Source organism: Eumetopias jubatus, unplaced genomic scaffold, assembly GCF_037043125.1.
Source record: "Eumetopias jubatus isolate StellerSeaLion01/CBP00866 unplaced genomic scaffold, mEumJub1_p1.0 scaffold_3, whole genome shotgun sequence".
Taxonomy (NCBI): Eukaryota; Metazoa; Chordata; class Mammalia; order Carnivora; family Otariidae; genus Eumetopias; species Eumetopias jubatus.
Window position 1 is genome coordinate 54,117,299 of NW_028274809.1, and position 288,358 is coordinate 54,405,656.

Below are 288,358 nucleotides of genomic sequence, written 5' to 3' on the forward strand. Positions count from 1 at the left end.
TTGTGATTCTTCATTTCGGTTTTCATAATGGTGCTAACCACATGCTACAATTGTTTATTGATGTCTCTGCCTGCTACATTATAATCTCTGTTGAGGGAAGGGATCTTGTGGGACTCTCCTGTTCCCAGCCTTTTGCTCATAGTTGCTTACTTCCTCTGTATGTGAATGGTCTGTTGTAGGCATTAGTAATAATTCCCTGTTTTTTAGTCTGAAGTGTGTTTTAAATATATTTCCTAAAATTATGACTGACTCATCAATTAGGAAGTCATTTGGTATTTTAGATACTTACATATTAGGTAATATAGATATTTAGCTACACTCAATATCTATTTTGAATTTCAGAATAGTAAGAATGTTTTTATTAAGACTTTGCTAGAAAGGAACTGCACTGTAAGTAATGGGACTCTTAGTTTTATCATCAGCTTGACTACTTATTGTCCAGTGAGTTAATTTTTAATATGCCTTAAGCTATCCAGCCTACAGCAAGAGTAAAATAAGGCATCATCTGGAAATGTTATTTGTAATTTGAGGATTTCAGATGAAACTGAATATGCTTTTGACAGAATACTGTTGCTCTTCATTTGTAAATTCGCTGCTACTTTTAAATATATATATCTGTATGTATACATACAGTGATGACTGAAAACCCAACAATGCCCTAATGTGTTTTTTTTTCATAGCATTAGAGTTTACTTAGAGTACATGTGAAGGAAGTGACTGCAGTCTGTTTGAAAGCATGAGTTCTTTGTACATCATGAATTAATGTTGGCCCACAAATGGAAAAAGAACCATCATTTCTATCTGCCATTATTGGTATATGCCACAACTTTCTACATTACTTTAGCTCATCTCAGGGAATTCTTGAAGTGTTAATTGGGCTAGTTTTATTTTGTTTTTTATTTCGTTCTTGTTTGGGGGATTTTTTTTCCTCTTGCCTTCTTACTGTATATTTGTTCCTTTTTAAGCTCAGTATATAACAGTTTTGACGTCTGTTCTTCACACGTCTGGCCCAGCAGAGTTAAGATGCAAAGATGGTAACTTTATTTCAGATAAAATTAACTTCATTCCAATCCTCATTGTTGTCCACCTTATTCTGCTAGGATGACTCATTGATAATGGTGATGAAACTGCTCAGTCCGCCAGCCAGGATGTTGATGGCAGGTCTAGGCTTCATTACTGTGTAGAAGTTTGGATACTACTCTCACTCTGTAGGCATTTAAATTGGCTAGCGCTCCTGAGTGTTAACTAGTATTAATGTGTTGTTTCATTACCTGTCAGTTGAAATATGGGGTGTGCTGTTTAGTTTGTTGTTATTGTTGGTGGCATACTCTTTAAAGTGAACATGATGATTACATTCTGATAGTGCTGAGCAAACCATACTCTCTGTTGTAAACCTGTTGTAACCAATGGCATTATTGTGAGATTAGCTGAACATAACTCACTGTAGGGCCTACAGTTGGAGGAAGAACTCAGAATTCTCTACTACATTTAAGTTCCTTGCCAGAGAGATTGGATATTGCTGTGTACTCTTCCCATCCTCACAGGACCATAGTAAAAAACTGTGGTTCCTAAGAACTAAACATGCTGTGGTTGCTGAAGTCCTCCACATCTTGAACTTATTGAAAATGGTATGGGAAACTAACATCAGTAAATATCATCAGTGACAAGAGTTACGTGGTTGAGATATCTTTGGTTAAACCCCCAAAGGAAAAATTCCCTAGAATTAAGAAGATAGGCTAGAACATACCTGACCAGTTACCTAATTAGTAAACTTATCAGTGTTAACTTTCAGTTCTGAAAATAAACAGCTTCAGTTGGAAGTGGAAAATATACTTCTGGTATGGAGGGCAACAAATACCTCGATGAGGCAAAATTAAGTATTGATTTAACATCTAACATTATGTGTCTTCAGTGTATGCTATAGAAATGTCTAGGTTTAGCTAAGAAGCATAAATAATGGCAAGCATAATAAAGATCATAAAAAAGCCAAAGTAAGAACTGTAGTGAATATAATGGAAAGAGTTTGGAGTTTGAATATCTGACTCAAAATCTGGCTTTGCCATTTACTGACCTTTGTAAAAAATGACTAAACTTCTCTGGGTTTGTAAATACAATCATATTTAAGAACGTGTTGAAAACTACAATATTATCCAAAGTGGAAGGAATTATTATAATTATCTTTTCAGAATAGAAAATAGAACATTCTTTAATGTCACTCTTGTCTCAGATGACGAGCATAGGGTCATGGGGGAAATGGCACTGTGCTCACCTCTCTGAGCTCCATTTCCCGTACATTCAGAATTACATACTGGAAATACTAAGGGTGGAGTCGGTGAGCTCATTAGTAAATAAGACTTTTAAATCTGACAGATTAACTCTTTTATGGCAGGATGATAGACCAGCGAGATGGAAGACAAGTGAGGAGTATCTTCTACTTTGAGGGTGACAGGACATGACACAGTGCCATTAATAAATAAGTAAGTAAAAGTCATACTTAGAGTGGATCTCAGAGAGTCAGCACCAGCTGGTGGAAACAACAAAAGCACAAAGCTGTTAAAAGTATCCTAATAATTAACAAGCATGACTTGAGACTACCATTAGTACTGTTACGGTTAGAGAAGAGCAATCTTGATAAACTTGAGCAGTGATAATAACAAAGACTGTTCCTGTAATAGACGGCTAGAACTAGGGATGCTCTGTGAAATAGCATAAATACAGGGGAATGTTTTAAGACTGAAAAAGGTTTGTAGATATGATCCTAAATGACTGCAGTGTTTTAAAGCAAACTTGAAAACTTTACAACACTAATCTATGTGCTTCAAGAAAAGCAGAGCCTGTACTAGAACATGAAGCACTTAGAGATCAAAGGAAAGCCAGAACTGTGACTAAATATTTTGAAAGCAATGAGTAAAATTTTTAAAGATTATTTTTTAGAGAACCCTTATGAGGTGCTATATATATATATATATATATATATATATATATATATAATCCCTATATAGTTATATAGAAATTCTTAGCAAATAACTGAAGATAGTTACCAGCCACTAAATAATAAGCACAGTGTTGTTAATGGATTTTAAGTCAGCCATGTGGAAAACTGACAAAGGACGATTGAAGTCTGAAGCCAGTCTTAGTGAATCTCAAGGAGTCACCTTAGAAGTATTTACAAGTAACATGCCATCACTTTAGGTTGCCCCCAAATGAGTCCCTCCTTGGAGAGACAGGATAATTCAGATGTCCTTCCACTCAGAACATAGGGGTCTGTGCAGTATGATCAAACCTCACCTCGTGTTTTGGGTCTACACATCTTTTATTATAGTTGCCGTAGTTCTTTAGAAGTCAGGTAAAAATTTCTGTGCTTGATGTTTCTCTTAAGAATGTTTCTTCATCTTAGCTCTTACATTAGTCTACACAGCCAACAAATTTGTTGAAAATATATGATCAATCTGTGTATTTTTTAAAGGTGTGAGGGGATCAAAATGTAACTGACAGTTTTGAGCCAGTATAGATTTGAGAGCTGATTGGTCACCTCACACTCAGGAATATCTTCTCACAAGCTCTTAAGTTTCTAAATTGATACTAATCAGAAGAATTTGATAATTATCTTGCCATGAGATCAATAATGTAATTCTCAGTGGCATTATTTGGTAAGTGTTGCACCCTGGAATTTTTCTTCCAACATTTTATAAAAATTTTAAAACATATTAAAAAAGTTAAAATTTGACAGTGTATCAATCACCTGGATGCTAGTTAGCATTAACTCTGCTTGCATTATCACATATCCATCCATCAATTCATCCAGTTGCAGGCATCTTCACTTTTCCTACTAATAACTGCAGCATACATACCATTGAAACTCAGTATGTGCTTACCACATTTTTTATGTAAAATTAGCATACAATGAAGTGCATAAATCTTAAGTGTGCATCTCGTCGTGTTGCAAAATGCATACAGTGCTATCAAAATATAAAATGTTATCAGAAAATTCCCCTTTGGCCCTTTCTAGTCAATCCTTGACCCCACTCCACCCTCCCAAAGGCAACCACTGTTCTTTTGTCTACCAGAATCAAATTTATCTGTTCAAATTACTAGATCTTTATGTAAATAGAGCCACACAGCATGTACTCTTTCTAGAAGCTTCTTCACTTATCATGGTTTGGAAATATATCCATGTTGTTAGGTGTTTTAGTAGTTCATTCCTTTTTATTGCTGAGTGGTATTCCATTATATGACTATATTGCAGTTTATCCATTTTCCTATTTATGAATACCTGGGCTGTGTCCAGCATTAGTAGTTATAAATAAAGCTGCTATGGTTATTCTTAATGAAAGTCTTGTGTGAAAATAGGCTTTTATTTCTCTTGGGTGAATACCTAGGATTAGAATTTCTGTGTCATAAGGTAGTTTTAAAAGAAACTGCTATACCTTTTCCAATGTGGTTATACTGTGTCCTGGATTTTCGCTATATTTTGGATGTGTAGAAAGGTGTAAACTATTTTTATGATTGCTATTTGAAATATTAGAAGTGGGTTTGTGATAGAAATGGCATTGTTAATGGTTGGCAGTTGGTGTTCTTTGAGGAAAGAAATACCTGTCTGCCCAAAACAGCTCCCCAACAGGTTCCTATGCCTGAAATTTTAGCATTCGTTTCACTTCTTGAAGGATTAAAGCATTTTCCAAGCATGGTGATGTGTTAGCTAGAAGAAACAGCACTGGTTTGTTTATTTTACTAACTTTTGCCACCCGTTTTCAGTAGGTGAAATAAGACCAATTAAACAGAAAAGATTATTTCTGTTCAGTTGGGGTAGAAGGGGTAATCAAAAATGTGTACTACTAGTCTGTTCTGAGTACAGCAACGTGAGAGAGAACCATCTGGATGGGAAAGCCCCCCAATTGGTGGTCAAGAAACCAGAAAACAGGGTGGGAAGAATTCTACCTCACAGTTGTGATAGGGGATAGCTATGTTTTTGCAGGACATTTTAGGCTTTACAAATCATATTTTCTGTGTTGTCTTTTTGTTTAGTACCACCTAGCTATAGTTATTTCACACTCTAGTGACTTTCTTATTTGCTGTGTTTTACCCTTCCTGCCTGTTATATTACATATAGCAGTTACTTGTATAAGCCTGTAAAATTATAATCATATGTATGTTTCTAATGCTTGTGTTCAGAGATATTTATGTATGGTTCATCCAATCTTTCTTATTCAATTTTTAAGGGCTGGGATATTTGGCCTCTACTGTAAATCCCTATAATGTTCCACACATTGTAAATGCAATAAAGATGTTAAGAACTATTAATAATGGCAGCATATTTTGATATGTATTTCTTTGATATGTTATCACTTTGGACAGTAAGTTTGGTTTCTCTTAATAAAGATCATTCGTAAAATCTAGGGAGAATTAAGTCATACTGGTTCCTATAACATAATCTGATGAATTCTGCATCTTTGAATCTATTTGAATTATGTTCTCTAAAGCTTTAAATTTTTTCTAATATTTTCTAAAATGTTTGATTAAAACAAAATGTGACTTCTTTATTCTGAAATCTGGAGTCCTGGAAGACAGAGGCTAAATACCCTTTCCCTTGTGCTTCTCATTCTCTGTCAGTAGCCCCCCATCCCACCCACAGGTTTGGAACAGAAATTCAGGGTTTCCTTTAAATCCTGCATTGCCTGAAACTGTTAGGTTCTTACCACAATAGGTAGTGGTTAAATACCCTTTTGATCCTACCAAGTCCATTTTTAAGACTTAAAAGGTGAAATGTATTTGGAGTGGGGGAAAGCATATTAGAACAAATTTAGCTAAATTTAAAATAACAAAATTAATCATACTATGCTATAAATAATAGCAGCTCCAGAATGGCTACCAGGAATTTAGAATTGCCAAAATTGGAAATCGGCAAGCCTTATACTTGTCCAATGAAGTTAAGTGCATTTGGGTGACAGTTCAACATACAAGCAAAATATGTGTATAAAAAAGAATGTACCTTTATTTTCAATAGACATTTTTCATTTTACTGGTTGCAGTATTCACCCACATCTTTTAGATTTCCCATTAGACACTTAGTGTATCCACAAGGCTGTTCCACCTAATGTGTAAAATCAACCCAAAAAGTATTCTGATAATCATAAACTCTTTTTTAAAAAAATATTTATTTGACACACAGAGAGCAAGCAGGGGGAGCAGCAGAGGGAGAGGGAGAAGCAGGCTCTCTGGTCTGCAGGGAGCCCAATGTGGGGCTTGATCCGAAAACCCAGGGATCATGACCCGAGCCGAAGGCAGACGCTTAACTGACTAAGCCACCCAGATGCCCCAATAATCATAAACTCTTAGGTGAAAATCAGAATGAGCACAAGAAATACCCAGTTTTTGCCACGTCCGGAAGGAAGAGAATTACCGTGATACAGAAGTCAAAAAGTATCTAATGAAAAATAAATGGAAAAACTGGAAAAGAAGTGAACAATAAGCATAAAAGCTCATTTGTGACCGTGATTAAATAAAATGTAATGGTTAACAAACCATACCCCCTTATTAAATAGTCTTGTACTACAACAGATCATAACTTAGCTATCTTTGGAAGTTTATCTTCCACTTTGATTATTTAATGAAAAGGGTCTAGTCTTGAAAAGATTTAGTTATAAATGTTTATAAGAAAAAACTGAAAACACAAATGTTTTAATGTATCCTGTAAGAATATTATACCATTGAAAATGTTATAGAACTTTATAGAAGTAGGTAGAAGTCTATTAAAAAGATATTCATGATACATTGTTGAGTGAAAAGCAGTTTCCCAAACTAGGAGTATTATGATCCATTTTTAAAGAAAAAAAGCTATTTTTAGAACTTTAGTAATTACCTTTGGGATATGGAATTAATAGAGCATTATAATTTTCTTACATTTTATTTTCTAATTTTTCTATTAAAATAGGTGTTTTAAAAGTACTTCTAATATAAAATGCCTACCAAGTATATTCTTATCCCGAAATAACTGTTGCAACAAGAATTCTCAAGATGAAATAAGAATATATAAGAAAATCTGGGGGAGTATAATTTAAAAAGTATAAATCAATGTAACTTTTTATTTTCAAAATGTTACAGAAAGTGAATCTCAATGAAGTCATAAATGTGAAATACGGAGAATATAACATGGTTTAAATACCTCATGAAAACAATGTGCACTGAAATTTGTTTACATCTCTCTCTTCAGGTCTATTTCAAACATTTTGTGTAAGACAAAACTACATTTTAAGAGTGGACAAGCAAAGAAAATACTCTTAATGAGAGTTCAGTTACAACTCTTTCGTTATAGATTGATACTAATGAAGCCATACCAGTTTTGGAAAGGTTAAATCCCTCAATCCCAGGATGAGGGTTCCTCCAAACCCCTAAAGATAAGTAATCTTGCCAATGTCTATTCTTAGTAAAAATGAAGAGTGGGAGACAACATGAATGAGTCAATAGCAACACTTAGCACTTAGCATTCCTGTCTTTCTATCCATTTTATTCTTGTATCGACAACACTCTCAGAATTAGACTATTAGCTCTACCAGTTGTCTACACGGTTGAATCTATGGGGAAGTGCTGTATTGATGGCAGGATCAGGCTTTCCTAGACTCTTCTGTTAGGAAATTTTCCCATCAAAAACAATGATTAAAATGCAATTTGGCCCACTTTAGCTACATTGTGGATTAACCAAGCTACTCTGTAGGGTGACCTAGACGTTTAGTTAGTATTGGCACCTGGGTGGCTCAGTTGGTTAAGCTACTGCCTTCAGCTCAGGTCATGATCCTGGAGTCCCGGGATTGAGTCCCACATCGGGCTCCCTGCTCAGCGGGGAGTCTGCTTCTCCCTCTGACCCTCTTCCCTCTCGTGCTCTCTATCTCTCATTCTCTCTCTCAAATAAATAAATAAAATCTTTAAAAAAAAATTACTGTATGTTGCAAGTTGTGAACAATTGACTTGCCTACCAATAGATTTTTAGAACATGTCCCATTCAGTTGTTGGAGACTGCTTTTGTTCTTTTTTTTCTTAAGATTTTATTTATTAATTTGAGAGAGAGAGAGTGAGCAAGGGGAGGAGCAGAGAGAGAGAGGGACAAGCAGACTCCACACCAAGCACAGAGCCCCACAATGGGGCTCAATCTCACGACCCTGAGATCATGACCTGAGCTTTAATCAAGAGTCCAGTGCTTAACCGACTGAGCCACCCAGGCACCCCGAGACTGCTTTTGTTCTAAGAAAATATTTGGAGCTCATAGACCACAAAGATATTTCTTTGGTACTTAGGACATGAACATAGATTTAGCTTCAAGGGAAGAACATAGTTACATTGTAGACATGTAGTTTGAACTAGAATATGTGTTCTAGATCAGTAATTATAAAATCTGACTGTGCCTATAAATTAAATGGAGATGTTACTAAAATGCAGATTCTGATTCAATAAGTTGGGTAGGACCTGAGGTTCTGCATTTCCAACAAGTTTCCCGATGCTGATGATAACACCAGTCTACAGACCACTTGGGATTGCAAGATTCTAGAATATATTTTATAAAAATTTAATATATGAACTTTTCAAAGTCGTTGATCATCTTTCAAATTATCTGATTTCTGTAATTTAAATCAAAGAATGCAGAGGTGGCATTTTGGGGAAGTATGTTACATCCAGAGGCCACGGAAATCAAATATATTTATTAAATCAACAGGTTCAGGAAAATAAGCACATTCCATATGTGGTAAATTTTAGTAAACTCAAAACAGTGAAGCCTGAACTGAAATTTCTACTATCTCATGACTGAGTGATGATTATGGTCCACTGTGCCTTTTTGCTTTATTATTTAAAATTCTGTTTCTGGGAGGCTCAGTGAGTTAAGTGTCTGATTCTTGATTATGGCTCAGGTCATGATCTCAGGGTTGTGAGATTGAGCCCCACATCCAGCTCCATACTGGACATGGAGCCTGCTTAAGATTCTCTCCCTCTCCCTCTGCCTAATCTCTCTTTCTCTCCCACTCTCAAAAAAAAAAAAAATTCTGTTTAAAGTTAAGAAAGAAGTATAGCTATTGTTTTTAAAAAGTACCCTAGAAAATAGAGAAAAATATAGAAAGCAAAAACTGTCCATAATTCATCAACATAGAAAATACAGTTAATATTTGATGCATTTCATTTATATTTTACCTAACAAGATTATACTAGCATTCAACTTTATTTCCTGATTTTTATGGTCACTGTATCATAAATTTTTTCCTTTATTTAATCTCTTTTTTTTCTTTAATGCAAGCCAATGGCTGTGTTAATAGTCAACAAATAGATAAGCATGATTTAACCCTTACACTATTAGGCAAAACATTTCATTCTCTTTCTTTTTGGTCTTTCTTAATGCTGTGATAAGCAATGCTAATATGAACATCTTTCTACTTAATTGTGACAGCATCTGTCCTCAAGATTGATTCCTGAAATAGGAAATATTGTATTGGAATTTATCCATATTTTAATAGTTGAATTACTTTCCAGAAGGTTAGGCAAAGTTATGTTTCCATCAAAAGCTGGAGTGCTCATTTCATGACAGTCTTTCCAGCTTGAAGTGTTATTTATAAAAAGTTTTTGCAAATTTTAAACAAAAGCAGTTTATTTTATATTTCTTAACTGCCAGGGAGGCTGAAAATAATTTAGTAATTTAGTATTATTCATTGTGTTTCCACTTGGTAAACTTATCTGCTATTATTTTTGTGTACTTCTCCCTTGGAATCTTAGCATTTTTTCTTATTTGTCTGTAGAAGTTCTTTATATAATAAGCATGATAATCCTTTATCACACTTATAGCAGTACTGTTCCTAGTTTATTATTTAAAATCAATTTAACATAGTGTATTATTATTTCATAGGTAGAATTTAGTGATTCATTAGTTGCATATTTTTATTTTTATGTGAATTTTGGTCATGTTAATATGTTCATTTTTATGATGAAATCTATTAACCAGTCCTCTTTTTTATTTCTTTCATTGCCTTAATGCTTAGAAAAACCCTCCTTTAGCTTAAGTTTTGTTCCTCTTGTGCAGTTTTATTTTTACTTTTAATTCTTAAATCCAGAAGCCGTTTTAGTGTGTAATGTGAGGTGATCTGATAGGTTTTTTTCAAATATCAAAATGTTCTCAACATTACTTAATGAATAATCTGTCCCTCCCATTGATTTTTTATACTTCTTTGAAAATATATTGAATTCCTGGGCCTCCTAGGCCTGCTTCTGGGCCAGCTATTCTGTTCTGTTAATTGGTGTATCTATTCTTTTGCCACTACCACACTACTTTTAGTAGTGCTTTTAAAATAAAGCAAAAAAAAAAATAGCATTGTGTAGAAGCAGCTCTTTCCTACTGAAATAATTTTTTTTTGGTTGCATAAGTGAATAAAGAAAACTCCATGGATAAACATGGAATCCAGCAGTTTTAGGGGAGTAAAGAAAAAAGGTTACATGCTTACAGATGGTTAAAACAAAGGAAAGGGGAAGTGAAGAAGCAGTAGCTGTGGAGTGTATTACTTGAATGGGCACAGTAGCCAACATGGAGAGCCAGAACAAGACTATGCAGAATGCAGAAAATGAAAAGTACAAGAGAAAAGAACAAAACAGGAAAACAAAAAAATGGAGAGGAAGGGGACAATGGAGGAACAACATGAGGATTTACTATAAGAGAATAATGATATGAATAGTATTACATTCACAGAGCTTTTTACAATAGTATTTCTGCAAATATATAAAGTATATAGTGTATTTACATATAAAATACAAGTACACAAGGCTCAACCCATGGAATCAACAAAGACATACAACAAAATAATATATCAACATTAATAACAGATGAAATAGACAGAGACAGGAACCTAGTTCCTCAGAGTAGCAGACCACAACCAATTCTCTCTTAGAGTCGGCCTGATGATCAAGAGAATTCACAAGTATAGAGCTTACTTAGACATACCTGAAATTTTTTTTTTTTAAGATTTTGTTTATTTATTTGACAGAGAGACACAGAGAGAGAGGGAACACAAGCAAGGGCAGAGGGAGAGGGAGAAACAGGCTTCCTGCCGAGCAGGGAGCCCGACGCGGGGCTTGATCCCAGTACCCAGGGATCATGACCTGAGCTGAAGGCAGACGCTTAATGACTGAGCCACCCACGCACCCCGACATACCTGAAATTGTTAATAAATGTTTAATTTTTCAGTTTGGTAAATTTGTTTATAATTCTACATCTATTCAGAATTGAATTTACTTTAGGCAGTGTGACACAGACAGCAAAATACAGGCTTCAGAGTTACACAAGCTTTGGCTCTACATTCTAGATCAGTGGTTAAGAGTCCTGTTTTTGGTTTCGGGTTGGCATGGATGAGCCATATTAACTTTGTAATTCTGGATAAGTTATTTACTGTATCTAGGTCAATTTCCTCAGTAAAATGAAATTAATAGTAAATACCTCAGTGTTTTTCCAGTCATTATATGAGATTATCAAATCTTTGGGAGGATAGCTGGCACATGATCAGTGTTGTATATTGCATTTTTTTCTGTGAGCTTCCTAGACTGCAAGGTCCTTGAGGGCAAAGACCCTGTGTGTCTTCCCTGATGTTTCCCTGGTACCTAAATCAATACCCAGAACATCAGAAATGCTCAGTAAGTATCTGTTGACAAAAAATATTCACATGGAATCTAATATACCATCAAATTTCTGTTCTGTTTTGTTTTTAACCCATTTGATCCTTTTTGGGCTTTTCCTTAAGAGTTACAAGTATGATAGGAGAGGAAAGAGTAGACAAGACCACAAGTTTGCTTTTTGAAGTTTCACTCTCCAAATGTAAAAACATCCGTTCTTGTCAAGAGTCCTAAATGCAGTGTCATCTAGAAGAGACCACACTTCAAGTCATTATCAACTAAAACATTAGGTAAGAGACAGCTCCCTGGTGGGGACTGGTTAACAACCAGGTAAGGAAAAGAGTGGATGGCACTGAGGCAGGGGGCTCATGGCAGGTGGTGTGCACCCTGGCAGAGAAGACCAAGAGGAAACAGAGTGTGAGGATACAAAAACAGACTTCTATCTTGTAATTCTCCATAAGCTCGTCTGTCTGTTTTATTCTGCAAATTTTGCAAATCCAAATGTAGTTAGAAGATAGAATTCTGTGGAGAGATTCTAAATAAAATGCATACTACTCTTTATCCTGGAGCATACATTCTAAACCAAAGAGCTTCCTTGCAGTTCCTTGGTCTCAAGGTTTTGTTTTTGAAGAAATGAATTTGAATTTATCCTTGGGTTTGACAGAAATGTACCTTGGCTTCAGCCACATTACTTATCCAAGCCTCCTGATAGCCATGAAGAAGAAAATTAAGAAAACTAACCAAATATTACACATCCCAGATGTCCTCAAGGCTTACCAGTCTGTAGATGCCAATTATGGGGAGGGGTATCACATAGCAGTAGTAACTCAGATTTTCTCTTTAGCTGTATTATTTGTTTACATGTTCTACTACCTGTTTGACTTGGCCTGTTTGGACCCTCAGCCAAATCGACGCACGATCCATTGGTTACTGGTGATATGGCCAAATCACCCTCCCATTCTGTCCAGGTACCTATCAGTCAAGGTAGACAAAAGTGATTTTAAAAGTAAAAAGAAGAATCTCCTGAACAACCAATGAGTCAAAGAAGAAATCAAAAGGGAAATGAAAAAAATATCCTGAAACAAATGAAAGTAGAAACACAACATATCAAAATCTATAGAATGCTGCAAAAGCAGTCCAAGACGACATTTATAGCAATAAATGCACAGATTAAGAGAAAGGAAAGATCTCAGATCTTGAACAACCTAGTTTTATATCTTAAGGAACTAAAAAAAGAAACCCAAAGTTAAGAGAAAGAAGAAAATAGCAAAGATCAGAACAGAAATAAATAAGAGGCCAGAAAACAATAGAAAAGATCAACAAAACTAAGAGCTCTTTTTAAAAAAAGATAAACAAAACTGACAAATCTTTGGCTAGATTAAGGAAAAAAGAAGACTCGAAATCAAGTGAGAGAAGAGACATTACTACTGATACCACAGGTATACAAAAGATCGTAAAGACTACTCTGAGCAACTATATACCAACAAACTGGATAATCTAGAAGAAATGGATACATTTCTGGAAACAGAATGTACCAAGACTGAATCATGAAGAAATAAAAAATCTGAACAGTCAATAACAAGTAAACAGATTGAATCAGTAATCAAAAACCTCCAACAAGGAAAATTCTAGGAGCAAATGGCTTCACTGGTAAATTCTACCAAACTTTTAAGGAGGAATTAACACCAATCCTTTTTAAACTCTTCCAAAATGTCGAGGGTGAGGGAATAGTTTCAAACTCATTCTATAAGGCTAGCATCACTCTAATACCACAGACAGATATATAAGATTATAAGACTATAGGCCAACATTCCCGATGAATACCGATGCAAAAATTCTTAACAGAGTATTAGCAAACTGAATTCAACAGCACATTAGAAGGATCATATATCATGATCAAGTGAGATTTATCTCTTGGGAATCAAGGATGGTTCAACATATCAAATCAATACATGTGATACATTGCTTTACTAGAATGAAAGGTAAAAATGATATGATCATCTCAGTAGATGCAGAAAAGGCATTTGGAAAACCACAACATCCTTTCATGATAAAAAGTCTCAACTAATTGGGTATAGAAGGAAAATACCTTAATATAATAAAGACCATATATGGCAAACCCACAGCTAACATCATATGCAACAGTGAAGGGTTGAAAACTTTTCCTTTAATATCAGAAACAAGACAAAGGTTCCCACTCTCACCACTCTCATTCAACATAGTACTAGAGCATTGAGTCAAGAAAAAGAAATAAAAGGTATCCAAATCAGAAAGAAAGAAGTAAAATTGTCTTTGTTTGTAGATGATATGATCTTATATATATATAAAAAAGAAACCCCTAAAGACTACCAAAAAAAAAACCTGTTAGAACTGATCAATGAGGGTGCCTGGGTGGCTCAGACTGTTAAGCGTCTGCCTTTGGCTCAGGTCATAATCCCATGGTCCTGGGATCGAGGCCTGCATCAGGCTCCCTTCTCAACAGGGAGTCTGCTTCTCTCTCTGTCCCTACTGCCCCCCACTTGTGCTCTCTCTCTCTCTCAAAAATAAATAAAATCTTAAAAAAAAAGAACTAATCAATGAATTCAGTAAAGTTGCAGTGTATAAGCTCAACATACAGAAATCAGTTGTGTTTCTAAACACTAACGACAAAATACCTAAAAAAGAAAATTCCATTTATAATAGCATCAAAAACAATAAAACAGGAACAATTTTAACCAAGGAAGTGAAAGATCTATACTCTCAAAACTACAAGACTTTGATGAAAGACATTGAAGAAGACACAAACAAGTAGAGAGATATCCCATATTCATGGATTGGAAGAATATTATTAAAATGTTCATACTACCCAAAGTCATCTATAGATGTAATACAATCCCTATCAAAATTCCAATGGCATTTTTCACAAAAATACAAAATCTTAAAATTCATATAACCCCCAAAATTCCAAATAGTCAAAACAATCCTGAGGAAGAAAAGCATCACACTTCCTGATTTCAAATTATCATACAAAGCTATAGTAATTAAAAGAGTATGGCACTATCATAAGACACATAGACCAATGGAACAGATTTGAGACCCAGAAGTAAACCACCATCTATGTGGTCAACTAATACTTAACAAGGAAACTAAAAAGACTCAACAGGGAAAGAACAGTCTTTTCAATAAATGGTGTTGGGAAAAATGGATAACCACATGCAGAAAAATGAAATTGGACCTTATCTTACCCCATGCACAAAAATTAACTCATAGTTGGCTGTAGACTTAAACATAAGACCTGAGACGATAAAACTCCTAGAAGAAAGCATAGGGAAAAAGCTCCTTGACATTTGTCTTAGCAATGATTTTTGGATATAACAGCAAAAGCACAAGCAACAGAAGAAAAAATAAATAAGTGGGACTACATCAAACTTTTAGCTTTTTATTTTTATTTTTTTGTGTTTTTTTATTATGTTAATCACCATACATCATTAGTTTTTTATGTAGTGTGGGACTACATCAAACTTTTAAAAAGCTTCTGCACAGCAAAACAACAACAACAACAACAATCAACAAAATGAAAAGACAACATACGGAATGGGAGAAAATATTAGTAAAGCATATATCTATCTGAAAAGTGGTTAATATTCAAATATATAGCCAAAACAAACAAACTAAAAACAACCCACAATCATACAACTCAATAGCAAAAAAAATAATCCACTTAAAAAATAGGTAGAGGAACTGAATAGACATTTTTACAAAGAAGGCATACAGATAAATAATCGGTACATGAAGAGATGTTCACCACTACTAATTGTAAGAGAAATGCAAATCAAAGCAATGAGATATCACCTCACACCTATTAGAATGGCTGTCATCAAAAAGACAATAGATAACAAGAGCTGGCAAGGATGTTGAGAAAAGAGAATCCTTGTGCACTGTTGGTGGGAATGCAAATTGGTGCAGCCAATATGGAGGTTTCTTTAAAAATTAAAAATAGAGGCACCATATAATCCAGCAATCCCACTTCTGGATATATATCCAAAGGAAATGAAAACAGAATCTTGAAGAGATGTCTGTACTCCCATGTTTATTGCAGCATTATTCACAATTGCCAAGCTATGAAAACAAAGTGTCTGTCAATGGAAGAATGGATAAAGAAATGATATAAATATAATGGAATATTATTTAGCCATAAAAAAGAAGGAAATCCTGCCATTTGTGAGAACATGTTTGGACCTCAAGGGCATTATGCTAAATGAAATAAGTCAGAGCAAGATAAATACTGTATGATCTCACATGTGGAATCTAAAAAAAGCCAAACTCATAGGAACAGAATAGAACGGTGTTTACCAGGGGCTGGGAGATCAGAGTAATAGGGAGATGTTGGTCAAACTTCCAAACTAATTTGGAGTACAACTTCCAATTAGAAGATAAGTTCTCAGGATTTAATGCACAGCATGGTAATTACAGTTAATACTGTATTACATAAGTGAAAGTTGCTAAGGGTGTACATCTTAAATAATCTCACTGTAGGGGTGCCTGGTTGGCTCAGTTGGTTAAGCGTCCAATTCTTGATATTGGTTCAGGTCATGAAGGTTGTGAGATCAAGCCCCACCTCAGGCTCTGCATGTGGAGCCTACTTGGGATTCTCTCTCTCCCTCTCCCTCTGCCCCTCACCCCCAATCTCCCACTCTAAAAAATATATATATATATTTATTAAAATGTTAATATAATATATATTATATATGTGTGATGGAGATGCTAGCTAATGCTACAGTGGTAATTGTTCTGCAGTCAACACATTGTACAGCTTAAACTTACACAATGTCCTATGTCAATTATATCTCAATAAAGCTGAAAAATAAATAATTGGAACACTAATATTTCTAAGTCTAAAGTTTGTGATGCCTCAAAGTATCTTCAATTATCTCCATGAGAATTTAAACGTTTTTTTAAACACCTTTAAAAACCCGATTAATATTACAACACAGTTTAGTATATGATATACCATGGGCAAAAAGGGGGAAGTAATGGATTAGTAATTTCACAGATTAAACCAGAGTGTAGTAACTTAAAGAAAGTTGGAAATCATTACATTAAAATATGAATTGAAAAAGTGGAAAGGTGAAGATTAGTGGATTCAGATATTCAGGGAGTCACTCAATGTTTAAACATAGTCCTATATGCCTCTACACTTTATATATATTAAATATATGTATATTGAAATATATATCAATTAATATAAATAAATATAAAATATAAGTGAAATAGATATAAAATGTAATATATAAATTATAAATATATATTATATATAAGTATTTATAAAAATAATATATAAATAATAGTAATCTGATAAAATGGCAAAATAAATAAATATAGATTGAATATTCAACATAGCAGCAAATTTCAAAATGAATGCTAGATATAGCTATTTCCTTTCTCCATGGATTTTTTTTCTTAAATACCAGTGAAGTACATGGAAAAAATGAAAATCCACGGAACCCATATATCTTATTTTGAATATTTATATTTAAACATACCTCTGTATAGTATGGAGAAACTAGGAATCTGAGAAGTTAAAAGTCCATGAAATAAATTTTAAGCAGACATTTGTACAGCAGTTGCTTTTTTTTTTTTTAAGTTTTATTTATTTGACAGAGAGAAAGAGAGAGACAGCCTAAGCAGGGGGAGCGGCAGGCAGGGGAAGAAGCAGGTTCCCGGCTGAGCAGGGAGCCCAGTGTGGGACTCGATCCCAGGACATTGGGGTCATGACCTGAGCCAAAGGCAGACGCTTAACTGATTGAGCCACCCAGGCACCCCCAGCAGATGTTTTTATTTCATGTTTGAAGTATAGGAAAAATGAACATCAATGCATAATTTATACAAATGCTTATAAAATTACTAAACAATCCTATAGTGAATGTTACTAGAAGAATTGACTTCCATTCTTCTATGTATAAATTCCTTAATAATGTAATTTCATTTTAACAACCAAAAAAAAAAAAAAAATAGAACGATGACATAAATCCAAAGCAGCTTTATTATGATGCTGTTAATTTACATCCATGTATAAAACTATTCTGCATTGTGATTGCTCGCATTGATTTGGGAAATTCTTATTTTTTCTTCTTTTTTTAGAGATGGGGGAGAGGGGCAGAGTGAGAGGGAGAGAGAGAATCCCAAGCAGGCTTGCTAGGCTTGATCTCACAACCCCCAGATCATGACTTGAGCCAAAATCAAGAGTCGGATTCTTAACTGACTGAACGACCTAGGCGCCTCTGAATTGGGAAGTTCTTTAAGAGGGTTTTTGTCATTTCCAAGGCATTAGGCTTGGTATATTTTCTATGTTATAAAAGATTTGTCAAAGTGCTTCATGTGTGTATTTTATCTCTAATGGGGAAAACTGGGAACAGAAATGGAGTTTTGTACGTCCATTGTTGACTTCTAAGAGGGCTTGCTGTAAGGTTCTGACTCAGGGCTCTGTCCAGGAAGTGCTCAACTGTGTGAACTAGCTGAGTGAAGGGAGTGTGCGGACATCTGAATAATTTTTGACTTCACATTAGGATAGAAGAACTTACTCTCTGTGGTATTGGAGCAAGAGACTAAGAGGGAAGTGGCTGGGCTGTAGACTCACTTGGTTCATAAACTTGAATAAGCCACTGATCTTTTGCCTCGGTTCTCCAACTCCTATGACAGAAGTGCAAGGTTCCTGAGGGGCCCAGCCAGATTCAGTGGTTACAAGTTTTACAAATCTAAAGGAATTTGATGAGGATGGTCCTAATTAAGGACATCAGGGTCTATGCACAGCAGGTGCTCAGCAAACATTTGTGGTGAGGCCATCGGCTCATCCTGATAGCAGGAGCTTAAGGCAGGGACAAGCCAGAGGCAGAATCTAAACTCTACATAAAGTAAATTGACTTTGCTTTTGAAATCCTTCCTTTATGAGTGTGGAATTTGTGATAGGAAACTGGTTTGCTTAGGGTGGTGTGAGTTGTGTGGGGTGTGGCACAAATGAGCTGCTACTTTTGTTTCCATTTTTGACTTCCAGGTTTCTGTGAGTTTCTCTCATCTTGTTTCCTGTTTTTCCTAAAAGCTGAAGTATATGAATATCTTTTTTCCTGCAGGTGTTAGTAACTTTATCCTTCCGGACATTCTCAGCAATCATTGCCTTTCATGTTGGATTCGATGACTTGGGTGAGTGATGTATTAACAAAAATGGAGATTCTCATAGCAAGGGACTTCTGTCTGAACACTGGTATGAGGCATTCTCACTTGGAGTGAGGATGCAGATCTTAAAGTCCATACAATAAAGTTTTAGAAACTCAGTTAAGTTTTTAAAAAAATAATCTACAGTAGAATTTTGTTAAAACTGGGTTTGTCATTAACTGATGCCAACAAATTGTCGGTAAATTATGAAACATCACCCCATATAACTGAGAAAGCCCATTGTAACACTACTTAAAAGTCTTATTGTACATAATATACATATCTGCATACATATGTATATTATTATATATGTAATATATATATTTACATTCATTTCTTAATGTTTTCATGTTTCTTACTAAATCCTCATATTTTAAAAATAAACTTTTTTTCTTTTTAACTCTTTACATACTTCCTGCTTAGAATCCATGGATAATACCATCCTTTGTTGGGTATTTGATTTTCATGTCCTTGGGTTTTACATTATATTATTTTTCCTTCCTTGGCAAAAATTCTTACTGCTTGGAGAAGTGACAGCTCACCCTCAGTGTCACTGCTGGCTTCCCAGCATCTGGAAGGACTTCTGCTCTTCAGGCCTCCCTGGGGATTACTCTGGGCTGGAAATTCTCAGCCTCAAGTAGAGTTTAGCAACAGTTAGGAAAAACAAAAGAAATTGTATTTTCCAAAATCAAGTTGACTAAGACTCCTATCTTTTCATATAACCACCCACTGTTCTGAAGGGTAACTCTTAGGACACTTGATTGTGTTAAAAGGAATTGTATCAGAGAAAGAACCCTGCTACATTGGGAGCCTAAGAACACAGCTCAACATGGGTAGGAAGTCTTGTGACTTAAAATTTAAAAAATAAACATTGCACATGAAAACTTTTCAGTGATTTTTTTTTTAACATTTTCTGGCTTGAAATGTTATATACAGCTCTCTTTTTCAAAAAAAGGTTTTCCCAAATCAGTAATAGCCACATGTTTACTGTTCATTTTAACTAAAGCCTACATATATATTGGACAGTTTTCCAGGTCATACATTGCTCTATATAGAGAATTTTCAAGAAAAGATGTACATAAGTATTGATATTTTGCACATCATTTTTGGTATACTATGCTTAATAATAATAATAATACAGTCACCTTTGATCTTTGACCAAGTTTTCTTTGGACTTGCCTAAGTTTTGTTTTATTTTCCATACCATTTGTAGAAAGGGCATTTGCTGGATATAGAAGTTGCTTGTTTATAATTCTTCCAGGTCTTACAGAGAAACTAGGGATTTATGTCATTAAACTTGTTTAATTGTAAGGAAATCTATGGAAGTTCATGTATAGATAAACTGTCAAAAGGAGCATGATATTTTGGATATGCTATTCTTCTGAAGTGAAACTTAGATAACCATAAAGAATCATCTCAAAGGAGCATTGTGTTGTTATTTGTGGGTTGGGTACTATGGAGTTCCTCCTACTTCCTGCTTTCACTTTGACTCCTATGGCCTCTTCTCCATGAAGAGGTTTTTTGTTGTTGTTTTTGGTTTTTTTTTTATTTTGTTTTTGTTTTTTAACAATGTTAAGTCAAACAATGTCATTCCTTCTTTGAAACCTGCAATAATATCCCATCTCACTCAGTAGGAAATCCAGTCCTTACTTTGGCTTAACAGCAAGGTAGTCACAAAATTTATTGTCCAAATGGGATTCTTGAGAGTGAAAGGACCCTTAAGAGAAATTATGCTGGGGCAGCAGATGAAAACCATGAATGCCCCAAGCAAACCAGGATACAGAAGCACCTCCCTAGAAAGTCCTATATGAACTAGCCACCACTACCTCTCAGGGCTCATGTTCCATCAGAGTCCTTTTCTCTCAAGCCTTACTAAGCTCCAGCTATACTGACCTACTGGATGCTTTTCAAATATAACATAAGCATGCCCTGCCCCAGATGCCTGGAATGTTCTTCCCTGAGATATCTGTCTTGCTCTTTTCAATTTAATTCTGGTCTGTAACCATATCTCATCTACTTTTAGAGACAACTTTTCTGATTCCCTTCTGAAATAGTATGCCTCTTCCCTGTTCACTCTCTCCTCCTTACCTTGCCTTATTTTTTTTTCATAGCACTTATTATATTCTGACATAATCATATATGTGCTTTTTACTTCCTGTTTGGTGTTGTCCCCTCCACCAGGAGGCAAGCTCCATCAGTGCATGAACTTTGTGTATTGTTTTGTGCCTGGTATCTAGAGTAGTGTCTGACACTTAGTAGGTATTTAATCATACTCGATGAATGAACAAGTGAATACATGCATGAAAGAATGAGCTGATGGCTAGAATGGAGGCTGTTTTAGGGGGAAAGAACAATTTCCATCTACTTATAGATGGAAATTAAGTGAGAATGCTTATAATCTAAAATAAACTAGAAGTACCAGGAGGAGTATTAAAGAATATAAAGAATGACGTAGGAAAAATTTTGGCTAAAGTCAGTGTTAAAGATGGTATTCTAGACATGATGACTCACTGAAATGCTTTTACCATCTGATTATAATAAAATAATTTCTTCCCTGGTAATGCATATTATATGTCTTTCCAATATATTTAATCCATTTGGGTTGCTGAGCATGTGTTTTAATTCACCTTAATTTTAAAAATTTATTTCAAAATTTTTGGCACTTACTAGATTTAGGAAATCCCTTAACAGATATTGTTGTCATCTTAGAAACAATAATATATGACTATCAGAATACCACCTATGTACCATTGTTTTAAGTGTTTTACAAATATTATCTTATTTAATCCTCCCGCAAAACATATATGATGTAGGTATTCCCATTATCCCCAATTTGCAATGAGGAAACTGAGGCACAGAGAGACTAAGGCAGTGGGACTTCAGAACCCATGCTCCTACCCCATTGCCTTTGTCATATTGTGTGATTTATTTTGTTGTTGTTTTGTGATCATAATCAAGTTTATTATTCCTGTTAATCTCTGTATTCCATAGAAATACCCTGAAAATATCCCCTGATTTCTCTGGCAAATGCTAAATATGTGATTCAATCTACTAAACTACTACTGGTTGTTATTCCCCTAGCTTTAATCATAGTGTATTTTTAGGTTGGTTGATTATTTTATTGCTTATAATCTGTCTTTTCTCATTGGAATATTACCTTTTCAAGGGTAGAGACCTCTGTTTCATTCACTGCTATATTTCTAATGCATAAGTGCCTGGTATATAGCAAATGCTCAATAACTATTGGTTGCATGAATAAATACTGACTGAATGAATTGTATTAAAAGTGTATTTTTTCTATATGTAATGTGATTTAATCAGTCAGCCAATATTTATAAGCATCAATTCTGTGCCTAGTGTGGTGTTCTGTCTATGGCACTTGTAAATAGCAGGTCCTCTTCCAAGCACTTTACATAAGCAACTCTTTTAATCTCTCCAATAACCCTACAAGGTGGTCTGAAAAGATCCCCCAAAATGGTAAGACATGACTCCTTTCCATATGGAGCTACAAATCTAGTTGAGAAATAATACTAATGGAAATGAAATAGTTAGAAAACAAAGCAAGTTTGTAATATAAACATATAATTATTAAATTTTGACAATAGTCAAATTTTAGAAAAAAGGAATATAGGCAGGTGTTTCAACTTTTAAAAGGAGTTGGTCATTCATCTTGGTCAAAGATGAAGGGAGGAATTCGGATAGATGAAGGGAGGAAGGGGATGATACTTCTGCAAAGAACAACTAAATTAAGGTAGAGACCAAGGATGATCCTTGGGGCCCGGTAATAATGGTGTATGTCACTGAGCAGGTAGGAGGGGCAGGCCGTAGATAGCTTTGAAACCTAGGCAGAAAGGTTTGGACAGGAGGTGGTGGGCATCAGTAAATCACTGCTTTTGTGTAATTTATATAGTCAGGAAAATAAGTCTTCTAGCCATATGTGGATTAAATGGAATAGAGTATAAAGCACTTGTCCCAGTTCTTGGCATGTAATAACTATCACTAAATGGTAGCTATTATTATTACTGCTAATAATAATAATAGCAGAGAAAGTTTTGCCTTGAATTTTTAACCTGGATAAATAGACTCATTCTGGTTTGTTTGTTTGTTTGTTTTAAGTCAGGTCTACCTAATTTGTCTTTCTAAAGCTTAACTAATGATAGTATATTGATTAAGACAAACAACTGGGATTCCCTATGAAGAAATGGGCAGATCCCACATATACTCCAGTAAAGAAAATATGTTGTTTTAATGTCATACCCATAGACAGAGCTAAAAAATAATCACACAAGGGTGCCTGGGTGGCTCAGTAGGTTAAGAGTGTGACTTGATTTTGGTTTGAAGTCTTGATCTTGGGATCCAGGGATCAAGCCCTTCCTCGGGATCCACACTCAGTGGGGAGTTTGCTTGTCCCTCTCCCTCTACTCCTCCCCCTGCTCGTGCTCTCTCTCAAATAGATAAATAAAATCTTAAAAAAAAAAAGCACATGATAAAGTTTCCAAACTACTAGCTACCTATACTTTATTAAAATGTGCCATTGCCACAATGAAAAACAGTGTGATGTTTCCTCAAAAAATTAAAAATAAAATTACTATATGACACAGTGATTCCATTTCTGGGTATATACACAAAAGAATTAAAAGCAGGATCCCAGATAATTTGCACACCTGTGTTCATAGCAGCATTATTCACAATAGCTAAAATATGGAAGCAGTACAAGTGTCCATAGATGGATGAATGGATATGCAAAATGTGGTGTGTACACACACACACACACACACACACACACACACACACAATGGAATATTAGTCAACCTTAAAAAGGGAAGAAATTCTGACAGATGCTGCAACATGGATGAACCTCAAAGACATTATGTTAAGTTCAATGAGCCAGTCACAGAAAGATAAATACTGTATGATCCCATTTATATGAAATACTTAGAATAGTCAAAATCATAGAGACAGAAAGCAGAATGGTGGTTGCCAGGGGTTTGGGGGAGGAGGGATAGGAGAACTATGGTTTAATGGGTATAGATTTTCAGTTTTACAAGATTAAAAGAGTTATGAAGATAGGTGGGTATAATGGTTGCACAACATAATTAATGTGTTTAATATCTTTGAACTGTACGCTTAAGAATAGTTAAGATGGTAAATTTCATGTTATATGTATTTTACCATAATAAAAAAAATTGGGGCAAAGAGGTGCTATTTGCAACTCTACAGAATCCAGTTATAGCTTTTTGATATATCCCCATGGAAGATACTTCACTAAAATTCAGCTCGTATAAAAACAGGCATTTCCCAGAGGGATAAACAAAGAAGGCATAATAACCTTTGCAAGATCCTCCATAAACTTCAAAGGATAGGAGAATGCCTGTAAGGTTTTTTGTTTTGTTTTGTTGTTTTGGGTTTTTTGTTTGTTTGGTTGGTTTTTTGTTTTGTTTTGTGATGATAGGGGAGGTGGAGTATAAGCAAACTGTATCTCAAAAAACTTTAAAAAAAATCCATCTAATTATAGTGTACCAATTTTCTTAGTACAATATATTTCATACTAACTATTCTCCAAATTGTTTTCCAGAGTTAACAGTGCAACTTATAATTAAATATTATGCTAGATGAAGAAACATAGGCCAAAGTTCAAAATGAGCTATATGTGGATAGAGAGATCTGAACAACAGAGCTTCTGTAGGGGAAAGGACTAAAAAGTTGAAAAGACAGCAAGGGACGGGGAGAAAAAAAGTGATTCAAGCCTTTTAAAGGTTTCAAAGCCAAGAATTTAAATTCAAAAGTATTAGTCCGAAATCACTTAAATTCATGTATGCAGTTTGCATTATTGTCCATGTCTCCCAAAGTAGAAAACAGTTTCTTTACGCAACACCCCAGGCCTGCTCCATCTAATTAACAGAGAAAGGTCATCTGCACACAGGAAGGCACTACCTTTGCTGCTGAAGAGCTGGATTAATCTTTTAACAAAGTCTTAAATATTTCTAATTGCCTTTGCCCTTAAATCTTGGTATTCATCAGACTTTCAGCCATATTTTCTGTCCTCTTCCTTGGTGTGGACCTGCAGTGCCACACATTCCAGCCTGCCCTCCACACCCTTTGCACAATCATCCATCCTAAGTGGGGCTTTATGGACAGAACAAATTTTTTCCTAGCCATCGTCTTTGCAGCCTTGTGACAGAGGTCCCTTTGCCTCTTGAAGGTTTATATACCACTATGACACTATGACACTATGGCACACACTTCCTTTTTTTTTCTTTTTTAGACACACACTCAGTTTCTAACAGTAAGATTAACTTGGAGTAAAAAATGCACTGTGTATTTTGGGTGCAGGTCACTGTTTGCTGTTCTGGTTGGCAATGTACACAATGATTTAAGCAATACTCCTTTGGGCATTTTAGTTTAGGGTGTGGCTATTATGTGACACAGCTGTCAACTCTTGGTTTGTTCTTGAGGGCAATTAGCAGAAAACTGGTTTTTCTGTTTTGGTTTGTTTGGACTAACTACTTGCTCAAGCAGAAGGAGCTTGCCTTCAACACTGAGGCAAACTCAACAAGGAGGCCAGGTTGGTTCTCCATCTCTGCCATGAAATGAAACCATTTATGATATTTTCTACATCCTGGTATCTCTTGATATCTACTCTTCTGAGCTTGCTCCAACCTCTCCCTTCATGGCATCAGATAAAGTTTGTGGGTCCCAGGAACTGGGATCCAGGCATGGTTTCCATCTTGCTGGCCAGAGGGCAGATGCTGAGACCAGAGACCTGGGTAGTAGCTATATAGCTGCGGAGCAGCCATGACATATTCTGGGAAACAAAAATAATTGCTGAACATCAAAGTGTATGTGAAAGCACTTTTCCCTCTTTGACTCAAGAATATTATCATGAACCTTAGCAAAACAAAGCAATGGTGCTAATTCAGTCTTCTGAACATTAGGCTTGAACCTGAACATGCTTTTGAAATGAGTTAAGGGTTTAAACAGTGAGTGGACTGTTTAACTCTTGTTTATTGCTTTATCCTCCATTCTGGCTTTGTCCCAGAGGTTTCCATTGGCTCTAGCAGTTTTAGAGTCAGTCTCTCTGATGTATTTGCATCTGACCTCTGACCTAAACTGCAGTGTTATTTTCAGCTGTTCTTTGACAGGGAATCCAACAGCTGCTGTTTAATACCACAGACAACTTGTGACACGTGCTGGGTTTCTAGCAAGAGGATTAATCTGATGATCTTGGGCTCTGATTTGAAGCTGTCTGTAATTTTCCTGCATAATGGGTGGAGAAGAATAAAAATGAAACCTGAAGTACATTGTTATCCTTTTTAAAAAATTCAGTAAAATATACAATGTTAACCCTTAATTAAACAAACAAACAAAAAAACCATTTTGTTGCTGCAATTAAAAGGTAATAACAAGGTAATTACTTCCTGGTAGTTGTGATAATTGAATTTGAAAATGCTAGTGAGTGGAGTAAGTAATCACAAAGAAATCCTGAAATGGTAGATATCGATAATTGCTCATTGAAATATTTTTTAAATGTCCCTAAGAAATCTGAAGCTCTGAGAAAATGTGACCATGCCACATAAACTTAACAAAAGGCAATAAGTTTTAGAAAAGGGAATTAATCTAAAATTATAAGCAACTTTGTGGCTTAATTCCAAAATACATACTAGAACTTATTATTTTTTTTAAAGATTTTATTTATTTATTTGACAGAGAGAGACACAGCGAGAGACGGAACACAAGCAGAGGGAGTGGGGGAGGGAGAAGCAGGCTTCCCGCTAAGCAGGGAGCCCAATGTGGGGCTGGATCCCAGGACCCTGGGATCATGACCTGAGCCGAAGGCAGACGCTTAATGATTGAGCCACCCAGACGCCCCTAGAACTTATTTTTAAAGTACATTTTGTGGGGTTTTCTTTGCATAAGGGAGACTTGAAAATCTTGAAAAGATTGATATCCAGGTCCCTGATTGGCTGGTTTCAAAGTCCACCCTAGCTATAATAGATTCAATGGCAAAATTAATTTGGGTTGTCAGGATGTAATTTTTTTTCCCTTTGCTATTAAACATCAACTGATAGGCAGAGAGCTAGAAACTGCCCTCCCCATTTAAGATAATGGCAAAAATATCAGGCACTTAGTGTTACCATACCAGGGGTGTGGCTATTCTTTCCCATTCTCTTCTCTCTCTCTCCCCTCTCGTGATAAACTCAATGGGGTTGTCTATTTTTAACCTCCTGTTCTTTCCTTTTGGCAGAGTAATCAGTGCGAGCTGAGCTCTTTCCCTGAATGAATCCAAGTAGCCCCAGTGATTGCCTTCTGAAATGACCAGCAGACACACATCTGTCCAGAGGCTGTCCAGAGTATAAATTCTGGTTCTAAAGTACCATGTCTAGCCAAGGAAGTCCTGGTGTGGAGTTTTCTACGACGACAGTTAGTTCAGTAGCTGTTCAGGCTGGGGACTCCAAAGTCGTGATAGCTGTCATAAAGGTAAGACAACTTTCTTTTTTCTCTGTGGCTCTTGGCTTTTTGCAGGGTGTTAATAATCCTAAAGAACATTCCACATATTCAGCAGCACTCAGCATATAGAAATAGCATAGCAAGTACATCTTACTTCTAAGTTTAAGAAACCAAACATGGTTTCTCTTTCAGTTAGTCAGAAAACATCTACAGCAGCTTAATTAAAACAAAAACAAAAAACTCTACCGTATACTTTCAATTTGGTTTTTAAATGCAAGGTACTCATGACTGCAAGTTCACAGGCTGGAGAATCAAGGGGACCTGTAAAATGTTTGTGATTTTTGAGAGTGGATGTGATGGAGGACTGAAGAGGACGGTCCCAGTAGATACATGATGGAGGGCAGGGAACACCTAATAGGAGGCTCTGATATGTGCCCTCTGCAGCACTGCTTTTGACATGGTAAAGGCACTAGTAAATCCTTATCACATTTTGGGGGAATGAAGACCCTGCCAGGGAAGGTGCAAAGGGCAGATGTCAAATTTGCCCTTATCAGCAGGAAGTTTAAGCCACTTGAGGCTTAGGGCTATTGCATATTTTATGTCCAAGTAATTTGCTGATTTGCAAAGATGGCCACATACCTTTAGGCTGAAGAAGACATCCATGATTTTATTTCCTATGAAACGTCTTGCAAAAACCCTTGAAGCATTATGCTTGGATTTAGACAAGTCACTACTTCAGGAATTCAGTGTTTAATGAAGTGAACAAGGCAAACAAGCTGGTGCCCACCAGCCAGTTACTTTCAGGACCGCACAAACCTGAGCTGAATGACTTCTCTGGCCTTTGTTAGAAGCGTGGACTGAGGCCTGTTTAATTTAACTTAATTGCTGCGAATTTTATGTTAATATGAAAAGTTATAACAGGAAAGCCGCACTTGATACTCTGCAAAACGATTCACTCTAGAAGAGCTGAATATAAAGTGTTCCTACTGATGTGATTCCCAGTGCTCTTGAGACTTGGCCCCATGCAAATAGCACCTCTGATGATTCCCTGGCCCTCAAGTCCTTTCAAAGGCAGTAGGTGGACATGGAAAGAAGCCTGAAGCAGAAGTAGCAAAAATTGATAATTTGCATGTGATTTTATGATGCTTTGAGTAACTACAAATTTCAGCAGTGAGGGAAGAGAGGCAAACTCATTGTTTTAAAAAAGTTAACTTTTCTTTCCCTCAAATAGGAAACATTTCTTAGAGCAGGAAGAGGAATAATGTGTATGGGATAAATTATAGGAGAATCAGAGGTCAATTGACAGTGCAGGGGAAAAAAAAAAGTCCTAAAATTATGCTGGAAATACTTATTTTAACTTGATCGTGTTTCTAAGAATGTTCCCTCTGACCACCCTCCACAGCTTCTTTAACTTACTGCTGTCCCAAATAAAATAAACCTCAAGCTATTTTATTTTAGAGTAGAAAGTCCATCTTAAAGGAATAGAAGTGTCTGTGTCAGATCTGTATGGGTTTGTTTCCAAATGGTCTTAGGGCACTCATGATCTGGACTAGCCACACATATTTTTCGTTTCTCTTCAACAATTTGCTTATCCATGTGCACTTGCCTTTTAGTAGTTCCTCTTGCTTAATCAGTTGTTGCGTCTTAGAAAAGCAATTCCTCAGGAAATGCAATGGTGAATTATATCTTGGAGCAGTGAAAGTGTCCTACGTGTGGAAAACAAATTGGCTGCATTCATACAGCTGTTGTCACATGCATCTAAATTTATTGACATTTTCATACATACTTTATAGATTACTCAACAACAAAAGTTGGAAAATGTTATGTTTTTAACTTTACTGTAAGATAAAAATCTGTTGCTTCATCTGCTGTTTATTCTTCCCAGTTGAACCAGTGAGGTCAATGTAAAGACACTGATCAGCCTAAATAGCATTTATAAAACCTTTCCCTTTTGATGAAGTTTGCATCCCATTTGCCCCTATATGCAATTTCACTATTTTTATGGAATTAAGTTTTGTGAGAGAGAGAATGTACAATTGTGTAACATGTGCTGTAATTTTATAATATTCAATAATACACAATCTATTGTATGTGTTCTTCATTTGAGAATTTTTAATTTAAATACAGTATGCCAAGAGAAAAGAATTTACCCTAAGAGTGAAAAAAAAGACAGGGTGTGGATTTATATTAAACCTGTTATATTTCAATTTCAGGAAGGCCTATCTCTATAGAAAGAATAAATTTGTTCACAGTAAAACTAAAACAGAAAAAAAGAAAGAAAGAAGAAAAAGGAGAAGGGTAAAGGGGAAGAAACAAGAGGAACTAAAAGTGCATTTTATTTCGTTTTTATTTATAGTGTGGCAAGTGGGTGCAACTTCAGTTGGCTGAATCACAGCCCAATCTTCTAGAAATTGGTAGCAGTCAAGATGAGACCAAAAAACTTCTTCATGATCATGAACTTCTTTTGGCCAAGCTCAAGGTAAGCTATTAAAATGTGAAGCAGATACAAAATTAAAAAGAAAGTAAAAAGCTATTTCTTATACTTCCTCTTGATTTCTCTGACATCACTGGCCTATTGCCCTATTGATAATGGAAAATCTCTATAGTTATTTATGAGCAAATACCAGCATTCGAGAGAGGTAACAAGATTTTTTAAAAACTTTCCCTAATGTGATAGAAAATATGGAGTGATAATATTTCCACTGTGTAGAAATAACTAATTTTTTTTCCTGGCTGCCTCAGTGAAAAAAAAATTCCATCATTTTTCCATTTCATACATTATACTGTTAAGTCACAACAACAGATCCAAACTTTCTGTTGTTAATGATACCTGCTGGCAAGAATAATATAGAAGCTTATTTTCCCTCTGTTGAACTGTTGAAAACATCTGATTTTGTATTTAATATTAAGAGTTCTTGAAACCAAATAATAATTTTAGGAAAATCAGAGTTATTATTCCATATATGTGTGGTTATTTAGTTCAGAATCTAAAAATAACATTAGCTTGAGATTCCCAGATAAGGTATCAAGTCAGGGCCAGCTACATAACTTGTGGGGCTTAGTGCAAAATAAAAAGGTGGGCTTCCTGTTTAAAAAGCAAGAAAAAGCTTTTTCTTGACCTGTCACATTGTATTTTATCTGCTATTTAATGTCTAGTTCCTTCAGGCCTGGGATACATTCTGGCCAAGTGCACACCCTCACAGGCTCTGGGCCCCGGCCATGGCTCAGTCACAGGGTGTGGGCCTGACCCCAGGCTTTCCCTAGCTGTGCCTTGATCCCAGCAGGGCAGATGGCAGAGATCATTGAACAAGGGTAGGGGAGCAGACAGGATAGCAGAGACTCTCTGGGAGGCAGGGCTCTATGTGAGATAAAGCACCGATCCCCCAGCACTTCCTCTGTTGTCCCATTGGACTTACAAAACACAAATTCAGAAATCAAATTATTAAAAAGTTCAAAACAGTGACAGGCAGAGTCACTTTAAATCCCAAGTTTAAACCCTTCTAAGAACAGAGCCCAGGGATGCAGCCAGCCATGTGAGTAAGAACGCTTGTAGGTAAATGAATGTCTTCACTAAGATCAAAGAGGTTTGATTAGGCAGCCAGCAATGACTCTGTTTTTAGTGCTTTAATATTACTGTCTTCTTTGAACATCCTAGGCTGGATTGTATACTTGCTTCCTAGATTTAGAAGCAGCTCTAAACTGCATCTGATATATACAGACAGTGGTTTTCTGATTGGACAGTAATAAAAGTAATTGGGTATATGAGACTGGAAAGTTGAAGAAAGAATTAGTACTGAAGGAGGGAGCCATTAGAATCCAGAATTTATTCTCCTGTTTAGGCAGCTCCTTGCTCTGGGCTCTGGGCTGTCTTTCAAAGTAGAAATCCCTGGCCACCAGGAAGTTCTTTGTATGTAAGAAAAGAACACATTATGATGTGAAAGAGCATTGAACCAGGAATCAAAAGATCTATGTTTTAGCACTAATTATACCGTTAACTAGTGTAATTCAGCTAAAAATTTAAAGTCTGACTGCGGCTGCTACACAAATAAACTGAATTCCATGAATTGTGGAAACCCAATACTTCCTCAAAATTCCTGCTCATCCCTAGAGGTTTACTTTCTCATGGTCTCCTGTGTCCCCAGCTCCTTCTTCTATACCTGCCAACTGTTTGTGCTGTAGTTAACTTGGACTTGAAACTACATCCCTTCCCCTGTTTCCACTAACTCTTCATGCCCAGCCAGCATTTGCAGGTATACTAATGAAATGTGAGTGGTGGGGAAGCTCACGGAAGTGTGGGTCTTTCACGCTCCCTCTTTCTCCCAACCCTATGCCTCTCCAGGGCCACACAACTCCAGGGGGAATGCTGTCTCAGGCGAAGCAGTTTGGCTCCACAGCAACTATGCTTAAATGCTTAAATTTGCTTACCTAAATCAATCCAGGAGCTCAGTGGGGTGGGGGTGGGGGTGGGGAAGGAAAAGGGCTTTCCATTTAACAGGATCCATTCTCAGAAGATGCTTGTGGTTCAGAATGTAAAGTCCTGTTGTCCTTTTACGCTAGGCTTCTGGCTATGGACTACCTTCTGGACTTCAGGCTTTTTAACGGTAAAATGAAGGGAGAAGATTGATCAAAGCTCCATATCTATTGTGGATCTTACCATAAGGTGCCATGGGATCATGGAGCCATTCTCCTTCTCTGTACATGGATCTAAGAACATGAGGTCTCAGGTAAAAAGGCCTTTTGGCTTCACGTAGGCCTCTAGCCATGACCTCTCTATGTCCATCTCCCATACCCTCCTCGACCCCACCTATCACTAGCAACTTAGCCACCCACCCCCCAAAGAAATTTTAAGTAGTAGCATCCTCCTCCAATGTTATTGATTAAAAAAAAGAAATCAAGGAGTCTGAAGTCTGTTCCAGATTTGCTGACAAAAGACTTCTTAAAATAAAAAAGTGGGGTGCCTGGTTGGCCCAGTCGGTCAAGCAGTCACCTTCAGCTCAGGTCATGGTGGCTGGGGTGTGGAGTGGGGGGGGGTCCCCTGCTCAGCAGGGAGCCTGCATTTCCCTCTCCCTCTCCTCTTCCCTCTGCTTGTGCTCTCTTGCTCTCTCTGTCAAATAAATAAATAAAATCTTAAAAAAAGATTAAAAAATAATAAAAAGGTAAATTCCATATTGCAGATGTATAGATCATGAATTTAACCAATTTATTAGCTATTACACTGTCTTGTAGGGACAACTTAACCTGTAGCACAAAGTTGTTGGATCCAAGTTAGTTTTTTATTTTAAATATTTTATTTATTTATTCATTTGAGAGCAAGAATGAGATAGAGAGAGCATGAGAGGAGGGAGGGTCAGAGGGAGAAGCAGACTCCCTGCTCATCAGGGAGCCTGATGCAGGACTCGATCCCGGGACTCCAGGATCATGACCTGAGCCGAAGGCAGTCGCTTAACCAACTGAGCCACCCAGGCACCCGGATCCAAGTTAATTTTAATATGAGCTTTTTTAAGATTTTATTTATTTATTTGACAGAGAGAGACACAGCGAGAGAGGGAACACAAGCAGGGGGAGAAGCAGACTCCCGCTGAGCAGGAAGCCCAATGTGGGACTCGATCCCAGGACTCTGGGATCATGACCTGAGCCAAAGGCAGATGCTTAACGACTGAGCCACCCAGGTGCCCAATATGAGCTTTTTGAATGATAACAACATTAGCAGTTCAAAAAGCCAATAATATTTAATATTTAATGTTCATTCCAGTCCTTTTCCTATGCACAGGGCCCTGCAATTTATTCTGATTATAAAGATAAATGCTGTGTAAGGGTGTTTGAGAGGGTGTAGGATTCAGCGCTGAGTCTACTCTAATTTGGGCATAGCAGTTAGCCTCTCTGGTTTCAGGTTCTTCATTTGAAAAATTATGATAAAAGCAGTTACCCTCAAACACCTAAAAATGGAAATTTTGGGGGAAAATGCAATGATATATGTATATACCTGCTGCTTTTAAAACAAAAAGTGGTATAAATGTTCTGTTAATTAATATGTCAGAGGAATTTGGATATTTAATTTGATAGAAAAGCAATGTTCTGCCTCCATTGAAAATTATCTCAAACCCTTTTAATTTAGATTAAAAGGGAAATTTCTGGAAACAGAATTTTTGTGAGATTTTCCTAATGTTGGTAATGTCTATACCCTGAAGATATTATTTTCCTTTCAGCAGTATAGTACTTAATTCCAGTGGAATGTCCAGAGAAAAAATAATTTCCCTATTTTCAGTGGTGAAAACATAATCATGTGGAAAAAGCATTAACTCCCAAAAGGCATCTAGATTCTCAAACCATACTCAAATTATTTCTAATGAGAAAGAAGAAATTTGGGAAAGGGGAGAGAGATTTAAGTCAGGTAAAGATTTGCCTATGGCTGCTTTTGACATTGCATTCCTAAGTGGTTCTCAGAGGAAAGAGGAATTGGAAGGACGTTAAGGATGTTGCTGAGAATATTCTCCTCAGCATCTGCCTTGTAACTAACGACATTGCAATTGTCCAAAGGAATTTACAAACCAAACGAACTTCCGGCCACTGGCTCCTGTATTGGTACATATACAATATTAGCATCCAGGGAAGAATGACCCTTTTGAGTATAGAATACTAAATTTCACCTCTGATTTGACTTATAAATCTATTGGTTCCCTGATTCCGACTAAATTTCTGACTCAGGGAATACTTATTTTTCTTCTATTTCCATTTACTCAGCTAAAAATGAATGCATGAGAGTCAAAATATATTACTAGTAAAACTAAAAGTCTTATTAAAACTTGCCTTACATAAGAAATAGCATGATTTTCTACTATAAACTTGAGTATTCACTAAGAGTGTAGTATTTAAAATTTTTTTATTGTGGTAAAATATATATAACATAAAATTTGCAATTTCAACCCGTTTTTAAGTGTACATTTTATGGCATTAATTACACTCACAGTGTTGTACAGCTATCACCACTATTTCCCAAGCTTTTTCTTCACTTCAAATATAAACTCTGCACCTAGTAAGCAATGACTCTTATTCCTGCCTTCTCTGGTAACCTCAAATCTACTTTCTGCCTCTACAAATGTGTCCATTTTAGGTGCTTCATATAAATGGACTCACTCATATACTTGTCCTTTATGGTGGGCTTTATTTCACTTAGCATATAATGTTTTCAAGGTTCCTCCATGTTGTAGTATGTATCAGAACTTCATTCCTTTTTATGAATGACTAATACTTTATTGTATGGATATACCACATTTTATTTATCCATTCATACTTTGATGGACCCTTGAGTTGTTTCTGCTTTTCAACTATTATGAATAATTCTGCAATGAACATTGGCATACAAGTATCAGAGTACCTATTTTCAGTCATGTTGGGTATATTTAATTTTTTGAAGACACACCAAAAGGTTTTCACAGCAGCTGCATCATATTACATTCCTACCAGCAACATACATGTGTTCTAGTTTCTCTACATCCTTGCCCAAACTTGCTATTTTCTGTGTTTTTGATTATAGCCATCCTACTGTGTGTGAAGTGGTATCTCATGGAGGTTTTGATTTATATTTCCCTAATGACTAATGATGTTAACCCCCTTTTCATGTGTTTAGACAATTGTGTATCTTCTTTGAAGAAATGTCTATTCAAGTATTTTGCCCACTTTTTAATCAGGTTGTTTTTTGTTGTGGAGTTGTAAGAGTTCTTTATATATTCTGGATATTAATCCCTTATCAAATCTAGGATTTGCTAACATTTTCTCCCATTCTGTGGGTTGTCTTTTCACTTTCCTGATAAGGTCCTTTAAGAATGAAGAATAAAGGGTGCCTGGGTGGCTCAGTTGTTAAGCGTCTGCCTTTGGCTCAGATCATGATCCCAGGGTTCTGGGATCGAGCCCCCTATCAGGCTCCCTGCTCAGTGGGAAGCCTGCTTCTCCCTCCCCTGCTCCCCCTGCTTGTGTTCCCTCTCTCGCTGTGTCTCTCCCTGTCAAATAAATAAGTAAAATCTTTTAAAAAAGAATGAAGAATAAAGGAAATCTGTGTGACTTAATTGTATATATTTCCACACTAGAGAAAATTTTATAGCATGTATGTTGAGAATGTGATGGAACCCTTTAGGACAGTATTGGAAGAGGACTGACCTGTATTACCTTATCTGCATCGTAGCAGTGTTTTACCCTGAATGTTTACTTCATATAGGAAATCCATTTTCTCTCTTTCCCTATTTTCCTATAGACCCATAAGTTAGAAAATTTGACTCTCTTGAGTTAGAAATGCTACTCTCTCAGATGCCTTCACCCATCTCTCCTGCTTCCCTACAGGAGTGAGGGGCGCTGTGTTCCCTGATTGGTGAGACTAGGGAAAGAAGTCGCTGCCATGGGGAAGCCAACCTCAAGGTTTCTCACTGCAGACCCTGTCTACCCATGGGCTACATGTTCTTTACTCTCTCTGCTGCTGCTGACCCGGTTGGAAATCCCTGCCTGCCAGAGGCAGGCTACAATCTCACCCTCTAGGGCAGCTGAATGTGTGTCTGTGCCTCAGACCCAACTCTCTCCACAAGCAGGTCCCAATGACTAGAAGTAGAAAACTAAATCAGCCCATCCTCTGGTCCAGTTTTATGGTAATGAGAGCAGCTATTTTGATCCATATCTGACCTTTATGTCAATTTTTCAATTGATTTGTAATCTTGAGGGGAGAGGGGTAAGATTAATTTGTACCTTCCAAATTCCAATATTAAAAAAAATTTTTTTTAATTTAATTCTAGTGTAGTTATATTAGTTTCTGGTATACAATATAGTGATTCAACAATTCCATATATTACCCAGTGCCCATCAAGATAAGTGTATTCCCAATCCCCATTACCTATTTCACCCATCCCCCCCACCAACCTTTCCTCTGGTAACCATCTGTTTGTTCTCTATAGTTAAGAGTCTGGTTTTAGTTTGTCTTTTTGTTTTTCTTTGTTCAATTGTTTTGTTTCTTAACTTCCACATAAGAGTGAAATCATATGGCATTTGTCTTTCTCTGATTGGCTTATTTTGCTTAGCATTGTACTCTCTAGCTCCATCTATGTTGTGGCAAATGGCAAGATTTCATTCTTTTAATGGCTGAATAATATTCCATTGAATATATATATATATATACACCACATCTTCTTTATCCATTCATCAGTTGATGGACATTTGGGCTCTTTCCATAAGTTGGCTATTTTTTTTAACTTACTAATTTGTTTAAAGTAGGCTCCACACCCAGCATGGAGCCCAATGTGGGGCTTAAACTCATGACCCTGAAATCAAGACCTGAGCTGAGCTCAAGAGTCAGACATTTGACTGAATCACCCAAGCACTCCCATAAATTGGCTATTGTAAATAATGCTTCAGTAAACATAGGGGTGCATATATCCCTTTGAATTAGTTTTTTTGTATTCTTTGGGTAAATACCTAGTTGTGTGATTACTGGATTATAGGGTAGTTCTGTTTTTAACTTTTTGAGGAAACTCCATACTGTTTTCCACAGTGGCTGCACCAGTTTGCATTCCCACCAAGAGTACAAAAGAATTGCTTTTTCTTGGTGGTTCAAAGGGATCTGTGTCTTAGTGTTCTAACATATAAAGGACCTGTCATATTTTCACTGATTATTTTGAAGAGAATCACTGAAATAAGGTAGGAGCTACTAGGAGCTATAGTAGGCAGTTTAATTTTCTTTTATACTTTTGAAGATGGAGAACTTTTTCCATTAAAAAACAAAAAAGTATTTTTACAATTATGAAACAGTAAAACTTCGGGGTGATTTTTCCCTACCTTGCTTGGCACTTTTCTAGGCTATGGGGTATTTCTTTTCTGAAATGTTCAGCTCCAGTGAGTACTGTGGAAGTGTGGAGTGAAATAAAATTCAAATTCTTTAGATTGGAGAGTGCCATGAACAATCTGATAAAATATTATTTTTATAAGATAAGTTGGTTTAAGAGAGAGTCTATGACAATAGTCTTCCCAGACATGGAGTTAAGGCATATTAATATTGTAAATATCACAAATAATTTGTTAGCAGTTCAGGTTAAGCAGCAGTTCAGAGTGTGATTATACTTAATGAAGTGTTGATGGGAGTTGATTTATTAGAGGGGAAGGAATTCTGTAAGTGGAACATTTTGTATGCACAGAGACTGTACAGTAAAAAATTGGGGGAGGACACTATATTATCCCCGGTCTTGGCTCAGTAGTTAAGGTTGGACTTGACTCCTTGGCAGAAGCTCAAGGGCCTATGGGAAAGATGAGACACTCACCATATTACTCTGGCCTGGGACACCAAGTGACAAAGAGTTGGCAAGAAAGAGAGGCATCTTCCATATTTCTGAAGGGAATAGAGCATGCCTTGGTTATAGCAAATACTGACAACTTTTTTGACAACTTTAGAAGAACCCAGTATATAGGAAAATTGTGGTAGATTAAAGATGGCCATAAATTCTTTGGCACTCCTCCCATTGCGAAGTGAGGTCTGTGTCCATTCTCTTAAAACTGGATAGACTCTTGGACTGCTTTGCCCCAAATATTACAACATAGGTAATGCTGTCACAGTTTCCAGACCCAATGTCAAAAGACCGGCTGCTTTTACTTTCTGTAATTTCAGATAGTCACTCTTGGAACCTAACCAACTTGTGAGGAAGTCAAGTAGCACAGTCGAGGCCCATGTGGAGAAGAACTGAGGCTCCTAGCAACAGCTCTGGCTGAGGTCTTGGGTAACAGCCAAACAACTTGCGAGTTATGTGAGTGAGCCATCTGAGCCATCTTAGAAGTAGATTCTCCAGGCTGGGTTCAGCTTAACTGTGTGGAGCAAAGACAAATCTTCCCCACCGAGCCCTGCCCAAGTTGACAATTGTGAGCAAAGTAAATAAGTATTTTAGGCCACTAAAATTTGCAGTGGTTTGTCACACAGCAATAAATTTTGAAGGGATTTTGAAGTCAGAACTCATGAACAAAAGATACAGAAAGAAGAAAACAAGAGTTTTCATGGGGAGAAAGTTGAGAAGTGGAACTAAGATTCTCTAAAATGAAAGATGATGTGATTGTTCTAATGATAAGCAACAAGAAAATTCTGAAGTTTGTGAATGATTTACTTTTAGAAAATTGAAAGCAGGTTCTAAAATATATCTGTTATAATGTTAGTCTGTTTGACTTTCATTTTGGTATACTTTTTTGAACAGGAAGTAAAGGTTTGTAGTTATAATTCAGCACACAGGGATATGCACAAAATATTACAGGTAGAGTGTGGAAAGAATGACTACCTGCCAGGGAATTCAGGGGAAGCTTGATAAGGAAAATGATATTTGGCTGTCCTGGAGATGAATATGAGTTTTCCAGATACCACAGACCAAATTTAAAGGACAAACAATGGACTGGGAGAAATATATTTGCAGTTTATATGAAAGTTAAAGAGTTACAATCCTTCGTATTGATAAGACAAAAAAACAAATAAAATCAATAAAAAACATGATTCACAGAAGAGAGGCAAATCACCAATAAACATACAAAAGGGATGCTCAACATCAGTAATAGCCCGAGAAGCAAAACTAAATAATAATAAAAAAAACCATGATTTGCCTAATGTAACATTAAAAATTCAAGATATTTATAATATCCAATGACAGAATACAAGGAAAGGTACATTCTACCCTACTGTTGGTGAGAATTTGGACTGACACAATCATTTTGGAAACTAGCAAGCATTAAAATGTAAAATGCTTACATGCTATGACTCAGCAACCTCACTTCCCAGAATCTCTCCTTAGAAATGAGAGCACTACTAAGGATATAGATACAAAAATGCTTTTGCTATGATGCTGAGCATCTTTCCACATGTTTTTAATGGAATAATTTAATTGGAAACAAAACAATGTCCAACAATAGGGAAATATTTATAAATTGACCATTTATGCTTCTTTCATACTTTGGAAGATTAAGCTGAGTCCCAGGCTTCTTGTTGTGACATAGGTAAACTCTTAGATGTTTAACCCAATGTTGGTTGGGCTTTATGGTATTTGTCACTAAATGCATTCTTATTTGAAATCTGGGTCAAAAGTCAGGATTACAACTAGCATTTTTTTTTTTAGATCATAGGCCTGTAGTCTCCAAGCTATTAGTTAGAAAACGGTGCTTCTTTAAAATATAAATCTACAAACAAAAGTTTTCATTGAAAGTAGAACCCAGAGTCCTTATTAGTTATCACAAAAAGGGTCCCCCTGGTGTGAGATCGGGACTGACAGGACAAAACTTGGATAGCTTAAGAAATACAAATGAGGGCTAAGAGAGATAAAAATGGTAGCAGAGGACTCACTGACCTCTACTCTCAGTCTTCAATACTGCTGAGTTAGCTTAAATGTTAGGATAGAAATATCCCTTTTACATTCTATCCAGATGGCAACAGATCCTTCTGCTCTAGAAAAGACCCAAGTATGTATCGTACTTGACCGAGAATGTATCTTTTCTAAATATAGATTTTGTCTTAGATATAATATATAAATGTGTAAAACTCAAGAGTTTTTCAAATGGCATAGCTATATCATTCTCATGACAAGTTCAGTAAGCTGTCAGTCCTCAGGAAAATAAGACAAACTTCTGATTCTTTGGTCAGCCCAGTCTTCCAAATCACCTGTATCCTCTCTCTCCTACCACATATTTGAGGTTCAGGGACTTAAGTGAGTTTAGAATTTTTGTCTTAAAAAGTTGTCTGAAAATGGAATACTGGTTCCAGGTCCAGGCAAGATGGAATAAACACACTTCACCCTATCTCCATTACAGGCAGCTATAAACCCTGGCAGAATGTGTGTATGCAGAGTACGCTGACAGTTAAAGGCTAGCAGGTAGATGAGGGAAAGATCAGAATTCCCAAACCACCAAACAGCAGTGTTGTTGTTTTTCTCCCTCCAGTGTTGCCCAGCTTAGATTTAAAAGCAAGTTGACACCCTGAAGTATACCCTGAGGTAGACAGAAACAGCTCCAGAAGAGTGAAGACTCTTTCATATCTAAGCAGTAAAAAGAGAGCTTCCATGGGTCAGACAGAAAGGGAGGAAATACCCTGCTTTTGTTTTTGCTTTTTGCTTTTTTATTCTGTCTTCCCCAGCGCAGGCAGTCCCCTAGAGGCAGCTGTGATGGAGAAGGTGGAGGCAACCAGGTAGGTTCCTGAACCTCTGAGAAGGGAGAAACCCATCTCTGAACAGAGGAATTATGGTATCAGAACTTGCAGTGAATTTACGTCACCTTTTTTTTTTTTTACATCACTTTTTTCCTCCTTCTGTTCTCCCCACTGTTTGGTCCTGCAGACATAGTGCTGGGAACTACATGGCAGAGTGAGTAAACCAAAGCTTCAGGTTTTGGGCCAGAGGACCAGTAAGGGGGTTTCCATGGTACAGATTTCAGGCCCTGAGTCAAGTCAGTGAAATTAGAAGAAGCAATCTCACCTTTCAACTCTGTAACTCTTACTTATATAGATGGCTTTCCGATTTTCTTTTTAAAAAGCTCAATTACTCTGTCGGTAAACAGGGAACTCTGAAGAACCACAAGCTCTCAGATTCAGTTTAATAGGACACTTTTCTAAACTTTAATTTTCAACTCAAAACATATCCAAAGTTTTTACATAATTGAATTTGGAGAAACCCAAACCACCCAACGCTATTGCTCACTGCTTTCTGAGAGCCTGAGATTCTTTGGTTCAGTGATCCCATAGGCTATTAAACTTTTATTGATGTAGTGGGAAAAAAAAACCCACTTTACTAGTGTGTTACACTTATTAGAGGAGCAATAAATACAAATATATAACGCTAACCACACATGGAAGTCAACATATGTAATTTTAAATACATATCCATATAAATTTTAGAGCATAAAATACTTACAGTAAAAAAGGATAAATGTATCAAATCAACAATCTAAGTTTCCACCTTATGAAATTAGAAAAATAAGACCAAATTAAAACCAAAGCAAGCAGAATGAAGGAAAAAATAAAGAGCAGAAATCAATAAAATTGTAAGCAGGAAAACAATAGGGAAACGAATGGCTCTTTGAAAAGGTCAGTGAAATCGATAAGCCTCTAGCCTGACTGAGAAAGGAAAAAAGAGAGAAAACAAAATGACCAGTGTTAGACAGGAGGGATGAGGCGTCACTGTAAATCCCACAGACATGAAAAGTATAAGATGGGAATGCTATGAACAACTCTATGCACATAAATTCAGTTAAAACTTAGATGAAATAAACCAATTATTTGAAGACCATAAATTGCCAAAACTCATCAATAAGCTAAGTAAAAAGTGAAAAGAAACAAATGAAATTAATTTAATAATATGCTTAATTCAACCCAGTATATCAAAAATATTATCAAATAACATGTGATCATTATAAAAATTATTAATGAGATATTTTAATTTTTTGTATTAAATCTTCAAAATCCAGTATGTATTTCATACATATTACAATCTGAAGTAGCCACATTTCAAATAGTTAGTGGATATCATATTGTACAAGGTGGATTTAGAGAATAAAGAAGAATAATCCTTCTGGGAACAAAAATATTTTACTCTTTTTAGCTCAGGAGAAGTCTGCTTATAACCAAGCCAATATATGTAGGGCCTGAAAAGGAAAATTATGAGATGAGATTTCTTTCAGGGACAAGAAATGAAAGAAAACCAGCCCAATTTATTTCTAGTAGCAAGTTTTTGAAAGCAATTAATAAAGCAGTTATTAGACACTGTCATAGGAAGGAGTAGAAATATTTTTCCTAGTGTAACATTTATAAAAATATATATGTGTGGGGCGCCTGGGTGGCTCAGATGGTTAAGCGTCTGCCTTCAGCTTGGGTCATGATCCCAGGGTCCTGGGATCGAGCCCCGCATCAGGCTCCCTGCTTGGCGGGGAGCCTGCTTCTCCCTCTCCCTCTACTGTTCCCCCTGCTTGTGCTCTCCTGCTCTCTCTGTCAAATAAATAAATAAAATCTTTTATATATATATATATATATATATATATATATATACATATATATGTATGTGTGTGTGTGTGTGTGTGTGTGTAAATATATTTGTGCATATGTTTGGTAGCTATTGCAACTGATTTTATTTGAGAAAGTAATTTTTTTCAAACAAATGAATTACATAGGCATTTTGAAACAATGAAAAGAAAACCTTGTATTAATCCAGTTTGAAAGGCTGACAGTGGAAGGCAGTAATTAAACTGTGAATTGTTTGGTTGTGAGTTCTGGAAGCATTATTGCATATTTCATTAATAATTTTATATGTAATTAATTTGCTGTTCATTGTTTTTTCATTGCTCAAATATTGCTCAGTGAACTTCTTATGGTTATGTTGCTTAATGGTGATAATAATGTGGGAGACCAAATGCAATCCAGATTCTAAAATTAGCCGAAAGGATTCTGTTACTATGCCTTGGTTAATTTTGCTTAATGTTGGTTAGCAAATCATTAAAGAATGTATATTTTGTATTTGAGTGATGAATATATAGCACAAAGCAGGAATGTGCTTCCATTAGGATGTTAGTAAAACTTGGACTAACTTAAGAATTTTTCTTTATACTGCTTAATTCATTTGTAAATATTTCACTTGTGACTAGCTTTCTTTTATGTTTGTAGATGATGGCCTTTTTAGACTTTAGAGAAGTGAAATTGCTGGATCATATGATAGTTCTATTTTATTTTATTTTATTTATTTTTAAGGATTTTATTTATTTATTTATTTGAGAGAGAGAGAGAGCATGTGGCCTGGGGGAAGAGCAGAGGGGGAAGAGTGGAGAGGGGGAGAGGGACAAGCAGACTCCACGCTGAGCATGGAGTCCGACTTGGGGATCAATCTCACAACCCTGAGGTCATGACCCTGAAATCATGACCTGAGCTGGAACGGAGAGTCAGATGCTTAACCAACTGAACCATCCAGGCTGCCTGGTAGTTCTTTTTTTTTATGTTATGTTAATCACCATACATTACATCATTAGTTTTTGCTGTAGTGTTCCATGATTCCTTGTTTGTGTATAACACCCAGTGCTCCATGCAGTATGTGCCCTCTTTAATACCCATCACCAGGCTGACCCATACCCCCACCCGCCTCCCCTCTAGAACCCTCAGTTTGTTTCTCAGAGTCCATAGTCTCTCATGGTTCGTCTCCCCCTCCAATTTCCCCCCCTTCATTCTTTCCTTCCTGCTATCTTCTTTTTTTTTTTTAACGTATAATGTATTATTTGTTTCAGAGGTACAGGTCTGTGATTCAACAGTCTTACACAATTCACAGTGCTCACCATAGCACATACCCTCCCCAATGTCTATCACCCTGCCACCCCACCCCTCCCACCCCCCACCACTCCAGCAACCCTCAGTTTGTTTCCTGAGATTAAGAATTCCTCATATCAGTGAGGTCATATGATACTTGTCTTTCTCTGATTGGCTTATTTCGCTCAGCATAATACCCTCTAGTTCCATCCACGTCGTTGCAAATGGCAAGATATCATTCCTTTTGATGGCTGCATAATATTCCATTGTATATCTATACCACATCTTCTTTATCCATTCATCTGTCGATGGACATCTTGGCTCTTTCCACAGTTTGGCTATTGTGGACACTGCTGCTATAAACATTGGGGTGCACGTACCCCTTCGGATCCCTATGTTTGTATCTTTGGGGTAAATACCCAGTAGTGCAATTGCTGGATCGTATGGTAGCTCTATTTTCAACTTTTTGAGGAAACTCCATGCTGTTTTCCATAGGGGCTATATCAATATACATGCTCACCAACAGTGCACAAAGGTTCCCTTTTTTCCTCATCTGTGTCAACTCTTTTTATTTCTTGTCTTTAATAATAGCCATTCTAACAGGTGTGAGGTGGTATCTCATGATATCTCATTGGTTTTGATTTGCATTTCCCTGATGATTAATGATATTGATCATCTTTTCATGAACCTATTTCATAACTGATTTGTGGGTGTTGAACCAGTCTTGTAGCCCTGGAATAGATTCCACTTGATCATGGTGTATGATCCATTAAATGTATTATTGAATTCAGTTTGTTAATATTTTGTTGAGACTTTTTTGCATCTATGTCCATCAAAGCTATCCCTGATTTTATTTTAAGATTTTATTTATTTATTTGACAGAGAGAGAGCACAAGCAGGGGGAGTAGCAGACAGAGGGAGAGGGAGAAGCAGGCTCCCCGCTGAGCATAGAACCTGATGCGGGGCTTGATCCCAGGACCCTAGGATCATGACCTGAGGCGAAGGCAGACGCTTAAATGACTGAGCCACCCAGGCTTCCCTATCCCTGATCTTTAATAACCAAGTGATCTGCCAATTTCTATTGTCAGTTAATGTTTTGGGCTTGAAAAAGAAAGAATCATGGTCTGTATATTATTACTTATATAAAAGAGGTTTAAGATTGAAGTCTTTGGTAAAGCCTACATTCCAGAACTAAGCCACCCACCTGGAAAAAGTGTAAAAAATTAATCAAGATTAGGAAGACAAAGAATTATACATTCTGGATTTTTTTTTTCTTCCAAGAACAAAAAAACTTTCTATATTGCCTGAGACTTAAAACTGGCTTGCAGAAAAGATTAAGTAAACATAGGAATACTAAACGACATTTTCAATCCTGAAATTTCCATCCTGACCAGTTCATTGTCATCAATAGAGATCAGGTTATACTTCTACAAAAAACTAGCTAAATTTGAAAATGGAATTTTCCCATAGTTACTAGAACTTTTATCATTAACTTAGTAACCAAATATATAGCTATAGGACCTCCTTTGTGTATATACCTCAGAATTGGGTGCACAAAGTGTTGTGGGTGTGAAATGTTACAAAATGAAGAGAAATTCCTACCTCTTGGTTGCAGATGCAATAATGGTTACTATTTAATGATTATGATGTGCCAGCCATCATAACAGATACATTAGGTATTTAATGCTCGGATCAACTTTGTGAGGTAGGAAATATTCACATTTAACAGATGATAAAACAAATTTTTCCCAAGTCCCACAGTGGTTTATGCCACTATATGTCACTGCCACTCCAATTTATTTAAAGAGGTAGGATTAATATTCAAAATACAACCACTGACAGATAATATATGGAAAACTTTATAAAAGTGCTGACAGATGACTCATGCAAGAGTTCCATCAGCCCAGTAGAAGAGAATATTTATTTGGATCTTGAAGGAACTGACGGGTAAGAATTGAGAGTCAAAATGACATTCACATCAGGGAAAGGTATTAACAAAGCTGTTGAGATACGCATGTATGTGAAGAACCCTGCCAGGAAACGTCAAGAGATGAGGCTAAACTGGTATAGTGTATGAAAATTGGGCTGGAAGGCAGTACATGTTGGGCTGCACAATTAGATTTGATTGTGGCCAAGCAAAGGTTCTTAGAGCAGGGGAAAGATTTGATAAAAATTCAGTCTGAGAAATGTTACCTTTATAACATTATGCAGTGTGGACTCAGATGGAAAATCCCTGGAGTTAAAAGATGTATATGGAGTCTTCTACTAGACATTGGAACTTAGAATAGAGTTCTGAGTGTAAGAGTAAAGAGAATTAAACTTGAAAGTTTTTGTTGTAATAGCATCATATATTATGTATAGTAGAACTATCCTTTGGTGAATTTATAAATTATAAAATATTATAGAATCAGATAACTTATTTTACATAAAGAATAAGGGAAAAGTCAGTGATAATCCTAAATCTTAAAACTTGTAGGATAAGAAAAATGGATGTCCCACTGATATTATTTCATAATTGCAAAAGAGGTACCATTTTGAATTGGAATGTACTTTATATTTGACAGATTGGAAGTTAGTGATATCATTTGTTAGTTTCAGGGAATAATGACGCTGGACACCAAGTTGCAGTTGTTTAATAAATAAATGTGAAGAGAAGAATCAGAAATAGCAAGAATAGGCCATTTCTCCAATAAATTTGACTGAAGCAAGAAGGTGATGCTGACTGTAAGTTTTTGTTAGGATGGGAGAGACCAGGGTTAGGAGAAATGGGCAACTTTCACTTAAGTAGTGGAGTGTGAGAATTAGTGGAGTTTGTTTACTATGAATCTGAATTTCCATGAGATATAATTGTGAAGTTTGGAAGGATAGGGGCACAGTAAAAGGAAGAATCCAAGGAGGATAGATGAACAGAACGTCTTACACGAGTGACCAAAGGTAAGAGGAGTATGAGGCAGTTTTGAGATTCCAGATGGTCATGGTGGATTTGATCTTAGGGTATCCTGGATGGAGAAGACGGGGATGGCCACTTCCTATTCCAGTTGTTAGCCTGATGACTGTTTCCAGGCCCAGAACTCTAGGCAGTTCAGGAAGCCATTGAGAGAGAATGGTGAAAACGAACAGTCTCCATATGCAACAGTAAGAGGAAGGAAGGCCTCCTTAGCTGGTTTTAAACCTGGCTGGAATCACTTGGGACTTAAAGAGAAAACACAAGACTCATATATCTAGGTCCCAAAGCTGAAGCATCAAAGGAAGGCTGGGACACCTGTATGTTTTTGAGGTTTTTTTTGCAGTAATTCTGATGCACGATGAGGAATAAGAGGCTCTGGCTCAAATCAAAAGAAACGACTACCATTAAACAACCACATTAAAGTGCTTGAACAGAGGTGCTGTCAATGGAATTGGGAAAAGGGGCCATGGAAAGTTAGAGGCAAATATATTCAGGGTCATATCACAAAAGTTTGGGGGAAAGGGAATTTCAAGACAGAAGTATTGAATAGTGCTTAGAAGCAGCAGCATATTTGAGGAATTTGCCATTAGACTTAACTGTGAGATTATTATTGCTCTCTGAAAGCTTTCTGGAGTGCTCCCCATTTATGCTATTGACCACATCTTCCTCTGAATCCCTTCTGTAATTTGTAGCCTATCTATCTCTACTTTGGATCTGCTTCATGGAAAGCCTATATGTTTCATTTTTGTCTTCTTCATTAGACTTTGATCGTTTTTTTGTCCCTAGTGCCTAGTACTGTGCTGGGATTATATATTTAATACTTATAGAATGAGTGAATAAATTAGGCAGGGAAGGAATGAGTACATGTATCTATTACATATCTTCAGGAACCATTTATCTCTTTGAACTAACAAAAAAAATGCATAAAAGGACTGTGGGTAAAAAAAAAATGGAATAGTGATTATTTAAATGGTATTCACACACCCTGCTCTTTTTGCTCACAATGGTTCTGAAGGTTTTAAGGAGACTCAATTATTAATGTACAGAACATTTGGGCTCCTTAGAGTACATAGTGGAACTGATAAAATATTAATACTGTTAGTTTTTCTGATTTGTGTCATTATTCTTCTTTTAACTGAGCTGGAGGATGAGTTTCTGAGTAAATTATTGATATCCTCATCTTGGAATGCTAAGTCCCCCTCCTCTGAGAAGTGTTCCCTAAGCTCCAGCCCCATTTTGGCCCATCTCTCTCTCTTCTCCATGTGTTTCCACTGTGCTCCTTAGCACCTCTGTGCTTATAAATGTACAGTCTCATACCCTAATGTGGTACTTGTTCAAGCACAGCCTATACAACAAATATGTTACAGTGTAGTTTATGAGTAATTTACACCGGAGTTGTCTTAGATACCTGTTAAAAGGAGCTATGTAGACCCCTGTGATATAAGACTCCCTGTGAATAGGGCAACTTGCTACCTGCAGCTCTCCTGGGCTCTTCCTATCATTTAGTGTCACTTTTAACAGTGGTTTGCTTAATTTTTTTTTTTACATATGTATGCAGTTCTCATTAGAGTGTAAGCTTCCCTCTAGGCAGAGATTGTGTTGGCACATATTAAGTTATTATATGGATCATTTTTGTCTAAATTCATGTAAGAGTTTTGGAGCCTTGGGGTGCCTGGGCGGCTCAGTCAGTGAAGTGTCCAATTCTTGGTTTCGGCTCAGGTTATGATCTCAGGGTCGTGGATCAAGCCCCACATCAGGCTCCACACTGGGCGTGGAGCCTGCTTGAGATTCCCTCTCTCCCTGTATCCCTTTCTCTCTCTCTCTCCTCCTCCCAAAAAAAAAAAAAAAAAAAAAGAGTTTTGGAGCCTAAATTATGACCTGAATGTAAACATAATACAGTGAACTTTTGTTGAGTATGTGCTATGTGTCAACCACTTTTTAAAACCAATATTTAATAAATTAAATATATTAAATGTTTTAGGTGTATTAATTGGTTTAATCCTTTACATAACCATGTGATATAAATTTTTAAAAAATATTTTATTTATTTATTTGACAGAGAGAGACACAGCAAGAGAGGGAACACAAGCAGGGGGGGTGGGAGAAGCAGGCTTCCCACAGAGCGGGGAGCCCGATGCGGGGCTCGATCCCAGGACCCTGGGATCATGACCTGAGCCGAAGGCAGACACTTAACGACTGAGCCACCCAGGCACCCCCATATAATATAAATTTTATGAGAGGCAGTGCACCTTAGAACTTGAATGCATAAGCTCAGTTTTCCTGAATATGAATCCCAATTTTCCTGCTTGATTTTGTAGCTCTGGGAAAGTTACTTATTCTCTCTCTGTCTCATTATCTTCATCAAAATGGGGATAATAATAGTGCCTACCTCAGGGGTTAAAACAGTGAAAGAATTTAGAACAGGGCTTCACATATAGTGTTGGATGATTGTTAACTATTATTATTTTTACAGATGAGAAAACTAATGCACACACAAGTCATTTGCTACAAAGCTAGGAAGCAGTGGAGCTGGATTCCCAACTCCAGCAGCATGTCTCTGTGCTGTCCCTATGCTGGGCATGGTGCATGACCATCAGCCATTAGCTGTACCATAAAATCCCACTTGCTCAGGAGGGTTACAGGGATGGTATGAGTAACTTCTCAGCTGACTGAAAAGAACCACTCAATAATTTCTTATCAACATTATGGCTGTGGATCTTAGAGGATTTGCAGTAACCAAGTCACAGTAGCATCAAGATGGTTCTTCTCTACCAGGCTAGATTCCCTATCTACTGTGTTTATAACACTATGCTTGGCTTTGGGGAGTAGAGAGACATGAAAGAGATGTGAGGGATATCCTCGGCCTCCAACAATTTATAATGTATAATAGCATAGGGAAAATGACCCTGGTAGATCCATGGAGCAATTAAAGAACAGTGAAATCACAGCCTCAAGGCACTGGATGATTCATTAAGTCCCCAGATGAAAGATGTTGACAGGCAAATTCAGGGGAAAAGAGAAATTAATTTAGCTAGAGTGGTTTCTTGGTGAAGGTGGAATTTAAGGTCAACCTTGAAATATGGGGCTATGGGCGTAAGCAGTGTGAGAAGAAAAGTTTCTGGGACACGGGGAAGGGCTGACTCTTTAAGCCAGAAGTAACTGTTTTTCCTCCACTTTGGCTTCATCCTGTGTACAAATGCTAGCTTAATAGTCGTATTTATTTATCCTCCTGTTTGGTACAAAAACTTCCCAGTGTTCTAGCTTTCATCAAGTTTTAGGGAATGTGTCATTCTCTTTGTTATTGTTTTTGTTTTTTACTCAAGCATGGTGGAGTTCAAGTTCCCCAGTAAAACGCACAATGGCACTCTTGATGAGCCTTCAGAATTCTGTTTTTTCAGTAACATAAAAGGCCACAGAGCTCTTAAAGAAAGGTAGTAAATCTAAATAAATCCAAGGGTACAGAAAACTTCCTCAAACAACAGAAACCACCATTAATAATCTAATCCATGCACCTGTATATTATTTCTAATTACATTATTTACTTCATTTCACAGAGCTGGCATGGAAAAGTCATTTATATGCAAAATACCCAAGAAGGAAAAATTAAGAAAACACAGTTATGAAAAATAATGTGATAGAACTTTTTGAGTACACTTAAACATCTGTTTGAAAATGCCATCTTTTATTGCATCTATGAGAAGGAAATCTTTTTTTTTTTTTTGAACTGTTTGGCAGTAAATTAAGGAAAAGAAAATATCTGGTTCCAGGGCACCTGGATGGCTCAGTCGGTTGGGCATCTGACTCTTGGTTTCTGCTCAGGTCATGATCCCAGGGTCATGAGATTGTGCTGTGTGCTGGGCATGGGGCCTGTTTAATGTTCTCTTCCCCTCGCCCTCTGTCTCTCTCCACCTCACCCTCTGCCCCACATTTGCTCATGCTCTCTGTCTCTAAAAAAAAAAGAAAGAAAGAAAATATCTGGTTCCATTTACATTTAATTATAAAGAGACTAAGTTGTAACTTTGAAAGGTAAACATTGTTCTGGCATTTTTATTGTGAATGGATTTTATGGTGACTTAGTAAATGGCTCTGGTTTGAAAAGTGACCCCTTGCCCCCGAAAAAAGCTTATCCAAATTGACTGATTCAGTACAATGTCAGAATTTCCCAAGTTGGTTTCCTTAATCTTGCCTCTTTCTGTCATTGCTTATGTTACTGACATTTCCTAGTTGCAACAGAATCATCTGATATTTTACTGACTTGGTTTTAGCATAGCAACCCCTGGAAGTTAGAGTTGTCACAAGAATTCTTCATTAAATGAGGGCTGTGGTCTAGCTTTTAGTTAGAGGCTATTTCCACTCAGGACAGCTGTGGCCCACAGGGTTTTCAGTAGCCCATTAGCTGCCCCTTCTTTCTCAGACTGGAAGCCAACCAGAAATCTGGTTCTGCTGTTTTGTGTGCCAGTTTGGATTAAGGGCAGCCCAAACAAATAGAGCAGGGTGATAACACCATCAAACAGGCAAGTGCAGGTAGCTGTTCACAGCCAGAATTAGGTGGCGACATGTTCATTTCTCTTGCATCAGAAAAATATTTTAAGCCAGAAATCCATTTTGCTTCCATACTGTATGTATAAACTAAAATTCAAAGTATGATTTACAGAAGAGGGTATAACCTATAATGATAGAATGCTTGGAAAGGAAGTATGTACTTTCCAAAGCACTTATTATCTCACATTTTAATTATCATTAGGAATGACGATGATGCTAATAGTTCCTGGCTTTTATGGAGGACAGAACAGTGGCCAGACACTTTACATGCATCATCTCATTTTGTCCTCACGACACTATTATGAGGAAAGCATTCTTATCATGCCAATTTTCTAGATGTGAAAACTGAGACTCAGAGCAGTTGCCTAAGATCTCAGACAGCAAATGACGGGGTCCAATGAGAGTATGATTTTGGGGGGCACTTAGAGGGTACTTTTGCCCACACATATCCATGCCCTTCCCATCCAGGCATTTTCCACTGCCAAAAATTCTACCATCAGAGAATCATTCTTTCAAATAATCAATAAACTGTTCTTCACTCAAACACAAGTAGTGGAACAAGCACCTTCCCATTCCGGTACATTTTGCCAGTGGCTTCCTCTTTCCTCATCCTCTATCTCCTTTGGCCCTAAAGGTTTTCTGGTCTGTGGTTGACACCTAGGCTAGATGCTCTTTAAAGGTGTAGGAGATCCTATACTGTTGGTGGGAATGCGAGCTGGTGTAGCCACTCTGGAGAACAGTATGGAGGTTCCTCAAAAAGTTGAAAATAGAGCTACCCTACAACCCAGCAATTGCCCCAAAGATACAAAGGTAGTGATCCGAAGGGGCACCCGCACCCCAATGTTTATAGCAGCAATGTCCACAATAGCCAAACTATGGAAGGAGCCCAGATGTACATCAGTGGATGAATGGATATAGAAGATGTTGTGTATATATGTATGTGTGTGTGTGTGTGTGTGTATATATATATATATATATATATTATGCAGTGATCAAAAAATTGAAACCTTGCCATTTGAAACGACATAGATGGAACTAGAGGGTATTATGCTAAGCAAAATAAGTCAATCAGAGAAAGACAATTATCATATGATCTCGCTGATATGAAGAATTTGAGAAACAAGACAGAGGATCATAGGGGAAGGGAGAGAAAAATGAAACAAGATGAAACCAGAGAGCGAGACAAACCATAAGAGACTCTTAATCTCTGGAAACAAACTGAAGGTTGCTTGGAGGGAAGGCGGGTGGGAGGGATGGGGTGGCTGGGTGATGGACATTGGGGAGGGTATGTGCTATGGTGAGCACTGTGAATTGTGTAAGATTGATGAATCACAGACCTGTACCCCTGAAACAAATAATACATGATATGTTAATAAAAAAAGTATAGGGGAATAGGGGGAGAGATCATATGAACCTTTTTACAGAAGTAAAAGTCTTAAATTAAAACAAATATTCTCTGCTAATATAGTTGTTGATATTGGCGAGCATGTGAACAAAGATTTATCATGAATATAAGGGTTTCTTCATACCCTTGGAATCACACCACATGTTTACTTATTTATTCCACCAGCATTTATGGCTAATCTGTCTGACATCAGGAAACGTTGCAGCCTATAGAGATAAAACAAATATTGCATATAACTGGGCTATACTGCTGATATATTTCCATAAAATACCAATACAAGAACTAGGTTAGAATAATCATGTAGCATACATATTTACTTTGGAAACTGCTTTCATATACATCGTCTCATTTTTGCTGATATAATAAGGACAACGTGGTATGGACTCCTTTTACAGGTGAGGAAACAGAGGTTTGATAACTTGCTCAGAGGTGGTAACTGGCTGAGCTGGGACTTCCACTCTGATTAAAATCCAGTTTGTCATGATCTTTCCACTGTGCTGTATCATGAGGCCTCCTGGCACTTGCTGAGCACTTAAGACTCATTCTATCTAGAAGTATAGACCTGATTCCATGAAAAGTGCTGTCACCTCACAGCCAACAATGGGGATGTCCTGGTCCCCAGTGAGGAAGTGTGACCTACGTCTAGTCTGGTGCCAATGTGGAGTTTTCCTCCAGTGTGGGGATCCTTTGGTCCCCTGGTGATGGTGGTGTGCATCAGCCCCGAGGAGCACTGTGGCACCTGGTGGGGGATATCACATAACTGACATACAGGGCTAAGGACAAAATTAGGCAAAATTATACTTTTGGATTTTAGCTGGAAAGCTCCGGATATAATTGAATAGAACAAAATATATATTTGTATTGACACACACAGGTGTTTTCTATGGCACTCTTTGAATTGTAAGTGATAGTAATAACAAGAAAGTCATTTTGCTAATGGACATAAGGCTATTTTCTCATGTCTTATCTATTTAAATTATCTTCCCATCACTGTGAAATAGATTAAGGGCTGTATTAGTTACATATTTGAACTACATTGTTTCAACTTTTTAAAATAAATACAATTATTCTTTAAATACAATAGAACTTTATATTTTAAAAATTATTTTTGTGTTTTACATTGCTGTTATACTTCAACTCTAACAAAGCATTTTTTGTTTACTTAGAACTTATGAAAGCAACAGAGTAACCGTGTGCCTGCAATTATTTGGGTAAATGAAACACAAGTTCAAATGGAAAGGTAGCAGATAAAAAGGTGTTGTGGTATGATTATGATAATTCGCATAATCAGGATCTGAGACTGAGCATCATTTCATCTATCACCATAAGTTATTGCCCATACATGCTAAAGCAATGGATCTACTGTTGTACTTGTCTCATTCAACAGATTTTGACTGAATACATTACATATGCGAGCACTGATCTAAGCTCTTGGGATTCAACAGTGAACAAAACAGACAAAGTCACTGCCCTGATGAAATTTACAATCTAGTAGAGGAAGACAAATAACATGAAACTCACATAAAAAATAAATATGGGCAACAATATAAACCCAGATGCCCAAGACAGCCCTAGTATATACTTATTGTTATTGAGTTCCATCCAGTTTAACATATTTATAAGATTTTATTTTTCATTTTTATATATTTTTAATTTTTAAATTATTTTTTGAAATAATTTTAGATTCACAGGCGGTAACAAAGTTAGTTCAGAAAGGACTTGAGTACCCTTCACTTGGTTTCCTCCAATGGTTACAACATATACAATTAGAGTAGAATATCAAAATGAGGAATTTTATATTGGTACATTGTGCATATATATCATCTTATTACATGTTGAGATTACTGTGAACACCTCTGCAACCAACATAGAGAGTATTCTTTCAACACAAAGATGTCCCTTTGCTACCCCTTTATAGTCATATGTACCCTTCTCTTCTACACAGTCACTAACTCCTGGCAACCAAGGATATGTTTTGCATTACTAGCTCATCATTCAAGAATTTTATAGAAATGGAAGCATACAGTTTTGGGTTCTTGAAATTGACTTTTTTTTTTCACTCAGCAGCAGAATGCCCTTGAGATTTATCCAAGTTGTGTGTATCAATAGTTCATTTCTTTTTTATTGCTAAGTAGCATTCAATGGTATAAATGTACCAGTTTGTTTAACCATTCACCCACTGAAGCACATTTTAGTTGTTTCCAGGTTTTGGCTATTACAAAGTTGCATTTGTACATTCATGTATGGACTTTTCTGTGGGCATAAGTTTTCAGTTTTCTGGGATAAATACAGCTGCTGAGTCTTATGGTAGTTCCCTGTTTATTTTTATAAAGAAGTGCCAATGTGTTTTCCAGAATGGCTGTTCCATTTACATTCCTACCAGCATTGTTGACAGATTGTTTCTCTGCATCCTCATCAGCATTTAGTATTGTCATTATTTTTTTTATTTTAGCATTTCTTTCATGTGTGTGCTACAATATTAATTATTAAAGTATAATGTCCTACTGTAGAATAATCGTTTCACTTTTGATACAAAGCAAGGTGTGAAGTAAAGAGAATAGAAAGTGAAAGAAAAGATATAATATTTTATGAGTAGACTTGCCAACTGAACACTGCTAAAAGCTTTTCTATATGAAATATATATGTAATCAAACTGACAGAAGAATTACTGAAATAGGAAAAAGAAATGTGTGGTATTGAGTAATTTAAGTATAGAGCAGTGAGGCCTTAGTGTTGATAGGTCTTTAGGATGAATGCACCTGTCATCATTAATGTTCTGCATATGTGAAGTCAAGGCTATAGGAATCATTTATTATTATTTTTTTAATATGAAGGTGCTTCACTGATCAGTAGTACAGCCATAAATATATTTTATTTGTTCCTGGAGTCCCTAGGGAGACCCATCAAGATTGATAGAAATATTTGGGACATGTTGTATTTGGATTTGAATTAAGTATTGGGATCCAGAGAGACCTTTGTCTGATAGTAGTAAGTAAACAGAACCATTAAACTGTGTAACATCAGCTCAGTGGACACAGGTATATTTTTGAACCACCAAATAATAACTAACACTGACGTGGTGCTGTGTGAAACCAAGGGAACAAGGGGCATGCTCTGGCTTTGGGGACTTTATAATCTAATGGAACCTGGATGTTTGTTTTTTAAAATTTGCTTTTAAGGAATTACTCTCTGAAAAAATTGTAATGGCCCATTTTCTCAGAACATGAATTTTAAAGCACTGATTTTACTCTCTTTGCTATTTACCTTTTGCAGTGCCTTCATCTTAAAGAATTTTTTAAAAAAAGAAATATAGTCCTGTAGGAGATGCAAAAATGGATAAAACAGTTCTCACTCTCACCTAGTTTATAATCTACAGAATTTAAAACTTGCCCATTTACAATTGTACTATACAGTGAAATGTAACATCCAAATTAGAAAGGTAGAAATAAAGTGACAAAGGAGTCCAGAGGAAGGAGGAATTGCTTTTGGCTGGGGTGAATAGAAGGATTTGATGCAGGAAGCAGCAATGGAATTGGGACTTGAAACCCAACAGGTTTTGGATAGGCAGAAGTGAAAATGTAGAATATTCTAGTTAAAAAGAACAGCAAACACCAAAACAAATGGGTGATGTTACCCGCAAGAGACTGACCAAAATAATATCTATCTCCTATTCTCAGAAGTTTCCAAAATTTTCATTCTTTGCTTTCAAGTATCCTAAGCTAATTGTCCTCAGTTTAGTGGTCAAAAATACTATTTCTAAGCATTAGAGACTCTACCTGTACTCCACAGTCTGTTTTATAGATAGACTCTGCCATGTCAGGAAAACATATGCAGGATATGCCACATATATTTGCTCTTTTAGAAAATTGCTATTCAGGGGACCATTTAATCCTCCACTGAAGAGAAAATCCATAATCCTTTTTGTGCTCGGCATGGCAGTTGAGGTGGTGTAATGTCCATAAAATATGCTCTACTTAAAACCAGTGATTTCAAAGCTACACTTAAAAAGACAGAGTGCATTTTTCAAGTATCATAGAATAGCCTTGGTTCCCTATTCTTTTGGAACCCAAAGAGAAAGTAGTGTCTTTTAGCATCTCTTTAAATAATCAGTTTTATGATGTTCGCCAGAGTGTCTTTTTTCTCAGATCCAATTCCAAAATACTTTCCTGACTTTAATGACTAACCAAGTGGGAGAGGAAAACTTAAATTAAACTGGCCTTGACCAAATCCTGAGGCAAGCCATTTTTCATGGATTGCTCATCTTAGAAGCTCCATATCTCATTGTCAACAAAGTCTGCTTACACTGTAAACTGGGCATTCCATTTTTTTCTAACAACTAGCTTTTTTTAAAAAACAAAACAGAACAAAACCAAAACATGTTATTACTGCTACTGTTAATTAGTCTGTGTTTTATTTGGTGACTGCCCTGAGGATTCTTCAATTTGAGAGTTTTTTAATATGAAATATCTGTTTTCTTCCAAGTAAGGACAAGAAATTGATTTTTTTTTAGACTTTGAAAATAGATTGAAGTGCATGTATATACATATGCACCTCTGACAGCGTCTAATTTTTCTTTGTGATTTTTTTGTGTAACCCAACTGCCATTTTCTTCAGATTTAAAGATGGCACCAAGGTGAAGGCAGGGCTTTATTATGCTCTAAAGCAGGTGACAGAGGAAGAGGGTCTAAAGAACAGCATAGAGAAGACTTGAGAGGTAGGGACACACAGTGTATTTTACTCCCAGGGGATAGAAAGGAGGGATTACCACCCACCTCACACCCTTATAAAACATCTTTCTCCCAAATTAAGATATAAGTAGAAGCTCATTTTATGAGATGGTTTTCTCTAGTTTACAATGGAATGATGTGGCTCTTTAGCACAGCCGACATGCTTAAAAGATAGAAGTAGAGGTTATTTCCCCCCGCAAAGTTCAACTACTATCCAGACACAAATTAAGAGAGTAAGATGTGGTAAAAGCTGGACTAATAGGCCACTGTAGGCACTTAATTTTGTTGCAAGTAAATGTGAAAAAATTGGAAGTATCTGGATAACATCGAAAGCTTGATCATTTTAACTTACAGGTATTTCTATGTGCAAATTAAAATTCCAAATAAATAAACAGATGCATTGTTATGCATGTGTAAAATCTACACTATCCCTCACTTAAAAAAAAAAAAGAGAGAATTCTTGAAGCATGGAGGCTGACATAAATTTTGCCTGGGAGCCAATTCACCAATTTTACCATTTCTGTCACCTTCTACTCTTGAGAAACACAGAGTCTCAGCAGCTTGTAAAGTCTAGCCTATTCTTGAAGCATGGAGGCTGACATAAATTTTGCCTGGGAGCCAATTCACCAATTTTACCATTTCTGTCACCTTCTACTCTTTAGAAACACAGAGTCTGAGCAGCTTGTAAAGTCCAGCCTATTCTAGTCCTGAATCTCCACCATGATGTCACCCCCCACCCTCCAACCTCAGCCAGAATGCAACCTATTTTCCATTAGATAAAAGTTAACTCATGCATCAAAAGGTAGCAAGATATTAATATGCCTACCCTAAATCTAACCCTAACCCTAGATTTGAGAAAGTGGCTTCCTGAACACATGATAAGAAAAACTGAGAAGCAGCCTAGATAACCGGGAGAAGACCCCAAACATTTAAGAATTGGTAGTATTTCTGAAAATGGGTGTGAGGGTAGATATTTTTTAAAAAGGTATTAATGTGTCATGCCTCTCACTTACTGATTCATTCAGTAGGTAATGAAAGAAGGTACTGGATTATATGCGGGCAATACAAAGATGAACACAACATGCTTCTTGTACTCAGGGAGCATACATGAAGGTGGGCCATTTTTTCACAACTTTGCCTTTTGGAACATTTCAAACCTACAAAAATCCTTTACCTAGATTTACTAATTGTTAACATTGCACTATACTTGCTTTCTTTTCCTCACTATATCGTGAGAAATATATATACTTTTCTTTTTAGGGTAGGGAGAGCACTATTTTTTTATTTATTTACTTTTAAAGATTTTATTTAATTTTGACAGAGAGAGACATAGCGAGAGCAGGAACACAAGCAGGGGGAGTGGGAGAGGGAGAAGCAGGCTTCCCGCAGAGCAGGGAGCCCAATGTGGGACTCGATCCCCGGATCCTGGGACCATGACCTGAGCCGAAGGCAGACGCTTAACGACTGAGCCACCCAGGCGCCCAGGAGAGCACTATTTAAAAGTAAGTTTCAGATATCAAATGTTGGGCATTTAAACAAGTAAGCCCAGTAAGTTTGGAGGGGCTTCAGCAGAAACCCATATAAAATATAGTTACAGGGAAAAAAGAGGAAATCAGGAAATTCTTCATAAGATTATTTTCCAGGTATATAAGGGGTGGATAGGAAAAACATACATATACTAAGGCCCCAGGGCCAACACAGTATGGAGCATTAGGATAGATATAAATAGTTTTTAATGGCTGGACCATGGGCTAGGAAGAAGGGATTTGGAAAAAGTGTCATGGGAAAGACAGGATGGACAGGTAGGCAATGATCAGATCAAGGAGGGCCAGATATGCCATAGAAAGTAAGTTTCTCTTTATCTTATGGTTGATGAATAATCACTGACAAGTGTTAGGCAGGGGGAGACCTGATTTGTGCACTATTAACCAGAACTTTATAGAGAAAATGTCTAAAGTTAGAAAAACTACTGTAAGGGAGGGCTTTTAAGAGCCTTAATAACTCACCCATGAATAGATGTCCTATTTTCCATCCCCAGAAGAATGGATATGTGGAAATGTGCTTCGTAAACATGGTTGTACATCAGAATCAGGTGAGGAAATTTTAAGAAACAGAGATTTCTAGTTTGTTTTTGTTTTGTTTTGTTTTTTAACTCCAAATCTATTGAGTCAGAATCCTCTGAAGTGGGACCTGGGAATCTGTATTTTAAAAATCTCCCCCATGTGGTGCTGGTATAAACTGTTCACTGCCTGGAGTTTGGGATCACTGACCTATAGAGAGAAGACAGGGAGAATAAGTAGCAGGGGTCTTTGCAAAGGGCTGGTCAGTGCCCAGGACAACTGTACCAAATGCTAGGGGAATATGGTTTTGCATAAGCCTTCATTGTTCAAGTCACCATGTCATTTATCTGTTTGTGTCCTTGGAAAGTATCACAAAGTCAGGTACAAGGTAAGGGCTCCACAAATATCTGACAAATGAATGAGCTTTGCTTAGCTCTAATGGTAGCAAAGGAGATGGCTGGCACTATGGTTGTATATCTTTGGCCAAAATATTCTAAAAATATCAATTTATTAAAATAAATGATATAGGTACCTGAAGCCCAGGTATTTAATCGGACTTTTCAGCAATTCTATTTTTTTTAAATCAAGACTCAGCCATTTAAAAAAAAAAAGACTCAGCCATTTTGATAAAATATCTGCTTTCAGAAAAAACAGAATATAGGAGATGACATCAGTCGCCTTGTGAACACTGCCACACTGAGATTTTATGGGCTAAACTAAGAAAATGTATTCCCTGGTACTCCTTCTGAATCAGTTATCATCACTGTGTGATTGTAACAGATAATCTAAGTGATGACAGGTAGAGATAATAATGGGAGTTAATTCAGACATATATTAAGTAATGGAGATAGGAAAAAATATTTAAAAACTAAACTTGACAGTCATCCCATAATGTTTATTTCAAGTGTTTTGAAATAAGTGTTATGAAACATGTTATCTTACTTGGCAAAAGCAGAGATAGTATCACTGAATAATCATTAGCTGACATTTCATTACCAATGTCAAAACCAAGATTCTTGTTAGATGTTAAAAAAAATTTTAAGTCTTTCATTTCTAACCCTCAACTACTTGAAAAGTCTTATTTAGGCATTGTGAATATGGGGAGGGGCTGAATGGGCCGTCCAAAAGTGGATGTTGGGAACAGACCTAATCTTCAGGAATTAATAATTCAATCTGTTCAAAATCCATATCCCAGAGTAATATGCATTTTAAAGTAGCGAAATAATGATACTGATCAGGTACAGTTCTTTTGTTAACTCTCAATTCAAGAACAGAAATGATTTTAAGATTTTAATTTGGTGCACATATTCATTAAGTAATTTTGTTTTGGAGAAGCCATGAAAAATGTGAACTAAATTTCTAAATGTGTTTATTTGTGTAAGTAGGAGAATCAAGCATGGCCAGAATCAGGAACACAGTAATGCTGTTAAAGCTGTCTCTCCATCTTTTGGACAAGCTGTCTATACATAGCTGGTAGGATGGCCACTCAGTTACATCAGCCTCATGTCCTACCAACTTAGTAACTCAGGTGAAAAGCCTTTCTAGAAAGCTCCAGCAGAAATTTTGGAGGAGTTGGATATTCTAGGCTTGGATCATCTTCCATCCCTGATCAATCACATTTTGATCCTTGAGCCAAACAACCAATCCACAGCTGGGATAGAAAACTCTTATGGGCTAGCCTTATGTCATTGCCTTCCCTTGTTAATGGCTGAGGAGAAGTTTTGGCCCTTGCCAAAGTCACATGTCATGGATTTTTCACAAGAAAGAAGGGTTCTATTGAAGGGAAGAAAAGGTCTATTCTATTGGTGAAAAAGAAAGAATCAAAAAGCCCACTATAGTGGCTTAACTTTCGCATTAGTGTTTGTGTGCCTAGGAAAGGAAGTACAGTATTCAATGGCAAAAACAGATTTTGCTCTATCAAGTGAGAAAAAAATGCATTTCTTCAATAGTATAAACAGTGGTTCTATTTCTGTATTATAATAAGATCTTAAATATTATAAGCCTCTCACCAACCCCAAATTTAATATTAAATCCTTGTATGAAATGTGGTAGAAAATAAAGTTAAACATTTCACATACAAAATGTCTAGATTTCAGCTACTTCTTGTACCTTGGAAGTTGTAGAGACTCAATAAATGTTGAGCAAATTAATGAATTATTGTACTCCAGAACCATAGAATTCAGTGGGACCATAGGAATCATCTAGTTAATCTCTTAGATGGATATGGACTTCCCCTACAATATCCTCAGAGTGGTTATTGAACCATTATTTGAACACTTGCCTATGAAAATCCCCGACATTTTCCTCTCAAGGGAGTTTGTTGCCTTATACTAACATCTGAAAGTGATTAGAAGCCAATAACATTGAACAAAGAAGTATTTACATTGTTTGTTTACTTTCTTTTCTCCTCCCACTCCCATGCATGTAAGATGCCAGTAACAAATTACTATTGAATGATGTCTCAAGTACTATTACCTGCCAATGAAACTCAAATGAACAAGCTGGCCTTTGTTCAGGGAAATCTAGGGAGAATTCTGGCCAAGGAATTGATGGAGGGGAGACAGAGAAGGAGGTCATGGGGCATTCTTTCAGGTACAAGCCCCTCAAGGGCGCATTGGAGCTGCAGTAATGCTGGTACTGGGTAGTGGACACCTATGCCAAAGCTACGCCTGCCTTGTGGCTGATAGACGTGTGTCTTCACCAGGATTACAGAGAAGAGGGACATGAGGTGCTGCCTCATGTGAAAGGTAGGAATACACAAAGTACCTCAGAGAGGTAGTTTATATTAAGAAACACACACAGTATTGAAGTAGGTGTAGGGATAGTAAGCACACATCCCATACCTCTTGCATTATGATTTGTTACCTCTGGTAACAAAGGTTGTTAGAATACAATGTGTTGTTCATTGCAATATGACTTTGTTGTTATTTTTCCATAGATAAATCACATATGAATCTCTAAATACATCCCACTTTTGGATTAACTTGCTTTTGTTCTATTCCTGGCTTGAATAGAATACCCTAAAATCTTCTCTGAATTTTGGTAAGTTTGGTAATTTCAAAACTCTCAAGAAACCAAAGGAAATTTTGTGGCTCTTAAGACTAAATTTTATACTCTTCTTTACTTCAGAGGTATTTTCGATTACCTGATAGGACAAGGTATGGTGTCAAGAAAACTTCAGAAAATCAACATTCAGATCTCATCTGTAAAATAGAAATTTCAGTTGGCATCTTCATCCTGCCTCTGAGATGGTATGACTAATAACAGAAGTGCTTGGCAGTAAAATTAGAATTAGATTGACAGTAAACTCAAATAGTTATTGATGCAAAGACTTATATTTAAACACAGTTCACCTATCAGGAAATGGCTATTATTCTTAAAAATTGGTCATTAGTATGAATGATGAGTTTTGAAACCAGTTTGTTAGGACAATTATTAGCATTAGTAGAAATGGCAGAACATGACTGTAAACATTGATTTAGAATACATTTGATATCAGAATTGGCAATGTGGTTGCAGTAAAGACAGAACATGTTTGCTTTCACATATGTTTACTTTGTTTTAGTAAGGGATGCCCCAGAGATGCATAAAAAGGAGTTTGTTGATGTCTTCCTAGTCACCAATACAGTTCTCTGCTCAAAGGAAGTACAGATCCCAGAATACAACATTTTATTCTTACTTAAACATGGATTTCAGAAACTAATGGAGTTAATTTGATAAGGTTGTTGGATTTACTATGAAACCCAAAATGCTAAGACTTGAACTTCATGTAACATAGACTTTTGTCAAGTTTCCTACATTTCTACATTCATTTTAAGTAATGAATGTTTGTATTATCCATCTCATGTGTGATACGAGCATGTGTGATACAATGAATTGTTTACATACATAAAAGTATTCCACCATAAGGAAAGAGTATAAAATTTAAGGACAAAATGAGTGATTGAAAATTTTTCTGAAAAAACAATTTTTTATAAAATATATTCTAACATATATGTGTCTTTGAGGTGCATTACTATTATTTAAATTCAGATGAAAATATTTTATGTTTTGAACTTTTATCAATCCTGAAATTATTATTCCAGGCTATAGTGATTGACATGACATGTAGCCACTTCAAATCAGAAATAGCTTTTTGTTTCCTATTTGGGATATGGGGTCATTTTATTTATTACTACTAGGACCTCAGTATGTTGTTTATCCAGTGGTTTTAAATACATAAAAACAATCCCAGTAAGAAGGTACACATAAACATAATTAAAGTAATAGCTAACATTTATTGAATGCTTACTGTATACCAAGGCACTGTGCTAAGAATTTCCATGGATTATTTCCTTTAATCTTCCCAAAACCTTATAAGGCAGCTATCACTATTGTTCCCATTCTGTAACAGCCTGACTTGAGAAAAAATAACTTGTAAAACATGCAGAGCTAAGAGTAGTCAGAATGTGGGCCCCAGATTCTGTGTCTGAATCACTTTTACACTGTATATCATACATCACAAAGGAAACATTATTACTGTTTTGTAATGTAGCCATTTGAGGCAAATTCATCTCCACCACTGGCAAAACACCTCCATGTGCATGTTGGTGTTAAAATATCATCTACACAGAGGAAAGACTAGACATAACCTCAAAATCTTTGTCACAAGCAAAATTTGTTCCTTCTTTGTGAGAAGAAAAATTTTAAATTTCATCAAGAAATGTTAACATACACAGACAAAAATATCAGGGTAATTCAATCCAGAAGCAAGCACTAAGCAAAAAAGATTTTTATACCATTTTCCAGATTGGCTTACTGCATAAATCAAATTATCTGAGTAATTGCTCAACTGTTCACTTACTTGGCAACCCATACTTCATAGCTATTGTGATTCCACAAGAAACGTATCAAGTACTCTGTGTGTTTGTGAGATGTATCATTTTGATGTGTTTGTGATGCTTTCTGGGAGCTTCACCTCATCCATTCAACTGTCCTTCCTGGTCTCAATCTTCTTGCTTCAAACTCTGGCATGACTGGCATCTTCCTGGCTTTGTTAATTCTCCTGTTTCTGCCTCTCTTTCCCGAGGCTTCTCCATTTACAGATGTTTTGCAATCCAGCATATCTCTTCTGACTTTATACCTCCTTCTCCAACCTTTTCTGTTCAGCCCTGTGATTTTTGTCAGCCAAAGTGGCTCCCCTTTTCTTACCTTCCACAAAAAAGTGCAACCACGAGGCTGGAAATGTGGAAGTGATTTCTTATCACTGGGAATGTATTGATTACACAGTTCTTCAGCACAGAGCATCTCTGGTGCTCCTTGCTCTCTTTGCTGCTGTACATTGGCACAGTTAGGCACCCCCCAGTCCCTACTCATCCCCTGCTTCCTCTATCACACTGTCAAACTGTGCTTCCCAGATCCCTGGTTGTTTAGAGACATAGTGTCAGAGATCCATGAATGCCTAAAATAATTTCAAAAAAATTTTTAAAGTTTTTATTTGTTTATTTGAGAGAGAGAGAAAGAGAGAGTGAGTGAGAGAGGGAACACAAGCAGGGGAAGTGGGAAAGGGAGAGGGAGAGGCAGACTTCCCACTGAGCCGGGAGCCCAACGAGGGACTCCATCTCAGAAGCCTGGGATCATGACCTGAGCCAAAGGCAGACACTTAACTGACTGAGCCACCCGGGTACCCCTGGTTTCAAATTTTTGATAATTATTTTAAAATATTTAATATAAGCTGCCAAATTTCAAAGCTTATACTAGTGTTTGTGTTTTTTATTTCATTGGTTCCAAAGGAGGGGCAGTTTGACTTTTCTGGTGTTTTCTCAAATTGGGAGTCCACAGACTTGTTCTCTGAGTTTCTGAATTCTCGAGATTGAGAAACACTGCTCTACTGTGCTGAAATGGGCCTGGATAAATGAGTAACCACTCAGGCCTAGCTACTGATTCCTCATACATCAATTGCGTTTGTAATCCCTGTGAACCTTGCACTCTTGTACACACTGAGAATGTAAAAAGTTTCTGTCTTCAAGGGTTAGTGGGGAAGTCAGATACATAAAAAGACAATTTTAATATATTGTGATAATGCTAGTCAGTTGGTACTAACTTTCAGGAGAACAACTTAGCTGTTGGCATCAAGAGCCTTGAAAATGTGGGATAATACTTGACCTAATCATTCTAATCTTCAGAATTTGTTCTATGGAGAGAACCACAAAGATTTATATGAAAGGATCAGGAAGTCAAATGAAATGAGAATTGTTGGAATTAGCTCAGCCCAATATTACTTGTAATAGTTAAAAATGGAGCCCAGAATTAATATTTATAAGAGGGGAATACGTCCATAAATTATGGCCTTATTGATGGGATATTAAACAGCCACTACAAATAACATTTCTACAAAATATTGAAAAAGAAATTATTCATAATATAATGTGAAGCAGAAAAACAGCACAGCTGCAGTACCAGAGGTCAGCAAACTCTCTGGTAAGGGGTCAGATAGTAAATATTTGAAGCTTTGTGGGTCATATTACTATGTGAGTTACAACTATTCAAACTCTGCTATGGTAGTGTGAAAGCAGCCATAGACAATCCATAAACAAATGGATTTTGTTCCAATAAACATGGTTGTATTGCAATAAAAATTTATGGAAACTGAAATTTGAGTTTTGTATAATTTCCATGTATCATGAAATAGTATTTTTTGAAATTTTGTTTTAAAACTACTTAAAGTAAATGTAAAATGTAAATGTAAAACAATGTAGAAACAATTCTTAGCTTGTAGACCATACAAAAACAGATTACAGCCTGGATTTGGATGGGGGGCCAAATTGCTGCTCCCCGATCTATACCATATGATTCTAATTGTGTGTGTGTGTGTGTGTGTGTGTGTGTGTGTGTGTAAAGCCATATGAATATTAATGGTGGTTATCTCTGGAGTGTGTTTATAAGGAATTTATGTTTTTTTAAATTTTTTCTATTTTCCCCATTTTTAATATGAAATTACATTATTTTCATAATCGGAAAAATAAAAAAATAATTTGGTATAATTGTTATACTAGTAGAAAGCACTTTTATTTATTTGTTTATTCATTTATTTATTTATTTTAGAGAGAGAGAGAGCATGAGTGGGGAGAAGGGAAGAGGGGAATGGAGAGGGACAAGCAGACTCTGAGTTGAGTGAAAGCTCAGTCTCATGACCCTGAGATCATGACCTGAGCGAATACTAAGAATCAGATGCTTAACTGACTGAGCCACACAAGCACCCCAGTGGAAATCACTTTAAAGGGGCACATACAGGGCACTAGATGGTTCAGTTGGTTGAGGAGCAACTCTTAGTTTTGGCTGGGGTCATGATCTGAGGGTCATGGGATCGAGCCCCACATAGGGCTCCATGCTCAGCATGGAGTCTGCTTATCCCTCTCCCTCTGCTTCTCCCCCCACTCACTCTCTCTTTCAAAAAAATAGGTAAAATCTTTAAAAATAAATAAATAAATAAATAAATAAATAAATAAATAAATAGGCAAATACCCCAGACCCACGGAGGTTGGGGGTGAGGGAAGACTTGCCGAAAGAGTCAACCCCTGAGCAGTTGTATTGAAGGATGATGAAGAATTACTCAGGCATAGATGAATCACAGGAGTGGGAAGGGAAAGTGGAGGCAGGAAGGGAGAGCATTCTAGTGTGGAACATGAAGACTAGAACATGGGAGAATCAGGGAACCACAGAAAGTTCAGAGAGCTGGAAAGCAGTGTGAGAGAATGAACAGAAACAAGATTAAATAAAGAATCAAGCTCTGAAAGTTTTAAACGCTCTGCTTAAACTTTGAATTTTATCTTAAAATCAATTGGAAGCCACTGAAAACTTCATGAGTTGCTGAGTGACATGATCATATTTCTGATATAGAAAGACCTGCGTGGCCTCAGGACAGAGAATGGATTAGCTAAGAGTGAACCTGGAGACAGAAGGACAAGCTGAGAGGCTATTGTAGAAATTCAGGTGAGAAGCGACGAAAGACTAAACAGAGATGAGGGGTAGAAGTAGAAGGAGAAGAAGGTTTGAATGATATGTAAGAGGTTGACTCAATAGGTCTTTGGAACTGATCACATCTTGGGATGGAAGGACATGTGGGGCAGAGAAGAATAAATAACAGATGTCTTCCTTTTTTTGTGCTCCTGAAAGCCAGGTGAGTAGGAGATTTGGTGGATAAGATCACATGATCAGTTTTAGATTTTCTTTTTTTTTAAAGTGCCCCTGGCTGACACAATGTAGACAAGATTGATTCATTACTCATTGTTTTTTCAATTAAGATATAGTTGACATATAATAGTATATTAGTTTCAGGTGTACAACACAGTGATTTGCCAATTATATACATTATGATATGCTCACCATGAGAAGTGTGCTTACGATGTGTCACTACACAAAATTATTGTACTTTGCATCCTTGTGGCTTATACATTTTATAACTGGAAGTTTGTACCTCTTAATTCCCATCACCTCTTTTGCCCATCCCCCCACCCTCCTCCTCTCTGACAACCACTAGTTTGTTCTCTGTATTTATGAGTCTGTTTATTTTTTGTTTGTTCCTTTTTTAAAAGATTTTTTATTTATTTTTATTTACTTATTTGAGAGAGAGAGCAGAGATAGTGACAGAGATAGCAAGAGAGAGCACAGGCAGGGAGGAGAGGGAGAAGCAGGCTCCCCACTGAGCAGGGAGCCCAACGTGGGGCTTGATCCCAGGACCCTGAGATCATGACCTGAGCCGAAGGCGGATGCTTAACTGACTGAGCCACCCAGGCGCCCCCATTTGTTTTGTATTTTAGATTGTACATCTGAGGAAATCATATGGTATTTGTCTTTCTCTGACTTATTTCACTTAGCATAATAACCTCTAAGTCCATCCATGTTGTTGTGAATGGAAGAATATCATTCTTTTTTATGGCTGAATAATATTCCATTATGTATATATACCACATCTTTATTCATCTATTGGTGGACACTTAGGTTGCTTCCATATCTTGACTATTGTAAATAATGCTGCAGTGAACATAGGGGTGCATATATCTTTTCAAATTCGTGTTTTCATTTTTCTCAGGTAAATACCAAGAAGTAGAATTACTAGATTGTCTGGTATTTCTGTTTTTAGTTTCTTGAGGAACCTACATACTGTTTTCCATAGTGGCTGCACCAATTTACATTCCCACCAGCAGTGCGTGAGAGTTCCTTTCCTCTGCATCTTCACAAACACATTATTTGTCTTCTTGATACTAGCCATTCTGACAGGTGTGAAGTGATACCTTATTGTGGTATTGATTTGCATTTCTCTGATGAATGATGTTGTTGAGCATCTTCTCATGTGTCTGTTGACCATCTGTATGTCTTTGGAAAAATGTCTATTCAGATTCTCTGCCTGTTTTTTAATTGGATTATTTGTAGTTTTGGTGTTGAGTTGTATGCATTCTTTATATATTTTGGATATTAGCCCCTTATCAGATATATCATTTGTAAATATTCTCTCGCATTCAGTAGGTTTCCTTTTCATTCAGTTTTAGATGTTTTGAGTTTGAGGTAGTTGTTGGATATTTAGGTGAAGATTTTCAGTAGAGTTTAAAAATCAGAAGAAATAAATTATATAAACAGTGGTTGTTGTTATAACAGCTTATACATTCACTTGCAAAGAGGTATTGAGCAATGATTCTTTTTCTCTTCTACCTTCCACCCATGTATTATATTGAGACACAATCTAATCAATACTGATGGCTCATTGTGATAGTCCATCCGAACTTTGGGATCACTTGCCTTCTGTTCACAAGACCACATTTAAGTTCTGGAAGAAGTTAAGTATAGTTTGAAAAGTCACACAAATATTTTGATATAATATCCCCAGCTCAGGCCTGATACCTACTTGCTAAGTGAGAAGAAAAGAGTAAGGACCACGGTCTCCTGAAACACCTAGACATTTAAAATTAGTCAGGGAAAGTGGACTTGTAAGGGAGAAACAAAGCACAGAAGGAAAATCTGAGTGCAGTAGTAGCCAATGGAAGAAAAAATATTTAAGGCGCACGTAACAGTATTAATCACAAAAAAGTAAATGAGGATTGTTGGCATTGACAAATGTGAAGTCCCTGTGGAACTATACAAGAATATTTCAGTAAGTTGGCAGGGATGAAAGCCACTCAGAGGTGAGTTGAGAAGTGGGTGGGTATTAAGAAAAAGCTGGAGTATCAAAGAAAAGAAAACAATACAATCATAACTGGATGTCCCCTCCTCAGTCTTTCATATCTGCTACCACAGTTTGTATGACTTGATTAAGAGATGCTTGGAAAATTCTTGCTGAATGGGTGAGAGCATGGATGAGTGAATACATTCTTGAATAACTTCAGGTTCCATTAGGTATTATCTTCTCTGAACCATAAGAGTCATTGAGAATATTATTGTATTGTTGTTGAACAAGTGACAGTTTGGTTTTAGCTTTAAGGGAGAATAAAGAGCACTCTTTCCATTCAAGTTAACTACTTTCTACAGTGCCCTGTTGACTGAGGATGTTATAAGTACCTTAGGGATAATATGTAAATCTTTAAGCTATAAAGCACTGTATAAACATTATTTATATTGCAATATTACTACTGCATTGATAAATAAGACAAGCCAAAACGAGTTTTCTTCCCTTTTAAGTGTGTTTTCAGATACTAATTTATCTTTTTACCTCAAGGTTTTTGATAGTATTCATTGTGGAAGAGCTATTTCTATCTTTAGACAAGAAGTCCATCTATAGCCAGTAGCAACCAAGAGAGGCAGTTAGAGAGATGGAGTGAAGGTCGGAGCTGCATCGGCTGACTTCAGGTGTCAGAATTATATCCTCAGGGTTTCCTGGGTTTCACTTGTACAGTAAATAAACCCCATGACATTTTTACAGGAACTCTTCGGGTCTAAATAAGAAGTGAGAGATGGAGAAGACTTGCAGTGTATTGTCAGGGGTTTTCCCACTGTTGAAAATGCTGAGGGGTGGCATTTTAGGGAATAAAGGGACAAATTAATTTTGGTCTAGTCTAAGAACAGTTAGAGAGAGAGAGAGAGCGAGAACACGAAAGAGAAAGCATGAGCGGGCAGAGGGAGAGGGAGAAGCAGATTCCCCAATGAGCAGGGAGCCCAATGTGGGGCTGGATCCCAGGACCCTGAGATGATGACCTGAGCTGAAGGCAGATGCCTATCCAACTGAGCCACCCAGGTGCCCCAGCTAGAAGGAATAAGGTGAAATGATTTTCAAGAGAAAGTGAAAGAGGTGCGCCTGGTAAGCATCTGCCTTCAGCTCAGGTCATGATCCCAGGGTCCTGGGATCGAGCCCCGCGTCGGGCTCCCTGCTCAGCGGGAAGCCTGCTTCTTCCTCTCCCACTCTCCCTGCTTATGTTCCTTCTCTCACTGTGTCTCTCTGTCAAATAAATAAATAAAATCTTTAAAAAAAAGAGAGAAAGTGAAAGAAACCTCTTAGATCTCTCCCACACATTCTGCTGCAAACATTTATTGGGCCCCCACTATGTGCAGGGCATTTAGTGTTTCTTAGTAGGGTTTCTATTTGGTGGCAAAATACTTCATCAAACCACTCCCCACCACACAAACACATTGTGACAACTAAAAATGCTTCAGCATGTTTCCAGACACTCCTTTGGGTCATTCTAGTTGAGAACCAATGATAGATGGTGGAGTTTTAAATATGAATGAGACCATACATAGGTCTCTTGGGTCTCCTTTACAGACTTGAAATCGTTATGATTAACATGCACAGTTCATTAGCCCTCTTCATCAGCACATTACCTGGATTTATGTTTCAGACTACCTAATTGATGCACTGCTTTTCTTGAGAAGAGAGACGAAAGAGGTGGTCTCCATAGGGGGGTTACATTAAAAATAGAACAGTATTTCCTGAGTGCTGGCAGCATATGAGTTAGCACCAGATTTGGAAGGGAAGGCTGGTTAATAGGGTGTCATGTACATGGGCAACCATGGAAAGCTGGAAAACACTAAAAGAATCACATGGCCTTCCTAAGATCTTTAGGGCTGAAGAATGGACAGAGACCTAAATGCTAAACATCAAACACCTGGATGGTGGATTTTTGGCTTTGGATTCAAATCGTGATCCATTTCAGGAATCTCACAGAAATATACTTCAACTGATCATTATCATGAGGTCTTGAATTGGCTGAGAAATATCCCTGTTCCATAAATCCTGCCTATTTCACTGTCGGAGTCCCTCTCCTCCAGTATTTCGGATGGTGTTTGAGAGGCCCTGGGGACCATTGAACTGTACCTGACCTCTGATCCCAGCACCCCAAGAGTGATCTAAATTCCAAGAGAATTTGGAGCAGATAGTTTTCTGCCAGTCCTCAAAGCAGACTGTCTACGGGCTTTTTTGGGGAAAATCCCAAGTGCGACTTGTACCAAATTAAACCCAGAGGGTTCTGCAAGAATGTTCTGGCCTTTGGATTGCAGTGAATAGAACATTTTTGTGGTTCACACTGGAGGTCATGGGAGAGTCCAGAGGAAGTATTGGAAGCCAGAATTATAGTCCTTCAAACTGTTTGTCCCCAAAACCTCTGCATCACTGATTTATGAAGTATCGCTTCAGTGGGAAAAGAACAGTATTAAGAGGAACTATTGTATATATAATTAACAAGGCTAAAAAACACCTCTAAAGACAACCCTATTAGATATAGAAATAGCCAACTTTCAGATTTATCTTATCACCTTTCTGTCAAACCTGAGAAATATCACTGAAAGGTTGTGTTCACTTGTTTGGTCTAGAATGAATTCATTGCCCATTTCTTATTCTTCCCTGAGTCTCTGCCTTGGAATGATCAAGTTTTCCTACTTTCAGTTCTTAATACGTCTGTCATCCAACAAAGTATCTTGAATTTAAAATTCCTAATATAATCTATTTCTTCTCCTTACATACTCTTGAGCTAACACCCACTATAAGTAGAAATTAAGGCCAAGTTATTCCCTTTTAATGACAAAAAATATAAAATGAAAAAAACATGCACAATACAAAACTAACCAGCCCTCAAGATAATCTAAAACTTGTCACATAAGAAGAAAATGCCCAGATACTGTGCTTTCTAATAGCTAGATAAGAATGTATGCACATTTCATCTAATTCTTCTGGCAATTTAGACATTTGTCTGGTTTAGCCTAAACACCAAGGAGATCAGAACTGGCGCACATGCAGTGCATGTCTCTGAAGAGGTCATTGGCACGTTCAACCCAGTCTGCCCGAGACTTTGGGTTAACGATGATATTGTGAGGCTCTGGTTTAGATTTTTTCTTTTCTTGCATTATGAATTCTATTTTCCTTCTTTATTAAGCATGAGAGAAACTTCGATGTATAATACAAGATTTTACCTTTATGAATGTATCTGGCAGCGCTAGGGTACAAAGAGCCTCCCAGCAGCAGTGGCTCAGGGTAACAGATTTTATTTCTTACTCATATTACATCTTGCCTTCATGGTAATTACAGTTCAGTTTTGCATGTCTTCTTTATTTTAAGATCCAGGGTGAAGGAGCATTCCCTTCTATGCAAAAAGAAATGGTGGAGTCACTAATTGGTTCTTTTTTTTTTTATGTTATGTTAGTCACCATACATTACATCATTAGTTTTTGATGTAGTGTTCCATGATTCCTTGTTTGTGTATAACACCCAGTGCTCCACGCAGAATGTGCCCTCTTTAATACCCATCACCAGGCTAACCCATCTCCCCACCTCCCTCCCCTCTAGAACCCTCAGTTTGTTTCTCAGAGTCCATAGTCTCTCATGATTCATCTCCCCCTCCGAATCCCCCCCTTCATTTTTCACTCGTTGGTTCTTAAAAGTTCTGCTCAGGAGTGGCACCAAAACTCCTGTTCACATTTCATTAGTTTAATCAAATCACATGAACAAGTCTGATGTTAGGGGGCATGAGAATATAATCCTTTTACAGGGAGAAATAGCAAGTAACTGGGAACAATAATACAATTAAAGTGTATAATGTGTCTTGGGGTATAACCTGAAAGTATAGGAAGAGAACTCTAGAATTCTAGCTGGAGATAACTCAGGTCCCCTGTTTCCAGTAAAACAATGGCAGAGCTTTTTTTTGTTTGCTTTTTTCAGAATAGTTCTATTTTATATAGTTGCAAAAATAAACATCACATTTTCCCTAATAATAAAAATAACATTCTCATAAAAAATTAGAAACATACAAGATGGCATAAATAAGAAAGTAAAATTCAGTAGAAAACATCTAAGTAAATACCTAGCAAAATGAAAAAATATATTCGTATATATACATATATATGTATTTATACATAAACATTCATAATAGGTCTGTACATTGTAGCTTAAAATTGGAAATATCCAAATGTCAACAGTTAACTAAATAATGGTATATTCATTCAGTGGAATACTACTCCATAATGAAAAGAATACATGCAAGAGCATGAATGAATCTCAAAAACTTTACGCTGATTGAAAGAAGCCAGATGGGAGAGATTACATGCTGTGTGATATCATTTATGTGAAACTCCAGAAAAGGAAAATCTAATCTAAGGTGGCAGAAAGTATATCAGTGGCACCCTGGGGAGTGAAGTGGGCAGGGTTGATTGGGAAGGGCTATAAGCAAACTTTCTGGGGTAATAAAATTATTATGGTGATGGTTACTTAAATGCATACATTTGCCAAAATTCTTTGAGAAGTATGAGATGATACATTTTATTACATGCAAACTATAAAATTAAAGTTAATTTTTGAATTATTGACAAGTATCAGAGATTCTTAGTTATCTTGTAACCAGCCTATTTATTGAACTTTAGAATTAGTTATATAATTATTTAGTTGATTTTCTTGGGTGTGCCAGATAAACAATCATATTGCACATTTTTAAACTTAATCACACGGACTGACAATTCCAAAGCAATATTTAATAAGCAGGAATGGATTCTTGACAGTACTCTTGACTGATTCAAATTTTTACAGGTGAGGAAGATACTTGATCTTGGAATCAAATAACTATTCTTTTTAATTAAGGAACAATATATTCTTTTTCTTCTCCCAAGTTGGATTTTGATTAGAAATGAATGCTGTATTTTTCCCAAGACTTTTTCAGTGTGAGTTTTCTTATTTTTATTAAAGTATTATATTACTAATTTAATTTACAAATATTGAACCAACCTTGCTCTTTTGGACTAAACCCTACTTGGTCATGGTGTATTCTTTTTTAAGTCCATTTTATTGAGATATAATTTATGTACAGTAAAATTCACTCTTTTTTAAGTACATGGCTTGTTGAGTTTTATTTTTTTTATTATGTTATGTTAGTCACCATACAGTACATCATTAGTTTTTGATGTAGTGTTCCATGATTCATTGTTTGCTGTTGAGTTTTAACAAATGCATACAATTGTGTGTTTATTATGCTTTAATATACTGTGGGATTTAATCTGCTTATATTTTATTTAGAATAATATAATCACAAGTAAAATTGATCTATAATTTTTGGTACTATCTTGTTAAGTTTTGACAGCAGAATCATACTAGCATTTTTATATGAATGAGAATGTTTCTTTTTTATGTCCAAAGAATATTAAGCAGCATAGAATGTTTGTCTCTGTTTCTTGAAGGTAGCTGGGATTTGCCTTAAAATAAAGCAAGACCAAAAAAAAAAAAAAAAGAAAAAGCACAAAAACTCTCTGGGATTTGTACCTGTTGGGGACATACTTTCTTGAGAAATTATTCAATATATTCCTTGATGATGGTAGTAATGATAGTGATGATGAGGGCAATAGTGGTAAGATTTTCTTAGGACAGTTTTCTTAACATATTTTTTAAGGAAACTTTCCATTTTATCCTAGTTTGACATTTATTAACAAAAATATTTTTTATACCTAAAAATAAATCCAAAACTTACTATATGCATTTATATCCCTTAATCTTAATATTATATAGTTTTATTATTTATGTCATTTTGTTCCTTTTTAAATCTGTTAGTTTTTAAAATTTTTTCTTATTGAGGTGAAGTTCATAGAATATAAAATTAATCATTTTAAAGTGTACAATTCAGTGCCATTTAGTACATTCAGAATGCTGTGCAATCACCACCTCTATCTAGTTCTGAAATAGTGTTTAGTGTGACGGAAGTCACACTGAAATGAAATCCCATACCCATTAAGCAGTGACTTCTTATTCTCCCCTCCCAAGCCTCTCCACCATCTATCTGTCAACATGTTTTCTAGCAACTGCGCTATTTTACATTCCCACCAGGAATGTATGAGGATTCCAATTTCTCTACACATTTGCTGACACTTACCATTTTCTGTTTGTGAAAAACATTTGTGGTCATCCCATTGGGTGTGAAGTGTCATCTCACTGTGGTTTTGGTTTGCATTTTCATAATGATTAATGATGTTGAGGTATTTTTCATTAATTGTTAAGTTGGAATTGTTCTTTGTATATTCTGCATATTTGACCCTTTTAGAGAAATGATTTTCATATATTTTCTTCCATTCTATAAGTTTTCTTTCCACTTCTTTGATAATGTCCTTGATACTCAAAAGTTCTTAATTTTGAAGCAGTCCAATTTCTCTATTTTTTGTTGTTGCTTATGCTTCCAGGATCATATCTAAGAAAGCATTGCTAAATTCAAGATGATGAAGATTTACCCCTGTTTTCTTCTCATAATTTTACAGTTTTAGCTCTTACATTTAAATCATTGATCCATTTTGAGTTAATTTTTTATATGATGTAAGTTAAGGGTCCAATTTCATTCTTATAATTAGGGATATCCATAATATCCAGTAGTTTCAGTACTATTTGTTAAAGAAACTGTTTTTACGTCATTGAATTGGCACCATTGTTGAAAATCAATTGGCCATAGATGTATGGGTGTATTCCTAAACTCTCAATTCTAGTCCATTGATCTATCTATATGTACATCCTTATGACAGTACAACACTGTTTTGTTTACTGTTCCTTTGTTGTAAGTTTTGAAATCTGAAAGTGTGGATCCTTCAACTTTGTTCTCCTATTTCAAGATTGTTTTTGGCTAAAGGGATCCCCTTACAACTCCATATGAATTTGAGGATTCGCTTTTTGATTTCTGCAAAAAAAAAAAAAAGGCTATTAGATTTTTGATAGTGATACATTGAATCTATAGTTAGCTTTGAGTAGTATTGCTATTTTAATAACATTAAATCTTCTAATCCATGAACATGGGATGTCTTTTCATTTATTTAGGCCTTCTTTAATTTTTTTTAGTGATGATTTTGTTTTTGTTTTCTGTATACAAGTCTTTCACCTCCTTGGTTAAACTTATTCCTAGATATTTTATTCTTTTGGATGATATTATAATGGAATTGTTTTCTTAATTTCCTTTTTATTTTTATTTATTTTTTTTTAAGATTTTATTTATTTATTTGAGAGAGAGAGAATGAGAGATAGAGAGCACGAGAGGGAAGAGGGTCAGAGGGAGGAGCAGACTCCCTGCCGAGCAGGGAGCCCGATGTGGGACTCGATCCCGGGACTCCGGGATCATGACCTGAGCCGAAGGCAGTCGCTTAACCAACTGAGCCACCCAGGCGCCCTCTTAATTTCCTTTTTAGATTGTTTATTTTTGGTGTATAAAAGAAACACAACTTACCTTCATGTATTAATTTTGTGTACTGCAACCCTACTGAATTTATTAGTTTTAATATAACTTATTTACATTTTAGTAGAATTCACCAGTGAAACCATTGGGCCTAGGGCCTTCTTGTTTAAAAAGTTACAAAATATTGATTCAGTTTATTTATTTATCTCTTTCTCCTTGTGTAAGTTTTGGTAGATTATGTCTTTCAAGGAATTTGTCTATTTCATCTAAGTTATCAAAGTTGTAATATTCCTTTGTTATCCTTTTAATGTTTATAGGATCAGTAATTATGACCCCTCTTCCATTTCTGATGTTAGTAATTTGTTTCTTCTCTCTTTTTTCTTGTTTAGCATGACTAGAAGTTTAACAATTTTATTGGTTTTAGAACCAGCTTTTGATTTCATTGATTTTCTCTATTGCTTTCATTGATTTTTGTTCTAATTTTTATTACTTCTTTTTTCCTGCTTATTTTATATTTAATTTACTCTTTTTTTCTCAAGTTTTCTAGGATAGAAGCTCAGAGTGTTGATTTTAGATCTTTCTTCTTTTCATATATATGTATTCAATGCTATAAATTTTCTTCTCAGCAGGGCTTTTGCTGCACCCCACAAATTTTGAGAAGTTGTATTTTATTTTTATATAATTAGAAATATTTTTAAATTTTTCTTGAGACTTTTTATTTGACTCAGGTATTATTTAGAAGTGTGTTGTTTAACGTACTCATGTTTTAGAATTTTCCAACTTTCTGTTACTGATTTCTACCTCAATTCCATTAGGTATGAAAGCATACTTTGGCTTCTATTCTTTTAAATTTATTCAGATATGTTTTATGGCCCAGGATGTGATCTGTCTTTGTGAATAACAGTCTCATGCATCATCTTGGTGTATGTTCCATGTAAGCTTGAGAAGATTGTGTATTCAGCTGTTGTTGGGCATAGTAGTCTGTACATGTTAATTATATCCAGTTGATTGATAGGGTTATTCAATTAAACTGTATCCTTAATAATTTTCTGTCTGCTAGATATGTCAATTACTGATAGAAATATTGAAGACTCCAACAATAATAATAGAATTGTCTATTTGTCCTTACAATTCTATCAGTTTTTGCCTGACATATTTTGACACTCTGTTGTTAGGCACATATACATTAAACACTATTATATCTTCTTGGAGATTGACCCCTTTATCATTATGGAATGCCCATCTTAATCTCTCATAATATTCCTTGCTCTGAAATCTGCTGTTCTGAAATTAATATAGCTACTCTAGTTTTCTTTAGATTAGTACTAACATGGTATATCTTTCTCCATCCGTTTACTTTTAATCTCTCTATACCTGTATACTGAAAGTGGGTTTCTTGTAGACAACATACAGTCTCATTTTTGGTTCCACTCTGATAGTTTCTGCTGAACCCAGCAGGTGGGTAAGGGCAAGCAAAAATGACTCAAAATTTTCTTACCATTTTTAAGTTGCCTTTTTGGTGTCAGTGTTCACTTGGTTGCTGTAAACCTTTTTCTTTTTAAGCTTTTATTTATTTATTTTAGAGAGGGGTGGGAGGGGGAGAGGGAGAGAGAAACTCCCAGCAGACTCCACACTGAGCGCAGAACCCAATGAGGGGCTCAGTCTCACGATCCTAAAATCAGACCTGAGCTGAAACCAAGAGTTGGATGCTTAACTGACTGTGCCATCCAGGCACCCCAGTTGCTATAAACCTTTGACTACTTTCCAGAGTTCTGATAATGTTGATTAAGACAGTTTTTGCTTGCTTTTTCAATGTTTTTGTAGAGGGATAAAACACTGGAGCCATCTACTCTGCTATTTTTATGTACGTCTGTCAGATATTTTTATATTTCATTTGGCTTTTCAATGAACCAACTTCTTTTTAATTAATTCTTATATTTTCTCTAATTTATTAATTTATAGTTTTGTACTTAATGTCTCTTAATTCTTATTTTATTTTATCCTTTTTCTAATTTAGACTTGAATGTTTAATTAATTAAGTTTTTTTCTTTAAAAACAAAGTTGTTCAATGCTATGAATTTTACATGAGCCTAAAGTTAGCTAGGTATCTTAGGTTATTAAACATAATAGCCTCATTATTTATTTTTCTCAAAACAGCCTGTAATAGTAGTTTTTATTCTCCATTTGATCTAAGAATTATTCTTTAAAGTGTTATCTTAAAATTTCTAAGAGATTTGTTTTATTACCTGGGCTTCTTGTTATTTCTACCTATTGCATTGTGACTAGATATATCTACTTTAAATATTTTGATGCCATAAGTATAAAGATTCATGAGTACCTTATATCTACTGTAGATTGAACCATTTATCAAAATAAAATGCCATTTTAAATCCCAATGTCTTTTTTTGTTTACATTTCTATTTTGCCTGCCATTAATGTCGTTAGTCCTTCTTTTATTTTTTTGTCTTTGCCTGGTATATTGCATCTTTTTATTTTCTAAAGTTATGTCTTTAGGGATGTCTCTAGCAAACATAAATTAGTTGACTTTTTTTAAAGCTTAACCTAGTAATATTTGTCTTTTAATTGAGAAAGCTAATGCATCCACTTTTTTGGTGTTAACTGGTATTTAACCATATTCCTATCATTATGTTTTATTTTTTTGTTCGTATCCTGATAAATATGCTCTTTATGTGTTTTGTTTTCTTTGTTTTATTTTGCATTATCCCATTTTAGTCCCCTTTTCTGCTGAAATTTTAGAATTTACTCATATTATTTTTAGTCTATTGTATTTGTAAAGCCTTTCCCATTTTTTGGTGCCAACTTTAAGAATGAAACAATCTGTGAGCTCCTCCTCCTATCCCTAAATGAAACAATTATATAAACACATGGTCCCCTTTATCTTCCGTATTTTGTTCAAAAAATCTGTATTACCAATTATAGATATTCTAATTTTTATATTTTGAATATTCTCTTTTAAGAACTTGTTTGTGGCATTTATATTAAGTTTCATAAGCATATTAACAATAATAATTATTTAGAATAAATTGAGTTTTACTAGGTTCATTTCTCATAATTTTTTTTTCTTTATCACTCTCTTCTGGATGTGTTCCAATTAATTTTCCTTTTTTTTTGAAATGTGAGGTCAACATAATATTCTGGACCTCTGGGAATGTAATGTGTACCTTTGATTAATCCCTACAGTGTTTGAACAATGTTTAAAAGTGAATGCCTTTAGCCCAGCCATGCTTTCTAGCTTATCCCAATTTCCATTGCTCCCTTCTGTCTACTTGATCTATCTGCCTGCATTGTAGTTTTTGTTTATAAATTCTTTCTAAACCTTCTTAGGCCACATGCAATTTAAAATATCCAAATGTTTAAAATATGATTCTAGGTTCTTACACTGAATGACACTCTTTTCTTTCCTGCACTTAGGCTTTGGAAGATCAGGTATGGGAACTCTTGCAGGAAGCAGACAAGACAGCTGAAGAGAACAAGGATCAGAGTCAGGTCTATGATGCCATGGCCAACACCTTGGGTGAAGCATGGGCAGTCCTTGTCTCCATGCTTGAAAGAAGAAGGGAGCTCCTGAGGTTGAGCTCTGAATTTTTTGAAAATGCCTTGGAGGTTTGTGTTTAAAAAAACTACTTTCACATCAGAGTAAATAGCACTCCTGAAAATGTTTTATTTCTACAAATAGACATTACAATCAGTTTTTAAAATGGCAGAATGACCAAATTATATACATTTAATTTTTGATTGCCAAAACATAAAATTGTTAATATTTTAAATATAGCTCTTCAAAAAAAAAAAAAAACCCTAAGGGACACCTAGGTGGCTCAGTCAGTTAAGGGTCTGCCTTAGGCTCAGGTCCTGATCATGGGATCCTGGAATAGAATCCAGCGTTGTTGGGCTCCCTGCTCAGTGGAGAGTCTTCTCCCTCTGCCCCTCCCCCCCCGCTTGTGCTTTCTCTCTCTCAAATAAATAAATAAAATAATTTTAAAAACCCCTAAGTACAGCTAATTAAAATTAAGTAAAATATTAAGTAAAAATAGAAACTCTTATCCATAAGTCACTATGACTTATTACTTTATTTAGAAAATGGTAATACAGTTACTAAATCAAACAATTATCCCTAATTTTACGATTATTAGGAAATGTTGGTCTAAAGTGTTCTTGTTGACTTAAAGATGGAGGATAGAATTTCTTCTGCTATTTATGAAAAGGCAATTGAGGAATATTCCATAGAATAATTGACTTGTAAGCATAGATTTTATAGAGTACTTTCCAAAGGCATATAGTTGGATTCATAGTTTGAACTCATTAAAAATTTAACGAAAGAAAAGTCCTGGACCTGGACCTAAATGACCTAAGGTCATTTCCTCCTGTGACTATTCTTGAATTCTGAGATGTTTTCACAGTTCCCAATTTCAAAATGTGCAACTCAAAGAACATTATCAAAAGAGCTGTTGTGTTGGTGTAAGACAGTTATTGGAAATTTCACTTTTGACTTCTCTGTCAAGTGGCAGTACATTCATCTTGATGGGAGAGCACTGCTTCATTATGATAAAGCACTAGCTTTGAAAAATATGACATTTCCAAACTCAAAATTCGGTCTTAAATCCAAAATAATAAAGGAAGGAAGATTAGTAATAGAACATAAAAGTTGGGGTAGACAATCTCATGCATCATGAACACGTTTAAAAGTAAAAGAAGGAGCCAAAACCTTATTGTAACTTTTAAGTTTTGTTTTCCATGGTTTGCATACAGAAGCCCAACTATAGTTCATTTTACAGATCATCTTGGGAAAAATTTCCCATATAGTTTTCTTCCCTGAACAGAAATCAGGTGAAATGCACCTACAGGGTCAAATTGTAGATACATCTGATTCATTCCATCTCAGTAAGTAGGGTATAGATGTCAACTGCCCTTGAAATTCATTTGAGCACAGGAAATTATCTTTCTTCAGACATTAGGCCCAATATTTGTTTCTCATGGGATAGTAGCATTAATGCTAGCCCATTTTCTCTCTGATAAGAAATTATTTCCAGATATTGCATGAAGTAAAAGGAAATACTAAGCCAACTCATAATTCAGCCCACCACCCTGATTTTTGGAGAAAAGATATGGTTTCTTGTATTATCCTGCTTCCAGTTTTGTGGGTCACTTAGTACTAAGCTGAAGGCAAACTCCTTTCCTGCCCCTTGTGTTGCCAAACTATTTTCATCACTGATTAACAATAATAATAATAATAATAATAATGAGAATAGGGTCTTTGCAAAGTGTTCCACTCTTGCTACTTCTATCCTGTGCAAGATGCAAAAAGAAAAATGGGTGATAGAAAATATCCATAAGGTAAAAGTTAACAGAACTTTAGGGAAAACTTTTCTGAGTAGCACATTGTTTGCTTATTTATTTATTTTAATTTCAAATAACAGTTGAAATATGTTATAAGTTATACAGTGACTCCAAAACTTTTTGTAATGTTCTACAGAGAAAAATCAAATCACCTTCTAGGGTTGGTTTTGTTTGTTTGCTTGTTTGTTTTGAAACTTCTCTTTGAAGAATACCCTTAAAATAAGCTATCAGAAATGGAATGAATTAAAGTTGTAAATGATGTGTGGATAGGATTCCCTTATTGAACTATGATGCATGCAGTTCCATAAAAATATGAAATGACTTCTTATTGCATGGTTGATAATTATTACGGGACTGTTTCTGACTCACTGACTTAACCATCAGACAGGTTATTCTCTTGTTAGACACTATGCTGCACATTAGGGACGCTGTCCCTAAGCGACAGTGGCTGGTATCCACCAGATTGTTCTAACACGATAGTGGAGGCCTTCTCCATATTTCCAAAGAGAACATGTTCATTAGTCTCTCTCTCATCATTCCATGCCATTTATAACTGGATTTTATGTGGCTATGGTAATAATAAAAATATAGTACTTATATTTTATATATATAGAAAGGAAGGAGAAGAAAGTTCTTTTGCACTTTGTAAATTGACTATTTGTAAACACACGACCTCATACAAACACCCTCAGCCCACACACACACACACACACACACACACACACACACAAACACAAACACACACATCATCATATAAACACACAAACACATATACAGTCAGCTAGGTCATGGATTCATGAAAAACATCTACAAATCACCCAAAGTGGCACATTGATTTTTTTTTTTCAAATGTCTTTCCCTTGTATTTGTGTTGTAGTTTGCTATTAAAATAGACCAAGCTGAAGATTTCCTCCAGAACACCCAGGAGTTTGAGAGTGCTGAGTCCTTAAAATCACTTCTTCAGCTTCACGAACATCATACCAAAGGCAAGAAATATGTTTATTCCTCACATAAGTTCTTAGAGGTTTTATAATATGTTCATGTGAGAATGCTCATGTGTGACAATGTATTTTAAATTTATCTGTTTATACCTCAAATTGTTCCAAGAAAGTTTAAAGCTTTATTTTTGGTCATCTGCTTCAAAAAAGACATAGTTGTAAACTATTCTAAGGGGATGTTAAAGGAACAGCCTCCAGAGAGTCAGTTATTCAATCTGCTAGGTTTTAGCTCCTGAGGTCAGAGGCCGTTCTCACCTTGTTCTTCCTTGTATCCTCAGTATCTAGTGCAGTGTTGGCACATGGTGGATCCTCAGGAAATATTTCTTGAGTAAATTGTTGAATTCAGTAAATGTTCCTTCTCAGGGTCAGGAAATGAAGATCAGCCTTTAAATAACAGCTCTGGATAATGAAAATTGTCCTTCACTATTATAGTTATTAAAAAAGGGGGGATAGTGGACTTTTTCCTCAGGAAGCCTACAGTTTGGTTGGGGCATATACACATTTATTGGCGGGTTACCTGTGGGTCCCTGTTACACTGCCCAGCTTACTCTGTAGTAACAATTCATTTCCATATTTGTCTCTATCACCAGATTGTGAGACTCTGGAGGGCAGGGGTTAGTACAATCTGAATCTCCACAATGTAGAATAGCATCGAACCCGAAGTATGTTTATTGAGTGTTATTTGTATTTAATTCCAATGTAAGACACAATACAATGATATAAACTGGAGCAATAAACAAGGCACTACAGGGACATTAAGGAGGAAAAAATGGATTCTAAGCCCTGAAGGATCACAACTGAACCCTCCAGTTTTCCAAAGTCTTCTTAAAATGAACATAATACCTAAGAAGCTTCTGCTCAGGAACAATCATATTATCACTTCCTTGTTCTTAAATGTTCTTAAATATGTATTTTAAATGTGGCTGAGATATAGGTTCACTGGAGTCCATTGTACTATTTTCTCTACTTTTGTGTATATTTGAAAGTATATTTGAATGAGTTTAGGAAACCATCCCATTGAGGAACATTTAGAATATTTAAAAAAATTTTAGGAAGAAATATCACCCATGATCTCAATGCCAAGACTATGACTTTGATACTTTTTAGAAATTACTCTTTTGGAAAGATTGCTTAGCAAGTTATAAATTCACTTAAGTTATGTACATCCCTCATTTATCCATCTTGAATTTGTAATTTATACTTAAGTATGGCAAACTGTATAGGTATTAGTATAAAATCTACTTTAATATAAACTTTCTTAGATATAATGACAATCAAAACAAATAATAAAGATTTATTAAATATTTACTTGCCTCACATCACAAGGCATTATGTCAGAAAGTAGGGTTTTATGTATGCAAAAATATGATCTTTAAAATAAACATACCATAGAGATTTTGTATTTCTTGAAGTTCATGATATTCTATCTAGTTTAACCTTGAGGAAAAATACATCACTTTGTATGATCAACTGATGGAATAAATTACTAGGAAATCACAAACAATAAAAAAGTTAAGATATAAGAAATCAACAGAGGAAGAACCAAAGACTGACAGAGGAAACTGAGGGAAATACTTGTCCACTTTAATGACTATCATGGTAGCAGTAGTAGACTGATTTTAGCCTGGGTATAGTTTACAAGTAGCTTTGGCCAGAGACTCCATTCCTAGTGGTACTATGGTAGTAGTTATATTATTTTGGCAGATGTGAAACAGAGAACCAGAAAAAGATTGCAAATGGAAATTTTGGCTAATTGTATATATCCTGTAGGAACCAGAACAGTTTGGCCTGTTCTACTGTCAGTCTGCAATGCCCTAGCCCTTAGAGCTATGCTTCCCTCTCTCATTTGAAAAGTCTAGTGTGTAAGAACTAATTATGGAAAGGAAGAAAAGGAATACTATGTGGAAACCCTGCCACTTGCCCACATTTCCTCTGTGTGTGTGTGTAACTTTTCACAATATCATAACAAACTCTTCAATGCAGAGGAATTATGTATACGTATATAGAGAGAATCAGTATACTGATTAGCATAAGATGAACAAATTAAAACTCTTTAGTTTGCTACACAAGGCCCTCTATAACCTGTCTTCACCTTGTTTTCAAGTTCTTTCTTTCCCTTCTACATAAGAACTTGCTCTAGATAGGTAGGTTTTTTTTTTTTTTTTTTTTTTCTGGCCCTCCCTCTCCCATCTTGTTAATGTTTGCTTCCATTTCTTTGAGAGATTTATTCTAATGTTATCCCTGCCTTTTCTTACTCTGTCTGAATGATCTCATCCTCTTTTTGGTTCAAGTTGTTTTTTGTTGTTCATTGCTTTGCATCGTTAACTCCCAATAAAATTGCCCAGTGCACATAATCTTCCTCATTCTAAACAGGTAACACCATCTAATACTTCATTGGACCGATATAAGTCATATGACACAAACTACTTCAAATTCTTTCCTTTTCATGTCAAACTCTCTCTTCACAATATCTTCACTTATCTCATTCTCTCTTCCAGCTCTCCAAACAAAAGTGTCAAGTTAAAAGAGATAACTGGCCCAACTACCACAGCCTCATTATCGCTGTGCAGTTAACTGCCGAATGTTAGAAAACTGTTCAGAGTGCCATGGGAGAGTGGAAAGAACACTGAGCTTCTAATCAGAACACGTGGCTTTTAGGACTGCTTAGTCCAGTTCTAGTTGTGTGATGCTAGGTAAGGTACTTAGTCTCTGGATGTTCTTCATAGTTCTCCCTGTCCTAAAAATAAAAAAACAGTATATTCAACCCTGCTGATAGTCCCTTTTTTTTTCTCCCCTCTAACAGCAAATGTCTCAAAGATTGCCCTGCCTTGTTGACTTCACTTCATAACTGTCCCCACTTCTCAACCTGGTAACTTGGCTTCTGTTTCCATCACTTTCCTATCACAAAATCTCATGCCTTCTCAAAATCTTTTTTACATCTCTAGAGAACCACTGATCTCTAGCACTTATAGCTCTCTTAATTCTTCCCTCTCTCTTAATATATTTGATCTCATTCAAGCATTCTGCAGAAATTATTGAACATTTCTCCCATGCCAATCACTATGCTAAGTGCTGGAGATATTGTCATGGTCACTGTCTTCATTTTGACTTGGAGCCTGATGGCAAAGGGAGACCTTAATCAACTAACCCAACACATAAGTAAAAAACTATAGTTGTGATAAGAGCTGTTAATGAGAACAATTAATTGTATTTGAATTGGGATAGGATTTGATTCAGTCTGATTTATGCCTTGAGGAATTGGCAGTTGAGTAAGACCTAAAGCATGAGTAGAATAAAGGTGGAGAAGGAAGGGATTAAGAATGGTGTCCCTGGGGTGCCTGGGTGGCTCAGTCGTTAAGCGTCTGCCTTCGGCTCAGGTCATGATCCCAGGGTCCTGGGATTGAGCCCCACATCGGGCTCCCTGCTCTGCAGGAATCCTGCTACTCTCTCTCCCACTCCCCTGCTTGCGTTCCTTCTCTCTCTGTCTCTCTCTCTGTCAAATAAATAAATAAAATCTTAAAAAAAAAAAAAGATGTCCCTAGCAGAGGACACAGTTAAAAGTTCTGGGGCAGAAGGGAATGTCAGAATGTCAGATTTGTGATATAGTTAAAAAGAGAAGGATGAAGAGTAGAGAGATTGAGATAATCTGAAAGGGAAGATAGGAACCAGACCATGCCAGACCTAAAATCACGTCAAGGGGTCTGTCCTTAATTCTAAGGCAATTGGAAGCCATTGTGTGTGTGCGCGCACATGCACATGCATGTGTGCATGTATGTGATGTAGTGTATTTAGAAAAGACCTGTCTGGCTACATACAGAGAATAGATGAATGGATTGGAGAAGGATGCAAGAGGTGGCTGCGCAAGTCCAGGCGCAAATAATGTTTTCTGTAGTAGGAAAGGAGAGGAGTAAACACACGCAGGAGATAGAGGGTGGAATTGATAGATATTGGTAATGAGGGAGAGGAATGTGTCATGGATGACTCCTGGTTCATAGCCTTTAAACTTCAGAATTAGTCCATTCACTTCAGAACGTAGAACACATCAAGGCTGGCAGGCACCTTAACCAGCATCACACCACTAAAAACCAACTGACACAGTGCCCAAGTCCCATGATCTTTCCCCTCCCTTACTGAATTACACTGTCACCAACTGCAGCAACCTATCATTTGGCAGTTAATGCTACAGAAATTGTTACGTCATGTTATCTTACCAGATGTATCACAGACATTTTCTATTTACACATCTGGATTCCTTACAGTACAATTTATTGTTAACATAAAAGTTATATATGTTTTAAATTATACCAAGGGTTTGAATATTACTATAGAAAAGCTTGCTAATGTCACTACTCTTTTTTCTTTCTAATTTTCTTCTAGAACTCTTAGAACGATCTCTAACCCTTTTAAACAAAAGTCAACAGCTCACTGACTTCATAGAAAAATTCAAGTGTGATGGACCTAATGTGAATCCTGAGTTGATTCAGGGAGCTCATAACAGCTGTCTGAAGATTGACAGCCTTCTTGAACTTCTACAAGATAGGAGACGGCAACTTGACAAGGACCTAAAGCAACAGCAGCAAGAATTGGGTCAGGTTCTGCAGATATGTCAGTGGGACCAGCAAGAAAATCAGGTAACCCAAAGGGGAGTTGATGATGTCCTGACCTCAGCTAATGAAGTTGGATTATTGTGTGGATTAGCTATTTCCTGGGATGGTTCCTCAGTTGTTATGGTCAAATTCTTTGGTCTTTGGTCCAAACTAACATACTGTTTTCCACATAAGTTAAATGAAAAACAAAGATTTTTATCTCCTCTCATCATAATATTGCTTTTATAAATGGGAGAGTACCTGTGGGTAGTTTTGAAAATGACTGTGTTCTGTTGTTGGATTCTGTTTCTGGCCTCCTTCCAGGTTAACTTTTAGACACAGTTGCTTGAAATTCTGAAATATAAATTGTAGCTTTCTTGAAAGTTGGGGAGGCATGATGGTGCTGAACTGTGTAGTATGTTGCTACTAATGCCAGTGAAAAAGTCTGTCAGCCCCAAGGAGTTTTCTTAGAAGAATGGCCTGGGGCCAAGGAAGAAATATGACCTTGGCCTGTGGCTGGATACTCAGTAGTTAGAGGGCTTTGGGTCAAGAGGTTCATGTTTGCAGGCTTTTTAGAACTCATTACCCCAACTGCAGGCACAGCTTTGGTCAGTTGTCAATATGCTTGCTGTGTACTTCTTTTGTCCCAATTACGTAAGGGTAGGTATGGATAGAACTCTTTGCAAAACTCCAAATCAAGTAGGTGGGATATTTATTGCAATATTTCTAACTGTCCCAGTCCCTGGTGAGATTGTACAGAGTAAGTAGAGGGAATTTTCAGGGAGAAATATGTGGAAGAGGCCTCCTGGCCTGGATGCATGGGGAAGGAGTCTCTTCACATGTTTTCTGTTGCTGCTCTGATCCAGATCGGAGACAGACCTATAGCTGGGAGCATATATGAGGCCAGGAGAAACTGATTCTTATTTCAGTCTGGAAAAATGAAGACTTCAATGATGATCAGCCCTTTAACTAATGCTTATTGAGTACCTACCATGTGCCAGGTGCTATTATAAGTACTGGGAATAACAACACACAAGACAAAGTCCTTTTCCTCCAGGAATTTCCTTTCTAATGCAGCTTCTCAACCTCAGCACTATTGACAGTTGGTGCTAGATAATTTGGGGGGCTGTCCTGTGTACTCTAGAATGTTGAGCAGCATCCCTGGCCTCTACCCACTAGATGCCTGCAGAATATCCTCCAGTTGTGACAACCAAAAATGTCTCCAGACACTGCCAAATGTTCCTGGGGGCAAAATCACCCCCAGATAAGAACCACTGTTCTAGTGTGATTAGAAAGACATACCATAACCAAATGAACAATGATAAGTGCTGTAAAGAAAATCAAATAAGGCAATGAATTTGTCTTGTGTTGATCTACTTTTAATCAGAGAAAGCCTCTCTGAGGAGGTGGCATAGAGCGGAGACCGAAATGCAGAGGACTCCATGCTTGAATTTTATTGCCTCCCCCTCAAGTCACCATACACTTTCTTTTTTCTTTATTATGTTATGTTAATCACCATACATTACATCATTAGTTTTTGATGTAGTGTTCCGTGATTCATTGTTTGCATATAACACCCAGTGCTCCATGCTGTATATGCCCTCTTTAATACCCATCACCAGGCTAACCCATCCCCCCACCCCCCTCCCCTCTAGAACCCTCAGTTTGTTTCTCAGAGTCCATAGTCTCTCATGGTTCGTCTCCCCCTCCGATTTCCCCCCCTTCATTTTTCCCCACCATACACTTTCTAACCCACCTCCACTCTCAACCCTTTTGCCCAGACTCCTGCCCACTGCTGTCTTGTTTCTGCTGTGCTTTGCCTGCCAACCCCCACCCACTCCCCAGTATAGCTCCTTGCCTACCCCAGCCTTTACATGCTCCTTACCAAGAATACTGTTATCCAGTGCCATAGTCTTTTACTGAAGATTTGGGCATAACAAAGGAAAATTAATCCTTAGGACAAGAATGAACTTAAAATTGCTTATCAGACAAACATTTCCAAAGTTCCCTGTCTTCCCTGTTGTGAGTCCTTTATATACCATTCTCTTTCTCTCTCCCTGTCCCTCTCTTCTCTCCCCTAATCCTGACCTGACCCCATGTTCCCAGAGCTGCTGTGCCTTTCAGGAAACTTTCCTCTTACCTCTTTGCACTGAGTTCATGACCCCACCCCTACCTCTAGAGCTTCCAAGTTTCAAAATGAACATTTTAACCCAGTCACATACTTAAGGGAAATCCAGGTACCTTGTCATCCCTGGAAATCAGAAAGACTCAATGAGTTCTCTAACTTATGAGGTCTCATCTTTTTTAGGAGGAGTGTGTGTTTTTATTGAGAAGGTGCTTTTTTAAAGTAGACTTTATTCTTTAGAGCAGTTTTAGATTCACAGTAAAACAGAGGAAAGTACAGAGTACCCTTTCTTCCCACACATATACAATCTCTCCCACTATCACCATCCTGCACCAGAGTAGTACGTTTGTTACAATCAGTGACCTAAATTGATACATCATTATTATCCCAAATCTGTAGTATATGTTAAGGTTCACTCTTGGTGCAATATATTCTGCGGCTTTAGTCAAATGTATAATGACATATATCCACCATTGTAGCATACAGAATAATTTCACTGCCCTAAGAATCCTTTGTGTTTTGCCTCTTCATCCCTTGTTCACCCTAATCCTTGGCAACCACAGATCTTTTTACTGTTTCCATAGTTTTGCCTTTTCCAGAATGTCATATAGTTGGAAGCAATATGTAGCCTTTTTGGATTGGCTGCTTTCACTTATAATATGCATTGAAGATTCTGCCGTATCTTTTCATGGCTTGATAGCTCATTTCTTTTTAGTGCTGAATAACAGTCCGTTGTCTGGATTTGTCACAGTTTATTTATCCATTCACTTACCAAAGGAGATCTTGGTTGTTTCCAGGTTTTGGCGGTTATGAATAAAACTGCTATAAGAATTCATGTACAGATCTTTGTATGGACATAAGTTTTAATTCATTTGGGTAAATACCAAGGAATACACTGCTGGCTCATATATAGTAAGAGTATGTTTATAAGAAACTGCCAGACCATCTTCCAAACTGGCTGTACCATTTTGCATTCCTACCAGCAATGAAAATTCCTGTTGCTCCACATCCTGCTCAACATTATCAGTGTTATCAGTGTCTTGGACTTTGGCCATTCTGACAGGTGTTTAGTGGTATCTCATTGTTTTAATGAGTCTCATATTTAAACTGGGAATAATAACTCTTAATTCACAGAGTTGTTCTAAGGATTAAATGAAATAACTTGTATAAAACATGTAACACAATGCCTAGCATTCTAAGAGGAGCTTACAAAATATTAGTTTCCTTGTCTTCCCTCTCTTTGGTTAAGCCTTACAACCTATGAATTCTTTCTCACCTGGTCTATATTCTTTCCCCTGGGAAAGAATGTGTATTTGTGGTTAAGAGAACTAGGCTTTCAATTAGACTCCATTTCTAACAGTCCCAAACAAAAATCAATTTAAAAATAATAATACAAATAAATGTTATTTTTAATAAAATTGGCCAGTAAATAAGTTAGTCATTTCCATAAATATAAAATTTAGGCTCTTAATCTTAAAATACCCCATGTTATATTTTCTCTTGTTAACACCAGTGACAACAGCTGGAGTAATTAATAAAGTAACTGTTGCTTCTGTGTGCTACCTTGTAAGGGCAGATACTGGGTCCAGGGCTGAGTTAAAGTCCTGGCTCCATCACTTACTAGCTGAGTAACTGAGCAATTATTTAACTTCCCTCAGACTCAGTTTTCTGTATAATGTAGATATAATATACCTACTTCAAAGTGTTGTTAGGATCATCAAGCAAGGTATTATAATGCCAAGTGCTTAGAAGTGTACCTGCCACATAGAACTGCTATATTAGTATTAGCATTTTTTGTTATCCTACCTGAAAACAACAGTGAAGACCCAATATATTACATACTCCTATACTCCTACCCACCTCTACCACCATGCTCAAATAAAGAATATTCTTGCATTGAGGCTAATCTCACTATTTGTCTTGAGTTCAAAAGGTATGATTAAATAAAACTTACTTTGATGATCTCAACAGCCATACTTGTTCAATGGGCATTCAATGAGTAGTTTAAAACAAAAAGAGGGGCACCTGGGTGGCTCAGTTGGTTAAGCGTCCAACTCTTGATTTTAGCTCAGGGCAATGATCTCAGGGTTGTGAGGTCGAGCCCAACATCAAGCTCTGTGCTGAACGTGGAACCTGCTTAAAAAGTTGTATTTGTTTCTGCTTGTCACTTAATAATGCTCATTTGTTAAAAATGTAGATTAGATCACTATCAATATAGATAATTGCTATTAGCATTTGGCATCCTGCCACCTTCTAGATCTTTATATAAGCATGAACACAGTCACAGGCACACACACATTTTTTAAAGAAACACCTAACAGAACACATAAAAATTAATGGAATTAACCTATGTATGCTATATTATTACCTGATTTTTTTAATTAAATTGAACAAATCATAGGTATATTCTTGGTCAAAAGTACAGTATATCATTTTAATATAGTATTTCACTATTTGAATGTAGCATAGTTTTTTTTTTCATTGAAGTATAGTCGACTTCTAATGTTCTATTAGGTTCAGGTATACAACAGTGTTTTGACAATTCTACATATTATGTGATGCTCGTGCTCCTCAGGATAAGTGTAACTAGCATCTGTCATAAAGTTATTAAACAATTTAAATAAATTTTATTGTTGAGGAAATATAGTCTCTCCAGTTTCTCAATATTATAAACAATAACTCATGCTTAGTGTGTTGATAATTGTATTAAGAAGGAAATATTTTAAAATCCAGGTAGATACAAGCATAATTATCTTACCTAAGTTTTTAATATTTTTGGAATATTCTATTTTAAAGTTTTGTTGATGCAGTGGTAAACGGTGGCAGCAGCAGCAACACCAAGTCAGATGTGACTCTGTTAGAGAGTAATTTGGGCTCTATGTCTATTGTGTTCCTGGATGATCTACCTGATAAGCCTAGAACATTGTGGAACCATGAGTTGATACAGAGCCACATGTTTCAGTGGAAGGCAAAGACTTTTTTGTCAATTCTGTACTTATTTTAGAGGAACATAAGAGCTGTCAAGTTTTACGATGATAAATTACCAGCTTTGTCAATCATTATAACCACTTAAGAAAAAGGAAAATTAAGTAGAAAATTAGAGCAAAGATTACTGATGAATAATAATGTAGATGTCTGAATATCTGACACATCTTCTCTCATAAGGGCCATTTAAAAGATGCATTTAGTGCTTCTCTGTTTCTAAGTGCTTATGGCCTAATGCTTTGAACTGTATAGTTCAGCTAATTTTCCTTTGGAAAAGAAATTAACTGACCAGAATGATGGTGACGTAGGATTTATTTCCATCACAGGGAAAAAAACAAATGAAAACCATATGCTTTTCTATCTTAATTGGGATGTGATAGTCTGATAAACATAATCATAGCATGTTCTCTCTTTATCATTGTTTTTCAGATGTAAAAATGTGCACTTGCTTTACACTTAAAGATGAGTGGCTGGCTGACCTTTCTTCCCAACTCCAGCAGCATTTTATTTTGCACATAATCTGCTTCATTAATGAAAATCAGAAGCAGCTTGGAATATTTCGTGCATAATTAATTATCTTGGCAAGAAGATTTATGAATGTAATTTTTCTCAATTGCTCCAATCAGGCATAAGTGAGACAAACAAATAAATTAAAACTAAGTTATTCATGGTCTCTTTGTACAAGACAGTGTCAAGGACATCTAAGAGAATTAAGTAAGACATAGGCAGATAATTTCTTTTTACCACCCAGATCACACATACTTATAAGATACAAATCTTTGCAGGGGGGTTAAAGGGTAATAGAATTCACATTTAGAAGGTTTTATAATTTGAGTATCATGCATATCATAATTATGTAACCGTATGTAATCATACTCCTTGTCAATAGGCAATTAAAATTACATCAAAGATGGCACATATAAGCACAGCCTCAGGACACCAGTCTTGTACCTGGTGGGCAGCTATAAAACCGTGTGTGTGTGAGTGTGCGCACACATACACATACACATATGTGCAAGTATATTCTCCTTTATATGATGCTATCTTCTAAATAGGACTTAGAGCTTGAATGATTGACCAGCTTAAATTAATATGAGATAACATAAAAGTGCCTAGTTTAGTGGTAAGTTTTTTTTTTTTTTTTATTTCTCTGGGGGACCTGGGTGGTGCAATCGGTTAGGCTTCTGACTTTTGGTTTCGGCTCAGGTAGTGATCTCAGGGTCCTGCGATTGAGCCCCGCGTCTGGCTCCACACTCAGCATGGAGTCTGTTTGAGTTTCTCTCTCCCTCTGCCCCCCACCCCCGCTTGCTCTCTCTCTCAAAAATAAATAAATACATCTTTAAAAAAAAATCCCTCTGAACACAGCTTTCTAACATTGACTGGCTTAAAACTAAAATAAATGTTGAATTATCTTGGAGATACTGGTATCCAGTAACTTAGCCCAGTAACAGACATACATAACTTGTCAGGCACTCGTAGATTAAAATTTATTGCAGAGTTTTAACACATAAGCTATCTCTAAAATTTACTCTAAGACATGCCAGCAGTAGATGGAAAATATCTGAAAGTACAGGAGAATCATGTTTTTTTTTTAACTCCCATGCTTTTTATTATTATTATTTTTATTATTATGTTATGTTAATCACTATACGTTACATCATTAGTTTTTGATGTAGTGGTCCATGATTCATTGCGTATAATACCCAGTGCTCCATGCAGAACGAGGCTAACCCATCCTCCCACCCCCCTCCCCTCTAGAACCCAGTTTGGAGAATCATACGGTTTTGAAAACAATAGAACCCCCTCCTAAATAGAATGCATGCTAACCATTATTGCAAAGTGATTAGCATGCGTTCATGCTAAGACACTGATGTCTTAGTGCAGGGCAAAGACACTGCATGTCAAAGGTCCTGACAGAGGGACTCTGGTGCAAATAGTGTGGATATCAATTCTAGCTTTTACACATACTAGTTACTTCTATGCTTCAGTTTCCTTTTCTGTAATATGATAATAGTAATAGTATCTATAGATTTTTATAGATTTTCAATAAAAATAAACGATGTTATATATGTAAAAATGCTTAGAGCACAGCTTACATATGGTAAGTGCTCAATAAATATTCAGATGTTCACCATATCACTATATACACTGGTCGGCACTTTCTGAACTTTACTGGATAATCACTGGCACATAAAATCCTACATGTTGGCCAGATCCCATACCAGGTTTCTAAATCACTAGGTAATCTTAGCTTTCTAAAACGTATGGTGTAGAGGGGAAATAAATGCCATTTCATGGCTTGGTAGTCAGCCCAGTATTTTCAGAAAGTCAACTTTATTTGTAAGATAAAGTTTAAAATTAACTTTTTTCTCTTTAACTTTTTTCACCCTTTAGCTATTTTTGTTTAGCTCATTTATACTTCTTATGGTTGATTATGTAATCATGAAACTTAGTCTGTCATTTCTACATACTGTTCAATTGGCTCACCAACATTTTAATTAGACACAATGATTTAAGCCTCCTAATCAGTTGTGAGAGGATTGGGGGACACACACTGTGACCAAATGACACTCGGCAGTAATAGGACTGATGACAAAGCTGTTTGATATGGGTGCTCCCTGGGAAGGGCTCTGCATTGATCCCTGATCCTCAAACCCTCCCATCCTGTGGCACAGTTAGCTGCCGCTACCTGAGCTATCTGCTAAGCCCCAGACTGCCTGTGGATCTCCTCCCACTACCCGTAGCTCTGTTTCCTCCCTGCCCCTGGTGCTGAAGATTGTTGGCTTTTCTTTCCTCCTCAACACTATTACTACCCCAAAATGGCCAGGAAGTGGGACTTCATTCTCATGGTCCCCCAAAGACGAGCAAAGAGTATGATTAATTTTAATGTTTTTTAGGAATATTTATAAGCAAACAAAGTAAATAGCATACTTTGAAAGAATGACAACATCCCTTAAAATTTAGCAGTTATTTATCCTGTCAATATGATAGGTTCTGACTCTCATTTTTTCCAACAAGCAAGAATCTAGGCCACAGCTTCAGTGTGAAATCTATTTGACTGCATGGCTTAGGAACCGGGATGGTAATGTGAAAATGTCAAACTTTGGTCCCACTCCTAAAGTAGCTCTGTAATGTCTGTTCTCTGTCTCTCTGTCTCTTTCTCTTTCTCTCTCTCTCTCTCTCTCTCTCTCTCTCTCACACACACACACACACACACACACACACACACACTAGTGAATATAATTAGCTCCAGATCACTTATAGTGGAACCCTAGGTTATACTGGGAAAACCGTGCCTTAGATATTTTTGGCAGAAATGCACATTGCTGGGACACTGGGCTAGTCTCTGTTTCCTTTCTTGAAATAAAGACTTTCTTCTACTGCTGGGGCGATTTGCCCCAATGAGTCAGAGGCAATGCTAGAAATAAAATTTAGGACTGGAAACATCCACTATACTGATTTTAGCTACTGGACTAAACAGCTTTCTTCCATTAAGTAGTTGAAAGTAAAGAACCTACATAAACATAAACAAGAGTTGAGGCTGGTCTAGGGAAGGGAGGAAGTGTTTAGTGCCATTTTTCTTGCTATATAGATGTGAGAAGAAAAATGATATGCCAACACAAATCAGAATAATTAAATACATAAAATTGTGATTCTAGACAGGGAAATAAATTATCTGTGAAGCTGTTTATAAAGTAAAAAAATTGCTTCATGACAAACAACATATTTTAGCTTTCCTACTACCCATCAACAGAGAATACTGAGATTTCATAATTTGTTGAAGAGATGCTAATACCTTCCAGTTGACTTCCATAATTCATGGAGAGTTTCCAAATTCCACAAAAGAAACGTTGTGGACATTATCCTCCTAGAATTAAAGAAATGAAGTCCAAATATTCATAAGCCAATAATTAATCCCAGAATGCATCTAAAAAGAAACCCAGTCCATGTTTTTGACAGTAATTCTTCTTTCCTCCCTGCTCCCAAGTCCTGAGTTATAAACATTAATGACACAGCTTTTAGTATCTCTTTCCCTAATATACATGATCACCCATTGGAGCAAATGGATATTTGAAGTTTTGTTATTGCCTAATTAAATACAGAGCACATTTGACTGCATGGCCTAATATGAAATAATTTCCCTACTGTAAAAAAGAAAAAAAAAACATTATGGGAAATAAAATAGTTGCTATAATACTAACATGCCTTCAAAAACAAAGTAGATATTAGAAGTGTCACCTGTGGCCATCCACTATGATTGAAAGCACTTTTGTATATGTGTGCATTTTTGATACTTGGAAGTGAGACTATCAAAAAGTCTTGGGTTAAGAAAGATAAGTAACTAATGCTTTTTCCTCCCCCTTATCAGTTTTTGTCTCTATTTAGTAACTGGCTATTTGTCAAGAATTGTTATGCACATGGAAAAGAAAATGGAAGTAATTTGAAAAGATTTTCATCTTCCCTTAAGCATTGCTGTTAAGGTGGTTTGAAGTGCTTATTGCTGGCTCACCTCCTCCTGCATACTTTGAAACAAAGTTCAAAAAATAAGATCTGATCTCAGATTGTTGAACAAATTGCAAAAAAAGAGACTGGTAGTTTTTGGCAGTCTGATGCATCGCTCTGGGCTGCAGCAGAAGTTCACCTTCTTGCCATATGAGTTTTTTCTTCTTGACTGTCGGAGTGCGTTTTCTATCACTGGGACTCCCATGTATTAGTCCTGTCTTTGGAATTCACGGTTTGCGCTTGCTGTCACCTCTGCCCATAGCCGTCCTCTTCCTCTCGGGCCGTGCTCCTAAAGGGCCTGACCCACGTCTGTGCTCTCGAAGGCGATATTTCCACTGAACCCCCTGGTAGTACCCAGAACCTATTTCTGTGTTAAAATCTCTTAACTGTGGTGTTGCGTTTTGGTTTCTATCTTAAGAATGTTCGTAAAATAGATTGATACAAACCATTTCTCTCCTCTGGAATCCTCTGGTTCTGCATATGGAGGTGAGGAGAAGGAAAACATTAAACAAGAAAGCGTAAATTCTGACCATGACATTTCTGTCTGTGGGACTTCCCCCTTATTGGTTGTGTGACCTTAAGCAAGTTGCTAAACTCATAACACACATGCTGGGTATGTTTCCTCATCTGCTGAAAAAGAAAATCTCTCCACAGAGGGGGGATGTAAAGATTGCATGAGGTAAGTTGTAACCTGCCTAGAGTAGTCCCTGACCCCCTTCTGCCAAAGGAGAGGGGGTTCATTTCTCTTACTTCCTTCATTCTTCTCTCTCAGCAGGGTGTGGAGGTGGGGATGGGTTGTCCAATAAGCAAAAACGAGCCCTTCCTTGCCTGGTTAGTGCTGTCTTCTGACCTTTCTCCTCCTCCTGGTATGTTCCTGCATCCACTCTTCTTCATGTATCTTCAGTCGCTGTGCCTGCAAAAAATGCTTAAGTCTCATCTAATAAATAAAGAAAAAAGTGTGGAGAGACCCCGTTGCTGCCTCTGATTCCTTAAAGCTGTTACCAGATCTCTCCTTTACTGAACCAATAAACTTCTTCGGAAGTATCATTAGTTCTACTTCCTTATCCTCACCTCAGTGGTCCATAAATGCTTATCAACTGCAATCCCATTTCACCATTCTCTTGACTCTGCTATTTTAAATTGCCCTTAATTAAAACTCAGTCCTTAGATCTATATTTAACCAATATGGATAGTCTGAATATCCTTGAGTGGCAGAACTGTTCAATAAAGATATAATTCAAGTCACATATATGATTTTAAATTTTCTAGTAGCCACATTAAAAAAGTAAAAAGTTGGGGCACCTGGGTGGCTCAGTCAGTTAAGCATCTGCCTTTGGCTCAGATCATGATCTCAGGGTCCTGGGATCAAGCCCTGTGTTGGGCTCCTTGCTCAGCGGGGAGTCTGCTTCTCCCTCTGCCTCTCCCCCCTGCTCATGCCTGTTCACTCCCTCTCTCTTTCTCAAATAAATAAATAAATAAAAACCTTTTTAAAAAAGGTAAAAAGTCACATAAGTGAAGAGCGATAATACATTTTGTTTAACGTAACATACATAAAATAGTACTTCAATATTTAATCAATATTAATATTCTTAACAAGGTATTTGTATTATTTTTTATACAAAGTCTGTGAAATTTGCTGTGTATTTCATACTTAGAGCACATCTCAATTTAGACTTGGCCCAATCCGAGTACTCAATAGCCATGTGTGGTTAGCGGCTACCATACAGGACAGCGTGGGTCTACAGACAGCGTTTGAGTGAGTTTTCCTGGCAGCTTTCATTTCCAAGGCAGCTCTTGGTTTTGCTCCTGCTTTGAATCTTTATTGACTTCCTTTTTATTTCTATCTCCCTTTACTCTCTGATAGGTGTTCCCCTTCTCCCCACAAAAAAAAGATCTCCATTCCTTCTCTATCTTAGTTCTACCTCCACTGGGCACTGAGTACCTAGAATGTCATGTCAAACTGCTGGGATGATCACGAAAACATTGCTTAGTTCAAGCTGAAAGGTAGGAACTGAGAAGAGAAAGGAAAAATGTCCAGATTTTCTCCTTAATCCATCACTGCCCAGAATCGATTTCCAGGGCATACTCTGAATGTTTTTTTCTTCCTTCTTTTCTGCATCCCCTGAACCCTTGGCTCATGTTTTCATCCTTTTGCAAGGACTATGTTCTACAGAATGTCCTGATGCATCATTTACTGTACTTTATCACTCAGGCTTTTGGACAGCAGCTGATATAATTTAAATACTTATAAAAAGTGCTCTTGGAATATCTATGCAGCTGTCCGCAGTAGCTACTTGTGAGATGCAATGACTGATTTATTGGGTGGCAGGATATTATGGTTGACATACTCTTAGTAACTTAGGGTGTCATGCTTTTACATCAGAAGGACTCTGAGAGCCTCTGTGTGTATGCTATAGTACCACACGGTAATCTGATCTAAAAGGCTGCTCATGTGTGTGATACCTCACGATGAGATGTAACACCCTGACAATGAACTACTTACTTCTGAGTTTTATGCCAACTTGTTTTTATGTTTCCTCCCAGGGTGCATTTGGTAGTAAAAGTGTATAGATCTAAAAAGTCAGCATGCTTTATCAGGAAGGTATGTGATCAGAATACACAGAATACCAACATAGATCTTTAACTACATTCTCTTAATAGGGAATAGTATTGCCATACAGGAATAGTATCCTTTGGAGATTGAATAGTATTTGCCAAATCTAGGGGATGAGGTCAGTAGATACCTTTTAAAAATCAAAGCAACTCACTCCTCTCCGGCTTTCATCACTGCTGGCATGTGCTAGATGACAAGTCTTTGACTCACAAAACTGAATAGGATTATCTGAGGGTTCAGGGTTTAGAGATTAGCAAACACCTGTTTGTACCCAGTTTTTATTCACTCAGATTCTATATTAACTTTCCCTATTAAAGCATTCTTGAGATTTCCGAGTTCCTCCCATGTTAGCTAAGAATAAATAAAACTCCCCCCCAGTACTTAGTCAATGCTCTCTTAAACTTAGTTATATTCATGATCCATGTTTCTTTGATGAAACCTTTAAATCATTCCTCTAGTTGTGGTTTTATATGGGTTCACTGCATCTTACGTGAGAAACTATTTTTATAAAAATTAAATAAATTAGTGAATAAATTTTATAGCTCTTGATAAAATACTCTCTATGGATCTAATATGCATATTGTACATATCACATAATTCTAATTGGGATAACAGAAAGATAGATTATCTTCAAATAATTTAAATACATATACAATACTTTAGATACGGAGATTGACTAATGTGTATATTGTATACAGGTTACTAAATATTCTGGAAAAAAATGAGGTGTACTTCATATGTAAATTGCTACAGGGTTACCATTATTTTTTAATTGCACTGATGGTAGCCAAAAATGCTGGTTAACAAAGATTTCCAGTTAGCAGAAAGCTGGAGAAACTCTCTTACCCCAATTGTACTGCTTATTCCATGCTGAAAAATGCTAAGTATTGGTATAGACCATTTGATCTCATAATCAGTTTTGTGATATCAGCCCTGTAATGGTAATGGAATGTCCTATTCTAGGTAACTCCTAACTCGTGTGTGTGGCGGGGAAGGGAGGTGTGCATTTATTATGTGGGGCGGGGGGGACGGAGGTGTGCATTTATTATGTGGGGCAGGGGGGAAGGGAGGTGTGCATTTATTATGTGGAGCTTCAGGACTAATCTAGCTTTGTCTTTGACAATCTGCTTCACACATTTCTCTATATTATAGGAGTTCAGAGAAATCCTGAGGTGGTTGTAGGCAAGACAACCTAGGCTGGAAAAAAAACATAGTACAACGTTTGGGCATTGCCCACCATTTTGAATGGGATGTCAGGATTCATTCTTCAGGCTTGAAGTAGTAACCCCTGATGGCCAGGGCTGTAAGACTTAGGTTACCTGAGATGGCAGCACGACACAGTGAAAAGAGCATGTATTTTGGAATAACGTAGGTTTGGAGACAAACCTGGCTCTGCCACTTACTTTATGGCCCTGGATAATCTGCTTCACCTCTTCTCATCTCTACAATGAAGATATCACACTTGTTAGAGAGTTGTTGAGAGAAATAGAGATGATGCCCAAAAAGCAAGTAGCAAACTGTCTAGCATGTTGTGGGCTCTTAAGGATCAGTAGCTGTGATGTGATCATGGAGATAACCCTGTGTAAGATTTGAGAGTAAAACTCTCTTTGCTTTAACTGGGATAAGGAATCTGTATCCAGGGGCTCCATGTCATCGGTCCCATGTCTACCTATGTCACCATTTAAAAATGTACAGCTTCTTTAAAGTCCTTTGCTATTTGTTGTTTCAACACTGTGTAAATCATGTATTGTAAATCAAGTCTAAATAAATGTGAGTCACGCCCTTAGCTGTTTAAAATATCAGTAGAATATTAATAATTTCTCCATTTATTTTCTGAATACAGATTTTCAGCAATTGCATTGCTGAAATATTTTTGCATTGTCATTTTATAGTAGAAACATAATTCTACATATGCTAATATCTTCATGTAGATTTATGTAACTACATACTCACATTCATATTCTTATCCAGGGAAGATTTATATTCTAAAAGAATGCATGAGTTATAGATTGTGGGAATCTATTCTGGTTCTTTGTTGTTAGGAGATTTTGAATTATTTCCTTCATTCCATGTAATCTATTGAACTGATATATCATTTTCATGCTTTTGGGGGATTACTCTATTTTTTTCTCTTACATAGAGATTGAAATGAAGAAAAAACAAACCTGATCATATTAATTTAATATGTGAGATGAGCTTATGTAGAAAGAAACTGAAATAGCTTAAGTTTTTAAAAGGTTAAGGAAATATTTTTAATTTTGATTTACTTATTCTAATCATTTGAAATTTGGTCTCTCTTTGTGCTTCTTACCTAGGTTACTTGTTGGTTTCAGAAAACCATAAGAGATTTACAGGAACAAAGTCTAGGTTCATCACTTTCAGACAATGAGGAGCTAATATGTAAGCATGAGGAATTGATAATAAAAGCGAAGGTAAGAGACACATTAAAAATTATTTTAAAATGCATGGTCTTCTTTTGAATATGCTTCTGTAGGTAATGTAGAGAAGTACCAAACCCTCTGAATAATTCACTGTTCACAAAGAAAAGTTTCTCATAGTATTAGCTAATACCACTACCTACTGACTGGGCTTCTAGAATAATAAGGAACAAAACAGCCTCTACAATAATAATAACTATCTCCTTTTGAGTAGTTACTATCTATCAAACACTATATTAAGTATAAGAAATGCCTTATCTAAATTATCACAAAACCCCTAAGGGGTACATATTATTTTACAGATCAAAACAAACAAAACACAGAGGCTTGGAGATGCAAAGTAACTTGACCAATGTAATATATCTTGTCCAGGGCAGAGTTGGAATTTGATTCAGGTCTTATCTAACTCCAAGGCCCAAAGCTCTTAAGCCTATATTCTGCTAGCTTTCTTTCTTTCTTTTTTTTTTTTAAAGATTTTATTTATTTATTTGAGAGAAGGAGACACAGCAAGAGAGGGAATACAAGCAGAGGGGATGGGAGAGGGAGAAGCAGGCTTCCCGTGGAGCAGGGAGCCCAATGCGGGGCTTGATCCCAGGACCCTGAGATCATGACCTGAGCTGAAGGCTGAGCCACCCAGGCGCCCCTATTCTGCTAGCTTTCTAAAAAATATTCTTGTTCTACACTAAGATCTCATTATGCTATTACTTTTATGATTTACAGGTATAGTTTGCTTGCTGTTCCCGTTTACATTTCCCTATTTCCTTAACTTGCTTCACATTTCTTCATTTTGCAAAAAAGAAATGGCTATGAGCCAGTCAACCACTTGTAGATATGTGGAATGTGCAGAATGGAATCATGAAGTACTGAAAGCAAGATGAGCAGAGGGGCTGTATAGAGATGCTCCTCTCCCACTGTGTCTTCTTATTTGGCAATTGACTCCTTTGTATCTGTGGGGTCCATAAATACTTACCAAAGTTCTTTACAAGTGCTCCGTTTTGATCTCTATGGAAACAAAAGTCCATTTGTATTATATTGAATAGGAACAGTAAAAACTTTAATCAGTATCAAGACTTAAGAGAACTTTCTATTATTAATATCTTGAGTGATTGATAGTTGTAGGTAAAGCCAAGTCTTGAGGCTCTGGAAAACAATGGGCCAGCACTACCAGATGAGGGTTGAAAATAAGGAAGACAAATAAATATTTACATGTTTGGGAGGATGGGATTGGTGGCAGGGGGCAGGGGATGGAGGGACAAGCAGGCAGGGGAAGCAGTATACTGCATTTATCCGGACTGAAATCGCAGAAGAACCATGAGGCTTTTGTTTGGTTGTTTATCACTTTTCTCTGAACACTGCAGTATACATAGGTATTTTATGTGTTTGATCTGAATGTTTGCCAGATTGATAAAAGATGCAATCACAGAAGATTGCTATAACTGATGATTTTTTTAAAGTTCTTTAAAATTTTTCAGCATTTGGTTTATCTGTTTAGGAAATTAAATTTTTTTTTCATTCGGGTTAAACAGCAGTTGATTCTGCGGGTGTCAAACTCAGGTTTTATCAGTGAAAATTCTATCAAAATCCCAAAATGTTAAGCACAAGAGATGACCTGAATTGACAGGATTGTTGCCTTCTTTAAAACAAACAAAAATGGTTTACTTGCATAATTTAGTTACATTTGGAGTTATATTCCCTGTAACTGTGGACTAATCATGGTTTCTCATAGCCCTGAGAAAAATCTCACGGTCTGGAGAAATTATTCGTTGACATCTAAACTCAGTTCTAATAGGACTTTGGCAAGTTCCGTTAAATAGATATTAATGTTCTATTTCTATCCTTCATAATTTTAACTGGCTCCTATTTCTTTATCCCTTCTGAAATGCCTGAACTTCTAGTTCACTGACTCCCCTACTGCACTTCTGTTATTCAGCCCTCTTGCCAGGTTGCTTCACTTCAGCGATTCCCCATTTTTCATGCCTAGTGCCTCATACTGATTCTGCTTCATAATTGTTTTTACCGGGTTCATTTTATGAACCAGTATGATAAAATGAAATAAAGCTTCATTTTATCTAATGTTCTTCCTTATATCTTAAGGTATGCTCTATTCACACATTAACTGTTTGATCTATCCAGTGCCTTAATTCTACTTCCTCTGATTCACGTATTTCAGTGTGTTGCTTGTGCTCATCAGATGTTATTTTCCCCTGAGCTAGTATTCCCTTGGGAGAGCAGAAATTTTGACTGGTAAGGCATGGGAGGTGTGATAGCTGGTGCTCCAACTTGTCCCCTTCTGGTGGGGAGCTGAGTGCCCCTGAGTGCAGAGAGCTTCTATCATTATGATTAGGGCTCAACCATTCATGGTTTTCCCCTCTACCCCAGACACATATAAAGGAGGGGATCCCTTGCCTCCAAGTCCCACTGATTGGACTCTCAATCCTGCTTTGTTCCAAGACCCATTTCCCTAGGGTATGTTCTAGCCCATTCATTTAGTGAGAGTTGGAGAGGGCTCACTAAGAAACAGGTCAGTTTGATTACCTCTCATATATTAGCTCTTCTAAACTCAGGGACCTGTCGGATGACATGGGTCCTTTGCCCATGAAGCCAGTCCTGTTTACAGTATTAGGATTTCTGGAAGGACCTACCAACCTTTGCTGGTTAGATGTTTCCTTAGCTACTTTACTGACCTCTTCCCACCTAGATGAGCAAGTTTTCTAAAAATAGATTATAATGTTATAATAGGTTGCATCCACATGGAAAAAAAAAAAAAAACAGGTTCAAATCCTTACTGTCACTCACTATGTAATTTTGGGAACATTTGACCTCTCTGAGCCTTACCTTCCTCATCTATAAGGAGGAGGCATGAAAATTCAATTAGAAAATATCTATGAAAACACCCACATTTTAGTAGTGACTCAAAGATATTGCTTTTCTTTTTCCATGGATGGTGTAAATGTTCAAATAGTTTTCATCTGTGCTTTTTCAACCATCTTGTTCCTTGTTCTTACAGACGGATTCCACTTTTATATGGCCTTAAACAGGAACCAGCATATTACATTTTGGAGTTTTGTTTGGGTGTGAGTATGAGGAGAGGAAGAGGGAATGTGTCTTTCAAAGGAGATTTTATGTATAAATAAAGCCTCAAGCTGGGGGTTCATTAGTGAAACACATATAAATAATCTGGTAACACAGGGAAAGTAGGTGTTTCTGCTCCCCACAGCTAAACTGAGCAGCAGGGAGCTGTTCTGTATTGCTTTTTTTTAAGCAGTAAGATTTTAAAATAAATTTTGAAAATGCCCCTATAATTTCTTACTGGAATATACTCAAATAAGAAATATGGAAAACTTTCTATCTCTTAATAAATGTGATGCCTTATTCAGAATGTGTTGAAATAATGAACTAAAAGAATTTTTATTATAACCTTTGACCATGAATAAATTATGTTAAATCATTATACTTTCTTTACTAAATATGAAAAATATTTTCCTTTTACATATGTAGCAGATAAAGAAATAGCAGACATTGATGATTATAAACCACCATTTGGTTAAGACCTTAAATACTCTTAGATTTTATCATGTATTAATTTGATTCCCCAAGGCTTGGATTCAAACTTTGGAGCTGAGTTGGTTTTAGGATGTATTAAAATAATATGTAAACAAACACTTCCTTATTATCTCTTTTGAGGAGGCATAATCATTCCTTCTTCCACGCATCAGAAATAATGTCCATATAAGAACTACCTTCAGGATTGAACTTGTATTTCTGTTGGGAGGAAAACTTTTCCTCTTCCAATTTGTGTCCAGTGATTGGGTGTCTACAAATTAATGGACAACAAACAGATTAACAGGAGTAAAGACAAGGTTTATTTTCATACATGCATGGGAGGTCCCAGTAATGGAAACTGTGGAATAGCCAGAAGTTGAGGATTATATATATCATTTTAACAAAAAAGAGTTGGGGGGCTTAAGGCCTCAATGAATGAGTATGGAAGGTTCTACCGGGCTTTTTGATGCTAATGAAATGGGCAGTCTGTCTTCTTCCCAGTGGGAAGAGTTAATGGCAGCTGAATGTGTACTTCCTGCTGGTAAGGGTCAGTCTTCTTTCAATTAGGAGATTCCCTGGGAAGAAGGTCAATGGTAGCTGTATTTTCAGGAGACTCTGTTTAAGTTTAGGTAATATTTCTGTGACTGCTGATGGTTCAGATGTTTTCAGTTTAAAGTAATTTTCATACCACTGTAGTGGACCTTTAATCCTCTCACTAATATTGCTTCAAACTTTGGTTCACTTTCAGACCCTTTGTAGTTGGTGCACACTAGAATCTCCTGAGGGCTTTGAAAAAATACTGAAGTCTGGATCTCATGCCCAGAGATTCTAGGTAGTTTGGAGCATCAGGATTTTTTTTTTTTTTTTAATTTATTGTCAGGGTCCCTGGGTGGCTCATTAGGTTAAGTGTCAACTCTTGGTTTCGGCTTAAGTCATGATCTCAGGGTCATGAGATCAAGCTTTGCATGGGCCCTGAGCTCAGTGAGGAGTCTGCTAAAGTTTCTCTCTCTTTCTGTCCCTCCCCAAACTCATTTTCTCTCTAAAATAAATAAATAAATAAATCTTTAAAGGAAATTTATTGTCAATCTTAAAATGGTAATGTTTTTATCAAAATCCAATCCAGATTTTCTTCTCCTTCTAAAAAACTGGAATATGTGGCAATATCAGGCTCACCTTTCCATATAGACATAGCAACACTTGTCTGGAGCCCCATAATAGCTATTTCCTTTAGAAAAGACACGTGTACTCCAGTTTTCCACAGTCCCTACCCTTCCTCGTTACTACCTCGCCTCCCACCTTTGCTTCACCTCATTCACATTATGTGCCTGGCCCCTGTAAGCATTTGGGTTAGAGACATGACAGGCAATGAGGTACTATCAAAGTGTAGTAATGGCTTAAACTGATTTGCATCTTTGTAAATTACGTTGGAAACTGTGAATGATAAGAATGAGAGGGAGTGATAACAAAGAACAGTCACTTAGAAAGCTATTGCAATTCTGATGAAACTTTAGGTAGAGTGTGATGTCTTTTGAGATGAAGGATAATAATTGCCATCTTAAAGGCTTAAAAGAGAGTTGTAGCCATGTTTTTCAACGTGTGGCCCCCAGAGAGCAACAGTGGAATCTGGAAGTCTTAAAAATACAGAATCCCGGACTCTAACCACCAAACCTATTGTGTCAGAACCTGCATTTTAACAAATTTCCCCACAGGATTTAAACTGACACTAAAGTTTAAGAGGCACTAACTTAGAGGTTTTCCCCATCTATTTCATGTATGTCTATAGTCTCCTTAATTTTCCAGATGACTATATATTGTTTATAAAGTTCTTGATTAAAAATGATCTTTGGCATTCTGTCGTGTATAGAAACATCATCTTCAATGTTTTAATATAGTAGAATTCACATTCCTCAGCTTTAAGATTAAAACCATCTTCCATGATTCATCATCTAATCCGATTTTCCAAGTCATTGAAAATATTTTCCAGTTGTTGCTGAGTGATTTCATAAATTGGATTTGTGATCTTGGCCTCAAGTTCCTTTAAATAATATTATTTGGAGATCTTAAAAAAATACCACTGCTTAGGTCCCACATAAATTTTATTTAGAGGAAAAGTCAAGTTTAAATTTACAAAATATGTATAACTATAAGATAAGGAAGTAAAGCAGAATCTCTTGCAAGCTTATTTGACTATTCTAAAAGCATAATTCTCATCAATAGAATGACTACAAGGAAGTGGCTCTTTAAAAATATGTTTAGGGACACACCTGGGTGGCTCTGTCAGTTGAGCTTTGGACTCTTGGTTTCAGCTCAGGTCATGATCTCAGGGTGGCAGGATTGTTCCTGAGTGCCATGCCCCCTCTCCCCCACCAAATAGAGCCCTGCCTTGGTCACCCTGGCACAGAGTCTGCCTCTGCTCCCTCTCCCTGCTTGCACTCTCACACGTGTGCACTCTCTCTCTCAAATAAAATTTTAAAAAATTTTTAAATAAAAAATATGTTTATTGTTTTATTTTTCTGATTACATAGTACATTTTCATTTTGGAAAAATGAGAAAATACATAAAACTAAAGAAAATTAAAATCACTCATACTGGGTGGGTGTGTATGGAAATGGGAAGGAAATAATAAAACATACATAAAATTGAGTATCTTCGAACTGTGTATGTGTGTATAATACACTATATGTGTGTGTTTTTATATACAAAATTGTGTATGTATTGTTTTGCAGTGTGTTTTCCAATTAGCATTATATCATAAGCATTTCCCCATTTAAATGCATATTTTAAATATGCTTTTTAATGATTGCATGTTATTAAACCATGTAAATATATCATACATCATTTTTCTTCTCATTGTGACACATATTAACCTATGTAACAAAGCTGGCTATTCTGCTATTTGACCTTTCATTACATCCCCAAATTCTTTCATTGAAGGTATGTGAGAAAATGGTAAAACCACTATAAAACATATTGCTTCAGTAAATCAGCTTATATCATCTCTGATGATTATAAGGAAAATGCATAAAATGAAGCAGAGTTTGTTTCTTTTATAATGTTTTATGTTATTTAAAAAATAAAGTGGGGTCTGGATCTGAAATGTCTCAAGGCAGAAATTAAGTGAGTCTCCAAACAGTAAAGACACCTGCATTAGTGCATTTCAATTCCTCTGTCTTCATTTTAGTGAATAATTTGTTTTACTTGTCTGATTTTTTAATGAACTTTCCAATTAAAAGCAGATGTCACTTTTCACAGAACATAAATTAGAAACAATTTCATTACTAACAGGCGAAATAAGTATAAATAGTACTGCCTTTGTCTGCAAGCATTGGGAAAATCTACAATGTGATGGGATTTTCACATTGGTAAACTTACTGTAGCCTCAACATGTGGATTAATTTAAAGCTTAGTGAACCATATGCTTTCATTTTCAGGGGAAATTTGATTTAGAAAGTCCTCCAGAAATGTTTATGCCCATCTAAGAAAGGGATGAGTTAAGAAAGCAAATGAAGAACATGATCACTAGGTTTAAAACTACCTGCTGTCATTTTGTTTTTAGAATCTTCACCAGCCCATTAAGTTTAACCACTTAGAGAAGTTTCCTCTCTCTCTCTCTTTTTTACTTATGACTTTTACAATAATTCTTTATACATTTTCTTCCACCTCCCTTCTCCCTCCTCCTCCCTCCTCCTCCCTACCAGGTACCCTCCTCCTCTCTTCCTCAGCCCCTTTGTCATTTATCAGCCCTTAAATAAAATTTCCACAAAACATGGATTTGCATAGTTACTATTATTACAACTCAAGGTAATACTGCTGTCATAATCATAACAGTGAAAGTGAGTCTATTTGAAGTGGACACCAGAGAAGGCATTTTCTTAGGGCTTAATGCACTCACGCCTTAAATCCCTGCAACCTTTCTGTGCTACTTCAGCGTTCTCTTGGAGACTTCCAATACTGTGCCCATAGATCTCCTTGATGTTCATCACTCCAAAGGCCTTTACTTCAGCTTCCCAGTCCTGTGGCCGCTTTGGTTCCAAAGCATCACTGACCCTGCTCTCCCCGCACCCCCTTTCCTTTCCCCTTTTCCTGGCTTCCTTCCTCATACTCTTCCCTATGGGCCACCAGGGCTACTTGTGAGTAACTCAGTCACCCATTTTCTCTGTTTCTACTTCAGAAAAAAGATGAAGCACTTGCATAATTTTTCTGATTAGATCTATTTTAAACGGAAATGATCTATTATCAGTTAGCCTTATGAATTCTTTATTTATCATCTGTTAATTCCCTGCATCATTCCCCATAATAACCAGTCCAAACCTTTTATCCTCTTTTAAAACTCCCAGCCAGGCTTTACTTAACCTCAGAGTCACGTGGCCATGAGAGGTGAAATTGCTTGACTCTTTTCTTCCCTGCCTTTGGTGTCTCTTTTCCACCTTTTCTCCAGTTCCTCTCATTTTCAAATCTAAGCCTCCACCTGCCATTCCAGGCCCCACCTTTCCCATTTCATCCGCTTGAATCTCTCTTCATTTTTCAGTCACCCTTTCTCACCGTCCCTCAATTACATTTTAGTCTCACAAAATCAAAAACAAAAACATTGCTGCTCAACCCTTAAGACGTTATTCCACCTTTTCCTTGGCTACTGTCATGGCTTGAATTATCCTTCCCAACATTTTTGCATTGAAGTCTTAACACCCAGAATCTCAGAATGTGACCTCTTTTGGAAGCAGGGTGTAAGTAGAGAAGATGAGGTCATTAGGGTGGACGCTAGTTCTATGTGGCTTTTTAAAGGGGGACATTTGAACTTAGAGGCAGACACACAGAGAAGAAAGATAATGTGAAGAGAGGCAGGGAGAAAATGGCCATCGCCAAAGCCAAGAGAGGGGCTGGGAGCAGGTGCTTCCCTCACCACCCTCGGGAGGAACCAGTTCTGCATATACCTTGACTTCAAACTCCTAGATTCCAAAACTGTGAAAGAGCACATTTCTGTTGTTCAGGCCACCCCATTTGTGGTACCTTGTTACACCAGCCCTAGGAAACTAATGCAACTACTTTATTTTCTGCCCCCTGCCTCCCTACTCCCCCACTAATCCTTTACTTGCATTAGAAGAAACTGCTTTTTCTCAGTGACTAATGTCTGGACCCCCTCTATGCACTTGGTCTCTGAAACACTGTTTTCTCTAGTTCTTCTATCTCTGGAATGGCTCCTTCTAAATCTTGCTCAATGCCAACTCTTCCTCCAGGCTCCCTTGGCCTATCGTGCTTAATCTTCTCTTGTTTCCTGCATTCTTCATGTGGCCTTTTCTAATCCCATGATGACAACATCACTTTTATCTTGATGATTTCTAGACTTTAAAAAAATTTTCCAGCCCATCTATCGTTTCTCAACTCCAGTCTTCTTTTTAGAAGTTCCTGTTGAAGATTTACACATAGACTTCTTAATAGCACTTCTAACTCAGCTAGGATCATTACTTTCTCCTTCAAACCCTCCCGTTTTCTTTCTTGGCTAAAGATGTTGCAGTCCTTCAGCCACCAGGTTAGAGACTTCAGGGTCACGTTAGAGCCTCATTCTCTCCCTCTCTCCCTTCAGGGCAGATGACCTCTCAGTGTAAGTCCATTCTTACCTCCCATCTCCTTCTCCTCTTCTCATTCCAGGCCCACCACTTCAATTTGGGTGCCTGGAATCTTTGACAGAGATTATAACAATTATGTTGAGTAGTAGTATTAATCTGAGCCTACAAACTACAATATTTTTGCATGAAATATTGCTTGTTTGCTTTTACATCTTTTTTTTCTCTTTAATCAACATAAACCTGATTCCGAGCTCCCATCCTTTGACTGGTGGGACACCCAATCTCTGTGGTTATTGGAGTTCCCTTTCCCCAGCGTTTTGCAAGTGTTCCTGGGCTCCTGTGGCGCCATAGCTTCGGAAGGCCCCTCTACTCATCAGTCTATGCTGACTCCCTCTGAAACAATCATTGTCTCAGCCTGTATGGAGACTGCAGTTTCAGTGGCTCTCCGCTTCTGTGGCTGTTTGGCACCCTAGGATGGCCCAACTATTCCAGTCTCCTGGGAGGGAACTCACAGCCCATGCCCAAGAAGGCCTGGGACTTCCACAGGGCACTGCCCTGAGAGGACCATCCATCTCCTCACGTGCCTCCTCTCCCATCCGTCTTTTTCTCTGGTGCTGGCCAGATCACCCCGTCTTTTGATAACCCTCACCTCTATCTCCTTCTCCTTTAGTACATCTATGATAATGTCTTCAATAGACTTAGTTTTTTTACAAAAGGCAGGAGGGGAAATATCTTGCAAGTAACTTCTGCTTTGGGTCTTAATATGAACTTCCCTGAGGCAAAAGGGACATAGAAAATATTGACTGTCTTCTTAAAGCAGAGCAGATAGGATAATATAGGAAGAACATAGTAAATTATCTTGCCACATGCCTATCTAGCATCTGGGCCTCTAGTCTTTCCATTTTGCAATTAATCCTTTACGCTGTCATCAGTTGCTCTTGGACAAACTGAGATCAGGCCAGTTTTTTCTCAAGCACCTCCTAAAATTCCCTTTTGGTATAGAATAAAGTACAAACTCTCTCTTGTGACTTTAAAGCTCTCCTGATTTGCCCTATGCCCATCTGCCCAAACTGTCTCCCTGAATCCAAGTTTCCCTGGACTGCTTATCATTCCCATGCCTACCACATGTGTTCTCACCGGAGTCCTGATTTAGTCTGTACCCACAGCAAAGAATTTCTTTTCCCTTATTTTCTTGCTCTTTTCTTTTTTTTTTTTTGAAGATTTTTTTTTTATTTATTGACAGATAGAGATACAGTGAGAAAGGGAACACAAGCATGGGGAGTGGGAAAGGGAGAAGCAGGCTTCCTGTTGAGCAGGGAGCCCATTCGGGGCTAGATCTCAGGACCCTGGGATCATGACCTGAGCGGAAGGCAGACGCTTAATGACTGAGCCACACAGGCACCCCCTTCCTCTTCTTTTTCAAAGTTAATTGCAAATGATTGTGTTAGAGTTGAAATGGGAAGAGTCAGGCTAAAAAACAGGCATAGCCTGAGGTCAGTTTGGTTAGCAAAGAGGAGGGGGGCGGGAATGAAAACAGAGTGTGCTGTCAAAATGAAACCGGGGACAAAGTGTTAATGCCTTAGTTAGGCTAAGCAGAGACAGAAGCTGTAAGCAGAGTTTGGTATGTACTTCAAGATTGGGCCCCACAGAGGTTAGCCAAGAAGCAAGACAGAGAGTAGCATTCACGTTTAAGATGTCTAGACAATATTTTGAGGTCATTAAATTGGGCAGGGAGGATCTATTTAAAGATCTGTCTCCATTCCAGCCTCAAGGGTGAACCTATGTAAATCTTAGGTGACCTTGGGGTGCAGTGTCAGTCCAGATTCCTTCTCTGGGAAGCTTTTTGATCCCCCCCCCCAGCTCTTGCTCTTCCCTTCTTTTCTCACAGAGCATTGCTTATTGTTTAATTAAAGCATCTTTTCCATCCTTACTGGCATTTCAATTGTTCACATATCTGATTTCTCCACAAGTTTGATTTCTCCATATCTCTGAATTGCCTAAAAACAGGGCCATGGCATATTCATTTCTGGATTTCCTAAAGCACCCAGAAGAGGGCTCTGGGACACCTAGTGTTTCTTGGGTCAGTGGATGATTCTATTAGAAAGGAAGCTGGCAGCAACATGTTACCCCATGTTGGCCCTTGCTGGACTTCTAAATTGCTGTGGCTTATAAGTGACTTTCAGTGTGCCTGGGAGGTCATGAGTCATTCTCTCTACTGCCTAATTATCAGCAAGGCTATGGATTAAACAAAATTTGGTAGGAAGACTTGATTCTAAAGCAACAGAGAAATAATGGTCAAAACTTTGTGAAAGATGGATGCAGTGCTGCGATTCTCAAGTGTTAGGTGGAAACAATCTGATTCACACCAATATGTGAATGTCTGCCAACTTAACTATCTTTTACTTTTGTTTTTCTTCTATTTGTTTATTTTTATTTTAGAGAGAGAGAGAGCGAGCATGCGAGTGGGGGGTGGGGCAGAGGGGGAGGAAGAAGAAAAGGGAAAGAATCTCAAGCAGAGTCCACGTGGAGCACGGAACCCAATGAGGGGCTCAGTCTCACGACCCTGAGATCATGACCTGAGCCAAAACCAAGAGTCTGATGCTCAACTGACTAAGTCACCCAGGCACCCCCTTTTCTTCTTCTTTTTAAAATTTTCCACCATGCCATCCCACCTCTAATTTTTTTAAGTAAATGTTTATTAACCCAAACACAAGAGTGAAATTTCAGGCAGTGTTGAAAAGTGAAGCGATTTGCAGAGTGGCCAAACCCAATGCTGCCTCTAAGTTTTACCTACTATTAAAGATAAAGTACTGCTTTGTCTTTTTTTTCTCTTAGAAGTTTGTACCCCTTAATTCCCTTCACTATTTTGCTCATTCCCCACCCCTGTCTCCTCTGGCAACCACCAGTTTGTTTTCTGTATTTTCTGAGTCTGTTTCTGTTTTCTGTTTTTGTAGTATGTTTATTCATTTGTTTTTTAGATGCCACATGTAAGTGGAATCATGTGGTATTTGTCTCTCTCTGTCTGACTTACTTCACTTAGCATAATATCCTTTGGTTCCAAACACCAGTTTATCTTCTAAAGCTGTAATCTAGCACATCCTATGATGGTAATAGGGCATTGACGGGGACTACAGGCATAGAAAGGCTGTACAGGGTGAGTTCTTTGTAAACCTGGTGTTTAACACGGAGATTCACTGCACTGTGAATCGAGAGATTTCAATTTTTTCTTCTCTTTCAGCTTTGTTGAGGTATAATTGACACATAGAATTGTAAGATGTTTAAAGTGTACATCTTGATGATTTGATATACATATATACTGTGAAAAAATTACTCTCATACAATGAACACATCCATCACCTCACATCTTTATCTGTTTGTGTGTGTGAGAACAATTAAGTTCCACCTTCTCCGCAAATTTCAATTATATGATTGTGTTATCCACTATAATCATCATGTTATACATTAGATCTTCAGACCTTATTCATCTTATAGCTGAAAGTTTGCCGCCTGTTTTACCAATCTCTCTCTTTATCCTCCATCCTCCAGCCCCTGATATCTAATTTTCTACTGTTTCTGAATTTGACTTTTTTTTTTTTTAAGATTCCATAAGAGGGTTCCTTTTTCTCCACATCCTCACCAAAACTTCTTGTTTCTTATGGTTCAGATGTGAGGTGGTATCTTATTGTAGTTTTGATTTGCATTTCCATGATGATAAGTAATGTTGAGCACCTCTTCATGGGTCTGTTGGCCATCTGGATGTCTTCTTTGGAGAAATGTCTGTTCAGGTCTTCTGCCCATTTTTAAATTGGGTTATTTGATTTTTGGGTGTTGAGTTGTATCAGTTCTTTATATATTTTGGATACTAACTCTTTATCATACATGTCATTTGCAAATATCTTCTCCCATTCCATAAGTTGCCTTTTAGTTTCGTTGATTGATTCCTTCACTGTGCAGAAGTTTTATTTTGATGTAGTCTCAATAGTTTATTTTTTGCTTATATTTCCCTTGCCTCAGGACACATACCTAGAAAAATGTTGCTACAGCCGATGTCAGATTACTTCCTGTGTTCTCTTCAAGGACTTTTATGGCTTTAGGTCTCATATTTAGGTCTTTAATCCATTTTTAATTTATTTTTGTGGCTGGTGAAAGGAAGTGGTCCAGTTTCATTCTTTTGCATGTGGCTGTCCAGTTTTCCCAGCACCATTTGTTGAGGAGACTGTATTTTTCCCATTGTGTATTCATTCCTCCTTTGTCAAAGATTAACTGACCATATACCTCGGGGTTTAATTCTAGGTTTTCTGTTCTAGTCTATTGATATGTGTCTATTTTTATGCCAGTACCATATTGTTTTAATTACTATAGCTTTGTAATATAACTTGAAGTCCAGAATTGTGATACCTCCAGTTTTATTTTCTTTTGCTATTCAAGGTCTTTTGTGGTTCCATACAAATTTTAGAATAGTTTGTTCTAGTTCTGTGAAAAATGCTGTTGGTATTTTTTTTTAAAGGTTTTTTTATTTATTCATTCGAGAGAGAGAATATGAGCAGGGGGAGAAGCAGAGGGAGGGGGAGAAGCAGGCCCCCCGCTGAGCAGGGAGCCCAATGCGGGGCTCGATTCCAGGACCCTGGGATCATGACCTGAGCCAAAGGCAGACGCTTAACCATCTGAGCCACCCAGGCGCCCCAGCTGTTGGTATTTTGATAGGGATTGCATTAAATGTGTAGATTGCTTTGGGTAGCATAGACATTTTAACAATATTTGTTCTTCCAACCCATGAACATGGAATATTTTTCCATTTCTTTGTGTCATCTTCAATTTCTTTCATAAGTATTCTATAGTTTTCAGAGTACAGATCTTTTACATCTTTAGTTAGGTTTATTTCTAGGTATCTTATGGGTTCTGGTGCAACTGTAAATGGGATCGATTCCTATTTTTGTTTTTTTAAGTTAAGCCAGATGATGTCACTCTTATGCTCCAATTCCTCCAAGGGCTTCCCCCTTCTCTCAGAATAAAAGACTCCGTGATTACAGTCCCCTCTGCGCCCTGCTCTTCTCCCACCATGCCTCTCTTTTGCTTCTCCTCCTACTTCCTCCATCCACACTCCACTATGCTGGTTTCTTTGCCGTTCCTCCAGCCAGGCAGGAAAACTCCCACCTGAGGGCCTTCACTCCAGCTATGCCATCTGCCTGGAAAGCTCCTTCTCCAGAGACCCATGTGGCTCACCTACTTCCTTCCTTCCTGTCTTTGCTCAAAACTCACTGATCAAAGAGGCCTACCCTGACCACCATGTTTAATACTACACAGAACTCCCATCCTGCATGAACCCTTAAGTCCCATACCCTGTTCTACTTGTCTTTATTCTTCAACTTCATCACCTTATAATGTACTAGGTAATGTACTGATTTATCATGTATATTGGTTATAAACAAAATAAAATAATGGCACACCACCACCATCACTAATACTGGAACTCCCCTGTCAGCCTACTACTGACTTCCCTGGTCTAGATGAAGTGTTTAGGGGAATACCTGGCATAGACTGGGCCCGCCAAATAAATGTTTGTTGATTAAATGAATGAAGAACTATAAAGGGGATCTTTTTTTACAAGATCTGTATCTTCTAATTGACTATAATAATTGACTATTGTTGCTATATATGAATGTTATTAATTATCTTATATTGATCTTTTTTATTTTTATTTTTTTTTAAAGATTTTATTTACTTATTTGACAGAGAGAGACATAGCAAGAAAGGGAACACAAGCAGGGGGAATGGGAGAGGGAGAAGCAGGCTTCCTGCTGAGCAGGGAGCCCGATGCGGGGCTCGGTCCCAGGACCCTGAGATCATGACCTGAGCCAAAGGCAGATGCTTAACAACTGAGCCACCCAGGTGCCCCTTTATATTGATCTTTTATATAGCAACTTTGATGAATTCTTATTGACTTAAATTATTTTTCTAGATTCTCTTGGTTTTTACATGTAGAAAATCATCTATAAACAATGATAATAATGTTCATCCTTTCTAATACATTTATTTATTTGTTTGTTTGTTTATTTATTTATTTTCTGTGCTAACATTAGATAAGACTTCTAGTAAAATGAAGACTGGCAGCAGTGGTAGAGGACATTTATGTTTTGTTCCTGACTTTAAATAGAAAGATTCAAATGCTTTATCTTTAAGTATGATGTTTCTAAAGTTTTTAGGTTTTTTTTGTTTTGGCTTGGTTTTTGCATCTATCCGTTGTTACATTTTGGATTTTTTTAAAAAAAAATCATGGATGGACACTGGATTTTATTGATGCCTCTTTTTGCATTTACTGAGATTATCATATGATTTTTCTTTTATTTATTTTGTGAGTTGCATTTCTTTGTTTTTCAATGCATTTAATTTGCTTTTTGGCTAATATATTTGCATTGTTAAAAAATATTAAAGAGACATAAAAAAACCTGTAATAAAATATTTCTGTTTTCACCTACCTAGTCCCCTCCCTTGTGTCAAAAGTAACCACAGTTATTAGTTTTCTATTATCTGCCAGTTTCTTTGTGTTATCTAAACAAATACAACTCTATATTCTTATTTTGTCTCTTCCTTACCTCATTAGTGACCTACTAAGCTCACCCTTCTGCATCTTGTTTTTATTACTGGATTATTCTTCTATAGTAGTATATAGGAACAGTGTTCTGATGCTTTTGCTACAGAGTATTCCATTGTATGGATGTATTTATTTAAACTACCGTCAGTGACTGACCTTTCCTATAGCTTTAAAAGATTGAGTTTTTGTAGTTTTTTTTTTTAGTTTCAAAGGATTTCTTTTTCTTTTTTCCTTAACTTTTTATTAACAACTGTATTAACTGTTCTTCCTTAACTCTTTAAAAGATTTATTTATTTATTTCAAAGAAGGGGGAAGGGGCAGAGGTAGAGGTGAGAAATCCTCAAGCAAACTCCCCACTGAGCATGGAGCTTGATCCCAGGACACCCGAGATCATGATCTGAGCTGAAATCAAGAGTCAGCCGCTTAACCAGCTGAGCCACCTAGGCGCCCCTCTTCTTCCTTAACTTTTAATTGGAAACTTCACACAGCAAATTTGAAAGAATAGTATGATGAATGTCCAAATAGACTTCATCAATTTTAAAATTTTGTGACATTTCGTTTCTCTCTCAGTCTGTATTTACATATATATTCTTTTTCTTAAATCATTTCAAAATAATTTGTGAACATATGTATTTTCACCCTAAATATTTCAACAGATATCCTAATGACAAGGATGGTTTCTTCTACAGCTATATTCCAATTTTACATGCAATAAATTTAACATTGACACAATAGTATTTTCTGCTCTGTTGTTCATTTTCTTTTTTTTTTTTTTCTTTTTGAGATTTTATTTCTGTGAGAGAGAGAAAGAGATAGCAAGAGAGAGTACAAGCAGGGGGAAGAGCAGAGGGAGAGGGACAAGCAGACTCCCCGCTGGGCAGGGAGCCTGATATGGGGCTCAATCCCAGAACCCTGAGATCACGACCTGAGCAGAAGGCAGACGCTGAACCAACTGAGCCACCCAGGTGCCCCTGTTGTTCATTTTCAAATGTTTTCAAATTGTCCCAAATTGAGGATAATTCATTGCATTTGATTGTCATGTACAGTTCTTAGTAAAACCCTCCTGGTTTGGCTTGTATAATTTCTTCTCCTATTTCTTTCTCTGGTGTGAACTTTTCATTCTCCATTACACGAGTAATTTTGCCCTTAGCTCTCTCCTATTCTCATTTACCACACTGCTCTTTAGTGAGTAGTGCTTTGCTTTCAAAGATTCTCTCTGAAGAGTGCTGTTCATAAATCTGTCTTTGATTCTAGCCACTCTTAACTATCTGGTACTGACCAGCTTTCTTTTGGATGATTGCCCATGGGCTCACTCTTCACTCCCCACCCCACCTCCACTCCTCTTCTGCCTAGGTAATTCCCACCCTTTTTTTTTAGGTCTTAGCTCAGACATCATTTCCTATGAGAAATAATTATTAATTTTCTAAATTAAATAGTTCTATCTCTTTATGATCTAGGATCATCCTTCTCGTCTCTTTGGTAATAATAACCAACACCCTTGCCTACGTTCTCTTGCTCAGGCTGTCTCTTCCGCTTGAACCAGCCCTTTGCCTTCTCCCTGGTCCCACATTACACTCATCAGTTGAAGGTCTCACCCATAATTAAGATCCTATAAAAGGTCTCCCCAGATTCCCAAATCAGAATTTATTTTTTCTTCTGCTGAACACTGTTTTGTTTTCCATTTGCACTTACAATGATCTATTTTGTATTAGTTAGAAATTCTTAAGATTTGTTACATAATGCTTTTTAAATTAGACCATCTTCAGCATAGGAGAGTTATGAAGTGCCTATCCCGGTATCATTTGCTGCTGATTGATAGATTATTGAGTATGGAAAATATGGAGAGGGAATCCCATGCATATACATAGTGATTAGCTGAAAACCGAATCTATATAAAGGGAGATGAGTTGAAGAAATTCTAGCTTTGACTAGATTTTGTTAGAAGACAAGTAATTTTTTCTACACCATTAGAGGTAAGGGCTTTTCCTGTAATAAAGAATATACATATTATAAATATGGTTATAAAAAGTTTGTAAGAAACGTTAAAGATAACCATATAAATGTGTAGAAAAATTCGGGAAACAAACTGGATGAGTTTTGTACTTTCTCTTGGCTTTTTTCTTTTTTTTTCCAACTTTCTGCTTCCCTTTTAAATCAGTGGCTCCTTTGCCAGACACAATAATGTGAAGAAAGTACAAAGTAGAAAGAAATGCCTTGATATCTTCTTTATGAATTAAGACTAATGATACTCAACATTGCAGCAGGGCTATTTTAAATTCATGATGGATTGGTATATTAATCATTTAGAGAGTATAAGGGTAAACATTTTATTTGTCATTTGTCACAGCCTTATACAATACTCACTGAATGAATGAAGTAATTTGAAAAACAGAAGTCAAATTTTAGATTTGGGAGTCATTAATACAAAATGTAATTTTATAGAGTCATTAGCTTAAACTTGCAAGGTTAAAACTACTTTTATTATATAATCATTCTTCCTCATTTACTGGTATGATTACACAGAAACTCTTATAGGTCTTTTGTTACCTAGTCATTCAATATTTTGGAATATTCTAGTCCAGTTCCAAAATCTGACAGATTACAAGTATTATTTGTTTGCTCCTGATTTCAATAAAATGCTGCAGATTTTTAAAAATACATATTCTTCCACCCTACCAATAATGATTCAATGAATATAGGGTAGGTGTGAGAAAGCGTGTTTTAAAATTTTTTCTAGGAGATACTGATAGCCAGATTTAGGAGCCATTGTTCTAGTCTATATCTGATGTTCACTGTGGTTGTAATATATATGGATTCCCATTTCCCAACTTAATCTATTTCATTTAGGAAAATCCTCACAAGAGGTGACCATCTAAACCTAATAATTCTCCCCATAGTTGAATTGTATGTTGAGATTCTGAAGGTATCTCCAACACATGCTCTAGAAAATTAAACAATAAGTCCTCTGAAAACATTAATATAAACTGGGACCACCTAGTCAGCTGGTGGCACAATCTGATTATAGGCAAATTGTGTTAGATGCAAATAGTCTGGCCAGCTAGACTTTATTAATTTTTATTAAAAATAGAAACACCAATACCCCTAAATCTGTTTCTGCTCCTTACTTATTCAACTGAAAGAAAATGTGATTAAGAGGAACAAGAAATCTAAGAAGAACAAGGACAAGACATTAAAGAAAAACTAATGATTCTTGGAAAACATGAGTCTTCAGAAAATGTCTTCCCAACTTCCCATGTAATTAAATTTTCATCCAAAAACTATGTTGAACTAAGGAAGAAAAAAAAATGTATTGTTGCCCTAATCATTATTTTGAAGATTTGCTCACGAGTGCAATTTGTTAAGACTTTATTTGATTTTAAAAATTTATTCCGCCACACATCCATTTGCTTCACTGTTAACAACAAGCACCCTGCTCTGAGTAGCCGAACAAAAAGCTCCACTTGGTGGCCGTGCACTGAACAGAATAAAGGAAACAAGGCTCAGATGGTTAAGCGTCTGCCTTCGGCTCAGGTCGTGATCCCAGGGTCCTGGGACCGAGTCCCGCATCGGGCTCCCTGCTCCTTGGGAGCCTGCTTCTCCCTCTGCTTCTCTCTCTCTCTCTCTCTCTCTCTCCCTCTCTCTCTCTGTCTCTCATGAATAAATAAATAAAATCTTTAAAAAAAAAAAAAAAGGAAACAAGAAACTTCCAAGCCATGGTTTTTCCTGTGACTTTTGGAATATTTGAATGGAGAGAGAAAAAAGAAAACAACTATTACTCAAAAATTATTTTGATGATATCTGTCATTTCTACTATAGACTCTCGGTCCCAATTCCACTAGGTTAATTATGGGAAATACAGCTAAAACCCCAGATTTTGGTAGGGCCTAAAATCTGGGAATTCGAAGCACAACCAATTCATCACTCAATTTATAGGTGATTCACCAGAGAAGCAGATGCCTATGTGTGGTGGTGGCTGTCATTGCATTGCAGGGAAGTAAGGCTTGGAAAAGCAAAATACCCTGCTTGAGACCACTTACTAAGTTTGGAATAAAAAGTGTATTTCTAGCTCCAGTTCTCTGCTCTAATCCACGAGTTCTCCCTGGTTCAGTAGCTATGATTCTCTGCCTAAAGGCTGGGAGGTGAAACACCACTCTTCTTTTATCTTTAGGTGACACAAAATCACAATTCTTCCTGTTTGCAATCAATGCCTTTGCCAAAATGCATCACAGTGAGGGCCAAGTTCACATGGCCTGTGGACACTGAACTCTGCACTATCCAACAGTGGGTTAGGACCCAGCTCTCTAGTAAGATCATTGCTTTTATGTAGGCCAGTGTAGAAATGCCTGGGAGCAGAGCAGGAGAGGAAACTGGGGCCCAGTTTGCAATCCAACTCGGCATAATCAGAGTTTCAGCTTTTCAGGGGCTCACTGCCACTCCTTAAAAGCATAAAAATTTCCTCTAAAAAGAAATTCCTGCTCAAAACAGACTTTCAAATATTCTCTGATTAAAATTGCCAGGTTTATTTTGTTTGTACCAGCTGTTAATGCAATCATGTACAATTCTATGACTTTGTGTCAATGAGTTAATTCTCCTTGATGCTGAACCAAATGGGATTGTAGATTTAGAGAATGAACAAGAAATGGGCTGTGTCTAATGAGATGTCCTAAGAAATAGCCATGCTACACAGACTATACATGAGATCCACACATGCTTCGGCCAGATGTGATTTTGGCCCATCACCTCCACAGCTGGTATTTTCTTAGTAGTTTATAAATACATCCTGTATTCTTTCTTGTCCATCTTCCCCCACTTACATTCTGAAGTCAAGTTTATAATGAAAATAATTTACCACATGGCGTTGGGTCATTAAATCCCCTCATCTACAGCAAAGTTTTCCTGTCAATAAAAGCTAATTAAACATATTGTGATGATATTGTTTCTTTTCAAATAGCTAATCTTTCTACTCTCTACTTTTTGAATCTACCTGCTGGATAATTTTTATGCCAATCCATAACTTCACTTGAGAGCTAACCTGGGAGTATAGAAAAGGCAGAAGAAATTTTCCCCTTCTTGTCTATCAGCACTAATCCTCTTAAAAGCACCCGTTCAATCAAGGGATCCAACAGAAGCTCAATTTCCTCAGCAGATGTAACAGTGAAAGGTACAGTATAAAAGGGTAACCACTGAGAGTGAGAAAGGAAAAAAAATGGAGTGAACTGAGGAGACACCCCCAGCCCAGGAACACACAGTGCCACACGTCTTTACTCGGTCAGACATATGCACGTATCTCTGTCAAGACTGAAAAGCCAAGGAAATGTCAGGCTTTAGCTTTCAGCTGGCAGGGACATGTACTGGAAATATTTGATTAGAGAGTGACTGAAACTCAGTCAGAGCTTTAACACTAAGCAGAGAGGCAGCAACGGCTAGAGAAAACCGACCGTGATTTTCTCCACTGGGTTCCACCAGCCCTGACAACAGTGACAGCTAAGTTTTTAAAAATAGTGTGATGGATTCTGATGACTCTGGAACACTTTATGTTAAAAATAAAATAGTGGATGCATCCCCTAAGAAAAATGGCTGGGGAAACACATCATCAGAATGTTACAGACACTGCCCATGGATTGCCCAAAGAAAACAGAACCAATTTTCTGAGAAGATTGAATAGAAATATTGAATGGACCCAACTTCATTTAATACCCACAGAGTTCATGTGAAATGCAATTAAGAAGCCTGGGGATGGAGAATAAGAAAAGATAAGAGCCACAAAATGGTCCTTTACAGCTTCCTTGGAAGGCCATAACCCACTCTTTATAAACATGATGTGAAGCACAGAGTTGAAATGTGTTTTCAAAGATTTGGCTCCACTCCAGAGGTCTTTCTTTAATGCTGTTTGCAAAATTTATGCTAAAGGCAGATTAATGGACGCTGTTGGAGAACAGGTATTTCCCTTCTTATTCATAGAGAAGAGTTTTTTATTTTGGTCCATTCGCTAAGCAATCTTAAGCTTGAGTTTGGGCTGTAAATTCTCAGTTCTATATGTAACAGCATTGTTTATTTAGAAACAATGAAGCTTCTGATTCTAAATAAAAAAATCTCAGGGTCAAGACTTTTCTCATTTCCAAGGCCTTTTCCAGATTTCATAGAACTTTCACCTCCGTAATTCTAAGCCAATAGGTTTAATCTTTCTATGCTGTAAAGAACACTTTTCATCACCTTTTCTCCCTGGAATGCTGAGGTCAGTATACTGATTGAGAAACAGGGTCTATAGTCAAACTACCTGAGTTTGAATTCTGGCTCTTTTACTCACCAGTGTTGAGAATTCAGGCAAGTTCTTCATCCCTCTAAACCTCGATTACCCATCTGTAAAATGAGGATAATAACAGTTCCTACCTTGTAGGGATGTGGTGAAGAGTGAATGAGATGATATGTGTAAAACATATAGCACAGTGCTTAGTATACAGAAGGAAAAATCAGTACTATCTTGCAGACGGTTAGGATACCTACACCTGAGGGCTTTGTGCTATTTAGGCTGAACACATAATGTCCCTAACCCATTTCTCCATGTCCTAATTCTTTTTCCATTTCCTTCCTCCTAGCTCTCTAGGGCTTCCCCAGGTTCCTCACATTTGTTAAGAGGTCTTCCACTAATGAGCAAGATGATTCTGGTCAATGACAATTTTTTTAAAGAATTACCTGCTTTAAGGGGCGCCTGGGTGGCTCAGTCAGTTAAGCGTCTGCCTGCGGCTCAGGTCATGATCCCAGAGTCCTGGGATCGAGCCCCGCGTTGGGCTCCCTGCTCCGCGGGAAGCCTGCTTCTTCCTCTTCCACTCCCCCTGCTTGTGTTCCCTCTCTCACTGTCTCTCTCTCTCTCTGTCAAATAAATAAATAAAATCTTTAAAAAAAATAATTACCTGCTTTAAGAAAAAAAAAAATTACCCGCTTTATTCTGTTTTAACACATTAAGCATTTCTTCACTTGAGTTCATTGAGGATTCATACCCCAGAGATCTTAACAGAAAATGAGAGAATGGGTACAAAAGACAGAAAATGGACTAGTTGGGTAGCTGGAGGGGTAGAGACAAAACCAAAGAGGAAAGACACAGACAGACTTATGAAAGCCCATGAACTTCTAGGTGATTTATCTGCTTTTAGCCACAAGAACAGAATTTCCCAACATTGTTCCAACTGGAGCATTGGTCCCCTGAGATGATCAGTAAACACATGGTTTCACTGACGGTCAAAGCAGTTTGTCCAGAATGTTTCAAACCACATTTTTAGCTTGGAGTCTCAAAGCACATTAACATATGAAGGATTCTGAGAAGGCCTACAGTAAAGAAACCTGCTTTATTTTGTTTATCCCATAATACTGATCAATATATAACACGGGTCAATAACGGTCAGAGAATCCTTCCACTACCATTATTTTAGAGCTGAGAAACAGAAATTCCCATGAAGAACAAATTTTGGGGAGCTAGTGAACCATGATAAAACTGATGGAATGTAAAGGGGACTAATGTTTAGTGAATGCCTATTACATGTGCCAGAAATGGTGCTAACTGCTTTAAAAATATTTGCTTTTTCCTGATAAGGTTAAGGTAATAGTTTTTAAGTGGGAGGGATATTTACAGTGCTTTATGAAAGAATGTCATGGCACATTTTAGCTGTCTTTAAGTGGGGGCCTAATAGCTCTTTCAAAAATGAAGGATCTTGAGAAATCATGTAGCCCATATTCATGCCTATTGATTTTGCACTCACTGAGAAATTTGGAGTGTCAAAGTTCATAAATACTGGAAGTAAAACCAATGAATCACTAAAGTAGTAATTAGTAAAAGTTTATTGTGCACACACCAAAAAGACAGTTTGCACACCGGAGTACTCACCCAAAACGTGGAACAAGGCTCAGGGGCATATTATTATAAAGCAGCTTATGTAGTGAGGAAGCAGTGACTGCCTCCTCTTCAAAATTATTGGTTATAAGATTAGAATCTTCTTAAATGATAGGGAATTGGTCAGTGCTTACCTCATATCAACCTTGGGAAAGGTTCAAGGTTTGCTTATAATTCCCAGAGGCATAAACAAGAAATGACCCAGGTCAAGTCAGTCTCACAAAATAAGTTAAATTAAGCTTTGTTTGTATGACTAAACTGGTTTTGTCTGCCCAGGCAGTTTTTAGGGCTGGTCTCCAATTGTTTTTGATTTTAACAACGCTCCCCCTACTTTTGGTCATTCTCTCAGAAGGCTGAGAGTATGATCAGCCACGATAGTGCTATTCCCCATTACCACCACTGATGTAGTTAAGCTGAAGAATCACACATTCACTGTTTCCATTAGTTGAGTCATCAGGATGTGTTTATAGGACCAGCATATATTTCATACAGTTGATAATGTAAGTATATATGAAAGTGATGTAAAAGAGCAGTTTTATAGTGTTAAAGGAAAGAACTTCATTTTATTCTTTCTTTGTATTCTGCAAGCCATCTATCCTAGTATGGTGCCAGGTGCATAGCATTTAATATGTCTTCTGAAATGAATGAATGGAAATAGTAGTGGTAAATTGCACTAAAATTATACTTATTTTGCACAGTATAATATAACAAATGTAACTTAATAACAAGACATTTTGCCCTGGGGAACAAGCCAGGATGGAGTCAGACTGTAATTTTTGAAATTTGGCGCTAAATTTCTGATGCTGTAACAAACAGCCTATGAGTACCACTCAGTCTCAGCTGAGATGGGTACCAGAAAATTCACTCACAAGACTGCCGTGTTAGAGATAAGCATTATTTTATGAAGCTGAATCTGGCTCCAGTTCTTTTGCAAGAAATTTAAATTTCCCTTTAAATAAATTGTTAATATGTTCAGTTTACTCCAACTTTTATTTTCTTTCTTCTCTACTTACTGTTTTTCTTCTTCATGTAACAGAAAGTAAAAAGCTACCTCTTTTCTTTTCCTGAAATGTTTATATACCACTACAAATGAAGCATTGAGAGGTGAGACTCAGGTCAGGAAGGAGGGAATACTGCACAATAACAGCTATTAATTTTGTGGAGAATAACAGATCTTAATTTCAGTTCTAAGTGTAGGCACATACAAAAACAGCAACCATATAATATGAGATTTCCCTTCCTTTCTTGTACACATTTGCCCACATTGGCAATAAGACTGAATTGTGGGATATAGACTTCTTATATTTAAATGAATGAAAACAGGTCGCAATGAGTTAGAGAATGAAACATGCTGTTGACTATTTTGGGGGTATGTTTTCAGACAGCATTAATGGAAGGGGAAGTGACTTGTGTTCAGGACAACCGGACACTCCTTCCGTCACACACCCCAACCACTGTCTCCTTTCCTGCTATCATCCTGCTCCCTTTCTAGCCTCTTTCCTTTGTCTTTTTTTTTTATTTATTTACATCTTAATACTCAAACCTGGAATGTAGCATTTACTCCATCATGATTTGAAAATATAGTGACAGGTTTCTGACACATTCAACACATCGAAATGTTCTTTGAGTCTTACAGAGTTTACAAAGGGAAGGATGTGTAAAATAAACTGGAGTGATCTCTTGTAGGAATGGAATTCTGCTGTTGAGAAGCTGGAGAGTGATGCACTTGGGATTCTGCTGTCTAAAGGCTACGTGGAGAAAGAGCATCTACAGCTCTCTAACCAGAAACTGCATCAGCTTCAAGGAGAATGTGATCGGCTCATGGTGGAAAGGAAAACTTGGTTAAAAAAGGCAAATGTTTTTTTTAACAGTGCTAATAAGGTCAGTGTGAGGTCACGTTGGTAATTTTAGGTCATCAGGGCAGACCAGTAAGAGACTCATTACTTCAGTAGGCTGGAGCACATCACAGAAGTCTAGATTCTGTGTAGAGTTTCAAAATTAATAGCAACCAAAATGAGCTTTTAAAATGTATTCCTATCATGGCCATTATTTGGTTCTCAAAACGAGGAGACTCTATGCTTTGACATGTAAAAAAAAAAATCCCATGAGAGTTTCATTGTAGAGCTGTCATTGATCTGTTTGAAGGGAACACTTGTGCCAACATTGCAGTGTTTCTCATGGAGTAAGGGAAATATCATAAAATATATCAAGATGCAAAGAATGCCTTGAAACCTTTACCAAAAAATATTTCCCTTTGAAAAATTCTCTTTCATTTATCAGGTAAAGATACATGAATATTGCAAGCCTTCTGCATGCAAACCACAAGGTTAGAAGCAGAGCCTTGACCTGACTACCCTGCCTTGGTCTTGCCTTTTCAAGTCAGCCAAGGGGAAATCTTGCTTTGGACCATCTCCAGGTCTTGAGTTGGAGAAAGGCTCTGCTTCTCCTGGTTGACTCATTTACTTTGATTGTAACAGGTGGCTCTTAGTGAGTGGTAATGTCTACATGTCCATCTCACTTGTATATCTGAAGCTGGTGATATTATTTGAAAATTTCTTCTACTTTTCCCAATCTAATATATACCTTCAAACTGCCCTGCTGGAATTGTTTACATACCTTAAATATCACTGATGTTTTTGAAACTGGACAATGTGACATGAAATGAGTGGGTAAGCCCCAGAAGGTAGGTATATTGTGATTTAAAGTCATGATATCAACAATCTGAATACAGTGTCCTGGTATATATCAAAACAGTTCCTTAATTTTGAACTTCCTTACTGATAGGAAACTTGAAAAGGATGAATACTAGAATTCCAAAATAGAGGTGCTAAAATTACAGTAAAAAGAGTATTAAGGAAATATTTGGCAATATTATTTGTTTGGGATTTCTTTGTTTTAAGAGAAGAAACAGAGCATGTTACTGGAGCTGTTGAACTAAGTAAATGGTAGGGTGGTAGGTAAGTTCTTCTTCAACAGTCCTGTTTTCGAATAAGAGACTTTCTAACGTACATTACACCCTCATTTTACAAAATGAGTGGGTCATCTGTCAGTCAGTTAATGCCGTTTCAAGGGGGACCATTATAGAACATGTTGCTATGATAAAGCAACACTTCTAGAACAAACCCTATAGTCTCAGCCCTGCAAAATGTAGTTTCCCTTTCTCCTTAATTCTTACTCTCTTGCTCTTGTTTTCTCTGTTCTCATTATCTGGTAACTTCCCAGAGAGACTTTCTTCTTACATTATTTCTGGGCCTTGAGGGAAAAAGAATGACATTTCTTGTAATAGTAACAGTGTAAAAAAAAAAAAAGAATGGAATGGTTACTTTCTCAAATTCATATAGCAATTCAGGTTGAATCCTAAGAAATTATACTTCTTAACCCCCAAGACTTGACTTCTAGATTCCCTGTTTCATCATTTGAAATGCCATGGCATTTAAATTATAACTAGTTCCGTTGGGATTTATCCATCCTGTATTATCTGCACCATAGCATTCTCTATAGCCAAGTGGCACTTAGAAAGGTATATATTTTCTCTCCCTTTCAAAGCATCAAGGAAGTAATTTTTAACTCCAAATTTAAGAATCAATGTGAAAGGTGATAGAACTTTTAGCTCAGCAAAAATAGAAACCAGAGTGGGGAAAGTGGATATTTAATCAGGATTTTTAAAATGAAATATTTATCATATTATGAAGAAGCAATAAATGATGAAACGATGTAGTGGATAAATCCATTTAAATTAAAGAAGGAAACTCTTTTTTAAGACTTGTAAATGGTATTATTTTATTTATATTGTGGCATCTCCACATTTTACAAAATTCTCACCATTTTGCCCAACTTTTGGCATAACACTTATAAGTAACCCTGGTTAAAACAAAGAGCTGGATTTAAACATTAATATAATTTAAAAATCCCTTAAGATTTTTTTTCTAGCCTGAAAATTCCATTTACACTAGGTAAGGGGTATTCTCAATTTATATCCTTTCTGAAGCACTGAATTTTCCTTTTAAAAATTCACTTTACTATACCTTGAGTGCACTGGATTTTTCTAATTGTGAGCATCCCTATCCCTAGATGAAGTCATGTTGTCAAGAACTATGAGGCATCTGAAATTGTACCCAAATTTCAAACTAACATGCTAATTTACCATAGTTTGGTTGCTCACAAAAGACAGATGACTTCTGTGTCAGTTTTGAAAGACTTTATTACAAAAACAATAACCGAAATGTCAACATGTCATATTATTTTCCCAAGTCCCAGTTCCGGGGGTCGGGGGAGATGCAGATGGGCCCCTCTGGGTGACTGCACATGCAACAGGTGGTGATCCAGGAGGGGAACCCTAAGCTTGGGGCATCTTCTGTTTGATGGCAAACAATAATCCAGCCTGCTGTTTGTCTCAGAAGGAGAAATTTCCTCAGCCCTGAAGGTTGCTGGCTGCAAACCCAACACTGAGAAATGGTCCAAATAAAGAGGGGTCAGTGGTAGGCATTCTTGGCACACCAATAATGATGGGCAGGAGCACTAATGACTCTCCCAAAATATATAGCACCGTGAGAGAAAGAGGAAGGCAGTGCTTTAAAAAACGATATTTGCTTTGAAAACCAATTCCATTCTTGATAAGTGAATTATTTGCTCAGCAAACAACCTCTTACTCCAAATTTGTTAAAGCTAGGTCAATATTCTCCTTCAATATTTGTGCCAAAAACCACTGTGAGAAAATGTGCTAGTGTCATGGGTAATATATGAATGACTGAATGTCACAGCTTGAGTATTTGCTCAGTAAAAAGTGAAGTGTATGATTTTAATAATACACCTTTCACTTTTTAAAAATTTTGTAAAATAAAAAGGATGTCATAATCTCATCTTCAGAATGGGCTACTTTTAATGCCTCCATATCACATATATTTCTTTTTTTAATCTGGATTTTTGTCATATGTTGCTGGTATTTTTGTTGCAAGCATCTGGAAATTCTCCCTTCTCCCCCCTTTCCCTTCATTTTAATTAATTCCCCTCTCTTTATCAATTTTAGATATGGATATTCTTATTTACTAGAAAAAAAAGTCATAATAGTTTCTTATAGTGAAGTCTCTAAGCAGTGTGGTGAATAATTACCCTTCTTCTTTAGGGATTAATTCCTTTAGTATATTTTTACTGAACAATTACTGTGTGTCAGCTACTGTTCTAAATGTTGGGGATACAGCAGAGATCAAAACATACAAAAAAATCTAGAATATATTTTCAATTTGTGAAATTCAATAAAATATAATTAGCACCTAATAATCCACATTGACAAGACTACCCCACTGCCTTTGCTCTTTGGATTCAGGAGTGAAATTGATTACCTTTTAATCCTGCTAGGGGTTGTTGATAACCCAAGGCTCAAGAGTCTGTGTCTTTTTTTTTTTATGTTATGTTAATCACCATACATTACATCATTAGTTTTTGATGTAGTGTTACATGATTCATTGTTTGCATATAACACCCAGTGCTCCATGCAGTACGTGCCCTCTTTAATACCCATCACCAGAGTCTGTTTCTTACTCAAAGTGTCTATAGCCTTCGCCTTGAGGTATGGCAGTTTGTACCTGGAGTGAACAGTAGGCGGCGATGTTAGCACACAAGACCTCAGAAGGTTGCTAAGGAAGCTGTCATAAACCAGCCACTGGATTCAAGTGGAGATTGAGCCATGGAACTTAAGAACCTGAGATACTTGTTTTCCGTTTTAGAGTTATCTACTGTGTTGGCGAATTTACTGTTAAGTCACTTAGCAACAAATATAAGAAGGGTTGATTGTCAATATGGGATGATAGCTGATTGGAGAAGAGTTTCTCTAATTACCAGATGGATGTTGCTAAGAGTTACTAGGACATGGCATGAAATATGAACATAGCACATATTATAGTAACTCATCTGGATCCCCCTCAACTTTTCATCTTTTATGATTATAGATGATCTTATTTACTATATTTCTAGCAAGTTCACAAGAAAGGAGTTGGTTAAGGTATGCCAATCACCCAAAAAGTATTTATAATTGTTTAGAGAATGTGATCTGAATCAAGCAGAGATAAATATACATGTTATACAATATACAGTGTGAGCCTGTATTTATATGATTGAACCTGAAGCTGTAAAACATGGCTGATTGGTCATAAAGTCTCATATTCCATGCTTCCCTTTCTCAGGCACATGATTTCTTTGTGGAAAGCAAGCTGTGAAGACTGAGGCCAAATCTACATGGTGTGGTTCTTGGGTGGTCAGCCTAAACGCAAAAAATGGAACAAAAGCTGGGACAGCTAGAGCAACACAGCAAAAGCAGTTTGAAATGTAATTGTCATAGGTTCTCCTGCTTCTGCCATCACTGCTGAAAGTGTCATGTCCTCTAAAAAGACACTGTTGCTTTTTCAAGATATGTACAGCAATGCAAACCAGTAATGCCTCCAGCAACATAATTGTTTCAGATGAAAGCAAAATAATTAAGGATGGAATTTGGTACATTTTTTTTCATTTATATATAAGCTATTCTCCCATTTTCAAAATAGATACATTTTAGCCCAGATGTGGGAAACAATGAAGTAAAATGGCCCAGTTGTTCAGATTGAAGAATAAAGAAACCTGTCCAAGTAGAGGACCTAAAAAATATCATCCAGAAGGAATTTAAGATGATATAAATGAATTCATGAAATTAAGCTAATTGTCATTAGACATCACTTTCCTTGATGTTTCCAGTTTTATAATTCTTAGGCAGACTGTCTCAGATTTCTCCTTTCCAGAACAACTTCCCTTTCTCTTACAAAGAACTAAAGCATCTTTTTTTTTGAACTCCCTCCATTCTTCTACATTTCCATTCGGCTAATGTGTTGTATATCTATTTTCATTCATCATATATATATTTAGCTAAAGCAATTAAAGTTACAGTCCTTGCCTTCAAGACCCTCTCAGTTTAGTTTGGAGGAAAGGCAAGGGGACAGGAGTGCTGGACACTTTGGGAAAAGCCCAAAGCTTTTGGAGGGACCATAGAGCCTTAGAGAACACAGAGGAGAGGACCAGGGGAAAAGTGTCAAGGAAGCCTTCTCTAGAGGAGGTGCACATCGAGCTAAATATGAGAAGCTGGGGCAAGAAGGGGTTGGGAGAGGACTGAGTGGTACAGAGTAGTGCCTTGTTTGGAGAAACCTAAGGTAATTCATTTTGTCAAGAATGTAGGGTGGAAGCCCAGAATGTTGAGAGACAAGTGGTAGAAGCAGTCAGGGAGTCAGGAAGGCCTTGAATAGCATCTGATTAAGAAGTTTCTGTCTTGGGGCGCCTGGGTGGCTCCGTTGGTCTAGCATCTGATTCTTGGTTTCAGTGCAGGTCATGATCTCAGAGTCTCGACCTCAGGGTTGTGAGATCAAGCCCCGCATCAGGTTCCACACTCAGCACGGAGTCTGCTTGGGATCCTCTCTCTCCTCTCCCTCTGCCCCTCCCCCTGCTTGTGCTCTCTCTCTCTCTCAAATAAATAAATAAAATTTTAAAAAAAGAAGCTTCTATCTTATGCCGAACATATCCTTAAATATGAAGAGATATTAAGGACTTAAATCATGATGAGGCAAACCTCCTGATATGGAAGCAAATGATATCTTAATTCCTCCTATATTTGCTCTAAGAGAATAGTTTAGAAACCTTTGGTTTTAGAACCCAGGTATGGGCTCTTTAAACCACAGCAAATATGTGAGAAATATGGCTAAACTATGGCCATAAAATTATTTATGTATAATAGAAAACTTATCAAAGACAAGAAATACCTTAAACATCTTACATTTCTCACGAGAGCCCACAGCTCAGCACATACTTAATTAGTCTTATAATACAGACACTCAGGTTTATTGTTACTCACTCATGAGTGTCCTTCTCTGTAAAGCTATCAGGTGACTTCTAAGAGAGTCTTGAGTGTATTTATTGGTTTCCTTTCCACATACAGTTTTAACTGTTGCATCTCTCCATTGGTATTAAATACTTTCTTCCTTGTATTGTAGGCATTTCTGGGTAGACTTCCTTTCCTTTGCTGAATTAAAATCCCTTGAGGGTAAGAAACATGTTTATTTTACTTTGCATTCACCAGAACACCTAGAACAGTGCCTTTCAGGTAGTAGATGCTCAATAATTGTTTGAATGATTGAAAGCAGTGAAATATTAGAAACTGTGGGGTTGCAAGGCCAAATACATTACATTGATAGATACATAGAGATTACATTGATCCAAGGTCATTGGAATGAGATTATTTTGAAAGAGGAGAGCTTCATTACTTTAATACACGAGGAACACAAATTTCAAGCTCAATCTCTGTGTCATAGCTGAGAAGGGGAGTAATTCTGTATGAAGAGATTTGTCATCACCCATACCACCTCCTCCAAGAAGTCCCCAGGCAGCACTAATTGCTTATTTTTCCTTATTCCCGTAGTATTTCTCTGTGCTCCCTAGAGAGAAATTGTGTCTTCATCATCTTTGCATGCCACCTAGTGTTCAACAAATTTTGTTGAATGAACGAATAAATGACTGGCCATGTGACAAGTCAATTTATGGTTTGAGCCTGAGTTTTCTCTTTTCTAAAATAGGTCTAACAATCCTTATCTACCTCAGAGAATACCATTCAGTAATAAAAGTTCCTGCAACTCGTGATAAATGTGCAAAATCTTTTCAGGATAGAGTTGGAGTATAAATAAATAAATGGAATTGTAGAGTATTAAGTGAAAATTTTAAAATGTTTGCTAGGATGACACTTTTCTAAAATAATATGGTAGATTTTGGAGCCAGGCTGCTGAGGTATGACTCTGTTCTAAGACATTTATTAGCTCTATGACCTTAGGCAGTTACTTAACTGTGCATCCAGCTTTTTTATCTGAAAAATAGAAATAATAATTATATGCACCTCAGAGTCATTGAGCTATCTAAATGAGTTAATACTTGACTAGTGCATAGAAGGGCTAAGCACTTACTATGTTCCAGCCATTATTTTGTCATTATATATGCATTTAATATTGCACTAGCCACGCTAACGTGACTTAAATGCTTTTGTTCATTTTCCTATCCCCAGCATGTACCATAGTACATGCTCCATAGAGTTCAATAAATGTTTGTTGAACAAATGAAAGAAAATAAATGCTTCGCACATTGTAAATGGACATTTTCCCTTGGGAAATGTTAATATTCTCAAGATCATCCCAAAACTAGGCCAATTTAGATAAAAGAAACCAGAAAGTATAAACAATGACTCGCTTGATAAGGTTCTACTAATGGGTCTAGTTTATCTGTTTCATAGATGGGCTTATCTCAGAAAAAGTAAGAGTTTGCCAATACATCCACTTCCTCCATTCCTGGTTGACAAAATGCATCAGATACGTGCCATTTTCAATCCAAAACTCCTTTTCCAATGTTTTTTCAGCTTTTCCCATTGTGAGGCCAAAACCAGTTTTAGGTAGGCATGATTTTATACATCTCTCATTAACACCACAAAGCTACCTTCTAACACTGGAGGGAGTTCTGGGGTCCAGTAGCGACAATCCTGGAGAAGCAAGGAGTGAGCAGGAGCACCAGAAGGGAACAGCAAATACTGGGAGCTGAAAAGCACATCACCCTTTGGCTCCTGCCTTTCTGGCATTTGAAAGCTTGGGCAGATTTGGGCAAGACCTGAATCAAGTATCAGCTTGCCAAACTGGGAGCCACAAGAAGTTATCTCAGGTGGTGTTTTGGCCTTGATGAAAACTGAACCCAGAGGAAATCTCTGCAGACAGTGGGATTTGGTGCTCTAATGAGAAGCTGAGTTTTGTGTCCTTGGTAATGATAAAGCTTCCAACCAAACTCATTCTCCAGCCATGGAACTCATGAAAGGAAAATTTCAAAGTTCCGCAGTGCTTGAGTTTTTTGTTTTTAACATTGATTCTCTTCAAATAAGTTAGTCTGGAAGCAAACAATACTATTTATTAAGCATCTTTGTGATACAGAGTGATACAAGAATCCTGGCTGACTCATGGTTCTTGCTTAACTTATTAATCTCATAGGTATTTTAAAAAGAGTAAAATGTGCCATGTCTTGATACCATCTCTATTTGATTTGGCCCAGCCTGCTTTGGATCTTGTACTTAAGGATGGAAAGAAAAATCTTTATTAGCATCTTTAAAAAAAACCCTAAGCAACTCCTTAGTCTTTCCAAACCAAAGCAGAAAGAGCTGATTGGTCTCTTCATCTGCGTAAGAACTGGGTGGTACAATATAAAATTGTCAAGAAGCGCTAGAACCGAGAGGGAGAAAATATTATCCTTGGGCTTATATCCTTTTTGCCTCCAGTCCTAAAACCTGTATTTGACCAGCTTTGAAGAAAGAGGGGAACTGTGAAGAGAAAACTAAAAAGGAAATATTAATTCCAAAGGAGTTTATGTGGGGGTCATAGTGTCATTGCCAAAAACAACCTGTTCTATACCATATGTGAGACAAAGAGATTCTTTCCAGGCTGGATCCACTATATCAGGTTCCTTATAGGTCTGGTAAATAGAAAAGCATTCAGTTCTATTCTGGGGATAGATTAAGTGAGAGCAATGATACTTAGATCCTCTCTGGAACTGGTACATGGATTCCTCATCAAGTTCTACATGGGGCAAAGAAAAATGAGTTTTGCCTAGGATTCTGACAATCACAGACAGTATAATCTTTTCGAATGGGGACTCTTCTTAAAATCATTAAATTTAATATTTCTGTGGGTTTAGATTATTCCCATTAGGGTTAGGTTAGGATTAAGGATAAAGAATAAGCTCTCTTACAGTACCCAGCTCATCTTATTTGCAAATATATTTGTTGAGCTAACGAAGAAACGCAACCACTCAACCTCTTTTCTTCTGCCATAATTCTATCAAGTGTGATACATAGAGCAATTCATAAGTCAGTGCTTTCCTAACACTTTGATCTTTTTGAGAAAAAACTCTAGAAGAAAATTTGGCTATTTTGATTCTAAGTTATGGGTTATACTGGTCCTTGATATATCACCTCCTTCTAGTGACTGTTTAGCCCTTCAATTTATTCCCATATTATTGAGATATAATACTTTTATGATAACATTCAGGAAGGGGGTGGAGTCACCTCACACATTCATTTAATGTACATGTGGCTTTAGAATCTAACGCCTATGAAGATGAGACCAATGCCCAAGGATATGAGAGTAGCAGCTGTTCCCTGGGACCATAGGAGGAAAGGCCCAAGCAGGATGAATGACCGGCCGCAGATGGTCCTGCTCTTCTCAGGAACTTTTCAAAGATGTGTCCCATCAAGATTTAGAGTAATTGCAAGAAAATATTTTCTGAGTACTTACTCCATGTCCATCCTTATGCCCTAACTTTCATATTTTTTTCCTTCTTTAATTCTCAAAACAACAACAAACATGTATTAAGGTTATAGTGGCTTAATACTAAAACAGTGGAGTGAAACTTGTAGAGAAGAAAAAGCCCTTTGGAATTCTCTATTCTTTCCCCCATTCACAGGAGGAATTTTGGGAATTATCTTAAGGGAAGAAAGAAGTGAATGCCCTGACATCTACGTATATACACTTTCTCTTTATTTCTTCCTTTAGTCTAGCTCAGTGGCTCCAATCCTCAATGTGAATATGTATTACTATAAGCACTAGTTCCCATATACTAAATTTTAAGCATGATTTAAGGGAGTTCATGAAAATTTTGACTACACCGGATTTTTGTTTTTGGCACTAATTTTAAAACTAAACTTTAATTAACATGAGACTCTATTCAAAGGAAGCAATAAAAATTTAAAATATAAAACAAAATACCAGAAACAGTGGCTATTGCCAAGTGGCATTTCAATGTGTCTTGGAAAGATTGAGAAAGTAATTCAAATAATCTTTTCTAACATCAGCATCTTGACACATTTGGCTCTGTTGCCAACTGCAGAAAAAGAGGGGGATCAGATAAGGAAGAGTCTTCAGGTTCACAGTTTCTTTAATAAAACTATCTTCCTTTTCCAGTCCTATACAGTGTTAAGAGAAATCACTCAACCTTTCTCCCTATCTTTTCTCACCTACAAGAAGGAGAGGTAGACACTTATTTATAAAAAGTTAAGTTTTAAAATCTTACTTTTTAAGGGGCGCCTGGGTGGCTCAGTTGGTTAAGCGACTGCCTTTGGCTCAGGTCATGATCCTGGAGTCCCGGGATCAAGTCCCACATCAGGCTCCCTGCTCAGCGGGGAGTCTGCTTCTCCCTCTGACCCTCTTCCCTCTCGTGCTCTCTGTCTCTCATTCTCTCTCTCTCAAATAAATAAATAAAATCTTTAAAAAAAAAATCTTACCTTTTCCACCTAAGATGAATGGGCTTCTTGGAAATGTCCCTTCTTTCTTAAGCCTGCCCTGGTAATCTTTTGCCACATGGTTCCATGGGCCACGGTTTAAGAGCAGGGGCCTCAGGGCCAGGCAAATTTAGGACAGAGACCAAATCTGCCACTTAGTAGAAGTATCACGTTGTGCAGTTTATTTAATCTCTCTGAGACTCAGTTTCCCCCACCATACAATGGAGATTTCTCACTTCCATCTAGGGCCATTCAGGACAATGTGCCTGAAACTCAGCAGACATTCCAGAATGTTTGTTGGCTGTATGGAAAGTGATCATGAACCACAGAGTATAGAAGGAGAACATGTCAGTTCTCATTAAACTGGAGTTGATATTGTTACTTCCTATCATCTAAATAAAGGGGAATGATGTTGTTTTAAACACTTTAAGTGATCAGAAAGAACAGATTCAGGAGACATGAGGAAACTGACGGGACTACAGAATATCAACAGATAAGTGATGGGACAGTATTGGAGAGATTTCATTTGTAAATTCAAATTTTGTCCAGTTCTGATTCTGACATTACAACTCCCTCCCTTAGATGGCAGCCAGGCGCAGGTGCATGAGCACATTCACAGAGCTCTGTGGCTGTCGCCCCACCTTTGGCTTAAACTGTGTTCTCTCAGCATCAACTCAGCCTTGCTCCTCTGGCCGCTCTTCAGGTCTCAGTGGTGACTAGACCCACGAGGCCAACCACTTTCATTTCTCATGAGTCTTCTGTGGACTCTTCCTACTGCACCTGGTGGGCCCCTACCAAGCTCACTGGCTTCCAACTCAACAGTCCAGGAAGGCTAGACTGCTGACTGTGGCACCATCAGGCTTACTGGGATAGGAGTGTTCTTCAGACTGGTATGGAGCATCCCATTGGGTGGCTTCTTCCACTAGTGCCAAAGGGCAACATGGCAAGGGTTCCCTTGCCATGCAGCTTTTCTTCAACTTACCTAATTCAGCTCCTGCTGTCCAGGCCCAGAGTCTGAAATGTGCTCTCAGGACACCTATGAAGACCATTGCACTTTGCTCTCCTTTTGTTTTCCTCATATTACCACGGCCTTCTTTTACTGCCCTCATATCAAATACTCCTCCATCTTAATGCCAGCTCAGCCTTAATGGACAAAAGGGTAGCTCCTCTCTACTCTCTGTTAACTCCATAAACTTAATCCCCCGTGGTTCGTTGCTGATCTGCTAAATAAAGGAAGAAAATCAAGGAATAAAAAAGAAAAAACTTCTCTTTAGACAATATTTTGGTTTGCAAGGCGATGTTTTTTCTGCATAATCCTATTCTGTGTGCCAGAAGCTAAATATTACCTTGGTCTTAGTCTTTGCACAGCTTCAGAACCAAATTATAATCGTTGTAGACAGAGGGATGTCTTGGATGCAGCAGGGAGAAGGTCTTATACTTGGAAAGACAAGGGGTATTTCTTGAATATTTCTCTAGAATGATTCTGGTTCAAAGTGCAATTTACTGGGCAATTTCCTTTTAAGAGCATCACAGAGACATTCAGGTTGTGAAAGTCTGCATAATATTTTTAAAATATCTCATCCATTATTTGTATATACTACAAAAAGTACAAAAAGCAAGCTTGGCTCTCCGAATTCCACACAGTTATAACTGTGTTGTATAGACACATTCTCAATGTAAACTCTTTTGGTAAGTTTATGGTGTTAACATTTATCTATGCTGAGCTAAGCTATGATCAGTTTCCCTAAATGAAGCCTTAAAACTACACAGCTGTTTTCTCAGACTCAGATTGTTGTTTTTGGTTATGATCAAACTAATAAATTGAATAGGCTGGTTTAATCTCTAGTATTTCATGTACACATCAATGTAGATTTTAAACTAGAAAAGCAGAAAATGAAAGTATGTTTTCTTTGGCAGGCATTTGATGTACTTGGGAGAGTTGAAGCTTACCTTAAGCTCCTTAAATCAGAGGGTTTAAGTCTGCCTGTCTTGGCAGTGAGGCATGAGGAATTACACAGAGAAATTAAAGACTGCACAGCTGATGCTTTGCAAAAGGGACAAGCCTTAATCAGCCAAGTAGACTCCTGTAGGTAAGTCTGTTTCTTCCTCAGGGTAACAAGCTTTTTCACAGTTTCCACAACCTGTTAAAAAAATAAGTTGCACGATTTTTTTTTTCTGCTTCTGATGTTTTGCTGCATTGTGACATGGCTTAAAAGGATCTATTGAATGTTGGTCACCAGTGATTCTGAACACAGCATTGCTCATCCAGAAATGAGCCCATCTTCTGAGCCTGAGGACCCGAAGATGCTAAAGCTTTTTTTCCTATGAGTTTCTGAGGTGGGGAGAAAGAAAGGGCAAAAGAAGAAATAGAGCTTAATTCTCAGTGCTTTTCATAGCCCAGCACCTCTGTGGGGTTTCTTTCTCCCTTTTAATTCATGAATATTGAGTCTACCCTGTTCCTTTTTTCTTTTCTGGAAAAAAAAAATACCCGAATACCCGAGTACCCAAATTCCCTTTCATTTATGACCTTGGTGGCTCACCAAGCAAAACCCTAAATAAAAGATGACATTATTAATAATAATAATAGCTCCCTTTTTTAAAAACTGAGAGTCCACCATGTGCCAGGCACTGTGCCAGGAGGCTTAGGAACATTCTGTCATTAATCCTCACAGCAGCTCTACAAGACCCACAAGAGTAGACCCCCTTATCCAGGGGGGAGTATGTCCCCCCCAGTGGATGCCTGAAACCACGGATAGTACCAAACCCTATATATATATATATATATATATACACACACACACACATATATATATATGTATGTATATATATATACTATGTTTTTTCCTATACATACCTGTGATAAAGTTGAATTTATAAATTAGGCATAGTAAGAGATTAACAATGGTTACTAATAATTAAATAGAACACTTGCAACAATATACTGTAATGAAAGTTATGTGAATGTGATTTCTCACTCTCTTGTTCTCAGAATATCTTAGTATAGTGTATTCACCTTTCTTGTTGTGCTGATGTGAGATGATAAATGCCTGCATGGTGAGATGAAGTGAGGTGCATGATGTAGGCACTGTGACGTAGGCATTGTGATATAGTGTTAGGCTGCTACTGACCTTCTGACGATGGATCAGAAGGAAGATCATCTTCTGGACCGTGGTTGACCATGGGTAACTGAAACCACAGAAAACAAATCTGCAGATAAGGAAGGGACCATTGAACTATGAATGTTCTCCTTGCATAAATAACTGAGACACAGAGAGGCTAAGTAACTTGCAAAAGGTCACACAGCCAGTTAGTGGCAGAGCCTGAATTTGAAGCCAAGGGCATGGGCCCTAGACCCCATGCTCTTAACCAGCGTGCTGAGGGCAGGTTGCTTTCATGAGCACATTTGGTGAGTGTATCAGGAGTAGGTTTAAATCTGGGTGGAAATGAGGAGAGAGAAGGACCTTGAAACAGAAAGAGGACACAATGGGAACATATGAGAAAGGACAGGATTGGAAGAGAAAAGGGAGATGCTGGGGCAGATGTTGGAACATATATTATATAGGAAGAAATGAAGGCAGGGCTTACATTTTAACAGAGGGAGACAGATGTGTGCAAATGAAATGAACCCAGTTGTTTCTCTTCTGTATCAACAATCTTCTTGAAACTCAAAGACATTAAATTTGAAGAAGAATTAAATAGGTCAAGTGTGGTAAAATTGCTTTATTTCTCTTTATTTACTTTACTTTTTAAAAAGAATTTATTTCTCTTTAAATCTTCATTCTGCTCTATTTTAGATGTGTTAAAAGGTGTTGATTTGGAAAATTGGGGTTTAGGGAATTTTCTTTTCAGAAGACAGTCTGAATCTGGACAGAGATACTTAGCCAGGGCTTGTGATGGTTGCCATGGGACTATGTAAAGCCAAGATCAGAAATAATCCAGGGTCTTCCAACAGGAGCCAAACAGCTGAAGCTATGAGAAGGGAAAATGATTCTCCCCTTTTGAAAACTAACAACTGTAGCTACTAAGTTTCTTTACTTTCCCTCCAAGCCATACATCAGGTAATGGTGTGTTGGCTCTGCTCCAGGAGCCCTCACACACCCATATCTGGCCCCAAAGTGTGGGCATACTCCTTTCTCCTCTCCCCTGCTTAAAGGTCCAGTCTTCCAGATGTATATGTGTCTTGCACAATGCAGAAGCTATCCTGTATGGGGCACCTGGGTGGCTCAGTTGTTAAGCGTCTGCCTTCGGCTCAGGTCTTGATCCCAGGGTCCTGGGATCAAGCCCCACATCGGGGTCCCTGCTCGGCGGGAAGCCTGCTTCTCCCTCTCCCACTCCCCCTGCTTGTGTTCCCTCTCTCGCTGTGTCTCTGTCAAATAAATAAACAAAACCTTAAAAAAAAAAAAAAAGAGGAAGCTATCCTGTAGGGTGCCTGGACTCAGGGTACATGTCAGACACTGATCTGAGTTGTGATGATTGGATTAAGTTGGTGAGGTCTCCAGCTGGAATTTGGGGAATGGTCCCATGTCGTTCCATGTCGGTTTTGCAAGTGAGTCTCAAAGCACAGATACTCCGTTTAGGCTGCTCTTTACTTGTGGTACTTTTCCCTGGCTTGGGCAGTTTCCTTTCATCCATGGGTAGATCAGGAGGCAGCCCAAGACCTTTCCCTAGATCTTTGGAAATCTGTCTCTGGTATGCTGCCCCAGAAATTCCAGGTGCCTCGGCCTCACAAAGTGTGAGCCCTGTCTCCTCAACTCAGCAAGATCTCCAGGCTCTCTTTGGGTTCCACCTCCCTGAGCTTTGGTCAGGAAATTCCCTCTCAGGCAATAAACTGATGTAATCATAAGGCATATCTCATTCGCTTCCCTTCTCTCAGGGACCACCGTCCTGGGCTACCTGTTGTTCAGTGTCTGAGAACTATTGTTTCACATCCATTGTCTATTCTTCTAGTCATTTCAGGCATGAGGGTAAATCTAGTCCCCGCTTCTGGCCAGAAACTAAAGTTCCCTATTCGGTGTTGATGCTTAGCTCCTGGAGTCGGAAAGCTGGTCACAATTTATTACCCTTAAACTGGTCAAAATTTATTACCCTTAAACTTGCTCTAATTAGTAATATTTCATCTTCAATACTCAAATATAAAAGGGAAGTGCTTATATTTTATATTGCATTCTGTTTTCAAGGCTTTAGTGACTGTTTTTAGCCACCCACTTTGTCATGGTCAACATGTTTATTTACTTAGCTAGTCTCATTCTTTTCTCCTTCTTTATTCTTTGTAGTCTTAATTTATACATATATAATATATATGTTATATATATATGCTATATATATATATTTTTTGAAAGGGTATCTACAGTTCTTTTCTTCAGGCTGCAGACTGAGTCTTAATAGAAGAAGCAATAGTGAGGGACTGATTCAAGAAACTTGAATTAAAAATGTTAGGTAACTATTTTTTAAAAAATAATAATTATTATCAATATGGTTTCTTTCAACATCCTAGATATACAAGCTTTCATAGTAGTTCCAAGGTGTTTTGTTGCCCTGAGATGTCACAGTATTTTACAAATCAATACTATTTTTCCATTTTGCAGGAGGAACTGAAGGTAAAGTGAAATTGTTACCTGGCAAAGGACATTTTTGATTCAGAAGGTAGATGTAGAATAGAAATCCATTAAAAACTGAATTAAAATGCATTAGAATCTCAGTAGCAAACTAAAGCCACACATAGCTACGGACCTCAGTCCCATGCATTACATTTGAGACTTGCTTCTTTTCCTCATCTAATGATTCATCTGTTCAACGGTGTGGGTCACCATCATAGGAAGGAAGCAGAACCTAAGAAGGAGATTTCAAGTTGCTGACACTGCTGGAGTGAAGGTAGAATTTAGAACATTGGCAATGGGAATAAACATACTGCCAATTTCAGCAGAGAAAAGTACATGTCCCTGAACATCGCATGGCATCCTAGGTTTCTGAATGTCAGCCACACTTCGAGGACACAAACGACTAAGGTCCCCATTATCAGACATTTGAAAACTGGTATGGATAAGAAACTTAAGATTTAGTATCAAAGGAGTTCTATTTCATGCATTCTTAGGACCAAAACAATGCCATGACTTTTAAACTTAACTTTTCTGAAACTCTTTCCTCATCTGTAAAATGGAGGTTTTTTTTTTAATTGAATGAAACCACTACTCTTTTAACAATTGGTTCACTTTTTTTTAACCTTCTCTACAAAGAGCTTTAAAAGCAAAATATGAAGAGTCACATGGTTGTTTCAAGTAATCACAATAGAGTCAGCAGCACCACATTATATTCATTTTCACAAACTGAGGAAGGTTATATTTGAAATAGGAGAGATAAGCATTTATTTTAAGGTAATAAAAGGCAAAATTTAGTATTAGGGCAGATAGGAATTTCAGAGACCTTTAGATCTAACTTTTTTTTCCTGTTAGTCAACAAAATAGGACTTCGGAGTTCACATTTATCTGAGATGATGCTTCCAGTAAAAATCTGAGACCTTTATTGTTACTTTTCTGTAACTATTGCCTTATTAGGAACAGATCCACATTGTTTTTCTATCCTGGAATCAAACACCTTTGAAGTTGGAGCAGCCTCACAAAATAAATAATGGTTATTTACATGTTTCCTTGCTTTTCTATTTTCTCCCTGTAATCGGGTGATAATTCTGAATCATTGCTAAATAATTTATTATATTTTCAAAGTATAATATCTGTCATCTAATGTAACTAAACTTTAATTTTAAAGACATCTTCGTACGTTCATTTGCATTTAGTGATGATGCAAGTTACTGCATCTGATAATGGTCAAACTTAGACTTACACTGAAGTTAAAGTTCCTGGCTTCTAGTCCCCCTCACCTCTTCCAAAGCTTCACTTGGCATCGTCTTTGAGCAGAACTAAAAAACATACAAGACCATCTTGTGCAATATCCATTAGCCTTTTCCTGTTTGCTAAAATTAACTTAAGATTTACAAGTAAACTTGCTTCAGTGTTGTTGTTTTTTTTTTAAGATTTTATTTATTTATTTGACAGAGAGACAGCGAGAGAAGGAATACAAGCAGGGGGAGCGGGAGAGGGAGAAGCAGGCTTCCCGTAGAGCAGGGAGCCCAATGCGGGGCTCGATCCCAGGACCCTGGGATCATGACCTGAGCCAAAGGCAGTCGCTTAACCAACTGAGCCACCCAGGCACCCCAAACTTGCTTCAGTGTTAACTCAATCTCTCTCTTTGCAGAAGAGACCAGTTTTCATTCTACCTCGTTACGGTGAATTTAAGCTTATGAACCTCATCCTGACTGATAGTTTGTTGTGGTTTAACTTTAAGTATTGTTTCTTTTGATCTAACATTTATTACCTACTTAATGTTAATCTTCATATATTTATATTTTCTAAAGAAATAAAAACAAGGGGTTTCACATTCTCTTTTCACAATTTTCATTTATGTTGGCTACCACTACTTCTGTTGTTTGATATGGTGAATGGAACGAACTTTAGACAGAACATGGTTCATTCATTTATTCATTTATGTATTCCAAAAATATTATTGAGCATATTTTATAAATCAGATGCTCCCATGCATCTAATGCAGTAGGGGAAGCGTCTGCCTTCATGCTGTTTATATTCTAGTAGGAAGAAACAGCCAACCAACAGCTAAATCAGGAAATGAGATGCTCTTGCACAGCAATGAGTACTATAAAGGTGAGGTGGGATAGAGAGTCACTGTGGGGAGGGGACCATGGGGATTTAGTCAGGTAAAGATTCTTCAAGGAGAAGAAGCTACCACACACATAGCTGGGAGATGAGGGGACCTAGCAGAACAACAGCAAAGATGTAACAGAAGGGAGTGCAGTGTGGCTGGAGGAGAAGGTGGCAGGAGAGAGAAGACAAGATCATAGCAGGTGCAAGTTAGACTATTCGAACACTCATTGGCAACAACTGCAAACGCTTGTGTGCTTTATATACATTAAAAAATTTAGTCCTGAAAACCATTCTGTGCCATGGGTACTACTATTATCATTGCCTCTGTTTTGCAGACGAGGAAGCTAGGGCACAGAGAGGTTCAGTAACTTTCCCTGCTACCTGTCACATGGTAAAAAGAGGCAAAGTGAGTCCTGGAATGCAGGTCTGAACCACTATGTTAGCTGGCTAGCTCTCTGTCTATTCCTTTCACTCCACTTTAATTGATAACAAGGAGGCTGGTCACATGGATTCTCTTTTTTTTTATTCTGGCATGCTTAAAATGTACTCTGTGAGTTTCACTCAAGTCTCCCCTTCCCTACAATTTTTTTCTTTCTTTCAGTTTATTTAAAAAGTTATTGAATGTATGAATAGGCATTACATATGACATACCAGCACCAGGCTTCAAGGGTAGTCAAAGATATAGAAACCTGGCCCCGAATCTCCAGAACCTTACTAATGGCTACTCAAGGAATGACACGACAAGGGAGTGTGCTCTAGGCAGGAGGAAGCCATGGGGGCAGTGGGGCTTGAGGCCACCTCTTCACAGAAGGGAGACACAATCTCTAGCTTCTGTGATCAGGATAGATCAAGTGAAGGACTTAAGAATTGCTGAAGTTGATTCATTGTTGAATTTGATAGTCTAAGATGGATGAAGGCTCTACATCTAGCCAAGATGAGCAGAATCAATGTCTGCCATTCAGTGTTTTCTAAATTCCTTTGTATTGGTCAGCTCTGTCTCATGGAGTCACTTTTCATTCTGTGGTGTTCTGAATCATTACTTAGTTGTTTGACTCGTAACAGCTGTTGCCTCCTCCTCCAGCTCATGACCTTGTTTTGAAATCAGCCTTCAAGGTCAACCATGTGGGAAGCCTTTTTTTATGTTCCTTATCTTAGTATTTACAAACTAGGTGGCTTGATTTGAAATGTTATGGTGCTGGTATGATATTAAAAAGAAAGCTTTTATCCTCGTAAAAATATTTTTAAAAGATCCTAAGTGGAAAACAAAAACAATCCCCACCCTCCAACAAAAGAAAGAAACAAAAACAGAAATTCCTTCGCCTGATACAGTTATCTATGGTTGCATTTTAGAGGAGTTCTGCCAAGCATTTAAGGACTTAATCAGCCACTTTCTAAATATTTTCAAGTGTATATTAAGTTGTTCTTTTTAGAGGTTGAGTAAATGTCATAACTGCAGTCTGGGCCTGGTAACATTGTATAGGCTTCTATAATTTTGAAACTGTTAATATGGAAAGCATGCGAAGTTCACACTTTCCCTTAAATCTAGACATAATTAGATTAGGTTCTTGTAAGATATCTAGGAGTCACTCACTACAATATGAATATATTCGTTGATGATGTGATGTGAAGTAGCAAGCATCCCAGAGTAAGAAGATCTGAAGCTGCTGAGTCTAGAGAGGAAGGCTGAATAAGGGGGCAGAAATCTATACACTGGATGCTGTAGAAAAGTTCTTTCAGATTAGAGAGGGGGAAAAAACAAAAAACAACAACAAAAAACCCCAGAAAAGAGCAAGGGAGAGAAGTGAGTGGGCCTTTTTATGAATAAAATGCTCATCACGGTGCTGTTTATAATAGCGCAAACCTGAAAACCTTCTAAATAGTCCCAGAAAATAGGGAAACATTTGAATAGGTTGAGGGCATGCACATTGTAGAATGTTCTAAGCCAATATGGAAAGTGTTTTTGAGGTTTATTTGAAGACAGAGTATCCTCGCCATATAATGTCAGGATCCAAATTGCATAGATAGCATCGTTCTAACTTGGGAGGGAGGAAAGGACTGCAAAGAGAAAAGCTTTTTGGAAGGAACTACATTAAAATGTAATTACATATTTTCCAAATTATCTTAAATGAGAATATTGGTCTGTTTAGTTCTTGCTATGTCCCTTTTTTCTGAGGATTTCTGTCATCAATCATGGAAAATTTTCAGGGATTAGCTCTTTAAATATTGATTTTCCATTGTTCTCTCTTTTCTCTTCTCCTTTAACTCCTGGTAGAGAGGTTGGAGCCTCTGGGTCTGCCTCTCAGACTGAACTGCCTTCCGGACTTGTCATTCGGCCAGCCTTTGCTCTGTGCCCTCAGGGAATCCCTCCCACTGGTTTTCCCCTTGATTTTTTTTTCTAGTTTTTATAACCATATTGATTTCATTTCTGAGATTTCTAACTCATTTTTTTATAGCTACTTTTGTTCTATTTCAAACTGTTTTTGTTTCAGAGTTTCTTGTTCTTTAATTATAGGTGTTGGTTTTTTCTTTGTCTTTCTAATGATCTCAGGTGTATTTAAGTTAAGGTCATTTTCAGATTGCTCTACTTAGCTTTTGTTTCAGATGAGTACATTTCTCTCTCAATTGTTGAGTTGTCTTTTGGTAGGATTTATATTCCTCGTGTGTTTTGAAATTTTAGATTGTACTCTCATCTGGAGTGGGAGGTGCTTGTTCTTTGCTTATTTTCCCTGCTTTGTTCTCTGCTCTTGGCTCTTCCTCTTTAACGGCTTTGCAGTGACTTCCCCCTGAACTCCGTGTCTTCCGTCCAGATTGTATTGTCTGGTCAGGGTCACCCATGGAGAAGCTGTGGCTCTCAGAGACGCAGCAGGAGGTGGAGCGGTGTTCCTGACTGCCGTGATATGTCTGATTTCTTGGCCCCAGCACCAGTTGGCGATAGCATTTTCCAACCTTTTACAAGGAGGGAGAATGCCCTCTCTGTTACTGATTTCAGGTAGAATCCTAGCTATGGTACCCTTCACGCAGGACACCTTTTGCTGTCTGTGCCCTCCTGGGGGTGGAGCTTGTCACGCATCTGGACCAGAATGCAGGAGATCTGTAGCTTCAGCCCCACTTACTACTTTTTAGTAGTAGGCATTCAAAACGTGACTAACTTAAGTCAGAGAAAAAAAATGGTAAAAACATACATTCCACTTCTACAGTATGATTGGCACTTTTTTTTTTCAAAGTAGGGATGAAAACTAGACAATAGCCGTTATTTCCTCCAAAATAAAGATCATGAATGTGAAGGGACACTGTTTGGGTCCCTATCAAAAGAAGCAGCAAGCTAAAGATAAGGAAAATATTTTTTTTTTCCATTTTCAGAGTATAATTTGTTCACAGACAAAAATAAAACTATTATCAGCTGATTCCTTCAGATGAGAGAGTAAGCTGTCAAGTGCTTACCATCTGGTTCAGCTCCTAATCCAGATGGGCTGCCAATAGTAATTTATGAAAGGTTTGAAAGCAACTTGCCATCCTCCGGAAAGAATCATTAGAACACATTAACATTGAGATTGGCGCCCCTCCCCCAGCCCCAATTTGCAACAGATGCAGAGATGGGGCAACTGCTTCCGTTCAACAAATAGAACCGTCTATTTTTGAGCCAGGAGTCAATATGTCTCTGCTCTTTAGAAAAAATAAGTCAAGCATTTTTCTTCCCCCTTTCCTCTCCTCTACTGGCTCAGTGAGTAGGGGAGAAAGTGCTCCCATGATGGAATTTCTAACAAATGTCTGAAGAAGCCCTCACAGTCTGTCATTTCTGAGTATCTGTGGTGCTTGGAAAAGTCAAAGTCAGCATCAGGAATAATCTGGTGTACTTCATGTCCATGCCACAGGCAGGCACCATCTAATCCATTCGTATAGGAAAACCCAGAGATCAATCAGTATGTACAATGCAAGTTGTAGAGCCACAGACTGTTAGACCCAGAAGTCCATTGTTAACCCCTCGTCCAGCCAGTGAGGCCGTACATGAGCAGATGGCTTCAGAGTCAGAACGAAATGACAGGGTACTTCGTCCAATCAAGTTCTGTTACCTGCCCTCTGTTCTTGCCCTATCATTCAGTTAATATACCTGGGAAGGAATAAGACTCATTCCTGAGTGACTGATGGAATTCTAGTAATTTATTTTCAGTTCATGTAAGAATTGCTGGCACAGAGTGAGGTCGTATTTTTCCTTTGATCAAACCATCTGCTTTTCAGGCTCTGAGAAAATTGCCAATATGCATGCTATACATGTTTTAAAATGTTCTGGAATGTTCAAAAGAAGAGTCTGGAATCAGTGTTTAATATTCCTAACTGAAACTGAGGGAATCAGAGTTGGTTGTCACGTGCACATTAGGTTTTTTAGTAAAAAAGAACTGTGGGAGGGAGGGAGTGGCCCTGGGGTTAGAGGTGTGACAGATATATGCCCATTGGGAATCAGGGAGAGGGAAGAGATTACTGCCTGATCAGACAGATGATCTAGCTGACACTGGGGAAAGAAAACCAGAGCTGGCTAGGGTAAGCAAGATAATTCAGAACTCCTTGTACTGAGGAAGGGGTCTAAGTCACAAGTAAGAGTAGAATGTACCCTGGACAGGCAATAACACACAGCCAAACAAGGAGATTCAGTGGTCCGCTCTGAGGCTTTAAATAGAGGAGGTCCCACTCAACCTAATGATAAATGCCAAACGTCCAAGAAGAAATTGGTCAGTCTTCTGTAAGTGAGCAAAGGGCAAAGTCATCATTGTTTAAAAACTACTGGAGACTTCACTGGTGACATTTTTATACAGTAACTCTCTGTGCATATGTTCTTAAATCTATATCTTCTTTTCCCTTAAATTTTGATTAAAGTGTATTTTATTTAATTTGAAAATATGCATTGATCCACTAACAAGTCTATGTGCTCAGGGCTACAGAGGATATATGAATGAAAAGAATGTTGTCCTTTCCCTTAAAGAATTTACAATGTGGGGCACTTGTGTGGCTCAGGGTTTTAAGCACCCGACTCTTGATTTCAGCTGGGGTCATGATCTCAGGGTCGTGAGATTGAGCCCTGCATCGGGCTGCATTATTCTCTTTCACCCTCTCCCTCTGCCCCTCCAGCCCCCCCTTAAAAAAATTTACAATGCAATAGATATATATGATAAGGCACAAATCACCACAAAATGAGACCCAACCTCCTAGGTCATTGAAAAATTGAAAAGGAGTCATCCTTCCAAAGACACAGAGAGATTGCATTTGCTTGGTTGTGATTCATCTAAATTAAAATTGTAAATTGCTAAAGAGCAATATTTTCACAAAAGGAATGCTTGATCTGGTTTTGTTTCCCCATTTCTGTTCTCTGCTGGAAGGCGCCTTTAAAAAACATGAAGTTGGACAAGTGTCCCTCTAGTGGTCACTTCGCAAACTACAGGCAGATATTGCTTTGGAGAAGCCCGCCAATTTCAAAAGAACACGCCAGTCAGGCTAATCCTGTTTCCATTAACAGTCAACTCGAGTGAAGGTGAAATCTTAGAGGACGAATACCTTCCCATCCCATCATGTGTCAAGAGTGTGGACTCGGAGATCAGATGAACAGGTTCAAATCCTGGCTCTGCCACTTAATAATGGTGACCTGGGCAAGTTACTGAGCCTTTCGTTCCTCGGTTTGCTCATCTACAAAATGGAGATAACAATTACACCCAGATGATAGGGTAGTAATGAGAATTAGAAAAGAAACTATTTAAAACATTAAAAATGCTGCCTTGCCACAGTAGCGCTCATTGTTTTTAGAAAATGTTTACTTTCACTAACTGTTCTCTCTATCTTCTTTCCACATTGCAGCTACTTCACTTTTCTTTGTTACTGGTCTTTCTCATTCCAGATTTGCATATTCTACAGAGAACTTGGAACTTATAATACATAGGACACCTGAGCTTTTAAGTGCTTTTTTAGTATATCATGTCCCAAAGTCTAAAATCTAACCAAAATACGATTGGTATTACCAATATACTGCTTTTATTTACAAAATTTGTGGATTTAAGTATCACTAGAATTATTTCTATAAAACCCTCCTGATTTCTTGATTATACTTTTCAACGTCCCTGAGCTATTAAAATACAAAACTAATTGTTGTAAGTGTAGCATCTGTGGAACACTATGTGTCAGGAGTAAGATTCCTCACAGTGGTTTCATTTTCTCTCCCCAGTTAAACTTCTCTGGGGGCCCCAGTGGTACCCACAGGACACACATGAATCCCACACACATCCGACAAGATTCGCAAGCTGCCTGATGAATTCTCACCCCTTTGGCAGCTTTATTGTCATTCCTGTGAAGTTACTTTACCTCTCAGTCATATGAGATCTTGCCCTCATTTCATTACTAATTAAATTCGTTTTTAAAGAGTCATAAATTAATTATTTGAGGTAAAATTACTGAAATCTGTACCTCACTCCAAGATCTTTTTTAACTTTGGGTAATTAAATTTCAGAGTTATCATGTTAATCTTTATTAGTATTTGAAGGAAATGACTGACACAAAATTGAAGGCTTCAATTTCTTATGTAGTAGGAGAGGCTCTGTCTTAGGGCTAGGTGGACAAATTAAAAGGTGCTCATTCCACCAGCAACCTCCCTTCATTGTCTTGCATGGCTGGTGGGCCTACATTGGACATGGGTAGGAAACTTGCTAATTTATCTTTAGACCAGAGCAAATGGGATCTGACTCTCTAAGGTCATGTGTTGTTCTAAAGGCATGTGCGTTTTATGAGCTTTCATGTCACTTTTCTCTTTCTCATGAGAGGTGAAAAATGACAATGTGAGACTCAGTCTCTATTTTTATGAACAAGTACATTAGATTCCTAATTGTTGGTGATAACTTGGTTTTCACTTAATGAATATAGCCTTGAGCATTTGTCATCATCGAGAACAAGGAACTTAGTGTTACATAAATATTTTACCCTATTGGATTAGTAAATGTTTTGTTAATTGGCTGATCCACATTTCTATTCAAAGAGCATCTTTAGATAAATGAAGCTTTTGAATCACACCCCCAGGAAAACTCTTGGCAAACATACTGTTCTTTTTGCCATAGGGTTCTCAAAGTATCTTAGAGAAATATTAAAAAGTAAACCTCTAGAAAAGAAGACTGGACCAATTTGCAAAAACCCATAACTCATCTTTTCCCGCAGGACTGACTGACTGATTGAAACAAGGGAACGTAATTTAATGTTACTTAACTTCTGTTATCCTAAAGCCTAAAGCTTGATAACTTTTATCGACTCATCCCTATCATGAAAGAGCAGACCCACTTTGAATATTCCCTGTTCCTGGGGCTTCCCTATCAGGGCGGGGTGAACTAACAGCTGACTTGTTCCATTCAGCTCTCTGGTAACTGGAGTCCACGAGATGATGGGATGCATTCGGAGGCGAGTGGACCAACTGACCCAACAGTGTTCAGCGCACAAAGAATTTGCTCTTAAGAAACAGCAATTAACTGCCTTGGTGGAGGACCACCTCAAGAAGGTAGTCTCTTAAATGTGCTCTCCGTTGGCTGCTACTTAGATGCAGCTCCTTCCTTGGTGATACTAGACAAGGTGATACAGCACCTGCAGCGTGGGGCATGGTGGGAGGATAGTGGCACATCTCCTTTGGCTTCCCTTAGGTTCCACATTGGATTTTATCATTGAACAGCAGAGAGTTATAGTTCACTATTGCTCAGCAACCATTCCTGTCCCAGGTTGCTAAAACTTGCTGTGTAATCCTCCCTGTCACACCAGCCAACCCTGAACACGTACACCCAAATGTAGTTCTTGCTTTGCATAGAACTGAACTGTGTGCACATTGGGACTGTGTCCTTGTTTTATGTGGGCCTGTGCCTGGTTCCAAGTATGCACATATTTCAGTTAACATGGTATCATACAACATGAGGATGGCACATAAATACCAAAAATGATGTTTTAGGGATTTCCAGGGATAAGTTGTCATTATCATACTTTATTGAGGGAGGTCAGCACAAAGGACGTGGTCATTCCAAATAAAAACATACATGTGAAAATCCTCTTTCTGCAGAGTGGATACAATGACTCAGTACAGGAGAAATTTATTTCCTCTTTTCAAAGAGGAATAAAACCAGGCAGCTGCTGTTTGGCTAAGTAAACAATTGCTTACTGTAGCTGGGATATACAGCGAAAACTAGCTCGGGGACATTAATGCTAATGAACCTTGATGCCCCTGCTGGGTCTCAGATTTTCAATGATGTCTTCATCTGATACAGTGGACTCATATGCCTGGCTTAAACAAGTAGAATTAGTAGACTTCACGGGAGAGGACGTTAAATAACCACGTCTCTATCCACATTGCCCTCCCACCTGTTATTGATCCTGAAACTTGGGAATCTGAGACTTGTTCCGAAGCCTGGCTCCAGGGAGAGTCCAAATATGGCAGCAGTTGCAGAGCCACATTCCCTGGAGCTTGAGACTCAAGCTAATTTGGTGGTGGTGGACAACACAGTAGGAACTCAGACAACTGTTGATCCTTGTCTTACTGCCAATTCAGAGCCAACTTGCCTGTGGGAGGTATGGGCCCTGGTGAAAGCCAGAAGATGAAGAATGTAACTTGGATGTTATAGAACCCTTTAAAGATTACTTTCCCATTGATTCGTGTGTACTAAAAATCAAATCATAGTCCCCCACATTCATCAATTACATGGCCCATGTGGGTCCCTGTGTTTTACTGTCACATGTACAGGGTTTGGTACTGCCCCAGGGCTCCTAAACGTAGCAACCTCCAGGGTGATTTAATACCCAGGCTTTGGACCTTTACTTCAAGATGTGCCTTTACTGGGCCCCCTTCAACTTACAGTGGATGATTATGAGTTAATTAATCAGATAAATTCATCTCTGCTGATGTGTTAGCAAGTGCATTATCTTTTCTAGGTAATATAGGTGATAAATTCTTAGAAGATGTGGATGATTGTTTATATCTCATTGCTGTTAATAAAATATATGTCTGTTAATAAATATATGTCTTTAAACATATACCCTGGGTATATGGTGGGTCAGTAGCATTACCTTATATGAAGAGCAACATAATTAATTTTAACATGACATTCTAAAATTTTTAAAACTATTTTTAGATGGAAATTGGTATATCCATTTAAAGTACAATGGGAATAGAGAGAGTAGTATTTATCTTTTCTATACATATGCAGACATGTATGCAAATACATGTTTTACTAAGACTGCAATATATTCTTTATTGCTAAAGGTGGAAATGTCAATTCAGAAAATCAGTCCAGTACTTTCCAGTGCAATGGATGTTGGTTCCAGCCTTTCTGAATCAGGGAAGATTTTGAGTAAATACTTGGAACTAGATATGGAAGCTAAGGTAAACTAAATAGGAATTATTATTGTGGTTATGATTTTGTAAATATGACTTCTTTTCTTTATATTCAGTGGCTATAAAACTTAATGCTAGCTCTCTTGAGGGTTGTAATTCTAAATTAATATTGTGGTAAATAATGACTTAAAACTTCTATTATGTGTATCTAAATTATTTATACTTATATGTGCACTTATTAGGGTGTTTGATTTCACTGAAACTTTGTAACCTGGTATTAAACACTCATCTGGCCCCTTTTCCTTGCCTGGGAGATGTCAGCATCTCCTTTTGGGATGCCACAGGATGCAGGGAGAGTGTTTTTCTAAGACTATTTGTGATTTTCTGCTAGAGTAAGTTACAAAAGAAAATTCCCAGAAGCAATATGCATTAATGCAGGATTCCAGGAAGCAAATAAAAAACACAGTCTTGCTGCAAGCCCAATGTTCAGGGACAGAAAATACCCTCCTCTTCCCGGCACTTTCTCTGGCTCCTCCTCACCCCTTTTCCCCTGGGACTTAGGTTCAACTATTCCTGCTAGTAGTAGCTCCACATCTGCACTGAGTCCCAGCCAGCCCCAGCAGATGTTTAGAAAGGTGAGTCTAGCAGCTGTCCCAGCTCACCCAAGTCAGTAGGCAATGGCCTTGTTATTCCATCGGTTCTCAGCCAGAGGACCTCCTTCATGTTTGGGAACTCATAGACAAACTGATTTTTTTTAATGGAATTTTTTTAACTCATTATTTCAAATGTTTAAAATAAAACATATGTATGAATTCAATTTCACTATTTTATTTTAAGAATTGTAGAAGGAGGGAGGAAATGGCACAGGGAGAAACTCCCCTGCTTCCTCCTACCCAGAGTGCTATCTGGAAGCAACACTTGGAAATGAAAATTAGCTTCATTCATTGGAGTACTTGGGAAGCATATTAAATACAAGCAGGGAAGCAATTCCTTCTTGCTGCAAATGACAGTGAAGCTTTTTTCTTTCATTTTTGCTTGATTCCTAGTTCAGTCTCACATAAAATTTTACATGGCTCTTTCTGTGGCAATTGTAGATGTAATGCCTACCATACCAGCTTATCCATTCTCTGTGAGATTTTACCTGCCAGAAATTACACTCAAAAGAAAACCCAGAAGAGCAACCCTGTGGGCTATTCAGATTTCATATAGAACATTTCCCCTACCCTTGTTCAAAAACCTTTCTAGATAGAGATTTAAGTAAGACTGCATAAGTGACATGCCATTTTTTATAAATTAAACAAGGAGTAAACAATTTCTATAAACTTGTCATCTCTTGTGTAACAAAATTAGTTTAAGAATTTGCTAGAGCTATTGTTAAATTTCAAAAAGCAATCCTCATATATAATTGTTAAATGAATTACTCAAAACATTTCTGCCATTTTGTTTTATAACTTTTCATACCAAACAACCTTTCTTCTCTTTGTGACACACACAAAAAATAGAATGCTCCAAATGAAAAGCAGAGCTGGTAGAGTGAGAGAATAATTTGAGATGATTTTCATTTTAAGATTAATTTTTTTTTAAGTTTTGAAAGTTATGCCTTTCTTTCATTGAGGAGAGTTCTGGTACAAGTTCAATTAATAATTGTAATAGATGGATGTACAGAAGGTAATGAAATGTGAATGTTCATGATTCCCCTGTCAGCTTCTGACCCCCTGTGCTTTCCTTTCATAGGAGACAGCACATGAATTAGAAGCAGCTGCAAAACTTATGACAGAGAAAAATGAATTTGAACCTGACGAAGTGGCATTGCTTTCTTCTAAAGCTGAATGGCTAGAGGAAGAATTAAAAATACTTGGCCAAAGCATCGGCTCCAGGTCACAAGTCCTGCAAACTTATGTGGCATTTCTAAAGTCCTCAGAAGAGGTATGGTGCCCATGTGCTGACCTTCTTCAGCAAGGTGGTCTCTGCCCTTCTTCCTGCTTTCTCTGGGGTAGAAGCCCTGCTGGGTGGTCCTGTATCCTCCGCTCCCATGCGTGTACTCACTTACTGGCCCTTTATTCTCCAAGGCACCATACAAGGACTCAAAGAGTAGGTTGTTTTCCTAAAAAATAATGCAAGTGTTGGGTGTAGATATATTCACAAATAAGCAAGGTGGTTGTGTTGGAATGCTTTTTACTGTGGCCCACAAGCATTTATAATATCCTAAACAGAGAACAAAATTATTTAAAAATAAGTCATCTTCCACCATGAATCTCTTTGAATACCCAACAATTACTTTGATTCATTTAAAATACATACACAGAATCAGAAATTATGGGCTTTTGGGTCATCTCAGATCTCTCTTGTTTGATGCCTTTTAACAAGTCTACCTCGGAGAGCTTCTTCTGAGGCACTATTTTGACAGGGTTGTACTAGAGAATCTGTGAAATTCCCTCCTGTGGACTACGGTTCCATCTCTCAGAGGTCCCAGTCTCTGGGAGATGGTATCAGTAATGGAAAAGGGCTAGGGTGCCACCTAGGAGCATGCACACTCTGCTGCTCTCAGGGAGGCGGGCACTGGCCTAGTGGGAGGTAGAGCCCACGCGGTCCACTCCGGGGTAAAGCCAACCAAAGTTAGGGAGCATGCTCGAATTTTTCTCTCCCCCACCCTCCCACTGCTGAGTAAACAGGGGCGTTGGTTTGGCCTGGTATTGGGAATTGTCCCCCCACCAGCCCACCAGTGTCCTGCCTAAGCACATCTCCTCTGTCAGCTCTCGTTCCATAATGTTCTGAATTCTCGCCCCTCGGGAGGAAGGCCATGCCCAGTCCCAGCAAATCTCAGGTAACCACTGCCCCTGTTCCATGTCTTTACTCTGCCTTTTGTCACCTAAACTTTTATTTAGTTTTTCTTGGCCCTGAACCCTTATGGTTTGGGAAAGGTATTGCAATTGACAGGATTATCCTGTTGAACATTTTTATTCGGAAATTGAAATGGTGGAGAAGGTACAAAGAAATGCTGTTTTCTTTGTCTTCATTGCCAAAAATGCACCTGCTTGGCTTCTAGTTCAGAATCTACTTCCATGGTCGGCTCTGGCCTTTGGGTCCAAGAGCCTCTCTAGGGCTGAACCTTAGCTTTGCAAGAAACACTTTCTCAGAAGAACCTCACATCCTTCCACCCTCCCTGCGTTCACTAAATCTGTTTTGCTCCCTGGTAGAGGCTTCTGTCCTTCTCATCTTGGCTGTACTCTCAGTCTGTCACCCTCTGACCCTCTCTGGCTTTCCTTCTTTCTTCACCAGCTTTGGTTATTCATTTCCAGCCCACTCCATCCCGTCATCACCCTGCCGTCCACCCTGACTCTCCCTGCCAATTCCCAATACCAGGCCAAACCAACGCCCCTGTTTACTCAGCTTTCAGACACTCCTACGGAAAATCATACAGTTGTGCTGATTGGCACTGTTACAGTGTATGGGTCTCTGCCTCTGCCGGGATCCCCGTACACTCCCTTGTTGGCGCCCATTCAGTAGTGATTCTCAAACATCTTACCCCAGTTTCCATCCCTAAATCTCAGCCAAGGCCCTTTCCTTGTATGTGACTGACACATATGACACAATAAAACATTGGCCTCCTTCGATTTCCAAGCATATTGACACATGGCATCCCCCAGTTGCCAATAACGTGAAGCCTTTATTTGTGCCCAACATGAATCAGCCGTCAGTCCCTCCCTGCACACTCCTATGCCCTTCAGAATCGAGCTTCAACTAGATCCATCCTCCACTTGTTCAAATCTGCTTTTTCCGTTGCTTCCTTCTTGTGGGTTTACAGCCATAGCCGATGGTGTTATCCTTACCAAGGCTGCCGCTCTGTTGTTGTCCTTCCCTTCGCACCTGCGCTCTCCGAACGGGAAGATGACACTTCTCGCCTCTGACTGCCTGTCCTCCCCAAGCCTCACCCCGCTGCCTCTAGTGTATTCCCCCTTCAGTCCTGCCATTTACCACCCTTTCCCTCCATTGACATTGTCCTGATAAGCTACTTTGCTAGTTGACAAATGAGATGCTATATTTTCAGTCCTCATCCCTGTTAATCTCTCTGCCACATTTAACTTCTTGCTCTCACCTCCTGTGACTTTTTAAAAGGCAGATTTGTTGAAGTACAATTTACATAGGATAAAATTCCCCTGTTTTAGAGTGTGAGGATTTTTAGTGTATTTATAGAACTGTGCAGGCATCACTACACTCCAGTGTTAGTATATTTCCATCACCCCAAATAGGGGCCTGCTGCATACTTTTAGTCAATCCTGGCTTCCACCCTGCAGCTTCAGGCAAGCACGGAAGTGCTTTCTGTCTCTGTAGATTTACCTTATTTGGATATCAACTTAAGTGGCATCATCTTGTCTACTTCTTTATCTGTTCCTTCTCCTTTCTCCTCATTTAGTTTTCTGTTTCTCGAGTGTGGTGAGTCAGGGAGCTCTCACTTGTGCTCTCCTTTGGACGTGCTATACACTTTCTATACAAAATCCACCCCTGCCTGTGGTTTTAATACACTAATAACTCAAAAATGGTTCCTCAGCCCCCTCTCTTCCAAGCCCCAGACCAATGCTTTCAACTTCCAATCATACTAATTCCTTATATATCCTGTAGGCTCATAAAGCTCAACAAAACACAACCAATTATCTGTTTTTCAAATGTGTTTTTCTTCTGTGTCTTGGCATTGCATTAATGACCCCATCAGTTTTCAGAAGTCCCATGTAGAAGCTTCAGAGTCTTTTCCAAGACCTCTGTCAGTGAGCACTTGTTTTGTATGAGGCCCCATTCTTTTCGTTCCTGATTTCATTTATTTATTTAAAGATTTTATTCACTTATTCGAAAGTGAGAGAGAGAGCGCAAGCAGCGGGGAGGGGTAGAGGGGGGAAGGAGAAGCAGACTCCGGGGAGGCTGAGGCAGTCTCAATCCCAGGACCCTGGGATCATGACCTGAGCCGAAGGCAGATGTGTAACCAACTGAGCCACCCAGGTGTCCTCATTCCTGTTTTCATTTAATCCTTATAACACCTCTATGTTTAGTTACTATTATTCCTCTTTTACAAATAAGGGAAACTGAGATTCTAAGAAGTTAGGGTATCCAAGATCAAACAGCTAGTAAATGTCAAAGCTGAAGTTTAATCCCTAGCCTCCTCCCTTTGGTCTTTTCCTGTATCGAAGGCCATGCTATCCCTGTTTATCTACAGGGACAACCTAAAAGATTTCTGAATTCCCCTTCCCCTCCACCTGAACCATCACTTCCTCAGTTCAAGCCCTCACCATCTCTTGCTCAGCTTAAAGAAGTTGTCTTCTGCCTGTTCTGCTTCCTGTAATTATCCGCTTCACGCCTTCCAAAAAATGGTCATTCTAAAGCAAATCTGATAATGTTACCTCTTGACATTCAGGTAATATGACAAATGTAATTTGTGAAACAAATTATAAATGACTTTTTTTTCAAATTATAAATAACTTTTACTAAAAATGGGTGATGGGTATTAAAGAGGGCACGTATTGAATGGAGCACTGGGTGTTATACACAAACAAGGAATCATGGAACACTACATCAAAAACTAATGATGTAATGTATGGTGATTAACATAACATAATAAAATTTTTAAAAAATGGATGAAGTATTGAAGTTTATCATTAATTCCCTTAAAGCATAAACTAGTACAGATTCAAGGGAATTCCCATAAATGGCATCATTCTCACTTGCATTCGTTTCTTTGAGCCATGGAAAAAGAGGATGAATTAAAATTTATGTTTTGAGAGTTGCCCATAACCGACAGCCCATCAAATTGACACCCCAGCCTGTAGCGTACAACCCCATAGAAGTGCTGATAGTTGTCATGCTGATTCTGAACCATTGTGACAGATATCAGTTGTTTCAAACTAATGAGAATCTGTCACATCATGTTGGTTAGAGTAGAAAACAAGTTGAAACCTTCTGGCCAGCTTTATCCAGCACCGTGATTCCTCTAGCTTCTTTCTTAACTACTCAGCTCGTGCAACCTGAACTTCACTCACACTACGATCTTTTATGGCACTCTGAACTAGCCAGTGTTTTCACACTTGTGCCTTCACACTTGTTAACCCTTCCGTCTGGGATCCCCTTCTACTGCCTCTTACCCTGGAAAATTCTGAAAGACACAGGTCAAAGGTCACTTCCTTTGGGTAGTTCTTCCTTATTTATTCCATGTAGAGTTGGTGGTCCCTCCTCAGTGGGCCCATAACATTGTGTGTATACTTGTCTTTGTGTTACGATAATTTGCTTATGGTTCTCTTCTTTCCCAACGAACTATCTTTGGGAACCCAAGAAAATGAATCCTTAATTCTTACCAGGGAAACTTAGGAGCCTCCATGGAGGAGGTAGCCATTTCACTAGTTTATGAAGGATAAGTAGAAAATTAAGGAAAGCTCATTCTAGGCTGAGGAAACAAGCATCAGCAAAACAGAAGCATGAATAAATGTAAAATGGGAAATGAGGATAGAACTTCTGTTTCTGAGCACCATTTGCAGGCCCGCCTATTAAATGCATTTAAATGATGAATGATGTTAATATATTTAAAATATGGTGACTAACCATTGCCTGAAATTTCTCACCTTGTTTAGATTGCTTTCGGTAGTTGTGAGCTCTTTGAGTCTTGTTCTGTTGGCCGTTAAATATTACTCAAAATGCATAAAAGCTTGTGTCAGAATTTTTCTGTTTCTACATTACCCAATTACATGTTAATCTATAGTTCTACAGGCACATTTTATTTTATATAAGCTCTGATCAAAGAGTGATTTAAAATAATCTAGTACTGCTAGCATTGGTTAGGAAATGAAAAAATATAGTTTTAGGCAGGCGAAGTAATGTACCTCAGTAAGATAAGCCTATGGAGGCAGCTTAATATTAATACTTGCACAGAAAATTAGTAATTGTACTTTTTTATTCTGGTTTATCACTGATTAGAAGGAAATTGTGATTAATAATTATAAATAATTTTTCACTGGCTTACGTTTCTTTCCTTCTGATTTGTATTCCCTCGTGTGTGTGTGTGTGTGTGTGCGCGCACGTGTGTATGTATCTTCCTTCTGAATTATAAAACTCAGCTTTAAAGGGACCCACACTAGTCTTTGACACAAATAGTCCCCAGTTGCAAAACATGCACATATGTAATACATAAATATGGTTTTGGCTATGGTAACTCGGTCTTATGGGTAACAAACTTGTCAGCTTAATTTGCTACCGAGGGGTAATCCTATCTGTCAACAACCTAAATAGATTTTCGTGTCTTTTCACTTAATTGACAATATTCAATAATAACTTAAAGAATTCTGAAATGTAGTTTCTGTTTAATTTTTATATAGGCTTTTACTAGAATGTACTGCTATTTTTCTTTAAAAATGTTTTTAAGTGTTCTTAATTCTCATTTATATTCTCTTTTTTTTTCTTTTTCTTTTAGGTACAGGAGCAGTGTCAGAGCCTAAAGGAGTTTTACCAAACTGAAATCCTGCAAAAGCAAGAGGATGATGCTGAAGCCAAGCATCGGTCTGACTCAGCTGAGAAGCAATGGCAGCTATTTTTGAAGAGGAGTTTTTTAACTCAAGACCTAGGGCTTGAGTGCCTTAATTTAATAAATATGGTAAGAATGACATTAAATGTTTTACACCTTCTGCAAGGATACCTTGTCAAAGTCATAACCATAAATTCAAAAGTCCATCTGTCTGCTAATCAGCTTGCTGGTTTAGGAAGTTGTTTTTGGTTTTATTATTATTTTTTATTTTTTTTAGCTTTATTCAACCTAGAACAGTCCTAAAGCTGAGCATTTATATGCTTATTTGGTCTTAGACCTCCTATTCATTTCTAGTGAAGGCTATTTTAACTATTAAGAAGAAAGAGTGACTATAATTCAAATACAACATTGCCATTATTACATAGAGACCTCAGTAGAAGTCCATCCGAAAGTTGTATTATTTTGAGAGCGTGCAACAAGGTTCTTACAAAAATTCCAGGGGTTAAAGACAACATCTAGGGTCAATCATCATTTTGAGGAATTTCTTACCATAGCAGATCTTTTCATAGTAAAACTCCATTATATTTAGAAATGTACTTCAAAATTTTAGTTGTCGAGTTGTATCTAAAATACTAGAATCTTTATATCAACCTCTGACCCATATAAAGTTCTCTACAGAGTTTTTAAAAAATGGCTAATCCATCTCTCCTTTAATACCTCAAGTATCTTCCTAATGAAACTGCTCATTTTGTTTTTACAAAATTCCAGCTACTAGAAACCTTTTTTTTTTTTTTAATGTTAAGCCAAATCTGTCTTCATATCTCTTTCTAACCCTCTGTAGCTACACAGGGGGAAAAAGTGTTCATATTTCATTCTTCTCACACATGAAAGTCCTTCAAACACTGAAAATAGTTGCTATGTCTAATCTGGGTTTTTCCAGTAGCTAACCACATAGAAATCCTTTCTATCATTTATGAGATAGCTTCGTTTCTCTTTCCATCCTAATTCTCCCTCCCAGAATTTTCTATGGTTTGTCAAAATCATTCATAAAATGTAACCAAAAAGTGAGGTCCAACTTCAACACAAAGTACAAGAAAGTGGACATCATTCTTTACTAAGGAGACCTAGATTATCCTAACATTTTTAGCAATAATTTCACTTTGCTGGCTCATATTAGGCTTGTGATCAAATAAAATTCCTCTTACATTTTCATTGTAATTCCTACCAAGCTACTTCTCTCCCATCTTATATTGGTCAGGCATTTATCTTTTACATACAAATGCAGGCCTTTATATTTATTCCTATTTAATGTCATTTTGTTAGTCTTCACCCATGATTCCATCTTGTTAAAATAATTCTGAATCTGCTCTCTATGGCATTAGCCATTTTTCTGAATTTAATTCTATACATTTTATAAGTAGGCCTTCTGTGGCTGCAAGTAGATTTTTAATAAAAGTGTCTAGGGGCAAGTCGACTTCCCAATACATTAAGCCATCACTTGATTAACCCGTTTATTAAATGGTCATGGACATTTCCAACAGTACTTCATTTTGACCACTAATTCACAACTTTTTTCCTAAGTCTGTCATGAGAGAGATAGCACAAAGGAGTGCCTACCTACCAATTATCCTATCAATTACGTAAGTATAATCTGGCATAAATCAGGTTGACTCCTTGTGATCAAGGAATTTTTTCCAAAGTGCTCACAAACTACTTGATCCAGGATAAACTTATTTGCACTGATTTTCAGTGTAAGGCTTACCAATCTGTAAATGATGTAGACCATCCTTTTCCCCCTTGTAAAAATCAGGGCATTTTCCTTTCTCTAACTTTCTGGGCCTTCTCTTATTTTATGTCGATTTGCAAAGATAACTGACATCTGCAATTTTCCCAATACTCTGAAATGTGATGAGTCTGAGTCTGGAGTCTGAATTCATTTGGAAGAGTTAGGTTCTATAACTATTCTCATCCACTTTGAGCTACAATTTTCTCTTTTTTTGTGATTTTTTTTATTATCATGTTCAGTTAGCCAACATATAGTACATCATTAGTTTTGGATGTAGTGTTCAATAATTCATTGGTTGCATGTGCAATTTTCTCTTTATCTTCTCTCTCCACTTTTACTGTTTGAAGACTATTCTTATTAAATCTATGAGGAAACAAAATAAGTATAAATAGTGCTAATTTATCTAAAGCTGTTCTTAAGCATCAGAGAAAACTTACTAAGCAATTTGCCCATGTTCTTATGTTATACAAGTGCTTTATTGTAAAAACTAATTAAGTTATTTTTCATTTGGAACATTTAGAACACGTATTATCTATCTATCATCTTTTACATTTTTACTCGGTCTCTTGATTATGTACTTCTCTAATTTGTATTCACAAGGGAATTCAAATATTTGCAAACTACATTTTTATGTCTATCCTTTTTATTATTAACTTCATTTCAGAAATTTATTTTTCAGTTCTGAAATTTCCAGTTCGATCTTTTTTTATTAGATTTCAATTGCCAGTGAAATTCTCTCTCTTGTCCTCTCTCCATCTCTCCTGTACTTTCTTGACCATATTAATCATGGGTATTTTAAATGTTTGTTGGCTAATTCCAATATCTGGGCCTGGAGTTTTTCTGTTGTCTACTTTTCTCTTGGTTTCCAATCATGTAGTCCTGTGTTGGCAGGACCCATGAATCAAATCTATCAAATCTCAGACCTTATGTATAAAACACATGCTTTACCCTGAGGTCCTTACCACTTTCATATAATAAATTCCTCCTTATTGATAAGAATTAAGATCCACATAATAGTTAACTTTATTGGTTCAGTGACATTCTGAGATAAGAAATTATTGGTAAAGCAAGTAAAACACATTTTTAATCCTCTTCATATTTTTTAGACCATTAGGCTTTTAAACAAACATTATTGTTGAAATGTGGTAACCAGTTTCGTTGTTAAAAGGGAAGAAGGCCAACCGGCATTTTCCACTGAGTGTTTTGCTCTTGATTGGGTTGCTGTGGCGCATCTTTTCAAGCTTGAAACTGAAAAATTTTCAGTTCATCTAAAAAAATCATCAAGATCAGAGAAATTGATTTAGGTGAGAAATCTGGCAGACATCTTGATGAAAGTGCCAATTTACTAATTTATAGTGGTGAATATCAAAGATGCTATCCAGGATACTGCCTTCCTGTTATCAACGTATCTAGAAAACAAAACACACCATTAAGTGTGCCTGAATTCAAATGGAAATAGTACCCTATTAGATAAGATTATGACAAATTTTTCCATGCCCCTACACAGAAGTAGGATGAGTATTATGTTTACTAACTAGACCTTAGACAAATTATTTAATCTTCCTCAGTGGTCAAAATTTTAAGTCTGCCAAGTACATCATCACTCTTCTTGAATCCTGCTAGCTAGACAGCAACAAATACTACTGTGCTCTTCCTTTTCAGACCTCATTCAAACCATGCCCTATGGATTGTGCTTGATGCTGATATGCTGCAATTTCCAAGTTTACATTAAATTATATGTTATATTTTGACTAATAGTTACTTAATAGTATGTGAAAGATACCTTAACTTTATAGCATAGGTAAAAAATACTATCTGGAGTGGGTTTTGCTGAAGTTGTCTAGTATCTTTTATGATATATTAGAATCCTATTAACCATAATTGCAGCATATATCATTTTATTTCTGAACCCCCAAATTCATGGGAGGAAATCTCATTTAGGACCTGCAATTATATTCTTTTGTAATTAATCAGTACTTTATTATGTCTAAATTGATATAAAAATATAAATATGAAATACTGATGTCCTTTAAAATAATTTAAAAACAAGATGGAGTTTTAAAATAATTGTTGCATATTTATGACACTATCTTCTGACTACAGTTTAAAAGATCCCTTGACTTTTAGATACCTAGCTGTAATTGCAATTATAGACAACCATGCATATTTGCTCCTTAGAAATTTAAGGGTTCTAGACTGTTGAATCACAGATCTGTACCTCTGAAACAAATAATGCAATATATGTTAAGAAAAAAAAAAGAAGAAGATAGCAGGAGGGGAAGAATGAAGGGGGTGGAAATCGGAGGGGGAGACGAACCATGAGAGACGATGGACTCTGAAAAACAAACAGAGTTCTAGAGGGGAGGGGGGTGGGGGCATGGGTTAACCTGGCGATGGGTATTAAAGAGGGCACGTTCTGCGTGGAGCACTGGGTGTTAATGCACAAACGATGAATTGTGGAACACTACTTCAAATCTAATGATGTGTAATGTATGGTGATTAACATAACAATAAAAAATTTAAAGAAATTTAAGGATTTATTGAGAAAGGCTGGCCATCAAAGTAAAAACCATTCTTTTGTCAACCAAATATTCAAATACCACATTTTTTATGTGCAAACATAAAAAAAACACTAGGTCTTACGCTTTACTTCTCTTATCCTTCTGCCTCCAGTTGAATTTCCCCTTGTTTAAAAACAGTGTCTAAAGGTTTTCCAATCAGTCAACCAGAACATATAGAAGTTGGGAAAAGGGCTCTGCATTTAGATATTGTGATTCTGGTGCATAATTGAGATACAAATATAGAGATATATAGACGTATACATTTCAGTTCTCACAAAAGGGAGTAACTTCAAGCACAGTTCACAAGAAAAATTTAAAATAATCATAGTATATACAATAGGATAGTTTAAAGAGAAAAACAGACCCCTCATATTCCTGATACTAAGATTTTGACACATTCTGATGAGTGTGTTAAAATTAAAGGTGGACTACACTTCAAAACTTATGCATTAAAATAATCTTGACTTCAACATTTCTGGATCCTGGTGCTCATTCTAACACCCCTTAAGCCCTAGGAAATAACCAGACCCTGGCCAGGGGTGTGAGGGTGGGGACTCAAACACCACTGGGATTTTGAAGAACTCAGGACCTGGTGTCCAAGCATAGAATATAGGTTCTGAGAGCCCCACTGTGCCTTCACACAGGCATTCCAGACTTGTCCTGATATCAGAACCATGCTCTGCGTTGGCTATGATCAGGTGTTTGCCTTCTAAAATAGTGTATGCAAAAATGCTGTGTCTCTTGGGAAAGAAAAGCCATTATATGGATTATTAATTTAACAGGCAAAAAGGGATGAAATATTAAATGCGAAAAGTGAAGTGCACTTTATGGAGAACACTATGGAAAGCCAGAAGGCAGAAAGAGAAGAACTCAGCCACCTTCGGATGACATGGCAACTTAAAGCCATTGCAAGCAAGCCTGTGAAACAGCAGTGGGGAGCATTCAAAGAACAACTTAGAAAGGTACAGGAACATGCAGTGGATATTATTAAGTCTTAAAAACGAATGAAATTCTGACATATGCTGTAGCATAGAAGAGACTTTAAAACATCATGCTAAGTGAAATAAGCCAGTCACAAAAGAGTAAATGTTGTATGATCCCACTTACATGAGGTACCGAGAGTCAAGTTCATAAAGAGAGAAAGCAGAATAGAGGTTACCAGGGCTGAGGGAAGAAGGGATGGGAGTTACTGGTAAATGGGTACAGAGTTTAGTTTGGGATGATAAAAAGTTTTGGAGGTAGATGGTGGCGGTGGGTACACACTAATGTGAATGTCCTAATTCCACCAAACTGCACAGTTAACAATTAGTTAGAATGGTAAATTTTGTTATGTATATTTTACCATAATAAAGCCAGAACCAAGTAAAGGAAACACAGGGCCTGCACTTTTGTTCACTGGTGATTTAGAACCTCGAACTCACTTGAGGTAGTGAGTGTTTTCATGGGGATGGAAAAGTTCGATGACATACTAGTCATCGCTGGAATGGTCGTTATGTATTTGCTGGTGGTATCAAAGAAAACAAACTCATGACTATCTAATGTTTATTTCAGACTACTTACAACTTGCAACTTCTTCAGGAAGCACTTATGCCTGTGTCTGCTCTTGACCTTGGAGGGAGCCTCCAGACCATTTTAGGTCTACAGAAAAAATGGAACGAAAAGAAGCCTCAGCTCCAGGTGAAGAAACAGACTGATAGACTTGGGTGAACGGGAAAAAAATAAAAAGCTGAGGCTTTCAGAGGGGAAGGGGGTGGGGGGTTGGGTTAGCCTGGTGATGGGTATTAAAGAGGGCACGTACTGCATGGAGCACTGGGTGTTATACACAAACAATGAGTCATGGATCACTACATCCATAACTAATGATGTACTGTATGGTGACTAACATAACATAATAAAATAAAAAAATAAATAAAACATAAAATGGATTGCCATATGACTTAGCAGTTGTACTCTTGGGCATTTATCTCAGAGAAATGAAAATTTACATACTAAATACTATGTACACAAATGTTTATAGCAGCTTTATTCAAAATAGCCCCCAACTAGTAACTACCCAAGATGTCCTTCAACAGGGAATGTTTAAACTAATGATTAAACTAAACAGCCATGTCATGGAATACTACACAGCAATAAAAGGCATGAATGATTTATATACACAAGAGCCTGGATGAATCTCAAGGGAATTGGCTGAAAGAAAACAGCCAATCCCAAATGTTGTTTATTGTGTGATTCATTTATATAATGTTCTTGAAACAACAAAACTTGAGAGATGGAGAACTGGTGTCAGAAGTTAGGGATGGTTAGGGGAGGAAATCATTATAAAGGGAGCCATGTGGTGATTGAATAGTCCCTTATCTTGATTGTGGTTGTGGTTACATTAAGCTACACATGTGATAAAATTGCATAGGACTACACATATACACAGACACACAGACACACACACAAGTGCATGTGTAATTGGAGAAATCCAAAACAACTCTGTGGATTGTACGAATGTCAGCTTCCTGGTTTTTATCTTGTTATACAAGATGTTAACTTTGGGGAAGAGAAGACTAGAGAAAAGGAGCATGGAACTTCCCTGTACAATTCTTTTTTTTTTAAAGATTTTATTTATTTATTTGACAGAGAGAGAGACACAGCAAGAGAGGGAACACAAGCAGGGGGAGTGGGAGAGGGAGAAGCAGGCTTCCCGCCCAGCAGGGAGCCCGATGCGGGGCTGGATCCCTGGACCCTGGGATCAGGACCTGAACCAAAAGCAGACACTTAAAGACTGAGCCACCCAGGCGTCCCTCCCTGTACAATTCTTTGTAATTTTCTTTGAATCGATGATTATTTCAAAATAAAGATGTTAAAAGACAACACAAAACAAAACGAAACTGTTCAGTTGAGGTTTACCTAATTAATTTTCACAGATGGGTGAGTTACTTTTTTTTTTAAACAAAAACATCGCTTGTCTAAAACTCCACTTTAAAAAAAGACATTTTTCTTACTGTTGTTCTGCACTGTTCTGTATTTGAGGAGACACAAACATTCAGGCTACAAAATGTCCTTAATATATTCTTATCTTAGATTATTTTAATTTATGTCAAATTATTTTGTTATTAATATATTTATCACATATATTGACTCTAATTATTTCCCTAAGAGGTATAGACACATTTTAGATGAAGACATCTGAGAGCAAGGATGGGCAAGCTCTGACACAGAGGCCCTGCCACCGTTTGTCCCCGAAATTGCCACTATGATATCACTGTCCCTGCCCACTGGCATCCCAGGTTCCCAACACCCTCCCAGGAATCTTGCTGTGCTCTCCCGTTCTCCCTCTCAGAGAGCCCTCAGGAGATGAGAGATAAAACCATGAGTCATGTTGCCAGGCCCTGACTGTGAATGCATTCCATACCCTCCACCTCCTGCAGCTCCTAAACCTGATACAGCTGCCAAAAGTGATTGCTGGTCATGCTGTCCTCCTGCCTGGCTTCTTGTTCTTTGCTGCAAAGTCAAGCTATCTGCGTTTCTGTTGGTCACAACTTCCTAAGTGTTGGCCTTAAAGAATGCCAAATCAGAAAATGGAAGATTCCTTTAGGGAATGTCTATTTTAGATTCTTTAAAATAAAACTGATATCATGGATAACCAGCCCCCCGCACAAAAACACAACATTGTAGCCCATAGTGAACGAGTTCTTGTAAAATCTTAGAAAATTCAACTACCCTACGTGTTAGATACTTTGATATGCCCTGTGTTATATATGCCTTTTTGCATTTCATGTTTACATGTATGCACATGCCCCTGCACATGCGTAAGTGTGTAAATCCCTCGAAGTCAGGGGCCATTTCCAAGCTTTGTTAGTTCTGTCACTGTGTCGTGCATATATTTGATGTCCCTGTGCTTGATTTCAACTTGAAGACCTTTCTGTTACTCTTCTGCAAATTATTTCTTTTGCCTAAATCATTTCCATTACTTTTTTCCTTGATAGAAAAAGATCCATCCCTGATGTTATAGTGACTTCCTCTTTGAGTTGTCCACCCTTTGCAAGTTCTGTCCCAGAATCTGGATTCCTATAAGGGATCTCTGAGCAGTGCTGGGTAAAAACGAAGCTGCTTCATCCCTCCCTACATGTGGTGGCTATTAGTGGATTCTGGGATGACCATTTTTTTTTTTAAAGATTTTATTTATTTATTTATTTATTTATTTGAAAGAGAGAGAGAAACAGCATGAGAGGGAAGAGGGTCAGAGGGAGAAGCAGGCTCCCTGCTGAGCCAGGAGCCCGATGTGGGACTCGATCCCAGGACTCTGGGATCATGACCTGAGCCAAAAGCAGTCGTTTAACCAACCAAGCCACCCAGGCACCCTGGGGGATTATGGGATGACCATTTTTAAGGCAGCATATCTACCACATTGCTCAGCTGGTAGGTCACTCCAACCATTCTGTTATTCTAGAGGACAAATAATTCCCCCAATATATTTTTAGACTTGCCTTCTCTGGTGTTTTTACTACACTGCCTGATTCTAGTCTGTATTAAATATCAGAGATGGTCATGGCTTCACAAAATATCTAAAATACATTCACTTAACAGATAACTGGAGTATTTGATGTGCCACAGACATAGGTGACTTGTAGTTTACCAGCTGGCTTTGAAACATGTTTTTTTGTATTGCTGATAATTTTTTTTTAAATTTCTGAGAAGTTAGGGATAGAACAATGTATCCTTAGCATCAAGCACAAAGCTTGGATTTGCAGGGATGGGGTGGGGCTGACAATAAATAATTGTTAACAAATGAGAGAATGATTTGTGATTTAGGTCTAACTATAGTCAGCTATAAAGTAAAAAGCTCCCTAAAAGCTGGATATTTTTATTGCTTTTAACTTTTTAGCAACTGAATGATGAAGTTCAGTACATTATAAAAGAATCAGAAGAGTTAAGTGGCAAAGGAGCCCCTATGAAAGAGAAGTCTCAACAACTGAAGGAGCTTATTCATCTCCATCAAACACAGAAAGAGAGAATCCGAGATTACGAGGATATCCTGTACAAGGTGGTCCAATTCCACCAAGTCAAGGAAAAGGTAAGACTTGTCACGGATAGCTGGACGACCCTCACTTTTAAACTATGAAGTTAAAAATAAATTATTGTGTAAAAAAGGCCAAATTTTTTATTCTGGTATTAGGAGCTTTCCACAATCTGGCCTTTAACTTTTTTCTCTATCCTCCCTTATGATCCAGCCAAACTGAGCTCTTCTTTGTCCCTCAAAGATAGTGCACACATTCCTAAGTCCAAGCCTGGACTCTCAGGTGCCATTACCTAACAGATCCTTTTCTCTCCCCTCTACTATTTAAACCCTGTCCCTGCTTCCAACAAACCTATGTCACTTGGAATGTTTTATCTCTCTTCTAAATTTCCAGAACTTTCATTGTTTATTTCACACATTTGTCATTTTTAACATCTTAATTCTTTTTTTTAATATTTTATCTATTCATTTGAGAGAAAGAGTGAAAGAGAGAGAGCAAGAGTAGGGGGAGAGGGAGATGGAGAAGCAGACTCCCTGCTAAGCAGGGAGCCTGATGTGGGGCTTGATCACAGGACCCTGGGATCATGACCTGAGCCAAAGGCAGACTCGTGACTAAGACACGCAGGCACCCCTAGCATCTTGATTCTAAATTACTTCTTCCCCTCAACTCAAGTGTAAGCTCTTCAAGGGAAGAAAACAAATTCTTTTTGTTTTGTTTTTTTGTATCTCAAGTAACTGACAGTATGGAGTGCTCAATAGAGTTTTATAATTATTAGCTTCTATTAACAGAAAATGGACATCTATCAATATCCCTTTAAAATAGCCTCTGAATTTACTCAGATCACAAGTCTAAGAGTGTTTTCTTCTTTAATAGAACTGACAGTGTTAATCCCTCAATTTTACCCTACCAATCTGAAGCACTGTAACATTTTTTTGGTCTATAACACTAATAATTATAGATGGGCTTGGCAGCATTTTGACCAGGTAGTAAAATTGGTTATAGCAAGTAGGCTTTTAAAAAAAAAATCTATCTTCATAAAAAATAGGAAATCCATGTTAATTGTTAATGTCCTAAATTCCAGCTGGGTCATCTCAACAAATCAAGGGAAATGGAGTTTTTAGAAGAGCCAAAGGATCTGGATGATGCCCACGAAGCCCAGGTTCACCTCAGTCACTTGCAGGAAAAGCAGGCACATATTGATCATCTCCATAAACTGGCCCTTTCCCTGGGAGTGGATGTCATCTCATCAGTGCAACGGCCTGTAAGCAACTTAGAACACCATCACTCACACGTAATTAAAGCTGAGAGTTGGGTACAATATCAAAGAAACCAGGCAGACTGCCTAGTATATGTTAAATTTAAAAATACATTAAACCATTGGGATAGTTATTTGTGGTGAATCTCTACCACCTATAACAAAAGAAAAGACTTTTAAGGAGAAAAATCTGTTTATAAAAGTCTTGTTTAATACATCTATTCTCATGCTAATTAAAATGTAGAATTGTAGAGCTGTGTTGTCTAATATGGATGGCAGTCAGGTTTTTGCATTTGAAATGTGCCTAATGCAACTAAAGAACTAAACTTTTAATTTTATTTATTTTTAATTAATTTAAATTTTAAAACTGACACTCACTGTAATTATGGAAAAACTTTTAAGTACGTTGGGAACAGCTTGCATATGTGAATCCACATTTTAAACTATAAACTGAAATTTGAATACAGATCAAGTATTTCTTATAGAAGTTTAGCAACAATTAAGAAGTGCTTATAAGTGTGAAATACACGCTGGATTTCAAAGACAGTATAAAAAACTATTAATATTTTTACATGTGTTTACATGTTAAAATGATGATATTTGGTTGAACAAATATATAATGAAAATGAGTTGCACTTGTTTCTTTTTTTACTTTTTAATATAGCTACTGGAAAATTTTTAATTATTCATGTGGCTCAGGTTATATTTTGATTGGACCTATGCTGCTTTAGCATTTCGGATCTGGAAGGTATCCTAGAGATAATCTAGCCCAGGACACTCATTTTATAAAAGAAGGATCTGAGGCCCAGAGAAGCTGCTTTATCCATAAAAGCCCATAAAGAAGGAGCTTCCTGGCTTCACCAAAGGCTTGGGTACTCGTCACTGGATCTGCTTTATGCCACTGGACTGACCTTAACAAAAGATCCTAAAAAAGAAGAAAATATTTCCAGATCATAATTTTATAAATAACACATTGGACTCTGATTTTTTTTTTAAATCCTTCTCCAAATTCCTAATTTGAGGGGAGAAAAGATTGTTTATTCTATCCAATATGTATAACATAAATAAAATAATAATGGCCAATTTTACTTTAAAGTTCATTTACGATCTCCACTAAATGATATGGAATGCAATGAACCTAAAGGTTTTTTTTTTAATTTTTTAACTGAAAGATATAGAAATACAAAATATCTGTCACTGTTTATAGAATTGGTTTTTACCAAGAAGGAGTTTTCTTTTTGAAGAGTTTTATTTTATTAATAAATTTATTTTAAAAAGAAAGAAAAAAGTAAGATGTGTCACTTTGCACAAATAATATTATAAATTGTTCTCCAGCCCTCATCTGGCCTTGGCCTCAGCAGCCCTCTGTGTTGAGCAGAGATTGGCACACTTGCATAATGAACCTGAGGTTAAGTTCAAGTTGACAGGAAAATTATAGTGCAGAAGCTGAATGTTTCCAATGCATATTTTATGCCTTTTGAAGTAAAAATTATACCTTATAATAAACGGCGTCTCTGAAAAGTTGGGTGTGATAAGCCAATCTTTGAAAACTGAAGTTTCAAGACTAGAGTTGCAATGGTTTGCCTTCCCCAACATGTTGGTGTCTGGCTTCTTTCTGAAATCATTACATTCAAATATGCTTAAGGTAAGGTAAGCCAGGAACCGGTTTTTTAATGTCCTTTATAGTTTCATAACACAGGTAAATAGCACATTCGTCCCATTGCCATTTCACCCATTCCTTCACTTCCTCTTCTCTTTCATTTTCAGAACTGCTCTAACATTTCTGCAAAGAACCTGCAGCAGCAGCTAGACATCCTTGAGAGAGACCGTGTGAACTGGCGTGTCAAAGCCCAGGAGTGTGAACAGACCCTGACCCGCAGCTTGGAGTACTGCACCACAAGGGACAAGATAAACGAGGTGGGGTGGCAGGGGTGAGAACCGACATTGTCAAAAGCTGCTCTGAACCTAAAGCACGTGTCTCTTGTCTGTACGTGTGCACCCACAATCAGGAGACCTTTTATTCCACCTTGACTTTTCATCCACCAAGTACGGTCTCAGGGCTCTGAAAGTTTGAGTAAATTTCAAGCACACAAGTCAGTATGTTGTCAATGCATAGAAAAACCTAGAATACACTATTGTGGTGTTTTATTTGCTTTCTTTCCCCCCACTCAAGCCTGTACAGCAATTGCTTGCTTGAGTGGATATAGCCCATTAGGGCAGAGAGTGTAATGCCGTCCCCATGAAGCCAGCTCCGAATTGCTGAGATACTATTTAAGTACCATTGACTCATAGTGAAGGGGGGTGCCAAGGGCCAGGGGAGCAGGCTCTTTGCCTCAGAGGCTACAAAGTATTATCACCAAAGTCAAGTGGCTGGTTTCATATTTACTCAAATGGAGTGGCTTCCTGGCAAAACAACTTCTAGAGAAAAAGGAATAACAGATGAAAGTCATCCTCTACATCCATGCACCTGCTCACAAACACATAATTCCACCTCCTCCCCCTCAATTCTATCCAAACCCCAACCCCCAAACATGTAGCAAGCCACAGTAACCCTCCCCTAGTTAAACTTCCCATTTAAATAAACTTATTCTGGGGAGAAAACATAGATCAGCATAGAAAATATAGAACCTGACTGTTGACTGAGAATTGACAGCAGGATACAGAGTACTGTAATGCCAGATTTATCTCCATTCAGAGCAAAATGTTTCAGAGTCCATCAGTCTCAAGTCCATTACAAAAGCGGGTGAAGGAAAAGGAAGTGGTAAACCTTCTCAAACATTTTGTATATGCCCACTTATTTACATAATCTGGGCCCAGCAAGTATCAAATATCAGACAACATTAGCTCAAGGACTCAAGTATGAGTAACTAAACTTGAATGGTGGTCTAGCTCTGAAGTACTCCTTCCTGCAGGCCACACTTTTCTAGACCACGGGCAGGTGCAGGAAGGGAGCAGGGCTGGAAGGAAACTGAGAGGGGCAGAGAACAGGAGAGGCCATGTGGATCCCAGGAGAGAAACAGGAACATCAACGACGACTTTCATTTTAGCTATGTGCCACAGGACTGTAGAGTTGCTGCTCAGAGTCCATGTTCCAGGGATGCATTCTGGGCTAGAGAGTCATTCGAGGTTAAACCCAGAGTGTAGCCTACCCTCTATGTCCTCTTCCAGTTTCAGCTAACAATACTTCATTCAGGTCTTATTAAAGAAAACAATATTAAAGAAAACATTATTCTCCCCAAGGCTGTAACATTTAGATTTGCAGGCTTGCAAACAATTTTTTTCCTACCTATCCCCAAAGTTATCTTCTTTCTTCCCTTCCTCCTCCTCCCCCTCTCTAATCCCTCCCCCTCTTTTTCTTCTTCTTCCTTCTTCTACTTAGGTAAACTTTTGTTTTGCCAAAAATCTCTCTTGCTGCAGGGATGCACAGCTCTATACTAACTGAAACCACAGGCGGAGGAGGGTAAGGGTTACTCCCAGCTCCCTATATCTCAGTTTCCATCTTCCTGATGTGCTGTGGCTTGTATGGAGTTGGGTCTCCCTGTTCAGGCCTTTCCCACAGTGGTTCTATTTACAGGTTGCCTCGTGATGAGCCTCTGCTGGGAGCCAGCTAGCTGAGATGACAGATGTCCCTTGTAGTCACAGTCGGGACGCCCAAGGATTGTCTGTACCATGAGCAACCAGATACATGTGGGTTTGATTTAGGAATCAGGTATCACTTTAACATGATTTTAAACATTAAGAGAACTAGTCTTCCCACTTGCTTCTACTTCATATCCAACTACTCTTTGATGTAAGTTACAATTTCATATTTAAAGGCTCTTTGAAAATCCTTGGTCCTTTCCTCCTTTCCTTCTTATAGAAATTTAGTAGGCATGTCACAGTGTAGCATGCACACCCTAAACTTTCCAACCACAAGCCTAATGGGAAGATAATCAGAAGGAATATTTTTCACGCACTTTAGTGAAATAAATATACATACACTCTAGTTTGTATTGTGAATATCAGAGTGCAGATGGGTAGATTCCAAGTGGTGATAATATTTATACATCTCGACATTTTTTTATATTATCATTATTAATATTTGGCATAGGTACTTAAAACATTATAAAAAATTAAAAGCAATATGTTACACTACTTTTTTTGTATATAAAAACATTAAAGTCAGACACCCCACCAGAGAACTAGAGCAAACATTGCATTTTTTTTGAAGATTTTATTTATTTATTTGAGAGAGAGAGAGAAGAGGGGAGAGAGAAAAGCAGGCACCCCAGCTGAGCAGGCAGCCCGACACAAGGCTTGATCCCAGGACCTTGGGATCATGACCTGAACTAAAGGCAAATACCCAACCGACTAAGACACCCAGGGAACCCAATGCATTTTATTTTTTAAATTGATTTGGAAACACATTGTTTTGCTTCCAGTGTGCTTCAAGTCCTTTTGGAAGTTCACAGATTCTGGGTGGAAATAGATTTTGGAAGATCTCGACTTTGACACATCTTCCTTTTTAGGACAAGAAACTGGAGGTGTGTAGGATTTGCATTTGAACAGTGTGCTCTAGGACTGCAAAGCTTCTGTTCCTGGTGTGTTGAGGAGTCAGCTTTGGGCCAAAAGCTCATCTATTGGTCTTCAGGCTTTACTGGGCACCAACACGATGTCACTTGCTAAACTCAGAGTCCCCACTCACTCCCTGCTTTAACGCATTCAACCATGGCATGGTCTGATGCGCCATGTACCCTTCCTCTGTGCTTTCCTCTGCTAGCCTTGTTTTCTGGCATAGCCATGACAAGCTGTTTGGATGCTCTGGTAAAATAGCACAGTTCATTTGGTCATTTCAATCAAAATTACTTGTTGATGATGCCCTAACTAACTTTCCTGTTTATAACTGCCCTAGAGGTCCCTAGCAGAGGACTCGGTACCTCAGGGCAAAATAAAGGGAGGTGTTCTAAATGCAATTTTTTTTAATGTGATATGATATTCTTTAAAGACAAAGAACCATGGTTCTGTGCCTTATCTTTAGGTAAAATATTATTTTCTCATTTCATGCACTACATAAGACATAGGAAATTATAAAAATCTCATTTTCTCCATGTCTACCTTCACAGCCTTCAGACTGCCAGATTTCGTGGAGTTTTTTTTCTACTCATTTCACACAAAGATACATTTGTATGCATGAATGTTGAATTTTACCATATATTTTCTTGCCTGGCAACATAAATAAACTGTTAATACACAAAGCATTACAGACATTCTCTGTGGTGAGACATGACAGAACATCATTAGCTACTCATTCTTTTACACATCTTCATTTAGAAACGTACTAAGTTAATATCAAGCATGTTTTCTATCTGCAACCTGACCAAAAAAATTACTTTTACATAATGTTAATGGAAATTTGTAACTGGAGTCTCCTTATGGGTCACAATTACTTTGCTGAAAAAAAAAACCAGCAGTGACAAAATTGGGTTGGTACCCATTCTCTCAAAATAAGTTTTGCAAACAGAAGCTTTCATATAATTAGAATACTTTAGCCTGAAATTTTTACACTGTAGCAACATCCTACCCATCGGGAAGGAAGCAGAAAAGGACTTGGTGTATATATAGGTCTATTCCATATGTCGGAGTCTCAGGTTCCAGTTACACAAATTTTTTTGTCAATTTGGATAAGTCGGTCATCTGAGTTCCAGAGATACAAGGCAAATGAGAAGCAGCAAATTAGAACAGGGGAATAGACACCCAACTCATGAAATCGAACTTCCTGACCTCATATAGCACTTTGCTGTTGACAAAATGACCATGGAGAGTCCCCTGCTGGCAGGATAAGAGGCAGATAAAGAGTGCCCGGACGGGTCAAACAAGCGGTGGGCAGTATTGTGGTATGGTGCCGGGGATTATCATTTTCCAGATCGATAACCCTAACTCATCGTTTTAAGGAAAAAAACTAAACTATCGTCATTCGACACATATCGCCAATGTGGCTACTGTGTACTAGACCGTGAGCATATAAAATTCTTCAGGGAACGTGGAGCCCAGACTGAATTAAAGCCCGTGGGACTTCAAGTCACAGCCAGTCACAACCAGTCCACACCATGGGTCCATCCAGAGGGTATATAGAAGAGAATAGAGAAGATATATTTGTTCTGAAAATGAACATCCATAGGCATAAAAGGTGTTAAAAGTTTGGTGTTTCACATCTGCAAAGTGACTCTTTTTCCTGAAGAATATAGAGAGCTCTAGTTTAAAATAGTTACCATGTCCAGAAAATAAAACCAATGTAACATGAACACACAGACCTTGCGGGGCGGAGACAATAGCCATTACTGAGACACCATGTCAAATGGAGCCAGCGTCCTCTCTCTGCAGGCTGCCCCACTTCTGCAGCCGCAGCGCTGGCCTTGAGCGCACAAAGATGCACAGCCGCGTGGTTGCCAAGCACATGGAGGCCCAGGAAGCCTTGTCCTGAAAGCTCTCCAGCACTTAGGCTGAATAGTCTAGCCATAGTAATTGTAGCAAATCATTCAGGTTGAATTATGAATCTTTGGGTCCTTCCACTTCAAATGCAAGCGTCCTTGGGAGGTGATAATTTGGAAACCTGTTACTGAAAATGAGCATCAGAAAGCTTTTATCTGGGGCAAAAGGATGAGCAAGAAATGAAGCTCGTGAAGTGGACATGAAGAGAAATGGACTATTTGTTTTGTACTTTTTCATCTGGCCAAACCTGTGCCATAGTTCCAATGAAGCCTTTCTTTTTTAATTTTTTTAGTAGGCTCCATGCCCAGTGTGGAGCCAAACATGGAGCTTGAACTCAGGACCCTGAGATCAAGACCTGAGCTGATATCAAGAGTCAGACGCTTAACTGACTGAGCCACTCGGGTGCCCAGAGAGCCTTTTTTTTTTTTTTATGGGCTTCCTTAGTATTAAAATGTCCCATGTCCCTCATGTAAATTGGCTTTGCCAGCACCAGACTCACAATAATACATTCTTATGCCAAAGCAGCCTCAACCAGCTTAGTCAAGACTAAGAATAGCAGTCTAACCCGGTCATCATCAGCCTCGTTTTGCTTCTGCTTCTTCTCAAAGAAGCTTTGTTCATTCCTAACCCTGAGAGAAGCTCACTGCTCCCTGGGAAATATGGTGAAGATGTTCATTCTGCTGGTTCCAAAAGAACCACAATTTTAAAGTCTTAATTTTATTCCTAAGTATAGCTCTGTTAACTTAGTCTGCTGATTCCATAACAAATATGGAGGAACTGAACAAGTGGAAAGACAGGAAAATCACATTATTCATTAGAAAAAAAAATTCCTCCTGGTTTTTTAAAGACTTTTAGAAACTTTGTTAATATGGATTATAACAACATTTCAATTTTTTGAATAGGGTGAACTATCCTGCCCCAGTGTTGGGTGTTTTTTTCTGCTAACGTGTTCTAGTTGAGCAGTTGTCTTGCCATTTCCACCGTTCCCCATTGTTGACAACTAACTAAAGTTAGAAACAGCTACAGGAACAATGGTTCCATAGCCAAGCAACCATGGCACTCAGTTCCTTTAAAAAGATGATCACATTGGGGAGGGTATGTGCTACGGTGAGTGCTGTGAATTGTGCAAGACTGTTGAATCACAGATCTGTACTTCTGAAACAAATAACGCAACATATTTTAAGAAAAAAGAAAAAGAAGAAGATAACAGGAGAGGAAGAATGAAGGGGAGTAAGTCAGAGGGGGAGACGAACCATGAGAGATGATGGACTCTGAAAAACAAACTGAGGGTTCTAGAGGGGAGGAGGGTAGGGGGATGGGTCAGCCTGGTGATGGGTATTAAAGAGGGCACATTCTGCATGGAGCACTGGGTGTTATGAACAAACAATGAATCATAGAACACTACATCAAAAACTAATGATGTAATATATGGTGATTAACATAACAATAAAAAATTAAAAAAAAATAATATACAAAAAAGATGATCACAAGTTATATGGGGTTAGATGGGAAGTTAAGTTTTCATGTTGGAATGTGCAGGTAAGAAATTTAGGCATGGTTAGGTTTTTCTGAAAACCTAGTTGCTAAAGGTAGTTCCTTCATGCTACCTTCCACTTGTATCTGCAACAGTCCTAAATTCGAGCTGGGAAAGGCACAAGATTTAAAGTGCATTTCTAGCGGGACCAAAAGAGAAAAGTGCCAGCAACTTTGTCAAAGGAGTTCCTGTGTCAGAAAGAAGCTGATTCCATTTCACATACCCATAGCACCATGAACTTATATATATCTTATAAATCATTTCAGTGGAAGTGCATACATTCTGAAGCCACAGAAATAAAATTGTGCTCATCATTTATCGGCCTTAAATTTTTTGATCCAAAGCAGATTTAAAATTTCATGGTTTAGAATTACAGTGTTAAGGCTCAGCCTTTCTCCGTTCATCACATAGTTTTCAAATAGAAGTTGATCTTTCCCATTTAAACAAGCAGACGTAACCCAGTGATTATCGACAGAGCCCCTCTTCCTTTCTCTAGACTGAAGTTTGTAATGTGTATCATGTTCCAGTAAGAGAAAAAAGAATATAAAATTTTATTTTCCAATGGATACTTATTAATGATAGGACATATATTTTCCCTTTTCTTTTTTCTTTTCTTCTGTTTATTTTTATTAAAAAATTATATTTTTAATTGTAGTAAAATGCACATAACATGAGGTTTACCTCCTTAACCATTTTACAGGTACCAATAATGATATTAAGTACATTCACATTGTTCTACTACCATTACCACTATCCATATCCAGAACTTTTTCTTCATCCCAAACAGAAATTCTGTACCCATGAAACAGTAACTCTATTGGGGACATGTTTTTTAATACAAGAATCTGTGGTTTCCTCAGATATGGTAGTTATTATACCTACAATTGCAGATTATGACTTTGGGAGTCATAAGAGTTCCTGCCCAAGTTTTATGTGAATAACTCCGGATGTAGTCCCTTTATATCTCAATCCCATTTGTCTTTTCCCACTAAAATCAAACATGTTCATATTAAAACACTGAATGTCAAAGAATTTAAATATTAATTGGTTATTTCAAAAGTATACCAAATGAATATGACTTCTCAAATACTTGTGTGAGTTCTAATAGAGAAATAGTTCTCAAATTTTGAAACTATAGTTCTTACCATCTCTTGAGAATGTTACTGATTTATCAGTTTAAATGTTTAATATGGTCTCTGTGGTTGGCTTAATTGGTAGCTTAAAACTAGCATTCAACAATTTCATTTACCATATAAAATAAACAAAACTGATTATGTATAGGTGTGTCAGAGGCAAAAATTGCATCAGCATAATAATTTCCATGTATGCAAGTCTGCTAAGGCCTTTATAGATAATTGTCTCCAAGAAATGTTAAAGATAAGGTAAAGGTTCTGTTACTACAATATGCAGAATTTGAAATAAGCATTTTGAGAAAGCAAATATTTTTTAGGGCCAATATGCTTTTTATGTATTACAAGTCTAAAATCTAGCATGTACATGGCTTTTGTTCCCCTCCAAATAATTTGTTTGCTGTCATTGAAAAGAATTTTAATGTGTTTCTGACTTTTCTTATCATAGCTCAAATTTATCAACCATGACATTGTTCATTTTTTGCTGTTAAATGCTTCCATATAATCTGAGAAGGTTTATGTTTTCTCTGTACTTCTCTTTACTGATAATATAACGAGAGAGTTGCCTGTCAATATGTTTATCTTTCTTGAATATGGAAAAGGGCACAGAAAGTGGTGTGTTTAATGGGTCTGGACTGCTTAGAGCTTTGGTTCACTGGTAAAGTTGAACTGGGTGTTCTTAGGCTGTCATAACGCATGCCCTACTCTTGGTTCATCGCCATATGCTCTGTTTATACACAAGTTAGCACTGCCATCAGTGGTGACGCTGTCACTTTACTTTCTGGTTTGGAAGGACATCTGAAGTTAGTGGCCTATATCTAAGAAGGAAATCTCTCCTGGAAACCGCTCATGAAAAATAATTTTTTAGCTGGATTTGGGCAAGTATTTTTCCTACTAATTCTCATATTGGGTCTCTTCTTTTATCCCACTAATGTCCTTGGTGGTCTGAAGGTCAACCCTTCATTGACCTCTGCAACAGGAACAGCACATGAGAGCCTAATCAATTCATTGCTGATACCGTAAGAGAGCCTCGGGAGGCAGAAGGATCTAGGGCAATGCTAGCACACAGAGAATAGAATGAATGGGAAACATAATGTCAAATAAATACAAATAAGAAAATTAGAGTTGTTGAAAATCTATGATATGTTAAAAACTGTCTTGTTTAGGGCGCCTGGGTGGCTCAGTTGGTTAAGTGACTGACTGCCTTCGGCTCAGGTTGTGATGCTGGAGTCCCGGAATCGAGTCCCGCATCGGGCTCCCTGCTCAGCAGGGAGTCTGCTTCTCCCTCTGACCCTCCTCCCTCTCATGCTCTCTGTCTCTCATTCTCTCTCTCTCTCAAATAAATAAATTAAAAAAAAAATAAAAAATAAAAACTGTCTTGTTTGGAAGCCAAAGGATATTCTGTACTTATAAATCTAATTATAAATTACAAATCAAGGGGCGCCTGGGTGGCTCAGTCAGTTAAGCATCTGACTCTTGATTTTGGCTCAGGTCATGATCTCAGGGTCATCAGATGGAGCCTTGCATGGGGCTGTGCACTGGGTGTGGAACCTGCTTAGGATTCTCTCTCTCTCCCTCTCCCTCTGCCCCTCCCCTCCCCTCTCTAAAAAATTTACACATCAGAAAGTACAAAGAACAATTCATATTTATATTTTAGGATATGTTTAAATTTGCATTATGTGTTCACTTAGCAGACTTGTTTTCTATTGAAAAATCACTGAATACATTTTGAAGACTATGAATATTTTGAATTGTTAAGATTTTTTAATTTATTACAAGTCAATATTAGTGTCCTCATTTTAAGGAAATCACCTCTTTCTTTTATTGAACTGCAGCTCAAAGAATCATTCAAAGATATCAAAAAGAAATTCAACAATTTAAAGTTTAATTACACCAAGAAAAATGAGAAAGCTCGGAACCTGAAGGCTCTTAAATATCAAATTCAACAAGTTGATGTGCATGCTGAAAAAATACAGGTAAATAGAAAGTGTGGATGGTGTGTGTGTGTGTGTGTATGTGCGTGTATGCACTACTACGATTATTACAAAATCAGTTTGCATTTCAATTCTAGATGCCTAACCCTTGGGCTTTTTTGCAGCATTGGGATTCAGAAGGTGGTTTTCTGCGTTTGTAACAGTTAAGTTCCTCATGTAAAATGTGTAAGTTAATTTATCTCTTGAGGCAGCTCTAGAATGGATTCTACCAAACCTACCCAGCCTCTCTGCTTCCACTGTTCCCCACAACACACACACGCACATGCACATATACACCTTTTATACGCCCCGTTTACTTTCCTTACGTATGCCTATGTCAGGAACTTCCTCCACTGCTCCCAGAACCCCTTATACTACCTTGATTACCACATGAACCAGCTAGATTATTTGAATATCTTTCCCAGGAGGCAGTGAGCTTCCCGAAGACAAGAAAATATTTTATTTTATGATCATTATCTTTTTTAAAATCATAATATCATTCTCGAAATCTGGAATAGGACCTGGTATATAGTGAATATTCTATATGATTTTAATGATGGCTCAATAAACTATGTGGAAGAAAACCCATTCTTTCCAAAATACATTTGTGATCATTATGATTTTAATATATTATCATGGAGAAAGCTGCAAAAATTTTCTCCAAGTTTTTCTCTCAATATGTAATCACCAGCTAGCCTCATAAATAAAAATTGAATCTTATTTTTAAGACTATTTCTTTTTTGCACAGGCTTTGAAAAAGAAAATGGAAAAAGTTGAGAATAAAACTTCTGGTTCTTTCTTAAATTATCCAAATAATAAAGTTAATGTTCTTTTGGAAGCGATGAAGGATTTGCAAAAACATGTGGATGAGTTTGACAAAGTTGTGACAGATTACAAGGTGAATTTGGACCTGACCGAACACCTCCAGGAGATGATAGAAGAGGTATCCTCTTCTTGTTGTAATGGTGTCCATATGTAATGTTTTTAAAAATTGCTCTGCTAATTTAAAACAATGCTACTGCAGTTAATTTTGTCATTAAATTTATGCATCATGGTGTGTGTGTGTGTGTGTATGTGATTCATGATTATTGCCTTTTCATGATTATTGCCTTAGGATAATTTCTTAAAGTAGAATTGCTGGACCAAAGCGGATGAATGTTACAAGGTTTGATTGTATTGTCCAGTTGTTCTTCATAAAGATTTTACTAATTTACTCTTACCAGCAACATATGAGAATTTCTCGTTTCTCCATAACTCCATCAACTCAAGATGTTTAACCATCATGGAATTATTCTCACTGCTGGATATCTGTTTAAAATACTCAAAATGACTTATTTATTTCATGGAATTTGAAAATGTTTAGAAAGAAATGTGGTACTGGGATGTTTCAGGTACAAAAATTGTTATTGGTGTTATTTTGTTTTTGTCAAGAGGATAAATGGTAGAGTATGCATAAACTATATGAAATTTGACAAGTTAAAGTTATTATTTGCACACTTCATATTGAAGAAATTCCACACTTGAAGTTCTTTGTGGCCCATTGTTCTGTGATACAAAATGTCTCTTTGCCACAGATGCAGCAGTTTTTAGATTTAACACCGCGCTAAGGAAGATGAAGATGATCATTCTTCTATATCTGATCTATAGGTTTGCTGTGGCCCTGTGGCACTTTTTTAAAGCCAGCTCCTAACAGAGTCATGTGTTTCTATTTCTCACTCATCATAATTGCTCTGGCCTTGGTCAGACACATTCCTTCCATCACAGTTATTTAGTATTTTTGGTGAGAAACTGTCTCAATTCTCCACTGTGCTTTGAAAATATGACTTGAGTACCTTCTATTAAAAAAAAAAAAGGTCAAATGCTGTTCTTTAGATGATACTTCCTCAATCCATAAACTAAATCTCATTCTTAAAAGAGAATTTCTTTATTAGAGTGTTAAATCAGGAAGTACTTTATCCATGTAACGTTAACTATTTCAATTATTTAGGCAGGGTTTGTATGTTTGGGCATTTTTCTTTATGTTTAGCTGATACTTGAGTTCTTTTTCGGGACATATGCTTTTTATATTTCCTGTTCTTGTAAGTCTGCAATGTTCTTAGGAAGTCTATTTCAGGCAAATCTAAGAAGGCAGGAAAATCAAATGAATTTCCATACCTTTATTTTCTTATCTAACTCTAATACCCTAGTGCAGAAGCCTATGATCATATTTTGACATTTTTCTTATTATGACTTAGAAAGTTCAAACTAATGTGACTATAAAGTTTGAGGAAATTGAAATTTGATACTTCGGTGGTCAAAATGAAGAACTTTAGAAGGATGGTGTCGCTTTAATCTATGCTTTATCCCATTTTAATTTAGTGTCACTTTTGGTGTGAAGATGCAAGTGCCACAGTTGTAAGAGTTGGAAAATATTCCACAGAGTGCAAGACAAAGGAAGCTGTGGAAATTCTCCACCAACAGTTCAATAAGTATATCGTGCCCTCAGTGCCTCAGCAAGAAGAAAGAATTCAGGATATCAGTGACCTGGCTCAGCGCTTATATGGTGAGGTCTCTTTTTAAAATATCCAGCAATTTGCCGTTGAACAAATCTATAGCGAACCAGATAGCAGAGCATGGCAAGCCCCCAGGGTCCTTACTACGGCAATTATTCAGGCAAGAGACTCAAGATAAGAGCCCATATCTATAAAAGTAAACAGTAGGGAATAGGGGAAGGAGCTTCTACCTGCAGAAGAGGAAGCCTTTGGATTTTAACTATCTTGTGTAAACCCTCCTTCTCTGTTCTCTTTTCTCCCCTATTCCTGTTGATCATCCCCAGGGTAATAAAACCAGAACAATGCTCAGTTTATGTAGACAAAAAAAAAAAAAAAAAAAAACTCATTTTCACGAGGGTGATTTCTGGAAAAACATGCAAAACTCCCATAATACTTTAAGTGGATGTTAAGCTAAGATTGACGTCTACACCCCTCATATTTCTATGAGGGGTGTGGTTTGTGGATTTAAGAAACAAGATGGTTTGGTTAGTGTATTTAAGGAACCATTCCCTTGCCTTCCTCTCCCTTGTGGAATAAACAGGAGAACTCAAATTATCATCTCTCTGGTTCTGCTTTTCTCTTCTCCATGACCAGGAAAGATAATACACTTGTCAGTCTCAGGAGACTTTCTATCTAAAGAAGCCCTCATTTAAGAAACCATCTAGGTGATGACAGCCCATGGGGGTGCTGAAGAATAAGTTTCACGAATCCCCTGATATCATTCCTGTAGACCAAAGGTAGTTCCCAGTGGCCAGGCAAATCTAGCTCAGAAAGAAGATAGCAATGGGAGGCACAAAATGCTTCAGCTGGCTGCCCACACTGCTGCCAGGTGGGTATTTTCTCACGTGCCATAAAATGCTACATATGGGTAACCATAAAAATGTGTAGAACCATATATACTGTACTACCTAATATTAAATTATTGAGAATAAATTATTAATGCTTTTCCAAGGGAAAAAGATAGAAACATAAAAATAATAAAATATAGATTGAAAAATTAATGAAAACGAATGCGATGTCTCATTCCTACTGTAGTTACTTATAAGTGCACTAAAAATTTGTGAATGCCCTCTGCCTCCACAGCACTGTATGTGGTTCCCTCTATTTTTGTACTTTCCACACTGTAGAAAATTACCTGTTCATCTATCTTCTCAAGTGACCATAAGCTCCTTGAGGGCAAGGGAAGCATGTTTTGTCACTGTTTTTGAGTGCCTTTTCAATTTCAGGACACAGTAAGTACTAGTTAAATTCCCCTCCCTTCATGCATATCCTGCATCCTGCTTTGTGTTCCTGGCCCTTATCACCAACTGACAGATTGTATAGTTATTTATTGTCTGGCTTTTACACCAGAGTGTAAGCTCCATGGGAGAAGGGATTTTGCCCCTTAGTTTACTGCTTCATGATACATACTAAAGTGCTTAACAAATACGTGATGAATAAATGAATCATAGACTGAATACCTTGAACAAATAAATAAAAGTCATGAATCTTCATCTGCTCAGTATGGAAGCTATGCAATTTTTAAAATTTGCAATAAGTAAGAAGCTTTAGGAATATTATATTATCTGTTACAGTCCACCCAAGCATCATTGGACCCAGAATTGTCATGCAAATAAATTTATCTCAAAAAAATTGAGTACCTATTGTGTATGAGGAGGTGTGATTGATATAAAGACAAATAAAACTTAGTTCCTTCCTTCAAGAATCCACAGCCTAGGCCTAGAAGTCATGTTACAGTAAAGGCAGTAAGAAAAGTATGAAAAGTGTGTATTGATTTACTAGGGTTAACATCACAAAATACCACAGACTGGGTGGCTGAAACAGGAGAAATTCATTTCCCCACAGTTCTGGAGGCTGGAAGTCCAAGATCACAAGATCACAGTGCTGACAGGGTTGGTGTCACCTGAGGCTTTTCTCTCTGGCTGGCAGCTGGCTGCCTTCTTGCTGCCTTTTCACATGGGCATCCCTCTGTGCACATGCTCGCCCTGGTGTCTCTCCCTCATCTTATACCGTGGGATCCAGTCTTACTGGATTAGAGCCCCATCCTCATGGCCTCATTTTAACTTAATCACCTCTTTAGAGATCTTATCTCCAAATGTGGTAACATTCTGAGATACTGGGGATTGAGGCTTCAACATAGGAGTTCTGGAGGAGACACAATTCAGCCCATAACAATGTGAAATATCGCTTAGTTTAAAACGTGGGGTCTCTAATCCCGGTTTCAAATCTCTGCTCCTGCAGTTACTGTCTGGGTAACCTGAAGAGGCTCTCTGAGCCTCAGTTGCCTCATTTGTAAAATGCAATAGAGCCTAGAGAATCCAAGGAGAATTACATTAATGCATATAAAGCTATAGTCAAATAATAAATACTCACTACGTGGTAGCTATTTTTATTATTTTATTTATTTTTATTATTTTATTATTTTTTTATTATTCCAGTAGAGAGAGATAAAATCTACATGGGCAAGATTAAGACCATGTCACAAAGATACTGGTATTTGAAGTAGACAGTAGGGGAGTGAGGGAAGGGCATTTTTGGTACAGGAGAGAATATTCAGTGGCTGTGGGGAAGAGTCACTGGTGCACTTTGACCAGAGACTAAATATGTGAGGGAACTACGGTGATAAACATTTGGGAGAAGCACCTTGGAACCATTTCTGAATGCATAAATGAAGAATTGACAATGTTCTGAACAGGAAACGACTGATTAGAGTGGTGCTTTAAGAATATTAACATAGCAACATGATTTAGGTTACATAAAAGTGACAAGGTATAGCAAATGTAACCATTTTTCTGGGGTAACTGTTTTTTCAAAAAATGCCTTCGTTCATTTATTTATCTACTCAACAAGTATTGATTAAGCAGTTACTATCTACCAGCCTCTACACCAGACACTGGGGAGGTGAATTAATACCTGGGATTTTTTTTTTTCTGCTAGGGATTTGACCTCAAAAATAGTTTTTTGTCCCTTCTCCTCCCCAGGTTTTGAAGAAGGGCAGAAATACGCTGAGAAAATAGTGGCAAAACACAAAGAGGTTCTTGAATCTATCACTGAATTATGTGTCTCTCTCACAGAGCTTGAAGAAAAGCTGAAGGTAATTTCTTCTTCCCAGAATATGTATTTTCAAGTGACATAAATAAAAATGTGTTGATAAGTATCTTCTAGTGCAAAGATGTTCTAATAGAAATTCTCAAGGGACATAATGTGCACATTTGTTTCACAGCTTTCTAACATAATTATCTGGGTGTTTCTGATAATTAATTCTGTTTCTTTTCCATCACTGCAGAGAAAAATATTGCTGGGAATGAGGGCTAAACATAATTAAGGTGTCTCATTTACATTTTCATGGATCACATCCTAAAGGATAAATGTGTGCCATTAAAATCAAAGTAAAGTCTGTATTAAGTAGCCTTATGTTTTCATTCCCAAATAATAAATGGAAGGTTTTTTTTTTCCTTCCAAATTGTGGCCCCAGAGAAAATAAAACTAAATCTTCAGGTATTATATTCACTGAATATTTAGCTTCATGGAAGAATTAAACTAATCATTAGCATCCTTCATGAAATAAAAAGTTGATGGAATAAAGAATAGAAAGTATGTTGATGCCTAATGCCTAGGCAAATCCAGTTAAAAGAGAGAAATGCATATATTGTTTTGTCTGTATTTTGTGAAAACTAGCTTCATTAGTACTGTTTCAATGACTGGCTGAAAGAATTGGTTACTTAGGAGGGAGAGAATAATGAAGTAATTAAGAACAAAGAGTAAAACACAGAGTAAAATACAGCTGCCTAGGAATACCAATTCTCCAAATTACTGGATTTGTGATTTGGGGTAAATTACTTCATCTCTTTGCGTCTCAGTTTCTTGATCTGTACAATGGAGTGAATAGGGGAAACTCATCACAGAGTAACCCCAGGAATTGAAATGTGAAGACACCCATAATTATTGTGATCATTGTTGATATCAAGACATAAGGGTGCTCTTGTAGTTCATAGCAGAATTATATTTCTAGCAATCATTTTTTCTGTATGAATTTACATGTCATAAATTTGAGTACTCAGTCCATTCAAAATAGTTTGCTAAGCTTTTAATTGAGTGAATGACCAACCAGATTATCTTTATTCCTTAAGAAACTAGATTTTCAACTTTTTTTACCATTTTATATAACACTGCAATGAACATCTTCACACATAAAGATTTTTTTTTCTCTTGTATTGTTCCCTACACATAAACTCTCCAGAGCAGATTTGGGTAAATGAGCATGAAATTGTTAATGTTTCTAATATACATATGTTAAATTACCTTCCACAAACATTTTACAATTTTAATGCCACCAGTAATGTATGAATGTGCCATATGCATATTATCTTTTTAAACAATGATCATTTCTTCTCCACCTTGACCCAGCCCTCTAAGGATCTGTTTCTTCTCCTGACTTCCAGTACACAGCTTGAAAATCGCTGCTTCCTCTGACTCTTTGCTCTTTATTATCTACAACAGCCCTCCCATTTCTGTTGTACATCTTCAAGTGAGGTCCACTAAAAAAAATTTACCCTATCCCTGTCTCCTTTTCACCTTCATGACTATTCTTTCTGAAAGCTCTTGCCACTCCCTCTCCCCACTTCCTCATTCCCCATTCCTTTTACACCCCTTGGTCAGGATTGCACCCTCTTTTCCTCATTTTCAACCCATCACTTGGATTCCCTTTTGCATTAGTCAGGAGCCTCCTAATTATACACTCTCGCTAGATTAACCTTCCTACATACAGCTGCTAGTATTGTTTTTACATTCAAAGCACTTCACTACAAACTCTTCATTGCTTACCCGAAACAGTTGAAAATCAAAGCCTTTTTTCATTGTTCTGAGGCTGAGTCTTTCCAAATTAGTGTTATTCTATATTCATTGTAGGTCCCTGTCTCACTGGTGTACTACCCCAGATTCCTGAATTTTCTGCTTCTAAACCTTCATGTACATGACCTTCTCTCTCTGCTTATCTAAATTTTACCATCTCTCAAAGCCAAACCCAAATGTTGCCTCCTTTACAACTCCTTTGCAGACTGTGTCCCTGCCTCTCTGATTCCCCAGAGCACTTGTGTTCTTTCCTACTATAATCATCACATGTAACTACCATCACTACCCCAACTCATCTACTTGATTACACCTGAGGAAACCCTATGGCTCTGTTCAGTTTAGGGTCCCACATGACATTTAACACTGTGCTTTGCCCAAAGCAATTTCTCCAGAAAGAGTTTTGGCATTTGTAGTAAAAACTCAAAGGATTAGTACAGAGAAAAAGAATCATTCAATAGCTCAGAAAAGTTTGATTTGGGTGGATATAAAAACAAGGAAGGGCCTCTCTGGCAATAGTTATGGGCATCAGCAAGGCTCTTACAAGTTAGAGCCTGAACAAAACTTGTCAAAGAATGCTTACTAACACTTTACAGATATTTGCATGAGAGCATAAAAGTCTAGTTTTTATGTTTTTAAGGTTGATGCTATGGCTATTTTGTAGGAGTTATTTAAAAAGGCCTAGAAATCCCTGTCAAGGCTGAAACAGTGATAATAATCCTTTATATTTGTATTAACAATTTGAGATTTACAAAGGCTTTTCATATATATTACTTCAGTGATTTCCAAATAACCTTGTGATGGTGATAATGGCAAATGTTGTTTTCCTATTTTATGTATTTTAAAGATTTTATTTATTTATGAACAGGGGCGGGAGGGGCAGAGGGAGAGAAGCACAAGCAGACTCCATGCTGAGTGTGGAGTCAAATGCAGGGCTCCATCTCACAACCCTGAGATCATGGCCTGAGCTGAAACCAAGAGTCGGATGCTTAACCACTCAGGTTAATGAGCCACCCAGGTGCCCCATTTTCCTTGTTTTAGAGGTAGAGTTCAAAGAAGGTAAAAGTGCTTTGCCTGGGGTCTCACCATCAGTAGTGGTAGAATCGAGAATTAAATACAATTCAAAATCTAGCATTCTTTCCACAACAACTGCCATTTTGAGATTAGATATCAAGAGTACCTTATCGACTAACACCAACCAGCTTACGTTTTGAAGTTAGACTAAAAGCTGAATCTCTCCCCAAATTCTCTGAGTCCATATAGCACATGCACTTTGAGGAGTGTGCTATTTTCTTAAGGCCCATCTAACGACCATGTTCCAGGTGGAATAGAGAATGTTCTGGTGTGGTATAATCCATCATCCTAAACTTGGTGTACCTGAGGCCCCTTTCACCTTTACAAAGACTTCTCAGCCCTCACAGGGGCTCCCCAGCAGCTTGCAAACCCTTGTACTTCCATGACTAAAACAGCTCCATGAATGATAGGAGTAAAAGATCATCACCCACAGGAAGCATCCTTTGTTCTCAATTTTTTTCTTTACCATACTCAGTGATCTTTTCTTCCTCTCTTCAAGTTTCCCAAGCATTTGCTTATGTAAATTCTCTGGATTTCCTTTTTGTTCTCCACCAAAATCTTCAAACATTTCTTCCTTCACACTGTTCCCCTAGACTCTCCTAATGGCTTAGACTGCCATGTACGATGATTCCTTTCTCTAGAGAATGCTCCTGTAGGCATATCCTACTGCAATAATGACTTTGTTCTGGCTGGGCCTTTGAACAACCAATTTTTATGGCAATGAATTTTATCAAAGGAGTGAGGTAGATGGGAAACTGTGAGCTTGACAAGATAATTTTGTAAATCACATCATGGGAGTAGTCAGTCTCTTGTGGAATACATTTCCTGAAAGGTTCCAACTGGTCTATGTTTTCTTCCAAGTGGTTATTGTGTAGCACTGTACCTCCAACTTTCCTGGACCAGGCTCTCACTTTAAACACTGCTTTGTACAGCAGGGAGACATTTTAAAGACAAATGTAAATTTGGAAGACTTCCATGATGACTTCATCGACCTGCTAAAAGAACCAGCAAGAAATAAGCAGACAGTATTCAATGAAGAAAGGAATAAGGTAAAGAAAACTATGTAATCTCAGTTATTCATTTTGTTTTGAGGTTAGAGTCCTTGTTCATTGAAAAAAAAAGGGGGGGGGGAATTGAAGCCTTGTTATCTACCTGAATCAAATCTTTCAATATACATGCAATGTGAGTGTCCTTACCCTGTACTTTCTTTCTACCCCTTACTTAGTCCTTCTTCCACCTATGCTATTTTCCTCTGAGCACTTCCTATTTAGTAGTGGGACCACGGCATTGCACAGTGGTATTGGGACCACGGCATTGCACAGTGGTATTGGGATAGCCATTCAGTCACCATACTGTCACTCCAAACCACTTCTATTTCTCCCACCATTAGCTGCCTCTCTCATTTTCCTTTTATAGTCAATCCCAACTTCAAATTTGACTTCTCTCTATCATACCACCAAGCTATGGTTCTGATGTTTTACACTACCCACTGGAAAACCTTAGTACATGAACTTAGCTTGTGTCTTATTCCACCGAAGCTATCTCCAAGATGATATTTCCAGGTACATATACTAAAACATAGAATCCAACTGAAATATAAATACTAAAGCAGAGAAATTTTTAAATTACTTTAAAATCTATGTATTACAGATAAATTAAACATGTAGCAAAAACTGCAAATATTCACAAAATGCAAATGTTCCATGATTTCAAAAGCATTATTTAAATCACATCATTATGGATTTTCAGTATAAGTTGCTCACTCTCTATTCATAGCTGCTGGACTATAATTAGCTCCTATCATTTTGCTTTGCCAAGTTTGCTTCTAGTGTTTCTCTTTCTCCCAAGGAACTGAAGGAATAAACAGAGTCAACATTATTCTCAACTGCCCCCAAATTAATAAAGTATACTTCTTGTGACATGAGAATTTAAAATAAATATCTCCCCACTTTCTCGTAGAGAAAAATTTCTTTCCTTGAAGTCAGTACAATTCTTAGATCATCTATATAAACTTTTATAATCTTTTCCACAGGTTAAATCTATGTCAAGGTCTACTACAATTATACAATCTGCAGGCAGCAAGTATCATTATGCAAACTGGCTTTTTTGCGGTATGGTCTTGAAGCATTTAAGCCCTGATTCTACTCTGAGGCAAAGGAAAGCAGCCAAACCTTGATCACTTTGTTGAATCTTAGTCTTATATCAAATTGTCTTTCATTATTGTGATTGGTCTATCAGTGTTTCTCAATCTCAGTATATTGACATTTTGGTGCAGAGAATTCTTTGTTATGGAGTGCTGTCCTGTGCATTATAGGATATTTAGCAACATTCCTGGCCTTTATCAACTAGATGCCAGTGGCACCCCCCCCCCACAACTCACCAAGTTGTCATAACCAAACAACATCCATGAACATTGCCAAATGTTCCCTGGGGAGCAAAATCACCCTTGATTGAGACCAAATTGTTGAAATAGTAAAGAATAACATTCAGTGCATCACATTTTCTTAACTAGGTTTCTTTCTTTTTTTTTTTTCCCTAAGACTTTATTTATTTATTTGAGAGAGAGCAAGTGAGAGAGAGAGAGCACAAGCAGCAGGGAGTGGCAGAGGGAGAGGGAGAAGCAGTCTTCCCACTGAGCAGGGAGTCCGATCTGAGGCTTGTTCCCAGGACCCCGGGATCATGACCTGAGCCGAAGGCAGGCACTTAACCTACTGAGCCACCCATATGCCCCTTCTTAACTAGGTTTCTAAGAGATACTAAATTCAACTTATTTTTTAAATTCTGCACATTGTCCACACTGTCAACCACTAATTTACTAAGAATTGAAGTGAAGGTCATTGATACCAAAGCAAACACATTCATTTATACTTAGTAAATATGAATTTTCTTTCTTTTATTTATTTTTCTTAGAAAAAAATTAAAGGAACAGATTCCTTTAAATAAAAAAGCAAGATTTATTTTCATTGAGAAATTATTTATTTATTTATTTATTTATTTATTTATTTATTTATTTGAGAGAGAAGAGTGAGAGAAACAGCATGAGAGGGGAGAGGGTCAGAGGGAGAAGCAGGCTCCCCACTGAGTCGGGAGCCCGATGTAGGACTCGATCCCAGGATTCTGGGATCATGACCTGAGCTGAAGGCAGTTGCTTAACCAACTGAGCCACCCAGGCACCTGAGAAATCAATTTTATTTTAATATAAATTAAAAGGTCTTCTGTTATTTAGTATGATAGTGAAGGCCCACAATTATAACTGTCAAAAACTCTCACTGACATCATTTACATATACATTCTGGTGCAGTTGGCACAGAGAGCAAAATGAAAGGATGGCAGTAATCCTCCCTTTAAATAGCTCAATCACATTTACCATTTTATTGTCTCTATCATTTATATTATGGGTCAGATGTAATGATTTCCCAAAAACCATGTGGACAGATAACAAAAATCACCAAGTAAAAAAAAAGCTTATCTGGGAATCATTGTGTCCAATTCTGTGTCCAACCCAAATGGTGTTGATCTTCTTTGGAAAGTTATTTGACTCAGAAAGAACAATTCCAGAAGTGTTTGGTCAGAGGAAGATGGCAGTGGAGTAGGAGGGCCCTGGGCTCCTCTTGTCCCATAAACACAACTAGATAACTATCAAATCATCCTAAATATCCCAGAAATCAACCTGTAGACAGACAGAACAAACTCTATAACTAAAGGGAGAGAAGAGGCCATATCAAAGAAGGTAGGAAGTATGAAGATGTGGTTTAAGGGAGAAACAGATCACAGATGCTGTGGACACAAAGAAAGGTGAGAGAGGAGCACAAGGAGAACATTTCCCCAAAGACGTTGGCTTGGAAAACAAGGGGCTGAATTTTGTGAGTTCTTGCAACCAGCAGGGCTTAAAATCTGGAGTTTTAAAGGTCAGCAGGTTTGGCTGGGATAGAACCCAGAGGGCACTGCCCTGCTTCTAGAGAGAAGGCAGGCAAACAACCTGGGGACAGACAGCATGGAAACAGCAATCTGAAGAACACCTGGGGCACACAGTGGGGAGATTATTCACTCTTCTTGGAGTGGAGTGCATTCCTGAGAGGCAGTGTTTATGGAAATGCCTCTCCAGGAACAAAGAAGCTGGATGACACCATTTTCCTCCCCCACCCCATCTATGGGAAGCAGTGCAGTGCCAACACTAGCTGCCTAACTTGCTTACACCAAGCCCCACACCCCTGTGTTCTCAGGGGGCTTCCCCTCTCGATCAAGCTTATCTCAGTCCTAGCACAGCAGCCCCTCCCCTGAACACTAGTACAAACCCCTGCCCACACCGTGTCTCCTCACCAGAGTTCTGCAGGGCCTCAGTTATGGTGGAGGTGGTGTCTGATCTCATTTCACAAGCAGACCAGAGCACATGTAGTTAAAACTCACCACATGCAGGCAGAGAACCAAACACTGCCCACAGCAGGCAAGAGAGCCTCTCCAGATGACTACCCTGAAGGATAAAGCAGACAAAACACAACAGCAGAGCACAGGTAGCACACACCAGAGACACTCCCTGAAGTGTCAGGCACTGGGCACTACATGACTTCTTCATTAGGCCATTACTTTCAGGAGCAGAAGACATAACTGGCTTTTCTAACACAGAGAAGAAGGCAGAGACTTAGACAAAATATGAAGATGGCAGAATTTATCCCAAATGAAAGAACAAGATAAGGCCATGGCCAGAGATCTAGTAAAACAGATATAAGTAACATGCCTGATGGAAAATTTAAAGCAACAATCATAAGGATACTCATAGGACTTGAGAAAAGAATAGAGGTCATCAGTGAGACCCTTCACAGAGAAAAGAGTTAAAAAAGAATCAATTAAGAGTTGAAGAGCACAATAAATGGGTTTGGAAATATGCTCCATGTAATGAACAGCAGGCTGGAAGAAGCAGAGGAATGAATTAGTGACCTAGAAGACAAAATACTGCAAAATAATGAAGCTGAACAAAAGAGAGAAAGAGAATTATGCAACACAAGAATAGGCTTAAGGAACTCAGTGACTCCATCGAACATAATATTCATATTATAGGAATCCCAGAAGAAGAAAGAGAAAAGAGGGAAGAAACTTTATTGGAAGAAATAATAGTGGGGCACCTGGGTGGCTCAGCAGATTGTCTGCCTTTGGCTCAGGTCATGGTCCCAGGGTCCTGGAATATTGAGCCCCACGGTGCACTCCCTGCTCAGTAGGGAGCCTGCTTCTCCCTCTCCCTCTGCCTCTCCTCCCTGTGCTCTCTCACTCTCAAATAAATAAATAAATAATCTTAAAAAAAAAAAAGAAATAATAGCTGAAAACTTCCCTAATCTGGGGAAGGAAACAGATCAAGGAGGCACAGAGAACTCCCATCAAAATCAAACAAAAGTAGGCCAACACCAAGACGTTTGCCACTAAATTTGCAAAATATAGCAATAAAGAAACAATCTTAAAAGCAGCAAGACAAAAGAAGTCCTTAACTTACAAGGGTAAACCCACAAGGCTAGCTGGAGATTTCTCAACAGAAAAATGACAAGCCAGTAGAGTGGTATGATATATTCAGCATGCTGTATGGGAAAAATCTGCAGCCAAGAATATTCTGTCCAGCAAGGCTATCATTCAGAATAGAAGGAGAGATAAAGAGTTTCCCAGACAAACAAAAACTAAAGAAGTTCATGACCCTAAACCAGCCCTGCAAGAAATATTAAAGGGGACTCTTTGATGCAAAGAAGAGACCAAAAATGACAAAGACAAGAAAGGATCAGAGAAAATCTCCAGAAGCAGTGAAAAAACAAATAATAAAATGGCAATAAATACATATCAATAATTACTTTGAATAAATGGGCTAAACCCTGCAGTCAAAACACATGGGTTTCAGAATGGATCAAAAAAACCCACCAAAAAATGACCCATTATATGCTGCCTTCAATAGACTCATTTTATTTTTTTTAATTTTTATTGTTATGTTAATCACCATTAACATAACATTAATCATCATTAGTTTTGGATGTAGTGTTCCATGATTCATTGTTTGTGCATAATACCCAGTGCTCCACGCAGAACGTGCCCTCTTTAATACCCATCACCAGACTAACCCATCCCCCGACCCCCTCCCCTCCAGAACCCTCAGTTTGTTTTTCAGAGTCCATCGTCTCTCATGGTTGGTTTCCCCCTCCGATTCCCCCCCTTCATTCTTCCCCTCCTGCTATCTTCTTCTTCTTTTTTTTTCTTAACATATATTGCATTATTTGTTTCAGAGGTACAGATCTGTGATTCAACAGTCTTGCACAATTCACAGCACTCGCCATAGCACATACCCTCCCCAATGTCTATCACCCAGCCACCCCATCTCTCCCACTCCCCACCACTCCAGCAACCCTCAGTTTGTTTCCTGAGATTAAGAATTCCTCATATCAGTGAGGTCATATGATACATGTCTTTCTCTGATTGACTTATTTCACTCAGCATAACACCCTCCAGTTCCATCCACGTCATTGCAAATGGCAAGAAGGAGACTCATTTTAGACCTAAAGACACATGCAGATTGAAAATGAGGGGATGGAGAAACATTTATCATGCAAATGGATGTCAAAAGAGAGCCAGAGTAGCAATATTTATCAGACAAGCTAGACTTTAAAACAAACACTGTAGCAAGAGACAAAGGATACTATATAATCATAAAGGGGACAATCCAATAAGAAGATATAACAATTGTAAATATTTATGCATCCAACATGGGAGCACCCAAATATATAAAACAATTAATAATGAATATAAAGGAATTGATAATAATACAAGAATAGTAGGGGACTTTAACACCCCACTTATATCAATGGAAAGATCACCTAAACAGAAAATAAACAAGGAAACAATTCCTTTGAATGACACACTGGACCTGATGGACTTAGCAGATATATTCAGAACATTCCATCCTAAAAAAGCAGAATACACATTATTATCAAGTGCACATGAAGCCTTCTCCAGAACAGATCACATACTAGTTCATAAAACAGGCCTCAACAAATACAAAAAGATTGAAAGCATACCACCTTTTCTGCCCACAATGCTATGAAGCTGGAAGTCAGTCATAAGAAAAAATTCTGAAAGACCACAAGTACATGGAGGTTAAACAACATCTTACTAAACAATAAATGGGTCAACCAGGAAAAGAAATAAAAAAATATATATATACATGGAAACAAATGAAAAGGAAAAAACAACAGTCCAAAACTTTTAGGACGCAGCAAAAGTGGTCCTAAGAGAGCAGTATATAGCAATACATGCTTACTTCAAGAAGCAAGAAAAATCTCAAATAAACAACCTAACCTTACACTTGAAGGAGCTAGAAAAAGAATGGATGACCCTCAAATCAACAAATGTCCCTGCTGTAAAGGAGCTTGTAGCGCAGTAGGAGCGGGAATTCCCAAAAGGTGACCCGAATGATAAAAGTCCTAGAGTCAAGGCAGAAGAAGACCTGGAGGTTTTAGTTCAATGAAAGAGACTGAGAGGTTGTGGCACCAATTCTCCAAATAGTCAAAAGGCTGTTAAAAGAGGAGAGCAGTTTGACATCTATGTCGCTCTGGGAGGCCAATTCAGATCCATTGTTGGATACTGAGTGAAGGCCTGTCTTCACTAAATACAGGAAGAAATTCTTAATACAGGTAAAGCATAAAATTATTTTCAAAGAAAGCACCCTGTCGGGAAAAGTGTTCAAACAGAGGCTACCAGAATGTCATAGAGGAGATTACCTGGACTGAACAGGAAGTTGGATCAAAGTCCCTGTGAAAAGGAAAATAAAGGCAGAGCTAAGCCGAAGTAGGAAAACCAAAAGAATGAGGGGCATTTCCTATTGTCTCTGTGTTTATTTAGTAATTTTTTTTTAATGACAAGGACTTTTAAAAACTTTTGGCTTGGTTTTTGGACCCAGAGTTTAAACTTCTACTACATTGGGGCACCTGGGTGGCTCAGCCATTAAGCTTCTGCCTTCAGCTCAGGTCATGATCCCAGGGTCCTGGGATAGAGCCCTGCATCAGGCTCCCTGCTCAGCGAAGAGCTTGCCTCTCCCTCTCCCACTCCCCCTGCTTGTGTTCCTGCTCTCACTATCTCTCTCTGTCTGTCAAATAAATAAATAAAATCTTTTAAAAAAAATAAAAAATAAACTACTAAATGGCTGAAGGAAACAACTTTCTCTAAAGCCATGCTTATACTTTCTCTGAGGATAATTTGTATCTCTGGGGTGGGGGGTGTAGAAGGAACATTGTTTTGTTTTTGCTTCTGATCTTCAACCTGAAAACACACTTATTTCTCAAAAATTATTTATAAAGTATGTGTCTGGGGCAGGACTATGAGCTAAAATGCAGAACTCAAAATCAAGGCAAGACCTAACTTTCTTGTGTGCAAGCAGTAGCAAAGGGACAAAACCTGGTAATTGCTAAGTAAGTAAAAATGCACCTAAATACTGAAGAAAGGCAAAAAAAAAAAAAAAAAAAGTGATATAAAACAACAGGTTGAGACAGATGAGATCCTTTTCAGCTTCAATGCTCTTTTGAGTCTATGCCAGAAAGGATATTTGAGCGTCTTCTGAAACCAGAGATGGATGTGGATTAGTGGGGAGAATTACTAGTTCAGCATAAGCAGGAGGTAAAGTACTGCTATTCACGGTCTCCTAGCATGGCCTGCACTCCACATGGCATGGAAAGATAAGTGGCAGATCTTCCTCTTTCATATCTTGTGTTCTCTTGTGAAAGACCGTAACCTGTGATTGTCCCATTAACATCTACCTCTCCCGCTAGGCTGTTATCTCCCTGAGGGCAGAGACTGGGTTTACTTTTACTCATTTCATCTCACCAATGCCTGGCATGGTACCTAGTATGAAACAGGTGTTCAACAGATACTTTTTCATGGAAGAATAAAAATAAGGGGCTTTAAGAAAATAAAACCAGTCATGAAAAATGCCTTTTTCCATATGGAGTAAATAGAGTTGTCAAATTCATAAAGACAGAAAGTAGAAGGGGCTGGTGGGAGGGGAGAATGGGGAATTTAGTGTTTAATGGGTACAGAGTTTCAGTCTGGAAAGATGGAAAAGTTCTGGAGATGGATGATGGGTGGTTGCCCCCATGTGAGTGTACTTAATGTCTTTGAACTGTACACTTAAAAATGGTTAAAATGGTAAATTTCATGTTGTATATATTTTACCACCTATAATGATAATAATAAAGAATGGCTTTCCTAAGAAAGAAAGAGAGATTATTCTTAGGAGGGTCAGAGGGATTGCCTAACAAGGGAGCCTCTGAGATTTAGGAGCTATGCATCCCCATGGAGTGTAGACAAATAAAACAAAGCAGAATTTGCGGGTGGGAGGAGATTCCTCAGATCATATTTTGGAAGACATTGATCCATTTCAACCTGCTCATTAGAGATGAAAACTAGGGCTTTCTTGCCTCTGTTTCCCAAGGTCTATACATTTCATTCAGAGCCTGGAGGTCAGTTTACCAGTTCCTTAGGCATGGCATGGGACTGGGCCCAGGTTCAGCAGACCTATGGTTTCAAGTTCTGTACCGCTTGTGCCAGCGCCCCAACCTTTAACTCACTGTTTTTCTCAGATTGTCTGTCTGATGGAGTTTGAGACCTGGAAAAAGAAAACTCAGTGACTAACCCGAAGCTTTGGCTTTTCTGTTCTGAAGGCACAGGTAGCAGGTGTTTGGGCCATCAGTGGAACAGGAGAGGGTCAGCGTCCCCCGCACCTGAAGCAGCCACCCTGTGACAGAGAGGGTGCTGTCCAAGGCCGGCTCCTGCCTGCAGACATACTTTCAGGAGAAGAATACGAATGTGTCTCACCTGATGACATCTCCTTGCCTCCACTCTCAGGAAGCCCCGATTCCCCCCTTGCCCCGGCTGCCATGGACGTGGAGCAGCATGCCAGCCCTGCCCTCAGCCTTCACACAAGCAGCTACAGGATGCAGACCGGGGCCAGCAGTGCAGGGGAGGCCCAGGAATCGGGCATTCCACCAACTGCTGCTTTGGCTGATGCTTACAGTGATAACAGAGAAACATTTTCAAGTCATTTTGAGAGGCCTTACCCCCAGTCCAAAGTTGAGCTCCCATTAACCTCCCGAGGATTTCTGGAAAAAAGTACTGCCTTCTGCAAAATCAGTGCTAAACATCCAGAGAGCATGCCGAGTGAAGTGCATGAGAGAGCTTCACAGCAGCACCCTCAGGCTCAGGGAAGTTTGCTAGAAACACAGGAGAAAGTGCATGTTGATAATAACATCACTAAAACCCGAGACAGGCTGCATGCTTCCCAGGATGCATTCTCAGGCCTTGGGTTTCGATCAGGCCCCAGCCGGGCCTATCAGAGGCAAATGGTCCCCCAAGAGGAGATTAAATGTACATCAGCAAAGAACACGGTGGTCAGCCTCGCTGGCCAGGCTCCTAATTTCTCCAGGCTCCTGTCTAATGTAACTGTCATGGAAGGTTCTCCAGTGACTTTGGAAGTTGAAGTAACAGGATTTCCAGAGCCTACACTGACATGGTGGGTAGCTTATAATGACAAGTCATAAATGCATTGAATGACTGAGCAAATCATTCTATGTGCACTAACTTAAAGGTGTAGGGATAGCTTATTAATATTCTATAACACTGCAACTGTGCATGATTCAACCTCACACCAACCCCCAGCTCTCCCTGTAGGCACAGCACGGCTAATACCCAGAAGAAGCAAAAGGAACCACATAAAATAATAACTTACCCAACTGCAAAAGCACTGCAACTTAACTGCACTCTTTTGTGGGGTTTTTTGTTTTGTTTTATTTTTCCTATTAGTTTAACATTCCACATTTCTGAAGATTTTGGGTTGAAATTGTTTCCTATTGCTTATTTCTGCATAAGCATGACATTTCTTAGCTTAATATCCCGTATTCGATTAAAAAACATAAGAATTTGGGTTTTCCCCTTTCCTTTCATTTACCCATTTCATCTTCTCCCTCTTCCTAACAGAGTCACACATCACTTTTGTAATATTTGTTTGTTTCACTAAGATTTCTTTCTATAAATTTCTTCAGTGTGAAAGATGGAATAAAAATATTTCTTTCACAGTTGCTCCCAGTGACAGGTAATAAACCCATTTTTGAAAGGTGGTGTAATAACTGAGCTGTGAACAATAGGATTTCCCTCTGGAGACATCATTATTTTTTAGCATATTTGTTTTAATAGAAAGTAAACTGCAGAATACAGGTTTTGAATCACTGTTATTTTAAAAGTAGTTCTCACTTTCTTACTACGTGGGTTACTTCTAAACATTTAGAAATTTTTCATCTGTAAGTAGATTTATCTGAGGACAAAGTTACAAATTTGTGAGACTGAGTTCATACTCATAAACTAAGATAAGTAAAACAGCATTTACTTATCATAGTATTTCAGTAGACATTACATTAACAATTTCAACTATTATGCGTGCCCACTGATGATACTTGAAGTGTGAGTTGCTTATCTAAAGAATCTATGAGAAAACTCTGGTCTCTCAGATGATGAAAAGAGACTACACTTGTGATACAGTGCAGCCATTCATGCTTTTGTCTTATTGTTTTTAAAATTGCATGTTTTTTTAATAGATCAGGAATTTCATATTTATGAATTTAAAAAATATTTAATTCATTATTAAATATCAGTTCATCCCAAAGAAAAATGTTGTCTGCAGTGTTTCTTGGTTTTGTCCACACAACAAATAACTTGGTTAGTATTTATTGTTGAAGAATTATCATAATATTGTGAAAAAATACCTTGCTTTTGGATTTACAGTGGTTTTGCTCAATTAGCAGCCGGCAAGCTCATGGAAATAAACATTCTTAGGACACTCATAAAAATGCAAAATTATCACATAGGCAATGGGAACAGAAAATGATTCAGGTTTGTCACCGCTTCTTAGGTGAAGGAACATGGGTATGAATAAACAAGAATCTAGAATATACAAAATAAATTGCTTTCTAAAAAGAGGCAGCTAAGTACTCGTGTTCATAGGAAACTTTTAGAAACATGTCATTAACAGTAATAATCCAATTATATAAATGCCTTTTACAATTATAAATCATTTTCTTCTAATGAAATTAATTCATAAAAATGAACTCATTTCACCAGGAAATGTTGTATAAGTACCTTCCTCTAAAATAGCATGTTTTTATTCTCACATGATCTTGTGGGGTGAATATGATGGGGTGGATGAGTCTCACTCCAACATAGATTCTCAGAACTCACAGGATGCTATTCCATAGCAGCTGAAAGAATGACACAAGCCAAATAGAGGGGTGCCATTTCACACTCTCAGTAATTGTTGCCGTAAGCAAATGGTGGCCCTCTGTGACCAGATGGTCTGGGTTTTTCTTGTGTTTTGTTGTTGTTGTTTGTTTGTTTTAGAGAAGGAGAGAGAGAGGTAGGGGGTGGGTAGGGACAGAGGGAGAGGGAGAAAGAGAATCTTAAGCAGGCTCCAGGCCCAGTGTGGAGCCCCACGTGGTGCTCAATCTCATGACCCTGAGATCATGACCCGAGCCGAAATCAAGAATCGGGTGCTCAACTGACTGACACAGCCAGGCACCCTGTTTGGGTTGTTTTTTTTTTTTTAAAGAATAGTTGGATATCTGAATTTTCACATGCAATATTCCAACTGTTAAATGTTGTCCAAAAAGTCAGTTTTTTGAAAAATATGGTCTGACCTGATCAAGCACTTCTCAGGCCACAAGTCTCCAACCTCTGCTTGAAGGATGAAAGGCCCATTGGAATCTGTGGTAGCTGCAAAGTTCCTGCTAATACTAGAGAGAGAGAGTACTACAATGGTAATGGGCTTGTTTGCAATGGTTTTTAGAGCTTAGAAATGATGTGAATATACAGTGATCCTGACTTTAAAACTGACTCTCTGCTTCAGGTACAAGAAGGGCCAGAAATTGTCTGCAGATGGGCACTTACAGGTTTTACACAAGGAGACAAGACATTCGGTGTTCATTCCAAAGGTATGTGAGGCAGACGCAGGCCTCTATGTGGCTCGGGCCCAAAACTCTAGTGGCATTTTCTCTTCCAATGTCATCCTCCACGTGACAGGTAACCACAGGCCGCCAATCACAAGAATAAACTGGGTAATGCTGTGTGTCATCTACATTAGTGTGTCCCTAATGTACTGGTTACTCGCACAGTAACTGTGGGGTTGTCGCTCTTGGACATCATTCTCATGAGCCTAAAGAACGACCCCATGGTTGTTTCTTTTACTGCATCTCTTATATTTGCTTGCCTCTCTCCACCAAGTGTACCCACATTCTAGTCATGTTGTTTGTTTGGCTAATACCAAACAGCGAAATAATCATATTTTCTCTAGTGTTTTAGTATATTTGAGGAGCTTGGTAAATTCTTAGCAGTGGATAAGCATATATTTTTGTATTGTAGAAAGAGATGTGTTCAATATAAAGCCCAGTAAGATTACACAATGTTTACTCCATCCTCACTTAAGAGCATGTATATCAAGGCTTGAATCAGCAGAGAGGTGTGAGTTAAATTTCAAATCCAATTGTTTGATAATTTATTTTTAATTGTACTCATAAACATCTCTGTAGAATAACAGGAGAAATATTGAAGTGAACCTGTAATTTACCTTATCACATCAGCTGTCCTTTTGTTGTGTTTCATGTCTTGATTTCATTTATCAAAATACATTCTATGTAGTTTCAACCTAGCCTACCTTCCTAAATCTGAGGCGGCCAATGTAAATAGTCATTCCTTGTTGATCTCACGGGTTTCACCATGGCGAATAGATGTGCTGTCAACTTCAGAGGGAGTTTCAAACTTCCATCAGCTGCACCTGTCATAGAGCAAACTGGAACACAGGCTGCAGATGGACCAACATAATTCCTGTCATGCCATGGTCACGTTTTGGGCAGCCACATATATACGATGGCAACCTGTTCCTCCTGCATCTTCTCTTGATTCTGCTGCTGACCATTTTTTGCAGCCTGTGGTATAGACATCTCAATGCCTTAGTTTCCCATTTGAAAAATGGGTTCATCGTCTACCTCTTGGGCAATTGAGAGTTTTCTTTTCGTGTCTTGTAAAGATTTGGAAAATAGAAAGCATTCTATGAAGGCTGAAGGTAATTCTATTGTTTGATGCGACTTATCATCACACTGCCTCCTGCCCACTATTCTCATTCAGATGCTGTTTCTTTAGAATATTAGAATGGTATTAGTCTGTGATTTCCAACCTTTCCCATGAGGGGAGGTGATGTATTATGAATTGGAGCTTAAATTCCTTTCTAATTTCTTAAGATTACATCTTTTTCAAAGACTTGAAATTAAACTTAGGAAGATGCATTTAGTATGATCTAGGGGAAAAAGTATGTAATAAGACAACATAAAGTGAATTCTATCCTTTTCTTCTAATTATCACTGTAATATTGAAGAATTTTCTATGCATTTCTGAAATATATTATTCAGAAAAGAGGACCTTTTTTAGTTCCCTCTAAAAATAAACATGAATGAGAGAAGCATTTGTTTTTAAATTTTAAACATGGTCTTGTCATGGTAGAACAAAATCTTTAGTTGAAAGAATATAATAGATTTCTGATGAAGGGAAGGAATTAATTATGTTGCTGTAAGACTATCTACAATAATAAAAATACTTAAAAGTAATATATTCAAATAATGTATAGAATTTGGGTAAACTGTAATCTTTTAGGGTTCTGAAAACACTCTATTACATTTTGTTGAATTAATGAGTCTGGTAATAAGTAGAAAAAAATAATATATTCAAGTTAATATTAAAAAGCTACTGAATGTTATTTGAAGATATGAAATGTGTGCTTGAGTAAAGTTGACATATTTTTTTCTGTGCATCAATTTACTTAAACAATTAAATCTCTTAATTTTCTTCCAAATATCGACAGAAACCGATTAAAAGCTTATATATATACAATGTCCTAGGGAACTCACAGTCTCTTAAGTCTCCTATCCATTTTATCCACTTTCACATATTTTACATGTCTTGCCTAACTGCTATTCCCATGTTGAAGCTAAATAGTAAAATCTAGTCATGTCCAAAGAGGGCAGGCAGGACCAGGTAAGAAATTCTTGTCTGACCCTCTGTCTCTTTCTTGTTAATTTAGTAAGATCTTCTTTCCCATTTTGTCGTCTTGGTTGAATTTGTGGCTAGAGGTTGTTAGGGCATGGGACTTGCTTGTTTGCTTTACATGTTGCATGCCCGTTAAAGGCTAATGGGGAGCATTAGTGGGCAGCAGGGTGGGATATATATATATCCATCTATCCATGGTGTGTGACTAAATAAGGTATAAACCCCGGGTGTATTTGATACATATATCAAATATAATATGTATTTGACATATATCAAATATATGTATATACACATATATGCACATACACATAGAGCTCAAATATTGGGAAAAAGCATTAGGCTGATATTCTAGATATAGTTCAGCTAGCTATCTGTATATCACTCTATCTGTCCAACCATTCATCCATCTATCCATCCATCCATCCATCCATCTGGTCATCTATCCATCCATACATCTATTTACATACCTATCTACCTACATATTCTTTTGTGCTATCAATTGACTATCTAGTAATTCCCACAGCAGTGAAGAAAAATTAGCTATTCAGTTATTCTTCCAGTTATATTTTAATTTCAAAGACTTAAGTGTGATTTTCCTTTTGCTAGGATTTCTGTCTTGATCAAAGAAGTCTCCTTATGAAAGTATGAACTAAAATTATTGATTAAAAATGAAAAACCTAGGCAAATGATGTTCCTTTTTAAAGATATATATACTATTTATATGCATTTTCTTCTAGAGAAAATTCCAGACAGTTAGTAATATCAAAACACTTCTCAACAAGAAAATGTAGATGACAAGGAAGATTAAAAAGAACATGTACTTGACACCTTGAAGGAACGCAACACAAAATCTGTTTTGAGCTTCCTAAAAGGCAAAATTATTGAGCTTTCCAGTTCTGATTTTCTAATAATAAGTGTATAAACATTTGGTGGTAAAATTTTTTCACACTCAATTCCAAGAGAAATTTACTGCCGAAATCCTTACATTCGAATCTTTGTGTATTCTAAAATATCTAAAATCTTTGGAAAAAGAAGTCATAGACAATTAGTTATTTTATTCCATAATGCTAACGCTCATTTATAATCAAGATGCAGGCTTAAAATAGATTACTGCAAGAACCTTCTAACCACCTCACTCAAGTTTAAATTTCTTCAAGTGGTACACAAGGCCCTTTAGTACCTGCCTTCCCCTTCCTAATCTCTGTTCCATCCCTTCTGATCCCCCCCACAAAATGACATTTTACTTCAGGTTTTTAACCTACCATGCTCTTTCTTCCCTCTAGTCCTTTCTTCCCAGATTTCCCTTACTATATCCAAAACTATCTTTGTGTGGCTTAACTCCTGCATATCCTTCTTGGTCCATTTGAGACACAACTTCCCCCAGGAAGCCTTCTGAGCCATCAAGTCCAGTGTAGATATTCTTGCTACGGGCACTCTCAGCACCTGACCTGCCCATGTCATATCCCTTGAAAGATTGCATTGCAGTTGCATGTTTGAGCATCTGTCTCCTCTGGCTAGAGTGTGAGATATTTAGCAGCAGGATTTGTGACAGCCCTGTTCATCATTATACTCCCAGCACCTAAGCCACAGTCATACTCAATAAATATTTCTTGAATTGTTGTTGGAGGTAAACAAAGATAAACCTAGCTTGTTTTTTTTTTTTTTTTTTCTTTTTCTGGAGAGAGTTAGTGGGGGAATGTAAAAAGGGAAAGATGTATTTGTTACCTCATTATTCTTTCTTATTATGGACATTGGCCAATCAGAATCAAGTTCTAGTCATGAAGTATGTAGGCATACTACAATGACTATGTCCAAAATGCCAAAACCAGAATTTATGTACTTCTTTAGAACACTGTACAAATTATCAGTATTTTATTGTAGTAATCAATAATCTTGGTAATCTTGTTGTATCTTATTTGAAACCAGCATTTCATTCATATATGTAAATATTAAAAAAGCCAAATCCAAGAATTTAGATTATTTGATTTTCAAATGAACAAAGGAAGAAATATTGCATTTTTTGGTTTTGTTTTTATTTATGATTATTCCCTACTAGAAATTGCCATCTGAAGCTTTTGACATTCCTGTTGTGTGTACATTATTTTAAGTGTGACCATGAAATAAGTTATTTGAAACAAAATAAAATATATCCTCCTAGTATTCTCTGATATTGTGCATGTCAATGCAAATGCCAAAGCATGACAGACTGTTTTCCATTAGCAGAATCTTGAGCTGTATCAAAGAGCCAAAAGATTTGCATTCACTGAATGAAACAGTGTCCTGCTTAAAGCAAAACAATTCATTTTCTCTGCTCTCATTACATGAGATGAGATTTGAATGTTATCAGTTGTGTATGAATTCAACCTTAAAATGGAAAGCACAAAGCTGCTAATTTGGCCTTCACCCGTGAATCCCCACATCACTGTTCCTTGTGTTGGTGAGAGTTTATATAACATTATCAACCACCCAAGCATCAGTGGTGAAGGTTGGATGCATGATATTCCTCCAGATGAATAAATCTTTGATTCTGGAGTTTGAGTGTTTGGCCAGATAGCTCTTTCTTCTGTTCAATGGCAATTTCATCTGTATAAGCCAGGGCCTGGCAAATCCAATTCTTTGGATTCTCCTTTTTATATCATAAAATTAATACCCTATTTTCCTTAAAAGACAAGGAAATACAAAGAGTTATATAGACAAGCATGTTTGTGTGCATGTATTTCCAATTAGCACAATAAAGACTGGCTGAAATTGAAACATATTTTAATCATAGGAGTAGCTGGAAAACATTTGTCCAACCTTATTTTTCTTTAAACCAGAGAAATAATAGTTACATACTTTGACGTTTTCAATCTGTATTCAGATGGCTCCCTGCTATGGCTTTTTCCATTTAGGACCCACTTAAATATCAATACTTGTGAAATAACAGCTCCAGAGCTAGCTAATGAAATAAACTTTTCCCTTTGACATTCAACAACTGTTCTTTCCAAGAACCTTATTGATCTAAACAACTACAAAATGGTATTTTTATCTCATGTTAGCATTAAAAAATCATATAATGAAATATTTTGAAGATAAAAATTCAAAGGTTGAAATATAAAGAAACATAATTTATTCATGGTGAATAGTCTCCAACCCATATTATTCTCATGATGCCAGAGAACCTTTCTGTGTAATAAGTATTATGCAAACCCACACACAAACAAACTGTTGGCAAACAGGGCCACTGGAAATGCAGACAAAGTAGGAAACCAGTTACCTGGCAGGATTGGAAAGGCTAAAAAATGCCCATCTGCTCTGAAGTGTCTTCCCTAGCAGCCATTGCCATGTTGACTCTCGGAGGCCTGCCTTTGGTTAAAGTTAATGCAGCTCCAGAAGATGCCTCTTAAAATGAATATTTATCATTTCTATTACTCTTAAAGGAGTAATAGAATTTCTCATCATATCCTGGTCTCGGTTATCAGATTAAATAAGAATGTTTCCCCCACTAAAAATGATAAATTCTTGTGAGGATATGGGATAATGCAGGAACCTGAGAGAGTTGTATGCTATGTTCCACTAAGCGTTGGGAAATGTAAGACAGGAAGGGAAAAATAGCCAAACATCAGGGTGAGGAAACTGAGTGTCAGCTGTGGGTTTCTCCTCCCCCTCACTGTGAATTTCCTCTAGATTGAGGAAATGCCTGTGGGGACCCCCTGAGAGGGAGTTAGAGACCACAATAAAATGTGTCTGTATGACATTTTTCATTGCCCAAGTAGAGGACTATACTGGATTGAATAGCATCAGGGTGGCCCTAAACCCAGTGCCTGGTGTTCTTATAAGAAGACCATAACAGACATAGAGACAAAGGAGACACAGAGGAAAAGGCCATATGATAAAAGAAACAGAGATTGGTGGCCTTGTCAGCTTCTACAAACTATGGAGCGCCAGAGATTGCAACCCCAAGGAACAAGAAGAGGTAATAAACTATTCTTCCTTAGAGACTTCAGAGAGAGCCTGGTTCTACCGATGCCTTGATTTTGGACTTTTAGGCCTCAGAACTGAGAAAGAAAAATTTCTGTTGTTTTAAGCCACCCAGTTTATGGTTCTTTGTCACAGCAGGAAACCAATACAAGGACCATGTTCTAGAAAAGTCCATTCGAGCCTTTCTCTGGTGAAAAAATTCCCCGAGACATTCATTGATAGATACCAACCAGCCTTTCAAAACGGCACTCCCAGGGTATGCTGGAAGGCCTCAGTCCTCTTCTTGATTTGGGGGATCTTGGCACATTCCAATCAATCAGCTGTTATATTCATCTTCTGTGTGAACATTGCCCCCTACATGCACCATAGTGCTAGGAGTTCTAAAGGAAGCAAATGTCCTTCAAGACAAGTCCTAATGAATTTACTACTTGCTTAATGATACTGCACATATAAGAAAAAGAAAAAAGAGAAAACAAGGCAGTATGTAATCACAGTGAGAAAAAATGGCCTCTGGAGTAGGGGGAAAGACAAAGGGAAGCTGTGATTAGAGATGTGAACCAAAATACGAAGGTACAGTATGACACAGTATAAGGAAGAAGAGAGAAGTTCAATAAATGGGACCACTAACACCTAAATATTAAGATATATATATGACCTAAAAGAGCACTATCAATCAATTGGATCCAACTGACATTTGTAGAGTATTTTATTCACCAACAGTGAATACTCACATGGAGTATTCACCAAGATAGACCATATTCTTGGCCATAAAACACACCTTACTTAAATTGAAAAGAATAGTAATCATACAAAGCATGTTCTTAAATCACAACAGGATTAAACTAAACATCAGAAAGATAGCTAGAAAATCTCCAAATACTTGGAAATTAAACAACACACTTCTAAATAGAACATGAGTCAAAAATAAATCTCAAGAGAAATTTTTAAATATTTTGGAAAACATAAAAATATATCAGTACTGATCCTTGGATATTAAAAGCCTAATAAGGGAATGTTATAAGAAACTCGAAGCCCACAAATTTGATGAACTGAAATGAGATGGATCAATTCCTTGAAAGATATAAACCACCAAAACTCACAGAAGCAGAAAGAGACAACCTGGATCACCCAATATCTCTTTAAGATATTGAAGCAATAATAAATAAGTTTCCAAAAAAGAAAGTATATGCCCAGATGGTTTCACTGGTAAAGCTACCAATATTTAAGGAAGGAATAATACCAATTCACCATAATCTCTTCAAGAAATAGAGGTAGAGAGGACATTTAAAACTCATTCTATGAGATCAGAATTACCCTCATACTAAAACCAGATTTTAAAAAAAAGATATTAAAAGAAAGGAAAACTATAGTCAATATCGCTCATGAATATAGACATGAACATTCCCAACACAATACTAACAAATCAAATACAACAATGACTAAGTCAAATTATATACACCAATGGGATTTGTTCCAGGTATGCAAGTCTGGTCCAATATTCAAAAATCAATCAATATAATCCACTGCATCTACAGGCAAAAGAAGAAAAATCACATGCTTATGTCAATTGATTCAGGAATAACATTTGACAAAATGCAGCGTGTGTTCATGAAAATTAAAAAAAAAAAAAACAGAAAACTCGCAACAGAAGAAACTTCCTCAGCTTGATAAAGATTATCTACAAAACTCCTGTAACTAACATCACACTTAACGAAAAGAGATTGGACATTTTGCCCCTAAGATTGGGAAGAAGGTGAGAATGTCTTCTCACAACTCTTATTCATCGTTGTACTGGAAGTCCTAGCCAGTGAACAAGATAGGAAAGGAAATCAAAGTTTTGCAGGTTGGAAAAGAAGAAATAAGACTATCTTTATTTGCAGATAGCATGATTTTCTATGCAGAAAATCCCAGTGAATCTACCAAAAACTCTTAAAACCAATTAGTGAACACAGCAAGTTTACCGGAAGTAGGTCTGCAACAACTGCATCCAGGAGAAAGGCAAGGAGATAGCAATAAATGAATCACAGTGAATCAGCATTTTCAGAGGCAGGGGCAAGGGCAGGTAACATGAATTTGTCCCTTTTCCATAAATTTGTTACAGACATCATGGATATTTGTCATCTACTTGCAACATTTCACACTTGATTTTTCTTGCAGCTTTCCATGATATTTTGGGGATTTCAAAAGAGATAAATTATTTGAAGGAGATGATGCTCACCAGGGCAAGGGGATACTTGATGTGGAACATAAATCAAATTTGATCATTTGCTGGCCATTGTCATTATCAACAGACCAAGAGAGAAAAATTTAAAAGACATTGTAATTATAGCATCGTAGAGCTGTGCTTTCTCCAACAATAACAATTTTAATATTAGAAGAAAAGGAGCCCTTTTGGTCTCTGACATCAAATCCTAGAGTGGACGATTTATCAGTTGGTATTCTGCTACACTGCAAGAATGAATGTATCTTTCATGAATTAGTACTTCCTTCCAGCAAGGATGAGCTTATGCTGCTAGTATATTCCTAAGACTTTTTGATAGAAACCAGGACTAAAATATGCCAGACATGGTATTATAGTTTTAAAAGTAATCAGTTCCGTAAAGTCATACCTTGGTCTATTAATTAAGTGAAAGGTAGAATACAAATGACTACTCTGGCACCTACATTTAATTGGAAACTTCAATGAAACTAATCATTTTGTATTTTCTAAATGTTAACTATAAGTGCTTTCTTTATTTCCATGTTCTTGAAGGTGATTTTTGGTCATATACATCATTTGTCTAAAATAGAATGGTATTATTCTTTATCACTTAAAAGAAAACTAACTGATGCATTACAAAGACAAGTACTGACCTTGTATTTTATCAAAAGCTTTGTAAAGATAAATGTATAAACAGTGAAGTACTGTTAGGATACCATCCAAGACTTAGAAATGGATATTCAAGCAGAGTACTCATTGTAGTTTCTGTTCAAACTTATGGCAACATATCATATATTGGAAACAAATATCAATTTACTCTTACAATTAAAAATGGATTATGAAAAGTGTACATGCAGCAAGGTACAGGGCCTAGTTTTCTTGGTGCATGAGTCCCATTCCGTGCTCTGACGTCTAATCCCTCTGGCCCATCAGCCAGTTAGAGGAATGATGCTATCTCACAGGGAGACTTAGAATGAGGAAAATCTATATGGTTTCTTTAAATATGAGAAATTATCATTGATTGTCTTAACCATGGTTATATAGCACAGTATATCACATGTCATTAGTATCGTTATGAATTAATAAAAACCATTTAAGTGTTTTGGATCTTGGTGATACAAATGGGGTGTGTGTGTGTGTGTGTGTGTGTGTGTGTGTGTGCATACCTATTTGTTAGTATGAGTTCTTATCTGTATGAATTCAGTAATATATGAAATGCCCAGGTGATATGTGATGTAATGAGGTTAGAAAAACACTTGATGGTACCAATACAATGAGCAACTCATGACCAAGAGTTAATGAAGAAATGGACTTTTCTTATTTTAGCATGGCATAATACAGACATGTATTTATATGCGTCCTACAAGATAAATAGTCAGCCAAACTCCAGTTTTGTAAATGTATAATTAAAAACCAGTATTTTCAAACAGAATTCCCAGATAGCAGATCAAAACAGGAAAATACTATTCCAATCTATATACACATATATCAACTTCAAATATAAGTCTATTTAAATTCCTCATAGATAGCAATCCTAAAAGAGTTATTTCTAAAATAGAACTTAGAGGTTACTTTTATTTAAATGTAATACCATAAATCATCCTCAAGAAGCTGCTATTGGGTTTTTTTTTTAATCCATTGGCTATTGTATGTGAATATTCCATATGAAGTACTGAATGTGGTCCTTAAAGGTGGATTTCTCTAGCTCATTTCTTAAAGTTATTAAAGCATATATGATTACTTCAAGAACAAATGTTTTGTGTGTTCATTTCTTTTTTACTGCTAATGGTTTATGCATGTGGATAATGAAATGTATATTATGTCTACTAAGTACCTAGAAACAATAGAATTTACTTATCTGTTTCTTTGCTCTACTGGGAGCTCCTTAAAATGTAATTCAACATTAAATCTCTGTAAAAAACAATACATTTGTCATTTCATTCAGCCTCTTGCACCTGGGGGTGTTTATTCTTGTATAAATATTGACTCACAAATGCTCTTAATAAATGCAACTGCTCAAATCATCATGGTGTTTAATATTTGATAGGAAATATTCTCCTATTTAACATCCCATTGTAGAATAGTGATCTGTTTTATAACCGGACAGTAATCAAAGCAAGTGAAGACAGTTTTCTTAAGTCAAATTTACTGATTTCTCACAAGAAACTAGTCTGAGAGTGGTAGAGTCCTGTTTGAAAATGAATTCAGATTTAGGTATCACATGTTTAATCACATAGTTTTGATGATGTGTGGGATGTAGGCAAGACCACCAAGAACTCTGCAAAATAGGTACCTGAAGAATAGCAAACTTCTGTGTTCCAAACCCATAGTGCTGCCCTACTAAATCTCTTACGGCCACAGCAGGCCAGGCATATTATAAAGTGCTTGTCTGTTTGAAAATATGCCAAAGGTTTATTCAGAATGGGAAAAAATATTCTCTTTATTTAAAACTCCCTTGGGGGAAAAAAAATCAGAAACCACTGCAGTTACACTCAGAATTACATGCTGCACCAATGAGCATATCCTTTCTCTATGAAAAAAGAACTAGCTATTGAATTCATTTTTCCTATATTTTCTTACCATGTCATTAATTTCAAGGAGAAAATGTCTAGGAGAGATGAAATAATAGTAAATCTCTTTTCCCGGGCACTAAGTCACTAGTTGTATGCTGCATACACACATTTCATCATTTAATCCAATGGTCACATTAATTTTTCAGGTTCATGGAACTGTGGTGATGAAATTCACTGAAATGGAATTCCATGTCAAACACAAACAGGAAATATTATCTAAGGCAATAAACGGGTGATATGGTAAAGACAAGATGTCAAACAATAGTTTTAACAATATTATGTAATGACAAATGGGAGGAAGGATGGGAACTGTTGCGGTGCTGAAGGGGAAATGCAAACCCCTTCAAACTGCAAACACAAGTTACAATTGTGTGTTAATGTTCTTCTCTAGGGCGTTGGGTTCTTTTTTTTTTTTAAGATTTTATTTATTTATTTGCCAGAGAGAGAATACAAGCAGGGGGTGCATCAGGCTGAGCAGGGAGCCCGCTGTGGGACTCAGTCCCAGGACCCCGGGATCATGACCTGAGCCAAAGGTAGCCGCTTAACCAACTGAGCCACCGAGGCACCCATGTTTCTTTCTTTCTTTTTTTTTTTTAAGTATTCTCCTCCTTCTTTCTCTGTTCTATTTTGAAGTAAACACACACATATACATACACATCCATACATACCTAGAAACTCATATATGAATGCATCTAATTGTATCTATGTCCATAATGGTTGTCCTCTGAAAGTCTTACAAAGACTTGTTGCAGAGAGTCATCCCAGGCCTCTTCAGAGTCTCCATATACTCACGCCACCAGGAATGACCCTGAGAATCCTTGGGCTAGCTTCAGGGAAGTTTCCTCTGCATTAGTATGCAGACACTGTGAAGAAAACCTCTAAGATTTAGCCTGTGTGAGCCAATCTGCAAAATTTCAGATTGATAGAAAAGAACATTTCTCCATTGTGTATTTACACTTGGCAGCCCCCCAGCCTTTTATATCTGATTTTCTCTAAGTGAAGAGTTAATATAAAGTAGGAGAAAGCCAATCTGCAAAATTTCAGATTGATAGAAAAGAAGAACATTTCTCCATTGTGTATTTACACTTGGCAGCCCCCCAGGCTTTTCTATCTGATTTTCTCTAAGTGAAGAGTTAATATAAAGTAGGAGAAAGCCAATCTGCAAAATTTCAGATTGATAGAAAAGAAGAACATTTCTCCATCATGTATTTACACTTGGCAGCCCCCCAGCCTTTTATATCTGATTTCCTCTAAGTGAAGAGTTAATATAAAGTAGGAGAAAAATATTTTTTTCACAACCACTTTGGAACTATACATTCTAAAAATAAGTTGCTATAAGTCAACTGCTTGATTTTATCTGGTATTTTCGAAAGCCTTGCTACAGAGGACTAGCAGCATCAGCATCACCTGGGAGCTTATTGAAAATGAAGAACTTCAAATTCCACCCCAAACCTACTGAATCAGAACCTGCATTTTAGCAAGGTTCTCAAGTCATTTTTATGCATATTAAAGTTGGAGAAACACTGTTTTTAGAAAATACCTTGGGTTTTAAAGAGTTCAAGCCTTGAATGCAATAATTTCATACTGGTTACACCTGTGCTCCAAATTTGTAAGATTCAAAATGGAAGAATTCAACATTGGTTTCCATAGAAACACTGAGATAGATTGACAGATTTCTATAGAAGAAACAGTAAAAGAAGTTAGAGTGATATAGACCACTCTGAGAGTGGTAGAGTCCTGTTTGAAAATGAATTCAGATTAGGCATCACATGTTTAATCAGATAGTTTTGACGATGTGTAGGGTTTAGGCAACACCACCAAGAACTCTGCAAAACCAGGAGGTACCAGAAGAATAAAAAACTTGTATATTCCAAACCCATAGTGCTGCCCAACTAAGTTCGTAGGGCCATCGCAGGTCAGTCATATCATAATGGCTATAGTGCTTGTCTGTTCGAAAACATGCCAAAGGTTCATTCAGAATGGGAAAAATATTCTCTATATTTTAGAACTCCTTTGGGGGGAAAAATCAGAAACTACTTGCAGTTACACTCAGACCTATATGTCCCACCAATGAGCATAAATAGCCAATAAATCCATGCCAACATTATATGTTCTTTGGAAAGTTTAAGCTGAGTTCCCAGAATATACTATTTCAAAAGACCTAAAACCTTGAGTTATGGTGTGCTCACTTAAACGTTGTGCAATAAAAGTAATCAATCTAATTTTTAGAAGATTATGATCTACTGCTGCCATTTCTATAAATAGAGATTACCAAGGAAACTTTGGTATTCATGTTATTAACATTAAAGTACAGTTTTGACTCCATATACAATACAAAGTTCATATGTCTATTTTAATAACATTGGCAAACATATTTAAAATGAGTATCATTGGTATTTAAATTATATGACACTGTGTACATTATCAGAAATAAATTATAACCAAGGTTCACTTTCACTTTCATTTTATTTTGTTAATGATAGATAGGACTTTACATGTCTAATCTAGAATTACCATTTGGAGATAAAGTAGATGAGATAAAACTCAGCCCCTCTACTAATGCTGCTCTGAGAAACCTACAGGCATCTGAATCCTTTTTAAATTGGATAAACATAGGCTTTTTTGTTGAGGTTGTCACATACATTTTTACAAGTTAATCGAAATCCTTAAACAATGCTTATTAAAATAGTGAAACACTGATTTTATAAAATACATCACTCATTTGAGCCTATTTTAATCATCTTGCATTCATATAGAAGTGAGCACTTGTTTTAAAGATATGGGCTATTCTGTATTACTCCTCTTAAATGTTACTCTTTTAAAGACCTAAAGACCTAAATTCTAATCCCAGCTCTCTTACAGAAAAGCTCTGAGGACTTAAGCAACTAAAATCTCTAACCCTCATGTTCCTTGCCTGTGAATAATGGTATAAATTACACCATCTCTAAAAGTGCTTCCAGCTCTCACTGATCTCTAAGGGGTGTTAAACACACAAGTGCATTCTTGATTTTCTCATTAGTACAGGCAGATGATATTACCAAGGACTTGGTATTTGGGGGCCAAATGATCAAGAGGCCAGCTAAATTTTAGGATAAAATTTAAAGAAAATTCCCTGGGAAGCAATAGACAGATAAGAACTTTCTTTGGTGAGAATAGTATACTCCTTGGCGGTCATAGAATGTTCTCTTTATTCACCAGAGAAGAAAAAATATATGTAACTATCGGACTCCAAATAGAGTCAGCTGAAAACCTAGTATCTTGAAACACTGTCTGGCTCTTATTCAACCTCCAAAAGTCCCAGTGTCAAAGCCCTTTAATGCAGAAATGCTATTGGCGGTGTATGAATCATTTGACTGATAAAATAACTGAGAATATCGCACATAGTACTTGATGAAAAATTATCTCTGTATTAGAAAAGAGGAAGTCAGTTGGTATAGATCTTGTCATTCTATGATGCTGTGACATGCTATGACATCCTGAACATTCTTCTTGTGTGGAATGAGTCTAAATATGCACAGTGGCATAGTAGAACCTAAAAATTCATTTCAACATGTTTACCATGTGGAATCTTGAAGCACCTCATACATGGATGACTTCATAAGACTGTAGCACTCTAAACAGGGTTATCAACATGTCTGTTCACACAATACCTGCTTTAAAGTAAAGCTCAGTACCAGTGTCAGGCAAATTAAAATTCTTACATTTTTTTAAAGATTTTATTTATTTATTTTTGAGAGAGAGAGCATGAGCAGGGGAGGAGCAGAGGGAGAAGCAGACTCTCCATTGAGCTGGGAGGCCGATGCAGGACTCGATCTCAGAACCCTGGGATCATCACCTGAGCCAAAGGCAGACACTTAACCAACTGAGCCACCCAGGTGCCTGGCAAATTAAAATTTTTAATCTTTATTATATTGAAATGAGGACAAATTATTTTTCTATTGTGATCTCTTTTGAAATAAGCTTTTACATATTCTAATGCTTTCTTCTAAATGGTTCATATAAATTCATGTTTTCTAAAATATATTGTTTAGTTTCACTTTGATCAACTTCAGCTCTCATTCTCAGTAAGAGAAAACTAACCATGTTTAAGTCACTTTTTAAAATGATATTTTCTGGGATGCCTGGGTCGCTCAGTTGGTTAAGTGTCTGCCTTCAGCTCAGGTCATGATCCCAGGGTCCTGGGATCAAGTCGCACATCGGGCTCCTTGCTCAGCAGGGAGCCTGCTTCTCCCTCTGCCTGCCATTCCCCTTGTTTGTGTTCTCTCTCTCTCTCTCTCTCTCTGAGAAATAAATAAAAAATAAAATAAATAAAATATCTTCTTTTTGCATCTAGACCAGTTACAAATAGAACACTTCATAATTTTCTTCTAAATTGAACATAAGCCTGGGTATTTTTTAGTGCCCTACATATTCAAAAAACATTTTCCTTGTTTTTAAAATGTTTAAAGGAAGAGATTGCATGTTTAATTAAGAATACATATCTGAAATGAAAATCTGCTTTTGTGAAATTATAAATTCTGGTTTTCAAAGTGAAGATAATCCTGAAAGAGAAATTATCTGAGCCTTGTCTGAGGGACTAGAACCCCTCCCCTTGTCCTAAACACTACACACACACACACACACACACACACACACACACACACACACCCATTCCCCACAAGTGTGACCAAGGAAAACGAGAAGCAGGAACATAGTTACACAAGTCACAGCCAAATAAGAAGAGTAAAAATAGTATCTTAAGCATTCAGAACCACCAATTTTCAAAGTGAGCCAGAGGGCAGAGCAGCAGCTATAGTTTCAAAGGGAAGTAACTACATCTTTCTAATCAGCTACCCTGTGGTAGAATATCAACTGCAGTAAATCATGACTTAGTGTCCAAAGTGTTATATATCAGATAAACAAGGGGAAGGCTCATTGGTGGGTTTTACTTGGGAAATATGCTTACTGCTATGCTTAAGAAACATATACAATAAATATATTCCATGTATGCCCTTGAATGTAATAGAATGCTTTAAAAATTTTTCAGCTTATATGTACATTGACCAGAAAATGTTCTACATAGAAACTGCATTTTGCTTGGGTTTTGAGAAGAGGCTTCCATAGGATATCTATATACTTACTGAAGTTAGTGAAAAAGAAGTAAACTGTGGTTTTCATGGTGTATTCCTCAAAGGCAGAGCTCCTCAACCCTGGCACGATTAACACTGGAGGGTGGCTGTCCTGTGCATCAAAGGATGTTTAGCAGCATATCTGGCCTCTAGCCTCTAGACACCATTAGCATGCCCCCCCCCTCAGATGTGACAATCAAAACTGTCTTCAGATTTTGCCAAATATCCCCAGTATAAAATCATCTCCGCTTGAAAACCGCTATTCTAAAGATACAAGTTAGCATGGGCTTGGTCGGGATCAAACACCGGTGCTTTGTTCAACAAAATTTGGAAAATAAAATCCACCAATTAACATGGACTTCATTAAAATGTTGCTTCATTATTTAACCTTATCCTTTATCGGTTTTTTCTTAAATGGATTGCTACTATCCTGGTAGTAGATTACGTAATCCTGGGTAGATTACGGAATAGTTTTAGTTGAAAAAATTGTTATGAGAACTAAAATTTCTGACATATCACGGCCCAGTTTAATGGTAATGATAATGCTTAATCAAATATATCAAACAGAAGCCCACAGAATTCATCAGATTGGAGTCTACATTCTCCTGGAATTTGATAGGAAAAAAGATATAAAGGATACCATTTTTTTTTGGCAAAGAAGCTAGATCCATTTTGCAATCAAAGGTTACTTGCTTGGTTCTAATTATCATTGATATCCATTTGTTGAAATCTGTGTCTATAGTATACCCTCCAAGAATGTGGCTTTTTTAAAAAAGATTTTATTTACTTATTTGTGAGAGAGAGAGTGAGCTTGAGAGAGAGAGAGAGTACAAGCAGGGGCAGAGGGAGAGGGAGAAGCAAGCGTCCCATGGAGCAGGGAGCCCGATGCAGGACTCGATCCCAGGACCCTGGGATCATGACCTGAGCCGAAGGCAGACATTTAACCGACTGAGCCACCCGGACACCCAAGAGTGTGGCTTTTTACTCTGGAAACCCTTACTGATCCCCCAGAGAGCATAGACATTTAGTAGCTTAAGAAAAAGCTCCCCCTCTGTCCAGTCCTTCTCTCTCCCTTATATGTGAGGAAAGTAGAATATAACAAGATGACTCTATTCTTCAGATAAAGTCACCTTAATGGGTTTTGGTTTTTCTTTTGCTTTTGTTTTTGTTTTTTTAGTTCAGGAAACTATTGGTGATTGCTAAATGTTAAGAGATGGTAAGATTGTAGTAAAAGAAAATTGACGTTGTTTATAAATACTTCTAAAAGTGAACACATTTTAAATATTGCACATGTGCCTTATATCAGCAATCCCAAGTATCTTTTTCTTTTTTAGTACTAGACAAAATTCCAACATTCCTAGAATGCATTGGACCTGCCCACCCCCAAGAAGGAGAGATGAACCCCCCCTGCAGTATCTGGAATACTAGCTTATCAACTGTGACAAATGCACTATGCTGATGCAAGATATTAATAATAAGGGAAATTGTATGTGTGGGAAGGGAATATATGGGAACTCTCACAACTCTCTGCTCAATATTTCTGTAAACCTAAGGCTTCTCTAAAAAATAAAGTCTGTTAGTTTTTTTTAAATGGCTCTAAAAAGAAAACTAATTTTCAAAGTGATAAAAAGGTGAAGTCTATCAAATTATGGTTCTTACACAAAAATGGAGCCATTGTTTTAAGCATCACTTAGATTTTTCAGTTGTGACACTGTTACTCAAAACTTTAATAATAAAGAAATCTATTTTAAAGGGAAAATATATTGCAGATCCCAAGAATTTTTTCACATTGCTTTTAATACTTTATCATTTAAATTTGTACAAATATTAAGCTAAATATAAGTCCTTTATGTTTACAAAACTAGAAAACAAAAAACTGCAAACCAAAGATGAAACAAAAGCAATAAAATGATATCTATTAGCATTCGTAAATGTGACAGGTGATATGTTGCTGAAACTAATCACTGCTTAAAATGTGAATATGGGTTTTTTAATTTAAATTCAATTAGCCAACATATAATGCATCATTAGTTTCAGATGTCGAGTTCAGTTATTCAGCAGTTGCCTGTATAGCAAGCTACCAGCAGAGCCGAATTACCACTCAAAGGGCTGCTCCGTGAGCATGGAGTTAGAAGGGTATGTTTGAATTCATTATCATTAGGCTCAGATGGCTTGATGTGCTTCTCCTCCTAATACGATGGTGCCTCAGTGGACGTGGGCCTTTCAGAGTGTGAGGTGCCTGCCTGCTTTCAGATGGTGCTGTAAGGAATGAGGAGAGCCAACTCTTGCCTTGGTAACTGCTTTTTCTTCGCTCCATTTCTGAACAAAATGTTCATGACTTTTTAAAATAGTCTTCTTTCTATTCTACTCTTGCATGTCGTTTCTCTAGTTTACATAACTTTTTTCTCTTATTATTCATAGCAATAATCTTTATTGTAGAAAACTCAGTATATATAGATAAGCAAAAAATAAGAATATCAAATTAACCTGTAACCTACCACCCAGAGACAAATACTATTAATGTTATGTTATTTGTATTTCCAGGCTTTATGTTGTGAACACACACACATGCGCATATATAGCTATCTATAAACATAAAATCTCAATACCTCCCAACCACAGACCAGCAGGAACATATCCGCGGTTAAACATGCTGGGGTACGGCTTATTGCAACAAAGGGAACCGCGGGGCACCTCGGTAACAGGGGGCTAGAGACGACGTACGATTAGGTGACTTTGGGGAATGTTGAGGGTGTTGTTGTGGATCCCAGGTGGGGATAAGTCTATGTTTCAGTATCTTACTACATTTTATCTGTAGGGCAGAGAGACTGGATAGAGGTAAAAGCTAGAACTTGGCAAGAAGTAGCAGTCACTCGCGTGAGTGGGGCGGGGGGGGGATTGCTGGGTCATTTGGGGGGCTTGGACAGTGTTCATGTTTGTGTTCAGACAAGATGATGGGGCAGTTGTGTCCCTGTCTTGATCCATCATGGTTCCAGAGTCGCCTCTTTTGTGTTGTTATTCCACGTTTATGTTCAGTCGAAAGACCCAAGCCCTAGCTGTGGGTGCCTGCTGGTTTCTAGATGTCAGGACTGCTTTATATTTTCTCAAAGCTTAGAGGGTTCTCAAGCCTACGTTAGGCCTTATACTTGTTACTCATCGAAACCTCTACTGGGTGTAGATTCTGTAGGGTGAGTCATACTGTTTTCCTCCTCTGGGCCTCTGCAAGCATCCCCAGCCCACACCACAGTCTATTACCACACATGCAAGTGGTGAGTGTTTCTTCACTCTAAAGATGAAAAGAATTTGCTGAAGGTAGGACTTTACTGCTAATGCTTTAGCTTTTTAAATGGGAGAGTAAACATTTAACACTTAGATGCTTTTTCTTCGCTCCATTTCTGAACAAAATGTTCATGACTTTTTAAAATAGTCTTCTTTCTATTCTACTCTTGCATGTCGTTTCTCTAGTTTACATAACTTTTTTCTCTTATTATTCATAGCAATAATCTTTATTGTAGAAAACTCAGTATATATAGATAAGCAAAAAATAAGAATATCAAATTAACCTGTAACCTACCACCCAGAGACAAATACTATTAATGTTATGTTATTTGTATTTCCAGGCTTTATGTTGTGAACACACACACATGCGCATATATAGCTATCTATAAACATAAAATCTCAATACCTCCCAACCACAGACCAGCAGGAACATATCCGCGGTTAAACATGCTGGGGTACGGCTTATTGCAACAAAGGGAACCGCGGGGCACCTCGGTAACAGGGGGCTAGAGACGACGTCATACTGTTTTCCTCCTCTGGGCCTCTGCAAGCATCCCCAGCCCACACCACAGTCTATTACCACACATGCAAGTGGTGAGTGTTTCTTCACTCTAAAGATGAAAAGAATTTGCTGAAGGTAGGACTTTACTGCTAATGCTTTAGCTTTTTAAATGGGAGAGTAAACATTTAACACTTAGATGCAAAGTGAGGGCCAAAAGCTGGGCTCCCTTTCCACTGGAATATTGTAATCAGCACCTGGAAAGGCCTACCTGCTCCAGCCTGCTGCACTCTTATCTCCTTAAAGTAAGCTTCAGGGCTTCAGAGAAAATCAGTCACCAAAAAGTCATCAATGCTTTTCTCCATTTCTTCCAGAAAAACTCCATTGAGCCCTGTATAAGTGTGTGAGGGCTGCTATAACAAAGTACCACAGACTAGGTGGCTTCAGCAGCAGCCATTTATTTTCTCACAGTCTCAGAGGCTATAAATTCAAGATCAAGGTGTCAGCTGAGTTGGTTTCTTCTGAGGCTTCCGTCCTTGGCTCGTAGATCACCATCTTCTCCCCGTGTCTTCACATGGTCTTTCCTCTGTGTATGTGTGTATCCTAATCTCTTCTTCTTATAAAGACACCAGTCATATTGGATCAGGGCCCACCCTAATAACGTCATCTTAACTGAATTACCTCTTTAAAGTCTCTATCTCCAAATACAGTCACAGTCTGAGGTACTAGCTTTAGGATTTCAGCATATGAACTGTGGGAGGGGAGGAGGACACAATTCGGCTCATAACAAGCACTCAGTTCATGTCAATCACTGTTGTATGCAGTGCTGCACCTGACCATCAGCTGCGCAAAGTGAAAACGGGGGACCAGAAAGTCAGAAGTGGAGGAAAATGGATTCGGTCGGTCTATCAAGCAATGCAGACTTCCCAAGAGTTGCCGAAGATTTAAATCAGGGAAGCGATAGGAAACTTGTATTGTGGAGTGCTCGTTTGAGTTTTGGTGTGGAATTTAGATTGGAGGTGGTCAAGGACACTTAAGAACTAAATCCAATCATACAAGCGAGAAATAAAGATCTGAGGGTGGCAGTGGTTAACAGAATCACAAAGATTCAGGATATATTTAGGTGGCAGAATTAGAACCATTTATTGACCTCGCGGAAGCAGATATGAGGGAGAGTGAAGAATAACAACTCCCAGTGCTCTAAGTTGGGTGATTGGGTAGAACGTGACCTTACTAAGGGAGAAAAATCAAGAAGAGGAACAGATTTATAAGGAGTTCAATCTAGGTATTTTGAGTTTAGGATCCTCTCAGCGATACCAAGTAGATGGTGAAAAGTGAATCCGGAGCTCACGGGAGTTGAGAGGGCCAAAAATATCGTGTTGTTGTTGTTGTTGTTGTTTTGTTTTTCCATGAAAACATTTTTTTATTATCTTATGTTAATCACCATACATTACATCATTAGTTTTTGATGTAGTGTTCCATGATTCATTATTTGTGTATAACACACAGTGCTCCATGCAGAACGTGCCCTCTTTAATACCTATCACCAGGCTAACCCATCCCCCCACCACCCTCCCCTCTAGAACTCTCAGTTTGTTTTTCAGAGTCCATTGTCTCTCATGGTTCATCTCCCCCTCCGATTTCCCCCCCTTCATTCTTCCCCTCCTGTTATCTTCTTCTTCTTCTTTTTTTTAACATATAATGTATTATTTGTTTCAGAGGTACATATCTGTGATTCAACAGTCTTGCACAATTTACAGCGCTCACCATAGCACATACCCTCCCCAATGTCTATCACCCAGCCGCCCCATCCCTCCCACCCCCACCACTCCAACAACCCTCTGTTTGTTTCCTGAGATTAAGAATTCCTCACCTCAGTGAGGTCATATGATACATGTCTTTCTCTGATTGACTTATTTCGCTCAGAATAACACTCTCCAGTTCCATCCATGTCGTTGCAAATGGCAAGATTTCATTCCTTTTGATGGCTGCATAATATTCCATTGTGTATATATACACCACATTTTTTTATTTTTATTGTTATGTTAATCACCATACATTACATCATTAGTTTTTGATATAGTGTTCCATGATTCATTGTTTGTGCATAACACCCAGTGCTCCATGCAGAACGTACCCTCTTTAATACCTATCACCAGGCTAACCCATCCCCCCACCCCCCTCCCCTCTAGAACCCTCAGTTTGTTTTTCAGAGTCTATCGTCTCTCATGGTTTGTCTCCCCCTCCAATTTACCCCCCCTTCATTCTTCCCCTCCTGCTATCTTCTTTTTTTTTTTTAAGAAAATCACTCTTAATAATTTTTCTGTATCATTCCAGAAGTTTACCACGAATTTTCATTAAACATATATGTAATGATCATCTTCTGTCTAGTACAGCACTGTACCAAGAGTCGGGGATTTAAAGGCCAACTAAACAGATTTTGTTGCTTAAGAAATTTATGGAATTTACAGCCCAGCAGGAGAATCAGGTAATAATCAAGAAAATAGCAGAACATACATACAATGACAAACAAGTCAGATGACTGCGACAGATTGCTGTGACCTGCAATGATATGCATTGTATATCATTCTGCAACTTGGTTTTCACCTACTGTCATGGCCATCTTTCTGGGGTACTATGTGGGTGGGTCTAACTCATCTTTAACTGCTGGATAATAGTCATACCATGGTTATACCATAAATCATTCATCCATTCCCTGTTGACTGACATTTAGATTATTTCCAAAATTTTCCCACTTCAAACAGTGCTAAAAAAAACATTTTTATACTTATACCTCTGTGTTTTGAGGCACTCAACCCTTTACTGACATATACAGGCAAATATTCCTTCAATCTTTGGAATTTGACCAGGGTAGATTGTGCCGTACAAAATTATTTACTTGGTGCAGTGCTTAGTGTTTTTCTTAAAGCATCTGAGTTTCCAGTGTTGCTTAAGATAGTTTCTCCAACCTGTGAGGTTCCACAGATATATTCCTATAAGTTGTTATTGTATTTTATTATGTTATTTTTACTTTTAGATATTTAATCCATTTGAGATTTATTTTACATGGTGTGAGGTGCTTTCTTCTAAATAAATCTCCAGTAATGTCAGCACCATTATGAACAAAACCATCATAGATTAATTCCTCAGATTTGCTTAGATCAATTCTGGACTCTCTACTTAATAATTTACTTTTATATTACTGTGTCAGTACCTTGCAGTGTGGTTTCTGTAGTTTTATAGTATGTTGTAATTTCTGGTAAAAGCAAGTTCCCTTTTACCATTATTCTTGTTTTTCAAGAGGTCTATTATTATCAGTATAAATACTCCCCACTGGCAGACATATGTTGCTTTCAGTGAATATTTTCTATTACAAATTCCTAGAACAAGTGTTTTTTATCATGTAATACAATTCTATGTAACACAAGTAGAGAACTAAAGCCACACATTAATGAGCCTCTCAAGTGCTATAGGCTCACTTATTAGCAAGTGACACTCTGGTACACAGCTGTGTTATACACATGATTCAAATTCACATTTCCTCAAAATTAACAGCCATGATTCCAACAGTGTGAATATACTTACAATGTGTCGAACTCACAAACATTAAATCTCTCAATGTCAAGAACCTACTATGTAAACATTTGGCACCCTACTGGATTTATTCTATGGATACGCACAGCCTTTTGACCCTCAGAACTTTGAAGATCAAATGCTTAAATTGACTAATCACTTTAGTTTCTTTCTCTAGTGGTTATTTCTGCTCATCCCTACTGCCAAATATTATCTCCTAACATCTTTAAATGAGTCTTAGAAACAGAGGTTTGAGGCAGTTATCTTGACTAGGCAGGTTCTAATACTGACACATGACATGGCTTCATCTTCAAAGCCAATTCATGTCGTGGACTCCTGAAAAACACGTAGCAAGTGCCTTTAGCCTTCTCATGGAGCAGCAGGTTCTGACACTGGGAGAGATGTATTTGCATTTCAAGTTGACCTTCCCCAGGGTGTTTGCTTGCCTCTCGCACATTTACAAAGAGAAGATCCACTTGGCATCTCTAAGGACCATTCTAAATTCATATCTACACTCCAAGACGATAATGATCAAACGAAGTGGTTTTATTTACAAAAAATATAAATTACTCGGTAAATGTGAAGTTGTGATTGTTAATGCCAGTGAGAAAATGTGGAAACCTTTACAACAAGGAATGTGATCTTTGTTAAACACTCCTAAAGATAACATTAATCACTTGTCTGTCAACCACACAGAACATCAAGATCCTAACCAGAGTATTCTTGGCTTTCAGTTTCAATTCTTATCGGAGGAACACCTGAGAGAGGTGATAGTTACCCAAGATCTTTGGCATGTTATAAATCCTACCCATGAATCGGGCTGGAGCCCCACTCCCATTCTTATTTTTTAGAACTTGGACTATATTTCCTTAGTCCCTCATTCAGTTGCATTTGGTGAATTGCCTTTTAGTGTTATGCCCTGGATTTTGTTAAAAGCTTTCACCAAAAATATCAACATATAAATTAGGTCACTACATCTGCTCTAAATATATTGTTAAACACTTATGTTCTGTATATCAGTCAGTACCCCCTCTTGGAAAGTTGTACATGGCTTATCTTTAAAATTCAGTGTTAGAAAAATTGCACTCAATTTCCTCAAGAAATTGGTGTGCTTCCTTCTCTCTATTGAGAATTATGCTTCTGTTTTTTGTTTTTTTTTTTTATTTTATCCATTTATTTGAGAGAGAGAATGAGATAGAGAGAGAGCACGAGAGGGGGGAGGGTCAGAGGGAGAAGCAGACTCCCTGCCGAGCAGGGAGCCCGATGCGGGACTCGATCCCGGGACTCCAGGATCACGACCCGAGCCGAAGGCAGTCGCTCAACCAACTGAGCCACGCAGGTGCCCTATGCTTCTGTTTTTAATTAACTTCCAGGAAATTCCCATTCCTACCTGAAGATCAACTATAACAAATATCGTGGCATGTTGGTTTGCGAATTTATGTTGTTCTTTGACGTGGTTTTTGTCTTCTACTTTGTTCCTATTTTCTCTGAAAGGTATTCTTTATTTCCATTTCTCTTATCTATTTTTTGTGGTTTTGCTGAAATACTTCAATACTTTTGAAATAAAAACACCACCCCAAGTTACCCTCTCCATGAGAAGTTCTGCTTTTTGTTAACACCCTGTACTGCCCTCCTCCATCACTGTGTTTCTGAGCACTTAGTGTCTCTAGCAACCATTTTGACCCTTTCCTTTCATTGTGTCTCCTTGCATTGTTACATAGCTCTCTTGTCTTTCCAACTAATATCTAAGAGAAAGACATTACATTTTCTGTATCCCCCATAGTTCTTGGTACGTGGAAGACATTTGAAAATCACTTGAGAAGGAAAGAAAGGAAGAAAAGAAGAAGGGAGGGAGGGAGGGAGGGAGGGAGAGGGAAAGGAATGGAAGTCCGAACTTAATGTTAAAAATATGAGCTGCCTGGAGGGAAAAAGGGATAAGGAAGAAGTCTATTGGGAATTGAGACAATTATCTAGCAATGGAGAGAAATGCTTAGGTTTGTTTATCTTAAGAAGGAGAGAAGTTTTTATTATTGCCTCCATACAAGGTCAGGTCATAGTCAGGGCAGGAAACACATACAACTCAAGAGCACAACTGCAGAGGGTTTAGTGAAGGACTATTACAAGGTGTGGGCAGGTTCATGAACACTAACAGGGATGGCAAAGAGCTTTGGGAATAGCAACAGTACAAAGCCCTAGTTAGAAACATGGGAATGGAGCAGTTACTGGAACCCAAAGAAAGTACCTGTAGGAAAGGGGAAAGGGGTCCCTAACAGGAGGAGCATGGCCATGGCAAATGAAGGCCATGGCCAAACTATAGCCAGGCAAGGAGAGATCCTAGCGAATTAATATCCTAAACTCTCTCCTGCCAGCATTTCCCTTGGGCTGCTATAATCCCAGTGCCAGAAGCCAGAGGCAAGGGAGGACCCCTCTAGGGCTCAGCCTCTTAGGGCCCAAGATAGGATGGAAAGGGGTAAGAAGTGTATAGAAGGGCAACCAGAGAATATCCAGCACCCCACACTTGGCTTTCACAGTAAGGGCTTATTTCAGAAGGATTCTATATTTGTAATTAAGGGTAGAAATGGAGTGGAGGGGGTACTTGAAATAGATGGGGTAAAACACAGAAGTAAGAAGGCCTAAATCTCTTCAATAGACACACAAAATCTTCAGAATTCCATATGAACACAAGCCATCACTTAAGGCTCAAAGGGTCTTTCAAGTATTTCAAAGCTTACCTTTGTTTTTTGATACAATAGAGCTGTCTTCGTTTTTAGATTTTTGTCTCACATAGGCTCTTTTACTTTTGGAGGATCCACCCCCTAATATATCAAGCCTATTAAAATATACCCAACATAAATGCAGTTGATTAGTTGACTTGTCTTCTTTTGTAGGCATTTGATAAACATGTATTTTTCATTTTTGCAGATTTGTTTTTGTATTCATACATTTTTGACCCTGAAGAGCCCTCAATCCTTATGGAGCACTGGGTGTTATACGCAAACAATGAATCATGGAACGCTACATCCAAAACTAATGATGTAATGTATGGTGACTAACAAAACATAATAAAATAAAATTTTTTTAAAAAGCCCTCAATCCTTAGTCCCGTGTCTGTAGTAGTTATGGATAAAATGAGCCTGACTTCCTCTCTTCAGTAGGTGTAAAACTTATTATCTGATGACAATATCACCTCCAGTGAGGATCTGCTGGTGGTTGGATCTGATCTGGTTTATGGTGTCCTATCTCACACTTCCAGAAACCCAGCTTATTTCTTCTTTAGGGGTCCAGTAGTTGGAGCGCCTGGGTGGTTATGTGTCAGACTCTTGGTTTTGGCTCAGATCATGATCTGAGGGTCATAAGATTGAGCCCCATGTCGGGCTCAGCACAGAATCTGCTTGAGATTCTCTCCCTCTCCCTCTTCCTCTCCATCTGCCCCTCCCCCCACTCATGCACACACTCTCTTTCTTTTTCCTAAAACAAACAAATAAAATCTTAAAAAAAAAAGTTCCAGTAGTTTCATTCCATGTGTAAATGTCATGTCACCTTCTGAGATTCCTCAGAGAGGGCCAAGACGTGTTTCTGTGAATTCACTTTTGGACTTTTCAAAGATTTCTTAGAAAACACTAGCCTGGATATTCAGCTGGGTAGTTAGATAATTGATCAAATCAATATTACTAAGCACAGAAATGATGATCTTTTGTGTCCCACTTGGCAGAAGCAAACAAACAAAATGCCCACCACGTGTCTGATTCTCCCTGTGCTGGGCACATTCATTCTGTTGCTTAATCTTTCCAATAACCCTTGGAAGTTGATATTATAATCCCCAGGATACAACAGACAGATCTGACACTCAGGAATTCAAATGAGTTGCCTAAAACCCATGTAAGGTAGGAATGAAATTACATGTGCCCCTGGAGTCAGTGCTCCTGAGAAATGTGAAGCTAAAGTTTTGATCTTTCTTATTTTGGTAGAAGTATCGTATGTGTGTAAAATAATCCTTTTGCATTTAATGTGGCATTAAATGTGTTAGTGACTATTAGTACACCTATAAATAGTTAGAAATCAATCGACTTGATCTTACTACTAAAGCAGTTGTAACTGGAGCTAGTGAAAAAGGGATAAAGAGAAGTCTTCTCTTGAATTTTAACCAGCACTTTCTTGCCTCTCATATCCCCAGGGTAACTTTGCCTGCCTTTATAACTCAAGGAACACACACAATAATGCATTAAAATGGCTTGTTTGGGTGACAAGTTCTTCCCTGTGAACTTCCCGAATTTGCTTTACTACCTTCTTATGTATTAACAGCTCAGTGATGAGCTTACATTTTAGCTTTGAAATACTTTAGAGATAAATCTGTAGACTTCATAGATATATTACTGGTACTATTGTTCTTACTAAAATGCAAACTCCTTGAGGGCAGAGATTCTTGTCTGCTGTGCCCATTGCCATAATCCCAGTGCCTGAACTGTATTTAAAAAAAAGAGCTCACACACACAAAAATGTTAATGAATTATAAATACATTAATTTTACTCTTTTCTTTCAGAAAGGACTCTTACACTAGCTTTAAAAACTGTACCCATTTTTCAATCTGCAGTAAGTCCTTCCTTTGGTAATGGTTCTAGGTAGTATAAATAAAGTCTGCCACCAGGGCACCTGTGTGGCTCAGTCGGTTGAGCCTCTGACTCTTGGTTTCAGCTCAGGTCATAGTCTCAGGGTCCTGAGATTGAGCCCTGCATCGGGCTCCCGGCTCAGCATGGAGTCTACTTGAGATTCTCTCTCCCTCTCCTTTTGCCCCTCCCCCCTTCTCTCTCTCTCTCAAATAAATTTAAAAAATCTTAAAATAAAAGAAAGTCTGCCACCACCAGCAACTGTGTAGATGGAGTGACTGAGTTAATGCATATCCCAGTCGAGGTCTCAGTCATAGATACTGAGAATGTATTGAATGTATTAGATTGCAGTCCCCAGGAGTGCAGGAACCACAGCTATCTTCTTGGTCACAGCTGTCTGGCCATCATCTAGCAAAATGCCTCACACAAAGTCACCGCTCAGTGGATATTTGTTGAGTCACTAAGTGATGACAGAATCTAGAATTATAATTTAGCACAGTATTCAGTCCTGAGCATATGCTTAATAAATGTTTATTGAATTGCCTTGACTGATGTTCAAAACAGAATCACGCCATGCATTCCAAAACTAAGTAGGCATTATATTTGAATTATCAGCTGTTTTGGATTATCTATGGGACCCTGCCCCACTGTTAGGGTGGTAAATTAAGATCTTACTGCATCAGCAAACTCCCCAAATCAGAGTAGTATTTGGTTTCCACTGGGATAGCTTACTATATTCCAACTATAGCATACTTAATTTTAAAGCTAATGCTTACCATGATATCACTACTATTCACTAATCCAATAATATGGCTTCTTTCTAGAGTAGTGTGTTATTTACTAATAGTCCTTCTCTATTTCTTCCTTAGTGCTTTCCTTCCTTTTTCTTTTTTCCTGTCTTTCTTAACTCTGACTGTCATATAAGGATGTAAATGTCAAAAGGCAAGGGTCTGGGCACCTGGGTGGCTCAGTCAGTTAAGTGTCTATCTTTGGCTCAGGTCATGATCCCAGGGTCCTGGGATCGAGCCCCACATCGGGCTCCCTGCTCAGTGGGCAGTCTGCTTCTCCCTCTGCCTCTCCCCACTGCTTGTGTTCTTTTTCTCTCTCTCTCACAAAAATAAATAAATAAAATCTTTTTTTTTTAAAGGCAAGGATCTTGATAATACTGACAAGTCTAGAAATGTTCAAGAACAATGAAAAGACAAGCAGCTTTGGAGGCAGACACTTGACCTTATTTTTATAATATATGGTCCATCTTCCCAGCTCTCGAGCTTCCTGTGTTGCACCAGCTTGCACTAGAAGACACAAGTTTCAAGGTTCTACCCACTCGTTCTCTCTAGTTCCCATAAGAAATAAATTACTTTGACTTTGGTTCCAACAAACATAACAAGACATCAACATGCTTCACATTAGGTCAAATGAATCTAAAAATACACACACATGCACACACCATACACCACACACACACACACACACACACACATCCCACATGCATGCACATACACACAAGTACAAACATATTTGAAATAGATAGCCAATTGGTGAACACCCCAAATCAGAAAGATCACACATTTCTAGTCTTACTTTGCCTTATGACTGGCAGCTTGCCTGTAACAGAAGTCTCTAAATGGAAATATTTTTTAAGACATCTGACATGAAACTAGGTGTTTCTGAATAAGTCAATCAAACAGGATCACAGAAGATAGAGTCAGTAGAGGGGAAAATGATGCCACCGATGCAGGTGTCACCACTGAAGTAAAGGAGACAATGGTGAAGTAAATACACGGTGTCATCTCGTCTATATAATTGTGCTACATCAGTCGTCCAGGATTGTTTAGCTCTGTTCAGTGTTAACAAATTAATCACCGTGTACGTAATTATAAAGTATAAAATATTCAAGAAGTGAAAAAGTCTGATGCATGGCCAAGTTCTTCCACAACCCAGAACATTTTTATTATAGATATAAATAAATTGAACTTAAGTTTTAAAATTTTAGTCCATTTTATTAAGAAAAGTCTCTTCCCAGTATCACCAAGACAATTTTCTTCCCACTCAGTGAAGTATTACAAATCTCTCGGCTGAACCATTAGAAAGATCTTTTGGTATGCTCTTTTGTATTTGAAATATCTCCTGCTTGAAATTAAATTCAGTCTTAAAATAGCAACTATATCATCTCCTAACCACTTCCCATTAGTAACAGTGAACTCCAGAGATAAGTAAAGCAGCCTTCATGTGTCTGGAAAAAGAACCCTACGGATGATTTAAACGTTAAGAGTTGGTTACTTGTTAAGAAACGGTGCATGCACATTTGTCAATATGAATGCCAGAAAGAAATGAAATCTGAAAAAAGTGAAATCATTATACCGTACAGACTAAATCTAAACAGAGTTCAGATTTTGTCTTTCACCATTATTTCTTCCAGGGCTGAATAAACACTTAGCTCATTAACATTGCCTTAATTCTCTCTAAAGTACCAGAGGATTCTGGAGAAGTAGATAGTATAAATGAGCTCTCTTGATGCTAACGTTTAGAGGCACTCATTCTTCAAAGAAGGTGAAGTCTGATGCCTGAGATAAATGCCCTCATCTGCGGTCATGATTGACAGGTGCATTTGGTCAGTTGTATGGGGGAAGGGAAGGGGAAATGGGGCCTGAGTCCCAGGGCAGGAGAACCCTCAGGTGAAAGGCTAGTTTATAAAATCGCCCACAAATACCTTCTACCTTCGCAAAACCTCCTCAGATCAGTGTCTGCAGAGGCTAACAATGGGCAACAATTGCTCTTCTCTGAGCCTCCATACAGTTATTCTTTAAAGACAGTTCTATTTCCTTGGTAAAGCCTCTTTTGAGGTGCTAAATTTAGCACTGCCAATGAGAAGAACAGGTGGTGTGTGACACCACCAGATAGATCCGTCTCCCGTCATGCTTTCGTGAGGCAGCCAATCAGCCGGGGATGTGGGGCTGTCAGCAGATCGGGCAAATAAAAAGGCAGAGCCCAGCCCTGGCTCTTGAGCAGTCGTGCATTCCCAGCCTCGCCTCGGGTGTAGGGATTGCATAGAAAAGCAAAACTACACAGTCTCGGACTGTGTAGTTTTGTTTTTAAGTTTAGAGGCTCACCGATTCATGTCGGAGATGGTCGAAAAAACCAGCTCCAGATAGGACGTCGTTTCGGAAGCAACCTGGGGCTTCGTCCCACCCTTTTGGGCACTCTTGAGAAATCAGGTGAGCGGCATCTTTACTTTTTTTTTTTTTTAAATAGTAGAGCCCCTTCCTTATTGATTTCTAGTTCCCAGTTAGAACTTTGTATTCCGGCGTAGGCGACGTGCCTATGTAGGGGTGTTTGTCTAACTACTCGTTACTCGTTGTTGTTACCGATCCATTATTTAAATCTGCTCGTTCAGTTTTCTTTAAAAAACTCAGTGCTTTGGCGCATCAGCCTAGGCAGTGATTCCAATTGTGTGAACCCACCCCATGGTCTTAAAAGTGTTGAAGTCGAGGTCGGAAATGGTGATAGAAATGTTTGCTTCTGTCCTAGACTCTTTTTGTCTGCTGAGAATGTTCAAGGTTATGTTACTCAGTGAAAAAGTGAGACGCACCAAGAATAGCTCTGATAAAATGCATGTGGTATCAGCTACACCCTGATGACTTTTTAAGGGAATCGACTGCTGAGGGATCAGTTGCGGGACAGTGACAGAACACTTGCCCCCTGTCAGTCAACAGTGGAGAGTTTATTTTGGGAGCATGACATTTTAGATGCATACCTTCAGCCCTAATTTACACAAAGGCATTCAAGAGCAAGTGCTAAAGCAACAAAATGGACCTATCCACTAGGAATAAATCACCAATTTAGACAAGTTAATTGTGACATATTTAGAAATTTGGGGGGAAAGCTACATTATAATTGTTTTATAAAATACCCAGTATCTCATGTATTTTAATTCATAATCAAATGATATGAGCTAAATGTTGGTGTTAAGGGCAAGAAATAATATTTTAGAGACTTTTGATATCTAAATGCCCTTTGACTTCCCATCTTCCTGGATTTAGATTACTCATCATAAATGCCTATAATTGCATTGGTATATAATACCTAAATGGTGCAAAAGAATATAGCTATTTTTAGAAGATGCACTAGGTTGTAAACAGGGAAAGTGAGGCATAAAAAGTTATTCGTCTTACATGTAATATGCTATATGGAGTTCTTGGCAAAAGATTCACAAAACTTTTGGATATTATTTGAACTTTCCAAATATACATTTTATTGTCTTGGAATCCTGGTTTCATTTTCTTTTTAACAAAGTAAAAAGTTACAATAAGGCACAGAATTTTCACTGGAAAAATTACCATTCCATAAATTTTTAGTGAACAGAGAATTTTGTGAAAAGCACTAATGAAGTATCTGACAATTGAGAATCTGCTTTTTATATCAGAATAGTGGAGTAGTTGCGTTGAATAATAAGGTGTTTGTGCATCAGAAAATTCTTCACATCATCTCTCTGGAACTGATGGACAAAGGACTTTCTTCCACTTAAAACGACTTAACTGCAAATTTCACATTCCTTTCTTTGATTTGGAATATTTGCATTGAGAAATCAAGAGGCATTTAACTTTTTTACATTTCACGGCGGTGTTCTCTCTGTCAGGTTTGGACCTTGTTCCTTACTAAGTGCTCAAGTCAGTAGTTTCCTTTCAGCTCTGTAATAAAAGTTGGCCAATTCATGTAAGTTTAAATTTTCCTGACTACTGACTTCAGCAGTCGCACCATTTATTGAGCAGTTACAATATGAAGAAATATTAGAAATAGAAAGCACTGTAAGCTGTCTATAAAAGGTTTGCATAGTCAGTAAGACTTGCCAGAACTTCCCAAGTAAGGATAGAAATTGAAAAGCTCAAATTTTTAGTTTTGGTGACTACTTTAAGTAGCCGCCTGGATTACCTAAAGTAATACTAGTAAGACCCAAATCTACGCCAACCTTAAAAATACAGAGTGAGTGAGGGAGTGAAAAATACTGATAGGAAGGAAATATTTTTTAACAATTATCTCTCAGCCATTGAACCGATGCACAGATCCATTCTGTTCTTTCCACACTTCTTTTATGGTGCTTCTCTACTCCCACTTACTCTAGTTTTCCTCTTTCCATCTCTCACTTAGGTGTCCCATTCTTGGTAAGACGGAATTTCCCTCTTTGACCACTAGAGGGCATTCCTTGCTCTGCTTTCCTCCCCCCGCCCCCCATTTCTCTTTAGACCCGCTACTCTGTTAGGCTCCAAATCAATGCAGAGTCCTGTGTTCAAATTGAAACCACGAAGGAGAAGCCCGACCCATCCCTCGAGGTCCCACAGATGATCTCAGGAGTAATCTGTTTGGAAAATGTGTGTCTCCGCCATCCCCACAGTAGCTCAAGTGGCCCTTAGCTGGGACCTTCTAACTTCTTTTCTCTTCCTTTTCAGAGTGCCTGAAAAGATGACAACTCAAGCACCGACGTTTAAGCAGCCGTTACAAAGCGTTGTGGTACTGGAGGGTAGTACCGCAACCTTTGAGGCTCACATTAGTGGTAAGCTCACACGTGCGCACTTGTTTGCGCCTCGCCTCCTCCCCACCCCCGTATGTGAGTTTAGCTGTAGGACTCGACACCAAGTTTAAGCCCAGCTTTCACTTTGTAAAATTGGTCCAGCTGGATGGAAGGGCCATCCTAAGGGTATACCGTTCACAGAGTACTGACAAAATCTGACAATATAATGGCTTGGAAATGTTTTATTCATATTTATAATTCCGTGAAGCAAATAATTAGCATTGGATTAAAATTGCTGTCAGAATCCAGCAGCTAAGTACGACCAAATTTGGTCATTCTATATTTGGGTTCAGCTGCAGAGCCAGACTGGAAGCCAGGAACCGAAGCCCAGTAGGGGCGGGCCGTGGAGCTGCGGGGCAAGGAGGCTGGGGCCCACTCCAGGTGCCCGAGAGTGGGAAATAACAATACCGTGGACATTTCTTAGAAGCAGAAAACTTGCAGTGTTGAGCTAACGCCTAATGATCTTATTCTTGTATTTTCAGTCTTTATTAAGTGATTCTAGTGAATTAAGATTTTCCAATCTTTGGAAATGACAACAAAAAATAACATATGCCACCAAAGAGAAACAAAGATTGACCTTCGAATTTTATTTAAAACAAAGTTAGGGTTTTTCCCCTTCTTTTTCTCAGTTTAGAGTTCCAAAAAATGCATGATTTCAAGGACTTACCATCTTCTGGGAAAAATGGGGGTCATCTACAAACTATATTATAAATAATCTCAAAAATTATTTAATATTGTCTCCATCTGTAGTATCGTAACTGGTCATATAAAATGGCATGGGTTAATTGAAAATCAAGTTTATACCTCCACGGTCTACTGTCCCCCCCCCTTTTAATTTTTTGGCTTCTAATAAAGATATAAAATAAGATCTCTTCCTTGCTCCTTTCATTTTCTATTTTATGTGCCAATCTTATTCCTAATTGGATAAAACATTTAGAGACCAATTCCATTCTTCTCACACATGATAGACTCTGACTTTCCAGTAATACAATTATGTATCTTGTAACGCTCAGTAACTTTTGAATTGTGCAGAACACAATTGGCTTCAGTGGGAATTTTGCCCATTTGTGGAGTAGTGCAAGCTTGCTTCTTTGTAGCTTCTTGTTCCTTCACACTATGTGCTAATAAATTATTAAGAAAACACCACCGAAAATATTTGACATTCATGAATTAGTCAAATAAACTACTCACTTGGCCGTGGTGGGAGATTGGTTAATATAAGGACAAGAAAATAAATGTTCTCTTGGTTCTCTTCACTTCCTCCATTTTAATATAAAATAAACCCTGCTCTGAATTTGCTTCATGCCTTCTCAATGTACAGAATTTTAATATACTTAAATTATCAAACCACATATATGTAGTTCTTAGCTCCACAATTTATGGCGACTGAAAAGAATTCAGCTTTTCTACCTGCAACTCCAGGAATCCATGTTGTTCTGTAAGACTCGGTTTGCCTTTGTGTCTTCTTCTACGAGAACCCACTCTCTCTGCATTTTGTTTTACTGATTACACATTTGAAAGGCAGGAGAGTTCAAGGAGACAGTGTCCCTGCAACCACAGAGGAGGGACACAGATGGGTTTGTCCTCTCGGGCTTGCTAGGCAGCCCTTTTAGATCCTTTGCTGCTTTTGTTCTTTACTTGTTTCTGAAGAGGACAACAGTCACTTTTTATTTCAAAGTTTCCTTGGCTCTATGCTTTTTTAAATCCCCTTCATGATTTTTATGATGTCTATTAAATTGTATCTGGGAGAACCTGGGACAGGAGGGCAAGAGATAGAAATTCTAGTCTTCTGTGTGTACCGCTAGCTGAGGGACCTTGGGAAAAAACACTGAGTCTCTTTTGGCCTCTTTCCTCTCCTATTAAATGAAGGTATTGACCTCTACACGACCCCATAGACCACCCTAATTGTTTGCAAGAGGACCCAGGGGTTAGGACAAGGCAGTGAACATGGCGGGACAGAGCAGAGGACATTGCAGGGCCCCATTCCAACATAAAGATGAATTGTGTTTGTGCTCCAGGTTTTCCAGTTCCTGAGGTGAGCTGGTTTAGGGATGGCCAGGCAATTTCCACTTCCACTCTACCCGGCGTGCAGATCTCCTTTAGCGATGGCCGCGCTAGACTGATGATCCCCGCCGTGACTAAAGCCAACAGTGGACGATACTCCCTGAGAGCCACCAATGGATCTGGACAAGCGACTAGTACTGCTGAGCTTCTTGTGACAGGTAGGCTGGAGGGGACCTGCCTGTCCTCTGCCCCAACCCCAGGGCATCTCCAGTCCATGGGGAAGGAGGTCCAGGAAGAGCTACTGAGGAATAAGTAGATGCAGCTAAGATCTAGAGAGGGACCTACTGGAGGCTGAATTGATAGCAGAGTAGAATTTAATTCTCCTCTCAAAATCCAGCACAAAAGTGGCTGAGAATGTTTCCTCTATACACATATTAAACACTCAAAAGTACATAAAGGGAATATTACAAACCATGTTTCTGAGCAAGTGGAAAGGCTTGGAGCCTTGTTTATGAGTCTACTAAGGAAACAGGTGCATCACCAGGAATTTACACGTTAACAAGCTTCTAGATGATTCTGAAGCAAGTGCTCCAAAGACTGCCCATTTAAGAAAAACTGCTCTTATCGATAAAATTCAATAATTCTTTACTTACTTTCCATATCTAAAACTATTACACCGTGGACATACACAGAAAAAGGCAGATGCATGACACAGTTTCCTCAGAAAAGTTACCACCAGTCTTCTTTGCCCCCGTCATTTCTCTCCATCCTTCACTTCCTGGTAAGATGTTAATCCACAGAACATTGTATATTACTTTATACATGACAAACAGTATCTGTATAACGAGCTACATAATGTTATATGTGGTTAGCCAATACACTATACCACCAACACTGTTCAAGTATAGGGCTGTTATCGATGCATCAGGGAACATCATGTGTGAACTTTAACATACATCCAGAAAATTCAGAAATGGAAAATGCACAGGGGTGACAGTTTGTTTATTACTCAAAAACATGTTAAAATTGATCCCATTCTCTCTTCACATTTCTAAAAATGTTCTTTCAACATAATGGACCAAAAAAAAAAATCCCCTTTCTGTAGCATAACTAACATTAAATCATGTCACTATTTGGAATAACATTTAAATGCAAGTAAATATTTGGGTTATTTGAATACTGATCAATTTGGAGACAATTTAGGATATTTTTAACATAAGTTAAGAGTTGGTGATTCTGTAAGTCACAGATACACTTATCAAACCAACCATCAGAATTCATTTTAATGCAATTTACTGAAATATGCAAAATTACTTTAACAGGTTAAGATAGTGCTAGATGTGAGGCTGGGAGGAAGTGTCTGAAAGATTCTCTAAAAATGTTATAACAATATGGAAGCTTTTTTTTTAAAAAAAAAAAAAAAGGAAGGAAGAGTGGTGGCTTACAGCTCCTAAACAAAAAGAGCAAATAAAAATAAAATATGGTGGCAGGATTACCTTCTGCCATCTTCTGGCTCCTTTCTTGCTATCCTGTGCGTGAACTAGGCTCAAGGACAGTCAAGGGTGTTTCGTTCAGGGAGTCACTGCCTTGTTTTGGAAATGGAGCTATGATTGTTTAAAAATAACCTGTCTGGATTACCCTGGCTAGTGGTCCTGATTTTCCTCGCTTCCCCCTGCAGCAGAGACAGCGCCACCCAACTTTGTTCAACGACTGCAGAGCATGACCGTGAGACAAGGAAGCCAAGTACGACTCCAAGTGAGAGTGACCGGAATCCCTACACCTGTGGTGAAGTTCTATCGGGATGGAGCAGAAATCCAGAGCTCCCTTGATTTTCAAATTTCACAAGAAGGCGACCTCTACAGCTTACTGATTGCGGAAGCATACCCTGAAGACTCCGGGACCTATTCAGTAAATGCCACCAATAGCGTTGGAAGAGCTACTTCGACTGCCGAATTGCTGGTTCAAGGTATGTGCTGGAGATGGAGAAACTGGGAGAAGGAGAGAGTACTTACTGATGGAGGCCGAAGTGGGGCCGGAGGTCCTCCCACCTCCCCTTGGAGGCCTCAGGGATGCTGCGAGCTGAAACCAAAGCTGGCTTTTCAACACCCATGAAAAGAAAAGTCTCTGAGATTCCAAGTAGGAGCTCAGAATCACTGACACACTCTGTGCTTACTAAGCCCAGTAGAAACTAGAAAGCATTTCAATTAAGTCATCTGTTTTCAAATTATTGACCAATAATGAATTTTAAAAAAATGGTTCTAAGTAAATTCTTATCTAATAACAAACGTATTCTATTTTAAAACCTAATTTATATTCATACAAAATCCAAAACTTCCTGCATTTTCCTCCATTGAGACATCTAGAAAATTTTCTTGACTCTGTAGTCAGAATTAACATCATCTCTTTAGAAATGGGTCACCATGCCTCCTCCTAAATAGCTGTCCTTCCCTTTCCACAGGTGAAGAAGTAGTACCCGCTAAAAAGACAAAGACAATTGTTTCGACTGCTCAGATTTCAGAAACAAGACAAACCCGAATTGAAAAGGTATTTTTCTATACTGTTGGTTTTCAGACCTTTCAGATTGTTGCTTCGCCAACTGTTCCCCCTCAACATGGGCTTTGTTTTCATCTTTTACAGAAGATTGAAGCCCACTTTGATGCCAGATCAATTGCAACAGTTGAAATGGTCATAGATGGTGCCGCTGGGCAACAGCTGCCCCATAAAACACCTCCCAGGATACCTCCTAAGCCCAAGTCCAGGTCTCCCACACCACCATCCATTGCTGCCAAAGCGCAGTTGCCTCGACAGCAGTCCCCGTCGCCGATAAGACACTCCCCTTCCCCGGTCAGACATGTGCGGGCACCAACCCCGTCTCCTGTCAGGTAAAGCCTTTTAAAGTAGAGCAAGTCATTGTGCATTTTTGAATTAGGTTTCATCCAATAAGATGAGAAATAAGAAGACAAAGAAGGAAGAGAAATAGAAGGAAGCAATAAAAAATGTAGCATGTGAGAAAGGAGGTAAGCTGAAAGGTCCTGAATCCTCACTGTCACAAATCTTCACCGTCCACAGCTAAACTGGACGACTTTATAAACTCTACTTCTGAATTCCTATTTGTATTCCATTTAAGAAACATCTGCATTAAAAGCCAAGAGAAAGCTGAGAAATAAAAAGAGCATAGAATGTAGGGTTGGAAGCCCTATGTTCAATCAGCCTGACCGTTTGCTAACAGTGTGACTTAGGGAAATAATTGTAACAGTGAAATAGTTGCTATTATATATTGGCCACTTTCTCTCTATCAGACATTTGATTGGCATTGTATGTATATTATCTCCTTAAATATTCACAGCAACCTCTAAGAATTATCATTCCTAATTTTATGGATAGGTGAGTGGAGCTAGAGGTTAAATAATTTGCTTAGGGTCTTAGTCATACCATTTGTACATTAAAGAAAATCACAATAAGAATGATCTCAAGGAGTGTTGTGAGGATTCAGTGAGATAATTAGTTGAAGGTACTTTGTATATGGAGCATAAGAACATTTGTATAATTATTTTCTGATAAGAAGTAAAACCTTCTAAATATTTTGCATTTGCTTATGTCATTTTCCACAGAAAATAAGATGGGTTTCTATGCTTAGTTAATACGGAGGTATTTCAGAAAGTAAGCATGTATCATCAGGGCTCAGAAATTCTGTAAACAAGTGTAGATTATCCATAACAAATTTGAAACTTTGGAACTTGGCTTAACCTGCTGAGGTTTTTAATATGATGAACTGAAAAAAATGTCCAAAATTTGGGGTAAACAAGAAAATGTTTCCTGATCAATTTATACCATTGTTTTAGTGTAGAGAGAGTTCCCCTGCCAAGAAAAATTTTAAAAGGAGAATAATAAGCAGATAGTTGGCCTAAAAATAGTCAAGTTTACTTAAGCTACTGAAATCAAAATACTGTGGTATTGGTAAGTGAATAGAAAATACATCAGAGAAGCAGAACAGAGCATCTAGAAATAAATTCAAGTATCCAGTAGATTCCATTTTTAATCAAAGTGACCTTTCAGTTCAGTGGGAGAAAGGATATTTTACTCGATAAAGAATGCTGGCCCAATAGCTATCCTTTTGGAAGAAAACAAATATAAACCTCTAGCTCACACCATTTACAAAATAAATTTCAGCCTGACTACAAAAGCTAAATTAAAAAATAAAAACTAAAAAAAAATATATGAGACTGTTTGGGAAAACATTTGTGAGGGAGAGCTTTTAAAAATAGATTTGGAGATTCAACTACATTAAAATAAAATGTATGTATGGCAAAAATTAGGTCATTGCTAAACCAAACAGTGCATTTGTGAAAATATTTTAGAAGTGTCTCTTCCTCAAGATATTTCATTGTTTCTGCCTTGAAAGCATTATATCAAGTATACAGTGGCTACAATATGTATGGTAGAAGCCTCAAAACCTTGCATAATGTACACGACTGTATACGTTGATGCTCAATAAGACCCCTCAAAGAAGCAAAGTGCAAACAGTAGATCTGGGGGGGGGGGGAATGTTTGCAACAGTTGTGACAACGAACTAAGTAGCAAATATATTAAAAAGCTTCTACAAATTAATGTTTAAAGGAAAAAATAAGCAACACAAATGGAAAAAAAGTGAACAGAAGACAAGCATTTCACACAAGAGGTGATGCAGAAGTCCGATAAATATATGAAAAATGCTAGATATTTTCCAACTTTTATTATATTGGCCACTATGAGAATTAAAGGTACTTGCAAACACTAATATGAAGGAAGACTTGAACCAAAAACTCAGTTTTAAAAACATGTCTAGCTATCAAATAAATAGTGTTCTGTCCCAGGCTAGCTCCAAGTTTGCACACCATGAAATCACAAGACAGGCCAAATGTGATTTCTGGGGGAGATAACAACCTCACTGTATTTTTAATCCAAGCCTAAGGGTCATTTAAAATTACAGAGCCTCCCTGATTCTGTGGAGCGTTTTGACTGTCTTTAGCAGCCCTGGTAGTTCATTAATAACACTCCCCATTACTCAGTCCCTGAAATTTACTTTAAAATAAGAAATAAAAATAGCAATTTATAGAGAAAATAATGGCTATCCAAGATAGAATACTTCCTAAAATGTCTAATGGTTTAATCTTGATTTTTGTCGTAGAGTAAGGCAAACATATTTTGTTGAATAAGGTACATGTATCTGGCTGTGACCAGGTGATTATGTTTTATTGTAAGCAAAAATAAGCACTTTCCTATAATGACTCAAATTACATTGATTTTTCACAGTTATGGGCTTACCTGCAGCCTGCTGCTAATCACTCATGTCATGCTAATCATGTCTTTAACTCCTTTTGAAATAAACTCACTTTATGATGAAGAGCAAGAGGGAGGCACAGGTTGAAACTTGGAAGTACATGTCACTTTGCTTTTCTTCAGTTAGTGTAGACCCTCCATTTAGAACAGTGTTAGATGTCTTTGTTATATTTCTAAGGCAGTCGCTTTTAAAATAGAGACATGTTCCCCTAGATTTCCCTTTACTTGATTACGACTTCATGTATAAAATGTAAATTGATTTTCACCAAAAAGCCGTTCTTCAAGAAAAGGACTAAACATTTCTTCATGGAACTGGTTAATATTGTAGTGTACTATTAAGTTACTCTGTCACTTAGAGCAGATACCAACGGTGCCTTGAACCTTAATTAGAAGAGTCGTTTCATTTATGATCAGTGTAAGTTAATGCCAGAGTAAATTTATTTTTTTAAACCTTTTTTTTTAAGATTTTATTTATTTATTTGAGAGAGAAAGAATGAGAGACAGAGAGCATGAGAGGGAGGAGGATCAGAGGGAGAAGCAGACTCCCTGCCGAGCAGGGAGCCCGATGCGGGACCCGATCCCAGGACTCCAGGATCATGGCCTGAGCTGAAGGCAGTCGCTTAACCAACTGAGCCACCCAGGCGCCCGCCAGAGTAAATTTATAAATATTTTCCTGTAGGCAGTAGTTACAGTCAATGATGAGGCAATACTGCCATCTAGAGGGAAAAGTTGATTAAGAATTGAGCAAAAATTAAATTATGAAAATTGTTATCTTAAAATAGTTGGCCAACCCCTAGAATTATTGGTGTAGATCAGGGACTGTATTTTTTGGCCATAAATGTCAGGAGTTAGCACCTAGATTCTTCAAATGATGCTGTTCCACTTGGGATATACACAAAAAGCAATGAAAATTATTTTAGAAGAAGCACTTTATCAATTTAATAGAAAAACTGTGGAACCCTTGGATTTCTAAATAGCCAGTTACCATAGTAACTATATGGATATTAAAAAGTCCAGAGTACAACACATTGAGAGTGAGGGTAAACACAGAGAAAATTAAAAAGAGCAGTTCACAACACTGACCATTGCACAGCCCATACCCAAAAAAGCTCTGCAAGAAGAGTCCCAAGAAAGCTTCCGCCTAGCCTGGAGGTTCTCAAGGCCTGGGCATAGGTGAAAGCTGCAAAAAGTCTATAGGGAAAGAAAAGAGGCCAGACTTCTTTAGCCCAGAACTGCACAAACATTTTGGTTATAGAAATTTTTCTTTGTTCGACACCTGACATACCCTCCCCCATTGGGAGAACAGAGAAATTTAGAGCTCTGATTACTGTAGTCACCATGTCCTTTCTTTTGCTGTATTTGAAGACCTTCTGCTGTCTTGACTTTTTTAAATGGTGAGAAGGTGGGGCAGGGCACAACATTCTTTAGCTTAGAATTCAGACTGATTCTCTTACCGAGTTACAGCAGATAAGATTGGGGCTTACCAAGATTTAAAAACAAATTACTTTCAATCAAGTACATTATTTGCCTCTGAATAGGTTATTGGGGCACACATTTTGAAAAAACTCGGCCTTAAGCACTTCCAGATTTTCCTTCCATTATTCAGATCCAGTGACTCGGAAAGGAGTTCTGGGTCTTGCCGTTCCTGACCTCTGCCCTCTGGTTTTCAGATCCGTGTCTCCAGCGGGGAGGATCTCCACATCCCCCATCAGATCCGTTAGGTCTCCTTTACTCGCCCGGAAGACCCAGACCCCTGGCGTGGCCCCCAGCCCCGAAGTGCCTCCGCCTTGGAAGCAAGAGGGCTATGTGTCCTCATCTGAGGCTGAGATGAGAGAAACCACGGTGACGAGCGCCACCCAGATCAGGACAGAGGAGAGATGGGAAGGGCGATACGGGATCCAGGAGCAAGTGACCGTCAGCGGAGGAGAGGGCGCCGCCGCCAGCCTGTCGGCCGGTGCTGCCTTCGCAGCGGGGGCTGGGGCTGCTGGGGCCACCGAGGTAGGTCGGGACAGGGCGGTCCTGCTTTGTCTTCCTTTCCACGCTGGTATCTCCAGCCAGCACCCTGCCATGAAACTCCATCTCATGGGGCTTGGAGGGGAATTGCATATGAACAGAACGACATAACAGAAACTGAAGGTCAAATTTGACTCATGCTTTGGAAAGTCATTTTTTTAAAAAGATTTTATGTATTTATTTGACAGTGAAAGAGGGAACACAAGCAGGGGAAGTGGGAGAGGGAGAAGCAGGCTTCCCGCTGAGCAGGGAAACTTAGATGCGGGGCTCGATCCCAGGACCCTGGGACCATGACCTGAGCGGAAGGCAGACGCTTAATGACTGAGCCACCCAGGCGCCCCTGGAAAATCATTTTTAATTGGGATAAAGGCTCTATTCTGTGAGGTTTTCAGAAAAGACAGGTTTTAACAATTCATGCCCTCTCTCGGCAATGACACACTTATCCCACGTACATTTTACTGGAGGCAGCTCATTTCCTTTTTTTTATATAATTTATTTTATTATGTTATGTTGGTCACCATACAGTAGATCATTAGTTTTTGATGTAGTGATCCATGATTCATTGTTTGCGTATAACACCCAGTGCTCCATGCAGTACGTGCCCTCTTTAATACCCATCCCCAGGCTAACCCGTCCCCCCATGCCCCTCCCCTCTAGAACCCTCAGTTTGTTTCTCAGAGTCCATCGTCTGTCATGGTTCGTCTCCCCCTCTGATTTCCCCCCCTTCATTCTTCCCTTCCTTCTAATGTCCTCCTGCTTTTCCTTATGTTCCACAAGTAAGTGAAACCATATGATAAGAGGCAGCTCATTTCCATTGAACTTCCGTATTGTCTGCTGGGCATGTCATTTTGAAAATGGCCTTGGTCATTTCTGATCCAGGCAAGACAAGAAACGGACAAAAGTGCCGCTGTTGCGACCGTTGTTGCTGCTGTTGATATGGCCAGAGTGAGAGAACCAGTCATCGGCGCTGTAGAGCAGACTGCTCAGAGGACAACCACGACTGCTATGCATATCCAACCTGCTCAAGAACAGGTAGGCACGCAGCTGGCCAGAGTGAGCTGGGTGTGCAGAGTTCCCATGGCAAACCAGTGCTTCAAGCACGTGGAGCACGGCACCGAGCCCAGTGTGACCCAGACTTGCAAAAGATGGCCTGAGATACCAAGGGTATTCAAGATATAAGTACCTAAAGCTCCTGGTCCATGTCAGGCAGGTAGACAAGAATGAACTACCAAAATTTGGTACAGGAGGTCAGAGAAGGAATTCAAGTATCAACATGGTCCTGGGTCGAGATAGGCAAAGGGTGGCCAGGAAAGCAGGCTAAATGAGGAGTGTGCATGTGCATCCATTGCTGTGGTTCCAGATCAGTCAGTCCAGAGCTCGGTTGCTCCAAGAGCTGGGGGCGGTGGGGGGGGAGGACCATTATTGCAGGGCAGACGTTACCTTTCTCCAAGCTTCCCCCAAAGACCTTTGCTTTTACTTTCCTCAAAACAAATGTGACACTTGATTCACGGCTGAAAAGTGTTATAAATCCAGTATAATTTCCCACCTCATATTTGAATAGATTTCTTTTATAGCTTAAAATCACTCCAGCTTTCCCCCTTATCCTCTCTTGTGTGACGTTTCTGTCTGCGTCCTGATTTATTATTGGAATTTCTATATAAGGTGCATGAAACTACTTCCTTCCTTTCCCCTCTGAAATCCAGATTAAAAAAGAGGCAGAGAAGAAGATGGCTGTAACTAAGGTAGTAGTAGCTGCCGATAAAGCCAAGGAACAAGAATTAAAATCAAGAACCAGAGAAGTAATTACAACAAAACAAGAGCAGGTGCACGTAACTCATGAACAGGTGAAAAAAAAATGGGTTTTGATGTGAAATTATTGTTGTCGTTCCCTGTGTCAGCACACATAATAATGTATACCATGAAGGGTTTTGTTTCTTGGGCAACATAGTTGTTATCACACTATTAAAATCCCCTTGTATCTGTGTATCCCTGGGTACCGGATTCCAAGGTCCCTTCGAGTCCCCAAATGTTTCACTTATGTAGACAAAAGGAACTTCTCTGAATACAAACGAGGGGTTCCATCTCTGTTGCTCTGGAGGTGCACTGACTAAATATGTGCCTAGAGCGAGGTCAAACCAGGAAGAGTAGATGTTGAGGAAGGAACAGAGAAGGACACTAAGCACATATTGCTTTGAAAAAGAGCTTGGCAACTGCTTCTTGACCTCTTAGGAGAACCTGGGAATATGGATTTGAAGTGGAACGGACAGCATGGGTTTTGTAGGTCAAATGACCAAAAAAAAGGGGAAAGGACAGTCGTGATCGGAGGCATTCAGGAATAAACTAGCTTAGGGCCATTTGGTAGGGCTTTTGGCCAGGGGAGCCAGTTGTCAGCTGGGGGATTTGAGAAGATGAACTTTCAAGTCTTTAAACCCTGAGATCTGTAATGTCAGGGATGGTGTCTGAGACTGGAAAAGAGGAAAGAGGCAAATGGGGAAAACTCCCCTTCCTCTTCCCCCTTCCCCCTCCACATACCTTAGGCATCCAGATCCGAACAGCCTCCTTCAGAGGGTTAGGGATTTGGAAAACATTTTGCCTGGGATGTGTACAAAACTTTTCTCCCCATAACTTCTCAGAAAAGTAAGTCTGGATATTCCAAGCAATCATAATTAGGAAAATTTCCAAAGCAAAAATTTCATATAAACGTAGATTGTAAATTGTCCATACTTGATTTCTCGTATATAAAACTAAAGGGTCAAATTACTTCTAAGGCCTTCCATTCCAATATCCAATTCTCTAAGAACACCTTTAGATGACAGAAGTGGCATAGAATAGTATTGCCCATATATCCATTTATGGAAATTGGAAGTCTTTTCAAAGAAGATGGCAATTCTCCAATTCAATTAAATGGTATTGAACCCAACTTTTTTTTTTCCATGAGCAGCATAAATTATGGTTTAGACAGAGAAACAGCATGGTCCTATTAAGGAAAATGAGAAGATTTATTTAGTGATATCTCCAGAAAAAGAGGATTGTACTTCTTTCTTCAAAGAAAGAAAGAAGTTTGTTTGGTATATTGTTTATATTTACTGAACATTATGTCACTTCCGTTAGAGATCAGGAGACAATAAGAGTTTGTTTTTATCATTGATTTCAGATAAGAAAAGAAACTGAAAAAACATTTGTACCAAAGGTAATAATTTCCACAACTAAAGCCAAAGAGCAAGAAACTAGAGTTACTGGACAAATTACTACAAAACAAGAACAAAAACAAGTAACTCAAGAAACGGTAAGTCGGATTTTGTGAATATGTGGTAGTTCGTTGACACGTAACACACTCTGGTGAGCTTGTACCCTATTACCAAAACCTCCAAATGGAGGAGTCTTTTGTTTGTATTTTTGTTGTTTCTCTGAAACTCTTTCATGATGGAGATTCTGTTTTCATTACACAACTTTTCACTCAATTCATCAGTTTTGGGGAGATTGTCTGTGAGAACCATTTGGGAGCACATCTATGACATTTCTAGAGCGCATTTAAATGGAAGACAGATATCACCCCAGTCTAGTTACCCTCAGTAGAGTTTTCTCACGTGTAGCCTCAGCCCTCAGTCACTTCGGTTGTAAGACCTATCTATGCATGCACACATGTGCACGCCAGCCGTGAACACTCCAAGTAAATATCAAGGGAAAGTGAGGAAATGCTGGACATCAGGAAACACTGGTCCTTCTTCAAGAAAATGTCCTAATTTGTGATTGACAAACAGGGACCTAGAAGTGTTTGCTGCTTTTGTGCCACAGAGCCATGTGCAAACAACCTCAGGGTCACCAAAATCCACTTCTCTTCTGTGTGTGACATCCAGCCTTAAGGTGTCAGGAAAGAAACATCTATTTTTAACTCTTTCCTGTTCAGGAGGGTGCCTCCCCTCACCAATCTTGATCACCTGTTCTTTGCTGATCCCAGAGCTCTTTTTTAAAAGGCCTAGCTGAGAACACTCTATTCTCTTTGAAGGCTGGCCACAGGCTATTGAATGAATTTCCCTCTCCTTAGAGGGAGGGAGAGACTTTGAATGCCCACATCCCCTACTTGGCATGATCAAGGGCGTAGAGCTCCCTGTTGCCATTGCAATGCCAGTTACTGGCAAGTTCAGCCTGACTAGTTTTCCAGCCATTCGCCGGTGGCCACTCACTGGGTCCTCATGTGTCAACATGTCTCAAAGATGAGATCTTTTCAGTTTCTAGGACAATTTGCAAAGGAGCAAGTGGGTAGAAATGAAGCCTATTCCTCAGGAAAACGAAAGTCTGTGTTTTAAACGTTGTGTTGGCCCTGAAAATGGAAATGTGGTACTTTCTCTCTTACTGCTAAACATTTTGTATTCTTCTGGATGTTGCAAGGGTATCTCGCCATTTCTTTTGAACCTCAAACCTTTATTTTACTCTGAAAATCAGATAAGACAGACAGCTCTGACAACCACTGCATCCGTGGTGGTAGCTGCCATGGCAGAGTCCACAAAGCTAGAAACAATCCGGGGAGCTCAAGAAGAAATTGCCACACTCCATGATCAAAGGCACATAACTCAGGAAAAGGTGATGACTCCCTGCCGGTGTGCAATTCACTCTTGTCATGTCATTTCCAAGCTGCCTACGTGTTCATCATGGGTCTTACTCAACAGTTTTTCACCTCGTCTTTTTATAACTCGAATAGAAAACTCCCTCAACATCTCTCACAAACCCTTTGCCACCTCTCCAGCTTTCACTGCCACTTTTCATTCCTAACTTTCAAACTTTCTTTGGATTGTTACTAACATGACCCTATAGTTCACTTTAATATCTTCCAGTTTTCAAGTCACTTGATAAAATGCAAAAGTATGTGTTAATTATGGCTGTACTGGGATTTCCCATGGATTATAAGAAGAATGTGAGAATCAGAAATGCATCCTTTTTTCTTTTATTGCTGATCACGTTTTTTTTCTTTTCGACTGCACTTACTTTGATACTGTTAGCAATGAAGCAGTACAGACGATCCAGGCAACATGTGATAGGTTTAAGTGTGATGGAAGTGTCCGCGAACAGGAAGAAATTTGCTTCCTTTCTCGGATTTGACTTAAGTTTCCTTTATTAGAGGCTGTATGAAATTTAATGACCATTTTCTCACCTTTCTTTTTATCATATGACCAGACAATGAAAGAAACTAGGAAAACAGTGGTACCTAAAGTCATAGTTGCCACACCCAAAGTCAAAGAACAAGATTTAGTATCAAGAACTAGAGAAGGCATCACTACCAAAAGAGAACAAGTTCAAATAACTCAGGAAAAGGTGAATACACATCTTTGAGATGGGAAATGTTCATCCTTAAACTAATTTCTAGCAAACCGTTAACTATGATGTGCTATGAATTATTAGTCTGTATTTTCCTTTTTGAATCCCAGACTAAAAGTAAAATGAGGACTGTGTGACTGCTTACCATTAATTTTATCTGCACATTTGATTTTCATCCATCTGTAACATGTGTAATTCATTTTATCCCCCATTATTCTTTGCATGAAGATGAGCGTTTTTAGCCTGATTTTTAAAAAGCAATATATGGGATCGTCTGGAGATTTTGTTTTTTTTTTAGTTAACATTTCTAAGTTTTGTGATTCCCAGTCAGTATATGCAAATAATGTTAAGGAACTTCTTTTGTGTAGTTAACCCTGAATAACTTCATCCTGCATCCCCACCAGGCACGGGGCAGGGGGCGGTGTTCATACCATGTGTGTCTAAAGCCCTGTGCAATTTCAACTTTGATTTTACTGTAACAATCAGATGAGAAAGGAAGCTGAGAAAACTGCCTTGTCTACAGTAGCAGTTGCTACTGCTAAAGCCCAAGAACAAGAAACAATACTGAGAACTAGAGAAGGAATGGCTACTAGACAAGAACAAATCCAAGTTACTCATGAAAAGGTGATGCTTGCTATTCCAAGTGTGCAATCCCTCTTTTATAATCCATTAATCCCAATCTCAGAATTTCTTATGTATGAGACACTATTAACCTATTTATTTTTTAGATGATTAAATGATTAGAAACTAAAAAACCAAATTATTATTGTTAATATTACTACATATTCCTCTCTCCACTGATTTCTTCACTACTATTTTCCATTTTTTATTATTAACATCTAGAAGTTCTCTGGAAGTTGGTGACTGAAATTGCATGCAGGCTGATTTTAAGATATTTCATGAACATTAAAGAAAAAAGTATAAGTAAATGATGAATCTTACTGTCGTGAAGATGTATGTTTTGAGGGTCATAAATTCAGTAGCTTACATTGTAAAGTATGGACTTATTTCAGGAAGATACCCATAATTTTTTCAAGTGAAAGTTTAACTTTTGTTCTTTCTGTAAATATAAATACCAGATGAGAAAATTATAGTGCCTACCATACTAACTCCTGCTAAAGCTAAACAAGATGCAATATTAAAATCTAGAGAAGGAATCACCCAACCAAAATACACATAAGCCATGAAGAAGTTTATTTGTAGCATCTATTGTAGTTATGTAGTTATGTAGTTATGAAATCTCCATGAATTAACCAACTTACCGTGACTCTGTCATTTACCCCAAATAAGCTATTTACCTAATTTTATTCCTTATTGTCAATATAGTATTTGGAAATTATCAACTAAATTTCTTTAGTATCATGGCTGAGTCCTGTCTGTATTTCTCTCAATGTTGTTTTCTATCTCTACATCTTTAGGCATTGTTTTCTATCTCTACACCTAAGGCATGATTTAAGATCAACTTTCTAAACCTTTACCCAAGTCTCATATTGAATGGCACATCAGCCTTTCAGAAATCTCATTGGTGACAGCAATTCCAATATGTAACATACTTCATCAGTGATTATATTTAAATTGCTGTTGTTTGTTCTGAATCACATCAATTTGACTTCTTATTTTTGTTGTTAAAAATTAGCTAAGAATGGAAACTGAGAAAATACCTATACCCAAAGTAGTAGTTACCACTGCAAAATCTACTGAACCGGCCACACTGCCAAGGACTAGAGAAGGATTTGCTATTAAGCAAGAAGAGATCCATCTTTTCCGTGAGGAGATGAAAACTGATGCTGTGGAGGTGAAAAGCACTGCTTCATCCCATTTCATCATCAGCACCCATAACTTTTCATCTCACATCAGTCATTGTGCTCTAGTGTTCCATGTAATTGCTGAAGCGATCACCAAGCATTAGAGACGATTAGACCCCATTCAGCTCTTCCGGTGCAACAGTTAGCATTTCTTGTTGTGAAAAGCCAGATTAAGTAACACTTTTTTTTGCATCTCCTAAGTTAATTTTCAGCATTTAACTTGTCTGAATTGGGGTCTCCTGCTCCAATTCTTCTTCCTGTTGATCTAGGTTCAAAAACTATGAGAGATGTGAGTCCACTAAGAAAGCAAAATGGTACCAGCAAAGAGGACACACCTGTGGTTGTCCATCAAACAGCATATGTCTATGAACTCGATATATAATAACTCAGGAAAAAATACATAGATGCTTCTCCAATTTGAAATATCCTACCCATAATTAAGATTCTTTTCCTTTGCATAAGTTTTAAATAATATATATTTGTACATGTCAGTTGGCAAATAATTTCTTTGAGCCTAAGTTTTCTCGTTAAAATAAATAAAACCTGATTATCGTACAGACTACAGTTGAAAGATTCAAATGAGATATAATGTAATGTAACCACTCTACAAGCAAAGTGTAATATATGTTAAGTACACACACATACATATATATAAACATATTTATATGTAGAGAGAGAGAATGGTATATCAGCCTTTACATATGTATTAAAAGTGTATGTATACTTAATACATATTACTTTGCTTGTAGAATGATTGCATTTACATCATATCTCATTTGAATCTTTGGCCTACATTAAATATGTATAATATATGGTAAATATATATATTTGTGTTATCTGTCAAAGATGCATAACATTTTAAAATATCTATAAAATTCAAATCAACTAATGGCCTATATATTTTAAAAAAGAACAGATGAACAAACTTAAGTCACCTAACCCTCGCGTATATTTTACAGTTTCTCCTATGATGCAATGGTAAAGTGAAATCGGCATTTGCAATCCTTCAAGGAAGATCAGATTGTTTGTGGCTTACTGGAAAGAAGCACTGAATGAAGCCCATGATCACTAAAGGCCTAATTTCATCTCAGAAAAAAGCCCTTATTTGTATCTTAAATGATTCTGAGAACAATTTTAACAGATATATAGGTAGCATCCTTGAAAGACCTTTCAGATGTGATCTAGATTTCATTCACAGCAGCAGAAAAGAAAACTGGACATTAATAAAATATTCCAGCATTATTTTTAAAGAGCACTGATGGACACCGATATGCTATTTCCAAGTATTGCATAGACTCGTAATTTGTAAGCCACATCATGTAGCTAGTTTGCTTTCTTTAAAAGAGAAACACCTTTGCAGACTGTGTTTTCATTTATGTTAATCAGATTCATGGAAATGAGAAAACAACATTTCTGGTTTTTTCTTCGCTTTACCTCCCAGTAATAATGAAAGTAAATTGAACTTCACTGCGAAAGGTTCTCTTGAATCCAAATATTATTAACACTTTCATTTTAATCAGAATCTCTTCATTCACATTTTTTAAGAAAGATATTTTCTAATAGATTAAAAATTCTTATCCCTAGGGAATCATAAGAAAATTAATATGCTCACTATTGTTTCATGAGCTTTCACATTATCTCATATTTGCATGCAACCATACAACTCTGTAGCAGCTGATTTTTCTCGATGGGTCCAGGAGGGGTTTGAGTGCATTTTTTATCATCGCTGTCATTGCAGCAATATTAGACTAAATGATGGACAGAATAATAAAAATAATCAATGAAGATAACCACCCCAGAGTTCTGATTTCCCAAGTGTTAATTAACTGCCTCAGACAGAATCCTAGAAAAACTCAAAATCTCCTTCCTGTTTTATATAGGTACTGTGTTGTCCCATGTGGTGTGTGTGTGTGTGATTTAAGGTCTAGTCTAATTAAGCAGGTATGTATAGAATGTATCTAGCTCTCCATTACATTATAATAATCAATGAGATATTAAGTTCCTAAATGTATCTGTGAGCCACATTCCTGGAGGCATTAACAGAGCCATATAACATGGGTGCCATCTACCTACCACACCTTTAGGCATTTGTCTGTTCTCAGTGACCGTCCTTGGAGGAGCTACCCTGGCTTGAGTTTGACGTTACTGATATTAATTCTGGAAACCTTGTCTCCAGGTGGACATTGGGAAAAAGGCAGAAGCTGTAGCAACAGTCGTTGCTGCAGTAGACCAGGCCCGCGTCAGAGAGCCCAGGGAGCCCAGGCCCCCTGAAGAGTCCTATGCTCAGCAGACCACTATGGAGTATGGCTATAAGGAGCGCGTTTCCACCACAAAGGTAGCTGAGCATCCCCAGCGTCCAGCCTCGGAACCCCATGTTGTTCCTAAAGCAGTCAAGCCTAGGGTGATCCAGGCTCCTTCTGAGACTCATATCACAACTACTGATCAAATGGGAATGCACATTTCATCACAGGTGGGTCTGTACCTGCTGGATCTTCACCCTACCCATGGGAAAGCAAGCTTAACTGCTCTGGTCATCTGGTGGACCGTGGTGTCACTGAGTCTCATTTCATTGCAGATCAAGAAAACTACAGATCTAGCAACTGAAAGATTAGTCCATGTGGATAAACGCCCCCGCACAGCAAGCCCTCACTTTACTGTTTCAAAAATTTCTGTCCCTAAGACAGAACATGGATATGAGGTAAGAAGTTACATAGCGTGACAAAGAAATGTCTGGCTCAAAGGCGTTAAGTACCTAATGTTTCCGGTCATGGCAGACTCCGAAGCCCCTGAAGCCTGGCTTCTGAAACTTGCCGAGCAGGCTAAATGTCGGGGAGCAGAGGGGGTTATCGTACGCCTCCAAGAGGACACAAATCCATACAGGCTTCTCTCTGTTTCACATTTTGTAAAAAGATGGTTATCACACAGTTTAGTTTTCTTTATGCTGTGAGACACTTCAGGCTATGAATGTATATCAATAATAAAGTCAGATATTGAAAAATCATACGTTCATTTACTCAATATAACAAGATGCAGAGAGGTATTATGGGTGGTAGTTGGGTTGGATGGCGGAATCACACAGCCTTGGGTTTGTGTCCTAGCTCTGACATCAGGGGCAAGTTGGCAGCACGTAGTAACCCTTCATATCAGTCACTGTTCTTCTTCTTATACACACCTAAGATGTGGAATGCAAATCTCGAATGCCTCCAAAGAATTGTAAAGCACATTTAATACCTATATTTGGCATAGCCCCAAATTACTATTGAAATAAAAAAGCCATAGACAGTGACAGAATAAAAAGAATGAGAAAGCCTTCAAAATATTTTTCTGAATGTCTCCATTTTCACCTTCCACCCAGATTTGAGGCTGAAACTTTACAGTGCTATTTTAAAGTAGTTCTTAGGAATTTACCAAATATTTTAGTAATTTCCTGATTTTGAATTTCCCGCTGTGGTATTTTTAGGATGGTTAAGTGAAAATTCATGACTGAGCTTTAGAAGACCCTCCATCCCTTTATGAGAAGAGCATAAAATAAGGAGCTCTAAATACAACTCTTTAAGAAAGATATTTTCAAATGTATTTTTACAGACTGGCAGGAATGCCAGTGAGCTTTATAAGTGGCTTATCTCTAACTGACTTTTCATTAATCATTAGAGTGATAACGAGAGCGCTAAAAAACAGACCATACAGAACATAGACTCAGACCCCCCTGCTGAATGAATGTTGGTGGCGGTGTGCTTCTGAATCATGACCCAGATTGCTCCGTTTCTGTTTAGGCATCGATAGCTGGTAGTGCTATCGCCACATTACAGAAAGAATTGTCAACCACGTCTTCTGCTCAGAAGATCACCAAGTCGGTGAAGGCACCTACTGTGAAGCCTGCTGAGGCTAGAGTGAGAGCAGAACCCACCCCCTCACCTCAGTTCCCCTTCACCGACACGCCAGACACTTACAAGAGTCAAGCTGGCATTGAAGTGAAGAAGGAGGTAGGGGTGAGCATCACTGGTGGCACAGTCCGTGAAGAAAGCTTCAAAGTCCTACACGAGCGTGAAACCAAGGTCAGTCCCTGAATCACACGCTGTTTCTTGAGCCACTCCTATCGAGCAGGGCCAGGCGCATGGCCAGTTTGTGCCACCAGAGTACTCAGCCAGGCGTCCTGCCTTTCAAACTTAATTCTTTTGAGTCAGTGTGCGTCAGAGCTCCTTTTCCTCAAATTATTTTTGTAATTTTGCATGTGCTAAGGTTTTTGATGAGTTTGCCCCCTATTCCATGGGCATTTTGTAACATCCTTTGTAAAATTTGTAGGTGACAGAAACGGCAAAGGTACCTGCGTCTGTTGAAATCCCAGTTACTCCACCAACATTGGTCTCGGTGAGTAACGAAATTGATGCGTAGCTGGTCAGATAATTTTAATATATGCAAAGATCAGCTTCTCAAAACGACCTTAGTGAGTTCACAAATGCTAATTTTAAGACAATACACTATTTGGCAAGAAAAAGGGGAATTCTGTGTGGCAACCGTCAATCACATAGTCAACAGACTCAATGGGTTTCTATGAGGCATAAGGCTTTATTAGGAGATTTATAGAGATATAAAGACCAATCCAGCCTTCTTTGATATCTTAACCTTTGTATCAGAGAAAAGCATACATACAAAAGGTGACAAGCATAATATAGAAGGTGAAAAGCGCCTCAACAGAGGAAAGATAGAGTACTTCTGATTGGGAGTAGTGGGAAAAGCTTTGTTGAAGTGGCAGGATTTGCTGCTGAGGCTTCCAGTTCTGTTAGGGTTTAAATATGTGAGAATAACAGAGGGTACAGAATTGCCCCATTATATGGTGTTAATACAGTTCTGCCTTACGAACTTGGAAACACCTGACATTTATTCCAAGTTAGGAGTATTCCATTTCCAAGGGAGTCTCTTTACTAATATTTCTAGAGTCTTTTACCTTTAAAAAAATTTTTTTGGCCATGAGAATGTGCAAGTTCAAACCTCTCTGCTTGTCATGACTCATAGAGATGATTAATGACTATGCACACCTTATCAGTGTTTCCATTTTCTTCTTTCTTCAGGGCTTAAAAAATGTGACTGTTATAGAAGGTGAATCTGTCACCTTGGAGTGCCACATCTCTGGATACCCATCCCCAAAAGTGACATGGTACAGAGAAGACTACCAAATAGAAAGTTCCATTGATTTCCAGATAACCTTCCAGAGTGGAATTGCCCGTCTTATGATTCGTGAAGCCTTTGCGGAAGACAGCGGGCGATTTACCTGCAGTGCCGTAAACGAGGCTGGGACAGTCAGCACATCCTGCTATCTAGCTGTGCAAGGTTGGTGACCACGCCCCCACTACCTTCCGTTTGCACCGTCACCCTCAGCTGACCCTTTCCACAGCACGGTTTCTGCATGACTTGCATTGATGGCCCCTTTGGGAACTGGGGGCCCATTAGGGGGTCAACTAGGCTGTCACGCTAAGCAGAGGTCACTAACAAAATGGACTCAATGAGAGACTTAAATGAGAAACTTGTCTTCTAGCATCAGAAGAGTTTGAAAAGGAAACAACTGTGACTGAGAAATTGACCACAGAAGAGAAACGGTAAAACATTCTAGTAGTTTTGATTTTTTTCTGTCCCTTTGGTAGTGGCAAATTGCAACCGCAGAAGCTAATATGAAGGGAATTCTCTTTGCAGCTTTGTAGAGTCCAGAGATGTGGTGATGACGGATACTGGCATCACAGAGGAGCAAGCAGGGCCCGGAGAACCTGCCGCTCCTTTCTTCATTACAAAACCGGTGGTCCAGAAACTGGTGGAAGGTGGGAGCATTGTGTTCGAATGTCAGGTTGGCGGCAACCCAAAGCCCCACGTCTACTGGAAAAAATCTGGTGTTCCTCTTACCACGGGATACAGGTATTTTGATGGCTGACGGATAGACTTCTCTGTGATTTGTATGATATGTATATGAAGCCCACAGAGAAATAGGCTTACCCCACCATCCCCTGATGTAGACTCTTTCATTATGGAAACTTCAGAGTATATTTTGAGGTATTTTTACATTTTTGCACAAAGTCTTACTGAGAAACAAAGCTATGTGACAAAAGTGGATAAAGATATATTTTTTTCTGTATTCTAGTTTGACTCATGAATAGTGCTAGTAAAATAGAGAAAATGTGAATTTTTACACACATATATTCTTCTAGAAAGCGTCTAAGACAGTGTTCAATAAAAATGCATAATAATTAAGTCACTAAAAGATAAAAGAATAAGGTCATGTGATGAAGAAAATTATACATGAGCATCTATGCTAATGAATTGGCTGTAAATGAATGTAAAATTTAGCTTTGAATTTTCTGCAACTTACAAAAAATCAAAAAATGTAGTTCTTATATCTTAGTAAGAAAAAATATAGTATACCAGAGGCTTAATATTGAAATATTTAAAAGAATTTATTATTTTGATTAGTCATTTGATCTTCACATGAAACAAAGAGGAAAATAATTAACAAAGGGGAATACCTAAGTGTTCAAATGACCTCATCATTTGCTAACAAACACTAAAGTCCTTTCCATATGGTTGATTCTAGTAGTATTCTATTATTTATTTCAAAGAATATATGAACCTTATTTAAAATGAAAATTTTAAGTTGTTTGACCCTCATTACTCATGTCCATGCACTTTCCTCAATTTTCAGCCATCTTATATCCTGCACAGAGCTTAGTCACATGTTTAAGATCATTGAATTTTATACCACAGATCCACATGAGGGTTAGTTTCTTCACATATGTTTATTTGTGACTGATTTTTATGTGTGTTCATTTCCATAAAGATACAAAGTGAGTTACAACAAACAAACTGGGGAGTGCAGACTGGTGATTTCGATGACTTTTGCCGATGATGCTGGAGAATACACTATTGTTATTCGTAATAAGCATGGTGAGACTTCTGCATCTGCCTCCCTGCTTGAAGAAGGTAAATGCAGCTCTGAGTAGTTTCTATGTGCATGATAGGAAGGGAAATGCAGGGAAGTAGCAGTACTGTGTGTTTGTCACAAGGCCTGTAAAAACACCCCAGTTCTGATACTGGCTGTGTCTCCATCGGTACCCTCTCTTGGCCTCAGCTATATAGGAAATGTTTTGGACCGCGGGGCCTCAAAAGCCATACTGGTGCTAAACCTCAAGGTTCTAGCACTAGTTTCTATTTGGTGCATTCATTTTGAGGCATATTTTGAGGCTGTAGGGATTCCAAATCCAGTTGCCTTCCAGACCCAGGCAGATAATATTAGTGAGGGCTATGAAGACAGTGGCAAACTGGAGAGCCTGTGTCCTGCCTTAAGGGTACAGTAGCTCCCCACCCCCACTGTATTGTTGCCATGCACACGCATGTCAGGCCCAATGTTCCTAGAGTTTCTGATGTTTTAAAGAAAACCTGGAGGGGCGCCTGGGTGGCTTAGTTGGTTGAGCATCTAACTCTTGGTTTCAGCTTAAGTCACAATCTCAGGGTCATGGGATTGAGCCCCGAATCAGGCTTCATGCTCAACGGGGAGTGTGCTTGAGGTTCTCTCCCTCTCCCGCTGCCCCTCCCCCTACTTGCACACACATGCATGTGCTCTCTCCCTTCCCCCCTGAAATAAATAAATCTTTAAAAAAAAAAAAGAAAACCTAGAAATCAAGATTTTCAGTATTCAAAGTAATTTGACAAAAAGTATAATGGCATTCAGGCCAAACAAAATGTATCTGTGGGTCACATTTACTTTTGCTTAATTGTTCACATTACAGTGGACAGCCCATGTTCTGTCTCATTTGATCTGCACAACACCCCTTAGAGAAAGTTAGGATATTATCCTCATTTAGCAGATAAAACACTCAAGACCCAGGAAGATAAACGAATTACCAAAAACCACACAGTAAATTAGGAAGAGCACTAGGATAGATCCTGAAGAACTGACCACTAATATAAAGTTCCTTCTACAATAGTAGCAGCTACTTTGACTTGTTAATGAAAATTTGGTTTTGGAATTCAATCTAATATAGATTGAGCACTTTGATAGTAAAATTTGGAAAATCCAGCTTTTGGTTATCAATTTTCCCTAGCGTAGGGCTTGTCTGAGTGAAGTGGCATGAACACTTTTTCGTAAGAACATTAAAATTAACTTATGTTCCTAAAACAAACAAGCAAAGGGGAAAAAAGAGAGGGAGAAGGAGACAAACCAAAAAATAGACTCTTAATTATAGAAAACAACTGAAAGTTACCAGAAGGGAGGTGGGTGGCGGCGGGGGGGGGGGGGGGAATGGATGAAATAGGTGTTGGGGATTAAGGAGGGCACTTGTGATAAGCACTGGGTGATGTACGCAAGTATTGAATCACTCTGTTGTACACTTGAAACTAATATTACGCTGTATATTAACTAACTGGAATTTAAATAAAAACTTAAAAAAAATAACTTGTGTTCTTAACTTCTAGCTGAGTATGAGTCACTGATGAAGTCCCAGCAAGAAATGCTTTACCAAACACAAATGACTGCCTTTGTGCAGGAACCTAAAGTTGGAGAAATAGCACCTGGATTTTTATACTCTGATTATGAAAAAGAGTATGAAAAAGAACAGGCTTTAATTAGGAAAAAAATGGCCAAAGATACTGTAATGGTCAGAACTTTTGTAGAAGAACAGGTGAGTAGAATAATAATGACCAAATAAAATATTTCATAAATTGTACTTAACACCCAGTGTCCCTCTTTTTGTTTGATATTTTCATTTTCCAGGGATGGGGTCAGGGTTAGACTATGAGTAGTGGGTCCAGATTCACTGCTGACGAGTTTCCTTAGTCTTCATAACATGTTGGCTTTAGAAATAAGGATTCCATATATGTAAGAGAAGACAAATATTAGGACAACCAAGTGCACTACTGCCCAAATCCTGTCATCTGCAGGATGAACAACCCAAATATAACCTGTGCCCTTAGACTATCATTGACCCAAGATGCCACAGCATGAACTGATAAAGTTATGATGATAATGCAGATTAAAAAACAAAACAGTGACTCGTCTAATTCTCAACAAAACAAAAAGCCTTCTAGATTTTTCCCCAAAAACTTTAATCAATCCTTATCTCTGAAGCTAATACTCTTAAAGATTATTTGTCAGTCAGGATATACATTTTTTAACAAACTCATTTTTTTTTACTATATAGGAATTCCATATTTCTTCCTTTGAAGAGAGGCTTATCAAAGAAATTGAATACAGAATAATAAAGACTACATTAGAAGAACTTCTTGAAGAAGATGGAGAAGAAAAGATGGCAGTTGACATTTCTGAATCAGAAGCTATTGAAGCAGGATTTGACTTAAGAATCAAGAACTATAGAATTCTTGAGGGGATGGGTGTTACTTTCCATTGCAAGATGTCTGGATATCCATTACCCAAGGTAAAATAAAAACATCATGTCTGCATGCTACAATAGAGATACAAATCATTACAAGAACTATTTTATCTAAATTTTTTTCAAATATGCATGGTATTACTTGCAGATTGCATGGTACAAAGATGGCAAGCGCATCAAGCATGGAGAGAGATACCAAATGGATTTTCTGCAAGACGGCAGAGCTAGTCTACGCATACCTGTTGTTCTTCCAGAAGATGAAGGCATCTATACTGCATTTGCCAGCAATATTAAAGGAAATGCAATTTGCTCAGGGAAATTGTATGTAGAGCCTGCTGCACCTCTTGGTGCTCCGACTTACATACCCACACCAGAACCAGTGAGCAGAATCAGGTAAGACTCGGAATAACTTGGGTTAAGATTTAAATTAAAACACCAGATATCCCAGTAGCAAATTGCTATTGCGTGGGGGACCAAAAAAAATGAAGGCTGAGAAAGCACAGAAACTTGCCATTAGTAATACAGATGATTGCCAAGCATTTTTATTTCTTGCCCCTGTGTAACGTGAGCAAAGCATTTTCATTAGTGTAGCATGCTATTTATTTTGCCAATGCTATAACTAATGTAATGAAAACTATAAAGATTTCCTTAACACCTAATTTTACATGTTATCCCTACTTTATACAACAACCCTGCAATGTGGGTATTATTATTATTATTACTATTTTGGGAGTGGGAGCACTTGATCTCTGTGAGCCTATGAAAATTGTCTTCGCTCACGCACCCTGTAGGTGGTGGTGCCAGCACTTGAAATCCAATCCAAGCCAGTCGGGCTGCAATGTGTAGATAGGATTTGGGGTTTTTTTTCAAATATAATTTCTATGTTTTCCCTTCTCTTGGATAAAAAATTATATTTCTTTTTTTCTATAAATGTGTTCATTGGTTTATTTAACCAACCAATATTTATTGAGATGTTTTCGCAGTTGAATCAAAAGGGTTGGTGACTAATTAAATGCAGGTGGTGAGGAAAAGACTATTAAAAATTGTTCCAAGATTTTTAAGTCTGGGTACCTGGCTATGTTGAAGAACTACTGACTGGAATTGAGGATGTATGAAAAACATAGATTTGGGGGCAATAATAATATATTCTGTTTTGGATCCTGGTGATCCTGAAGTGCCTTCTAATATGTACATGAAGTCGATTCTAAAATGATGTTAAGAAAGAGGTTTGTTCATTTTGCTGTGTTTTCTCTATGCCTCATGAAAATATTCTGTTTTGCCTTTGTTTTTCAGATCTATCTCTCCACGTTCAGTGAGTAGATCTCCTATACGCATGTCTCCTGCACGGATGTCCCCTGCACGGATGTCCCCTGCACGGATGTCCCCTGCACGGATGTCCCCTGGGCGTAGGCTAGAGGAAACAGATGAGTCACAACTTGAGAGACTGTATAAGCCAGTCTTTGTGTTAAAGCCTGCTTCTTTCAAGTGTTTGGAAGGGCAAACAGCCAGGTTTGACTTAAAGGTCGTTGGTAGACCTATGCCAGAGACCTTCTGGTTTCATGATGGTAAGTATGATAAGTTTTTACTTATAAGTCATTAAACACAAAATTAAGTTTATATGTGTGTACAACACTTTAAAAAACACTTATTTTTAATATATGTTTTCCTTTTTACTTAATTTTTTACAGGCCAACAAATTGTCAATGATTATACCCATAAAGTAGTCGTTAAAGAGGATGGTACCCAATCACTGATTATTGTCCCTGCAATGCCCAGTGATTCTGGGGAATGGACTGTCATAGCCCAAAACAGGGCAGGCAAATCTTCGATTTCAGTGATTTTAACTGTGGAAGGTATTTGCTCTTAAAAAAAGAAACTACCTTATCACTTGGGCTATAGACAGGTATTTCAGTCCTACTCACTCTAAATCATGACCTTTCTCTTCCAGCTGTGGAACATCAGGTAAAACCAGTGTTCGTAGAAAAACTAAGAAATGTCAATATAAAGGAAGGTTCTCGACTTGAAATGAAAGTCAGAGCTACAGGTAATCCCAACCCTGATATTGTATGGCTGAAAAACAGTGACATCATTGTACCTCATAAATATCCAAAAATCAGGTAAGTTCACTTGAAAATAATAAAACTAAGCTCATTACACAAATCCAATAACCAAGGAAGCAATAACTACTTCTGTATTGATTTTTTTTCACTTTTTATAGAATTGAAGGAACCAAGGGAGAAGCTGCCCTTAAAATTGATTCCACTGTCAGCCAGGATTCTGCCTGGTATACTGCAACTGCTATTAATAAGGCTGGCCGAGACACTACAAGATGCAAAGTGAATGTTGAAGTTGAGTTTGCAGAGCCTGAACCAGAGAGAAAATTAATCATCCCACGAGGGACGTATAGAGCAAAGGAGATTGCAGCCCCAGAACTGGAGCCCCTCCATCTGCGATACGGTCAAGAGCAATGGGAAGAGGGTGATCTCTATGATAAAGAGAAACAACAGAAACCATTTTTCAAGAAAAAACTCACTTCCTTAAGACTCAAGCGCTTTGGGCCTGCCCACTTTGAGTGTAGGCTAACACCAATTGGTGACCCAACGATGGTGGTGGAATGGCTCCATGATGGAAAGCCACTTGAAGCAGCCAACAGGCTCCGTATGATCAATGAGTTTGGGTATTGCAGCCTTGATTATGGAGTTGCATATTCCAGAGACAGCGGTATCATTACTTGCAGAGCTACTAACAAATATGGAACAGATCACACATCTGCCACGCTTATTGTTAAAGATGAAAAAAGTCTTGTGGAAGAATCTCAGTTGCCTGAGGGGAGGAAAGGCTTACAGAGAATTGAAGAATTAGAGAGGATGGTTCATGAAGGTGCACTCACAGGTGTAACAACAGATCAAAAAGAAAAGCAAAAGCCAGACATTGTCTTGTACCCAGAGCCAGTAAGAGTACTTGAAGGGGAGACTGCTAGATTCCGTTGCCGAGTGACAGGTTACCCTCAACCCAAAGTCAACTGGTACCTCAATGGACAGCTGATCCGCAAAAGCAAAAGGTTCAGAGTTCGCTATGATGGCATTCATTATTTGGACATTGTGGACTGCAAATCATATGATACAGGGGAAGTCAAGGTCACTGCAGAAAATCCTGAAGGTGTGATAGAGCATAAAGTGAAACTTGAGATCCAACAGAGGGAAGATTTTAGGTCTGTTCTCAGGCGAGCCCCTGAACCAAAGCCCGAGTTTCACATACATGAACCTGGAAAACTTCAGTTTGAAGTGCAAAAAGTAGATAGACCTGTTGATACCACTGATGCCAAGGAAGTTGTGAAGTTGAAAAGGGCTGAAAGAATTACCCATGAAAAAGTATCTGAAGAGTCCGAAGAGCTGCGCAGTAAATTCAAGCGTAGAACAGAGGAGGGATATTACGAAGCCATTACTGCTGTGGAGCTCAAGTCTCGTAAGAAGGATGAATCCTATGAAGAGCTCCTAAGGAAGACAAAAGATGAGCTACTCCACTGGACCAAAGAATTAACTGAAGAGGAGAAGAAAGCCCTTGCTGAAGAAGGCAAGATCACTATTCCAACGTTTAAACCTGATAAAATTGAACTGAGTCCTAGTATGGAGGCTCCTAAAATCTTTGAAAGAATCCAAAGCCAAACAGTGGGCCAAGGATCTGATGCACACTTCCGGGTCAGAGTAGTGGGAAAACCAGATCCTGAATGTGAATGGTACAAAAATGGTGTAAAGATCGAACGCTCTGACCGAATCTACTGGTATTGGCCTGAAGACAATGTTTGTGAACTGGTCATGAGAGATGTGACTGCTGAGGACTCTGCCAGCATCATGGTGAAAGCCATCAACATAGCTGGGGAAACCTCAAGCCATGCATTCTTACTTGTCCAAGGTAATTTGAATGACTTTGGTTTGATGGATCTGTCTCTGTTTATCCGTGAATATCTGTTAGTGTATTTCTTTTTATTTTCTTTTCCCATTATTCAAATTGTGAATTTAATTTAATATAATGTCTTCTTCTCCCCCCCCCTTCCTTGTAGCCAAGCAATCGATCATTTTCACACAGGAATTACAAGATGTTGTTGCTAAGGAAAAAGACACCATGGCAACCTTTGAATGTGAAACTTCAGAGCCATTTGTCAAAGTGAAGTGGTATAAAGATGGTGTGGAGGTTCATTCGGGAGATAAATATAGGATGCACTCTGACAGAAAGGTTCACTTCCTCTCCATCCTGACAATTGACACATCTGATGCTGAAGACTACAGCTGTGTACTCGTGGAAGATGAAAATGTAAAAACAACAGCGAAACTTATTGTCGAAGGTAGTAAATAATAATTTCACTATTTAAGTTCTAAAGTCACCTTTAGTATGTGATAAAATTAGCTTTGCAGTTTTCCTTTCATAAAAGGAATTATTTAGGAATTGGATATAAGCTCCAGAGCAAGGTTCCTGAATTTATACCAGTAATGAAGAATATTGACAATTTGGGTTTTTAAAAGTCAAGGTTATTTTGATATCTTGTTTTTAAAATTTTATATTGAAATAAAATTCTGTGCTTTAAAAAATAATTTAGGGGCACCTGGGTGGCTCAGTCGGTTAAGCATCTGCCTTCGGCTCAGGTCATGATCCCAGGGTCCTAGGATCAAGCCTGTGTCGGGCTCCCTGCTCAATGGGGAGCCTGCTTCTCCCTCTCCCTTTGCCCCTCACCCCCCACTCATGCCCTCTCTCTCTTTCTCTCAAATAAATGAGTAAAATCTTTAAAATAAATAAATAATTTAAATATCAAAATAACCTCTTTTTATTAAAAATGTATTTCTCAGTCCATTGGCAGGTAGATATTAAGAATATTCCTGATAGCATGGGGACTTAAGAGACTTACAAGGAACTTTTTCTACCCTAGGTCTAGATATGTAACTCTCCAGAGAAATTAACTTCTCTTTATCTTATGCCTCAGGTGCAATTGTTGAATTTGTGAAAGAACTTCAGGACATAGAAGTTCCAGAATCATTTTCAGGAGAGTTAGAGTGCATTATATCCCCAGAAAATATAGAAGGCAAATGGTATCATAATGGTGTGGAGCTAAAATCCAATGGAAAATACACAATTACATCTCGCCGTGGACGTCAGAACCTCACAGTTAAGGATGTGACCAAAGAGGACCAGGGAGAATACAGCTTTGTTGTTGATGGGAAAAAGACTACCTGTAAACTAAAGATGAAACGTAAGTCTGCCTATTCCTTTTGGCCTGCATTGAATATCATCATGGCTTAGTGATAAAGAAAAGATCATAGCGTTCTTTTTTCTCCCCATATTTCACAGCCCGCCCCATTGCTATCCTACAAGGACTTAGTGATCAAAAAGTCTGTGAAGGTGACATTGTCCAGCTTGAAGTGAAGGTCTCCTTGGAGAATGTGGAAGGTGTCTGGATGAAAGATGGCCAAGAAGTGCAGCCCAGTGACAGAGTTCACATTGTGATAGACAAACAGTCCCATATGCTGCTCATTGAAGACATGACTAAGGAGGATGCTGGAAATTACTCCTTCACCATTCCATCCCTTGGACTGTCAACCAGTGGGCGTGTCTCTGTCTACAGTGAGTGCAACTTACATGTTTTTATGTGTACATTGTTAAGTGAGGTAAGGAACTTTAATAAGCAGGCATTTAAAACAAAATTCACATTCATAAATCTTTAATTGCGTGTGTGTGGTTTTGCAGGTGTTGATGTGATAACTCCTCTGAAGGATGTTAATGTGCTTGAGGGTACCAGGGCTGTGCTTGAATGTAAGGTCTCAGTCCCTGATGTGACTTCTGTTAAATGGTACTTAAATGATGAACAAATCAAGCCTGATGATCGCGTACAAGCCATTGTCAAAGGCACGAAGCAACGACTAGTGATTAACCGGACCCACGCTTCAGATGAAGGACCTTACAAGTTGATGGTTGGCAGGGTTGAAACCAGCTGTGATCTCTCTGTGGAAAGTAAGGATTCTTCCGTTTCACTTATTAGTGTCTTAAGCCTTCTATTTTTCCAGTGTAATATTAACCAAATGATTATTTTTTTCCCCAGAAATTAAAATTATCAGAGGTCTTCGTGACCTTACCTGTACAGAAACCCAAAATGTGGTCTTAGAAGTTGAGCTGTCCCACTCAGGAATTGATGTTTTGTGGAATTTTAAGGACAAGGAAATCAAACCAAGTTCTAAATATAAAATTGAAGCTCATGGAAAAATATATAAGTTGACAGTTCTAAATATGATGAAAGATGATGAAGGAGAATACGCATTTTTTGCCGGAGAAAATATGACATCTGGAAAACTTACTGTGGCAGGTTGGTACATTTATCATTTAATATAAGTTCTTATGTGGGGCAGTTGTTTTAATTTAAGAAATTGTGGCCCATTTCGTTCCAAATTCTCATTAGTTTTCACTTATGTGCCTCTGCTTATGCTGTTCTTGAAGCCAGTAGTTTCCTCAACACTGTTCCCACCATGTTCTCCTAGGCAGACTTACCGCAAATGCCATCTTCTTGTGAAGCCTTCCTTAATCTTCCCATCTGTGTAAGATCTTACTCCTCCAACGTCAGGATTATTTATGTGTGTCTCTTCCATGGCCCTTATCACATACTTGTGTTACTGCCCATTTCTTCTTCTCACACCATAGTATAAGCTCCCCAAATCTGGAATTGCTTCTTTCTCATCTGTGTTCTCCAACATATTGCACATGATAGATGATCAATAAACATTTGTTGAACTGAACTTAATTTAAAATTTCCTACTCTAAAGGTGTATTTCTTTTTTTAATCACTCTTCTTTCTTTAACTTTTGTTTCCTTTGTTCCCTTCATACTTGTTTTATGAACCCAGTGAATATTTTAAAATGTAAGTCAGTGTATCTGTGTATCTCTTTCTTAAGGCATGAAGTAGACCATTCTCATTCAGCAGAAATCCCTTGCTTCAAAATGAAAAACCAAAAGCATAAATCAACTATCAAGAAAAAACTAGAAGTCATCATTAATTTGTTTGGTTCATTACAATTTAATTATTGAGGAGTTGAGATATGACATTGGGATTAAATTGTAAAGTCCATGTGGGAATTGTGTGTCCCACCACTTTATGTGAAAGTTTCATGGCTTATACTTTATTACATTATAATATTTCCTCAGATATTCGACCGTGGAAAACACTTCTGAAACAAAATTTTAGACCCTGCACTTTGACATGTCTAATATAAATTGCATGTTTTTCAATGTGTGCAAACACGGAAAAGCTATGAGTCCTTATGTGATTCCACTCAGCATTTTTTAAGGACCAACCATAGGCAAGACACTGCTAGAAACACAGGACACAAAAACAAAGAAGGCATAATGTTTTTTTCTTGAGGAATTCACCATTTAGAGAGGGACAGATATATTAGCAACTAACTTGCTGAAGGAGTAATTTTTTCTGCCAGTGGATAAAGGCCATGGAAGCAATAGGGGGAAGCTTCATAAAAGAGATGACATATGTCAAAACAGTGATTTTTGGGGTGCCTGGGTGGCTCAGTCAGTTGAGCAGCTGACTCTTGATTTTTAGCTCAGGTCATGATCTCAAGGTCCTGGGATCAAGCCCTGCATCAGGCCCCGGGCTCAGGGAGGAGTCTGCTTAAGGATTTCTTTCCCTCTCCCGCTGCCTCTACCCTGGCTCATGTGCACTCACGCTCTCACTCTCTCTCTCTCTCTCTCTCTCAAATAAATATTTTTTAAGAAAAATAGTGATTTTTAGTATATAAGAAGCTCTGATCTTTAGAAATATTGATGACTGAACATTTTGCTTAGCACATCTTTTCCCAATCAAATATTAAACATATTTGCAGCAAACAATCCTTAGCAAATTTAAGTAGAATACTTTTGAAGGAGAAATTGAGTTAGAGGCCATCCAGGTGGTATTGTTCTCAAAATTCTATATTAACAGTTGCTTTCCCTTTGCAAAGCCTTCCTGATTCCAGAATTTTTCCTGGTTATCAGTCATTCATACTAGAATAGGGATTTCTGCAATATATTCTCAATATGGGTAAAGATAATTGTATTAGGCATTTCATGATATTCAAAATCACATTTTAAAATTTGGTATTTTGTATTTAATTGTTCAAAGATTTCTTTTTTGGATAAATATTTTTTAAAGGACTCACACTTATACTTCTCTTGTTCCAAAGGGGGGGCCATTTCGAAGCCACTCACTGATCAGACTGTGGCTGAATCGCAGGAAGCTCTGTTTGAATGTGAAGTTGCCAACCCAGATTCCGAAGGCGAATGGCTGAAGGATGGCAAACACCTACCACTGAGTAGCAACATCAGGAGTGAATCTGATGGCCACAAAAGGAGACTTATCATCACTACCACCAAGTTAGATGACATTGGAGAATACACCTACAAGGTGGCCACCTCCAAAACATCTGCCAAACTCAAAGTTGAAGGTTAGTGATATAATAACAGATTTATCCATTTCACATCATATTACATTCTTGATAGTTATCAGTTTAAAAGTCAATGGTATAACCATCCTGGATGCCATAAATCTTGATTTCACAAAATCATTATATACTCTCTAAACTTTCTGAGCCATATACCACAAGGGCAAAAAAGCCATTGTGCTGTGTACATTTCAAATTGGATCTCAGGTTTTCCTAAATAATCTCCAGGTGTCTTTTAAAATAGAGGTGCTGCATAACTGCAACATTTTTGATAACCATTCTTTTGCAAGATGACCAGGTAATGATCTTATTCCAGGACTTCTTTTACTTAATGATACCATCTTTATTTCCGAAACCAATCATAAATTTGTCTTCAGCTGTCAAAATTAAGAAGACTCTGAAGAACCTCACAGTCACAGAGACGCAGGATGCTGTTTTCACTGTTGAGCTTACTCACCCTAATGTAAAAGGCGTCCAGTGGATCAAAAATGGGGTTGTGCTGCGATCCAGTGACAAGTACGACATCTCAGTCAAAGGAACAGTTTACACTCTGAGGATTAAAAACTGTGCTGTTGTGGATGAATCTGTATATGGTTTCAAGCTTGGAAAGCTAGGAGCCAGTGCCAGACTGCATGTTGAGAGTAAGTTGATTTAGAAACATTTTACAAGTAGCCGATGTGTGGTTACCACTAAGTTAACTGTATCATTGAATTGCTTCAACTTTCCTTGTTAGCTGTCAAGATCATTAAAAAGCCAAAAGATGTGACCGCCTTGGAAAATGCCACTGTTGCCTTTGAAGTTAGTGTTTCCCATGACACCGTTCCAGTAAAATGGTTCCACAAGAATGTGGAGATTAAGCCAAGTGACAAGCACAGACTGGTCTCAGAAAGAAAGGTCCACAAACTGATGCTGCAGCATATTTCCCCCTCGGATGCTGGGGAATATACAGCTGTGGTGGGGCAACTGGAATGCAAAGCTAAACTTTTTGTGGAGAGTAAGTATTAGACAGCCCCCTATGGCATTTCCCTAGATGATCCCTATGTGCTCGTTGGTTGGTTGGTTGGTTGATTGGTTTCATCCATTTTTTTTCATAAAATATATTAACTGAAGTGCTTTTTTGATTTTCCCAAGCATTACATATTACAAAAACTATGAAAAACATTGAGATACCTGAGACCAAAACTGCCTCCTTTGAGTGTGAGGTGTCCCACTTCAATGTCCCTTCCATGTGGCTGAAGAATGGCGTGGAGATTGAGATGAGTGAAAAGTTCAAGATAGTCGTGCAGGGGAAACTCCACCAGCTGATCATCATGAACACCAGCACAGAGGACTCAGCAGAATACACATTTGTCTGTGGCAATGACCAAGTCAGCGCCACCCTGAAAGTGACCCGTAAGTAAACAAATTATATAAAATACTTGATAAACTCATTGTTATTCCATATCCTACACTTTTCCTTCCTGACCAGTTAATCCACTCCAAAAATCCTTTTTTTGAAACATCTGTGTGTTCACCCTGAGTTAGGCACTAGCATCTCCACCTGGATAAAATTTTCTGATTAGAGTAGCCTTGAAAGGCTACCTATAAAGATGCTCTAGTAGCTATCGCTAGCTCTTTCTGTTCCTCGGGCACTTGTTATTGTCCTATAGAGGGGTACCTGGAAGATATCATAGCTCATATCCCTGAACTATAATCACCTTAACAGATATACCAAACACATTCCTAGTTTTCACTCTGTGCTTGTTATGATTCACATCATACTGATACAAAGTCTCCTTGGGTGTATTTCCTTCCCCCTTTGCAGCAATCATGATTACATCCATGCTGAAGGACATCAATGCTGAAGAAAAAGACACCATTACCTTTGAGGTAACGGTGAACTATGAAGGCATCTCTTACAAATGGTTAAAGAATGGTGTGGAAATCAAGTCAACTGACAGGTGCCAGATGAGAACCAAAAAGCTCACACACTCACTGAACATCAGGAACGTTCACTTCGGGGATGCAGCTGAGTACACCTTTGTGGCTGGAAAAGCTACATCAACAGCCACCCTTTATGTGGAAGGTATGGTGTCATAAATGTCTTATCCATAAAACTAAATGTCAAACATACCGTATAAAATATTAATCAGTGCATTAATTAATGAAGCAAGCATGTGCCATGTGAGTTATGTCTTAAAGCCATTAGAAAGGTTCATTTTTGTACATGCTATTTTCCAGCTCGCCATATAGAATTTCGGAAGCACATTAAGGACATTAAGGTTCTTGAGAAGAAGCGAGCCATGTTTGAATGTGAAGTTTCTGAACCTGACATCACTGTTCAGTGGATGAAAGATGGCCAAGAGCTGCCGACTGTGGATAGGTCAGTTGTGTTGCTTGGCTACATTCCAGTAATTCCCAGTTTGCTTTGAGTCACCATTCATTAAACTCCAATTTCCATGTCATCCATAGAATAAAGATACAGAAAGAGAAATACGTCCACCGTCTCCTGATCCCCTCCACCCGGATGTCTGATGCAGGGCAATATGCAGTGGTGGCAGGCGGCAACATATCCACTGCTAACCTCTACGTAGAGGGCAGAGATGTCCGCATCCGAAGTCTCAAAAGGGAGGTTCAGGTATTGTCTACATGCTGAATTTGGGGAGACATCATAAGAGCTCATAATCCATAATTTGAGATCCTAATTTTTTAAACTTTAACATCTTCTAACCACAGTCTTCTAAAGAATGAAAACAGCTGATCCCCGTTGGCTTAGACTCTTAATCTGACATCAATTTAGTCACAGTTTTCCCTCACTTAGGGAAATAGAGTGTCCTTAGCAGCTGTCTAGATACTTTAATTACAGCAGCTGTAGAAACTTCGCTGTCTCATAAATGGCTACCTGCCAAGCAGCACAAACCAGGAAAGAGCTAAAATTTACATGGTGGTGCTTACACAGCAACTAGAACTCAAGAAAGGTAGAACAAGGTGGCATTTTGTCAGATGGCTTCTATTATGGAGAGGCAGGGATGTAGGGACTTGGCAGGGAACACTTCTTCTGAGGTCCAGGAGGTAGACCAGTTTGAGCAAAGCTGGATTCCTAGCAAGGGCACTAAGCCAGACACCTTTGCTCTCTACCACATGTGCAGAGCTTGTTCTCATGAGTGCCTGTCTTCCCAAATGGTAGAATGGAGAGAACATGTTAGGAGAAATATCATTTGAATTCAGATTTATCATATTGCTCATCTGAGGAGAACCAGGCATGATAGGCCTTAGGCCATAGTGAAAAAGCCTTCAGTGAGGACACAGACGACCTGAATATGTCTTCTGTCTTTTACTGTCCAATTCTGAACCTTGATTTCCTCACTTAAAAATGAGGCTAATACTTTCTACCTCTCCCAGGAGGTTCTTGTTCATGCCACATGAAATCAAATGAAATGGTAGAAGAGCTTTGTCAAAAATGAAAAGCCCACAAATATAAGGTGTTTTTATTTCTGTTGTGATTAGTCAAAAAGCAAACATTTAAGGATTCAAGTCATGGTCTCTTTGGGGTGGCATTTCTCCTCAGTACAGGTGTAAGCAGGATTCTCTACAGAAGTTAGGGCACCATTTGTCTAACGATATGCAGGACAAATTAGAAGGCGCTTCACCCAGTCAACTTTTTATGTCATAATGTATAGGTTTGGCATGCTCTTGAAATGAGCAGTTTTAGAAACAGGATAAAACCGAAAGGAAAGCAGGATTTTGATTCTCTTTTTATGTTGCTCCATCAAAAGGTTATTGAGAAACAACGTGCTGTCGTTGAGTTTGAAGTCAACGAGGACGATGTTGATGCCCACTGGTATAAAGATGGTATTGAAATCAATTTCCAAATTCAAGAACGACACCAGTATGTGGTGGAGAGAAGAATCCACCGGATGTTTATCTCTGAGACCAGGCATAGCGATGCTGGTGAATACACCTTTGTGGCAGGAAGGAACAGGAGTTCTGTTACTCTCTATGTCAATGGTAGGTAGAGGTATCAACATATTTTGTGGACCCATCTGGAATAATCCTCCCCTTTAAGTTCCTAAAGTGCTAAAAGTTCCTGGGCAATTTCTAAAGAAGCCATGCTACTTGTACGTTTGCAGCTACATTTATTTTCCAATTATACCTGTGGTAAAGGGACAGCAGCTATTAAAAAGACTGTAAAGATGTCATTTCCAGAAAGTGCCTAATGGCTAGATCCTCATTTAGTTGGTCAACACTATTGAATATCCACTGTATGTCAATAATAATAGACCCTCAGTGGATTTCTAGATAGAGCATTCAGCTGGTTGAGTTTTCTGCCCTTGGCATCAACTGCTTAAGTGCTAGTAGTGCTACCAAGCCTCAGGGGCATTTCCAGCCTCTAGTGTGGAGTGCCTGGGAAAATCCAGAAGTCCTCTTTGAGACCCCAGAGGGCCTAGAGAGCTACGGGCGATGTGGAGCTCAGTTTTCTCTGCCCCAAGCCCTGGGACCAGACACTCTTATTCCACATGCTACCGAGTCCTCAGAGGAGTGCCATGAAACCACCCACTTTCCTCATTAGAAAGCTTAGAGCTGAATCTGAGGCTGACCTAGAAATGTGACTAACCTAAATACACAGAGAAGAAGGACTGTCGCTCCCTATTTTAATCTTGAGTCTACTCTGAACAAATACCCCAGAAGCAGATGAAAGAACACTAGGAATAACCTTGGTTAATAAAAATGAGCCATTTTGGCAACATTCCCTTAGTCCCTAGAAGACCAAATCATCATGGTATCCAGTTCTTATTATTTCTAGATTAGTGTTGGAGATACTGAGGCACAGACAAGCAAAGGTCAGAAAACCAGCCTCACAGAAGTCCTTTCCCCCTATTTCTGTGTTCCCTGAACTACCCAGTTCCCCTCAGTCATCACAACACTGAGAAGATGCTTTCATTAGCACAGTAGGAAAGTGAGGTTTTACGTAAGTCTACCTAATTGCCTTTAAGTAGATCCAGAATAACATTTATTCCTTTTTTTCATACTTAGTGATTGTACTTCATTGGCACTTATATATAAAGAAATGACTATGACACATACACAAATACTTGCAAAACAAACCTAAAGGTGATGAACCACCTGGCCACAGGGTTTGCCCAAATGATATAAAATAGGCAGTGCACGGCAGCTATTCTGGCATTCTTTGGGGTACCGGCCATTGCTATACACCCACAGACCCCAACAAGGAAAGGGGTGATCACATCATGTTGACAAGCTCAACACTCTCAGCAACAACCCCCGACCGAGCCTCAAATATCAGAAGTGTCTTTCTAAAGTTATTCTCTCTATCTGAGGACAAAATTCCAAATGTTCTCCTATTCTGAGGCAAGTTCAGCTATCACAATTCCAAAGTTTGGCTTCTGGATGCATTACCACTGGCTACAAATTGACGTAGGCTTCCACATGTTCTCCGGTGTTTTCACACTTTTTCACAAGCTCTTGGTTCTCATTCACTCCCAGCCCCAGAACCGCCGCAGATCCTGCAGGAGTTGCAACCCATTACTGTGCAGTCTGGCAAGCCTGCTCGCTTCTGCGCTGTGATATCTGGCAGACCACAGCCCAGAATTGCCTGGTACAAGGAGGAGCAGCTGCTCTCCACTGGCTTCAAGTGCAAATTTCTTCACGATGGGCAAGAGTACACGCTTTTGCTCATCGAAGCCTTCCCAGAGGATGCAGCTGTTTACACCTGTGAAGCCAAGAACGACTATGGAGTTGCCACAACCTCGGCTTCGCTCTCAGTGGAAGGTAGAAACACCTTGTTACGTCTCAGCTTAAAACAAAACCTAAGAAACCCACTGTTGTGTTCTCTGACTGCATTGATAAATATAATGTGGAGCTCATAAAAGTAGATTGCTACGCCGCTTTTAGAAAGATAATTAAAATAAATCAGCACACTCCATTCTGTGCAGTGTGTAAGTGACTTAATCATGACCAATCTTGTGGTCCCTTCCTTTAGTTCCAGAAGTTGTGTCTCCAGATCAGGAAATGCCCATTTATCCTCCTGCCATCATCACCCCACTTCAGGACACTGTCACTTCTGAGGGACAGCCAGCCCATTTTCAGTGCAGAGTGTCTGGAACAGGTAGGTTTGTGAGCAAAGGTATCATTGTTAATATTTACAAAGAATGATCTGAGGCAAGGTTTCTCACCTTTTCCTCCATCATAAATATCTCTTGTGCATAATTCGACTTTTAATGGGAATCTTGCAGAAGACTTACTTGAATTACTGAATAGAGGAATAGACCATGTTTTCCACTACTGAGTGTATATCTAAGATGGTTAAGGTGGTAAATTTCATATTATGTGGGTTTTTTTTTTTTACCACAATAAAAAAAAAAGAACTTGATCAGTGTTCTCTGATGTTCAGAAGATGTCATGTTCCCTTAGATAACTTTTGTTATCTCTTGAAAAAAAAAATACAACAAAAACTACAATTATTATTATGTTAATTATAATTGTATCTACATATATTTCAAAAGAAGAGTCTATATGTAAGACATTATTCAGTCTATAGACAGTGCTTGTGTGGAAAGGTATATTTCTTTGGAAGGCAGTAGCCTGTAGCATCAAAAGTAGGGTCATTATAATCAGAGGTTGGATTTGAATCTTGGCTCCACTGTGTGACCTTGAGCAAATATAAGATTTCTCTGGTTCTCTGTGCTTCATGAGTAAAGTTAAGGATAGTGTTGTGTTTAATCTTAGAATGTATGTTTCACGAGGGCAGGGACTCTGTCTTAGTACCTAGAACCTCATGCCTAAAAAGGCAGTAGCTACTGGAAAGTACCAACCTTGGCAGCAAGGGTGTATCCTTGTCCTAAATAGCTTTGTAGATAGTGTATACTCAATAAGTGATTGCTAATTGGACAAAAGAATGATTGTCAAATGACTAATACCAGTCAGGATCTTGTTAGATCACACACACCAGCACCTAGCACAGTGTTCATCATGCAGTAACCCCCAGTCAGTTAGCTCTTATACTCTTTAATAAGGGCACGCTTCCCAGATATTCCCACCCCCCCAACATCAGGAGTCCAGTCTTAGTAGAATGAGACAAAATGTTTGCAGCCATTTCAAGCCAATTATGATTGTAAATTTACCTCAGATAGGGTAAATCAACTTTATCCCAAATGAAAGTCACTCTCATTTGCATGGCCTTTTTGTACAACCACCAAAGGGAAATTCTTAGAGCTTGGTCTTCTCACAGCATTCCTAGCAAGTGTGGGTTTTTTTTTTTTATTATTATTACGCTTCTTCCATTAGTTTATGACTTAGTCTCTGCATTGCCATGAGCCATTTTCCTAAACAAGTTAGTATTTCAATTGGCTTTCTATGACTTGATTTCCTCCTCTTAGATAGAGGTGTTGATCTAGAAACCAGATGAACCTATTTGATTTTTATGAGCATAATTAAAAGATATTATGTATGTAAAGTACCTATAGGCATGGGTGGCAAGTGACTAGTGCTCAATATACTAATTTTAGTATAGCCATAGAGGGAAATTATATAAACATAAAAGTCTGGTATTGGGTGACCAACATAGACAAACACCATAGACTTTGTGACTTCAAAGCATAGAGTTTGTTTGGGGCACCTGGGTGGCTCAGTCATTAGGCGTCTGCCTTTGGCTCGGGTCATGGTCCCAGGGTCCTGGGGTTGAGCCCCACATCAGGCTCCCTGCTCGGCCAGAAGCCTGCTTCTCCCTCTCCCACTCCCCTTGCTTGTGTTCCCTCCCTCTGTGTCTCTCTGTCAAATAAATAAATAAAATCTTAAAAAAAAAAAAGCACAGAGTTGGAGAAATGCTAAATATCAAGAAATAGGGACTGATTTGATAATATTCTGCTAACACAGTAAAGAAAAATGCATTTTAATATCAAATTCACAGAAATCACACTAAATAATTTATCCTTTCATTGAATTTTTAGAGGAAATTTTCCAAATCAATATACATATAAATGATTGTCTTAAAACAGTAGTCTTTATATAGTGCTTTTTAGTTTATAAATATAGTAAAATGCCCTTTTAAAAGCTTACCAAAGCTTTCATGCCCCTGCAACTGAAGGTATTTCTACAACTTCCTCTGACCAGGTACTACCCTAGCAGACTAAATTCAGCCCTGCCGTCTACAAACTGGAAAAAAATTATGAGTCTTCAGAAACCCCAGTCACATGTTTTTGGAACTCAACATTCGCTTAAGTGTGGAACTTGGTTGGCCTTGAGCATTGTAGTGGGGCTTTTATGAGAAAGTGTTGCCTGTGGAAGGTCTCTGGTGCCACCTACTGGTGGAAAAGCAATTTGGAAAAGTAGAATTTTAAAAACTTGTACTAAAATTAGATTTTGCTAATGTTTATTCTACGGATAATCAGTGTCGTTTGGAGGCTTACTGAGGAACAGCTAGCTAAATGAAATGATAAATAATTAGTCTAGCAATGATGAATGCCCATTGTTCATTTAAGTATCTCTTCAGTTGTATTCTACCCATGTCAGTGTTCCTGCTATTGAAACATTATGACATTAGCTGCTAGAGCTGGGAGGACCTTGGTGGAGCTCAGGGTGTGGGCAAGGAGATGCTCGCACATGCACAACTAGATCACAAGGTTGTAAGTGCTGTAACCGCCCATGTACTCAGTGCTGTTTGTTTGCAAGACAGAGAGAGAGGAGCATGGACTGGGCATCGAAGAATCAATTCCTGAATCATTGAACACAGTGGCCTTCTAGGAAGAGAATGATATTTACAAGTCATAAAAGCCTGCAAGAGTACTTCATGTGCTGGAAATGACAAGTGGCTTGAGTATGGTTGGAAAGTGATGTAATAAGTGGAGGAGAAGGCCAGAAAAGAAGGCAAAGGCCAGATCCTAAAGGGTTTGGTATTCTGTGCTTAGGATTTTAGATTTTATCTTGTTTGCACTGAGGAGCCACTGAAGGATTTTTAAGCCTCTGGGTAACATGATCAGGTTTGCTTTTCAGAAACAATACTGTGATAGTGAAAAGAGGAATGGACAGATTTAGGAGGTGAGACCTGGTAAGGATCAAGGGAGAGGCCATCCTGATAGGCTTGGAAAGTGCTGACAAGGCCCTCAGCTGGGGGAGTCAGGAGGAAGAAGGGTGTAGATTGTGGGAGAATTCAAGATGGTGGAATGAAAGGAATTTAGGGACCAAATATAATGGAGTGGTGGAATGGGGAGCAGGAAGAGTGGGGTGGCCTCACAGAAGCCAAAAGAGGTCAGTGACCAACACAGATAGTGGCAGCAGTGTCAGAAGCACCAAGTGCATTACTGAGAGAGGTCTCACCTTTTAGCTCATTTATTGTTGGCAGTGCATGCCTGTCCTAGGGCTACATTCCATTCACCAAAGGAAGAAAGAATATGCTGAGAACCTCATAAAGGGTGGATAAACTCTTTGTCATTCCATTTCCATTGAGGTATACCAGACAAACTAAATGGTTGTAGAATGATTGTTAAATTCCATGTGATGGTGTTATCTATTATATTACATGGCCCGGTCTTGGGGCAAATTATTAAAGGCACTGCTGATCCCTTGGAGGGGGTGGGGGTAAAACAGTCTTGCTTTAATGACTGACTTGTGCCAGTAGTTTACAAAGCCCTTCCCATGTGTAAGTCATTTAATTCACACAATTCTTTTTTTTTTTTTTGCAATGAGGAGCTCATGAATTATTATGCATCTCATTTTACAAATGAGAAGACTGGATCAGAGAGATTAAATGATGGGTCTAAGGTCACACAGCTGGGAAATTGTGGTATCAGGGTTCCATTTTCTATTTTACCTTGCTGCCTAAGGAAGTGATTTGTGCCTTTAAAAGGAGAACCTGTAGTTGATAAGCAACTATCATCATGGGCAGGAGGGGAACCTTCCCAAACCAATATTTGTGCTAAAATGCAAAAAATGCTAGCAGAATGGGCTACTAGAGAATCCCCTTATGGGTGGTATTGAGATAAGGAAGTGATATAGTGATCACACTCCGAAAACAAGAAGTCTTTTAAAACTTGGGACTAAATTTAAATCCACTCTTGACTTACAGGGTGATTGTTTCAATGGAGGTATAATATTTTTTTTCAAGTTCACTCCACCTTAAACTCTAACAACATAATGTTATTTTATCTTTGCTTTGGGGGTTATTTTCTACCATTAAAAGATGATTCAACTCTTTATGTGAAAAGAGCTAGTTTTATTATTATTTATTACTGCCACTTTGATAAAAGCCAAATATATCTAAGATGCCCAAATTCCATGACTCTTTCAGTTTTAAAAATTATTTTTTGCTATGCTAAGACCTTTCAATGCTTGTTCATTGGTAACGAAACTATAGAAATTTTTTCTTCAGCCTATAGGGTGTCTGTTTTAGACTTCTAGGAATGTTGATCTTCTCAGCTCTCTTTCTGATTGATTTTTCTGCCCCCCCGAAGTACAGATTTCCCTTACTTCCTGTCCCAGTAGGCGACCACAATCCTAGATCAAACCCATCACGATGACTGTTCGTTAGGATGATCTTTTTCTCAAGGTCACTGACTATATCAAAACCTTGTCCCTGTTTCCACAACATGACCTGCAAGTGGTTAAAAAGAATATAACTAAAATTGTAAAATTTCAAACACTACAACCAGCCTCTAAGCTGGATTTTTCTAGAATCATGTTTCTTTTTGAAGATGAAAAGAAATCTTGTAAGAGCAGTTGTGGCATGCCCAGAAATAGAAATATAATATTATGAAGATAAATATGAAATGTAGTCACCAATATAATCAATATTGTGTTTGCAGGTAAAAATATCCACCACTTTTTTGTGATTTAAATATCTTTTTTTTTCCTTTTGTGATGCAGATCTAAAAGTGTCTTGGTACAGTAAAGACAAGAAAATCAAGCCATCTAGGTTCTTTAGAATGACTCAGTTTGAAGACACTTACCAACTGGAAATTGCTGAAGCTTATCCAGAAGATGAAGGAACTTACACTTTTGTTGCTAATAATGCTGTAGGTCAAGTATCAAGCACAGCCAACTTGAGACTGGCAGGTACAGTAAACAACCTTAAGAACCACATTTAAATATGGCTCTAATCTCACAATGTCAGTAACAATCACTAAAGATTCCATGTAAACCATCGTTGGCCCTACCATTCTCTTTTAATGCAACTAATTGTTTCCATGTTATATGCTACATTCTCACTTTCCATTTATCCCATGTCATGAATCACAAACCATCATTTCTCATTTTGCCCTGCTTTGTCTTTATAATGTTTTGTTATGTATTGCTCTCCTCACCAGCTTTCATGCTTTCTGATCAGCATGTATCAGAATGGAGAGAAACATGCTAAAGAAATAGGTAGATTTGTTTTCTCATTTAGCTAGGATGAAAATTTTTTTTAACATGCTGTAAGGTAAGCATTATTATCCCCCCACTGTCTTGACACAATTCTGAATTTACAGAAGCTACAGAGGATGATTTCAGGTCTGTATACCAGCTAGGTGTATTCACCGTCATTCAAAGAATGCCTGAAGGTTGAGAGGCCCAGTCCTAAGATGGTTTAGCATTTCTGATACTTGGGGCTTTTAAACTGCCATCAGAAACACTTCCTTATTAGTGGAGGGCACTTTGTTTCAAAACAAGATCACAATATTTTTATACAGTCAGACTATTTTTGCTGAGCTAATTTAGTCTATGTATTGTTAACTATGTACAAATACATACGGATTGAGGACAACTTTGGTTTTTCCCTTAATTTTAAACACTTACTATAATAATCAGATATTTTCTTAATAATCAATTTAAAATGATTTACAACATAGAAAACGTGATTTTACAACCAGAGGGGAAAAAAATAAAAACAAAAAACAGGAATACCTAAACCAAACTGTGTACTTCTCTACTGCCTTCACGAACAATACAGTGAACTTTCTTAGACCATTCATGCCTTGACTTGTTTGCCTGGAAAGTGGAAGTGAACATGTGTGACTTGGAACCAACCTACATTGACGAGATATTAGGATTGGACTGGATTCTAGTCCACCATTGAAATTTGCAACATATCTGTAGACAACTCCAAATGAGTTCTGGTTTCAATGCAGGGTAAGACATTAAAGGTTGGCATGCTTCTTTTCAGGATTTAGCAAATTTGAAGAAGTTACATCAGACTCCCAGTGGCATGTTTCTTCATCAGTTTCATTTAAGAAGGAGTCCCTTGGCCAAAAGCCCATCTTCATCCAGCCTCTGTCAAGCCTCAGGGTGCACAGCGGGGAGACAGTCAGATTTCATGCAAGGGTTTCTGGCATTCCCAAGCCAGAAATCCAGTGGTTTCATAACCAGCAGCCAATTCTACCAACAAAAGATGTAGTTTTCCATTTTGAGGAGTCCACAGGCATGGCTTTAATGTTTATAGTTGATGCTTATTCAGAGCATGCTGGGCAGTACTCTTGCAGAGCCTCCAATAGTGCTGGGGAAGCCTCTTGCGCAGCTGCACTCACAGTGACTCCAAAAGGTAAAGCTCATCTTGCTTTAAACACTTGGATTTGCTTCATACCTCCTACTCCCACTGTTACTAATGAGAGTCTCCGCTGTTTGTCTCATTGCATAGTGTGGTCGGTCTGTAACTTACTAATAAAGTAACACCCAGCAGGTCCTCTTAAATTCTCAATTTTGGGTTAACCTATACGGTTTAAATCTCTCTGAAGTATATAATCTGTGCATTACATTAGTAAGTATTTTTTTAGGCATCAATTTTGCTTGATGTTTTTACTTCTCTAAACAGCGTTTCATCATTGGATTACCAATGATCCATTTGCTGTATATTGTTTATACAGTATATGGAAGAAGGGGGACAAATGGTACTCCCGGGGAGCGGGGGTAAGAGAGAGACAGAGAAAGAGAGACTGTGTCACTCTGGTTAGCTGCAGTGACAACAGAAGGAAGGACCCAGATACTCTATGGCATCCACATGAGCTTTCATCATCCATTCATCACTGGATCACTGGGAATAAACGTTCTTTGTGTGATGTGACATCCTAGAGCACACTGCATCTGGCATGCTGCTTCCAAGTGACAATGATGTCTTTCATCTTCATCTTCCATGCCATTGTCTGTTACTAACCCAGCCAAATGACAAAGCTTAGATCTTAATATTCTTTTCTTTTTCTTGTCACTTGATTATACAGTGCGAGCCCTAGCTAGGCAGAGTTCTGGGAAAGATGTAAGAAAGTCCACCAAGTCCCAGGCAGTGACAGATTCCTCTTTCACAAAGCAGGAGAGCAAAATATCCCAAAACGAAATTAAGTCATTTCAAGGATCATCCTATGAATACGAATCACAGGTTTTTGAAAGTATATCTCAAGGTTCCGCCCACACAGCTGCATCGGTTCAAAATGTAGAGTTGCGCCATACCGCGTCCCTTTCACAAATTGCAGAGAACACTGAGTTCTCTGCGAACTGGGCCGAAGAGGCGGTGGGCGAGGCCCCACGGATTCTCCTGCCGCTTCAGGACCTCTCTGTGAAGTGTGGCGACACGGCTCAATTCCTCTGTGTTTTACAAGATGAATCTTCTGTTGATGTAACCTGGACTCATGAAGGCGTAAAGATAGAGGACTCCGAAAGAGTGAAGTGGTCACAAAATGGAAATACTCAGTTTCTTATCATATGTCACGTTCAGCCGGTAGACCAGGGATTGTACAGCTGCGTTGTACACAGTGACTATGGAGAGGAGACCACGTCGGCAGTCCTAAACATAGAAGGTGCTTCTTTGGTTTTTAGCTCTGACTTGCTTCATTTCATCCTCATCGCTCTATGCAGCTTTTCTGCCACGCAGATCGAATCCGTGAATATGTTAATTAGCATATCCCTAACTTAGCACTCTGTTGATAAAGGACTTCTGAAAGGCAGCCTGGTCATTGGCCAAACCTGTGACGAACATTTAACTTTCCAGTCTAGCTAGATTCAAGGAGGTTTAACTCTCAAATCTCATTTCAGAAGGTTATGATTTATTTCATATGTGCTGCTTTTTCTAGTACTTACCAATGAGCCACCTATGAAGTATACTGAAGAAGGTCAAAATGTTAGAGTTCATCAAGTATTAATTATTTATTATTGTGTCTAATACTGTACCAAGTTTAAATTTAATTATTTTAATAGGAGGCTCAAAATTTCTCATTTCTGCCCTTTGCTTGCAGATCTGGAAGTTCTAGATGCTTATTAAGGAAATTATGAAAATAGCAAAATTGGACACTGAAAATAATAGGGTTCTGTCTGGACCAAAATTAGGAGTCTGTAGATATTTCTCAATAGATGATATTGCTTTACAGTCTCAGATCCCCCTGGAATCATAGAATTCTCTCATGGCAAGATTATTATTTTTGTTGTTATCATGCTCAATTTGCCCACGTGTCTGGAAGGTCCTGAATAAATTTGTCTTGGAAGTGATAAGTTCTTCCTTTTATCCATGGACTTCCTCTTAGATACTAACGAAAAGAGGAAAGTTATTCTTCAGGTGCTAGAATCCCATGCTATATGTCAATAAGTAAAGGATCTTCACTGAGTCCCATGGAAGAAGTTCCAGCATCTCCAAGGGGTCCA

The 288,358-nt window shown here is 37.9% G+C and overlaps 2 protein-coding genes across 3 annotated transcripts in view; both read left to right on the forward strand.

Annotated features, from left to right (window-relative positions):
- The first annotated feature begins 27,036 nt into the window (after nt 1–27,036).
- CCDC141 (coiled-coil domain containing 141) lies at nt 27,037–215,990 on the forward strand. 2 transcript variants are annotated; one of them, XM_028124937.2, is made up of 25 exons: nt 27,037–27,297; nt 29,624–29,746; nt 80,236–80,427; nt 83,036–83,144; nt 87,534–87,787; nt 102,285–102,401; nt 127,678–127,872; nt 140,219–140,391; nt 153,391–153,532; nt 155,276–155,395; nt 157,082–157,273; nt 162,795–162,974; nt 167,975–168,154; nt 168,744–168,869; nt 172,066–172,254; nt 173,280–173,459; nt 175,221–175,370; nt 184,421–184,561; nt 185,307–185,501; nt 186,917–187,100; nt 190,071–190,183; nt 193,944–194,060; nt 202,692–203,539; nt 205,922–206,006; nt 214,228–215,990. In XM_028124937.2, the coding sequence occupies exons 1-25, from the start codon at nt 27,196–27,198 to the stop codon at nt 214,261–214,263; spliced, it is 4,443 nt and encodes a 1,480-aa protein (XP_027980738.2). In that variant the 5' UTR covers nt 27,037–27,195; the 3' UTR covers nt 214,264–215,990. The 2 variants fall into 2 exon arrangements, with proteins under 2 accessions (XP_027980738.2, XP_027980719.2); XM_028124918.2 differs by lacking the exon at nt 214,228–215,990 and having other exon boundaries at nt 205,922–207,610.
- Nucleotides 215,991–239,367: 23,377 nt separating this feature from the next.
- Nucleotides 239,368–288,358, forward strand: part of TTN (titin) — a 268,068-nt gene continuing 219,077 nt past the window's right edge. The window contains 43 exon segments of the mRNA XM_028121746.2: nt 239,368–239,458; nt 241,495–241,698; nt 243,159–243,446; nt 243,939–244,024; nt 244,118–244,362; nt 248,470–248,797; nt 249,692–249,844; nt 250,516–250,656; nt 251,967–252,098; nt 253,256–253,393; nt 253,985–254,122; nt 254,612–254,749; nt 258,107–258,400; nt 258,506–258,628; nt 259,704–259,985; nt 260,233–260,298; nt 261,000–261,258; nt 261,464–261,524; nt 261,619–261,834; nt 262,751–262,893; nt 264,385–264,590; nt 265,110–265,343; nt 265,447–265,691; nt 266,592–266,863; nt 266,987–267,151; nt 267,247–267,415; nt 267,517–269,210; nt 269,359–269,640; nt 270,274–270,540; nt 270,639–270,911; nt 271,035–271,298; nt 271,387–271,647; nt 273,509–273,769; nt 274,144–274,407; nt 274,500–274,760; nt 274,898–275,158; nt 275,571–275,831; nt 275,987–276,128; nt 276,218–276,383; nt 277,522–277,753; nt 279,251–279,535; nt 279,747–279,872; nt 284,624–284,812. Coding sequence (XP_027977547.2) covers nt 239,368–239,458; nt 241,495–241,698; nt 243,159–243,446; nt 243,939–244,024; nt 244,118–244,362; nt 248,470–248,797; nt 249,692–249,844; nt 250,516–250,656; nt 251,967–252,098; nt 253,256–253,393; nt 253,985–254,122; nt 254,612–254,749; nt 258,107–258,400; nt 258,506–258,628; nt 259,704–259,985; nt 260,233–260,298; nt 261,000–261,258; nt 261,464–261,524; nt 261,619–261,834; nt 262,751–262,893; nt 264,385–264,590; nt 265,110–265,343; nt 265,447–265,691; nt 266,592–266,863; nt 266,987–267,151; nt 267,247–267,415; nt 267,517–269,210; nt 269,359–269,640; nt 270,274–270,540; nt 270,639–270,911; nt 271,035–271,298; nt 271,387–271,647; nt 273,509–273,769; nt 274,144–274,407; nt 274,500–274,760; nt 274,898–275,158; nt 275,571–275,831; nt 275,987–276,128; nt 276,218–276,383; nt 277,522–277,753; nt 279,251–279,535; nt 279,747–279,872; nt 284,624–284,812 — 10,306 coding nt within the window.

Excerpts from the sequence above, each read along its gene's own strand:
- CCDC141 (XM_028124918.2), top strand. The coding sequence starts at position 27,196 with ATGTCTAGCCAAGGAAGTCCTGGTGTGGAGTTTTCTACGACGACAGTT. Across the intron at positions 27,298-29,623 it reads TCGTGATAGCTGTCATAAAG|TGTGGCAAGTGGGTGCAACT; the intron begins GTAAGACAACTT and ends TTTTATTTATAG. Across the intron at positions 140,392-153,390 it reads AGCCAAGTAGACTCCTGTAG|CTCTCTGGTAACTGGAGTCC; the intron begins GTAAGTCTGTTT and ends TGTTCCATTCAG.